A 263,400-nucleotide genomic window follows, 5' to 3' on the forward strand; every position below is an offset into this window, starting at 1 on the left:
ATTGTGCATTAGATGCATTTTACAAGAGTAGCACTTTGGGGTAGTGCTCAAAATGGTTTAACTTTAGGTATTTCCTGCTGCCTATCTGGGAACCCTCCAGGAGCTGCAGAAAGTGCTCCATGTCAGAATCCACAGCATTTACTTCCTATTTAGAAACTAGGAGGAATATGATCAGATATCTTTAAAAGGAGGCATTAAAATTAACGAACACTAATCTAGCCATTTGATCGCATACTCCTTTCTCTTTAAACTAATCTGGACATATACTCCCCATAACATTAGAATGTTATGAGTTTCTCCAAACAGTTTGTTTGCTGTGAAATACCAAGCCTTTCTGGCCACAGAGATTTCTGCTTTACGACAGGAGGACACCAGATATATCTACTAGTATTAAAACTGGCATAAAAGCCAGTTTATGTGGTTGTTATTCTGGACACTGGTTTTGAGAGTGACAGACAACTCCCCAGCCCTTTTGGTTGGGAGTCATGACAATTTAATCACTTTGAAAGCTTTCTACATTTGTAAAATACCTTAGACTCAACAGGCAGAAGTGAGCTGGCACCACTGTTGGCTAACTTAGATTTGATTTTGAGACTTCTGCACAAGTTCATGGATGCTTCTCTTTATTTCCAAGTTTTATAAGTCACACTATTATGTTAATCATACAATGCATCATCCACAAGCACAGATTGCATGGCAAGCAGCAGCATTTGGTATATTTTGTGACCTAACATGACCAGTTGGCATTTTGAAATCCAGAAACATCATGTTTGAAATCCAGAAAGGAAAGTTTTAAAATCCATCTACATTTTTCATAAGAGATGGCACTGGTCTCATGGAAAGACCATGCTTCAGGACTGACGGGATCAGATGTTATTAATGCATGAGACTCACATGCATTAACAATTCTGACATTTTCACATTAATAAAAACAGATTTTGTTCTATTCTTAGGAAGGATCCTACATTCACAATTCATGTTTCGTGTGTGTGTTTAAGTACTTTGAGTTTGACAGCTCATTAATCAAATCAGAGAGCATTTTAGTAGATGCTTTTCACTTGGAAGTTTTAAGCCAAGGGTAAACAGATTACATCTCAGCGACATTGGTTCAAGATCTGGCATAGTAGTATTTCATTGTGACTGGGCTCTAAAAGTTGCTTGGGCTCACTCAGAGATCTTGTGCTAACCTAACAGAATGATGCCAGCCTTTCCTCATGCCAAATCACAACCTCCCCTCAGTTTCAACAGCAGTTTTGTCACACGACATGAAAGGGATGCAGTTTTCTCAGAAGACTCACAGATTAGCATCACTTCCTATAAACCCGTTAAGATTTATTTGTATACCTGAGTGGAGCTATTGCATTAAAAACAAGAGATGAATGAGATACCTCTAAATTTACAATTAAACACATCTGACCTGACTTGCCAGGATTTCTATCCCACATACAAAACTATAGTGCCATGTCTGAAGTAATATTTCATCAGTATAGAAGCTATCACAATGCTATAATTTGAGGAGTGAGCCAGAGGCTGTGTCCTTTCCAAGAAGTTACCATATGGCCTTGTTTGCCCAATTCACAAGATTTGAAAATGGAAGAAAGCCTGAGGCTAGAATACATAAGAACTCACACTGACAACGTCTTGTTTTTAAGAAAATAGTGTGTACAACAGTGATCTTTAAATGGCTGAATAATTTTAAAATCAACTTAAGACCAAAAATACCAAACTGCTTACTTTGTTATGCATAGTTTTGAGCTCTGCATACATTTAACAAAAAAAGTAGTGCATAAAGGCAAAACCTATTAGCTCCAAACACAAAGTTTAAAGGAAACACCTATCAAGAATTTTGTGGTGGGTTGTTTTTTTAGAGTGGGTTTCATTTAAATATTTTAATATAAAAATAGCTATAAATCAGGTTACAGTTCGAGGAATGACCAAGGGATACTTAACACTTGGACATTCTTACTGACAGTGCCTCTCATCCTGTACCGAAACACAAAGGCCACACACAAATGGTCATCAGCTGATCATACAACTGTAGCTCAACATACAGTTTTTGAGCTTCCTAATTCAGTCTGCAGAAAGATACAATCACTTCTCTCTCCATAACTTAGGAGAAACTTGTTTGTTGAGAAAATATAGCCACAGCAAATGCTGTATTGCAATTCAGGGTGGTCAGTTTGTTCCCAGCAGTCCATTCCTTGGAATTGTGGCCAGCATCACCTGTCTTCAGTTAACAAGTACCAAGTTGTCATCACTTTTCCGCCTGCAGAAAGGACATCATTCTATATCAATAAAAAAGTATGCCAATACAAAATATTGGACGGTACTATGGAAACTTGCCAAAGGCTCAAGTTTGTAACTGTTCTGATCTTTCCTGTGTTCATTTCCCATATGACTCAGGGCGGGGCTCTGAACAGCTGTTCCCACTATATACTTGACTGCTTTTTTTTTTTGCTACTCCTTATACCTCTACCTATTGTCCTGATCCTCAAAAAGGAGATTCAGGGGGGAAAAATCAAGATCTCTCATTGCAAGTTCCAGTCTAATGTAAGCAAATATAGGGGATGCAGTGGAGTAAGCTAGAGTTCAGATGTTAAACAGAGACTGCAATATATATATATATATATATATATATATATGTTATGAAGGGCCACAGGTAATCATTCTTCATACCCAGGTCCCGCCTATTCAGATCAATGCTGGTTGGTCAGAAGCAGCATCAGGATCTACTAGGACTGGGCAAGAAGCATTGCCAGATTAGGCTTCTGCATCCTCAGTTTCAGCACCTGAGCCAGAAGCACACTGATTATGTGCTCTGCACTAGCTAACCACTGTTATGCTTGAGAGGAGAGAAATCCTGGCAAAGATCTGGGCAGTTTTAATCTGCCTTTAGTTTTGAACAGTCTATCGCTGGCAAACAAAAGGCATGTTCACATTTGAGCTTTTTAAGTTGCCTGAAATGACTGGATGTCATTTTAAAGAAAGCAAATTCTTACAGCACATTGAATATATAAAAGCATGACCATATTAAACACTCCTTCCTTTTTGCTCAATTTAGGTGATTTTAGGAATGTTATTTACGGTGCTTCCAGTGTATAGTTATAACATCAACATTCTGAGACTAGAAGCTTTTAGCAACTGCCTGCTTAGTTCCATTAAGAAGTATGTGAAACACAGCATCAAATTCCCATGCCATTGTTCTGGTACTTAACCTCAAGAAAGCAACAAGGGCAATCAGGTCACAATGCTGCTGTGACAGTAGGAGCCAAACTAGAACCATGTTCCTGCTATTCAACTCTTCTAGAGACCCTGTCTGGATCTAGACTGCGGGCCTCACAATCCTACCCCCTTCCTCAAGCTTCGTGGACACAGTGTGCAGCGAGGTTACTTTCACTTTGCCTCTCCTTTCTTCAGCCTTCTCCCCTGGCCCCATGGTTTCTTTGGGTCCCAACTTTTCAAGTCCACTCTACTATCCTACTTCCTGTCTTCCTCTTTCCTAGTACTTCTGACCAAGAACTATGATGTTTCTTTAGAATTCCTTCTTCCCCATTTCCTCTGATCATTCTGAAAACATTAGCACTGTTCAGATGCGACATGTACAGAAGGGAGCAGAATTGCACCCATTTGTATGTACATTGGCCAGAAGTCAGGGAGACTAAACATGTGTGTTGGGGGCAGGGGCAGGGCCAGAAACCATAATCCTACTCCCCACCCCCATAAGCCTATTCAGACAATAATCTGAACAGTGATAGCATATCTTGGACAGTCTGAACTGTCTGCTAGCTGAATCCTAGCTCCACCAGCATCCAAGGCATCACCATCATACTGTATTTACCTGAATCTAAGACAAGATTCCCGCCCCCCTAGTTCTTGCCTATTAAATATGTGGGGGGAGGGTCATCTTATATTCCAAGAGTCTTCTTTCTTTTGAGTCAATACAGGTATAGCCTGTATTTTACAGGTAAATATGGTAGCATACATCTTTAAACTGGAACTTTGCAAATCCTGGGGCAACGGTAACCTGCACAGAATATGTGACCTTCTTAGAATGTTGTGCACGCACAGGTACTGTTCTCCCTTATATGAGCATTTTAGAATTATGTAGTGGGGTTCCAGAACTTTGAGGTCAGTGTGATCACACCCTTAGGCGTTCAACTGAAAAACAGAACATAATGTATACACTATTCTCACTTATTTTGTCTCCCAGATATTATTTAAAATTCAAGGTGTCCCCAGGAAAAGGATTTGTTGCTTTGCAGTTAATACCTAACTGACATGGCCTCATTAGTAGTTATTCCACAGCTTTAAAAAAAAAAAAAAAAACAGAGTACAAATGATCCCACACTTCTCTACTGACAGAAGTAATTTCTTAATGCTAAATACAATGGCAGGAGGTGGGGAAATGTACATAAGAGAATGGAAACTCCAGAGTTGGAGTTTGGCAGTGCCTCCCGGCACAAACCCCATCGATCACAATAAAGAGCAACTCTCAGGGGTATTTAGGAGAATCAAAGCAGACGGAATTGTGGAACTGACCTCCTACAGCAACAGAAACTCATGGATGTCTGTGGTCGCATGCTGTATTCTTCATCGCCACATTCTTTTAGAAATTCATGAAGATCTGTAACTGGAAAGCCACTCTGTTGGTATTTCTGAAACAGGAGTTGGGGGAGGGTTGATCCATTTAGGAAGCTGGTTTGCTCAAGTCATGCTCAATTCCATACTGTTCTCCCAACCCACTATAGTTTTTCCCAGTGGAAAAACAAGCATGAGGCTAGATGAAGCCACCACAGCAAGCATTGTAAAGCTAAATTAAGTTAGAATCAAATTCTGCATTTCACACCACTGGAGGGAAGATACAAGGCTCTCTCCTCCTACTCTCTTCTATATGCAGTGGCTCCACCTGTATGTTATCAAGCATACTTGCAATTCTGTATTTCAGAATCTCTCCCTCCCACACCCCTTATGTTTTAGGCTGTGTTACAATTTCGGCTACTTTCACTATACATATTACTTTCCAATAGTTTGAGCAGCAATAGCGGGGATGGGACAGGGAAGGGACCATCATCTTCTGGCTATGGACAAGTTTTTAAGGCTATGCAACCACTTGGTGTGCAAAAGCAAGATTGCCATTTTTAATGCCTTTTCCCTTCTTTAGAGGGTTTTCTAACCAGTAATGGAAGACACTTCCGTGATCCAACCTCGCAATCACGGAAGCACTCACCATCACATTTAGGGCTCTTCAGACAAGCCGCGTTTTAAGTGGCTACAGTGGTGCAGTTTTATAACATCTCAATCAGGCTTCATAATAGCAGAAAACTGAGAGTATATCTCCCTCTAAGTGAGCTCTAACTCAATAAGAAGCTTCTTATGGTTTAATAACTGAACTGAGGAGGAAAAAACAAACACTGGCCACAATAGTTTACCTTTATGGTGTCATAGGCATCTGTTATAAGTGCAATAAATAGGCTAAGGATCATGTATATGAAGAGACTTATGAAGGAATACAAGTATAGTCGACTGAATAGCCATACTAAAGTACTCTTCCGCTGGATTTGAGCAAACGTAGCAAACATATCATCACCATTGACCAAAGAAAACAGGCATTCTGCTACAGTGTTCATATCTTCAAACTAGAAAGGAATGAACACAACTGGTATCAAACAAATTACCACTGGACTTAAAAGAATCAGAGGGTTTAATTATCCCACCCCGTCTTTTTATCAAGATCTTAGGTTGCTTATGATACAAACTAAGATGGACATTATCAGGCCCAATAATTACCCAACCCTCATAATCAGGACTCCATCAGATACCTTAGTAAAAACATTACACTAACTTAAATTAGAGGTTTAATTCTAATTAAGTTAGAATTAAAGTAGAAGGTTTCAGATGGTAACAATGCCAAAGAGATAGGGCCATAGCAAGAGGCCTTACTCTTCACGCCATCCAACATTTGACAAAGCATGACAATATATGATTCTTTGTAATCTGTAACATTTAATATTAGCAAAGGCACTAGGCTTTTAACACAGCAAGACTTTTTCCTTGCAGATTAATAGCCGTTGCAATGCAGTCAACTTCCTCCTTTGCCAGAAGGCCCAAAGATTTGTCACCACAGCAGCAGTAATCACACAACTTCTCCCACCACTTATATGCAATGGGGAAGTCTCCGCAGCAAAAGCAAAGTGGATGGAGAGGTGCATGGAGGAGGAGATTCATCTCATCTCCCCTAGGTTTCCCTAGCTGCATCCCCAAGACACTCCCTGGCATTTGGAGTGGCAGCGAGTTCCATTTGGAGGGCAGATTAGATGGCTCCTTGGCATACAACAGCTGGCTGCTGACCTGGTATGCATTACGGAGACCTGGTCGGGAGAGGCTAGTGGTCGGGAGAGGCTAGTGGTCGGGAGAGGCTAGTGGTCGGGAGAGGCTAGTGGTCGGGAGAGGCTAGTGGTCGGGAGAGGCTAGTGGTCGGGAGAGGCTAGTGGTCGGGAGAGGCTAGTGGTCTGATCCCAGATCGTCTTGGCAGGATACTCTGGTGTAGCAGGTGAGAGAATATGGGTGGGGAAGTGCCATGGCTGAAGAATATCATCTCCCTTACTAGTATTCCACATTTATTGCAGAGTCTACTATGGAGGTGTCCAGTGACTCCTCTTATGGGATTAGATTCGATCACTTTCAGTTTTAGACTCCCAAGAATGTGGACAAGCTGCATCTGACTGTATGCCACCCAATCTCTTGACGCTTGTCCAGCTTTGCTTATTTCATCTTGCAACTGTACTATCAGAGGAGGTTTGGCAAATATTATAAATGCTTCTCTGAAGGAGGGCAGGATGCCTCCTTGTCTTAAGGAGGCCATCATTAAACCTTACTTAAAGAAAACTGCATTGGATTCCTCAGAGTTGATTTCCAACTAGGTACTGACAGAGGGACTGTGACTGTTGATCTTTTTAGATCTCTCAGCAGCTTTCAACATCATTGGCAACAGTATCCTGCTGGGTTGTCCAAGAGAGCTGTGTTTAAGTGGCATCATTTTACAGTGGTTTTGTTCCTACCTCTCTAGTAGATTCCAGATTATGTCACTTGGAGACTGTTGCTCTGCAAAGCAAGAATTAATGTATGGAGTCCCACAAGGCTCCATATTGTCTCCAGTACTTTTTTACACTTCAAAACCACTGGGAGAAATCAGGAGATTTGGGACAGGGTGTTATCGATATGCTGACGACACCCAAACTTATTTCTCCATATCAACCTCATCAGAAAATAGTGTAACCTCCCTAAATGCCTGCCTGAAAGCAGTAATGGGCTGCATTAGGGATACACTAAAGTTGAATCCAGATGAGACAGAGATACTAATGGGTGTATGTGTGTGCCTGCACTCAAGAGATGGTTTAGATCTGCTTGGATGGTGTTACACTCCCCGCAAAACAACAAGTACATTGCCTGGGAGTGCGCCTGGATTCAAAACTCTTTTCTCAGGTTGAAACAGTGGCCAGGAGAATTTTATTAGCAGCTTTGGCTGATATACCACCTATGCCTATTTCTGGAGGTAAATGTCTTTAAAACAGAGGTACTAACCTCCAGGCTTGACTACTGTAATGCACTCTTGTAGTGATCAGCAAGGCTGGTAATCTGTTACAATTCTACATGGGGATGCCTTTGTACATTGTTCAGAAACTACAATTGGTACAGAATGTGGCAGCCAGACTGGTCTCTAGGACAACCCAACGAGACCATATAACAGATTTTAGAAGAACTGTACTGGCTGCCATTATGTTTAATGGCATGAGTGAAATACGAAGTGCTTGTCATTACCTATAAAGCCCTTAACAGCTTGGGTCCGGTATTTAAGAGAGCACATCATTTGTCATGAACCCTGCCTCCTATTAAGATCTGGGGTGGTCTGGTTAGGGTTGCCACCAGCTTTTAGGGTGGCAATTCAGGACCAGGCCTTGTTTGTGGCTATCCCAGGGCACGTGTTCCCTGCCAAAAATAAGCATTTTTCCTACTCTGGCTGTTCTTAAGATGACCCTCAAGATGCCAATTTTCTCAGGCTTTTAGTCAAAATTAATTTTAAACTGCTTTTTAAAAATTCTGTTTCTATGTTTGTTGTATTTTAAAATTATGTGTACAGTCTAGGAACACACATAACAGGCAGTATATAATTAGAATAAAATATACCCCACAGGTTTGACTTAGGAACGGGGAATGCAAAGGGGTTGTTTTTTGCTGGAAAGTGATGATATTCTACAGGGAATACTGGGTGTGGGTTATACACATGAAGGTGAGGTAAACCATTTACGTAACTGACACTGATGCTGGTCAGTTTTGGTTCTCACATACAGTGCAATTTGGTATAAAAATAATCCCAGCAAAAAAGTATACTCTGAATTTAAAAAAAAAAGTTGCAAGCATTAGGGCCATGAAGCATTACAGTGCAAATGTCTACTGCTTGTATTTCTCTGTCATAGAGGCAGAGGAATCCAAACAGTAGAGTTATAGAAGTTTAAGCTCAATAGCAGCTGCAAAGGCACCCATAACCAGGACCAAAGAGAGGGGTTATTTAACGTTCATGCCTCAGCCCCAACAAAAATTGTATCCTATGACTATTAGCAATAGCAATAGCAATAGCACTTACATTTATATACCGCTCTACAGCCGAAGCTCTCTAAGCGGTTTACAATGATTTAGCATATTGCCCCCAACATTCTGGGTACTCATTTTACCGACCTCGGAAGGATGGAAGGCTGAGTCAACCTTGGGAAGGATGGAAGGCTGAGTCAACCTATTAGCCTTGGGAAGGAAGCTTCCATTGAAAGGCCCCCCTCTACACAATCCCAATTGGGCTCCTCAAGCTGCTATTAAGTTTTCTTATGCACACGGCCAAACTACATCCCTGCTAACTTGGCAAAGAAGCACCTTTTAATGTGGTGATTCTCTTTATTTAGCAGGGGGAGAGTAACTGGCCCTATCCACCCCCAGCACAGGACCTCCAGTGATGGTTGCTGGTATCTATCTTGTGTTTCTTTTTAGATTGTGAGCCTTTTGGGGGCAGGGATCCATCTTATTTGTTATTTCTCTGTGTAAACCGCCCTGAGCCATTTTGGAAGGGTGGTATAGAAATCAATCAATCAATCAAATAAATAAAATATAGAGTTTGGCCCCTGATCAGCATCAGAAATGTAGTACAATGCTGCCCTCTTGTGACAGACAAGAGACCTGCTACAACCTTATGAATTTTCCCTTCCATCTTTTTATTCTGTTGAAGTGCAGCCATGAAGTTCTCATTTGTTTCTCCAGCAATTTTGGCTTGCTTAACAAAACCAGATGTTGCATTTTTCTGAAAACATTCATATTTGATTCAAAATGCAAATTTACCCCCCCCCCATACACAAATATATCATCCAAGCACAAACAGCTCTGTGTGTGTGTGTGTGTGAGTGTGTGTGTGTACGTACACACTCACACATTATCTACTACTCACCCCATAAAAGCTGTTTAAACACTGTCACTTCACTATCCCAGTTAGACAGTCAACTAGGTTAAAATACACACACCCATGCATACCTTTTCATGATATGGTCCTAGAACAATCCAGCCACAGAAAGTATAGCCAAGATATATCATCCCAGCACAACAACAGAACCTTAGTACTTTTGGCAAGGATGCTTGCATGGTTAAAATGAGTACCTATAAAACAAGGAGAGGTGAAAGTGCCTGTCAAACAAAGTAAAAGCAAAAAGTGCTAGATATTTGACTCTAGAACTTACATTGTAAGTCTGGAAGTAGCCTAAGTATCGGATGACTCCAACCCAAACAAACAAAGTAGATGTGCCAAGCAAAATACTGCAAACATCATAGCTTGTAAGGTTCTGAAAGAGAAGAGTGCTAATTCAGAAAAAAACCAGGTTATATACAGTCGATATCTCTAAGATCACAAGTGCATTGGTGACAATTTAGTTTTTCACAACTGCTGCTCCAGTAAATGCCATTACAGATGGACCTCATCACACACAGTGCTGACACTCCCAGTTTCACCAATCTGCGGTTGGGCAATGGAGACCCAACCGCTGCATACACTGGTGCAAGAGGCATTAAAATACACTTGTCTGTGGTTCCTAGGTGACCATAAATGACCCCAAGGTAATTTCCTGCCACTATTTTGCAACTCTTAGTTTAAAAAGAAAATTCCTACAATTTTTTTCTGGAAGATTAGCAGAATTTAGAGTTTGGAGAAGCATTGCTGGAAAGCATAACACGGCATTTTATGTCACTTATTTCTGCCCCCCAGGAACATAAGCCTGCAACTGTCATCAACTTCAGGTCTTGTTATCTGCAGAAATTGAACCCCTGCAGGTAACAAAGTCCACCTGTATAATTTATAATTGACTTACCTTGGCTTTGATTTCCATTTTCATTATAGAGCCAATTATAGTCATCACATCACTGATAATCACCAGGACATACCACCCATTTATGAACTCCAGGCGGTCTGAATTGCACACGTGACGTTTATAGTTTTCCAAGAAGAAATTCACAAATCTCTGTTTTAAACATTAAGATGAGACTGTTGAGAAGTTTCTGCATTTCAGAGTAGGAAACACATACAAGTCTATTTTTATTTTAATATGTTTATATTACACCTCTCTTTATACAGGTTCAAAGCAGCTTACAATTGTAAAAAATGCACAGCAAAAAACACTATGAAGAGATGTGACCAGACAAAAAGCCTAGACAACTGAAAAACACACAGCCCAATTAAGAGTGATGGGAAAGGCATGTCAGAATAGATCCTTTTTAAAAGCAGATGTCTAAACCTCAAAAAGGAGGAGGTCCAGCAGAACCTCCTGAGGGAATGTGTTCCACAGAGAGAGGGCCACTACCAAGGTGGTCCTGCTTTGCATAACTGCCACATGGATCTCTGGGCGAAGAATGCACATAGAAGGCCTTCACAAAATTCTTATGAGAGAGGCAGCAGTCTTTAAGGTACCTTGGCCCCAACAGGGTTTTTAACGTCATCACCAACATCTTTAACCATGCCCAGCAACAAGCTGGTAACCAAAGCAGTTGGCAAAGCTCTGCTGTAATATGGTGTCAAAGGTCTTGTATCTGTCAAGATTTTTGCAGCTGTGTTCTAAGCCAGTTGAACTTTCCAAAACATCTTTGAAGGGCAGATTTAGACCACTAGAGTCTACAGTGTGATCTTAACAGGCCATCACCTACATCAAAGTGTAGACACCATGGAAGAAGTTTGTGGGTAGGTATCAACAATTCCAGTCAAGGACCCTTCTGCCCTGCTAACCATCTCTTACAGACTTTGTAGCAATATAGACAAGAAAGGGGGGGGAACGTTGCTGCAATTTCTTTTCCCCAAAACTGCACCAGAAGCAAGAAGACCCTCACCTTTTTAGTAAGCACAGAGGGCTCAAGGGGGAGGCAGAGTCTTCTTACACCTGCATGGAGGTTTCATCAAAGAAACGTTTTTCCAGTTGCCAAGCCGTTGTGTAAGTGAGAGAAGATTCCACCTCTGACAAGCAGAGAAGACTTAGGAATGAGGGGAGGGTCTCACTTGCAGAAGTTTCAATAAAGGAAAGAAACAACTGGAACAATTCCTGCAGATCCTGATCATACAAACCTCCATACAAGCAAGAGAAGACTCCATCTCTTCCAAGCCATCTGCACTTCCTTCCAGGGAGGCAAACTTTCATCCCATTTCTGCAGAACTTTGGACGACCTTGAAAGAGGTTAGGAACAGCAGGAGCCTCCTGCTTCTAAATCCTCTAGCATGTGAGAGAAATCTCTGCTGATGCAGGTGGTGGGGAAGAGAAAGCTTGGTAGCAAGGACAAAGAGAGATTTGGCTACTGAGCCAATCTGATATTTGTGGAATCCTGACTGTGGGAAATCCCACTGTAACCCTAAGAGGTAACTTCTACTGCCATATAAACATCAGAAGGATTGCAACAGGCTGCTAGGTTTTTATCTGACACCACGATAAGCATTTAGCACTACAGAGCCCAATTTCAAAGTGCAGTTGAATATTCAACTGTTAAAAGTAGGGATGTGCAGAATGTTTTGATGGTAATTAGACTTGAAACTGACTGTTTTAAGCTCAAAACAAAACCTATGGGGGTGGGGGAGAAGGTTAATCACCCACTTGCCCAATTCTTTTGTGGGCTGGGTGGTAGGTAGCACCCATCATACCCTACCACACAACTCACTATGGTGCCCCTATGAGCTACCCAAGGGGAACAATGGGGTATTTCAAGTTTCCCCAATTGTTCCCTATGACTGAAACACTCGAAACATTTCAAGTTTGTTCCATCAAAACAACCTGTTGGACCAGTTGTTTTGATGTAACCTTTTGAGCTTCATTTCAAGCTTGAAACATAATGTAAAATTCATTTTGTGCTCAGCCCTAGTCAGAAGCCACTCTGAAATTAAGAAGTTTTGGAGATCAAGTTACAGAGACCTGGCTTGGTAGATTTGTGTAGGAAACAGTGCCAACAATCTCAGGGTTATAAGAGAAAAGGCCCTTTCAGTTGTCACCACTAGTTTTGCAGTAGTGGGCACTTGCAATGAATTGTTCCATAGTTCAATTTAGTAAGAGAGATTTGAACAATCACAGAAGGGGACATTTGTAATGCCTCATCAGAAACAAGCTTTCATTCCACTACATCCTATTAATGTCAAGTTCCATCAGTGTTGACAAACTGGCACAGACACAACCAAAAAGCAAGCAGTATGCTTGACCGTCTGTAGCACTCGGTCAGTACTACCTTTTTAAAGCTGGCAGTTTTAAACTGTTGGTAGCTCTACATTGCAAGAAACAAATCCCAGACAGACCCCAGGACTATTAGGAGTGCAGTTGCAATGTTGTTGTTTTTTTAAGTTTTGCTCAGATTAAACTGATGTTCTGACCAAGTCACAGGTAGGCTGAATATTTTCTGTATGCTCATGCCCACACTATGCCTGCCTGAAGAAAAGAGGAAGAAAGCAAGCAGCCATCAATCTTACTTACTTTTTGCAGCTTTAGAGCAAGAATAATAGATCGCGTGCAGAGAATAAGGGAAGCAAAACAGCTCACAATGACGAACCCATCAAAAACCAAGATATATTGCGTGTTTTTCTGAACTATTACAGAAAAAAAACAATTAAATTATTGCACTCATGGCCTAACCATGTGAATCAAGTCACAAATCAGGGGTTCCCCAGATGGTGTTCAACTACAACTCCCAACATCCCCAGCCACAATGGCTTTTGGCTACTATAGTTGGGAGTGATGGGAGTTGAAGTCCAACATCTAGGGACCCAAGGTGGGGAACCCATAAACTAAATCACAGCCCAATATGCACTGTGTTATATAGACCAAGTCCTCCCCTCCCACTCCCAATAGATCTTGTTCCAACAGAAACCTGGGCATAAGTGGATTTCTATGCATAGCATTTCTAAGAATTGTTTATCTAGAGCCACTTGGGACACAATGAAGAGCACTTGCAGAACAAAGTAAGTAGCACCCCATAAGGAAGCTAAACGTGTTCAGTCACATCAGTATCCACTGTCCAGCAAGTTCTATTCACATGTGTAACTCTTATTTATCAAATTTCTATACCACCTGATAGGTACATCTCTAGGCGGTATACAAAGTTTAACACAATATCTGCCTTGCAAGCTTCTTTAGCTACACTCTCAGTAAAAGTGCAGATATTTATTTTTATTATTTATTTTGTTTATTCAATTTCTGTACTGCCCTTCCAAAATGGTTCAGATTTGATTAGATCTGACTGATACTGCAAAACTCATGGTCTCTTAAAAAGCCTAGTACATTCTGCCACTTGCACTCTGCTAGGCACTTGCACTATAAAATTTCAATTAACTTGGAGAAAGTTTTCCTACAGCAATATTCACAACATAGGTATTAGTAATTGAAAAGTTATTATGACCCATGATTAAGAAGTCCCTCCTACAGCACAGAGGAACAGCAGTTGCAGAAACATTTCGCACAGCCATTCAAGTATTAAAAGTTATATTACAACTTACTGCTTATTTTGAACTTTTGCTCTTGCCTTAAGATGAATCTTGGTTGGAGGTGGAAGGGGAAAGTATGTGGAAAGAGGTGGCTTTGCAATTTTAGATATTTATATTCCATCCTTAATAGCAAGTTCCCAAGGTAGCTTCCATGTCAGAAAAAAGTACAAATTGCTTCTCTTTTGCTGACACACTTATAGCTCTGGACCACAGCTGTGTGTTGCAATCCAGTTGGAGACAAAAACATTCCTTTAAAACCTCCCTCCAAGTTTATAACTAGATTATGCAAATTGTTATATCTTAAATTCTGTGTCAGAAAATTTTAATAAGTGTTCTTGCATACTTGCAATACCTTGGTATACACCAGAGCTCTGGCCGATGAAGCAAGCTGGGAGACAGCTGGAACGCAAGTGGAGGAAAACTTAGGGTGAATTCGAGTGAACACAGGTTGCTCGAATGTGCAACCTATTCTGTGGCAGTGGTGGAACAGAAAAAAAAGGGGGATTTTTGTTCATCATTGCATCCTGTCAATGTCATCCAGTGGGGCTTTCCAGGTGAAGGGGGGCCTATTGAAATCTGGCCCCGGGGGAAAGATGTGCTAGAACTCTCGGTAGTATGTCGTGATGCATTTGCACAGCACTTTGAGGGCAAAATTGCTCACATTCATCATGAGTTGGACTTTTCAGCCAATGCAGTGCCATTGGTATCGGTGTCCAGACTATCACCTAGTCCAGTTTTGCTGGAAGAGTTTCAACTAAAAATGCCTGAGGATGTGGACAAAGCGTTCAGTCAAGTTCAGCTGACCACATGCATGCCTAACCCTTGCCCTCCATGGCTTATTTAATCTAGTAGGGAGTGAAATTTTCTGTAGGGAGTGAAATTTATTTAATCTAGTAGGGAGTGAAATGGGTCCAGCAGATTCTAAAAGCTTAATTGAGAGAAGGAGTGGTCCCAGCTATGTTGAAGGAAGCTATTTGACTAGGAGTGTGCATGGTTTTGGTCCGGCATGATAGACCAGACCACCGGACCGGTCTGGCGGTGCAGGGGACTGTGACTTAAAGCGGGGGGGTAGTACTTCCCCCCCGGCCGCGCTTCCCCCTCCGGCGCTGTTCCTTTTTAAAATCTTCTTGGGGCGGCAGAGCTCCTCTCTGCCGCCCCTGCCCCCGTCGTCGTTTGAAAAGCTTTAACAGAGACGAGCACTAGTGACGCGCATGCGCCCTGCACGGCGCGCGCGCTCATCTCTGACGCTGCAGCGCGCCCCGCATACGTGATGTATGCGGCGCGCGTGCTGCAGTGTCAGAGACGAGCGCGCGCCGCACAGGGCGCATGCGCGCCGCTAGTGCTCGTCTCTGTTAAAGCTTTTCAAACGACAACAGGGGCAGGGGCGGCAGAGAGGAGCTCTGCCGCCCCAAGAAGATTTTTTAAAGGAACAGCGTCGGAGGGGGAAGCGCAGCAGGGGGGGGGGAAGTACTACCAGCCCCCCCCCGCTTAAAGTCACAGTCCCCCCCACCCCCTGCCGGACCAGCGGGGACTCCGAGCCATGCACACCCCTATATTTGACCACTCCTAAAGAAATCCAGCCTGGACCCAGCGATGTCAACAACTATAGGCCTATGGCCAATGTTCTCTTCCTAGGCAAGGTACTTGAGTGTGTAGTGGCTGACCAGCTCCAGATACTCTAGGAGGAAATGGATTATCTAGATCCATTTTAGTCAGACTCCAGGCCTGGCTTTGGAACAGAAACTGGTTTGTCACCCTGAGGGATGAGCTGCAGGGGGGACGGGTGAGGGGAGTGCAAACCTGTTAGTTCTCTTGGAGCTCCCAGCTGTTTTTCGATACCAGTGGTATTATGAACAGGCTGGCTGAGTTGGGTGTGAGAGGCACTGTTTGAGGTGGTTCTGATCATACCTGGAGGCCTGCTTCCAAAAGTTGTTGCTGGGGGATTATTGCTCAATCCCTTGGCAGTTCTGCAGGGTTCAATTATTTTTGCCACATTTGCCATGCCATCTGGAGATCTGGCCTGAGGTGCCATCAGAATGTAGATGACAATCTGTTATATCTCTCCATCATACGCAGGTGAGGCAGTGAATGTCCTGAATCGGTGCTTAGATGCAGTAAAGGACTAAATGAGGCTGAACAAGTTGAGATTCAATCCAAACAAGATAGATGTACCGTTCCTATATAAAGATGAATGATGTTCAGCCTGTTCTAGATGGGGTTTCACACACCCTTAAGGACCAAGTTCACCATCCAGGGGGTGCTCATCGATCCAGCACAGTCACTAGACATTCAAGTAGCCTCTGTGACTTGGAGCGCCTTTTATCAGCTTTGGCTGATACGCCAACTGCAACCTTACCTGGATGGAGCACAGTTACCCATGCTCTGGTAACCTCTCGCTTAGATTACTGCAATGTGTTATACATAGAGCTGCCTTTGAAAACAGTCTGGAAACTGCAGTTGGTATAAAATAGGACTTCAAGATAATTAACTGGGGTTCCGTGTTTTAATCATATAATGCCAGTGCTATCTCAGCTGCACTGGCTCCCAATCAGTTTCTCGGCTCAATCCATAATGCTGGTTTTAACCTTTAAAGCCATGAACTGTTTGGGATCAGGTTACCTGAGAGTGCGCCTGTAGTGATCAGCCTCCCCTCCCTCTAAAGAATTAACAGGGAATGAACCCTTGCCTCCACTGACAGGCGGGTGAGCTCCAGGGCAGCTACTCAGTACACCAGCTGGGTGGGATCTAGAGAGCGGTTGCGGGGAATTCTGGGAAAAAGAAGGGAGGTCTGTATTGAAGGAGGTGGTGTGGAAAGACTTAGTGAGGGGCATGGAGTTTTTGCTCCCCCGTAGTCAAAGCCAGCATGGAGCTTTCTCTCATGGAATAACTGCAGATACTTGAGACACAGGATTGCAGGAGCTTGATTCTCATCAGGTGTTGGATGAGTTTTCAAGGAAAAGGGGATTCAGCACACGGAACAGTTTGTCAGTCAGATTTTGCATTAGAAACTCATATTTCTTTGTGTGTATGCTTTGCATATTCCCCATACTGTTGTATTATCATTTAACTGCAAAGTAATTAAAATAAGATACACTAACCTATGCTCAACCCACCTAAGGCAGTGCAAAAGACTCTAAGCTTTTAAGCGTGCCTAAATGCAAACTGAAACCAAAGCCTGACAACCTATTTTTATAACCTACTAAGTATTTGGGGTATATTTAAAACCTAAAAGCCTCAGATGGAAGCAGTCTGTAGTAATTGAACAAAACTGGTCCCCCCTCCCTTTTCATCTTACAAGCCTCACAGAGTAGGATTTTAACTCAAGAAAATGGAGCATTGGTTACTCACCATGAAGGCTCCTTCTTGCTGCGAGGTCCAAGGGCGTCTGATGGACAGATGTTATCTTGACCCACATGACTCCAAGAGGCAGGACAATGTAATTAGGAAAGGTTTTAAGTTCGGGAGTAGCAGGCTCCTCCCCAGTTCTTTTAGTACCAGAAGCAACAGGTACAACGATGCGAAGCCACGTCTGGTAAACTAGGTAAAATGAGTCAAAAAAACAACTCCAAAACAGGAGATAACACACCAACTAGGCAAGCATACCGTAAACACATGGCAGAATAAGACACAGCCTGGAACCTGGACGGTAGGAGCTGACACAAGGGAGGGTTGAGACACCCTTGGACCTCGCAGCAAGAAGGAGCCTTCACGGTGAGTAACCAATGCTCTGTTCTCTGCTGCTATAGGTCCAAGGGCGTCTGACGGATGGGACATACCAAAGCTCCAGTCCCAACAGGGAGGGTAGCAGCAACTACCGTTCAGGGAGCACCTGCTGGAGGATGCGCCTCCCGAACGCTGCCTGGGCAGATGCATACATAACTAGTTTATAATGTTTGGTAAAGGTAGAGGGGGCCCGCCAGGTCGCCGCTCGGCAGATATCCTGGACGGGGGCGTTGGTGGAGAAGGCCGCTGAGGTGGCCGCTGACCTGGTAGAATGGGCCAAACTCTTGGTGGGTGCCCTAAGGCCTTGGGATTCGTATGCCAGAGAAATGCACGCCTTAAGCCGCCTAGCTAAGGTGGCGGGAGTCACTGGCTGGCCCATAGATCGTGGTAGAAAGGTCACAAATAGGGACTCATCAGTCCGAATCTGTTTAGTCTGCTTTATGTAGGCTTTTAGCACCTGCGGACGTCCAGCTTATGCCACGCTTTCTCAGCCGGGTGAACTGGGTGAGGGCAAAAGGAGGATAGCACTACATCTTGGGACATGTGAAAAGGGGATGCTACCTTGGGGCGAAAAAAGGGGTCTGGGATTAACCTCACAGAGTCCTCAGAAAAAAATGCAGAGGTTCTTGTGAACGGAAAAAGCCCTGAGCTCAGAAACTCTGCGTGCCGAGGTAATGGCTACTAGAAATGCGAGCTTGAGTGAGAGTATGCGTAAGGATATAGAGGACAAGGGTTCGAAGGGGGGACCCTGGAGGGCCTTGAGAACAGTGTGAAGCTTCCAGGTGGGAAAACGATGAACCACCGGAGGGGACAGGAGAGTAGCACCCTGTAGAAAACGTCTCAGGTGTGGATGGCGCCGGCCCACACCCTTAGATGTCCCTGGAATTAGACCCACGAGGGAAGAGGCTTGGCGTTTCAGGGTGTTGAAACGCCCTTGTCCAGGCCGTCTTGCAAGAACTGTAGGAGGAGAGAGAGGGAGGCCGAGCCTCTCGGGACCCCATGACGGCCTGACCAGTGGAGGAAGGCTCTCCACGTAGATTGATATATCCGGTTGGTGGATGAACGTCTGGAAGCTAGCATAGTGTTCAGGACTGATGCCAGGTATCCATGGCGCTTCAGGAGGCGCCGTTCAGTTTCCAAGCGGCTAGCTTTAACCAGCCTGGATCCGGATGAGAAACTGGACCCTGCTGTAGAAGATCTGGTCGAACAGGCAGTGGCAGGTGAGGTTCAGAAGCAAGGTTGAGAAGCTCTGCAAACCGTGGCCTCCGTGGCCAGTACGGGGCCACCAGGACAATCTGGGCTCAAAGGAGTTTTACTCTGCGAAGGACCCTTGCCAGCAGAGGGGTGGGAGGGAAGGCATAGAGGAGGCCCCGCGGCCATGGGACCGAGAGGGCGTCCACTGCTTCCGCCTGGCGACAGGGAAACCTCGTGAAGAAGCGGGGTAGATGAGAGTTGGCAGGTGTTGCAAATAGGTCCAACTAGAGGAAACCCGAAGCGTTCCGTGATGAACAGAAAGACCTCCGGATGCAGGCGCCACTCCCCTGGGAGGAGGTCCGAGCGGCTCAGCCAGTCCGCTACAGTATTCAGATCTCCTTGCATGTGGTGCGCCCTCAAGGATGCTATGTGGAGTTCTGCCCAGTGGAACAGTAACGTTGTCTCCGCCTGGAGGGACCGGGACCTGGTGCCTCCTTGTTGATTCACGTGAGCCTTCGCCGTGGTATTGTCCATGCGGATCAGCACATGGCGGTGAAGCAGAGAGGCCTCAAACTCCTGTAAGGCTTGGCGAATGGCTCTGAGTTCTAGCCAGTTTATACTGTGTTGGCGTTCCTCTGCCGACCATTTTCCCTGTGCAGAGAGGTGCTGACAGTGAGCTCCCCATCCCCTTCTGCTGGCGTCTGTAGTCACGATGATCCTGGGGGAGTCTAGGAACTCCTTTCCCACCGATAAGTGTGGGGCGGTGATCCACCACTGAAGGGAATGCCGAACCTCTTGGGGAAGGCTCAACCGTCTGCTGGACTTGACTGCTATGTCTGCATGAAAAGGGAGGAGGAACCACTGCAGGGGCCTCAGGTGGAAACGTCCCCAAGGCATGGACTGTAGGCTCGCTACCATCAGGCCTAGGAGTCTGGACAGGGCCATGATGGGAGTGCGGTTGGATTTCAGGACCTGGCGTACTTCTGCTTCCAGGGTATGTCTTCGGTCCCGAGACAGGAAGAGCTTGTCCAGCTGAGTGTCTATCAGGACTCCTAGGTGGAGAATCTGGTGCGCTGGTACCAGTTGACTCTTTGCCTTGCTTATGACGAACCCGTGAGTGTTGAGTGTGGGGAGGGTGGTCTGTAGGTCCAGCAGGGCAGACCGGCTTGACTTCAACTGAAGAAGAAGGTCGTCCAGGTACCAAAAGATCCTCACGCCCTGAAGTCTGAGGTGTGCTCCCGCCCTATCATGCCTGCTGTTTTTGCTTGGATTGGAATGAGAAGGAGGCCCGGTTCCCAAACTGCTGTCTAGAAGCTCTGGCTCTGCCCCAGTAGGGGCGATGAGCCCTTGACCCCCTGTCCCTGCCTGCGACGGTTGGTCGAAAGGGGCGAAAGGACTGGGGAGGAGCCTGCTACTCCCGAACTTAAAACCTTTCTGACTTACATTGTCCTGCCTCTTGGAGTCATGTGGGTCAAGATAACATCCATCCGTCAGACGCCCTTGGACCTATAGCAGCAGAGAAAGGGAGGGAGGAAAGGGGATATCTCTGGTGCAAACACATCCTCAAGCGCTCAGCAACCATCAGTTTTTTTAATCATGTGTAGACCTACACGTGGAAGGTTTTTGTACTTATCCAATAGCAAGATAAAGAGAGTTTTCCCTGGGATTCCACTCCAAGCCCAGGAAGGTTCAAGCTCTGTTGTTAAGAGGGGTGGTGGTGGCAACATTTTGATTCTACCGGAAATATAGATTTGTTTTATGAGAAGCCCAGCCATGCAGCTCATCAGGGATGAATAAGCATTTTTCCCCTCACGTGAGCTGCTCTGAGGCAAAGGCTTTAATCCACTATAGCACCTTCCCCCATATGTCTTGACTCTGACCTTAAGATCTTCTTTAGCGGCACTGCTCTAAGTGCCCCTGATAAACAAGGTGAGGAGGGTGGCTACTAGGGAGAGGGCCTTTTCGGAGGTGGCTCTCTACAGTAGCCTCCCCAGAGAGGCTCACTTGGTGCCATCACTTTGTTTTTTTAAATGCCAGGTGATGACCTTTCTGTTCACTCAAGCTTTTTTTTTAAAAAAAAACACTTTTAAAAATGTTTTGTACTGTTATTTTCTTGTGTTGTGATTTAATGGATATATTTTTATATTTCATACTTGTACTTTTAATTTTTATTTTAATTGTGCATTGTTTTAATTATAAACTACTTTGGGATTATTTTAATAAAAGGTAGTATAGAAATGGAATAGAATGCATACATTTTGTATGTTGTGTTTTATGTATTTTTATTGGATATTCAATGTTGTGTTGTGAACCACCAAAGAACAATTTGTTATGGGGAGGCTAGCAAATAAGATTAAACTAATTAGTATGCAGAAAAGGGATCACTTAGTCTTAGAACAATTATACCAAATTTCTGTCAACTGAGTTACACACACCCCATTGTATGGCCTATTCCTTAAACCACAGAGCTGACAAATGCCTAAAATGGAATCAGACTGCTGTGCTAGTGTGCTCAGTCTGTGGGAGCTGTGTATGCTTTGACAACAAATGGACTTACGATCTCTCACTGGCACAGATATGTCAGAAGAGTCACCTTTGTCAGATACGGCATCAGACTCACATGCTCAAGGGCACCAGCAAAAATAAATAAATAAATGTGTTCGATTCGCCAGTTGCCGTAAGGCAGCTGCTGCTAACCCCACTCCCCAACCAAGAAATGAGAATCCAGAAACCTCAGGTTTTTATCTCTGAATATGTACATATACACCTAGTAGCTTCTCATACGCACAGATGTACTTACTAGAGCCAGATATATTCCAGTCTTTGCATTCTTGAATATCAGCATCAGTATCAAAAAATATTTTCATTTTACCACTGTGAGCTTTGTTGTTAAAAGTGATCTGTTGGCATAATGTACGTATTCTTTTTTAGTTCTCCTACTTGAAGCAATATATCACAAAAAAGCCTTACAGATAACAAGAAAGTTGTCAGATATTTTAAGCTTTATAACTAACGCACAGATTGATTCAAATCACTATCCTGAAAGTGCTGCAGCCAGGAGAAAGCAGCAATAAATGGGTACCAATTCATCCTGCCTTCTAAATCATGGCAGCTCTTTGCAGCTAGGATCCAATTAATCAACCATCCAATTAATAGTTCCTACCAAAGGAGAGGGATACCAAAGGAGAGGGAGGCGAAGTGGATCATACCTTCATTTTGCCAAGCTGCCTCTAAGGGTTATATACATATAAGAAAATCTCCTGACAGCAGGACAAAAGAACAAGAGGCGTACTTTGCAAAACGTAGCAAGGGGCACTAACTACATAATATTGCATTAAAGCAAGTTGATTAGCATATGAACTCTGACTGATGATATAAATGAACTACACTGCCACAAAATAGAATAAAAAAGGAAAAAAATAGAAAATATTCCAATATCTTGTACTAAAAAAATTAGGATTTCCAATTAAATGTTGAAGTAGAACAAGTGATTAGATGCTATTTCCCTTTCTAGGCCATTCTAGCTACAGCATATTTGACTGGAGAACAAAAGCAACCCATCATACTAAAAACTGTATATATTTTCTATGTGTAGAAAAAAGAGCACTTACAGTATTTTCAAATTCATAACAGTCAGGCAGTTCACGGGCTCGAATGGTTTGCAGATCAATGCCTTTTAGTTTAAAAGAGATTTCAACTTCTATAAGCCTGGTTAGTTTGAGAAAGAGAAGGCATTATAATTTATTCCTTTTTTAAAGGAATAAATAAAAAGGAGGGAGAGATTTCCAAAACATCAGTTTACCTGTAAAAATCAAGTCTGAAGAATTCTTCATTTTTCAAATCACTTATTTCCTTAGTAGCCAGTTCCTGTGGGTCTAGGCGAATACATTCTAAGACAAACAAATGCACGCTTTTATCCCCTAATTGCTTTCAAGACCATGTTATATAATATAGAGCTTCACTTCTATAGACACATACCTGGGAGTATCTTGTTGATCTTAGGGGGGTTTTCTTCCAAGTAAGCATATACAGAATGCTTCAGCAAAACAATCTAAAGCCATTTTCTTGTGCTCCAGGATAAAGTGTTCAGCAATAACCTATTGTAGCATATTGCAGAAGTGGCAGAATGTCCTAGCAGACACACTTTTTTAATGTTTACTCTTCTGAATCCATGAAAGAGCAATTGCCATTAATAAATAGTGCTGGACAGTGCAGAATTCTGTACAAGCACACCTTGTATGTATCTATCCCACAATCTGCCTCCTCTTTAGTTAGTTAAACAGGAGATCAGGATTTTCATGCAACACCATGACATCTGAGTAGGGTGCATTTCAAAAGCTCTTGTGGTTGTGACAGACCACCACAAGAACCAGATGCAATCCTCAGAGCCAGTTCATATTTTTGCTAGTCTAGACAGATAACCAAACTACCCTCAAGGTAATGAGTTTGGTCACCTGGACCTTCCTGTGAAGAGGCAAGAAGGATTTTATTACCCATCAGAAGCAAAACAGTCATCTATATGGACTCACATGTTCACTACAAGTTTTACCTGCAGATGACACAGGTGCAAATATGATCAAGAGGTACAACACTTCTGAGAGGGGATCTGCCAGACAATAAGGACTCGCTTCCTCAAATCTGTAACACTCCTGGAACCAGTTCTTGCAAATTATAGCATTTAATTGCCTCAGGAAACTATCTTGCATTAGAAATCAAGCTGAGAGAGGCATTTCTCACATGCACCCTAACCCAGGCTAGGGAAGCCCAGCCTGGGTTAGGCTGTGTGTGAGAACCACCAAGATCAGGTCCACTCCCAGCAGGGCACCACCACCTAGCCCCACTTTTAAGCCTGGCTCTTAGGCAGGGGTTAAGTGCTCAAGCAAGCCCTTAATCTCGGCTCCAGGACTGTGCGTTCACTGGGGCTATGTTTCACCCCAACAGACACAGAGACAGGCACCTTGAGCACCTGTCTCCTGGGGGAATCCCCCAATGCATTGCACATGTTGCACAGTGCATGGTGGGATATCCGGAAGCCAGGAAGCATCATCCTGGCCTCCGGAGCTCTGTGCTGCAGCACACAGCATGGATCATCTGGGAGCACAATCCGCACTCCCAGAAACAGTCAATCACTCATTGGGGGCGGGGCGGAGGTGTGTTTAACCAGCCTTCCCCCATACCTGCCAAGTCATGTGAATGACTTCATAGTGTTATCAATTAAGCTCATCACACACACACACACACGTTTGCAGCCCTTCTTGATCAGCAGCAAGTGGGCCACGATTTTCACATTATATTTTAACAACATCTTTAGACCCACGACAAGATAACATCCATGCCTTTAAAAAGGTTCCCAGGACTTATTCCAGTACTATGTTCTTTAAATGAGAGCACAATATGTCTAGAAATAGGAAGGTGTGTTGATTCCTGTTATACAGCAGCTATGCAGATATCCAGGATGCCACAAAGCTGTTGTGTGTCATAGTCATGTTACCATTTAAAAGGAAAAGCAAACTAGCATTCTGATGGCTTCCCTACACCACATGTCTCCTCAGCAGCTCTTTGCACTGAAACAATACAATTTCTCCTTCCTAAATAAAGCAACCAGACTTTTCTAGAGGTAAACACTATACCTGTTTCAATAGTACTGTCTATATTCAGTGTGCCGTTGGAAGGAAGCATTGTGCCTTTTCTGTATTGCTGTTTACAGATCTGTAAGCCATCTTCATCTTGCTCATAACCAAGCGTACCCAGTGATATATTCTTCAATTGTCGGTACTAGTTACAAAGCAACATACAAAACAAGAATAACAGTCCCCATGATGGCTAAACCAAAGTATTTTCTCAAGGAAGGTTAACAGCACCTTTCCCTCTGGATTATGCCACTTGTGATAAGTAGAAGAGATGCCCTTCTCTGTAGCCACAAACTAGAGATGGCAGATTTAGACACATAACCAGACACAGAATGCCAAGCTCTGGGAAACCAGTTCTATAAGCTAAGAAGGAGAGCATCTCAACCTCTATTAGTAGCAATATAGTCAAAAGCTCCTGCATTACTGATGCCTAAGCTATTTCTATCCCGCTCCCCCTGCCATTTATCTGAAAGCAAATCCCATCTGTCTGAAAAGTTTGTTTACAAACAAGACTGTCAATTGCAATTAGAACATTATGAGTTAACAGAAAAGTCAATTGCTGCCTTCCAACAGCAGGATGGCTAGGGTGCTGCTTTAGCCTTGGCATGGCTTTTGAACACTCAACCAGCCAAATTACAAGAGGCATGCAAGTTCTAGAAGAGATTAGAAACTACTGGAAGACAGGTGCCACACCAGACTAATGGAGAAAAGCAGTTACCTCATCTCCAGCATAATCCCAGACATCAGTTTGTAGATACAAGCATCCCAAGTGTAAACTCTAAAAATGATAAACTGCTCACTGTGTTAACTATGTTGGGTTTTCACAGTAAGGCATCTGCAATCCATCTCTGTGTGCAGATACCATGAATTTACTTACCCGAGTTACTGCAAAAAAGATACTGTCAGAGACATCTTGCTGTGTATATACACTGCAGCTGTAGTCATCTTCATCAACACCAGAGTAATTTTTCAGAAACAGGTGCTTGAAAGCAACTGTGTTCTCCTCTTTGAAGGAAACCACCAACTGATTGCTCAAACCAAAAAGGATAAGCTTAAGGGGGAAAACAAGAAGAAGTGGTGCACTGTTTCACTCATTAACATATATTAAACTTCACAGTGTTTAAGTTGTGCAGTGTCATTATTAAAATACAAGTGCTCTAACAGAGTTCATAGTAGAATATTTCTTTTTTACCACCTCACTGAACCTCAAGTATACAGAAAGCACCCCTCACATTCATGTATGCACCTATGATTACTTTAAACTGTACCTGCATTAGCTATTTACCATGTGATTCACACAGTAATTCAACTTAATACTGTACATAGCATGCATATCACATTAGATCAGTGTTAGAGCTATATTAAAAACTGGTGAAAAATAAAGAGCTGTCAAGAGGCATATACCTACTAGCATAGAATTATTTATTCAACTCAACTGGCATTAGAGACAGAACTATACATTGCATCTCAATCTCTTGTCTTCAAAGCTTAGCCTCTGCATCGTCTCTGAAACTCGGGGCTTGAAGGGCACAAGTTACAGCAGGGATACGGCAGGTGCATAGAGGCTTTAATCCTTCCTCCTTGTAATCCCTCTCACTTGCTTTCTCCCACACCTGCAGGTTCCCCGGCGCTAGACACAACTCTGACTTCTGCTATAGGAAAAGCCATGGCTGGAGAGTGGAAATTGGTCTCTTTGGCTAGTCTATCACTGTAGTAAAGTAAGATTAAACAACTCCTTCCATTTTTCTTTAAATGTAAACCACTTTGAGAACTTTGATAAAAAGTGGTACATTGATATTCATTGTAGTCCATGTCTCCACTGAAAGCTTTGCCCTTTGAGCCCTGACATACAGGGGAGAAACCAGTGCTAAGGCTGGAAAAGGATGAGACTGAACACACATTTCTACCATTGGCTTTAGGACATTTGAGGATGGAATAGCCTGACAAATGAAGCTCAATATCTGGCAAGTGCAGAAGGAAACAACTGGCCTTTCATAGCTTTTGGGCAAGAATGACAATCATGAATCTAACCTAAGCAGCAAGAGGGCCATTACATATTAATGACATAGGCAATGGATCAGATATTTTGTATCAACTTGGAAATGAGCCATTTGATTATTGGAAATAATTAGTGACTGGCATTTTAAAAAAGTCAAGTTTTGTCCACGGTTGGGTGTAATGTTTTAAAGAACGATATTTACCTTATTACAAAATCTTTACAGTTAACCATAATAAGCAAACTCCATGCTTTAAAAACCTACCTAGATCACACACTATATAGAAACTGTAATATATCCAATCAGACAATCAGTCCACCTAGCGCAGTTATACCTAGACTCTGCCTTGTAGAAGGTTCTCAAGGGTCTCAGGCAGAGATTTTTCCCAGGGCTGTTACTCAAGGTCCTTTTAACAGGAGGTGCCACGGACCCTAGGCACACAAAGCAGGAGCTCCTTCCTAACTCAAGGAAGCTACCCACCCAATCTGGAAAAACACTAATAATAAGAGCTGAAGGGAATTAAGATTGCCACTTTCATTTTAGTAAAGGCAAGAAATGTTTTATACATCTGTTTCAACATTTATCAACAGCTTTATGAGGAGTTAAAGGGAACAAAGTCAAGAAGTATACAGCCCATGGACAACCAGCTTATTTACCAGTAAACAGAGGAAAGCCTAGATCTGTTTTTCACTATTTAATCCAAAATTATTTCAGTGGTGACAGTGAAGGCTTAAGGATCCTATCAACAGCTTCAGTATCTCCATTATTTGTACAGAGCGTAGATGAATGCATTTCATGGAGGAACTCATCAGTGATTATGCAAGACAATAAGAGTAGATGGAGAAGACTATTTTTGTCTGTTCTCTACAGTACATCACCATTTTTGTGACAAAAATCAAGACACTAATGCTAGCTCCCAAAATAGGCAGCTTTATTACTTCTGGCTTCCAGTTATTTTGTCAAGAAGCACTATTCTGATATCACAGTTAATGCATTTTACATCTTTCCTGCACTTACAAACTGGTAAATAGGTGGTACAGCTACCCAACTTGAGATGTAGAAAGATGGCCTGAATATGCATAGCTTTACAGCTCTAAGTTCAAGAGAAATATCCCATTTCAAGCAGGGTGTGGGGGTAACAAAAGTTTAGGAAGTGTGCTAAGCAGAGCCTCATTTCCATGTACATCCAGGAGGGGCAGCATTCCTCCCTCCAAATTCTAACTTTATTGATGTATGCTGGGGGAGAGGAAATCAGTCAAGTCAGACCAGGTTCAGAATCAATTTGTTTTAACCCATGCCTAAACAGATTTTTTTTAAAAAAAAATACACCAAGTATGTTTTATATTAATTTTATTACATTAATTCTAAAATGCTTGGTGGATTTGATTTGATTTTTAAATGAGATACAAAAATAGTCCTATAGGTGGTCTTTAAAATGGACAAATTAAAGCTGCTGGTTACAGATTTGTTCAAGAGTAATGCAAGAAACCTGTCAAGCCCACTGTGGCACTTGTTTCTCTATATCACCATGTAATGGTGCAGGAGGTAGGGTGTCTATGGTAAAGACTGCAGAGAATCAGGATAGTGACTTCTGTAGTTCGAATTATTATAACTTGTTCCCTCTCAAGAACTATTTCTGCAGACACTTTTGATGACTTCCTGCTAATGAGGTTGTTTTTTTTAAAAAGTTACAAACATATTGTGGAGGGCATGGGATGGAAAAGACAGAACAAAGGAAGTATGGAACCTTCTGGTATTGATAGTGTAGCACACAAAATGCATCCTTCATACTTACATTAGAGTGTTCTGCAATCCAGCATGAAGACAAAAAGACAAAGTTACCATTTTAATATAATACAAACTTACTAAAAAAACAAACCCATGCATTGTACCCTTATATGGAGTGATAATTAGTTCTTTACTCCAAGTTGTGCACATTTAATATGTTCACATGCATATTTGCACAAACCTTGTCCATTTTATTCTAAAACTGAAATTTTAGAAATTGGATTATTTTCCACATAAGCTGGTTCACACAATACTTTGCCTAACCAGCTCACTCCATGCGATAAAGACGCAAGTTCTCCATTAGTGTATAGATCTCCCTCCCCTGGAATGTCTTTCCTTAATTGCATGGGGGTATGGTTAATCTGAACTGCCCTTCTACTTACACTCCAAAAACTCTAAGGTAGTTCAAATGTCATGGGAAGCTGCAGCTTAAACCAAATAAACTTTGCCTGTTGCTGGGAGCATGAGAAGAGAAGGTGTGGCACAGACTTGTCAGCTGGTTCACAATCTGTCATATTAAGATTTGTTAGATTGTTTTAAGATGCTAGAGCCTGTTCATTTGCTGATCCATAGACAGAGAACCAATACATAATTCTGATTTATTTATTTTTTACCTGGGTGGTAACCATAACTATCTTCAGAATCTGTAACCCTAGTTTCCATGGTATTTGACGTCTGGCTCGGTATTTTTCACATGGGTTCATGAAGTAGAACTTTAAATCCTCTTTTAGCGATTCCTTTTCCTTCAAATCTGAATCCATCTGAGCCATCATGCTTCTGTCAAAAATATGGAGGATTTAAATTCAGTGTATCTTGATTTGTTCTATGTACGTGTAAACACACAAGTCTAAAGAATGAGACCTTCTCATTAAAGAAAGTTAAGGTATACTTCCCTTCAACAAAAGAAAAGTTTCTTTCATGATGCCGCCACAGGAGCCTGTTTGTGTATCTTGCACAGCATTTAATGGCTCTTTTCCAAAAAAGCTACTAAACATTAACTGCCAATAAACCAAGTCAAGGAAAAGTCTTTAGTATGTCATACTCTCTAGGTCTCTTTGAATAGAAGACCGAAGTGACTTCCAGATTACTTCACAGAAGTATCAGTGCATTTGGTACGAGTCTCAGGTTGAAGTCCAGCCTATACATGACATGCTATTGCAAATCATAGGACTCTAATGGTCTGTCTCGTTCCTGAAAATCAGCAATAGGACAGGGGAATTTTCTGTGAAGAAATGGAAGGAATAGGGGCTGTTTAGCATAGGCTGGTCTGACCCAGTGCTGCTTTCCAACAAAGAAGGGGGTCATAAGGGTTCTGTCCCTTTGATTAGAGTTTTACACAGTTTACCACAACAAAAGGTCATTCTTTACACATCACTGCGTGACATGTAGTTTGGTCCTAACCTGTTGACTGAAAGGAGGCATTCTCACAGCAGTTTACCAGCATGTCAACACCTGAGCTCACCAACAGAGACTAATAGCAACAATTTCTCTCATTTCCTTTAACCTTCTCTCTATATTTGGCTCTGTAATGGTGCACAAACACTACTGCTATAAAACATCCTTCCAAGGCAGGAATGACTGAAGCCAAAGGTCTCTGTGGTTGTGCATTAGCCAAACAAATCTACAAGCTGCCACCTAGCTCATGACTAAAAATATTACACTGAAAGACTCACTGTGCTCTTCCATACTAGAGCAAACAGTGTCTTCCAGGACGTCCTAAGTAAGCACTTAACCCAATTCTGTCCAGCATCCCAGGTTGCAGAGCTTTGAACAGTACGCTGCAGGAGCAGCAGCTGCAGCTTCCATGAGAAATTGGGCTAGAGTTAAATATGGATGGATTCTGAACAAGCAGAGTTTCTATTTCTGAAAACAGCTAGACAACTGCAGAAGAAATTTAGGTCTGTTTTGAAAAGTGGGAGGTGTCCTATACAATGCTTATTCTGCAACCCATCAAGCAGTAGCAGCACCAGGAAAGTGCTGGGGGGGGGGGAGACACAAAAAGGGCAAAATGTATCCCATATTAGATTTCTGAAATAGAAATGGGGGTGGGTGGGGAGCAAGCCACTTGCTATGAGGGGGGCACTACTAAACCTCTTTGGGATCTTGTAGGTGTGATAATGAACCAGGCAGTTTCCCAGGCAAGTCATACCCGCAGACCTAAGTATCCAATTAAAATATATATTTCATTGATACAGAGTGAAACTTGAATACTATGAGCACACAGGGCATTCCCACATGACACAGAACATGCAAGATGATTCACGTGTCTTGGCACTATTATTTAACCTCTGCTCTCGGTTAAATAGACTATTTAAATGACTGTTTCAAGGGGGCATGCTTTATTAAGTATATTATCCTCCAGAGATCCACAGAACACCTCAGAGATCCACAGACACAGCAAGGACAGCTGGACAAGATATCTGAATACATTTGGGTCCAGAACACACACTGGGGTCAGTAGGGAGAGGACGACGACAGACACAGTCTAAGCTGGGTAGAATCCAAGCAGAATTGGGATCAGGGAGAAGGCAGGGTCAGTGAAGAGGTCCAGAGAAGGGCAGGTGGGGGGGGGCAGGAGGTGGCAGCCAAACATGGGCGACTGCCAGCCTTCCTCCACGCCTGGTTTTGAAGGATTGAAACATTCTACTGAATGCTTTGGGACTATACTAGTAGAAGTGTGCATGAAACTGATTTTGCATTGTGTTTCACGCTTCAAACAAAATGCTCAAAATGTTACATTGAAACAGCAGCCAAGCTAGCTGTTTCAACAAAACACTTGGAACATTTTGAATATTTTCAGTGCCATTTTGGAGGGCTGTTTTTCCAGGGAGAGTTAGTCACTGTTCCCTGTAGGAAGGATTCCCAGATGTTGACTACAATTCCCATAATCCCCAGCCTTTGTCTGGGGATTATGGTAGTTATAGTCAACATCTGGGAATTCTTCTTACAGGGAACCCTGTAGCTGGAATACCAATTGGGACTGGCGTGCAGTGTTCCCTCTAACAGGGATTCCCAGAGGTTGTTGACTACAACTTGTATAATTCCCAAGAAAAAGCCACTGCAGTTGAGGATTGTGGGAGTTGTAGTCAATAACCTCTGGGAATCCCTGTTAGAGGGTACACCATTGGAGGGTAGAAGAGGCTTCCGCTCTGGACTTAGCACATCAGCCCACCTCGGAGGACTGGTCTACCCACCAACCCCAATCAGTAGACCAGGGTGCTTTCCAGACTCCTGGAGGAAGTGGTGTAGAATCCTACTGTTAACTCTAACATTTTGAAGCCAGTTAGAGTTGTCGGATTTACACCACTGAGGCTTTGAGGGGGGAAATCAGAAAGGAGGAGAAGCAGCAATGCCCCCACCCCACCCCAGGATCTGCACACAGGGTGCTTCCAAAGAGAGAGACGTAGAGGGCGCCAAGGTTGTGGGGTGGCGCGAGGCACTGCTGTGAGAGAAAAAGCAAGAGAAAGGAAATTTAAGAATTGGTTGTTGGTGGGGTTATTCCCAACCAGAAAGTAGAGAGTTAATCTCACCTCTAGAGGTAAAAGGATAAGGGGAAATTCATATGTAAATTGATTATCTGTATACCTGCTTTTGTGTCAGGCAGGCACAGAGGCAAACTGTTCTCAAACCTCAGAAAATCAGCTACTTTTTCATGATGGACATACATCAGTTGAAATGTTTCCTGTAAGGTCAAGATAACATCCGATGCTGTGTGAACAGCATCCTATGCAAGACAGTGTCCAAACCCAGATCATATGAATGTACACCAAGCCTACATGGTGCAAAGCAATTTTAAGAAGCCTTCTGGAAACCACCCAGCTCTCGCCAGAGAACGGCCCTCCAAGATGGTGCTCGAAACATTTCAAGCTCAAGATGGGATAGTTTTGTTTCAAGCTTTAAACACTCAAAAGGGCTGTTTCAAGCTCGAATTGTTTTTCACATATCTTTATACTAGAGACCATATTTATGGCTTGCAGTCTCAGGGTTTGATCACATGCATCTGTGATAGATCGAGCAGCTTTGGATGCTGCATTAGAAGCTCCGAGATCAAGGTGCACGTGTGCCCCTTTTTGGACTTTGACTGCAATATCTTGTGTTGATAAGATCTACAAGCTTTAGACACATTAAGGCTACCTTCTAGCATTCACCTGCCACATTTGTGACAGTTCCTGGTCAGATTCTCCTACAGTCTTGCTCTCACTGCATACATCACAACAAAATTATGCATTGTAACTAAGCCTAGATCAGTGTACATGTAGAGAAGGGTTGGGAAAATCTGAGGAAACCCTGGTTTTTTCTAGGACTTCACTCCTGCTCGTGACATAAGCGCATATTCTTCCGGCCTTTCCCTGCTTCCACTTGCATCCCTTTTCTTGGTTGTCTCCTTTGTGTCTTACATTGAGAGCCCTTCAGCATGCTCTCACTCTGTATAAAGAAAGAATCGTGCACACAGACAGCACAAGTAACAGAATATAGAACTGAAGTAAAAGAATCACCACTACAAATATTTAAGTGTAATATATAGTATTTACTACTACAAGAATCTAAGAACCAAGACAGTTTCTTATTTTTCTCCTCATGCTCTCAAACTCTCCCAGAGGCTTATCTGGTCAGGTCCAATGTCAGTCTGACCAGTAAGTTGCAGAATACATTCACAGAGTTTAGGAAGGCTCTATAGTAGAGACAAGCAGATTCAACTTTGCTCTGTCCATAAGAGTTCTGTTCCAATTGAGTAACTTCCTACTCTCAATGTTGCTAGAAACACCACAAAAGAAATCCTCAGGACAAACACCATCCTCAATTCCCCAGTTCTCAGTTACACTCCCTGTTCTAACACTCCACCTCTTTTTACTAAACAAGTAGTATTGCAGCAACACCCTGCAAATGGAACCCAAAGATGAAACACTGAACTGAAAATGTGAGTTTTGGTGAAGGACAACCCAGGAATCTAGGAGTCTTTTCTAACACAGAGTTTGTTCTTTTTACCTAGCCTCTCCTAAACACACAAAGCAAGGATCTCTGGGCACATTTTTTGAAATCTGCACAAATTTAGAGTGTTTGCGCCTTTCTAAAGTTAACAAGAACTATGCAGCAGCAAGCCTACATACTATGCAGCAGCAAGCCTAGAGCCTTTGGTGTCAGGCAATATATAAATTTAATAATAATAATAATAATAAGTGGAAAATCAGACATCACCAAGACCTGGCAATGGCTTAAGAATGGCAACTTGAAGAAAGAAAGAGAGGGTTTAATATTGGCTGCACAAGAACAGGCACTAAGAACAAATGCAATAAGAGCAAAAGTCAAAAAATCAACCACAAACAGCAAGTGCCGCCTTTGTAAAGAAGCAGATGAAACCGTGGACCACCTAATCAGCTGTTGTAAAAAGATCGCACAGACTGACTACAAACAAAGGCATGACAAGCTAGCAGGGATGATACACTGGAACATCTGCAAAAAATACAAGCCACCTGTAGCCAAACATTGGTGGGACCATAAAATTGAAAAAGTTGAAGAAAATGAAGATGTAAAAATATTATGGGACTTCCGACTACAAACAGACAAACATCTGCCACACAATACACCAGATATAACTGTAGTCGAGAAGAAAGAAAAACAAGTCAAAATAATCGACATAGCAATACCAGGGGATAGCAAAATAGAAGAAAAAGAAATAGGAAAAAAAATCACCAAATACAAAGATCTACAAATTGAAATTGAAAGGCTGTGGCAGAAAAAGACCAAAATAATCCCAGTGGTAATTGGCACCCTGGGTGCAGTTCCAAAAGACCTTGAAGAGCACCTCAACACCATAGGGGCCACAGAAATCACCATCAGCCAATTACAAAAAGCAGCTTTACTGGGAACAGCCTATATTCTGCGACGATATCTATAACAACAGCAACAACATTGACAATAAGATTCTGGCATCCCAGGTCCTTGGGAAGGACTCGATGTCTGGATAAAACAAACCAGTCAATAACACCTGTCTGACTGCATAAAATAATAATAATAATACACTGATCTGGGACTAAACCCCACTGAGTGCAGATTTACAAGAACACATGCACTGGATCAGACTGCATGGTTGCAATCCTACTTTGGAATATACCACTGATATAAATGGAAGCTACTTTGAAAGATGGTTAGGGTCAAATTTATGGCTGTTCTTTTCCTCTCCCCACTTTTGCATCTCCAATTGCAATCCTAAACACATACACTAATGAAAGAGGTCCCATGGAACACAGTAGGGCTTCTTTCTAAATAAGCATGGGTAGGATTACTCTGACAGTTAAGCGACGCAGCAGGGAAGCAAGGCTGGATTTTTTTTAAATAAAATAAAAAAGCTAATTTGATAACATGATGACCTTCAGTAGCACAAGAAGTTGTGCTACTGAGGCTTGCTTTCCGGGTTTGGCGGGGGCGGGTCATCACGACTGTCTGCAAAGTTTGCCAAAGCTTGTTAGGACTAGGAAAGCCCCTGCCGTCCCAAGTACCAACCTCGAGTGAACCGTGCTAGACAGCCTGCCTAGACTTTCATAATGCTCCCCGCCACCTAAGGGAACTTTCTTCTTCCCCAGTCTCCGACTCCCACCACTCACCTGGTCACCAGCGTCCTCCCCTTGCCCAGGTACCTCATGGCCATCGTGCAGAGCGGCCGAGGCTCGCCCCCGCCTCCCCTCCCTCCCCGTGCTCTGCCCACCACGACTACGCGCTCAGTAAGAGGCGCGGGACTCATGGAAAGCGAGAGCCGCCCGCAAGCGAGGCAGATCTAAGGCTCAGCAGGCGTCACGTGGAACTTCGGCAGACACACACGCCGCCTGGAAGCCAAGCAGCGGTAGGGCCCGAAGACCGGCGGAAAAATCGCCTCGCCGGGAGGATGCAGCTGCCGTTCCGCGACGACGAAGAGGAAGCCACGACCTTTATCGCACCACGCGCTGCTTGCCCCTTAAGACGATTTTCTGTGCAATCAGGTGCGTCGCTTGGTTTTAAAGGCGCAAAAACCCGCCGGGCAAAGTGGGGGGTTGCGCGAGCTCCCCTCAACTGAAGAAAAGGCTCCAGTTTGCTCAAGCAAAATCCAACAAGGTCCAGTAATCGGTCTTCGGATGTAGGCAGCCGCGCATTCCCATCCTATGGGCGGTAACTTGGGAGTTCGACAGAACTTCTATGTATGCGTAGGATTGCAGCGGGATGACACGAGCTTACTACACTTGCTTAAGGCGGAAACAAGGCCCACTCTGCTCAGTGGAGCTTAAAGTAAATAGGTCTGCACTGCAGGCAAAGTCTGGGGATCTGCTTAGGAACCCGCTCCTACGCAGACTCCGTCATCCTAGAAGCACCTAACTCTGCATTTAATCAGGCTGCAATCCTATACATACTTACTCTACTACTACTTGAGTGTATGTCCCATTGGACTCGGGGACTTGCTTATGAAGCATCATTAGGGCTGCAATGATTAGATTCAATTAGATTAATTGTCTGCTTACAGTTCTAGTCACTGTATGTGAAGGAGGATATTGTAGAACTGGAAAAGGTGCAGAAGAGGGTAACCAAGAGGATCAGGGGCCTGGAGCATCTTTCTTATGAGGCTAGGCTACAGCATCTGGGGCTCTTTGGGAAAGAGGCAACTATGGGGAGACACGAGTGAGTTGTATAAAATTATGCATGGAGTAGAGAGAGTGGACAGAGACATTTTTCTCTCACACACAACACTAGAAGCAGGGGTCATCCCATGAAACTGAAGGTTAGGAAACTTAGGACCAACAAAAGGAAGCACTTTTTCACACAGTGCATAATTAATCTATGGAATTCTTTTCCATGGGATGTCGTGATGTCCACTAGCTTGGATGGCTTTAAAAGGGGCTTGGACAAATTCATGGTAGACAGCTCTATCAATGGCTACTAGTCTGTTGGCTATGGGTCATTCTCCAGCCACAGAGGCACGATGCCTGAGCCTCTAAATACCAGTTGCAGGCAAGCAACAGCAAGAAAGAGGGCATGCCCTCTCATCTCTTACTTGTGGTCTTTCCAGAGGCATCTGGTGGGCCACTGTGTGAAACAGGGTGCTTGAACTGATAGGCCTTGGGCCTGATCCAGCAGAGCTGATCCTTGGAAAAACGTTGAGGCAGTAAAAAAGCTTGGAATATGGAATTTGGTTAGGAAGGCTGTTTCAGACATTAAATTAATCATGATGTAACATATGGGCATACATACGAGTCAATTCCCACTTGGGGTTTGTTTAGCTGACAGGAAGAAGAACATGGAACCACAACTTCAAATGTAGCAGGAAGTAATTCAAATGAGTTCAGGAAATAGGTATCTATTACAAATATGAATATGGCAAATATTTATATTCAGTTCTACTTTTCAACAAAGGTTTCCAAAGCAGTTTAAATAGTTTTAAATACATGAATAAAATGGCTCCCTGTCCTCAAAGGGCTCACAATCTAAAAAAGAAACGTAAGATAGACACTAGTGTGCACGGAACTGGCACCTGCCAGTTCAAAGGTGTGAGGAATCTCTTTAAGGATGGGAGAGGGTGCTCTTATTTCTCCTGCTGCATTTCCCCCGCGGGCGCTGCCTTTTACAACGGTCCAGTGGGGTGGCACGTACCTCCTTGCTGCCCCGGTGCCTCCTTGGACCAGAAGTGACTGGAAGTTGCTGCTGTGCATACACAAATCACAACATGCACATGAGCGGGCGTGACATGCGTGCACACGTTGCAACGTGCGCATGTGCCACAGCAACTTCCAGTCCAAGGAGGCACCGGGGCAGCAAGGAGGTACACTGCTGCTCCGCTGGACCATTTAAAAAGGCAGCACCGGCAGGGGAAATGCAGCAGGAGGAGTAAGAGCACCCTCCCCCTGTCCTTAAAGAGATCCCCCCCCACCTTTGATCCAGCCAAACCGCCAGTCTTTTGAACTGGTTCGGAGGCCCATAAAGGGCTTCCAAACCAGTTCCATGCATATCCCTGATAGGCAACAGCCACTGCAGGAATGCTGTGCTGGGTATGGATAGGGCCAGTTGGCTCTCCCTCTGCTCAGTAAAGAGAATCAAGACTTTTAAAACGTGCCTCTTTTCTCAGATAGCAGGGGACAAAGCAAGTGAGTGACTCTGATAGGATGAGTTTGCTCGACATGGCTATTGGCGTGTTACAGGCTCAACCTTCATTATAGAAGCCTGGAAACCCGATCGTATTGTATGTGTGCGTATAATTTCCTATATCAGTATTCTGCCTATCACACACAGGGAACAAGTTGCATATTCAATCAGAACTGCTTTTCTCTCTGCAGATTCACAGCTCTGATAGATGATGTCATACACGACTTGCCCAGCTCTAAATAGCCCAGGGATCTGGAGGTAGGCATCTTACTGAGGTGGGACAGGTTTGATTTAAAAGGAGACAGGGCCAATAACTCTCTCTCCCTCCTTCATTCTGTTATTTGATGCCTACAAGGCTTGGCTAGAGCTGCTCCAAGTCATCTTTGGTCTAGAAACCATCAGCCAGAACCATCTTGGACATTTTGAAATTGCTTGGGGAAAAATATTTTCAGGATGTAGATGTCTTAGGGTCCTTCTTCATGATTTCTTTGTAGCCAATCTGTGAAGAGAGGCATCTGTCTGACTGATCCTAGCTTATGTTGTTTATGTCTCTTTCTTTTCTACAGTATAGTAAACATACTTTCTAATGGGTATCAAGACTGGAGCCATGACTGCTCAAAAAGAGTCTCTCTAGATTGCTTGGTTGCATGCTTTCTTGGGATGAGCTTCGTGTCCATATTGGTAAGGAGAACCACCCAGTATTTTAGCTGGGACAAACTGGATGATTCTAGGCCTTGATATGAAGTAGTTTTTCATCATGTCTTGAATTCAGTTTGAGGCATCTAACTGGTCCTCCCTAATACCTTGGTGGTGATGGTATCCTTTGAGAAATAATATTCTAGAATGCGGGTTCCCAACAAGGAGTACTAGTACCCCTAGGGGTACTTGAAGGACTCCTGGGGTGGGGGGAGTACTCAGAGTCTCCTGCCTTCCCATGATGCTGCTGTACTATTTGTTCCACTTCTGAGGATCCCCAACTTGAAGCTGATGCATCCTCAGCCATGTGTCTCCTGCAGAAGGGGAGAGAGAGGGTAAAGATCCTCCTTCACAGCTCCTGATTAGCTGGCTACGTGCTGAAGGTCAGCATACCCCTCTCAACACTTTGGTTGACAGGCTTCAGAAAATTAGCACTGAGTACTCCCACTGAAATTAAGAGGACAAGCAACTTGCCCTATTAATTTCAGTGGCAATACTAATGAGTAACTTAGTCTGGATCAGGGCTGCTCAACTTCGGCCCTCCTGCAGATGTCGGCCTACAACTCCCAAAATCCCTGGCTATAGGCCACGGTGGCTGGGGATTGTGGTAGTCCAAAAACAGCTGGGGGTGGGGAGTTGAGCAGGCCCAGTCTGGATGTAAGCCAGTGGCTGGAGTAGCCTCTCTCATAACTGTACTCATACACAGTGTGATAGCTGATCCAAAGATTTGTAACAGAAGGGGTACACTTATTTTAATAGCCTGGGAACCCTTTTTCTAGCATATTAAGAACATTGTGCAGGGTTAGACTACTTTACTCTCATGCAGGGCTGCAGATATCCACCCTGCTGGGAATTCTCTCTGGTAGAGAAACCCTTTTTCAATTATAGCAGAGTGCACAGAGGCACAACACAGCGGATTTAGTTAGGCATGCGTGTATGGTGAGAGTGAAGTAACTTGGAGCCAGCTCATAGTTTTAAATCAATATATAATTATTATTTATTTTATTTATTTAGCACATTTTTATACCGCCCTAACCCAAGGTCTCAGGGCGGTTCACAACAAACAGATAGTAAAAACAATTTAAAACAAATAATAAACAATCAAAAGTTTAAAAAATTAAAAAGTTAAAAAGCTAAAAAGTTAAAAATTAAAAAGCTAAAAAGCTTGGGTAAAAGATAAGTCTTTAGACTCCTTTTAAAAGCCACTAGAGATTGGGAGACTCTTATTCCCATGGGAAGTGCGTTCCAAAGTCTCCGGGTGACAACAGAGAAGGCCCGTCCCTGGGTGGCCACCAAACGACATGAAGGTAGCCACAGACGAGCCTCCCCTGATGAACGTAGTGGACGATGGGAATCATGCAGAAGAAGATGCTCTCTTAAGTACCGTGGGCCTAAGCTGTTTAGGGCTTTATAGGTTATAACCAGCACTTTGTATTTTGCCCAGAAACCTATCGGTCGCCAGTGCAACTCCTGTAATACAGGAGTAATATGGTCTCTTCAAGATGACCCGGAGACCAACCTGGCTGCCGCATTTTGTACTAATTGTAGTTTCCGGACTACGTACAAAGGCAGCCCCACATAGAGCACATTGCAGTAATCAAGTCTGGAGGTTACCAGCAAGTGTACTACTGTTTTGAGATCATGAACTTCAAGAAACGGACGCAGCTGGCGTATCAACCGAAGCTGATAGAAAGCGCTTCTGGCCACTGCCTCAACCTGGGAAACCAGGGAGAGGTGTGGATCCGGAAGCACTCCCAGACTGCATACCTGTTCCTTCTGAGGAAGTGTGACCCCATCTAGAACACGTAGATCAATATCGCTTCCCTAGTGATGACCGCGCACAATAAGTACCTCCGTCTTATCTGGATTCAATCTCAGTTTGTTATCCCTCATCCATCCTATTACTGCTTCCAAGCAGGCATTCAGGGAGGATATGCCTTCTCCTGATGATGTTGACATGGAGAAATAGATTTGGGTGTTATCAGCATACTGATAACACCCAGCACCAAATGATCTCTCCCAACAGTTTCATGTAGATATTAAAAAGCATTGGAGACAGTATGGAGCCCTGAGGGACCCCATATAAAAGCTCAGATTTTGAAGAGCAGCAGTCTCCAAGTGACACCATCTGGAATCTGCCAGAAAGGTAGGAGCGGAACCACTGCAAAGCAGTGCCTCCCACCCCCAACACTCTCAGACGTTCCAGAAGGATACTATGGTCGATAGTATCAAAAGCCATTTATTTATAAGGCATTTATTAGAGAACTCCATTCTAGATAGGAAAGAGAGGAGTTAGGATCTCTAATCTATCTATCTAGCTGGATGCAGATGGATTCTGCATCTTCTCTGCACACATGGTGCAGGGAGAAGAGAGAGAGGAAGGAAGTGCAAAGCAGGAAGGAAGGAAGTTAGTCCCTAAGAGTAGCAATCTACATTCCAAAGGGATAGTGTCAGAGAAGTAGAGAAGGGATGACCAATGTCTTGACCCTCTAGCCCTCTGACTCACTGGTCTGTCCTCCACTGTCTTTGAAACAAGAGACAGTGCAAAGTCCTTCACTTCCAACACCCGCCCCCCACCATTTCTACTGGTCTGTGATGAGTGAAAAATGATACCTGACAAGTGAGGGTGGGGGGAAACCTGGTGAGCAATGTACCAACGTATAAATATTTGACAAATAAAATATTTTGTCTTGTTGATAAACTGAGCCAGCATTTCTTCACCCCTGCATCCAGGAGTTTAAAAGTTTTAAAGGTAGTAGAAATGGTAGTGAGAGCATTACAAAATCTGTAGTCCCAATCTCTCTGTATCAGATGAACATTGTTGTTATTGAACATGTTTTTAATGTGGTTTAGGAGTAGTTTTGCATATACCTTTCATGCAGATAAAGGATGTGTGTAAAATAAAGCAAAGGAAATGTTAGATATGCTATGTAAGCCCCTTCCATAATTTTGCTATAACACAGAAAGGCAACAGTCTTCCTGTCTTGTGAGCAGTTTTCTTTATGGAAAAAGTGCTGCATAGAAAAGTGCTTGCGACACTCCCACACTTTCCTCCCCACCCCCACCCCCCGCAGACATATACACTCTTTACCATTACCAGTCTTACACGAGCTGCTTTCATTTCTCTTTTTTAAGTGTGGCCTGTACAATCAACCTAGTCTGTTTCTAACAAATCCTCAGTCAGAGCTATTGTTCCACACTCCTAAACAGAACAGTGTGTAATAATGTACCACAGCTGGGGGGGAAAGCAAAAATCTCTATATTCCTAGTGTCAATTGATGTAGCAAGTAACATTGCTACATGTTTGCTTGAAGAGTCAAAACTGAACGTAAGGACTGTAATATGCTTCATATCTCAGAGAGAGGGTGGGGGGGCGGGGTCTCACAATCTGTGAGACCCAGTTTGGGGCGGTGAGCGGGAAGAGCGGGCGCTGTCCCTGCTCACAAGCGGGGAGGGAGCCCTGGGTGGCCGGATCGGCCGCCCACACGATTGCCACCTCCAAGACGGGGCTGGGGAGCTCGGGGGCCGCACAGCCCCCGGAAGCCCCAGTATGCCCTGCGCGAGCACGCAGGGCATACTCGGGAGACCCCCGGAGCCAGGAGGCAGCTTTTCGCCTCCCAGTCAGGGGTCTACTCGTGAGTAGCCATGGCACGGAACCACGCCGCAGCTACTCACGATCAGGGAGCCCAGTTTTGCAGAGCACTCGCTCCGCAAACCCGGGCTACGCATGTTACCCACCTAAGAACCACCGGGCTCGCAGCCGAGCCCAGTGGTTCCCACGGTCAGGACAAATCGGGCTAGGCTTTCCTAGCCCGATTTTCCCCGATCGTGGGAATAGCCCCAGAGTGTGTCTCGATTTAGCCTGCTGTATACCCATTCTTGATCAGCATTGGGTCTCAAAGTGACCCAGTCTTCAAGCTCTGATCCCTTGGCTGCATTTCCTGGGGCTTCATGTGCACACTCTTAAAGTGGAGAAGATACAACCCAATTCCCCTCAACTGCATGATTCATCAGGATTTCGTTTGTGTTTCTATTTCCTTGTAAAGTAAATACAGTATCATGCTCATTACTTGACAGAGACTACCATCTGGATACTGGGCATAAAGGATTTTATTGTAAAGGAGGACTAGATGTCCATTGCAATTATCTAACCCTGCAATTTTATGTTTCTACCTTTAATTTGGAGACCTTTCCTCTTGCTCATACAAACTCAAGTTCAGCCATACCACATTATTAAAGCTTTCCCCAAAGAACTAGAAGATAGTAATGAGAAAGTACTGGTTAAACAGATCTTTATTCTTAATGCCAGTATTAATTAACTTGAAAGATTAATACAGTATTCACGATAGCATCTTTCTACAGAATGTGAACAAACAGCACATATTTAAAGATTTCCAAGTTTGTACATAGTACATAAAATGTCTTGCTGCTCATTCAGTACTCTACCATGATAGTTGCTTTTCCATCTGAAAATTTAAAAAGTCTAAAAATAGATTCATTTTTCTCATCTGCTTTCCAAATAAATAAAATATAGCAAATAAGGCATCTATAAAAGTCAGATTCCATGTACAGCTTTTGGACCACTGTTTAGCAGTTCTAAGATATAACACAAGTTGCAGGAAAAGTTAAGAACTGTTTTTCAGAATACTTCTACAGTTTCCCTATGTTATTGCAAACAGTCAGTACTTGTTTGATAATAGAGGCTTGAGAAATGCATTAATTTGCATATTACACAAGTTTGCAATAAAACTGTAAGGCCTTCCATTTATTAGTGTACATATCTTTCCCATCTTGTTTTTTTCAGACTGTCAGTGTTGTGAAAATTGATGTTTTTAAAAACTCAGGGTATTTCACCTTCTTCCAATATGTTTTAATCCATATAACTATATATACAGCTAATGCGGATGTCCTAAGCACCTTTGAAAAAGTTTGTGCTTAAGTCATTTAAGAAGACATTCATCCACACAATTTGCCTGTAGAGCTAAGATTGCAATAGACTAACATGCAATAATGCTGCAGCACAGGTAGTTTTCCTTTGCTTCCACTTAAGTGTGTAAGTGTGTGTATGTGTGTAGATAATTGAAATCAAGCTTAGAAACAAGGGTAAACACAGTCTCCAGCAGATTCAAATCAACTATTGAAATTTTGCAAGAACACGTGTTGTGCCTTCTGGAAAGGAATTTCCCATTTGACTTATTTGTTGTAGTGTCTATAATAAGTGTGCAGTCCAGGAATTTCCAAATAGACTTCAAAAATCCTTGGTCAATATTTTCATTAAGACCTTAAAGGAAAAGAGGACATCTGTTATTCTGGTCTATAAAACAAGATTAAAAAATCAAGATTGTGTGCTTTTATAAACACAAGAGGAATTAACATTGCAATCATAAGCACAGTCTCTCTGAACTCACAATTTACCCCCAAGCAAACCTGTTTAGGATTGCTCTACACATCTGATAAATCTATAATCAAGGAAATTAAGTTACAACAGATCCACTCAAATTAGGAAAATTTATTTTGATCATATTCAGAAAATGTTATATACACAAGATTTACATTTCTACTTTCTGTCCAAGTCTTGCTATGGTACATATGAATTGCCCACTGTTATGGATCCACACAACAACGCCTTCATTTTGTTGTTAACATGTTGCTTCCTAATACATGATTTCCCTAATAAGCACACTTTAGCCCTATTCACACTGTATGGGAATGTTCAACGAAATCTGTGTATAGCGTATGCACATACAGTTATTGACATTATATTCAGCAGCACATGTACAGTACTATACTTCCTATCTGTACCCTGCATTTCAGGAGGCCTATATCCAGGTTCACTTTTTAAATGAGTGCATGTGCAATCATTTATTTAATTTATTTAACATTTTTATACCGCCCAAAACTTACGTGTCTGGGCATTTACACATAAACATTAGCACACATTCAAACACCTGTACATACATGCAACATAAGGTCCCAATAGGGATCTTTTCTCTTGCATGTGGTATTCTATTTAATTACACTCTTGTAATAAGTGAATTATTTGATTTCTGGGCAATTTTTTTTTTAAATGGACCGATTTTACTCTCTCTGATAGTGAACTGAGATGCTAGTGCCTATTAGAACCAGTCAAAATTATGGTCTTGGAGGTTTCCGCATACCTGGAGGACTCCCTAGGTATACAGGAATAGATAACATATGCAAATTTACATAGATAGACAGATGATCAAAGCAAGCCAGGTGACTTTCTATGACCTGTAGAATGTTGATAGTATAGAGAAGAAAATTCTAGAGAGTAACTCATGTAATTGTATGGAGGGGAATTTATGCATTTGTAATGAGCATCAAAGAAAGGAACTCCTTTCGTTTAGGTGGAGGCAACACTGCTGCCCCACAGCGAAAATCCTGGAATTTATCATTGTTTTCTATGGGCAGCATTCGCTTCTGGCATAAAAGAAAGAGAGTCTACTAAAGAAAGCAGAAGCTAGACAGCCTGTGTGAGTCAATGAATTAAACCTGTAGCTGAGGACAATTATGCCATGAAATTCTGAAGGTGTCATTTGGAAAGTAGAGGATGAGAAAGGAAAATAGGAGGAAGAGCAGCAATTGGCCCACTGAAGCCCCTTACATCTTATAGTAAGTATTATGGAGAAAGAGATTACGGATATTTCAGGGAAAATACACCTTTAGGAAAGGAATACCTTTACCCACTCTCCAACCTCCCACTATATAGAAATAAAATGTTCGAGTTTGGGGATGGTAGCCAGCCCTAATCCTGAGCCCTCTGTCACTACAGAGTACAGTAGGGGAAGGTCTTGGTAGTAGGGAGAAAGCACAGCTGACATCCAGACTATGTTGCCTGCACCCAATAACAGTTTGTGTAAGCAAAAGTGAAAAGGTGTTTTTCACCAATCCTTCCTTCTGCATCCATCTATGCAACCAGAAAATATGTCCCTACAACCCTCAGGGACATATTTTTGGGAGATGCAGAGGACTGCAGAAGTAATGGGGAGATCAGTGCAAATTATTATTATTATTATTATTATTATTATTATTATTATTATTATTATTATTTTTACATTTATATCCCGCTCTTCCTCCAAGGAGCCCAGAGTGGTGTACTACATACTTGAATTTCTCTTTCACAACAACCCTGTGAAGTAGGTTAGGCTGAGAGAGAAGTGACTGGCCCAGAGTCACCCAGCTAGTTTCATGGCTGAATGGGGATTTGAACTCAGGTCTCCCTGGTCCTAGTCCAGCACTCTAACCACTATGCCACGCTGGCTCTCTTGTTCACCCTTTCTCCCATTGTGTGTGCAAACACTAACATGGACAACATTAATCTGGATGTCATCCAAGGTCTTTTTCTCTTTTATGGCTGCATTGGGGAACAAAAACTGAAAATGCAGAAATTACATGCTCCCCCACCCCCGACTTATGCATACCACATATTTATTTAACATATGAAGCCATTTTTCTCTGTATGCTTTATTTAAAAGTATTTCAGTATACAGTGCACTGAATATTTTATTTCATCCAAAGAGATTGCTAATATTATTGAGGTGCACATGAACAAGAGAAGAGGTGAGAGACACCTTTGAAGGGCTAGAAAAACAGGTGTGTTCCAAGCAAGAAAAAGGTACCAAAGTTGGAAACTGGTCCTTTTGTGACTGTAGGTGACTTGGTGGGACATACACATAACTGAGATTAACAAAGGAAACAGAAAAAGCCATGACAAAGATAGAAAAAGAAGGACTAATAGCTGGGAGAAAAGGAAAAGACAGAACATTGTATTAGATGCACAAAACTACTAGTTATATGTGCTGGAACAGATTATGTAGATGTCAGCCAATATGGGCACACTCTTGGTCACCAACCTTTTACAACAGCAGAAGATTGTTATAGGACCCTCCTCTTCTAATCTATACCTTCCAGAGTTTGGTAGATCTTTGCATTGTGCTATAAATGTATGAAGTTCTGTTTCTGGAAAACCTTCTTGCTGGTAATGCTGAAAAGGTGATTTGTCATTAGCTTCGATCCTACACAATTTATATATAAGCAATTCCAAATTTGAGATTCCCACATCCAATCCCACACTAGCTCTTAAAACAAAAGCCATCCATGGGCACTTGAGCAAGCAGCTGATAGTGCTACTACGTCTAGCCTCTCTTATCCAGTGGACTATATTTGGCCTATGGCATTTTGCCATCCCAAACATCTGCGGTGTATGAATTCCAAGATGCCAGTTTCATGGAAAAGACCCACAAATCCCTACTGCCTATGTAGCTGCTTCATGTAGGTGCAGCTCCTAGCTATGTGGAATATATTCATGGATATGCAGCTCCTGTGCAGCTAGGAAAACATTTCAAGGGCACCTATCTTAATCCTTTCTCTGTGGACTTGAGACATCTGTCAATTTCCTTAAATACTTATTAAACAGATCCTAAATTTATCTCAGGAAGTTAACTAGGATCTGCTTAATAACTGCAAAGTACATGTCATGTCACCTTCTAAACTTAAGAACTAAAAACTAAACATTTTTAGATGCCATTTGTGGTGATCCTTATATTTAAAAATTACCTAAAGATTACCAAGATGTTTATATCAGAAGCTTGGCTTTTGAATCTTATAGCTGATATAAAGCATTGTAAACATTAGTTCTCTACACAAATACCCCAAAGTGTATACATACCTTAACTGTTTCATATGTATCCGTAATAAGGGCAATGAAGAGACTCAACACCATGTAGATAAACAGACTGATGAAAGAGTAGAGGTAAACCCGGCTGAATAACCAAACCAAATAGCTTTTCTGTTGCATTTTTGCAAATGTGGCAAACATGTCATCTCCGTTTATCAAAGAGAAGAGACATTCAGAAACCATGTTCAAGGAACGGAACTTCAAAGAAAGGCAAAAATAAAATAAAAAGATGATTATATTCTCATTGGGGGACTTGTGAAGTAAACATCAAGGGCACATATTTTACTTTGGGGGTCATGGTCACACTTAGTACAGACCTGGGTACTAGAGCACCTGGATAGGATCCAATTAAGAGCAGCGAAAGGAATTAATAGGACTGACTTCTTCCTTGGCAGAATTCTGCATTTTTACTGTTTTGCATAAATTTTTTTTGTTTGTTAGCCATGAAGAAAGACAGGGCTATTCAGGGGCAATAGCAGTGGTAGAGTACATGCAAAAGAGGTCAGTTTCCATCCCTAGTGCTGTATCTCCATAGAAAGGATATCAGACATAGCAGGGCTGGCAAAGCCTGGGGCCTTGGACAACCCATCAGAATTCTCTGGCTGACTGTCAGAGTAGACAGTGGTTGGCTTAGTACAAAGCGGATTCATACTTCCAAGGGCAACGAAGCCATACCCTAACTACAGAAACTCTGGTCATCCCTCTGGCTTTTGACATTTCAGCTGGCATGATTTCAGTTATATCTTCATAGCTATAAGGACCTTTGGACAGGTCCCAAAATCAGCAGGGCAAGGATTGAAAGAAACAACAATGAGGATCCCGAAAGCCAACAGGACATTTCCCCCCCCTTATTTAGTAATATTAATGACTTATATGGGGTTTTCAGAAGTGCTTCATACTGGGACTGCCCACATGTACAGGACATACATACTCGTGGATGCACAAGGAGTTATGAGCCCCTAACAACATGGTGGTAGCATGCTTACTTCCCCCCCATCTCTCTCTACGAGTAGTTTTCATGGGAGAAAATAATAATATTTGTAGAACGGAGCTCAGGAAATGTACATACAATATTTTTTTAAAAAAAACACAACAACAAACTAAACCATCCGGTACCTTAACATGATATGGGCCCAGCACAATCCAACCACAGAAACAATAGCCCAGATAAATCATAGCAGCACAGCAGCAAAATCGAATTACGTTGGGCAATGCCGCACGTAGTGTCAAAATAAGCAGCTGTTAAAAAAAAACAATCCAAATGTCCATTAAACTTCAGCTAAACATTCAGTAGAGCTAGGTTGTAACAGAAAGCAAAATAAATACCAACAGGACGGAGATCCCAGGAGGTCCTTACATTGTACTTCTGAAAGAAACCAAGGTAGCGAATCACTCCAAGCCACACAAGCATAGTGGAAGTTCCTAAGAGGATACTACAGACATCATAGCTCGTTAGACTCTGTAGAAAAGACAAAACAAACAACAAAAAATCTGAAAGTTATCAGCCACTTTTCTAGATGTGTGCCTTTCCATAGACAGCTGTGAGTGACTAGTGTTACTAGGGGTGGGTTGTACGGAAATCTACACAGGCCGTAGCCACACTAGGGGGGTGCCAGTATGATGGAGCTGAAGCACAGATGACCACAATTCTAAAAATCCTGAAAATTTTTATTTCTAAATAAAACTGTAACATTAGAGTTGTAGTTTGATATAGATAATGCATTTTTGGCAAGCTGACCTATTTCTGCATATATGGAAACTATACTGCTAACTTTTCAACACCAGATAAACATGTTTTTGTTTACGTAGTCATTTTAACTGAGTTCCTACAACCTGCACAATGGTAGTTAAAGGTTAACTATGATTGGTGAGCTAGGGGTGCTCCTGCAGAGTGTGACACGAGAACCCTTGCTTTAGCGCCGATCACAGTCCTGCTGCCGCAGTTAACTAAGATTAAACTATGGCTCTGTTCACAAAACCCTGTGTGCAGTAGGGCAGGCAGTGGAGAAGGCAGGATTCAACCTTTCTTTCTTTCTTTCAGTCTCACAGCCTGGGCAGCAAGCAAGCTAGGGGTATGCAAACAGGTTTGAAGGTTCAGGGTCGAGCCGAACCACATCCGGCTCGGCCCTGAACAGAACACACACACCTGGTTTGGGTTAGGGTTGAGCCATTTTTAAAAAAATTCTTTTGTAACTTACCCCCTCCGAGGGTCTTCTCCAAGATGGCGTGGGGTCCGTCCCCCACCCCCAACTGGCCTTCCTTTATACAAAAATCGCCAGGTTTAGGTGGTCTTCAGCCCTTTCCAGGCCTCTTCTCCAGCGTGGTGGCTATTTTGGAGGCCACAGTGGGACCCTGCATGGTCAGGTCATGACCCAGGCCATGCAGGGTCCCACTGCACATGCACAGAGGCCTGCAAAATGGCCACCACACCAGGGAATAGGCCCAGAAAGGGCTGAAGACTGCCCAAACTGGGTGATTTTTGCATGAAGGAAGGCCAGTGGGCGGAGCGGGAACCTCTGCAGACCCCCCCCACCTTAGAGAAGCCCCCCAGAGGGGGTAAGTTAAAAGAAAAACAATGATAATTTTTCAAACACAATTTTTCAATTTTTATTTTTTGGAAGAAAAAAAAGGTTCAACAAGTCCCACAAACCAAACCGGGGGGCGGGAGGGGTCCAATGGGGGGGGGAACCAAACTGGCTCAGTCTGGGTCCAGTTCAACCAAACAGTTCAACCAAACTGGGTCCAGTTGAACCAAACTGGGCCAGGCAGTTTTGTGCACACCCCTAGCACAAGCCACACTCTCACATGACCAGAGCTGCTGAGAGCAGCGCAGATGAATCTCTACGCTGCCCCTGGCAGTGTAGATTGTTGTTTCTACGCCTCTGTGAATCCCACAATGCACCGTGCAACATGCACGATGCATTGGGGGATTCCCCCAAGAGGCAGGCACTCTAAACGCCAGTCTCTTTGTGTGGCCAGGCTAGTAGTGCTAGCTTGCGTTAGGCTGCATGTGAGAACAGCCTCTGTGATTGATAACTATGATCTGATTGCCCAGCTTGCTGATCAGAGTTAACCCTTTAACTATATAACCCTTTAACTATATAATTGTGTGGGTCATGAGAACCCTGCCTATGTAAACTGCTTTGAGAACTTTCTTCAAAAAGAACAGGAGTGTAGAGTAGGTGTAGTTGTAATCAGGGGCATAGCTACGATTGAACAAGGGAGACCAATGTCCCTGGGCCCCTGAGAAAGGGGAGCCTGCTGTCTGGGTGACAACCTGCTTTTTGCTCCCTCCCTCTAGTGCCTCTATGAAGAAGAACTGGGGTAGGGGCCCATCTTTACTTTTTGCCCCAGGGCCCACTCCAACCTTGCTACGCCTCTGGTAGTGGTGACAATGGTGGTGGTGGTGGTCATGTCTCTTGTACTATCCTAGGAAGGCAGGATAGACATTTATTAGGTAAATAAAATCTAATCTATTCTTAAGACTGACAGTGTACTAGACAATGTATTTTGCTGCACTAGTAGAAAGTAGGGCCATCCTTTCCCTGAGGTACAGAGGTAGCCTGTACTTCTGGAAACCAAGCTGATCCAAGGTGATGGGCAAGAAGCCGACAGAACCCCAAACTGCATATGAGAGATGGACACTACTACTACCACCACCTGATGGAATTTAAACTTGCCTAGTTATTTCTCCAGTGGGAAGATGTTACAAATTAAAAATGCAGGGCCTTGTGAGGGATATTGAGAGAGCCAGTGTGGTGTAGTGGTTAGAGTGCTGGACTAGGACCAGGGAGACCCGAGTTCAAATCCCCATTCAGACATGATACTTGCTGGGTGACTCTGGGCCAGTCACTTCTCTCTCAGCCTAACCTACTTCACAGGGTTGTTGTGAGGAGAAACCTAAGTATGTAGTACACCGCTCTGGGCTCCTTGGAGGAAGAGCGGGATATAAAATGTAAATAATAATAATAATATGTGCACTCATGTGTCATTTGAAAATGTTTAACTTTGTATGCCACATACTTAAGCCCAGCTCAATCAGAAGGAATTTCAGAGCAGAGTAAGAGGATGAACTTAAAAATTGTTTTATTTCTTATGTACAAGCATCTTACCTTAGCCTGGATTTCCATTTTTAGCGTTGAACCAATTATGGTTAGGACATCACTAACAATTATCATTATATACCATCCATTGACAAATTCCAGCTGGTCAGTGAAAGATACTTCTTTCTTATAATGATGTAGGAAAAAGGACACAAACTCCTGAGGGAAGAAAAGAAATTGCAATTGAAAAGTTGCAATGATACTTTATTAGAAAATGTCAACGCACTTAAACTCACCCTCTGTAGACGAATTCCCTTAATCACAGATCGTGTGCAAAGAATCAGTGATGCTAGACATGTCAATATAACAAAGGCATCAAAGATCATCATGTAATGGGTATTCTTCTGTACTGAAAAAGAATAAAATATCCAACTGTATTTTTAGATATATTCCAATAATCAGTCAGTGTGTGTGTGTGTACGTACACTGTATATTTAGTCCACATATCTGTGAAGTAGCAATGGTGCTAGCTGAGAAGAAGAGGTCTTCTTCCTATATAAGTAGAATGGGTTGTAGAGGAGATAAGATCTACAGTGTTCATTGATATTCAGATTGCGGAGCCATTTCGTGTGGCTGGGGAAATTCTGCTAGTCAAAAGCCCCATTCACACATTATGTTTAGCTGCAAATTTTTTGTTGCCTTTATCGACTTAAAATCTGCATTTGATTCTATCTCCAGATATTTATTATGGTCTAAACTTGGAAAAACAACAATAGATAAGAGAGTGCTCTTTTTGATTTTTGATGATGCAGCTTTACTCCAATTCCTCATTACGGGTTAGATATGCTATCAATGGGGCCCTAACTGATTCTATCCCCTCTACTTGAGGGGTCAGACAGGGCTGCGTCTTGGCCCCGACACTGTTTAATCTCTTTATTAATGATTTGACTCCATTTCTGGAGAGTGTGGATTCCCATGCCCCGAAGCTGGCTAACAAACGAGTGCCCATTTTACTCTATGCCGATGACACAGCTGTGCTATCTCAGTCCAGATTAGGTCTGCAAAGACTGTTGCGCGCTTTTGCCGGCTACTGTAATGATAACTAACTAACAGTTAACTACAAAAAAACAAAGGTCCTGGTTTTCTCTAAATCTAGGAAATTATATAAATGGGTAATAAATCAGAACCACATTGAGCAGGTTTACAACTATAAATATTTAGGCATATTATTTCAATATGATCTAAATTGGAAAACCCACAGGCTGTCTTCAATTCATAAAGCCCGCAATACTCTCAGTGCCTTTCTGCGATTTTATTACTCTAGAGGGGGCCAGTTTGTTCCCATGGCACTCCAGGTATTTCGTGCTAAGATTGTGGCCCAACTACTTTTTGGAGTCCCGCTATGGATCCAGGGAGTAACAGCTGAACTGGAGAGAGTACAGTCTATTTTTCTAAGAGTAATCTTTGCAGTGCCTAGGTGTGTGCCTTATTCTGCTCTGTGCTTGGAATCTGGGTCTTTGTTGTCTGTAAAGCCTGGGAGCTTGCTTTTGCTAGATGGAGTAAACTCTGTTCAGAGATTCAGGTATTTTCTTTTTTCCAATATTTATGGGTGGATTCTTATCCCAACCCTTGGCTAACATATGTAAATAATAAAATTATGCAACTGGGCCTTTCTCCTTCAGAACTCCTTACTTGGGAATATAATAAGGTGAAGGAAATATTATTTCTCCGGTTGCACGATATTGAACAGCAGAAACTTATGTCTTCGGCCAATAGGACTTGCTCCCCTTTACATTTTGGGATTTTGACACCTTGGGGAGACAGAGGTGCTAATTACTTAACAACGCAGCATTTTTCTAAATTTCGGGTTTCATTTGATCGGGCCAGGTTTAATGTGTTGCCCTCTTCTCTTTTGGAATGGAGGTTTGCTAAAGATCATCCTGTTACAGTTTTCTGCCCTTGTGGCATTGGCCTCCTGGAAACTGTCACCCATGTATTGCTATATTGCTCTTTATATTGGGATGCTAGAGAAGAACTTATTTCCCCTCTGTTACTCAAATTTCCTGGAAGGTGTGAGCTCTTTTATACATATTACTGTCTCGCGGATTCAAGCCCCGGGATTACAACAATTGTAGCTAAATTTTTCTACATTGCCATCAGGCTAAGGTCCCTATTAAGTGTTTAATTGTGCGAGCTGTTTATTGTTTTTAAGTAATTTATTATGAGTGATTGTATTCTGTTTTATTGTGTTTTAGCATTGTTTATTGATCATTGTATTGGGCATATTTGTTACTCCTATTTCTGCTGGCCAATGGCCGTAATAAAATTGATGACGATGACATTATGTTCAGCCCTGTTAAGACATTACGTTGTATGCTCATTCAGGTGTCTGCACACATGTACATGTATTTGTGTGAATGACTATACATGTGTGCAGTTAAAAAGTGAACCTGGATATAGGCTCCCTCAAATGAAGCGTACAGATATGAAGTATACTATTTTATGTGCATTGAACATGATGTGTGAATTACTGCACATGCATACAGGTCTGTATGTACATGCACTGTACACAGATTACATGTGTGTTGAACATAATATAGCAGAAGAACAAGTCCCCTGTCACAAGGGTATGGACAGTGAGATGGAAAATTGCTTGCAGTGCTAAAGCCATGTTGTACTGAATGCTAGGGCAAAGCCCTGCATTAGATTTCTCATGGCATGTTCAGCCCCTGCATCCCACAAGCTTACTGGCAGGCAATAGGTGATGAGGTCTGCACAACTGGTGGGCCAGAACCATTTACAACTTGTCACACAGGGGCTGAGTTCAATTTTAGCACATGATTACATTAAAATTAGACATATTATTAGTTACTTGTGGCTCTATTGCCCCTGTCTAGGAACCCATAGTTTTAACCAAGGATAGTGGCCAGAAAATAGGTCCTGCCCTGCTCAATCAGTGGGGCCCCTGGAGTTCATGTCAGCCCCAAACAAATGTAAAGTCCTATCTTCTCCCTAAATCACTGTTGCTTTCAGTCTGCAATCCTAGGCATGCTGACATGAGATTAAGGCTTAAGCTTCACTGGGCACACCGTGGGACATATTTTTGAGAAAGCATGCACAGGATGGTGCTATAAGGCAATTTCCAGCTCCTGTGTTGCTGCAGGATACCTGGGGGCCAGTCAAATAGTCCCCGAGGGCCAGATCTGGCCCCTGGGCATTATGTTGTGCAGGCCTGAATGGTGGAGGGGAATATTTGGTGACAGCGGTTTCATCTCCCACCTTCCACACTAGCCAATGGGAGCATCCCTGCCATGTTCCAAGGTCCTTCTGGGGAATGCTCCGATTTGTAGATGGGGGTGCAGTGTCAGGTGAAACAGTGGTAGCATGAGTCTCTTAGTCAACTTGCACTACTGCTACTACCAGTACTGATGGTGATTAAGGGTTGGTCCATCTGGGTGGGTCCTCTGATGGGTATGGGCCCACAGCCAGTGTCTGAATATATGACTGTAGTAAGCTGCTAAAATGGTTACAGGGTAGGCGGGGAGAAGAACACAGCATGAAGATTCTAAAATGAACAAGTGGCCACAGTGTTTGACAGAGATACGGAATGTTCTTATATCACTCCTAATCAGCACTTTTACTATGTACGGCACATAGATCAGTAGGGTATGCTATCTAGTGTACAAATGTAGCAAAACCACTTGACATTATTACAGTGTCATGAACACAAAATTTAATCTTTTCAAATCTGATCAACATGCACATCATCACTGCATGATTTCCTTTTGAGAGCAAAGCTATTTCCAGACCCTTAGCCAGATGGTGGCATAGAGTGCACCTGCCTCCCCCCCGAAATTGTTCTTCCTCCCCAGCGGCCACCAAGAGCTCAGCTGAGGAGAGAGAAAAACAGTTCACCTCACAGCCTACTATGCCAGCACTCCAGCCACTCCTCCTCCTTCCGTTCCCACCAAACGAGCAAGCAGCTGCTAGGCTGTGTTGACTTCTCCCGCCCGCATGCCTGCTCAAAGAGAGGCTGTGTGAGCGAGGTGAGCTTGAGGCGATGAGAGAGACAGCAGGAGAGACTGGAAACAGCCGCTGCCAAGAGAGAGACTCTGCAGCTACAGCTCAGAGCAGCAGAACATGGAGGAGGAGAGAGAGGACTAGTCTTTAGTCCTCCCCTTCAGCTGGGCATATCGGGCAAGTCAAGTGGCTGGCTGTGTCTGTCTTAGTAATGTATGAAGATCTGTTTTCTTGACTTGATTGATATTAAGTCATTATGCGGGGGGGGGCGTGTTCACAGGTGAGGCATGTAGTATGAATAGGTGTGTGTCAGTGTGTGCCTATGTCGGTCTTCTCCCTCCCCCATGATGGCTCCTGGCAGAAGGCTGCTGCTAGCAAAGCAAAAAGAGAGGCTAGGGGGATGCAATGTGTGACTCTTGTCTGGGGCTCTGCAAGAGAGAGAGAGGGACTGTATGTACAGGATGTACATGGGTATGGTTGATGCTCTGCAAAGGGGAAAGGCTTTCTCTGTGGCTGCCCCAGGGCTTTGGAATGTGCTCCCTAATGAAATAAGAGCATCTCCTTCTCTGTTTGTTTTCAGGAAGAAGCTCAAGACTCTCCTGTTTCCACAGGCTTTTAATTAGAATTAATTTTAATAATGTTAAAACTTATTTTAATATCTATTTTATTCTATTTTTATTATGGATTTTAATTTTTGTGACTTTTAAATATTTTAAATTTTGTACACTGCCTAGAGCTGTACATATCAGGTGGTATAGAAATATGAATGGATGGATGAATAAATAAATATAGGCGGGAAGCCTTGGCTCCTCGGCTGTTGCCACATAACCTGACACACACACACCCCAACACACACACACACACACACACACACACACACACACACGATTCCACTCCAAAAAATTTAGGCTGGCTACAGGCCTGACTATTTCTATTAAGTCCTCCTTCAATGGCACAGATCTTGAATGTTAATTCCACTTTAGGATGGTCAGCTAAATGGCAGTTTCACTCTAAGAGCCATTTCACACATTATCTAGCAGTAAGAACCTGCTTACCATGGTGGGTCTGTAGCCAATCCCAATCCTTGAGGTGAATATACCTGTATAATGCAACCAATGAGCTCTCTTCGGGCATTATGTAACTTTGTATGCTACACATTGTTACAGTGGCAGCAAGAGCATGCTGGCAAGCCCCACCCATCCAGCTGATGTCCTCCTTAACCACACACCACACTTTCCATGGCTTCATTTGTTTGCAGAGACAAAGGCTGGATCAAGAGAGAGATCCTGTCTGCAACTAGGAACCAGAGGTGTGCACCTAGGTAATTTTGGGATCTGGACCTAAAGGCCTTTGGCAGCCCCCCCTCCCCTGGAGATTAAACCTCATCATGCACAGCTGGGCAACCACACCAACCGGGACAGAGAAGATTTAGGGGCTCCCGGGGCTGTGGAGGCCCTGGACTTCAGCCCAGAAGTCCAGGGCTAAGAGCGCCTCTGTGGGGAACACTGGCTTACTCAGAGATCTTAACAACATGGAAGATCTCTCAGAATACAGCTAACAATTATTGTATCCATGGTGAGTGGGGTTTGTAAAGTGGGCATTGGCGTGCTGGATGAGGCTGGCTAGCACATATTTGCTGGTGTAACCAAATACAGCATACATAGTTACAGAAAACCTGCAAAGAATATGATTGCCTGCCTTAATCATACATTATTGCTATTTCAATATCTGTCATTTTACTCATGTATTTGGTATTTTATTTTATAGTTTACAGTAGATTATTGCTTAATGTTTATCATTTTGTAAGCCATGTTGTGAATGTGATTACATTGAAAGGCAAATTGTAAATCTAATTAAATGAACACATTTTACATACACATAGAAAAATGTTTTATGGCTACATCTTAAATGTGTGATGCAGCCCCAAGAAAAAAGGCTTGCCTCCGGAAACTGGCATGTCTCTATCCATTCTAAAGAGATACAGTAGTTACCTATATCTCAAGACGAGTTCCCAAGATGCATGGCTGTCATACCAGAAGTATATCATGCCCCAAACTATCCAAATGAAAGCAATCTTTGGAAAGAGTTGGCACATTTCTTTGCATGCCTTTCTCAGTAAAAAGATCTGGTCTACATCAAGCTGAGTAAATACTTACTTGATCCCGAAACATGCCAGTCCTTGCATTCCTTGATAGCAATATCATTGTCTAGGCTTATTTTAATTCTTCCACTATGTGCTTTGTTATCAAAGACTATCTGTGAGAGTGGGGTGAGGAGAGAACACATAATTATGTTTGTGTAGAAAGTGTGTAGACCACATGCTGGGCAGATACACCATTAAGAAGACTGGATTTGAAAAATACTTTTCTAGGCATTTTTTTAAAAAAAGACTGAAAAGTCTTACCCCCCCCCAAAAAAAATGTTTGTTCAAAAAAAGGGTAACGGGGGAAAAAAGTTAGCTGAGGGTGAAGCATGAGGGGAACTGAGGGGAAGAATATCATGCTGTACATGCATATTTCAAACCCTTTGCCATGGCCTAAGCATGTCAAGGGTGGGGGGAGAATGGGTAGGCTTCCACTGGGGCCTGGACCATCTATTAGTATGAGGGGGGAAATCTCCCCTTTTTAATGTAAACCGCCCTGAGCCATTTTTCGAAGGGCAGTGTATAAATCAAATAAATAAATAAAGTAATAAATAAAATCAAGGCTATATAGTAGATCATGCCTTGAGGATGCTTACTTAAACTTATTTGTATTTGTCAAACTTGTATATGAGGTTTCAAATTCTTGTGGAATTTGCTGGAACCAATCAAAAATGGTGTTAGAACATAGCAAGTAACATTTTGAACAGAGTAGTTGGTCCAGGCCGCCCTCTAGAACAGAGACTGTTTATATTAGGGATGTGCACAAACCTGTTCGGAGGCCCTTTTATGGGCCTCTGAACAGGTTCAAACACTGGCCAGTTCGAATGTTAGGAGGGGGTGGGGGTAGGACTTTCAGGGCAGGGAGAGTGCACTAACCCCTCCCTCCACTTTCCCCCCGCCGGCACTGGAGTTTTGTAAAATCCCTCAGGGCGGCAGCATACCTACCTGCCTTCCCTTCTTCTCATTTGGCCAGAAGTACCGGGCGCGCATGCATGTCGCGATAGTGCGTGTACGGTGCGATTGTGCGCAAGCCCATCTGACATGCATATGTGCACATGTGCCATGCATGCACGCCCAGTGTGCGCACGTGTGCCCAGGACTTCCGGCCAAAGAAGAAGGGGAGGCAGGGAGGTACGCTGCCGCCCTGAGGGATTTTACAGAACTCTAGAGCCAGTGGGGGGTGCACATCCCTAGTTTATATATGAAACCTTAGGACTTGTAATAATCTGAGAGAAAGAGAAAAGTACGCCTCCCTATGTTGCATGCTCTCTCAAAAATGGCAAGTCCCAGAATTCCCTGATTCCTGCTGGTATTTGCTTTGCTTAGACAGGAGTCAGTAACCAATGTGGAGCAGGAGGGAAGAACAAGCAGCAGCAGCGACTCAGAGATCCTGGGGTTGCCAACCCTCCAGGAATTGCCTGGAATCTCCAGGAATTAGCCTCAGTCTCCAGATGATTATTGAAAGCAATCCTGGAGCTCTTAATTGCTTGGTAATGTGAAAAATACTGGGGAGGAAGGGAATCTACAGGACGAGTTTCAGTCAGTGTCAGCAATGCTAGAGATCTCAGGGAAGCCCATACTTCTGAAATGGTTGACAGACCCTAGAACGTTATTCAAAATAGGCCTCTGGTCTCCCGGATGGATAGATGAACTGGCACTAGATCACAGGAACTGTGTCTAAAGCAGGCCTGCCCAACTTAGGCCCCCCAGCTGTTTTTGGACTACAACTCCCATAATTCTCAGCCACAGCAGCCAATAGCCAGGGATTATGGGAATTGTAGGCCAACATCTGCAGGAGGGCCGAAGTTGAGCAGGCCTAGAACAAAGCTAGATTTATTATGGGTACCACCCATCTCCTTCCTCCCCACCCCACTACCAAACAAGATGCAGTGTGGCCATGGGACATACCAACAGTTCGCTTTTAGGAGGTCATCCACTCCACCCCATCCTCAAAGTGGCCCTAAAACTAGTAACCAGTTGGGACCATACAGTAAGTGAGAATCTTTTAAGTGAAGCTTCTGCTTACCGTCAGAGTGAAATCATAGCAGTCCGGAAGTTCATGGTGACGAACTGTCTGGAGATTGATAGCCTTCAATTTGAATGTGAGCTGCACAGTCACAAGTCTAGAAGACAGTTTGGAATTTTATTTTGCCATTATCCACAACATGAAAGAACACAAACAGCTGATATTCCACCTCACCTATGGAAGTCAAGAGTGAAGTTGAAAGGGCTCTTCCTCAATGTCCCATTTTCCAAGGGCAGCATGGGCTCCACATAAAAGCATTCTGCAGAAAGAAGTAGACACAGACGATATGGAAGGTATTCAAGCATCTCAGAAAGTAAAGAAGAACCTACTTCTAGGAAGGACAACTGGCTGTCCCTTGGGCCTGATCTGGCCCTCAGTGGCCTAATCCATTTTAATTCAGGCATGATATAAAACCTTTCCTCCCAGTTTCACTTGTAAGGAAAAGCAATCAGGTTTTCTGTAGTTCACACAAAGGTTACTGTACTACTACCTTGTGTGTTCTGGACAGGCAAAGGACATCTACCAGTCTAGAGAAGATATTTCAAGAAACAAATGTGTTCCTCAGCTCAGTCACATCTGTATCACACCCATGAAGCCCTTACAGCTCTGCAGATGAGATCATGTAGAGAGGCTCTCCTGCGCGTCCCACCATATTATGAATGCACGACTGCTGGTTACGCATCAGTATGCCTGGTCAGTGGTGGCCCTGGCTCTCTGGAACTCCCTGCCCCTTGATCTTAGGCTTGCCCCCTCCCGGCTTACTTTTAAATGAAAGTTGGAGACTTAAAGAAAAAATTCAGTAGGCCTTCCCCTTATTTGCCTTGTTTTAATGACTGTCTTATCCTGCATTTCTACGATTTTAGAGACTCTTGTTTTACTGTTGTTTTTACTCTTATTCTTGTTTTATTCTGGTTTTTAATGAACTTTGTTGTAAGCCACCATGTATTCATTTATGAAGAATAGCGGCATGTCAATATTTTAAATAAATTAAACAAACATTCACTTTATTATAGTGCCTCGTGCTATTAGGGGAGGCTAGAACTATCATAGCCACCCACCCCATGTGAGGGAGTTGGGTGGTTCCAGGCCTTCTACCTACACACACACACACACGTCTCAATAATAGGGCTCTGTAGAATACAGATGTAGGACATTTCTACCCTAGGCTCAACACAGCAGCACAGAGTAGTTTAAAAATGCTCCATCTCTCACGCTCAAAAACTATTACATTTTCTAATGTGCTGATTCAATATAATTTTAATTATTCATATAAGTGCACACATGTGGAATAATATGAAAAAGTTCTATCTCTCAATATGAAAAAGCTTAATCCTTTAATTTCTCAGTGAACAAACTCAATAGATTTTTGAACCAGACTACTTACAGCATATCTGCCTTGGATCAGAACTATTGTGATCAGAAATATTGCTTACTACTTGTTAACCAATAACATATCTGCTTAACTTGGTTAATAACCAATTAACATACTGGTTTGCTGCTTGTTAACCAATTAACATACCAATTAACACCACAGCCTGTAAATCACACTCCTTCCATAGAAAGTCACAGATATTCTTCCTGACCCCCGCCCCGATGCTTTTACAACTTCCGTATGTATTGCTTTAGAAACAGGTTTGCAATCCCAACTTCCACTTAGGATGATTCCACAGGTGTCAGATAATATCCAAGGTTAAGCCCAAAGTGCATGTTGATCACCAGTCTGTTCAGATTACATGACTGGCATCTGAATTGGGGAGTGGCAGGATACTCCTATACAATACCAGTCTCTCTTCCTGTTTTGATGAAGCAGCCAGTTCCAGCTCTGATGCAGATCCACATTTATGCTGCATGGCCACAATCCAGAGGATTACTTTATGTGTGCACATTTTTCTCCTTGGTGGGCTAGTTCAGATGATACCATCCCTACCCATGAAATCAAGAAGGGGACATGCCAAGTGCGCACCCATCAGAACATCCTCCACTGACATCCCACTACCAGCCCAAGCACGTCTTTTTATCCAAATGCTCCCTCTACATATGCTTGTGTAAAGGGCCCATTAAGATTAAATGCCCCCACGCAATAAAGGAATATGCTGGGAGACATATCCCAGTACACAGGGAGGATGTCCAGCACATCGGGATGGGTATACAGTCATCCCTCGCCAACCATGAGGGTCCAATTCCGGGAAAACCTCGCGGTTGGCTAATTCGTGGTTGGAGAGCCATTGAAATCAATGGCAAACAGGGGGTTAAGGGAATCGTCATGAAAGGACTGCAAAATACAGTTAAAAGTTGGGGGAAATCCCCCCCAAATCACCAGGAATCAGTAAGAGGAGTGAAGAGGACCCCCCCAAATAACCTCCTGATGCCCCAAAATGACCTTGACCCCCCAAAATTGTGAGGGGAAAAACCCAAACTGAAAAAATCATGCCAAACCACAGATACTCAGGTTGTGGTTGGTGTGGTGAACTGCCGCAATTTCCCAATCACGGATACTCAAAACTGCAATTGGGAAACCCGCGGTTGGTGAGAGATGACTGTACTTATCCCTTCTTAATTGTGTGGGTGGGGACAGTATCATCCAAACTAGACCATAGAAAAGAACCTCCCTGTTCATGAAACACTGTGAATGCTTCCCTATATATCTCAGGACTCCACACCTTTATCAGTGATGTGACTGATGAACAGAATACCTGATACTATATATTATTGATTACAACCATTTTTTCCCTTCAAAACTACAACTTTTTAACTTATTTCTCTCACACACAAAGATTTGAGTAGTTAGGAATGTCACCAGTTTCAATTTCTGGATCAATATCAAAAGTATCATTTCCAGGGGAGATGGTTCCACGCTTGTAGAAGTACTGGCAAATAGCCATAGCGGTCTCTTCAGCTCCTCTCTTTTCATAGGCATGATTTCCAACAGATATGGCGCGCAGCTGTAAATACTAAGCCAAAAGCAACAGCCAGTTAACCAATAAGGTATCTGAGGACCTTATGAACATTCAGATCAACATGTGAAGGCTATGATTAATGGTTACCACCAGGACAGATTTAGGGTTGATTTCTTAGCAGGGTTTGAATGCAGTTAAAATTGTATGGACAACGTGTTAGGAGTGCGCAGTGCACACTGAACTGTTCTAGGTAGTTTGGTTTGAATTTAAACTGAATTTGAATTGAACTGCTGGTCCGCAAACCAGTTCATTAGAACCAGCCAGCAGTTTGGTTCGTCCAGCTGAGCCAGGTTGAACTGGTTCGGCCTGGTTTGGGATGCTCGTAACGAGCATCCAGGTAGGGTTGCTTGTTATAAGCAAAAGGGATTCCTGACTCTGAAATGGTGGGCGGGCAGGCAAGAGGGCACCTTACCTGTGGTGGCTCCTCTCGGCCCCGCCAGCGCTCCCACCCTAGTAGCACATGCTGGAACTGGGCCCCTGCCAGCAGGACCTAGAGGAGCTGCTGCCACTGAGGAGCCGCTGCTGCCGTGCCACTGTGGGTAAGGTGCCCTCTTGCCCCCACGCCTGCCCTTTCAACTTGCCTGCCCTTTCAACCTTTGCTTGCTGGTTAGGGATACCCTTTGCTTACCAGATTTCCCTTTACAAGCCCTCTGAACTGGGCCCAGTTCGGTTTGAACTTAGAACAGGCCCCTTTTGGTGGGGGCAGTCTGGTTCAAGTTCAAACCGGCTGAACCGGGCCAATTTGAACTGGTTCTGCACACCCCTACAATGTGTGTGAAATGAGAACCAACACTTTACAGGATGTTCAATTTGCCTGTTTCCTATAAAATGCTTAGGACAACCATGGGCAATGGCTTCAGCCCACTGAGAAACTTTTCATAGGCAACTCCAAAACACAAAACCCTGCTTTTGTTGTATTATTAATTACAGAAAACAGATTTATTTGCATGTGTTTGTCAAGCTACCCATTTCTGTTCAATTGTCCAAAACTGATTTCTGGAGCAGCTGTTTCATTTTTAAAGCTTTACTTAAATGTAACAGAAAATTTCACGCTTGTGTAAAATGTCTGCAGTTGTTATACAGACACAATAATAAAAGACTTACCTGATTTATTGCAAAGGAGATCTGATCATAGACATCCATTTGTGTATACACTGCATAGGTGTCATCCATTCTATCTGTATAGCCTTTCAGGAAGAGATGTTTAAAAGCCACTGTGTTTTCTTCTTTAAATGCAACCACCATTTGGTTGCTTAACCCAAAAATTACGAGCTGAAAGCAACACACACAAAAACTGGTGATGGCATTTAGATTATAGGCAAATGTAGATATTAGCAGGTTCAACATTGTACCTCTCTCTACAATGATATAATCATTCATGCATGCACAGCTAGAGCCAAGTCTGTTCCGCATAATTTCCCTAAATGCCTGCTTGAAGGCAGTAATGGGCTGGATGGGGAATAGCATACTCATGTTGAATTGAAGTAAGATGGAGCTACTGATTGTGAGGGTCAAACCCCAAGAGATGGTTTCGATCAGCCTGTTCTTGATGGGGTTACACTCCCCTAGAGGTTTATAGTCTGGGAATGCTCTTGTATCCCAAACTCTCCCTGGTTTCTCAGGTTGAGGCAGTGGCCAGGAGTTCGTTCATTCATTCATTCATTCAATTTCTTTTTATCAGCTTTGGCTGGTATGTCAGCTATGCCCATTTCTGGAGTTAAATAGGGTTGTGCATGGAACCGGCTGGCACCCCATCGAACCCCTGGTCCGGTCTGGTCCTGGACCAGTCCGTGAATTTTATTTATTTATTTTTTAAATTAAAGTATATTTAAAATACCTTTAGCCCCTACAGGGGGCTTGCTGAGGCCGCGAGGGGTGGGGGTCCGTGCGGGTTCCCTCTCCCGCCACCAGCTGTCCTTATTTTGGCAGCTGCCTCGCATGTGCCAATGCCCTCTGCGAGGCCATGGCCTCGCAGAGGGCATTGGTGCATGTGCAGCGGTTGTCAAAATGGCAGCTGCACGCTCATACAGAGGTCCGAAAGGGCTGAAAATGGTCAATTACCCGGCCGCGGTGGGCCGCGGAGGTGATAAGGACAGCCGGCGGGGGGGAGAGGGAACCCGCGCAGATGTTAAAACCCCCCCGCGGCCTCAGCAAGCCCCTCGAAGGGGCTAAAGGTATTTTAAATATACTTTAATTTTTAAAAGAAAAGAAAAGAAAATTCATGGACCAGCCGGAACGGATCTGGCGGTCTGGTTCCAGTCCCACGGAACTGGGGGGTGGTTCAGTTCGACCCCAAACCGGTCCGCACATCCCTAGAGGTAAATAACCTTAAAACAGTGGTGCATATGTTGTTAGCTTCCAGGCTCAACTACTGTAATGCACTCTATGTGGGGCTGTCTTTGTATGTAGTCCAGAAACTACAACTGGTCCAGAATGCGGCAGCCAGGTTGGTCTCCGGGACAACCCAAAGGGATCATATTCTAAATGAACTGCACTGGCTGCCAATATGTTTCTGAGTAAAATACAAAGTGCTGGTCATTATGTATAAAGCCCCAGGGGTGGATCCAGGGGTGGGGGCAAGGGTACAGTTGCACCCCCTGTGAATTTAGATCCAGATTAGCAGTACCTCAGCGGAGGCCGCGACAAAAAAAGGGTTAACTAACTTTACTTTTTGCTGCTATTCCTGCTCTCTGCCAGCAGGGGGAGCAGCAGCAAGCAACAGCAGCCTGATTTGTTATCCTGCGCTCCTCCCCTACTCTGGCCTGCCTCTGAATGTACTGCAATTTGCCACGAGGGGAATGGAGTTGCTGGCTGCTGAGCTTGTCTCCCCACCCCCTCACCCCCGGAAAGTAAAACATAAAAACCCCAACCCTTATCGGTCTGTTTTGTGTGTGTGTGTGTGTGTGTGTGTGTGTGTGTGAGAGAGAGAGAGAGAGAGATTAAGCAAGCAACCCCTTGCTTAAACCATTGTATTCCTCTTCCCACCCCCACCCATGTGTGTTTCACACGAAGTAATCTCAATTTGTGTGCATGTGTTTCTTTGTTTGTGTGAGAGTTTTACACTTAAAAAATCTTTTCCAGTTCTGAAGCAAAATTGTAAGAAAAACCCTCTCCATCCCAACAATATATATTCTTGTGGAAAATATGCTGCTTTTTTAGCAACAACGATGGCTTAAATAGCAAAATATGAGAAAATGGTTATTTCTCAAACATTTCCCCCCTTACAATCATTACTATTTTATTTTGCTTTGTGCTAGTAACAGTAGCTCATATACAACTTACATATTAATAAGCTTGTAATGGACTAAAATAGCCCAACCTTGGAGAAGCCACTGCCAGTCTGTGAAGACAATACTGAGCTAGATAGACTAATGGTCTGACTCAGTATATGGCAGTTTCCTATGTTCCTAACTTTTTGAAAGTAGCTTCATAACTTGCTAAAATGAACATTAAGCCTTCTCCACCACCAAAAGTCTATTTTTATACACTTGCTTCAAAATAAGGTTTTGCAAATCAGATCTCAAAAAACTCATTTTAAAAACTCTCTTGCCAATGAAATACTTGGTTGTCTTTCAATCCTATGAAATTGGGGTAAACATATATGCCATTCTGCTGTCCTGTTTGAAACCAAATTGGTGGCTTTTTATTATAGACACACACTATACACACTGTATATACACTGTAGTGTATAGACATACACTATAGTTGATGCTTTTTGCTTAAACAAAATGAAAACTGGACTGCTTGCTGCTGTCATAGATGTAAAAAAGCTGAAAGTCCTGCAGCAGGTTTCATGACTGACTGGGGAAGTCCTAGTCTTAACACTCTAATCACTACACCATACTGGTTCTAAACAATGTGTGCATATTGATTGGAGGAGGAAAAGGAGATTAATTGTTAGCAGTGAAGTAAACTAGTGGGGAGGAGAATGTTGGATACCTTTAGAAAGCATGAAACGATTTAATTATCAAAATGTGGGGAGGCTGTGGGCCCCAGGCAGACTCTCTCGGCCCAAGCCATGGATCTTTTAAGTACCTAGCAACACCTCTGTAAGGGAAAGAGGAAGCGGGAAAAGTGGCAGGATGATATATGCAAAATCTGGTATCGGCAGGTATGTTGTTCAGAATTTCATATATATATATATATATATATATATATATATATATATATATATATATATAAATTCAATATTCCTCTGAGTGTGTTTTGGTGTAAAAAGTAGTGCATTCAGCTAATTTAAATGGCGGGGCAAGGGCCGGGGGAGAAAGGAAATGAGAGAAATGGGCAAAGAGGCAGACAGAAAGTGGTGTGAGGTGGGTATGAAGTGGTGTAAGACTATGTGCAGCTCCCCAGAGGTTCGTCAGAATCCAATCTGGCCCTCCGCCAGATTTGAGTTTGACATCCCTGACCTAGTGTATTTGCAAGAGAGAGAAAATCCAAGGGGGTAATTTCATCCTGGATCCGCCCCTGTAAAGCCCTGAATGGCTTAGGTCCACGGAGGCATGGATTAATCCAGAGACAGAAGGCGTCTGCCTACAGCGGCAAAATTCGAGGAGTGGTGGCAGCAGTAGCTGCAGGGAGGGGGTTGGTGACCGGGCGAGGGGAAATTCATCCCTCTTGCCCCTAAAGATTGCTGGCGGTGGAATGGGGCACAGCAGTGATGGGTGGCTGCAGCTGCTGAGGGGGGAGAGCCATAGCGCCCCTTTTTTTAACCTCTAAGCCCACTGTGTGGGCGGCAGCAGTGAATCCAGCTCCTTCCTCCTCCCCTCCTGATAGCTGACTGAATGGCCAGGGTCTGCCACCAGCAATCATTAGGGACAAAAGGAGAACTTTCTCCTTGCCTGGTCCACTGCCATGGCTTTTTTCAAATCAAAGTAAAAGGGGGGACTTTCCCCTCACCCCCGCCGGAGTTTTTCTTCTTCTTTTTTAAGGGTGGCAAAAGCCTTTTTGCCTATGGGCAGCAAAAAGGTTAATCCACTCCTGGGTCCAGGGTATTTAAGACACCACCTTCTTTGTCATGAATCCTGCTGCCTATGAAGAACATCTGGGGAGGTCCAGTTATGGTTGTTGTGGGCTCATCTGGTAGCAACTCAGGGCTGGGCCTTCGCTGTGGCTGCCCCAGGGCTTTGGAGTGCACTCCCTGTCAAAATAAGAGCTTCTCCATCCCTGATTGCTTTTAAGAAGACCCTTAAGATACACCTGTTTCCCCAGGCTTTCAGTTAAAATTAATTTTGAACTGTTTGTTTTATTCTGTGAATTTTTTTAATCTGTGGAACTGGTGTGTTTTTGTTTTTATTCTGTGAATTTTTTTCATTCTGTGAATTTTTTTAATCTGTGGAACTGGTTTGTTTTTATTTTATATTGCAGTTTGGACTGTATACACCACCTAGAGCTTTCCCAGACAGCAGGCTTTACCACAGGGTTTCTGCGAGTTTTTACTGTGAGTTTCAAGCAAAAAAAAAAACCACACACAATGAAAAAAGTGGATTTTTTTTACTCCGGATATAAATTGGGCTACACTCTAACGTGCGATGAAAACCCCAAATTGTGTGTGAACTGCTCCCTGATAGCTCGCAGGGATTTGTGGGTAAATTTGGCTGATATGTGAATGCATACCACTGGGGAAACCCAAGTTCAAATCCCCATTCAGCCATGATACTAGCTGAGTGACTCTGGGCCAGTCACTTCTCTCTCAGCCTAACCTACTTCACAGGGTTGTTGTGAAGAGAAACTTGAGTATGTAGTACATCGCTCTGGGCTCCTTGGAGGAAGAGCGGGATATAAATATAAATAATACATACATACAAGCCGGGTGTGAAAAACTTCCTAGAGATGTATATATCAGATGGTATATAAATATGATAAACAAACAAACATACATTAGATATGGGAATTTGTAGGATCAAAACACAGTGGCAGCAGCCACCAGAAGAGGAGCCCCAGTGCACCTAAATGCAGGCTAAGCTAAAGGAGCCTGTGTGACATCATGGTTAATATCATACTAGGAATGGGGAGACAGGGGTTCAAATCCCCATCAGAACAAGATCTCTTCAGAGAAACTGAAGCTTTCAGAAGTTTTATTCTTCAAAACAAAAGTTGCTGGCCTAACCACACATTGGTACAGCAACTAACAATGAGATTCCCTTAGGCAGCAAAGGAGAAAACACAAATTAAAACAACAAAAGGCGTCTTTTTGTTACTCCACCAGCCTCTCCCATATCTTCTCCCTTAGTACATGATGATTTCATGGCTTCCTGCTACATGGGCACTGTAGATCAAAAGCCTACCTTTCCCATTGTTCAGATTAATGAGCTTTACTCTTCAGAATGGAGGAGCATAGCTGCTCTATCCAACCACTAACCACTCCCCAATTCTACTTGAAATAAGAAAAAGGGTGTGGGTGTGTAATAGTTCCTAGCACTGACTTAACACAGCAAAATAGAATTACAGTACATCCCTCTTGCTCTTGGGAGCAGGAGATAGAAGTTGTTAATATTAGGTTCTGAACTGAGCATATAGAAAGGGAAGGGTTGTTGGTGCTCCTCCTATTTTACAATGTCACAATCAAGATAATCTGTGTTTATCATCACCCAGCCTGATTGCTACAAAGGGCAGTAGCTTCCTCACCTGTTTAATATATCATTCTCTTGTCTACTGTAGCACAAGGACACTTTTTCACGTTAGAGCTACACTATTCTCTTTGAGGTAGTTTGGTGAAGATGACATGGTAAGATATTTGTATATTCCTTATTCATTACATATTCTTCACACTATAACTCACCCTCCATCATTTCCCAGGCAATGAGCATTTACTACTAGTACATTTGCTGCCCAACTGCAGGCAATGGGTTTTCTGGTTGACATACGGCACAAGAGTATGGCAGCCTAATAATGTCAAATTTGTGTAGTTTGTGCAAACTATGTTGCACAAGTGTAAGCCTATTGGAAATAATGGGCTTACTCATGTGACACAATTTGCACAAATGCAGATTAGGCTAACACACTCTTGTGCAGTATGTCAGCCACTGTAATTTCAAACCTAACATCTTTAATTCTCTACTTCCACATAGAGCTTATTTTGTCCATAATCTTGCTGACCCACAGGGCTGAAGACGGACCAGTAGCTATAAGACTGGCCCCATGTATATGTCCAGTCCTAGTATCTGAATGAAATGATTTTTTCCAAAAGCATTCATGATATGAGAATGTTTGGGCAATTTCCCCTTTAATGAATTTCAAGGTTTAAAACGTTCTCATCAACAATGGCCCAGTTCAGACAATATTCTGATGAGCCCAATCGAGTCACATAGGGGAGAAGGGTTGGTATGCACATCTCCCCTTCATCGGACACACCACTGCCGTTACTAGCAATGCTTTTCTACCAGCTCCCAGAAGCCCCCTCGCTTGTGTTTGAGTCTCCATGCTTGGAGATCTCACTCTGGACATGCTCAGGAGCCTCACAGCATTGTGAGCTCTCCGTTTGTGGCACATGGGGACAGGTCACAGTTGACAGTGGCCCGTCACCCCTAGATTTGGCTGCTAACAAGCAAATTGGAAAGGGGAGCAGATGCACACCCTCTATCTGGGATACCCTAAGCAGACCCCAGAAGTTAGCTAAAGCAGGTTAACTTCCAGCTAGGGCCATTCTACACTCAATGAACTGCCTGGGCCCCTCCCCAACTTTCACAAAGGATAGCAGCAAGCGAGTGTGCCAGTTAACTCAGCAGTGCCACTCTCCAGATCGGCTTTCTTGCCTAGCCTGATCTGCTCAGTCATCCTTGCCAACATAGGAACCTGGTTCCACAGAGGAAGCACCCTCGTGGATTCAGCTCTGTCAACTAACCCCTCCAACCTTTTTGCCCCTGCCTCTGATCGAGCTGTACCTGAGGAACGAGATCCTTCCATTGTTCCAGGATCTCTGAAGTCTCTTGGTTCAGATCAGGAGATATGAACGTTTGCCCCTCACTGGGCCCATCTCTATCCCTATTCCTTTTTTCCTAAATCCATCACCTCCCTCTCTAAAAAGCCTCTTTCTCTTGCCCATCTGGGAATTTATACAATTAGGACTTCAAGTTAAAATGCCTCTTTGCCACTGAACGTATCTTTAGTAGCAATTTTTAACCACACATTTCTTTCTACTCTACCCCTCCCTCCAATAAAAACTTGATTTTGAAACTTAAATCTTGCCTCAGTTCAGTCATTTCCTGGGTCCACAACTTTGCGCAAATTCAATCTGACATAGAACTGTTCCTTTCTGAGCTAATTTCCCCACGCAAGCCCAAATGCAAATTTAGGTGTGTTCACCAATCACCCTGGAACAGTTTCATTAACACTGCCTAACTGCATGAAGGAGCAGTTTGTCTGAACCACCTTTCAATGAGTGCTACTATGAATCCTACTATGAGGTCACCCTGTCCTCTCATGATTAGGAGACAGCAATACTTGTGCACTCATGCTCCTGTCCCATGTGCCTGAGAGGGCCGGACGATGTATTGCCCAAATTAGTTCCCCTTTTAAATTAAATTTTATTTGTTTAAATTTTCAGGTTTCAATTAGTATTCCAAGTAGTTGTGGAAATATATTTCTCATATAAGAGAAGGCGTTAAATCAGTGATCACCACTTCAGCTGCAATAACTTCTTAGGTCTATAAGTTCCAATAACAAAAGACTATTAAAATCAAAGGGGGGCATGTACTTTCTCCCACACTCACCTGGATGGTAACCATTGCTATTTTCAGAAGCTGTATCCCAAGCTTCCAAGGCTTTCTCCCTCGAGCCCAGAATTTTTCACATGGGTTCATGAAGAAGAATTTAAGTTTCCTTTTCAGCTGATCTTCCAGAAGCAATTCCTGGCACATCGATGGACGTTGCTTGTAGCTGTATTCGTCATCATGAGAACTGCAGCTGCTTACAACCACTTCAGGATTTTCCATTGCTGGAATGTAGAAGCCCCTGGTTAAACTGGAGATAAATTAGCAATCCTGGAATGACTAACAGAAACTATTGCACAGGTGGCTATGAGCATGTCTAAAGCAGGAGCTTGGGCTAGTCTGCTTAAAGGGAGTGTTGGCAAATTACAGTCCAGAAGTATCAACTGGTCAGAAAATCCATACACAGACCCATCCCATGTGCCAACTAACTCAAAGGATCAAACTGTTAAGTTACCAATTAAGCACAGCAGAGAAGGATCCATTCCTTAAGAGTTGAGAAAAATTAATTCACCCATGGTTCCCATGTTTCACTCAGAGAAAGCTCTATTTTTAGAACCAAACAAAGGAAACATTTTCCATAAACACAACATTTTTACAGAACCTATCATTTTTCCCATTTCTAAAAAAGTTGTGGATATGTCAGAAGATATGTAAAGTTGATTTCTTTAAAACCTAGACGTCTACAAACATGCTTATTTGGATCTTATCTTTAAGTCATATACCACGCACTATCTGTTCAGAGCATGATCTGTCTCCCACAGCCAGTGCTGGCCCAAGACATTTTGCTGCCAGAAGTGGAGAAACAAATGGAGCCCCTCTCCCTTTGTTCTCTTTGGCTAACAGAAAAGGAAGGAAGGTGATGAGGGAGGGCGTTATGATTATACTGTGCCTTCCTGCCTTCCTCTGCAAGTTATTCATGGGGAGAGTGATGGGCGGGTTGCAGTGCTGACCCCGAAAACGTGCCCCAAATCTGCCACCTGAAGTAGCCTGCTTCATAGTATGCCCGGCCCTGCATGTCTCCAATTGAAGTGGTGTGATCTTGTCCTGATTCTCACAATCATTATTTATTATTATATTTATGTATTTATTTATTTATTTTCTATACCGCCCTTCCAAAAGTGGCTCAGAGCAGTTTACACAAAGAAATAATAAATAAATAATCTAGATTTAATAATGTGTGTTGCAAAGTAAGCCTAATTAATTAATGAATTAATTAATTAAATTAATATTAATTATTAAAATTATTAATTATTAAATAAATTAATATAATTAAGTCTAATTAATTAATTAAAAGTTAGCCAGCGTCGTATAGTGGTTAGAGTGCTGGACTAGGACCGGGGAGACCCGAGTTCAAATCCCCATTCAGCCATGAGACTTGCTGGGTGACTCTGGGCCAGTCACTTCTCTCTCAGCCTAACCTACCTCACAGGGTTGTTATTAAGAGAAACTTAAGTATGTAGTACACCGCTCTGGGCTCCTTGGAGGAAGAGGGGGATATAAATGTAATAATAATAATAATAATAATAATAATAATAATAATAATAATATGCATCAAAGGGCGAGGAGAAGAAATGGGGCATGATGATGAAGCCCCCAAGTCCAGCACTCTGTCTTTGGAAGGAGTGCAGGAGCTTTTATGCAGACTTGTCATAGAAATTTTTAATTAGATTCTGCTAGGTACAGAACAGATTTCAGGTTGAACTGAAGCAGGAGCAGATGGATGGATTTGTAGAGCCCAGGAAACATTGTTATACCAGCCCTGCTGGGGGGTGGGGGTGAAGCCCAGAGGATTAAAGGGTGGGATCCTCAGAAAATGCTATGTCAACAGCTATCCATGCATTGAGTATGCTTAGCTTCAACGAGGATTATTCATGTAGCTCATTCCCTGCTGTAGCTCTACATTTTGCCATATGGGGGGGGGTGCACGCAGGAGAGAGAGATCCTCTTCTCTGCCAATGCTGCAGAGGTCAGCCCAGAGGCAACATATCACCTTGTCCTCCTCTTGCCAGCTGAGCACTGGCACAGCTCCGTGCTCTCCTCCCTGGCCCCATCCTCAAGGTCAGAAACTGATGGTGACACCACCCCTCTTCCCCCTCACCTTTTGGGTGCACACTCTGGGGCTGGTGCACACCGCTGCTTATTCCTTGCTGCATCAGGCAATGCCTATTGTCTCTAGTTTTGCTGGCTCTGTCCTGTCTCTTGCTGCTGCCATGGCACACTCCCCTCCATCACCCCAAGCAGACAGGCTTGCTAAAGGAGGGGAGAGTGCAGCAGTGATAGTGAGAGACAAAGACCAGTAAAACTGGTGGCAGCGCACTCTGCCTGAAACAGCAAGGAACAAGCAGTCATGCGCTCCATCCAGTCCCGCAGCAAGGGCAGAATTCATGCTCGAAAAGTGAGGGAGAAGAGGAGCAAGGTGCTTCTGGCCTGACAGGTGACACTGGTAAGGAGAGAGCAGGCTGAGATGAGGAACACCTCACAACAGAGGTGAAGTTGGGGCGGGGGAGCAGGTGGGTGGGTAACATGCAGGCGGGTGGGTAGCGGTGGGTGCCCCACAGAAGGAGGTGGGGCATCTGCACTTGCCGCTCCGTGGTGCACCCTCTCCCTGCGGCCGTTGACTCTTCTTGCCTCATGGAGAAGCTGCCCGTGGGCCAGCATGAACACAGTGCTAGCTAGTGACCCTTACGGCAAATGCCAAGTTGTCAGATGTCCCTATCCGTTCCTGTACTGAGGACTACCAGCTCCCAGGACAAAGGAACTATAGTGACTGTTCTTCCCATTTCTTCAAAAATATAAAAACTAGCTGTTGATCAGATCCGTCTTAATAGCTAAGACAGGCATTCCTGTAAGGGTATTACTGTACTGACTTTTGGAATTTTGCTAATAAACCAATGATTTTTGTATATTTTGGAGAATATCAAACTGTGGGGTGGTTCCCCCTTCAGTTAATACGAGAGAGAGCGCTTGTGCGCACAGGACTGTCCTTAGAGAGCTCCTGGTAGGGTGTGAAATCTGGGGCAAAACAGCCAATGTGGCGTCCCTTTCCAGTTGATTTTAATGGGGATTAAAAGCAGAAGGCCCAAGGCAATCATCCTGCTTGCCCTGCCCTAAGGACAGCTGTGTGTGTGTGTGTGAGAAATTGCCAACCTGGCAATCGGTGCCTGCAGTTGCTGAGTGGCTAGCTGGGGACATGCCCACTTTCTCCAACTAGGTAGCAACAGGAGAAAATGCCCCTGCTTATCCTAGCCTTTCTTAGCAGCCACTTCTATTGCCAGAGGTGCAGCTAGGTAATTTTGGAGCCTAAGGGCCTTTGGAGGTCCTCCCTCCCCTGCAAATTAAGCATATCATCATGCTTGGCTGGGTAACCACACCACACCACAGACTAAGGGAGGGGGCTGGGGCTGTGGAGGCCCTCCAGGGGTAAGAGCGTCTCTGTCTATTGCTGTGTGGTTGCCTTTACTCAGACCTCAGTGCAACACAGCAAATGGCAACCCAGTTCAGAAGACCCATTCAGAGACAAGTCATTGAGAGCCAGCAACTATCCAAAACAGTTGGGGAAACTGCACAGGAAAGGGAAGTACAAATACTTGGAAGTCTTGGTATACATGTGGGCAGGCCTGGATTGAGGTATGCTTAGGTGATTCCCTGAGGCTCTAGGATGGGAGGTGGAATTCCAGGCATATCAGTTATTTTCAAAATAAAAATTCTATAAGACTACAGACAATTTTGTTTTTATTTGTTTATACATAGCAGAAAGACAGATAGACTTGTAGGTTCATGTGTTCATAGGTTCATTTATACAACAGGGATGAATCACACATGCAAATTGTGCATCAAAGTTGTGAAAGAGATTATTAATGCAAACAAACAAAAATTAAGGTATTTAAAAGCTGAAATAGGTGCCAGAAACTCTACTTTCATGGATCTTTGTTTGATCTAGGGCTAGTCCTGCAAACGGATCCTGCCCAATACTGAGAGCCCCAGAAAGTAGAATACATCTAAGAAACACCTGAGAAACTCTGCCTTAGTGGCAACATCTTGTTTGCTCTGTTCATAACAACAAATGTCACAGAGATGCTTAGGTCTTGATACACCTTTCTTTCACCTCCCTCACCCCTATCTCTTGCACAGAGCATGTGAATTATTTAGAGTTTTACCTGCATGCCAATAGTAAGTTAGCAGGCTACCCACACTAAATTTCAGGTCAGATGTAGTCCAGTCCTAAACACATTTACTCTGAAGTAAGACCCACTGAGTTCAATGGTGCTTCCTCCCACATAGGTTCCCCATCAAATTCAGAGGGACTTACTCTAGTCTGGAAGACAGACAGAACCAGATCATATTTCTCACAATGCACCTGCCCTAGTAGCCTCAGGTCATTTACTGTCAATATAGAAGACAAGAAGGTCTCAGTCTGAAAGCAAAACCTATACATATGGAAAATCAGTAGCTTACTACAAAGTAGAAGCTTCAGTTCTCTTCTTGCCATTCTAACATCCATAACTAAAAACAGATAAAGCATATTTCGGCACTAGCATATTGCCATAAGTGAACTGGCTTCTGAAATCATCATCACCACTACCACCAACATCCTCATCCTCCCTCCCTCAAAAAAATGCTAACATTTAAAAATTCACAATTGTACTGGAAATGCTTGACAAACAAGCAGAAGGTTGCCGGTTCGAATCCCCGCTGGTATGTTTCCCAGACTATGGGCAACACCTATATCGGGCAGCAGCGATATAGGAATATGCTGAAAGACATCATCTCATTCTGCACGGGAGATGGCCATGGTAGACCCCTCCTATATTCTACCAAAGAAAACCACAGGGCTCTGTGGGTGCCAGGAGTTGAAATCAACTTGACGGCACACTTTACCTTTTACTTTTACTTGCCCCAAACCACAAGACTCTGGAAAACTTCCAAGCCATGACTTGCTACACACTACAGCTGTTGGAGGCAATGTAACTCAGTGTCACATGCCACGCCATCAATTCTCACAACAAGAACTAATTTTCTGCTACATTTTATGGCTAGAAACATGAGAAAGTGTGTAGCACAGATAGGAGCAAAGAAGTTGCTAAGTGATCACCTCATAAGCTCACCCAGGTGTATCCTAATGACTGCAATGAAAAATGGCTATGGTGCTGATCTGAAGGGCTTCCTAGGGCTTACATGGAACGTCCCTGGTTTCCACATTTTCTGTCACCATGTGAACTAGAAACGTTTGTTGCTATTAAGTACAAGCATATTGCTATTAAATCTAAGCCATGGCCCAACAGGTAACATCTTCTGCATCACCAGTTTCTTTAAGATGACTTAATATAGGCCAGGTTAAAGCACCACATTTATTTTTAATATTGCAAACTGCTTTGGGTGCCTTGGTCAAGGCAGAGAGGCAGTACTGTATTTCCCTGAATCCACGACTAGCCCCAGCCCCCGCCGCCAGGTTCGTTGATGTTAGAAACTGGGGAGATGGTCTTAAATTCAAATTCCCTTTCCTTTTGGGTAAATGCAGTAATAATCTGTATTTGACCTCTATTTTTAGGGGATCATCTTAAATACAAAGTCAACTTCTATTTGGGTATATGAATGAATGAATGAATGAATGAAATACTAGCCATCCACTCTTTCTGCAGCATGCATGATTTTATAGATCTCTATCATGTCTCACCTCGGTCACCTTTTTTCCTAAACGAAAAAGCCCCAGATGTTGTAGTCTGGCCTCATAAGGAAGATGCTCTATGCCCCTGATCAGCTTGGTTGCCCTCTTCTGCACATCTTCCAGTTCTATAATGTCCTTTTTGAGATACAGTGATCAGAACTGCACACAGCACTCCAAATGCAGTTGCTTCATAGAAGCACAGAATTTTAGGCCGGGAAAAGGCAGGGGTCTTCTAGCCCAACTCCCTGACCAATGCTACAGCTTCCCTGCTAGATAGGTGTACAGCTTTTGTTTGAAAACCAGAGAAGCAGCTCCATAGTCACACAGCTCTTACAGTTAGGAAATTCTTCGTAATGCCTAAACTAAAGCCGCTTCCTTGTAATTTCAGCCTATTGGTACTAGTCCTGTTCCTGGGAGCAAAAGATAACATGTCTGCTCCTTATTTTATGTGTCGGCCCTCCAATATTTGAAGACAGCTATCATATCTTTCAGTTCAGTTCAGTCTTTATTATGGTCTTTGACCAATAACACAACATTTAAAACAATATAAAATTTTAAACATAGCCATATTTGATTTAACCATTAGCGAGCAGAGTGTGACGAACCTGTATTGTAGAACAACAGAATTTTGCAAGTGTGTGTGTAATAGACGAATTCACATCTATTAGCGAATATCTGATGTAGAATTAGTCCAATCAACCTGGCAGATTATGTAAAAGAGGGTCAATTAACCTTCACCTAAGATCTATATAAAAGACACACCTCAGGAGCACATGTACAACTGACTTAATCTCATCTGAGTTACAGGGGCAATATCTCTGCTCAGACGGAATTCTACTCTATCTACCAACCAAAAATTCTGAAAGGAGAGCAATCGTATGGGCTCTCAAAAAAGCCCATCTATGTTTGGGTAAAGTAAGGAGAAACAGATGATCTGCTGGGCGAGCTCTCATCCGACCACTGAGCAGGTGGAATGACCTAGATGTCCTCGAAAGGTCTTTCTGAAACTCAGTATCCCAGATCCTTCATTTAATAAGTTCTTTGGCCCTGTCCAAATCCACAGAGAGAATTGCCTCAGGTGAAAGACCATAGGTACAGAGATTCCTAACACAGTTCTCCCACCAGCTTGAGCAGTACCTATCCAAGGGAAGGAGACCAGAAGGCAATAAGTTGAATATTGCCCAGTTTATTAGTATTAGATACAAAGCAATGGCCTCTATCGACGTAACACCCACTTCCAGTCTCAGAGTGGCATTAGAAATACATTTGGGGGTCAGATATTAAGAACCTGGCTTGGACCCACTCCAGGAGGGAATAGTTAGCATAGGGTCCCAGCTGTGCCCCACATAACATTTGAGCTATCGACTTTGCCTTGAATAAGTTGATGGCAGCTGGAATGAACATCCCTCCTTGCTGCCCGTGGAAGCTGAGAATAACTGATGTACTTCTCTGTGCCTGAGCAGCAGCATAACTGATTTGGGCGGTCTTCTCCCAGATTCCTGAAATATGACCCCCAAATACTTAAAACATTTAATGTGCTCAATGTCATGATTGTCAATCCTCCATTTATATGTTTTCTTCCTGTTGGAGAAGGCCAAGACTTTGGTTTTTTGATTATTAATATCCAGTTGCTCTTCAAGAGGAGAGCTGCTCCTCCTGAACTAATATTAGGAGAGCTGGTATTGTGGTAGCAAGCATGAATTGTCCTCTTTGCTAATTAGGGTCCGCCCTGGCTGCATATGAATGGGAGACTAGACGTGTGAGCACTGTAAGATGTTCCCCTCAGGTGATGGAGCCACTCTGGGAAGAGCAGAAGGTTTCAAGCTCCCTCCCTGGCTTCTCCAAGATAGGGCTGAGAGAGATTCCTGCCTGCAACCTTGAAGAAGCCGCTGCCAGTCTGTGTACTGTAGACAACACTGAGCTAGATGGACCTATGGTCCAATTTAGTATATGGCAGCTTCCTATGCTCCTTGCAATAGAGGCTAAGGACTTAAGAGCTCTTTTCATCCCCACTTGTGACTGAGACAAAAAGACTGCATCATCTGCATATAAAAGTACAGGAAGCCGTCTATCTGCCAACTTTGGGGGGGTGTATATCTAAGCCCTGCAGGCCCTTGATTAAAGAATTTACATAGATATTGAACAATGAAGAGGCCAAAATGCACCCTTGCTTGACCCACCTAGATGTCCCAATTGGCTTGCTATCATATTGTCTCTTCCCCAGGCTAAACATACACAGCTCCTTCAACTATCCCTCAATGGACTTTATTTCTAGATCCCTCCCCATCTTTGCTTCCCTCCTCTGAACCCATTCCAATTTATCAACATCCTTAGGAACATAGGAAGCTGCCTTCTACTGAGTCAGACCACTGGTCCATCTAGCTCAGAATTGTCTACACAGACTGGCAGCGGTTTCTCCAAGGTTGCAGGCAGGAACCTCTCTCAGCTCTATCTTGGAGATGCCAGTGAGGGAACCTGGAACCTAGATGCTCTTCCCAGAGTGGCCCCATGCCCTCAGGGGAATATCTTACAGTGCTCACATGTAGTCTCCCATTCAAATGCAACCAGGGCAGACCCTGCTTAGCAAAGGAGACTTGAACACCATATTCCAAGTGCGGTCTGACCAGCACAGAAGAGACTATGACTTTTAATTATCTCTGGACACTATGCTTCCATTAATGCAGCATAAGATTGTATTTGCCTTTTTAGCAGCTGCATCACACTGCTGGCTCATGTCCAACTTGTTCTCCACTAAGACGCCTAAATCCCTTTCACGTATATTGCTGCCAAACCAGATCGGCCCCATGCTGTGCTTATGCATTTGATTTGGATTGCCCAAATATAGGACATTACATGTATCATACTTTGTTACAATAGAGGACTATGGGACTATGCCAAACCCTTCTTGGAAAGGGGGAGTTTTGAAGGAAATAAAGGCAAAAACTTGCCCTTAGATCTCTAAGAATGTTTTATTTATTACATTTTATATCACTCTGCTTCCATGAAATTCAAGGCAGCATACAAGGTCCCTCCCTCGCACTGTATTTAATCCTTATAACAACCTTGTAAGGTAGGTTAAGCTGAGAGAGAAAGTGACTAGCCCAAAGTCTAGTCCCAGTGAGTTTCATGGGTGATGAGTGAGTTTGAAACTGGATCTTCCAAGTTCTAGTCTCAAGTCCTTGACTTACCACATCACACTTAGCTCTCAAAACCTATGCTTCTTCCAAGGAACTCTGAATAGCCTCATGACAACCCAGCCAAGTAGATTATAATGAGAGTGCATGACTTGCCTCCCAGTGATGGTCCAAAGTGAGTCGTGCTCCAAGTGCTGCCTTCCCACATTCAAACGGAACACTTGGCAACACCATTGCAACACATCACACCATTAAAATCCACCACAAGTAAGGCTTCTTGCAAACCCACAACCCTCCTTGGATCACTGGAGGATTGCAGATCATGTCAGCCACTGTGTGCAGTACTGGTCACCATATTTCAGTTGAGCTGATGGTCACCGGCTTGGATGGCTTTAAAAGGGGCTTAGACAAATTCATGGAGGACAATCTATCAATAGCTACTAGCCTGAGGCAGTGTTCCCTCTAACAGGGATGTCCAGATGTCGTTGACTACAACTCCCATAATCCCCAAGCAAAAGCCATTGCAGCTGGGGATTCTGGGACTTGTAGGCAACAACATCTGGGAAACCCCGTTAGAGGGAACACTGGTCTGAGGGCTATAGGCCACGGTACTGGACTAGACATGCCTTGGGCCTGATCCAGCAGGGCCATTCTTATGTTCTTCAGTGCTTATGTGCCATTCCACAGACGAAAAAGAACAAACAAACAAAAAAGCCCAAGAAATAAATGAAAGGCTCACTCTTCAGTGAAACTTGCCTTATTGATGTTGTTCAAAGAAGAGCTTGCCCACTCACTAGCAGATACAGTTGTACAAAGGTTATCTCTTTCTTCTACAGAGAGAAGCATAAAATAACAACTATCTAAATAGGATGGCCTTCACAAAAAAATGTTTTATTGCCCAAGCAATAATACTGTATAGCTTTTATCACATTTCACTGAGTTGCTTACAACAGTGATAACAATTAGGAAGCATCACCTCTCCCGGCAACATGATTAGTGAAACTGTCTTTATAGAAGTTGCAAACAAAAATAGCATTAGCATCCTTACAGAAATTATGCTAAAATCAAATGATAAAATTTTAGGCTGCTACCTTTAATAAATTAATTGGTTACAGTAACTGATTTTAAATGTTTTGAATTATCTAAAGTCACTGCCATAATCAGGCTTCAAGCAGCACATCTCTTTAAAAATAAAAAATCTTAATATAAGTATTAAATAAAACTGCAGGCGACAGGCCCCATCTGAGAAGAAGTATTCCCCTTTACTCTCACACCAGACAGAACACCTTTTCTAAAATGATGCTGGCTGCATCAAAACTGGTACCATCGAAAAGCAAATACTGCACGCCCCCTCCCAGTTAGTGTCTCGATCATACGCAAATACATGCAAATGTGATCAATTAGAATTAACCAATTAATTGATTAAAACTAATTCGATTACTTCAGATTCATGTAAGTAGGATGACAATCCTTGAATGCATCAGAAGCTTTACTATAGGTGGGAAGGGAAAGGTCTTACTCTGAACCACATAGCTCATGAGGGCAGCAGGGCTCAGCCTGTTTCCAGTGCCAGCTTTCAATTCTGATTCACCTGAAGCTAGGCGGAGCCTCTGAGCATGTACAGAATCTTCCTAATGTCGCTGTATGAAATGAACTCTTAAAGGCATTCGAGACTAGAAACCAGGCATAACCTTCCCGGTCTCTTTCGTTTCATAGTACGCTTCGGATAATGGGGAAGAAGCTAATTGGAAACGCGTCGGTGAGCGTCTGTCCACGCCTGCCTCCCGCCCGAGTTCCATCATTGCAGCTGCTCTAGAGAAGGCACAACGCATGATCCGTCTCCACAAGAGAGGAAAGTAAGTTCCCCCCTGGTTTCTCCGACCGGCGGGCTCTCGCCTCCGGAGCGTTTCCCTGCGAGAGGAGTGCCCCGCCGGCCGGCCAGACTGACCTTTCGAAGGACAGCGAGAGAAGCAGTGCTGCAGTTCGTAGGCTGAGCCGATGACGCCTCCGCCGCCTGCTGCCATGAGTTCCCTGCCTCCCCCGACTGGTTTTCTCCTCCCCGCTCCGCTCCAGCAGCATCAGTTAACACAAGCCTACCCTGAAGACGGATTCCTTTCAACGGCCGCGCCGCCTTCGAGAAGCTGCCCCTTGGCAAGGGGCCGGCAGGAGGGATCCGATTAGCAGCATCGCTGCAAAAGGACACCTGATGCCCGGTGGCGGCGAGAGGGGCAGCGCACCGCCACACCAACTCACCTGCAGGTCAGAGGCGGGGGAGTGCGCGTTGTCAGCTCAGCAGGCGGCAGCCGCCGCCTCCTCCTCCTCAGTGGGTATCCGTTTTCATGGCTGCGTGTGTGTGGATCTCAATCCGTCCTGCTCGCGAAGAAGACGCTTCCCCAGAAGCCTCGACACGCTTGTGGCGGTGAAGCTGCCTCGGTGCAGCGACTGCAGCCGCTGAGGAAGCAGCACGTGACTTAAGACGGGTCCTGCCGCATCAGCAGCCTCAGCCTCCACCTCCCACAGCCTAGGCAATGCGATCAGAAGAACCTAGAGCTGTGTTTCTGCGTGCACACGCTCCCTCCCGTCCCGCCTCCCTGCATCATCACACAAGACCTGCAGAAAGCCGCTGATTTTTCTTTAGCTTGTACAAATTGCTGCCGCAGACCTGTGGGATCAACTACTACATCAAAACCTTACCTAGTATTCCCGCCCCCCATGTCTTCTGGATCTTGACTGATATACAGAGCAAGGATGCACCGATGAGTAGGGAAACAGCAATTTTGGATGCCCTTCCCTGCCTCAGGATATCCTCTGTGCCACCCTAACGTATGTTCCTGAGGGTTGTGCAGTCCTTAGGGACATATTTTCAGGTAGCACAGAGTGCTGCTTAGGGAAGGGTATCAAAAATGGTCTCACACACCCTGATGGGGACACCCTGACCCCAATATTACCCACCCAGAATTGTGTAGAATTCAGGCCTGTGTCTGAATTCCATTTTATTAAGGTTTCAGTTAATGCCTAAATTCAGATGAACTGAGCAGTGCATGACACCCAGACCTCATGACTGCCTGGTAAATGATTTGTGTGAAGGCAGGGGCAATCTAGCATTGTGTATTAGAACTTGTGAAACTCACAAGAGACACAATAGGTCTTGCTTGATTGCCTGCCTCACACTGCTAAAATTAACATGCTTTCAGGTAATCCCCTACCTCTGCTGGAAAGGATGCTTCTGCCTCGGTCAAATGTATTAACTAGCCTCAAACCATGCACCCCTTTTGTTGCTACTTTAAACATTCTTTTGTTATAATTACACGCTAGATAGATATACACAAGAAGTAATTTAATTGCTGTCTCACACAAATAGATCTGATTCTTTCACTAGCTCCTCTGACTTTTAACATTCTTGGGACAAAGTAGGAGAAGATGTAGATTTGTTTTGGGGAATGACAATAGAACAATACAATAGAGCAATAGAGTTTTCCCTGACTGACCAAATATCCTGAGCTAATTTGATAATTAAAAGACAGTAGCCCAGGGGCATAACAAGAATGGACATCAAAGGGAGAAACAACTACAAAAATGGAGCAAGCCAAACAGAGAGCCAGCAAGCTTTGCCTAGCCAGCAGATCTGTGCTCAAGAGCCATCCCAGAGTTTGCTGCTGAAGCTGCAGGACTAAAAGTAGGAACTCTTTCCATGGACAGGAACTGTCGGTGACTTCTGCTACTCAGTAAGAAGTCAAGACTTCCCAGCCATGGTGCTCCCGCTCTCCACCTTACTCTGAACAAACTACCACCAGCCTGCTTGAAGCTTGTACCCTACACTCCTGTTCTCCAGCACCCATGTTTCTCCTCCATCTGAAACCTGCATCGCTCTCAAGTTCCAGCAATGAACAATTTATTTGAAGCCTTCTTCATGAACCTGGTGAGATGCCTATTTAATGCACAGCCTAGCCTGCTCCCCATTTTCCTTCTCCCTACTAATCACTGCTACCCACTTTCTAAGCCTTCTCTTCCTCCTCCTTTTCTCTCTAAATGCGTTATTAGGATTTGTTAAACAGCTGTAACTATTGATTGCACACACATGATGATAGCCAGGCACACTACAACACCTTGAATCAGTAACATGTTTAATTTTGATGACCTGTTTGAATTTTAGCCTGATGAGCAACTTTCTGTAATAAAGCCCATTGATTATTTAGGAGTGTTTTTGTTTTGGTCTTCTTTCTACCTTTGTGCCCAGACTGTACATGGTTACCATATAAAAGAACTGGTCACTTTGTGGCACTAGTGAAGCCTGTCTAATTTCATATGCTAGTTCCTGAGCATATCTAGCATACAAATTAGGCTTGGTTCACAACAACCCCTACACCTGCAGCAGGGTGAAGTTAATTGGGAATGGGAAGTTCTGTTCAGCTGCTTGCTCACTACTCCAGTACATCCTTGTTCTGTATGTTAACCCTTATCTACCACTTAGTAATTTTGCAATCCTCTCAATTTCCTGTTCTAAAATCCAACAGGGAAACTCTGTAATGCTGTTACAATCATCACACAAAAATGAGTCTTGTGGCACTTGAAGGCTTACAGATGTATTATTGCTTACTTGTATCATCAGTAGGCCTTGCACAGGACGTGCATATTTTGGCCCCACAGCTGACAATGCTTCTGACTATAATAGATTTTCTCTATAACTCTGTGTGTGACACACATCTACAATTGATAACACTTAGTGCATTTGGTGAAGTGTACTCTAGTCCACAAACACTTATTTAATTAATTACATATTTTTACTCCAACTTTCCCTATTAACATAAACACATGGTGGCTTACAAGAATGAATAAATAACATATCAATATAGAAAAACACTAAAGATAATAAACACAGCAGACTACAAGAACCAATTTAACTGATCTGATAAAACAATAAAGAATCTTGTAGCAACTTAAAGGCAGACATATTGATTTCAGCATCAGGTTTCATGGACTGCAGCCCACATCTTCAGATGAATGAAGCTAAGCTGAATTATGAATGAATTATGCTGAAATAATCACAGTGGTCTTTAAGGTACTACAAGACTGTTGTTTTTGCTGCAGTAAACAAACATTGGCTACCACTCATGAAGCTGATCTGACAACATAATTCAAACACTTAATAGAAGGTAAGGAGAGGGAGTTACATAACTGTTGGGTAGTCACAACTAAGAATAACTTTCTATGTGTCCTTGCTGTTTGGACTCAATGCAGTGATGAAGGTACAGTCAAGAGGGCACTCTTGATTGATATTGTCATGATGGAACAAAGGAGAGGAGACTTGTATAGGGCCCACACTGGTCAGGGTATGAAAGGTTAAAAGCACTTCAAGTTCTGCTGAGAGGACAATAGGTAGTCATTGTAGAAGCTGAAACAGTGATGTGTTGTTCTCTGTATGCCCCTTTCCCAACTCCCCCCCCACCCACATTTTTAATATCCTGCTCTTCCTCCAGCTCCAAGGAGCCCAGAGTGGTGTACTACATACTTAAGTGAAGTAGGTTAGGCTGAGAGAGAAGTGACTGGCCCAGAGTCAATCAGCAAGTATCATGGCTGAATGGGGATTTGAACTCGGGTCTCCCTAGTCCTAGTCCAGCATCACTCTAACCACTATGCCACGCTGGCTCTTGGTGGAGAAGGCAGGCCACCAGATTATAGGAACACTGAATAGCAATAGCACTTACATTTATATACCGCTTTATAGCCAGAGCTCTCTAAGCGGTTTACAATGATTTAGCATATTGCCCCCAACATTCTGGGTACTCATTTTACTGACCTCGGAAGGATGGAAGGCTGAGTCAACCTTGAGCCCCTGGTCAGGATCGAACTTGTAACCTTCTGGTTACAGGGCGGCAGTTTTATCACTGTGCCACCAGGGGCTCTGAATGTATTAGACAGTCATCAAGGGCAGCTCCACATAGACCACATTTATGAAGTCTAACCTCAAGGTTATGGCCAGTGAATCCAAGTATCTGGATTTTGTTTGGATAGAAAGGGTTCTGCAGTCATATGACAAGATGCAGGTTGAGAAATGGACACCTGGACATCACCATAACCTCTTGGGCTTCCAAGCATATCTACAGATCCAGAGGCATGTCAAAGCTGCAAATCTGAGACACTTGGGGGGTGGGGGAGGATGAATGCCAACAATATGTTTATCTCTTCCTTGCCCCCACAAGGCACAAGAACTTTTGGTTATAATTTCTTCAGTCCTCAGCATCAGTCACCCATAGCTGGACTCCCACTGTAGTCAGACATGGAATTATAACGAGGGCCTTCAAGCATGTGGTCAAGTAGTATTCTCTTATTACTAAGTAAAACTGTTAAAAGCCCTTGTAACAGGATTGGGGCAAGTACTCTTGGATTGGGAGCCTTTTGGCTGGGAAAGCATTCTCTACTAAAGTCATTTGTTCTTGTATAAAGTAAGTTCTGAAAGTCTCTGCCTTTCTACCTCAATATATATGGCACTCAAGGTAACTCTCAAATGGCCACACTGGTCTCAATATAACAATAAAAACAATCAAACAATATCCAAATGCTCTAAAAACAGTGTTGCAAGGGCGGCGAACACCATTCAAAGTCAAACAAAAATTTGAGTCGAGAAGCACACATTCAGACAACTGGCAGGTAAAAGGCTCTGTGCAATTAAAACGGTCTTCAGCCTGGATGGAAGTTTCAACAGTAAAGGAGCAAACTGGATCTTCAGGGGCAAGACCTTTCAAAGCTGGGGCATGGCATGACAATGGATTTGAGGAGACCTTGAAACCCAGTATATCTCATTTTAGGTGGATGGGAGTTTTACATCAGTTTTATTTTCAATATAGACCTTGCTCTCTGCCCTGAAACTCTCCCTACAGACCCTTGGAATCTTAGGCTAGCCTTGGTTGTGACTGTTGAATGGTGAAATTACTCTGCACATTCTATATGTGTATTACTATTACTCAATAGTTAATAAATCTGATAGATCAAGATAGTACTGTAGCCTTTGTGAGAACATAAAATGTGTAACAGTCATTCATTCATTCATTTAATTTCTATACCAACCTTCCAAAAATGGCTCAGGAAGGTTTGCACAGGGAAATAATCACTAGTTATATCACTAGTTCTCCTTTCCTTCCCTCCACCCCATTTCCCAGAAGGAAGGAAGAATATGCCTGTATATTCTAACTAACTCAGTTAGTTCTGAGTCTTTAATGAAATTTCCTTTTCAGTTTCAAAGCTACAATTATGAAGAACAGTCTCTTGTTATGCTAAGGGGAGGAGATTCTCCGAATAGCTCCTTCATTGTATCTCCAGAAATGCAGCTAAAATACAGCTCAGATGTAATTAAGCTAATTAGAGTTCAAGTCCGGCTAATCACTTTAATAGCTTAATTACAGCCAGAGCAGTCAGTGACACATACGAAGGTAAAAGAGATTCTCGTGAAGGCAGTCACAAAGGAAGCAGAAGCAGTCCTCGTGACGGGGGGATGCATATTTGCTATCTAGCTACCATCTCTCTTCTCTCTCCCATTCAGCCTTTCACAGAAAGAGTGTCATTTGTCTGTGTGCGTTTTTGCCTTCGTAAACAATTAGAAAGAAAATATAAAGGAGAGAGGTCCCAAGGGTAAGACATTCCGTACTGAGCAGAACGATTTGAATACTGTCAAGCGATACTTGGTGTTTTTTCACGCTCGCCCGCCTGCAACATACTCAAACTAAGCGAACCAAGAATCCCCATGATGCACGGCAGAGCAGCCCCTCTCTACACTGACGTATGAGAGGACCAAGGCAATGCATGCTGGGAAGTGAAGTTCACTTAACGCTTCATAGATAGTTTATTGTACTTTGTCAAGAAGCCCTAGTGGCTCTTTCCTTCTGAAGGGGCGGGTTAAACCTAGAAAATGCTCATTAGCTCTTGCAGCTGTCAGTCTTGAGTGGCTGTTGACCATAGCAACTGAACGACGCCTGCTGTGTATAAGGAGAACGTCCGAAAGCCCAGAACGGTAGAGTGGAAAGATACTGTTGCAGGTAAGTAGTGATCCCTGAGAGAGAGAGAGAGAGAGAGAGAGAGAGAGAGAATGAGAGAGATGGTGTACCTTCCTTTGCATGCTAGTCCAGCTATGTTCGGGATCCAAAGCTTCCTGTGAAGTTAGTTCCTCTTTGTTTACGTCTAGGAGGAGTATGTGCAACCACCAGAGGAAAACTCCATTGGGTTATGCAGCAACTGTATGGTATACTTCAAGGCAGGCAATTTCCTGCACCTGCTGATTATTGTCTGAGGTGTTTTAAAGCAAAGTACTGGAGGAACACCCACACCCCAATTTCCTCAACATATTTCTGTTTCTCACAACATATTTTTTTTCTTTTTTCCAAAAAGGAAGTGCAGAAATGTGCTAATATAGTGTATGGACATGGTCAGGGGTTTTTTTTGGTGGGTTTTTTTTTTGGGGGGGGGCACCTTTCTCTTTTCTCCTTTGCTTCCACAAAGACTATATCTTTCTACAGCTGTTTTTTTGTTGAACAGTCTGATCTATGATTGTAATAAAGCTTATCTATCTATCTATCTATCTATCTACAGCATAACCCAGCTCCCCTGCAAAAACTAAAAACAAGTTGTTCTAGTAATAAGAACTAATTTGCCTACTTTCCTTTCACTGTCCCTACAACTGGACTAAATTTGGTTCAGATTGGTTATGTGGTCCACAAGTTAGACCTCTGCACATCAAACATTCATGTGTCCCCCATCTTGGATTGGGGTGGATGACATCATTACAAACTACACCCTGAGGTGTCCCTATGTGTACATACAACTGTACTTGATTTGGTTTATATTGGTCCAGGTCAGGGGTGTAGTTAGGGGAGGGATCCCATGTTCACCCCTCTTCCTGGCAGCCCCTCGGAATGAGGGAGATAATGAAGAAAATAGGTAGGGGTGGAGTTGGGGGGCCCACAGGAGCTGGGAGCTCTGGTTCTTTGAACCCGTCCACTTAATGGTGGAGCCTAACCGCCGGCAGCCTGTGTGTGTCCGTGGCCCCGCTGACCCCACCCCTGTATCTGACGTGGGGTCTAGCCATGCCCCCGCATCTGATGTCAAACATGGGGTGTGTGGTCTGGCTCCTGAATGGAGCCTTGAGTTCAGGAGTTGGAGTTTAAGTCCCAAAGGGGCCGCACGGCCCCTTTGGGAGCTAAACTAAGGTTGGTGCTGCTTAAGGTTGGCGCTGCTTTTGCAGCGCAGCAAGGAGCAGCTCTTCCCTGCAGGGAAGAGCTGCTCCTGGCTGTGCTGTGAATGCAGCGCCAGCCTTAGTTTAGCTCCCAAAGGGGCTGTGCGGCCCCCGCTTGGGAGCTAAAACTGCACCCCCCATCTGGCATCAGGGGGTGCAGATTTAGCACCTGGGGGGCAAGGCGTGACCACTGATTGGGGCCAGCCCAGGTTCTTTGAACCATTGGGTGGCTCTGCCTCTGTGTTCGCTCAAGTAATAGCTACACCCCTGGTCCAGGTGATGTGAAGTTGATGGGATGGGGGGCGGACACATGGACACACACACAGAATGCCGGGTGATCTCATAAACTCACTGGAAAGCAGGCTAAAAGAGGAGGAGGAGGAGAAACCTGCTGGATTCAATCCATCCTGTTTCACATAGCAGCCAATCAGATGCCTCTGTGAAGCCTAGAAGTGCAGGCACATGCAGGCACATGATCATCTCCTGCTGAAGATGTACAATACTTCCTCTTGTCTTGGGGAGAGCTGGTCTTGTGGTAGCAAGCATGACTTGTCCCCTTAGCTAAGCAGGGTCTGCCCTGGTTGCATATGAATGGGAGACTAGAAGTGTGAGCTCTGTAACATATTCCCCTTAGGGGATGGAGCTGCTCTGGGAAGAGCAGAAGGTTTCAAGTACCCTCTCTGACTTCTCCAAGATAGGACAAGATTTTTATTTATTTTTTATTTTTGATAGGACAAGATTTTTTAATTGAACCAACAAACTACCAAAGCATACAGTACGTTGCCAAAGCACAATTATATATACAAAGTGGTTGTTTGTACATCATATATCTACAAAGATTTACACTCAAGGATTTGGAAACCCACAAGGCTATGAAGTATATGCAGGTAGTACTGTAACTCGGGGGTGGGGGAATTACAAGGTACATCAGGTAATCGGGGGGTTACGTCCGACGTCCATTTCCACAATTTGTCTCATTGCTGTTTAGAAGAGATACTCTTGTCTCTTTGCACATAACCATACAAACTTTTCCAGAAGAGATTTACTGTTTCATCTGTGTGAACCTCTTGGTCGCGTCTTCCCTCCCTATTCCTATGCAGGAGCATTGCATAAATGACATACAGGTTTACTAACCTGATTACGAGGAGGGGAACATTCCAATTCCCTAGTATGCAGGCACCGGTTCCGTCCCGTTTCCTTGAAGGTTTCTTTCTGGGACCTCGAAAGGAGGTTCTGTCGCTCAAACCCGATGTTAGTTCTTCCCAAGTCTGTTTTTCCAAATCAGGCCACTCTAACAGCTTGCTTACTCCCTGCCACACTCTTTTGGCTACCACACACTCTTTTAAGAAATGTGAGTGGGTTTCCCTGAATGTTTTACCTAGCTCAGTAGCTTTCTGTTTGCAGGTGATTTTAGGGCACTCTTGCTGGTCCTCTGGGAGCCATGGCTTAGCCGCATTAAGTGGTAGTACTTGATGGTATAAGCGCCACCTTGTTTCCCATAAATGGAAAGGGACTTTTTTCTCCTTAAAGAGAGTGATAGGGTGATCGGGTTGCAACAAGTACTGTGAAGTGCGGTGTTTGTAGCGTTTACGTTCTAAATCAGGTTTTAAGAAACCCACTTCTAGAATCTCTCCATAAATTGTTTTCCTTAGCTGCTTAACTGAGGAGGATCCTTTAAATAGATCCAGTTCAACCTTCCATTTTATAAGTGTGAATAACAAATCTCTCAAGTAGTCCGGGTGTTCTCTTTTTAATACTTGTGTGATATTACCATTGAAAGATCCTTTTCCCCACCATGCTATGCCCCATGCTGACTTGCGCCAACGCAGAGCGAAAAGCGAGACCCAGGTTTTTTGCAGGAGGTTGGACATATTATGGACATTCACGAAAATCCAGTTTCCAAAACTGTAGGACATGAATTCAGTTACAAAATAGGGTTGTAGGGCAGGTAGGGTTAGGCCTCCCCGCTCAACCTCCTTAAATGCTACCGCACGGGCCAAAGGGAAGGACGCTGTGTGCCATACTAGACGGAAGATCTGGCTTTCAACTCTCCGAAGGAGATCGAGCGGGGGAGGATAGACTACCGCCAGGTTATGCACTGGGGGTATCAGGTAAGTCCGGATGTAAACCGCTTTCTGGTACATGGCAAGGCTCCATTTTTTCCACATGGTGATTTTAAGCATTACTTTTTCTTCCCAATCTGTCCAATTTCCCCCCCAGGCTTTTTCCTTAATCCCATATTCAATCCCCAAAATGTTTACTGTATCTACCCACTTCAGTTTGGACTCTGGGCCCCTTCACTTTTACATTCAGAGATGGGTAGGCACGAGAGTTACTGGCGTCCGGGGTCCATTTTAACAAATACACTTTTGTCAGCATTTAATTCTGAGCCCGAGATCTTGCTATATTCCCAGAAGAGGTCTAGTATTACAGAGATTTCATTTTCATTTGATAACAGTAATGTAACATCATCGGCATGAGCTACAAATTTTACCCTAAACTCATAGTGCGGTTCTGAGTGGACAGGTGGTTCGGCTATCCCCTCACTCTCCCTCCCCCTCCCTCCCGGGAAGATCTCGCAGGGCGGAGGGATAGAGACCGAGAGTCCTTGCAGATGGGGTTCTCTCTGGATCGGATCCAGGGCAAAAACATAAAGTAATGGGCTCAGTGGGCATCTTTGGCGGACACCCGAATGCAAAATGATCGGGTCTCCCTGCCATTCATTAATCTGTGGTGTCACCTTTGCATTCATATAGAGCAGCTGTATCCAAGTCACGAATAGGGGTGGTATACCTTTAGCTTTCAACAATGTCCACAGATAATTGTGGTTCACTTTGTCAAAGGCCTTAACTTGATCCAATAAGAGGAGGTGACCTTTCCAACTTTCATTCTGTATAGAGTAAAAAAGTTATCTGAGCAGACACAATGAGTCTGTCATCTTTCTTCCCGAAGATAGGGCTGAGAGAGATTCCTGCCTGTAACCTTGGAGAAGCTGCTGTCAGTCTGTGTAGACAATACTGAGCTAGATAGACCAATGGTCTGACTCAGTATATGGCAGCTTCCTATGTCTGGCCTGGATTTCTTGCCAGCCAATTTCATTTAAGGGAGAGGGAGAAAAACTCCATTCCATCCAGTTCCTCCACACCATGCATAGTTTCATAAGCTTCCTTTATCACTTTTTTTTTTAAACTAAAAAAACTCAAAATGGGTTAGCCTTTGTTCACAGGAAAGGTGCTTCAGGCTCCTGACCATTTCTTGTTGCCCTTTTCTGCACTCTTTTGAGCTCTGTTGAGATGTGTTGACCGGATTTGCACACAGTGGCCGATGTGATCCACAGTCCTCTGGTGATGGAGGACTGTAGGTCTGCAAGAAGCCATCAGCATCCCTGTGGAGAGGGAGCAATTTTCTCATCTCTGCCCTTCCTCCAAAAAGCCTTTTAAAGGTAAGTGTGCCATCAAGTCGATTTTGACTCCTGGCACCCTCAGAGCCCTGTGGTTTTCTTTTGGTAGAATAAAGAAGGGGTTCACTATTCCCTCCTCCTGCGCAGTATGAGATGATGCCTTTCAACATCTTCCTATATCGCTGCTGCCCGATATAGGTGTTGAGAAACATACCGGGGGGATTCGAACTGGCAACCTTCTGCTTTGTTAGTCAAGCATTTCCCCGCTGCTTGTATAAATCTGTTCCTGAGGGTCATACAGCAACCCTTGGGAACAGATTCATATGATAGGAAAGGGCATTTGGAGAGAGGTGAGAGTGGATGTTTGGCACTGCCCCTCTACATACTCTATAAATACTAGTTTAAACATGTTACAAAAACTAGTTTAAACTAGCACATTTTGTAGTACGTTTAAACTAGTTTTTGTAGTGCATGTAGAGGGGCAGTTAGGATTAACTGCCTGCCCTCCCCACACAACTAGGGGAAAGTGTCCAGTGCATCAGGAAGGAGGGGAAGGATGTGTGTGCACATGTCCTTATCATGCATTTTAGGACCTGCAGACAGAGTATCATCCGAATTGGCCCCTTGAATATACAGTACGTGCATTATCATGCTTGTATAATACATAAGGATCATAAATGTCTTCCTGGGCCCCTGTACAGATTTCAGAATTTTAATCAAAACAAGGACTCAAGTACAGACTAGATCCTTTTAGACCGAACTGTAAAGATGTGAGACAGTTTTTCTGCTGAAAGAAACATGGATCTTCAAGGACTGAGGTGTATGTTTCCATGAAACCCTTTTGACATTGCAATTTTGTGGGTTAAATAATTAAAAACACACAAAAAAACCATTTGTGTTCTACATCTGTGTTTTCTGATGATTCAGTTCTTTTTACTGAAATAAATTATAGTCTTTAATGAGTATTGCACACAAACATGACATTTAAATAGTTCCATCTCATCACCAATTAATCATTCTTCCTTCTTGCTACAGACAGCATTCATGTCTTTGCTGATAACTAATTAACTTTTCCCCCTTGAGCACCTAGCAACTTCGTAGTTTGGTTTCATAATGCTAAATGTTTCCGCCCATTAGATAATTAAAAGAACGTAGTGCTTTTAAATCAGAGTGTTTTTGTTTTTTTCTGATCCAAGTTTAGAACTCTCAGATAACAAGATATCAGCCATTTGCAGTTTCCTAATGCACTGTTAATTTTAAACCTTATTTCTCAGTTTCTAGAACTGGAGGTTTGTTAAATGACAAATTTAGCCCCGTAGATAAAAATTGACAGCTGTCTTATATTCAACTGACAGTTTATTGGAAAATTAGTTTTAATGAGCTCATAAAGATTATTGGGAAGACCAAACAGAACTTAATTGTATTTTCATACTGTGGTTTTGAGAGACCAAATGTCATCTGATGATTTGAAGGAAACAAAACTATTAGGAGGGCTGGACACAATTCATGAGAAATGTTTTCTCTCCATGTGTACAACTTCCATTCATTTCAAAGGGTGCAGGAGAAATGTACAACTGTTGTGTCCTATTTACAACAATAATATGCAACATGTATAGTTTGTACACACCACATGTTAAACCATGTCTTAATTTGTTCTCAATTTCCACCTTTAATTCCCTAACGTTAGTATTGCATATAATATGCACTAACATTGTCACACTACCCCTTAATTAGGACAAAATGTTTCATTACTGCTTTTATCCTAACTCACTGTTCTGACCAACCCACTCTTCTTCTTCTTCTTTTTATCAAATCCCTTAACACACAGTTTTAAATAATTATTATTTTATGTGCCTGCTGATATGTTTGTGAACCTCTACACTTATATACTTTGGGTACTTCCACTCTAGCAGTGTTCTCTAGAACAGATATCATGCATCTATCCACTCAGTTATTATAAAGAATCCAGACTATATCATTGCCAAATCAAGGCAATGTTTTCAATTTTGCCCTCCCATCTTTTAAAGACCTGGTTTGTGCTCCAACCCCGCAATTTAAAATGTAGTGGAGTGTCAGTCTGTCCAGTGTGGGCTGTATAGTTCTATTGTGTTGGGGTTTACCTGGATGTTGACCCAAGGGAGACTAAATTGTAGGATGAGAGGAGGAGTCCACCCTGGCCTGGGTTCCTGCCCAGATGACAGTGTCCCAGAACCATCAGAGCCAGAGCAGCTGGAGCCAGCCACTCCCTTGGAGGAGTTCTGGACCACTGAGGACCCAGTACACTTTGGTGGGGTTCTGGCCTCTTTCCCAGAGCCCCCTCTATCCCCTCCAGCTTACCAGGAGCAGGGGTGATATCAAGACAGAGCTATGCTCTAGCTTTGAAGGTGGAACACATGCTTGGCTGCTTGGGAGCCTCCCTCTCGTTGAATCTGCTCAGGAGGAAAGGAAGACCAGCATGGAGGGAGACGAGGAGGGAGGAAATCAAACTCCTTAACACTGTGAGTGCTGGTGGATACCCAGTAGTGCAGTGTTAAGATATTTGATCACCTCTCTCATTCCAGCAAGGAGAGCAGCAACCAAACTTCCCAGCGTCGCATGAGCTGGATACTGAATGAGAGGTGCGTATGTGCCCTGATGCTTAAGCAAGGTGCATGCGGGCCTCTCATTTAGTATCCAGTTCACAAGGGGCTGGGAAGTCATCTCTCTCTCTCTTTGCTTGAAGAAGGAGGTGGGTGATGGAACTGTTTAGCATGACATGCTAAATTAACCCTAAAGCTACTAGGGAATTTTCCTCTATGGAAGCACTCCTTTTATTTCATTTCACTGATCTAGGAGAAGAGGGGTGAGGAGCATTGGCTGATGGGGAATGCCCTGCAGAGTATCCGTGCAAGGAACAGCATGGCCTTAAGCTGTCATCTGCTCTTTGCTGGTTCAACAGATCCCATTAGAGTTTGTGCCTCCTATCTGCTTTGCCTGACGCAGGTTCAAGCATACTGATGTACCTGATGGAGAGAGTTAGTTATTTTCATGAGGCATGGAATACAGGAGGCAGTTAGTGATGCCATTCTGCATTGTTTTTCTAGTGGCACTGTCTAATTACGGACAGTGGTGGTCCCTTTCCCCCATAACCAAATATTTGTCATTTTTAAAAATCACACAAAGCATTAGTGTGCAAATAAATGTATTTCATATTTTCACTGAAGCACAACTGTGCTCTTAAAAAGTAAAATAAATGAACAAGCAAATCATAGGATTGCTCTGGCTTCAAAGAGGAAATGAGTAATTACTGGACCAGGGAATGACTAATTAAAGGATTAATTTCAAACAAGAGACCTTTGCTGAGTTAGAATAGAAAATGGTCTTAGGGTTTTGTCAGTGTGGATGGGCACTATGTGATTTTTTTTAAAATGGGGAGTTTAGAATGATATCAAGTGCCACACACAGTCACAGTTTTAATTCTGTTTCCAAGTGGTTGCAGAAGTGCGGTGTTTCGGCAGCACTAAAGGTCTCGTATAGAAAAGTCCATGTCTCCATTTTATATTTTCCTCTACTTTATATAAATCTTGGCCACTTCATAGTCACAGAGAAAAGTAGCAATGTCTCCCCCAAGTTTTTCATTTGGCACACCCCAGCATTACTGATGAAATATGGCCATTTCCCATTAATTAATGCATTATTGTAACTTTTGATGCACTGCATTCCCTTCCCATTTTACAACATTTTTCAATAACTCAAAAAAGAAAAATAAATGTTTGTTTGAGAGAGATCAGTTTAAAAAGTAGCTGTATTTAGGAGCTTTCTTCCTTGCCTTGTAAACTGCTTTCCTAAAAATAGCCCTATGATTAAGTTCAGCAACTTCACTGTTGTCTCTGTTCATGTGACTCAAGGTTTGGATGACTTGGAAGAAACAAATCATATTTTCCAATCTGTGGTTGTTATTTCAGCTCCTTACTGAATAAGTGACTGATAGTGGTTCTGCAACTATCCATATGATATTCAGGGCCAGTGAACATTGTTTAGGTATGCAAAAGAGAAAAGTTGGATGGCACTTTTCTCTTCCACATTCTCATTAGCTTGACAAAAGCTGAGCAGGCCTGCTGTAGTTGCCATGTGTTATAGATGGAAAAGGAGCAAGAGGAATTGAAGAAGAGGACCGTTTTGTCCACTCCTCACAGTTCAAGGACTTTATTGGAAAGTGAAATGTTAGGGGGAAAGTAATCATAATTATTTTTTAATTTTTATACATAAATATGTATATGTTTACATTTAAAATACTTAAATTTATGTTCAAGCTCTTGCAAAACCCAATTAACTAGTGTTCCCGTTTAACCTAGGGAACAGTTCTACAATAGCCTTGACCAATAACATCTGGGGACCCATGGCTGGGAATTTCTGCACTATTAAAAAAATAAATGCATAGGAATGGATGGGGTATCCCAAGGATGATGCAAGTGTAACACTGCAGCAGGTGGACCCAGCAATGCAAGTCTTTTGGATTGGGGGTGCCCATGGACTAGTAGTTGCTGTTAATAGGACTAAAGCAACCAAATATTTCAGGTTTACTAATTTAGGCTTCATCCTGCCCACAGAATTTGTGTTGTGTAGTGGCTAAGAATGTGAGCTGGGAAGTCCCCAGTTTAAATCAAATCACACCTGAGATTTGAGTTTACAATGTGGTCCTATATGAGCCAATATTATCTCAACTTCACCACTCCTTAGTATTGGCATTTCTTTTAGGGCTGTTGTAAGGAAGTTTGAGATGATGTATGTGACACACTTTGAACATTCAGAAAGTCCTATGTAAATGCCAAGTATTATCATATAGATGGGGCCCACAATTAAATTTATTTTGAATCAACAGGTAGAACTGAAAGAATATAATTTCTCATAGCAGTAGCTGAACATCGCTACCAACATCTCCACTGATTATGCCTGTGACTCTTATCTTATATATGAAGTTGCCTTATATTATCAGATCCACGACAGATAAAAACATTTTAAACTAAACAAGTTGCTCTAGTAAGAACTAATCTGCCTACTTTCCTTTCATTATCCCTTCAACTGGACTAAATTTGGTCCAAATCGGTTAGGCAGTTCACAAGTTAGCCAATTTGAGTCTCAAACGTTTACGTATCCACCATCTGAATGGGGGTAAATGACATAATTACAAACTATGCTCTTGAGGTGTCCCTATGTGTCTCTATACCTGTAGCAAAGTTGGTTCAGGTTGGTTAGGAGGTTCTCAAGTTAGCCCAACTGCACCTCAAATGTTCACATGTCTGCCATCTTGGATTGGGGTGGATGATATCATCACAAACTACATTCAGGTGTCCCTGTATGTCCCTACAGCTGTAGCAAATTTGGTTCAAATCAGTTTACAAGTTAGCCCACTTGCACCTCAAATGTTTACCCGTCTGCCATCTTGAACTGGGGTGGATAACATCACAAATTATGCCATAGAGGTATCCCTATGTGTCCCTACAACTGTGCCCAATTTATTTCATATTGGCCCAGGCATTGCAAAGTTGATAGGGACACATGGATACACACAGAGGCATGCCACAGACACACGGAATGCTGAGTGATCTCATAAGTCTACTGGAAAGTAGGCTTAAAATGTTATCTGAACGTACTACTACTACTACTACTACTACTACTACTATGATGTCATTACAAACATGTTAAAGCAAAGTCTACCAACAAAACAAATGCAACAGTACTTTGCACTGGTTTATTCATTTATCATGACTAGAATCATACCTCAGATATGTAGCTAGACTAATTAAAACTGAATCTATGGCTCAATATCAAATATGTTAAGGACTACTTTTGTACTAAAAAAATGAAACACATGTAAAATATTGGTATAATCAATTCACCCCAAAACTGAGCATGTTTCAGTGAGAAAAAATATATGCACTTAAATCTTATCATGTTTCTGATGGATTTAGAACTTAACTTTTGTTGGATTGTGTTCTGTATCTCCATTTCTTACTATCCAGTTAGCATTATATTGTACTCTTGAAAATCTTCTTTTAAAAAAACCTGGAACTTGCACAAATTATGAAACTGAAATTTTGTTTGCTGTGATGTGAATCATTTCCACATGATGGTGCTGGAGTGAATCCTCTTCTTCTTTTCCCTCTCAGTCTTCTCTGTCATGCAATACTGGACATGTTTTATGCTTCATTCTTAAAGACCATATGAGTCCCTTTAATAGAGCTGTGATTTCTGCCACTTGAGTCATTTTCTATGGAGAGCCAGCGTGGTGTAGTAGTTAAGAGTGCTGGACTAGGACTGGGGAAACCTGAGTTCAAATCCCCATTCAGCCATGATACTTGCTGGATGACTCTGGGCCAGTCACTTCTCTCTCAGCCTAACCTACTTCACAGGGTTGTTGTGAGAAGAAACTTCAGTATGTAGTACATTGCTCTGGGCTCCTTGGAGGAAGAGCGGGATATTAAATGTAAATAAATAAATAAATTAGCTTTTCTCCAGAATGATGACAATACTCATTTTTCAGTGGAAACTAATGAATGGATTGATGCTATAAGGTCAAGGGAGCATTCAGAGAGGCTAGCAAATATTAAAATAACAATAAAATAAAACCAAACAGCTTAACAATTATAAATAACAATTATATTGCCCCAAATTATGAGCAAAACCATTAAGTCATCTGCAGTAAAATGACTACATGGCTGCTGCCTATTTTCTAGGCAAAAATCTGAAAAATGGCCGAAAGCCCAGAACCTTCTGAGCCCCGTGATGGAGGTTCAGCAAAGAAAGAGAAAGGGCCACCAAAAGCTAAAGGATCTCCAAAGGGATCACCGAAAGCTAAGAGATCACCAAAGGGATCACCGAAAGCTAAGAGATCACCAAAGGGATCACCAAAAGGATCACCAAAAGCTAAAAGATCACCAAAAGGCTCACCCAAAGGGAAGCAAAAACCTTCTGGTAAGTATAATAGTACAGAATTGAATAAAGTCATTTGTCTGAATTCATATGCTAGATAAATATTTCTTAGTGTATACCAACAATTTTTATCTCTAATGGTTTAATGTATATAGTTGGAAGATTTTCAGTGGGTAACATTTACATTCTTTCACGAGTGTAAATGCTGTTGCCCTAGATAAGGATATAGCCCAAGGTGACTGTGAGAAGACAATAATTTCTGTTCCAGACTAGCTCTTGTGCTAGTGGAAGGTGTTGCACTAGTGGTAGTGCAGTATGGTGTTCTAGCTAATTGTTGTGTAACACATTGCACTACCTCTTTCACAAGTTGTATATGTCCCTGAAAAAGCTGCTTTTCCATTAGCAGTAGTGTAACATAATGGCACACCACAACTGCAAAGAATCCTGAGCATCTTGTGAATACTACCCATTGTCTAAAGCTTTAAAAACATGATCCATTTAGGACAGCTTACGGGGGTTGGGGGGGATCAACTCAGTAGCCCTATTCAGACATCATGTTGTACCAATGTACACATGTAAATTTCTGTGTGTGAATGACTGTACATGCATTCATTTATAACTTGGGTACAGGCCCCCTGCTGGTATGTCTCCCAGCCTTGGGAAACATCTATATCAGGCAGCAGAGATATAGGAAGATGCTGAAAGGCATCATCTCATACTGCATGGGAGATGTCAGTGGTAAACCTCTCCTGTATTCTACCAAAGAAAAACCACAGGGCTCTGTGATCACCCGGAGTTGACATCGACTCAACAGCACACTTTACCTTTACAGGCCCCCTCACATGCAGGGCAGGCTACGAATAGAAAGTGTACTACTGTACATGTGTTGAACATAACATGTGAATAACTGGATGCCTATAGATATGTACATTCATACATTGTAGACAGATTGTATGTGTGTTGAACATAATATGTGAATAGGGCCAGTGTGTAGTGGCACTGAAAAATGTGAAAATTAGGAATTATTAGGGAAGGGCTTGAAAATAAAACTGCCAGTACAATGATGCCTTTATATAAATCTGTGGTTCGGCCACACACCAGCTGACATCTTGACTGATGAAATGCATGTGTTAACAGGGTCTGCGGGGATGCAGCAGGAACCCTTGTGCCACTCCCCAGGCCTCTTGCACTTGTGCTATTGAGCAGAAACACGAATTCTCCCAAGTGCTGCCCACACTCTGGGAGTGCACTGTAAGGACGGAAACACATCACTGAGAGTCAGTGATGTGTTTCTGCATTCTGATCTTACAGAATGCTTCTGGAGCTGAGCAGCACTTGGAAGCATTAGCATTCTTCTGCAACAGTGCAAGTAAAAGAGGACTGGGGGAGTTGTGTGGATCCTCCTGCTGCATCCTGCAAACCCTACTAATCTGCATGCTTCGTCAGTCAGGATGGCAGCCCCTTATCCAGTTCTCATTACCACCCCATCTGAGAAAAATATATTGTAGCACTGAAACAAGTACAGAAAAGGGGGATGGAAATGATCAAAGGATTTTCACTATGCGAAAAGGCTAAAGCAAAGGCTAAAGCATTTGGAAATGACCAGTTTAGAAGAAGGATAATGGGCAACATAGTGATTTGTAAAATAATGCTTGGGAGAGAGATTTTTTTCCATCTCACAATCCTAGAAGTCCGAGTGACACAATGAAATTGATTGACAATAGATTCCGAACATATAAAAGGGAGTTCTATGTCACATGCATAGTTCAAATTATAGAATTATAATTATAATAATTCTGTAATTATAGTTCTATATAATTATAATTCTATAATTATAGAATTAGGTGTCACATTTAGTGATGCCTGTTAGTTTAGATCACTATTTCTTATGACATTGCCATGTTTTGTGCCACTGCTTGCCCCAAACATCAACAGCTAACCAACCATAAGTAAGCATGGAAGACTTTAAGTACGTTTTAAAGATATATAGATACAGAGTTAATTTTCAAGGTATGAATAAAGTTGGGTGGGCTGTTAGATTTTTCTTTTGACTAGCAGGCTTTTGTTGGTTACTCTTACATGTTTCTTGTTCTTATCCATCGTAATGGTGTGTACTGCTTTGAATTATGTTCTGTTTTATGTAGTGCATTTAAGACTGGTCACAGACCATAAATAAAGATTATCTATCAGTTTAGATGGCTTTAAGATTAGATAAATCCATAGATCAGTCTGTTAATAGCTATTAGATATATGTAAATAGAATCTCCATGTTCAGGGGCTCTATAATATCAATACCAGATTCTGAAGACAGGTAATAGGAGAGATCTGTTTCCTTCACACCCTCGTGGGCTTTCCAGAGGCATCTAGTTGGCCACTGCTGATGATACTGATCTGATTGACCTTGGTATCTATTTTATCTCATTTCAGCTAAAAAGGATGAGGAACTTGACCTATCTATGGCAAGCATGGGTAAGTTCTACATAGGAAAATAGTTTCTGAAGAATACATAGCAGCGCAGATCAAGGTATTGTAGTGCCTGAGATGAGGCTTAATATTCTGCCTTGCCCCATGCCCCTGGTGGGGGCCAGCCCCTTTTCGAAACCTCCTTATGCTTCTTGCAAGCTTTGCAAGGAGTATAAAGAGAGGCTCTGCTTGCAAAGTTTGAAAGGGTCAGAGCTGCCCTAAAGAGCTGCTCTGAAGGCAGGGAGCATCTTGACACTCTGTTGGCACCCCTACAATCAGTCGCCTAAAGTTACCAGCTCAATCTGCCTCATGAAAGGGCTGCCCCAGTAGGGATGTGCAAACTGTTTCAAGGTCGAACCGGTTCAGTTTCAAGGTTCGGAGTTGAGCTGAACCACCCCCTGGTTCAGCTTGACCCAACTGTTATGGGAGTTCGCAAGCCTTTTTAAGTCAAAAATATTTTTTTAGTACTTACCCCCCCTCCAGGGGGCTTCTCCGAGGCTGCGGGAGGATCCACGGAGGTTTCTCCTCCCTCTGCTAGCCTCCGTTTTGGCAAAAATTGCCCAGTTTGGGCCTTCTTGGGCCTGTTCTGGGCCTTCCCCCTGCTTCAGTGGCCATTTTGGAAGCCGCCATGGATGTGCAAGGGGCCCCTGCGTGGCTGGGTCATGACCCAGGCCACTCAGAGGCCCATTGCACATGCATGGCAGCCTCCAAAATGGCCTCCACGAGGAGGGAAGGCCTGTAATGGACCAAAGAACACCCGAACCAGTCAGTTTTTGCCAAAACGAAGACTGGCAGGGGGAGGGGAACCTCTCCAGACACTCCCCCTGCACAGCCTTGGAGAAGCCCCCTGGAAGGGGTAAGTACTAAAATAGAAAATTATTTTTACATAAAAATGCTTGCAAACCTCCCTGAACTGAATGTTGGTGGTGGGGGGTCCGATGGGGGACAAAACACAACTGGCCCGGTCCAGTTTGGACTCGAAGCAAAATGGGCCAGCTTGTTTTGTGCACATCCATAGCCCCAATATACAGCATGCAGAACCATGAAGGTCATAAGGAATGTGAAAGAAATTTTCCTGTTATTTAGCTGCAAGAGTGGCTATAAATAAAAGAAAACATGTATAGCAGTAGGAGTATATAAATTACCTGATGTTCATAAATACTTATGATGGGGATGACACAGAAGGGGCGAGATACAGGGAATCATAATACATTTATTACCATTTGTAAAATCTGTTGGGGTTTGTGTTTATTTAGCAAAGCGCCAAAAGGAAGCTATCCACTCCAGTTACAGAGTAGAGAGCAGAATTTAGTTGTTTCAGACCCTCACTAACTACTTCAACTCCAAATGTCCCTAGTGGTTATCGGGATAGTTGGTACAAAAGGTCGATGCACTGGATCTCCTCCTCCAACAAAATTACAAGCAATTTCTGTCTGAATCTATGAACTCCAACCACATATGCAGAGAATAATTAACAGGTACTTGTGGAGCTGGCAATGGGTTTCTTCTGTCTCAATGTTAAAAATATTTTTTCTCAATTTCTTGGGATTTGCAGATAGAAGGCACCCATTTTTTTTTTTTGCCAAGTTCTGAACATGCCAGCCATCTCTTATCCTTTTGTAAATATTAATGAATAACTGTAGTTGAGCATGTGCAGTGAAGAACCAGCTGTGGAAGAAGGTAGAATTAGGATTTATCAAATGCAACATATTAAGTTATAGCAATCTGCTGAAGATTTAGGTTTCTGGATGAGGGAGATTAAATTGTTTTTTTCCAGCTCTAAACAGGATTAAGTGACTGAAGACTTTTCCGAAGAATGTGTACCTAAACTGATCAAGATTTTCAAGTTTAGATTTAATTTCATAATAGCCAAATATGCCTGTCCTTGTCATCTGAACTGACATATTGTCATTGCACACTTGCTCCTCCACAATCCTGTCCCATTAACTGCAATAGGGGTAACACATCTTATGTGTGCATCTAGATCAGCTGTCTACATTGAGATGGGGTAGCCATAAATAGGGCAGACCACAGAAGAGCTCCATGTGTGTGCTCTTGAGAAGCTCCATATATGCATTTGGGTGCATGATGCAAGACTCTGGACTGCAACACTTGGTGATTTAAAAAACATTGTAACACAACAGTATGCCCTACAGAACATCTCCCATAGCTTCAATCTTCTCAGAGTAAAATCTTGTCTCTGCTTTGCACATTACATTGAAACAGCAAAAGTGTGACCTACTCACACTGGATCCTTTATGCATGCTTCCAGATTTAGTGAACAGTGACTAACTATATATGTTATCTCCCATATGGAGAGGTGCATGAAGTGTGCCCATATCAAGGATACTTGCATATTTACCATGGATCCCCAAGTAATCAATGGGCATAACCCCCAAGAACATCTCTTACAGGGTTCTATATGAATAAGCATCACAGAACATAACAGAATCCAACTGCGACCTATTCTGACTTCCTTTATCTATCACAGAGTTTCTCAACGTTTTTGGAGTCATGGACCAGTAGATTATTTGTGTGCAGTTTCCCGGACCAGCAGTTAGTAATAGGGTCTCCTGCCTTGCCCCGACCACCACCCCCAGGCACCCCTCCAAACCAATTTCGGGCAGTTCTCCAGAGCTCTTTTCCAGGCAGCCCTCACTGCTGGATAATGTTCATTTCGAGGCAGCGAAATGAATGTTATCCATCAGCGAGGGCTGCCTGGAAATGAGCTCTGGAGAGCTCCTGCTGGCCCGAAATTCATTTTTTTGTGGGGAGGGTGGTGGTTTTTATTAGTGATGCTTCACAGACTGGTACCCAACATCTTGCGGACCGGCACCGGTCTGCGGACCGGTGGTTGAGAAACACTGATCTATCATATTGTCCTTCATTTCCATATTATTTCTTCATCATATCATGTTTTAAGCTGGATGTAGAGAAGGAGAGAGAATATGGATTACAACATGATTTATGTAATATCAGAATGGTCTAGAGTAGCTCAGGAAAGGCATACACAACTGAAGGACTGTTGCCTATTGCAAGTGTCAGATGAGTAGGTGACGATTCTGCACATTACAGAATTTGTTTTCCCCCTGTTTCTTCACGGTCATCTTAAAGTGGAACTCAACGCAAAAATGTTGTGTCAGATCTGAAATCACTTGTTGTATTGGTAAGGAAGGGACAGAATATAAAGGCATTGATCAGCAGCAAGAAGGTGAAATGTCGGGTTTGAAGAGTCTTGTCAGAATGGTTTTCTTTCTCTTCTTGTTTGCTGTAGTATATTCCTTTGCTTACATGATTTATTTTTGTTGTTAGTTTTGTGTTTCTTTTTGTTCTTAGGATGTGCTCTCTTTATTTTGGCATTTTCTTCCCCTTTTTATTTATATAGCTTGTGTCTTGTTAAGACACAAGAACACCAACTTGTAACCCACAGTCAGTGGTTTTCCTTGTCCCCTCCCTTTCTTACCCCTTTCCCCATTTCTCTCTCACACCTTCCTTCCCCCAACTTCTAATATTATTGGCTGTGCCCTGTTGACTGACTGGAGTTGGAAAACCTCCTTTCAGAACCTTTGATCATTTCATGGTTGAAAGCATATGTGCTCTCTGCTTCTTTGAGGGTGGTTTTTGGTTCTGTGAGGGAGATCCAGGCTTCCCTCCAAAACTAACATTTTTGGGCATACCTTGTGGTCCCTTCCAAAACCTCCATATGCTCCCCAACCTGAATGGGAGCTTGTGGAGACATGGTGTCTATCCACACACCCCACTAGCAATAAGCAATATATTAATAGTTAGCTGCACTGACTATTCATTCAGTTCCATTTTGGCTGTGAAAGTATTGCTTTCAATTCTTTTTAATGGGGTATGAAAACTCCTTTTGTTTTCTTGAAACTAGAGAGGCAAGTATTTTATCTGACATTCCTTTTTCAAATATAAAATAGTATGTCTCCAAAACAGTAAAGTTTGTTCTGTTTTATAACCCTCTAATATTTCTAGTTCTGTTTTTGCTGGTTTAAATTTCCCTTTGCTGATCTTAATATTTATGTTCCCCTTTCTCACTGCTGTGATTTTGCCTATCCACTACTGCTTCAGTAAATTTTTTTGTCTTGGTTAGGGCTTTCTCTTTCCTAGTGTGATCCTTGCTAATAAGATATCACATAGTGAAGGTGAAGATGTCCTGATGCTATATAAGCAATCAGATTGGGCTCTGTGCTGACATCGCTGATTGCAGGCAAGGCTTATTGAAAGTGAAGGTAATACTTTCTGGATGGTCACATAGTCAATACTGAGCTAAGAGGGATCATGTGAATACGATGGAGTCACAGAGGGCAAATTAAGCCTGTTCAAGGCAATGTTTCCTGAACAGGTGTTCACTTTCTTTCCCTTTTGCAACAATTTCCCCAAAATCTCTGATATGGGGGGCACTTTTAGAAACAACACAATGTTTACAAAAATAATCCCCTCCCCTTTTTGACTCAACCATAATCATAATGTCCATACTGTCTCCAATGCTTTATATCTACTACATGAAACCGCTGAGAGAGATCATCAGGAAGTTTGGTCTGGGATGTTATCAATATGCTGATGACACCCAGATCTATTTCTCCATACTAACTTCATCAGGAAATGGCATGACCACCACCCCTCAATGCCTGCCTGGAGGCAATAATGAGCTGGATGAGGGATAACAAACTGAAGCTGAATCCAGATAAGATGGTGGTACTGTCTGTAGGGAGTTCGTACTTGAGAGCTGGTTTAGATCTGCCTGTTCAGGATGAGGTTACACTCCTCCTGAAAGATCAGGTACATAGTTTGGGAGTGCTCCTGAATCCAAAACTCTCCCTGTTTCTCAGACTGAGGCAGTAGCCAGGAGTGCCTTTTATCAGCTTCGGCTGATACACCAGATACATCCATTTCTGGAGTCAAATGACGTTAAAACAGTGGTACATATACTGGCAACCTCTAGGCTTGACTACTGTAATGCACTCTACATGGGGCTGCCTTTGTATGTATTTTGGAAACTACAACTGGTACAGAATGCAGCAGCCAGATTGGTCTCTGGGTTTACCTGAAGGCACTATATAACCCTGATTTTGAAAGAACTGAACTGTCTGCCGATATGTTTCTGAACGAAATACAAAGTGCTAGTTATTACCTATAAAGCCCTCTATGGCTTGGGTCCAGGTTACTTAAGAGAGCGCCTTCTCTGTCGTGAAACCTGTTGCCTATTAAGATCATCTGGAGAGGTCTGGTTACAGGTGCCGCTGACTTGTTAGTTGTCAACTCAGGACCAGGCCTTCTCTGTGGCTGCCCTGGGACTTTGGAATGTGCTCCCTGCTGAAATAAGAGCATTTTCTTTGTTTGTTTTTAGGAGGACCCTGAAGACATAGTTGTTTCCCCAGGCTTTTTATTGAAATTTTAAAATGTTTTTATTCATTGAGATTTTTATCTATTTTATGAATTTTAATTGTTTCATATTGTTTTTATATTATGTTTTAACTTCTACACCACCTGGAGATTTCTATATCAGGCGGTATAGAAATACAATAAATAAATAAATAAATAAGGTAAATCAGAGGTTCTCAAGCTTGGCTCCCCAGATGTCATTGTTGGACTTCAACTCCCATAATCCCCAGCCACAATGGCCTTTAGTAGCTCTGAGAACCCCTGAGGTAAGTAATAACTGAAGTAAGAATTCTTGAGCAGGGCATTCAATTAATATGTGGAGATTGGGGGCAGAGCTTACCTACTTCCTCCATGTATGTTTATTGAACATGTGGAAGATAATATCTGAACATGCGAAGACAGTCAACAAGGACAACACTGTAATAATACTCATTATTTACAAAAAGTAATACCACTAAGGATGCTAAAAACAATTATACTTGTTCAGAAATTCATTGAAGATTTTAGATTGCTAGTTACCTGCTTGGAATGCTATGAATCTTTAAGAAAAAAAGCTTTTGTTTTTGCTGTTTGTTCTTTCAGGCCACCCAGAAATCTTTCCCCTCGTCCTCACTGAAAAAACTCAGGAAATATTTAGTTGTTTTGTTGATGTAGATGTCACTGCTGAAAATCCTTACAAACTTGTGAAAAAAGAGGATATAATTCAAGATATGAAGACAAGAGCTGCAATTTCTGACTTCCACCCAATCAAAAAAATTATCCTAGTGAGTAACCCCCTTCAGTGCATACATTTTCAGGGTTTGTGTCAGGATTTGGGTTCACTGATTCAGACATTACTGAATTCATGTTGGGTTGTATTAGACTTTCAGTGGCATGTAATGCTCTTTTCTTAAAAATGGGCCGCTCAAAAGTCTGTTAAGGAAAATCTGTGATATCTTATGTACTGGAGAAGGGACACTCTATATCTGTTATATGTGGGGAAATGATCTGAGGTGGTTTGTGTGTTTATTGCAAAAGATAGACAAGTACTAGGTATCAAAGACTGGCAGGGCTAAATCTAGGATATGGTTATGTAAAACAGACACTTTTAAAGACTACATTTGGGGGGGGGGAATCTCAAAAGAGGCTGCACCTTTGAAGTAGAGCTAGACAAAAAATGTCACTGAGAAACCCTGAGATCCATTGGTATTAAATTAGTGTAAATTATAGCTGGATGTAGAAGTAATTTCTACTTAAGACATCTCAACTGTTTTGTATCCACACAGGATTATCCTGGGGAAGAACTTCTGATAGTTTTTGACAGAGAATTGAAATATGGACAAATCTTTTATCTTGTTGCAACTGAGGAGGCCAAGGAAAGCATACTAAATGTAAGGCATTTTGAAACTGTTAACATATTATTCAGAGGCAGAGCTATAATAGAGCAGCTTGGTTCCAAGAACCCATGCAGCCCAGCTCCTGGGAGCTGCCTGTCTTGGCCCCACCCCCAGTACTCATTTCCAAGCCGGCATTTGCTGGCTGGGTGCATCTATTTTCCTTTATCTCCCTCACTGGAGAGAGAGAAAGGAGAAAAACTGTGCACCAGCCAGCAAAGAGAATGAGCTACAGGGGGCTCCCATGGCCCTTCTGGGGCCCTGGCCACACCCACTTGTGTGTGATGTCACATGCAAGGGGGAGTGGCCTGAGTCCTGGAATGGCCATGGGATCCCTTCCGTAGTGCATGTGTTTTTCCCCTCTTTCTCTTCCTCCAGTGAGAGAATGAGTTCCGGAGGGCACATGAGTTCAGTGAGGGAATGAGTTCCAGCTGGGAATGAGTTCTGGAGGGCTCATGTGGGCCCTCTGGACACACCTCCAAGGGATGATGATGATTACTTTTACATTTATATCCCACTCTTCCTCCAAGGAGCCCAGAGCGGTGTACTACATACTTGAGTTTCTCTTTCACAACAACCCTGTGAAGTAGGTTAGGCTGAGAGAGAAGTGACTGGCCCAGAGTCACCCAGCTAGTTTCATGGCTGAATGGGGATTTGAACTCTGGTCTCCCCGGTCCTAGTCCAGCACTCTAGCCACTACACCACGCTGGCTGTACATGCTCAGCAGGGCTGTGGGTGAACACAGGCCCCATTTCCCTGGCTATACCAGTGATATTATCCCATAGGTGTCTGACAGAACGTCAAAATAGGCTCATGGGTAGAAGCTGCTGAAACTGATATAAAGTGTGGAGAGCATCATTTGCACTACACACACATGATTTGTGAGAAAGGTTACAGGGTCAGCGGGGAGGAAGCCTTAAAAATCTTATCTCCCCACTGACGATCCTTGTTGAGAGTCTGGGCACAGAGATCACACACTCAAATGTGCAGCTGCCTCCTCAGGCAGCGCAGAGATTAGGATGCTGGGAGGTGTCACTCCACCCCTGTAACCCCCATAAAGCACCACATTATGCACGGTGCATTATGGGGATCCCCCCTCCCTGATGCTGGCTAGAAGACTCGCAAGCAGCCAGGGCAGGCATATGATTACAAAAGTGGGGTTAAGAGAAGACTGGCACTCTCCTCTCGTTTAGGAGGGTGGCTGGCTTGGTGGGTTTGCTCCTGAGGCACCACCAGGATCGGGCCCAATCCCGGTGGTTCTTACCTGTGGGCAGGACTGGACTTGGCTCTATTAACCTTGTTTTGTCTGCATGTGAGAACAGCCTCACTGTCTATCTGTCTATCCTGGAATGTTGCTAGCTGGAGGTCACAAATTAAGGAACCCTCTTTTATAAATTATTTGGCCAGATTTGATTTTGTCCTTCTACAAGAGACTTGGGTTTCTGAGGATCCACTACTGGATGGATTTATTTCCTTCTCCCTGCATGCTATCAATGGGGCAGGCAGGGGAAGACTTTGTGGGGAGTTGGGCCTTCTTATTTTAACCTCACTACAGGCTTCAATAACCAAATTAGCCTTTTTTAAACAATCTGCTATGGCAGTTTTGGTCAGATCTAGTAATATGAGTCTCCTGTTGATTAATGTATATTTACCTCCTACATCAACAAAAATACAGACCAAAGAGAACTGGTCTAAACTAGAGAGTTACCTAGTGAATCTATTGGTCTCCTATCCTTCTGCTTTTGTGATCTTAGGTGGTGACTTTAACACATGTTTAGGCCCCAATGAGCAGATGCTATATGCAAAATTTGCCATGTATCCCCCTGACAGGAGATCCCACCACTACTGGAACGGCAATCCAAAGATAAGGTTGCCAACTATGTGGGATTATTTTTCTCTCAAGCTTTTTAAAACTGTGACCTGAAATCTTTAAATGGGGCCATGACGGATAAGAATTTTCCTTCTGGGTAGGAAACAAAATGAGTACCCCTGATCATATTGCGGTCTCTCAAAACATATTAATTTTTTTAAGTCCAATTTAAAATTGATATCTGGCCTAATAGTGACCATCTCCCGGTGATGCTTTTTGTGAGATCTCTTGATAAGTATTTGTTCATTGAGCCAACTATGTATCCTGAATTAACAGCTGAATCTGGCCCCCTTGGTGCTAAGTGGTCTAGACAACTAGCTGATAACTCTGCCACTGTTTTGTCATTTCACAGTTGTCTCCAAATGTGTGCTTTGCTTATTATAAATGACCGGGGGAGCAACATTTTAGAGCATTATAGTAACCTTATCCAGGCCCTCCAACCTGTTTTAACCACATCCTGTCTTACGAAACGTCCCACTCAAGTGTATCATTCTCAGCATTGGTTCAATCAGGAATGCCAAACTGCTAAACAATTCCTTGTTAGGGTATATACCAACTATAGAGAGAACCCCTCATTGGCCCCCCCAGCACCTTTTACATTTAGAAAAACAGTACAAATTACTATTGAAATTGAAAAAGAGCAATGCCCAGAGAGCTGCATGGTGGTGATTGATAGCAGCTGCTCAGATTCCTCCCTCTTTTGGCACTGTGTTGCCCAGAATTCTGATCTTAACCACAATCCTTCATGATGGGATTGTCACATTCCAGCTTCAGTATGGTAGAACCATATGCTTTATGTTAAGGAAGAGACCCAAGATTCTGATGTGGAATCAAAAGGTCAGGGTGCCGCTTCATCGGGATTGTGTATGGAGGTGACAGGGAGTAGGTATATGACAGGGGTGTCATCAACCAAGATGATTAAACTGGGAGTAGTGGAAGATCTTCCCGCGAGTGATGTGGAATTATCAGCAAACGCCCTACCAGAATGGCACCTGGTGACATGCTCTGAAGTTTCTAAACTAGTCACGTATCTTGTCTGGGAAGGCCCCTGGAAATGACTTTGTACCACTAAAGCTAATAAAGAACAACCTTGAATGGTGGGCCCCAGTTCTAGCTTTGCTGCTTACACACATAGACTGGACTGCAAGTATCCCTAAAGACATCTAAAGGCACAGCCATCATAATCCCTATCTATGAAAAGGGTAAGAGGGATTTACCTGAAAATTATTGCCCCATAAGTCTTCTGAGTATTATAAGCAAGATCTATGCAAGACACCTATACAGGAGGTTGTTAAACTGGCTTGAGCCACAAGATATTCTTGCTCTGGAACAGGCAGGTTTCAGAGCTGGTTATTCCCCCTTAGCTCAGGCTCTGATCTTACAACACTTGACAGAAAAATACACCTCAAGATCCAAATGGCTCTTTACACAGCGTTTGTAGATTTTAAATTTGCTTTTGACCTTATATTGAGAGAAAAGCTATGGCGCAAATTGAAAGCTTCCTCAGTTGACTGCCATCTACTTCTGCTCATACACAATGTGTAGCAGAATACCCATCTTAAAGTTAAGTGCACAGCAGCAGGCCATTTTTCCAAGGCAATTCCAACATACAGAGGTGTTAAACAAGGCTGTATTTTAGCACCGTTTAATTTTTATATAAATTCTATTGTTGCTTTTTTAACTAATTCTGATTTTCACACACACCCATTGACTTCCAAATCAGTTCCACTATTACTTTATGCTGATGATGCTGTAATGCTATCTCAAACACCAATTGGCATGAGAAGGGCACTTACTTCTCTTTCTCTTTACTGTAAGGAGCATGCTCTTCAGATTAACCATACCCAAACTAAAATCATGAGGTTCTCAAAGTGCTCTAGGACACTGACTTGGTCTATCAACGGATGTAGGATTGAGCAAGTCAGTTATATATATTTAGGTATAGTTTTTCATCATTCTGCCAGTCATAAGGCTCACTCTGAGTAGGTGCAACAAAATGCACATAAATCTTTTTCAGCCATTTTGGCTTTCTTCTGTTCAAGAGGGGCCTGTTTCATTCCTGCTGCAGTAAAGTTGTTTGAATCCAAAGCCCTGGCCCAACTGTTATATGGTGCCCAACTTGGCCCATATCCCAATTTTGCAACATTAGAAGTGGTACAGTCCAAATTCCTCAGGAAGTTATTTCAAAAAGCTCGTTTTGTCCCCAGTGCTGTTTTTTGTCTGAAGGCTGGCCTTCCCAAGGTAGAATCTAAGATCTGGCTTTCTGTTTTTAAGTTCTGGCTCAAACTAATTTCTTTCCTTTGGGGCTAACTCTGTTGATGCTTGTGGATGAATTTATCTCTAAATGGGAACGTACGTTTGAGCAGAAACTGCTTACTTGTGGCCTATCACCACAAGTACTAACAGTGATGGGCTATGATTGGGCCAAGATGGTGAAGTTGGTTACCCAAAGAATCTTAGATGCAGAATGGCAGCCAGACCAAAGTTTCATTCCAAGGGAAGGAGTGCTGGGAAATCAAATTCTGAACACACATCCTACCAGATATCTTAACCAGATTATAATGACCAAGTGTCGCAGGGTGTTTACCCAAGTACGATTTAATGTCCTGTGCACTGCAGTGCTTGAGGGCAGATTTAACAAAATCCTGTTTACAGAGCGCTTTTGCCCCTGAGATTCAGGAGCCATAGAATCAACAGCACATGTTCTATTATATTGTAATGTTTATAGGGACATTCGTGATATGCACATTACTCAACATTTATTAAATTTTCCGGGCTGTTCTGATGATTTCTACATATATTATCTTTTATCAGATCACAATAAGATTTCTTTTGCAGTTGCCAGGTTCTGCCTAATTGCCAGTAGAATTCGTAAGACCATGTTATGTATTTGAACAACTAAGTATTATTGTCTATTGAAGATAGCTGTTATATATTGAGTTGTCTTTCTCCTTTTTTCCTGCTTCCCTGTAAATGATGTTGGTGTTTCCCCCAATATGTTTAAATGTTTCTAGGAACCTTTAGGAATTTTATGTATTTTCATCTTTTTATTTTATTTTATTATTTTTCTTTTTTACTTTTGCTTTTCTGAATTTGCTGGTCAGTGACCAAAATAAAAGTTACAGCTACTACTATCAATAAATAATATGGGAATGAAATATTTGTTTTGCAAATATTTCTTGGGCAGCCTCCAGAGCCAGAGGAAGAGGAAGGAGAGGTTAAAGAGGGGTCACAAGAAGAATATGTTTACAAGCCTCCAGTGCGCAAACCTTGGGTCTCGCTTGGAAGTGAAAAGGAAATTGAAGAAGAATCAGTTAAGGAATCATCAACAAAGGTCAGAACTCCTAGACATATTGTTTAGTTTTGCTAACATTGTCTTTGATGTCTAATTCAAATAGCAATCTTAAAGATATTACATAAAAAAATTCAGGGCACTGGGTAAATTTCTTTTAGTCACTCAGTCTTTGACTACAAACCTTCAAGATTTCATAAGCCAAGTAAAAAGTGGAATTAGAAAGCATACAGAAATGAGCCTAGGTTGAATTGTTGGTATTTGGAATATAAATGTCTTCTAGAGCTTCTGCTAACCTTAGCTAAAGAGTGATTTTTTTCAGAGACAATTGAGGAGATGATGTGACCCTTATAGAAGGCAGCTGTCAAATGGCTTATATTCCACATAAGAAAGGCTCAGCATGAAATGATCTGGTCATTATATCTGAAGGTTTTTGAGACTCTGGAGAACTGCAATGAAATTCCTATTCCTGAAGTTTACTATTACTACTAGTATTATCATTGGTTATTCTACCATCATGACATCAATTTCTTTAATCAATTATTCATAAATAGTAATAACAATAATCTGAGGGAGGGCAGGATGCCTCCTTGTCTTAAGGAGGCAATTATTAGACTGCTTCTGAAGAAGCCTACCTTGGATCCCTCAGAGTTAAGCAACTACAGGCCTGTCTGGGCAACGTAATTGAGAGGGTGGTGGCAGCTCCAGACAGTCTTGGAGGAAACTGATTATCCATTTCAAACTGGCTTTCGGGTGGGCTATGGGGTGGAGACTGCCTTGGTCAGCCTGATGGATGATCTCCAATTGGGAACTGAGAAAGGAAGTGTGCCTCAATTGCAGAGGCATAATGGGGGGGGGGCAGGCAGGGCACGTGCCCTAGGCCCCCCTCCCGGCACTGGGTGCCCCCCCTTCACTAAAAAATCTTAGCTTGCTTCAATGCTGCTTGGCGTGGCGCCATGCGTCACTCCGGGGCGGGCGCCACACTGCCTGCCTCTCAGCCAGCCTGCCTGCTCCTCATTGGCCAGCCGACTGGTCATCCCTCCTCCTGGCTGGCTCCCTCCACCCCTCGCACTTGTGCAGGGCAGCATCAGGAGACTGGAAGGATTGTTCTCTCACACATGTGTGCTGCTGCTGCTGCCTGGCCTGCACGCTCTGCTGAGTGCACTGCTCACTGGCCGGCTTCTCACTGGCCGGCATCTCTTCATCCAGGTTTTTAATTAAATATTGTTTTGACATCATTTTAAAATGTTGTTATAAAATTTAAATTGTTGTACTGTTTTGACTTTTACTGTATCATTTATTTTGTTTTAACTAATATTTTAAGTTTTCTGTTGTCATTTATTTTAACTAATATTTTGACTTTTTCTGCTTGTTTGTTTGCTTGCTTGCTTGGTTGTAAACTGTGCAGAGACGTGAGTTTGGGGCAGTATTAAAATATTATAAATAGATAAACAGATAAATACAATTTATAACATACTTTTTTCTATAAAAGAAACACACCAAGACAATTGAAAATAACCTTCAGCCTTGGTTCTTCTCCATATCTTTTCTTCCCTCCCCTTCCTTCCTCTCCCCACTTACAGAAATAACTTTGCTTGGTAAACCTTCCTAGGCTTTATCGGAGGGTAAGCTTGCATGCTGTTATGGAATGGCATTTGATATACAAAGTAACAAAGTTACTGGCAAGGTTGACTGTGTATTACACATTTGTGGAGGTAACATCACAAATGAACCTGCAAATACCTCTGTTGCTATTCAGTGGTTCATATGTCGCTTTGGACTTTTGCCTTTAAGCCATGTATTCAAGACAAAGCACAATCATTACTAAAACAAAAAACCCACCTCCTTCTACAAGTATAAATCATACAATCTGGGAAGAGCATCTAGGTTCCAAGTTCCCTCCCTGGCATCTCCAAGATAGGGCTTAGAGAGATTCCTGCCTCAACCTTGGAGAAGTTGCTGCCAGTCTCTGTAGATGATACTGAGCTAGATGGACCAATGGTCTGACTCAGTATATAGCAGCTTCCTATGTTCCTAGAAATGGCATGGCTCCAAGAAAACAAAAACATTAAGAAATATTTTGTTTGAAATTGTAGATTAAATATATGATTTCTCGGCCACATAAAGAATTTGGGATTCGAATTAAATTCTACAACAGAAATGCTTCCACTGATAAACATGGCTATGTGGAATGTACATCTTACCAAGATAAAAACTTCACCATTCGCCAGCTTGAGAAAAATATTGGCATACAGGTAGTTCCAAAAGAAAAAGTCACAGGCACTCAGACAAAATGGTAAGGATAAGACATTTTCTACTTTCTTAAGTAATAAAAAGGGGGGAATAGTATCTCTCTTAATTTAGGGCCAAATTATTTCAGTTCTCTTAATCAAGAGTAACCAAGAATCAAACAATCTTCACTGAAGTTGGAATTTGGAGAAAGTAGTACTTGAGATTATTTACGTATTACATGTACATCCCACCTTTTCCCCATGGTGAATTCTGGCAGTCTCTCATGCAGGCGGTGACCAGACCCAGACCTGCATAGCTATCAAGGTTGCTGCAGCATGTACCTTCAGACTATAGGTTGACATGCATCATCCACTCCTCCCTACCAAGATTAAATCAGGACCTTTTTAGTAAACAACATTACATTTCTGTGGAAAACGAGATTAATAAAAATAAAACTCTATGTTGAGTTCTCCCCCCCCCCCGCTCCCACACACTCTGTACAATTTATTCTGACTTATCTGTGTTTCCTATTCTCAATCAGCATGAACCAGTGACATGGACTGGAGTGGGAAAATGTTGGAAAATGACACAAATAAGTTGACTAAATGTGTCAAGGTGAAAAGGGATGCTATGTGTTGTAACTAGTCTACCCTCTGTATTGTGATTTTCATTTTTTCCTCCCAAATATTTCTAAAACAGTGCATTTTACTTGCTATAGGACCTACCCCAAAAATGCAACAACACAGTATTATCCTAGGGAATTTTCAGATGAAGAAAAAGAGGAGTATTTGTCATCAGATGAGCTGAAAAACTTTATGGTCTCTGTGGCTTTAAGGTTAAGTACCGTACTCTGTTAAAGCATAAATTGTTTTTGATTGTGCCTGATTATCTGGCTGTATAGACGGGCAACTAGAAGCACAGAGGCTAAATCCAGCCTCCAAACACTTCTTGCCTGGCTTCCAGCATAGGCACAGCTTGACCCTAAGCCTGTGCACACACAGCCTCTACATTGCTCTGTACTTCTACTACTTTCTCTCAGCCTGAGAAACAGGCAAAGGCTCTTTAAACCCCCCTTTCATCTGTGCAAACAGCAACAGAAGCCTTGTTAGTCTCCTGTTATGTACCTCAGTTGCTGATTTCCATGCATGAGCCAAGACCTAGGAACATAGTAGTGACCAACTGAGGTGCCTAAAGGAGGGATTTGTCTACCAGGGAGTGGGGCTAAAGAACCCCTTTCTTATGACAAAGTGAATTCAAGGGCAGAGTCAATGTTGCTGTCCCTCCATCCCTTGTTCAATTCAAAGTAAGGCTTCTATTAATATGAGTTGCCAACGAGCATCTCACAATCCGATCCTGAATGTCCATACCTGGAATTGGAGGCAAGTCTTACTGAGTTCAGTGGGATTTATTTGTAGGGAGTATGATTAAAAGTGTCTCTTTAAAAACGGCAACACCTGCAATTGTGACTTTTGTCAGCTCTTGAAAGTTTTTGCCATTATACTCGGAAAATGTCTCCCCTTTGAACACCGGATATTAGGTGGTATTCAAGAAAGCGGTTTCACTTTGTATGGACAGAGCTTAAATTTGAGCCAAGGTACCCAGTACCAGTACACAGCCTCAGAAGCTGATTTCAGGGCCAGGCCTAGGGCCCTCAAACAATAACAATAAAAATTAGGAATAATAATAATAAATAAATAAATAATAGTGATAATGGCTGACATGATGTGTAGCTCTAACATCTCCATTAAGACTTGTAATGCTGCTGCTGCTGCTGCTGCAGACCCAAAAGTAGGAATGTTGCTGTAGAGAACTACTAGCAGGCAGCCGTGTTACCATATTACTCCCATTGTCGTGAATGGAAATGAATATGGTAATACTGGTAGCGCTTCCCATGTTCTCTACAGCAGTGATGCTGTTTCTGGGGCAGTGGCAGCAGGAATGCTACAAGTTCTAACTTAGACATTAGAACTGCACATCATGTCAGTGAATAATAATAATGAAGACTAGGTCTGTCCATGTCTTTCCTCACTAAATAACCACCCCCAGATTCTGGATCTGGGATCAGCAGAAATGGCTTCCAAGGGCAGAGGCAACCACCTCTCTCTTTAGAAATTGGCCAAGGTTCCTTTTACATGATTGTGATAGCTAATATTCTCACCAAAAAGGCAGGGTGGAAAGGAAATTAATGTAGCATGTTTTTAATCTCCTTGATCTATAACTGTGTCATATCATTAAAAAAACCCATTTCTACCAAATGTATACCTATGGTTTGTGTAGAACAGTGTTTCTCAAACTTTTTGGAGTCAAGGACCGCTAAATTCTTCGTGCAGAGTTTCAAGGACCGCTACATTCTTCATGCGCCGTTTCCCAGACCAGCAGTTAGTAAAGGGGTTTCAAGTCTGTCTATCTATCTATCTATCTATCAGACTTCTCTACTGCCCAAAACTTGCATCTCTGGGCAGTTTAGAATGAAAATAATATAAGCATTAAAATAATTAAATTTGGAATCTTTTGCAAACATGGAATATTAGGGGTTCTTAACCTTGGGTCCCTCAGTTAAACTCCCATAACCCCCAACAACAATGGCATTTGGCCATTATGGCTGGAGATTATGGGAGTAGAAGTCCACCAACATCTGGGTACCCAAGGTTGAGAACCCCTGAATCTAAAAGCCTGGGTGAACAAATTTGTCTCCAGTATGTCTTCAGTATGTGCAGGGTGGGGGTGGAGGTGCTTGTGATTACTCAATGGAGAGGGGATGTTGGGCCATTAGAAAAATCCAAAAGCTACATGGGGCCAATGAAAACAACATACAAGCAAGCCCCACTGATGCAAGAGAGAAACAGCGTTCCCTCTCAAGACGCCTCGACCACAACAGGCAGCTGGGTTTCAATCAACCAACCTTTGGCTGCAAACAATGAGCATGCAAGAACCAGCAGCCCTTCAAGTGGCGCCCACTGCCATACTTTTTCCTCCATGCCCCCGCACTGCATACAGTTTGAAGCTGTAAAGATAGGGAATAAGATAGCTGTAGGAAGATCTCAGCAGCACGTGGAGGCAAGGCACAAGAAGGGGCCCATGTCTCCGTGATACTCTTCCTCTTCCGTACCATGTGCAAAATTGAGGAAGTGAGTGCCTTGATTTCAGTTTGGGGGGGTGGAGTTGACTCCCAGTCAGGGACCGGCACTCAACCCTTCGGGGACCGGCAGCGGTCCAGGGACCAGTGGTTGAGAAACACTGGTGTAGAAGACCCAGAGTATCAACCATATAGTAGCCATGGCATGTATAACTTTAGTGGAAGTGGCACAACTTCTAAAATGAAAACTGGCTCCTTTCTAAAATAATAAATTATATATGCTGGCATGAACCTTGAGAAGTAGCATAATCGCTTTTCTTTTTCATCTGTCCATGCCACAGAGTTGAAATAGCACTGCAGCAAAATGAGATCATGAATGCCTTTTTTGATGACTGGAAAGCTCTTGCAGAGGACGAAAGTGGCTTTGCGGGCAAGTCCGATGTTTTCCTTAAGGAATACCAGTCATTTACAGACCTGCATTATCTCAAGGATAGAACTGTTAGCTGCATTTGCTGGCATCCAACCATTTATGGTAAAGTTTACAGAATATTCAGTTTAAGGTTAGAAACATTGTGAAGCATGTTTTGAAAGCTTTAAAGATTAAAATCTCAACCAGTTTATTGGCCTTTCTCTGAATAATCAGTTTGATCTGGAAGGGAAAGGAGATGAGCAAGTATTTCATAATATTCTAGCAGATAATATGCTGTAGGTTGGAAAACCTCTTATTTCACCCTTAGCAGATTGTAGTTGTGATTTGAGAAATCAAAATGCAACACAATAAAATGCAAAATGTACTCAAACCACAATCTCCTGCTTTGCGTCCATAATTTCTAAGCAGCAAATTACATGCAGCAGCCACATGTAACAAAGCTCTGTTTGCTCCTTTTGATCTTGTGAAGGAAAGGCTACAGAATATGGTGGTTTTTAACTTAGAAAAAGACAGCTGAGGAGGCGGATGTTTATGAAATTATGAACAATGTGGAGACAGAATTTGTTTTCCTCTCGGTCATAATATGGGTAACCCAGTGAAATTGAATAGTAGCTGATTCAGGCCACACACAAGTACTTCTTCACACATAATTCACTTCTGAAATTTCCTGCCATTAAAAAGCGGGGAAGACCATAAACTTAGGATATGTGTATGTTTGATCGCACCTTTAGGTAATTCTTATAAACTAGCTGAGCCAGGTGCAGAGCATCTGTGCCTCTAGTTTGCCACCGCCTTCTCCCCCACCCACTGCCGCCACCACCATTTTCGCCACCGCCGCCCACCTCCCACCTTCTTCCACCTACCCGCCACCATTTGCCACCGTTTTCTTTGCCTGCCCCCCCCTGCCATTCACCACTGTTTTCTTTGCCCACCTGCCAGCCAGCTGCAACTGCCATTTTCTTCCCTTCTGCCCATCCCCATTGCTATATGGCAGCTGCTTGCGAACTCTTGCAAGAGCTGAACTCTTGCAAGAGCTGCCACACATGGGATTAGCGACGGATACACCTAAGATAAATAGATAGATAGATTTTTGAGAGTACCCAGTTTAGATTCAGTGGAGACATTAATATATATATATTTAAAGAACACAAAATACTTTCCTATGGCAGAAGATGAAGCTGTATCTGTCTTCATTTCAGGGATTGTCGCAGTGGCAGTAACAGAGAGACTTACATATGAGGAGCGAGTGCAGCAGTCTGGGAAATTACTCCTGTGGAAAGCACCAATTCTTTTTTGGAGTTTTGCAGATCCTATTCACCCTCAGGTATTAAAATAAGACTTTAATATAAAGTGCTTGAACAACAAAGAAACAATCATTTTTGATATGACTGAGCTCAATTCTGAACTTTTATCCCCATCTTTATAATTATATCTTCTAGCTAATGCTGGAGTGCCCTGAAGATATCTACTGCTTTCAATTCTCTCCAAGTGATCCCAACATCATTGCAGGAGGTTGTATGAACGGACAGGTATAATCTGCTTTATACCTTAAAAAACACACAACTCATGCTAAGCTGTGTGTTTGCATTTACAACGTATCTTATCTTCATCTGATCAGTTCACACATTATGTTGTATGCATCTAAAGGGCTCTGTACATATGTACATTTTTTGTATGAATGTGCATTTATTTTAAAAGTGAAGCTTCTATAGACCCTCTTAGAATACAGATTGGAAGTGTACAGTTACTATACAGTTGAACAATACAGTGGTCCCTCGACCTACGAACTACTCAACTTACGCTGTTTTCGAGGTACGAATGACAAAAAAGACCGGAAGTCGTTGCTGTTTTAGATGTGGCTTACTTGACCTACGAATTTTTAGATGCAACTTCCTTGACTTACGAATGTTTTCAGACCTCCGTGGATGCGCTCTTCGACTTACGAAAATTTCGACCTCCGAACGTGCGTTCGGAACGGATTAACATCGTAAGTCGAGGGACCATTGTATATTGTTGAACAGAATATATGAATAAATGTATATGTTTATAAATCTCAATGTGTGTGCTCTTTCACATATTGCACTTGTGTTAATAGGTCATGAAACAGGGCTATTTTCTCCAGAAATGTTGTAAAGTTCAGGAAAACAACAGGTGCTGAGGGCCAGGGACATATTAAACAAATGGCCCAATTGTCCCTTAATGCACCTGACTGTCAAAGTAGTAACCATGCTAACACGGTCTAGGTGACTCTACAAAGCCGAAAGCCTATTCTGTCTCTGATTCAGGACAGTCACCGCTCACTCACATCTGATGAAAAAGAGAGATACAACTGGTTGCCATCTGCATACTAATGACCCTTCAAGCCAAATCTCCAGATGACTTCTGCCAGTGGTTTCATGTAGATGTTAAACAGCATGGGGGAAAGAATGGAACCCTAAGGAACTTCCCCTCCTGCATCCCAGAGGGCCATGCAGCATAAGCACAGCGGCTGCCCTCAATAGAGCAGCTGCCTCTCCTTCCTCTCAGCTTGCTGCCGGAAATGGCGGCAGACTGGAGGGAAGCCTTTTAACCTGGCAGCGATCATGGTCATGATTGTCTGCCAAGGTTAAATGAACCATGGGATCTGGATCGTAATCCATTGCATTCATAATGAAATGGGTTCTGCGCCTGTGCAGGGACCTCGCAGGCAGACTAACTAGCACCTCGAGATGCCCACTCCACCCAGCACGTGCTTCAGAGGTTGGGGGCATCATTTCTTCAGTTTCTGTTTGACTACCTATCGGTGTCCATGCCAATGGCCTCGGCATTGATGGACTTGACATCGATGGCCCCACCAAGGGGCTCGACATTGAAAGCATCAACGTCAGCAACTTTCAACTTTGTACCAGTGGTGTCAACAGTGAACCCGCCCTCGACACCGAGAGGCATCTCCTTCTCTCAGCAGCGCAAACTCCAGTGCAATCTTGTTCAACCCCCCAAAGGAGTAGCACAGCAGCAGGAGGCATGCGGAGGGGACACTTGTTGGCTGAATATGACCAGGATGAGGATTCTCTCTGGATCAAGATAAAGCAACTTTAAACTCTACGTCCAGCACACTGTCAGGGTAGATCTTCCAGGGTTTTCTGAGCACTGGACTTGAAGTAGACCAGGATGTGGGTGATGACCCAGGTCCACCTCAGAAGACACCCTCAGTATCTCCGCTGCAAGGAACAAGGGTACATAGAGCTGAACAGGTGCCAGTACAAGATGTGTCTAGTTTCTTAAAACCTAGAGCAACTCCTGTGCCAGTAGCAACTTCGAGCACTTCTTTGGCATTCGTACCTCTGACATGGAAAGTCCCCTAGCCAATATGCTCTTTCGCAAGGACTTCATTTACCAGCGACTCAACTGATTCACAGAGAAATTACACACTCCTGCAGATTTAGGCACACGCTGCTGGATGACTGCGCGGATTATCTCCAATGGAAGGCTCAACAGGAACCTATCCACCAACCAATTATGGCTCATCAAGAACCAGTTCACCAATCTGTCTTACCACAACAAGGGCCTATTTTAGTAGCTACTGCAACGCAAGCTGCTGAGAATTTCCCTGTGCTAGTTACTACTGCAACACAGGCTGCTGAAGACTTTCCTGTATAAACGGCCTTCTGCGGTGTGCCAAACTCAACCACTGGAGTCACTGCCACCATGTTTACCTTCCCTTGAATTATTACAGGCACCAGCCTGCAAAGTTGTCTGGTAAGCAGAAGAGAAAAACAGCCCCTCCTCCAACTTCGCGATTACCTTCATCTACTGAAGCCAAGGGGTATTCTTCAGAGTCTGCTTAATCAGATTCTGACAGGGCTACCCTCCATTCAGACCCGCCCTCAGATGTACCTCCAAGGCTGTCTACATCTCTGTCTGAGCAGCAGAAAGCTTTTCATGCTTTTATCAGGGACATCGCTGAGGCTCTGAGTATGGACTTAAGGATGCCCGAAACAGAGCTTAAAGATCTGGTTTACAACATGATGGCGAAGACTAAGTCTTCACACCCCTTAGCCCTACCCATGATACTGGTTATTACTAAAGCAGTTAAGACAGCCGGGGATGTCCTCCTGACATCTACACTCACTTCAAAGCACCTTGAAAATTTATACAGAGTGCAGGAGGAAGATAATACGTACTTACTGCAACATCCAGTACCAAACTCAATGGTGCTCGACTGAGCGTCGTCTTCAAAAGGAGGTTGTTGCCATACAACACCTTCAGACAAGGAGGGAAGGAAAATAGATTTGTTGGGCAGAAAGTTATATGCCACATCTAGTTTAGTAATTAGAATTGTGAATTATGCAGCCTGCATGGCTCACTATAACCACTTTTTGTGGGATACTCTACTCCAAGATTCTACTTCGATGACACCGGAGGAGTTTCAAGACAGATTCTCAGAAGTGTATGAAAAGACAACCTCGGTTACAAGGCAGCAGCTCAGTGCTTTCAAACATTTTGCTGAAACAGAGTTCAGAGCTATGGTGACTGCAGTTACCATGCATCGTTACGTTTGACTCAGGTCCACGACACTTCAACAGGACATGTGAGAGTGCGTGGAAAACTTAGCATTCAATGGCAAAGGGCTCTTTAATGAAAACACAGATTCCATGATGGAATCCCTAAGAAAATCAAAATACACAGCCAAAACATTCATGGCCTCTTCATCAATGTCAGCGCTGGGATTGCGTAACCATACGTATGGTCACCAGAGACCTTTTAAATACCAAGACAGAAGAGAGTTTAAAAGGTAGTATAGACCCTTCCAAAGATCTAAGGGTTTTGGACAAAGAAATAAGACTCAAAATGTCCCTTCTAACAAGAACGCCAAGCAGAGTCTTCGATTCATTTGTCAGTCCACTGCACATTCAACATCAACCATTTGCCAAAGCTCCCAACATCCGCTTTGTAGTTGCCAACAACACCATCCATTTGGCAAGCCATGCCCAAGCATGGCAAAACATAACATCAGATTAATGGGTACTCAGAATAATACAGACTGGGTATGCGATAGAGTCCAAAACTCTGCCACCATTCCAGGCCTGAAGTTCACCAAGGCCACATCAGTGCTTCTGCAGGAGCTGCAGGTACTTCTCAAGAAGCAGGCCATTGTACCAGTGCAGTGGCAGACAGGTTGTCCGGGTTCTACTCCCTCTATTTCCAGATTCCAAAGCAGGATGGAGGAACCAGGACAATCATGGATCTTCAGGGGCTCAATTGGTTTGTTTGGGCCCAGAAATTCAGAATGACAATGTTGCAGGCAATCCTACCCTTCTTAAGCAGGGAGGAGTGGGCAGCAATGTTAGATTTGAGGGACGCCTACTTTCATGTGGGAATTCAGGAGAATCATCGCAAGTACCTCAGATTTGCGGTGGGAAATGCGGTGTACCAGTATGTGGTCCTGCCCTTCAGACTGTTGATGGCCCCACATGTTTTTATGAAGGTTATGGCTGTGGTAGTAGCCTATTTACGAACACAGGGTCTAGTGGTCTACCCATAGCTAGACGATTGGCTTCTGGTCAGCAGCAGCAAAGAAGAGTTGATTTCACAGATCCAATGTATGGTTCTGCTGCTGAAGAATTTGGGAATCAATACCAACTGGAAAAAGTTGAGGCTGGAGCCACAGAAACCACTAAATTTCATTGAGGTAATTCTGGACATGGAAGCAAAAAGAGTGTACTTAACAGTGGAGCATTGTCAGCAGATCAAGAGTCTGGCGCAACAGTTCATACGCAGCCCAATACAAACTTCAGAGAACATATATCGGTTAATGGGTCTTATAGCATCTTGCAACTTAACTGTTCTGCACACGCATCTATGAATGAGACCTCTGCAAAGGTGGTTCCTAAGAAATTTTCAGCCAAATGTAGACAGTCAGAAGATGCATCTGACAATTCCACACTCAATGTTGGACGCCCTTCAGTGGGGGATGGCAGAGGAAAATCTTTGGGGGGGAGTCCTGCTCAGACCCTTAATACCAACCCAGTGGGTGACTTTGGATGCCTCCCTATTGGGTTGGGGAGTGCATTGTGGGAATAATCAGATTTAGGGCATGTGGTCCAAGCCACAAGCTCATTAACATGTAAACTATTTAGAGTTGCAAGCACTGTTTCTGACTCTAAAGGCATTCAAACCCATGCTAAGGAACACAGTGACACAGGTGCAGGTGGACAATACGACAGCCATCACGTACCTCAACAAACAGGGAGGCATGATGTCAGCTTTGTTGTGCACCCTGAGCATGCAAATTTGGGAATAGTGCATTGCTCATGCCATATATCCATTGGCCACTCACACAAGGGGTGTAGACAACATTCTGGCTGACAGCCTCAGTCGGACATGGCAGTATGACCAATTCCACAGTGGGAGATCAAGGACTCCTGTCTCCAGAAGGTATTCAACTTGTGGGGGCATCCAGCAGTGGACTTATTTGCAACCACTGCCAACAAAAAAATGTGTGAAATTCTGCTCACATGCAGGAATAGGCAAAGGATCGCTGGGCGATGTGTTCCAACACGCATGGAACAAGAACCTCCTTATACCTTTACCCACCACAACCTGTAATCAATCATGTCCTAGCACAAATCCTAAAGGACAGTGCAGTGTGCATACTGGTGACACCCTGGTGGCCAAGGCAGCCGTGGTTTGCACCGCTGTTTCACCTTGCAAAGGGAAGCTATTACAGGTTTCCACTCATCCAGGACCTTCTGGTGTGCAAGAGGGGAAGGGTGCTGCATCCAGATGTAAAGACTGTATGGAAGACTACTTGGAAGATCGGCTTCTGAAGAAGATGCTATTGAACAATAGACACCTGTCTATGTGGTGCAATAACGACAGCAAGTGGAGGAGTTTTGCTAGTCATGCAGGGAACCATGATTTGCGCCTGTTAAGGGCCATGGTGAAACAAGTCCTATATATGACCTCCTTGAAGATGAAGGGACTAGCAAACGTGTCGATAAAGGTCCATCTGGCAGCCATTTTTTCGAAGCTCAGGGAGTGGGATGGAACAACTGTGTTCTCTTATCTGGAGTGCAAACGTTTCATGAAAGGACTTAACAATCTATATCCTCCAGTGAAGCAGCCAATAGAGCCATGGAGTTTATCTTTAGTTCTGTCAGCACTAACGGAGACTCCATTTGAGCCACTGGAGACTGCAGGTTTGAGGCTGCTCACACTCAAAGTTGCGTTCCTGATAGCTATCACCACAGCCAAGAGTGTGAGTGAACTGATGGCTTTGAGGATGGGCATACCATACACCGAGTTCTACCCTCACAAGTTTGTTATGCAGCTAGATCTAAACTTCCACCCAAATATTATTTCTGACTTTCACTTGAACCAAGAAATTATCTTACCAACCTTCTTCCAGAAACCAGAAACAGCCTTAGAGATGGCAATACATTAGATGTCCGGCGCAGACAAAGACAATAAGAAAGACAGCTCGAGGAGCTAGTTAGTCTGCCCACAGGCACAGAACCCATTTGTTGTTGTTGTTTGTTTACACGGTCAGACAGGCGTTATTGACTGGTTTGTTCTATCCAGACATCGAGGACCTGGGATGGCTGAATTTTATTATTAATATTGTTGCTGTTATTATTATAGATATCATAGCAGAATATAGGCTGTTCCCAGTAAAGTTGCTTTTTGTAATTGGTTGATGGTGATTTCTGTGGCCCCTATGGTGTTGAGGTCCTCTTCAAGGTGTTTTGGAATTGCACCTAGGGCGCCAATTACTACTGGGATTATTTTGGTCTTCTTCTGCCACAGCCTTTCAATTTCCATTTGTAGATCTTTGTATTTGGTGATTTTTTCTATTTCTTTTTCTTCTATTCTGCTATCCCCTGGTATTGCTATGTCGATTATTTTAACTTGTTTTTCTTTCTTCTCAACTACAGTTATATCTGGTGCATTGTGTGGCAGATGTTTGTCTGTTTGTAGTCAGAAGTCCCATAATATTTTTGCATCTTCATTTTCTACAACTTTTTCAATTTTATGGTCTCACCAATTTTTGGCTACCGATAGCTTTTATTTTTTGCAGATGTTCCAGTGTATCATCCCTGCTACCTTGTCATGTCTTTGTTTGTAGTCAGTCTGTGCGATTTTTTTACAACAGCTGATTAGGTGGTACACTGTTTCATCTGCTTCTTTACAAAGGCGGCACTTGCTATTTGTTGTTGGCTTTTCGACTTTTGCTCTTATTGCATTTGTTCTTAGTGCCTGTTCTTGTTCTGCCAATATTAAACCCTCTATTTCTTTCTTCAAGTTGCCATTCTTAAGCCAATGCCAGGTCTTGGTGATGTTTGATTTTCCAGATATATTGTGCAAATATTGACCATGCAGGGGCTTATTTCTCCATTTTTCTGCTCGGATCTTGACTTGTTATTTCTTGTAGGCCTGCTTTGTTTCATTGGTGTTTAAGAGTTTCTCATTATTGACCATTTTAAGTGCATCTTCTTCACTGTTCTTTATATAGTCCAAGGCCTCTTTTCTCCTCCTCTACTGTTTGATGGACTTGCAGCTTTCCTCTTCCACCTGAGCTGCGAGGGAGGTATAGCCTATCTAAATCACTGCGGGGGTGCAGAGCATGATTGATGGTCATGATTTTCCTGGTCTTACGATCTAGTGTCTCTAGCTCTGCCTGGGTCCAGTCTATTATTCCTGTAGTGTAACTGATAATAGGTATAGTCCAGGTGTTTATGGCTTGTATGGTGTTCCCACTATTGAGTTTGGATTTTAGAATTTTTCTAAATCTCCTTTCTAACTTCAGTGTGTGCAATGTTATCAGCCCGGAGAATGCCCAAGTATTTGTAATGTTCTTTCTCTTCCAGGTTCTTGATGTTGCTTCCATTGGGCAGTTCTATTCCTTCTGGGTTTTTTAATTTTTCCTCTGGTGGTGGTGGTTGTTGTTCGATTTCTATACCACCCTTCCAAAAATTGCTCAGGGAGGCTTACACAGAGAAATAATAAATAAATAAGATGGATCCCTGTCTCCAAAGGGCTCACAATCTAAAAGAAAGATAGACATCAGCAACAGTCACTGGAGGTACTGTGCTGGATGTTAATAGGGCCAGTTACCCTCCCCCTGCTAAATAAAGAGAATCACCACGTTAAAAGGTGCCTCTTTGCCAAGTTAGCAGGGGTTAGCATTTCATTATGAATACAACGGATCACCTCCAGATCAAAAGTTACAGGTGAGCAACCTGTTTTGCTTTTAACCTTGGCAAAACCCCAGGTTAAGAAATCGGGCTACTTGGGGGTAGAAGTCCCAGGATTGGGAGTGATCCCGGCGTTCCACACAAGCAGCCCAACCCAGGCTGGGCTGCCATAGCCTGGGCTCAGGGGCGTAACTATAATAGGGCAAAGGGAGACAGTTGTCTGGGGGCCCACTGCCTTGCCCCCCCCCGAGGCAAGTCACATGACTGACTCCCCGGGGTGTTCACCCGCCCAGACTTCCTTTAGTTGTATTCATTCTCCAAAACTGATGTGAGTGTTAAGACCTGGAGCTGCCAGAACAGCATGTCTTTCTCTAGTACCATTAAATGACTTGCATCGTCCACAATTTACAAAACCTTTAAAAAATAATTTAGGATGATGTTCTACTGTGGAACATAGGGGATATATATATATATATATATATATATATATATATATATATATATATACACACACACACACACACACACACACACACACACACACACACGCATGCTTTTTGTTACCACTATTCAGCCTCATTTGAAATTCCGTTGCTTCATGAGCTGAGCTTCAGTGGGGGGGGGGCATTTTAAAATCTTGTCTCTGGGCCCACTCCCACCTTGCTACGCCCCTGCCTGGGCTGCTTGTGTGAATAGCCTTAACGTCTCACAGGCTTTTCAGTGCCAGGAGGCCAGAAAGTCCCTCATGTTTGATGTCTACTACAGAAAAGGTTGCACAAGCTTAGCAGACTGTGGAGACCAAGTCTTTTTGTTCCTCACCTATTACACTTTTGCCGTGGATTTGTAGATGTTTTGTTGCCTAATTTTGTCAGGACTGGAGTCAGCAATAGGCCTTGAACCAATGACCTGAGGAATGTCAGGTTGTGAGATTATGGCAAGATTTGTCCTTCTGAACTAATTACTGTACAGTGTCTCATTAGGCCTCTTTAATGTGTAAACAAAACAAATATTTTATTTTGTTTATGGATTGGTTATTTAGTTTCAGTTGCTGTATCTAATCATGAGTGGTTTCCAGCTGCCTGAAAATAGAGCATTGATAATGAGGTATGGACATTGAAACGTGTTTGCTCAAGTTGGAAAATCTTTTAAGTGTTTTGTTTACGCATTAAGGAGGTCTAAAATTTTCATATATAAAAGCTTCCAGGTCTGCTTACTTGCTGGTCTGAGCACTGGGAAAAGTTTGCCCTCTCCTAAACCATGTAGGAGCCAAGTCTGTCAGACAACATGCTCTCCTTTCTTTAGAAGATTGAGGGACTTGTGGAGATCCAGTTTGAAGTTTCCCTTTATAATCGCCTCAAACTTAGTTGATTAGTTTAATCAGAAAACTAAGAGTCTAATCCTTGTTGCATTACACATGTGTACACACACACACCCACACACGTTTGCATGCATGCGAACGCACTGTTTTCTTCCTCTCGGTTAGGATAAATGCTTGGGTCAATCACAGTAAGAGTGCCAAAGAAATCTAGCCAGGACAATTCATTATTATTGGTGGCTTACATAATTTTCAGCTCCCAATGCTGGAGGGAGGGTTGTGGAGGGGCAGAGTCGAACAATTTTTTGTGTCTCTCTTCTCCTTCCAAAAGCTCTTTACAATTGTATAAAGGAAATAAGCCCTCAGCACAGGAATGCTGAGGGTTTCTTGCAGACCTGCAGTCTTCCTCCTGGGAATCGTGGACTGCACATCATGCACAACAATTTTTTTATTCATCATAAATGTATATGGTGTTCCATTAGCTAAAATACATGTCCTTACCCCCAAGTGGCTTACAATTTAAACATTGACAGTGGGGAAGAAAACATAAGAAGGGGACTTTTTTGTTACAGGCTGGCACAGACATTTGTTAACAATGCCTCTAAAACATCCAAAACAGTTGCTGCATGGTGTGACAAAGCACACTCAGCACCACTCATCCCTTCTCTATCCTAGCCAAGCCTTGTGCTTTTATATTACACCCTTGTTTGGGTAGCCCAGGATTGATTTTATGATGCATAAGAAGTTCAGCAGGAGCTCCAGGCTATTGTGTGGGATTCCTCCATACTGGAGACAATTGCTTTAAAAAAATCCCTCCATTTCTATTACTATAAAACACATTCCTTAGTTTCTGTAACCCCAAGTAGCACTCAGTGTACATTCTGTAGAGACATATTTCATTCTTCTGTCATGCTGCACATTAACATGTCAGTAAAACAGAAAGATTTACCTCAAAACATGTTTCCCCCCGTCCTCATCTTAGGTTGTACTGTGGGACATTTCAGAATACGAAGAGAGGTTACAAAATGCAAAGACTGGAGGAGGTGGAGGCAAGAGCACCACAGTTAATATGGTTAGTACTTCTATTTATCCTTCTATACAAAGAATATCATATAAGTAACTTAGGGCTAATTCACAGGAGTAATTTTCTTTTACACTTGAAGCCCCAGTCATTCTAGGATGCATGTTCTGGCATGCGCCTACAGATACAGGTGCCATTACCAGTTTTGTGAGAGCTGGAAAAAAATGACTGTCCTAGTCACACACATAAGTTTGTTCATGAATTCACTTCCCAGAGACAGCTGAAGCCAAACTGAATATGACATGAAAAACATGAATGCTTACATGTACCTGTTTATGTACATAACCTTGTCACTGTAGTTACATATTTTGCTCTGTATTTGGATACACCATCTGCTTCCTTGTGTGTTTAACTGCATAGTTATATGATTTGAAATTTTGGTCAGCCATAACTATTTTTTTTATTTTTTTAAATTGTTCTGCCGTAACTGTTGAGGCACATTGTTTTTCACATTACAGATTTCAGTCTCTATGATTCTGTGGTTTGACCCACATTACCTAACTAGCACCAGGAACTTTCCCAGACAGAAGGCTTTACTGTGGGTTTGAATTCGCCCCCCAAAACAGTTGCAAAAAGTGGATTTTTTTAACCCACTATTCCGGACATAAATCGGACTAGGCTCTAAAGTACAATGAAAATCTGAATTGTGTGTGAAGTGCTCCCCATTATCTCACACAGACTTTGGCATGAATCCAGCTGATGTGTAAATGCACATTCTCTATTCCAGTGGATAAGTGAGCTAAAAACCCCTGGGAATGCTCCAGTTCTTTGCTGAGAGAGTGCTTGCCCTGCCCTATGTTATGTTTTTCTCTGCAGACCACTAGGGGGTGCTACTGTGCCTGTTTCTGCTTTTGTACTTGGAAGTTCTACACTGCTATATAATATTGATTCAGGAGAGGATCCCTAATCATATAAAGAATGCCTTTTCAACTGCAGTGGTAATGTGGGGAAGCAACTTACCTAGGGAGCAAGAGACTGTTAGTTTGAATCCCTGCCCATGTGCTTCCCAGACTCTGCCTAGTAATATTTATTTTTATTTATTCAACATATTTGTATACCACCCAAAATGCAAGTCTCTATATATTTGTATATATATTTGTAGTCACCTGTATCAGGCAGCAGTGATATAGGAAGCTGCTGGAGGCAGATGCTCACTACAGTGACAATGGCAAAGGCATCATCTCATACTGCATGGGAGAAAGGCAGTGGTAAACTCCTCCTGTATTCTACCAAGAAAACCACATGGCTCTGTGGTCGCCAGGAGTCGACACCAACTCAATGGCACCATCTTTGCTTTTTCCTTTTACTGCCCTATATAGTGTGTTAACCTGCACCTGAAAAATGGTGTGTTTGGGGGTCTGTCTGGAAAATGCTCTGTCAATCCTTCCTAGCAAAGAGCAGAACATGCAGACCCCATGCCCTCAGATGTACGCTCAGCTGACGGGTGACCCAATGCCTTTTGAGAAAACTATGTGTGTCTTTTGCAAACAGACAAAATACAGCCTATGCAAACAGGACCTGAGAGTGCATACATGATATATAAATGAAGTTTAATGCAGAAAGATGCCCTCAAGGTCTACAATGAAAGGGTAGCCTAACCATAAAATAATTATTAGTTACTACTGAGAAACGAGGAGACCAGGGCACTCATCCATAACATGTAGTCTATGCAAGTCTGGAGGTGTTGCTTTTGCCTGAATTCCAAGAAATTGGGCCAGCCCAATAGATCAGATTACACCCCTGCATTTTTGGCAAAAGTTTGAATCTATCTAGAATTTTATTATTTATTTGTTTAAAATATTTATACCCCGCCCCTCCAGAACATTACTGCTTGGGGCAGCTCACAACATTTATAAAAGAGTTAATAGAAAGAGTCATTGCGATTAAAAACAAAAAACAAAATCCAAACAAATGGGAGGTGCATACCAAAAACGTGCTTTTCTTGAAAACTCAAGAAAAGAGTAGAAGGAGCTGGAGTCTGAAGTAGATGCAAGTGGCATGGACATGATCAGGTACCCATGTCTATATACCATGCATTTTTTGTGAAGTGGGATAGACATACTTAACCTCATTTGGCTATGCATGCATTAGATTTCATAGGCCTTTGTGAGTTTGTTGTAAAGCAGTGTAGAAATATTCATAGTAGTAGTTTCAGAGCAGGCCTCTGTATTTAAACAATGAGGACATTCACACAATTAAAAACTGTGTTCTACCCAGGTTTGGGAGCTGTGTGTGATCTCAATTTTTGGTTGTGTGGAAGCAAGGTAGGAGGAAAACCTAGGTAGAAATAATTATGTTGGAAGCAAGGTAGGAGGAAAAGCTATCCAGGTTTTCTTCCTGCCTTGCTGTCATGCAACCCAGGGGCGTAGCAAGGTTGGAGTGGGCCCAGAGACAAGATTTTAAAATGCCCCCCCATCACTGAAGTTTATATAGAGAGGGAGAAGGAGAGATGTGCCACAATAGAACATCGTCCTAAATTATTTTTTAAAAGCTTTTGTAAATTGTGGACGATGCAAGTCCTTTAATGGTACTAGAGAAAGACATGCTGTTCTGGTAGCTCCAGGTCTTAACACTCACATCAATTTCAGAGGATGAATACAACTGAAGGAAGCCCGGGCGGGTGCATGGCTGGGGGAGTCAGTCATGTGACTTGCCTCTGCCCCCCCACCGGCAGTGGGCCCCCAGACAACTGTCTCCCCTTGCCCTGTTATAATTATGCCCCTGATGCAACCGGAAATTGGAGTGCACACAGCTCCCAACCCTGGATAGAACACAGTTTTTGATTGTGTGAATGATTTCAATGTGTTACAAAATATGATGACATGACCTTGCTCCTAAGAAATAAAATGTCATGCCCCATTTTAGCCAAGCTTCATGCTGGAGCAACAAGTTGGGAAGGAGCCACACCTGGTGAGATACTGCGCAGTCTCTTGCATAGAATACAGCCATAAAGCAGTAATAACAGATATACACTGGCTGCCAGATACTTTTGAGGTAAGTTTCATTATTTGAATTTCATATTTGTGCCACTACTGCTTAAAAAGAAGAAGTACAAGTATTGTCTTACCTGATGTTTCTATCACTTCCTGGGATAGCCAACATTGAAAGAATTATCTGAACTGCATTAAATAGAAAATGCATATGAAGCTCAGTACTATTTACCTCTGTGATTTTTGAGGCCTGTTTCACATATGACATATTTTGTATATAAAGATGTATTTCATTGTGGGAGAACAAACCATGTACAAACACAAACATAACTAGAGCAAAATAGGATAGTCCATCACCCACGTCTCAACGCTGAGTGTCAACATCAGCCTGGATAGTCCATCACCCACATCTCAACGCTGAGTGTCAACATCAGCCCTGACATAGAGAGCGGTACCGACTACAGCATTGTCTACTCGGCATCAAGATCATTTGCTCTCACCAGCCACGACACTGATACAATCACCTTCACCGGCAGCCCACCCAACTCTGCAAGCTTCGCATCCTTTCCGGTTTCCTTTAGCATCTATGTCAAAGATGACGATATAGAAGACAGTTTGGGACCAGGCAATGCCCAGCGACTGTGTAACATGCTAGACTCTGATGAAAGTACACCATCAAGCTCGACCTTCTACAGCTTTTTGAGCCACGATCTCAATGCCGAGGACAACAGCATGACTTTCTCGATACTGAAGACACCAGGCGCTTTGACTTCTTCTGCTTTTCAGCCCTTCCATTCTGTGGCTTGCCAGCTTTCAACAGCTTTCAGCCTTCTAGTCCACACATCTGGAGGGCAGCTAGAGACTATGTCTCCACACAAGCCTTGATTCTTGAAGGGGGTTGTGGAGATGCAGCACAAAGGCATATACATTCCCCTGGACTTCCATCAGACTATCAAGACTATAAGCTTTGGAAGGCTTGACTTCAACTGTTGACATCAATGGTTCTGACAGCTAGGTAAGTCCATTGACTCTTCCAAACTTGCCTGCTCCAACTGTGATGTTAGTCTCTATACCGACACAGGTCACCTCGTTGTCACCGCCAGCTCCCTCTGTGCCTTAGATATTGATGCAGGTTACTCTTCCAATTTTGGAGACCGACACGGTACCAAAGCATCCTGTCTTACATCCATGCATTTCCACTCAGACCATGGAGGCACCTCGACCTCAAAAGAGCCCGTCAATGCAGACTATAGTCCTGGACATAACTTCCTCCACTACTCAAATGGTGTCCAAGAAGAAGGTCCCTGCCCCTTCTGTACCAAAGAACTGTGATACTGACAGAAGACTATGAATCTGATTCATCCACATCTTCAACTTCGAATTTATCTGACCACCCTGATGATTTGCCTCTCAAAGTGGTACCTACCGAAAACAATTCACCAAACGAAATGAATGTTTATATTTGAATCACATATAACAAACAAATAATGTAATGGATCTGAATTGTAATACAAACAACAAACCAACAGATCTGTTGGTATATTTGAATCACAGTCTTCTAGGTTCACAGCTCAGCCTCAGCACTATGAGCTGTCACTTCTGTGGCTGAATGCACAAAACCTGTGTACTAGATTATACATAACAAAAAACAAACACTGCCTAAAATGACACCAAGCTACTGCCCAGCAGAACATCTGAAAGTTGGAGTTCAATCATTCTCAGGCCCTTGGACTTGGCATACCCTCCTGAAACCTTGGCCACCCAGGTCTTCTTTTTTCTTTCTCAGAGGTCCGATGTGCACTGGGTGTGCGCCAATGCAAATCTAAATCCTCCAAGCCACACTGTGCTGTTCTTTAGCCTATGCTGCTTGTACACCTACTTGCACTGCAGATTAGAACAAATCAATTTGGTGGGTTCATTTGGCATAGAAGGTAAAGCTAAACTTCTTGCACACTTGAAATTCTATGTTGAACTTGAAAGTGTATTATTCTTTCTAAGATTTAGTGATTTTTGTGTATTTCAAAATATTTTTTCTTTTCTGTTTTTCAAAAATATACACTGCAGCTATGCAACATTAATAATCAAATCCAAATTTGCTTTTGTGGGGCATGTTTTTAAAAGACTAAACTTTGAGGCTTGTTGATATATTTAAAGGCACTAGTGTTAAGCATTAACTTGGCAGATATAATGTGATAGGGAATGGGACAACTCGCCGCGGCCAACTCACCACTGGTCAATTGAACACGGCCAACTTGCCGCAGGGAACAACGCAACTCCCCCCCACACACACACACAAGCCCATCCTGTCACTTTGGCTTTTGATCCAGAGGGGACAAGCAGGAGGGAGGCGACAGGAAGCTAAATTCCCACCTGCCACCCACCAAAGCATGTCTTTCACGTTCTGCAGTGGAAGGAGGAAAATCTCTGCATTCCTACCTGTGGGGTTGTGCCTCATGAGAAGTGAAATGTCAGGTGAGAAGCCTGCACCAGAGCTGTAGAGCAGGCGAGCTGCCATTTTCCTCCTCATATTGCCCTTTGTGGGTCTCCCCAAAGCAGCAGCAGACCTTGCTGCTGAGTTATTTTATTAAAGCAGACTACCTCACGTTTATCCCAGGGATATTAAAAGAACACTTGAGGGATCTAGTGTGTAGTTGAATTTTGAATTGTTTAGCAAAACTCTTAGGAGGAGCTTTCCTGGCCAAGGTGTGTGTGTGCATGTTATACTGTTGTTTTTTAATACTCTGCAGGAAAGTACAACTCACTGCACCCTATGGCCCAGCATAAAACTGCTTACATGGCAGAGAAGATATCAAGATGCCACGCGAATCATTCACTCTGCAGGATTGTACAGACTGTTAGGCTTTTATCTATTAATGTTGGGAATTCTCTCTAGTAAGAGATACCCTTCTATTACAGCAGAGTGTACAGAGGCAAAACACAGCTGAGTCTGCCCAGGCGTGCGTGTATGCTGAGAGCAAAAGAAACTTGGAGACAGTTCATAGTTTCAAGTCAATATAAGGAGTCTTTATTGGAGAACTCCATTCTAGATAGGAAAGTGGAGTGATCGTATCTCTAATGTATCTATCTAGCTGGATGCAGACAGATGCTGTCTGCATCTCTGTGCACACATGGTGCACAGAGAGGCAAGTGTATGTGTAGTAGGGAGAAGAGAGGAAGGGAGGCAGGAAGGAAGGAAGTCCCTGAGAGTAGCAATCTACATACCAAAGGGATAGTGTCAGAGCAGTAGAGAGGAGGAATGACCAATGTCTTGACCCCTCTACCCCTCTGAATCACTAGTCTGTCCCCCTCTGTCATTGAGACATGAGACAGCGCAGAGTCCTTCACTTCCAACAACTTAATTATTTTTGCATGAACAAGAGACTGGGTTGTAGTCTGGGCTGCATTATCTGCACGTTGAAAACTGGCATATCTTCTAGCATCCTCCCCATATCACTTATCTCATCTGGGCCGCATTATCCGAATGTTGAAAATTGGCATATCTCCTAGCATCCTCCCCATATAGAACACAGCCTCTTGTTGGACACTGTGGGGTTTCAAAATAATCACGCAATTGTCAAATCATGCTTGTATTTGGTGTGGTGTTAGACTGTCTAAGAATCTCTCTGCATTCCTACATGTGCTGTTGCGCCTCATGAGAATTGAAACGTCTGGTGCGGATCAATTTCCCCACTCTGTTTCTGGGCCCAGCCCTGTACAACTGCCAGAGCTTGGATAAGTGTATACATGTTCAGGCTCTGGGGAGGCCCACAAAGGGGCAATATGAGGAGGAAAATGGCAGCTCGCCTGCGCTAAAGCTCTGGTGCAGGCTTCACACCTGACATTTCACTTCTTATGAGGCACAACCCCACAGGTAGGAATGCAGAGAGATTCTTCCTTCCACTGCAGAACGTGAAAGACATCCTTTGTTGGGTGGTAGGTGGAAATTTAGCTTCCTCTCACCTCCCTCCCGCTTGTCCCCTCCAGATCGAAAGCCAAAGTGACAGGACGGGCTAGCTGGGGGGGTGGGGGGGTGTTGCGTTGTTCCCTGCGGCAAGTTGGCTGTGGCGAGTTGTCATAGACCCAATGTGATACACCCCGCTTTTTCAAGAGTCTAAATTCAATAGTCACCAAGGCTGTCACCAATGCTGCTTAATATTTACGTGAAACTGCTGAGTGAGGTCATCAGGAGGTTTGGTGCTGGGTGTTATCAGTATGCTGGTGATATCCAAATCTACTCCTCCTTTTCATCTGCATCATCAGGAAATGGCACTCATTCTCTAAATGCCTGCCTACAGGCAGTAATGGGCTGGATGAGGGATTTAAAAAGGCACTGAAGACACACTTATTGACCCAGGCTTTTAATTAGATTTATATTTTAAAATAATTTTAATACTGGGTTTTAAATGTCTTTAATCTTTTAAATGATTTTAATTGTTAATTGATTTAATGTTTTAAATGATTTTGATTGTAAACCGCCCAGAGACGCAAGTTCTGGGCGGTATAGAAATATTTTAAATAAATAATAACAAATTGTAGTTGAATCCAAGCAAGATGGAGGTGCTCATTGTAGGAGTTCAGAATCTGAGGGATGAGTTAGATCTTCCTTTGCTGGATGGGGTTACACTCTCCTGGAAGGAGCAGGTGTGCAGCTTGCGGGTACTCCTGGACCCAGGCCTCACTTTGGTATCTCAGGTGGAGGCCATGGCCGGGAGTGCTTTCTGTCAGCTCCAGCTGATTCAACAGCTGCACCCATTCCTTGAAGAGGATGACCTCAAAACAGTGGTGCACCAGCTGGTAACCTCTAGGCTTGATTATTGCAATGCACTCTATCTACGCGGGGCTGCCTTTGTACGTAGTTCGGAAACTTCAGTTAGTTCAAAATGCAGCAGCCAGATTGGTCTCTGGGGCAACCCAGAGAGACCATATTATGCCTGTTTCAAAACAGTTACACTAGCTGCCGATATGTTTCCGGGCAAAATACAAAGTGCTGGTTATTACCTTTAAAGCCCTGCATGGCTTAGATCCGAGAGAGTTATCGAGTGCCTCTTCTGCATGATTCCCACCGCACGTTAAGGTCATCTGAGGAGGTCTGTCTCCAGTTACCGCCGGTATATCTGGTGGCAACTCAGAGGTGGGCCTTCTCTGTAGCTGCTCCTGGCCTGTGGAATGCACTCCCAGTAGAAATTCATAACCAGAATTCATTGCTGGCCTTCAGAAGAGCCCTTAAAATCTATCTAATTGGCTTGGCCTTCCAGAGTTTTTAATTCGTTGTAAATTGCTTTTAACTGCTGAAAATGTTCAGCCTGGTTCTCCACGGTTTTTAACTGTTTAAATGTTTTATTGGTATGTTTTATGCTGTTTTTATAGTTTTGTTTTTAATTGTTAATTGATTTTAATTGTTTTATTTTGATGTAAACCGCCCTGAGCCATTTTTGGAAGGGCAGTATATAAATCGAATGAATGAATAATAAATAGTATTCATAACTGAAACCAAAGGAAACTTTGCTCCCTTCTCCAAAAAAAGTGTTTAAGCTATAGCCTCACATTAGTCACGCTATGTTGGGGTATTGTTTTCCCATATCTGCATTTGAAGGATGTAAGAGTTTTTGCATTCCAACTTCTAGCGCTAAATGCTATTTCGCTTCCTCTTTCTAGCTCAACAGAATGGGCACCGTTTTTGAGAACAGAGCTGGAATTTGTGCACAGCTTGTCACCTGCTCACCAGACTGGTAGTACTTCTATAAAATACTCATTGCACCACAAGCTATAAACAGCCTTTGCTACTGCTTTGCCTCCCATCCTCCTTCTCACTCCCTCTTTCTTCCCATTGTTTCATGTAGGCCGCTGTAAAGTGTAAAGTGTGCCCTCAAGTCAATGTCTACTCCTGGCGACCACAGAGCCCTGTGGTTGTCTTTGGTAGAATACAGGAGGGGTTTACCATTGCCATCTCCCACGCAGGATGAGATGATGTACTGCTGCTTAATTATTTGTGTTTTACATTGGAATTTAGGAAGCTGCCTTGTACCTAGTCTAGCTCAGTATTGTCTACACGGACTGGCTGGAACTCTCCAATATTTCAGGCTGGAGGCTTTTCCAGCCCTATCTGGAAATGCCAAGGATTGAACCTGGGACCTTCTGCATGCAAAGCAGGTGCTCTGCCACTGAGCTCTGGCCCCATAATTTGGATTTTTCCTAACTTTCATATTTCTATACCATTCCCGTAACTGCATTTAGTCACATAATCAGCAGGTAGTGAAACAAGAAGCACTACTGTAATTTTCGTCGTTTTCAATAAAATATATTTTAAAGTTAGCCTAGCAACAGTGGAGACTGAAAACACACCCCCATTGGCCGATGTGATTATGAAATCACTTTCCTGTTCTTCTCCGGGGCAGATATACTGCAGTTTAGTCTGCTGGGTTTTCTCTGCCAACTAACAGACGCCAAAATCATTAAGATGAGAAAATACATGGGCAGGGGAGGTGGGGGATTCAACCAACTTTGCTACCAACTAATGAGGAGGTTGCAGCTCTGATTTGGGTGGGATACTGGGGTAGGGGGACTGTGCAAGGGGCTGTTTACTTAGTTACACTAAAAGAAAAGGAAGCTCTCTTTCCTGAGGCTCCCCCACCTTAAATTAGATAGGGATAAAAGCACTTTCCTGTTCTGCTCTGGGGCAAATATGCTGCAGTTTATTCTGCTAGGTTTTCTCTGCCATCTTCTTCTAGGATCACTAGAGATGGTGGTAGAGAAAGGGTTCCTCAGCCCCAGTATCGCCCCGGATCAGAGCTGCCACCACTTCAGACACCAAAGGCTTGCTGTATTAAAGAAGAATTCCTCAGTCCCCACACCACAGTATGCTACTCAAATCAGAGCTGCCTCTTCCTCATTAGTTGGGAGCAAAGTTGAATGAACTCCCCCCGCCCCGCCCCCCCCCCATGTAGTTTCTCACCTTAATAATTTTGGGGCCTGTTAGTTGGCACGAAAAAAACCACACACATGGAGAAAACCCAGCAAAATAAACTGTAGTATATCTGCCCCAGAGAAAAACAGGAAAGTGATGTCATAATCACATCAGCCAATGGGGATGAGTTTTTCATCTCTCTCCAGGACTGAGGTTTTTAGCTAACTTTAAAGTACTTTTTTTTTTTTAAGGAAAACTGTAACACTTAGAGCACTAATTGTTTTAGTGGAGAAGAGAGCAGGTCTTGTGTAAGGAAGCATGACTTGTCCCCTTAAGCTAAGCAGGGTCCACCCTGGTTGCATACAAAAGAGAGACTAGAAGTGTGAGCACTGTAAGATATTCCCCTCAGGGGATGGACCCGCTCTGGGAAGAGCATCTAGGCTCCAAGTTCCTTCCCTGGCATCTCCAAGATAGGGCTGAGAGAGATTCCTGCCTGTAACCTTGGAGAAGCCAGTCTGTGTAGACAATACTGAGTAAGGTGGACCTATGGACTGACTCAGTATATGGCAGCTTCCTATGTTTTTTTTCTATAGGTATAGTATGAGTAACAGCTGACCACACAATGAATTCTGAAATTTAGGGGAAATGCCCATTATTGTTAGTATGTCATCTGTGAATTGGTACCTGGAATCAGGATATATGTATATTAAACAGCCACACAAGACTGGCTTGTGATCGCCTTGCCTACTCTCAGATATATGATTTAAGACCCACCAAGCCAACTGCAGCCCACCAGTCAGGTATGGCACCCCACCAGAGCCTTGAAAGGCCTTCTGTTTTTGCTGTCTAGCTGGAACAGCAGAAACAGGGACTGTGTCAAGCACTTAATGGGCTGCACTCAGCTTGGTGTATCAAATGTTGTCCAGGGCTGAGTCAGAGTAAGGGATTCCCCTTTGGCCAGTAGATGTTGGACATTTCCTTATATTAACCCTAGGAATAAATGTCATAATTTATTTGCATGCGCCATTTTATTGTGTTTATGGAGCATGTGTTTAGTCCCCCATGCTCTCTGGTAAGTGGCACTGCATAATGCATGTAGTATAAGGGGCCACAGTATAAGGGGCTGCATTCTTGTTTGCTCACCAGAGGCAGATCTCCCATGAGGCAGAGTAAGCCTGTTGCCTCCTGTGCAGGTTCAAGGAGTGATTCAAGGGCAGCAAGCGCACACACCATAGGCGCCATTCCATTGGCTTCCCTGTCACCACTCTGCCTCATCCCACTGGGACAGGCAGTGCCTTTTCCCCTCCTCGGCCTGGTAGGGCATACCTCTCCTTCGCCCCACCCCACAGTGCAGGCAAGAAATGCTTCTACTGCCACTGCTTGGCTCAGTGGCATAGCCTGTTTGTGTGCTGCCGCTGCTGCCTTGACAACGTGGCCTGAGAATGCTGGACACCTGACTGCAGATGGTGAGGGGGCACCATGTTTGCCTCAAAAAGCAAAATCTGTTCAAGTACCTCTGACCAGATAGAACATGTTGGGTACTGTAGAACCGGCATCACTGGAATGAGCTGGACTGGCTATTCCTTCAGGGCTCATCCAGCCTTACTGTTCTATCATTGTTCATTTCTGTGCAGTACAATCTATTTTTGGGATCTCCGATCCCAAAAACCTGCTATCCAAGCTTCAAGTGAGAAGAAAAAGGAGGAGAAGATCATTGGAGTCCCCCCTGATGTGCCTACTACTTTCAAACACCTAGATCTCTCCTGGAGGCCGCTAATTAAGGTACAGCATTGCACAGAATTTGTGAGAGCAGGCAAGATGTATTGTTGATGCAGATGTGACTAGAGTGTCTCTTTTAGTTTTATGTTTAACCTCTCCACTGTGCCTTTTCAGCTTCTCAAGACAGTGAGAATTCTCTCTGAATTATCTATGTTTTAGGAAAGGATGGTTTCAAATTAGGACGTACAAACACAATCCCACTCCAGGGACCCAGGAGCCAGAGCCAAAGACTGTGTGCATCTACTGCTTATTCACAGAGAGGTTCCTTTGACCTAACCACTTGCTGTTGTCAGCTCTGATGGCACTGATCACCTGCTGGGAGGCCTGGGAGGGAGAGTGCCTGAGCAAAGCTTGGCACTGGCTTGCTTTTCCCATTCTCTCTGGCATAACGTTTAATTTGTACTACCAGAGCTGATGGTGTCGATCGTGTGTCAGGCAGTGGACATGCAATATGAAACAGTGATTGTTGGATGAAAAGGAGACTTTCCCTTCCGCAACAGCTATTTGCACACATGGTGGGGTAGAGCCACACATACGGAAAATGTTGCAGATAGAACACTCTCACACAACAGGTTTTGATATGCTTCAAAAGCATCTGAGCAAATGTCAAGCAATACTAGTTGGGTTAGTAAAGGCCTGTATGCTTTCAAGTCTGTCTATCACATTTGGGTCCCACATACAGCATCACATCCTCAGAAAAGCTCAGGACAGTGTACATGGGGTTATCTTATTTGTAATCCTCACAACAACACTGTGTGATTGCATATTCTGGAAAGACATGACTTACCTAAGAACATTTACAAACCCGTTTTCAGGCAAAGGGAGAGAAAAAGAGCTACATTTCCAGTTGTATATAGGTTACAACTATATAGTTGGTTATATAGTTAACTTCTTAATCCAAATACTTTTAATCAATACGAACAGAATGTTTCGTGTCAACTTATATAACACAATATGGGAAAATCTGTTCCAAACAAGACATAGCAAACCATTCGGAATACAAATGATTTACATTCCAAGGCCAGTGTAAGTCATACAGACCACCAAATGGATTCAGAGTCACTATGTGGCTAAAACAAAACAATCTTTACTTAAGATCTTGAATAAGTATACACCTAAAAGGTTATTTAGGACCATTGACTTATGGCATCTGGGTGGGTTTTTCTCCCATCATGTTTATTCTCTCTCGGAATTCTCCATCTGTATGTTAAAAAGAAATGTATACAGAATCCTTAAAGAGACCTGCGTGAGAATTAAGATGTCTGCCCTGTGGAGTATAAAATTCAGAGTTGTGTAGGAAGTTTCGCTTCTTGGGGTACCACAACAGACTGTGGATCCTTACTGCTTAGTGTCGGTCACTTAAAGTTTCCTAAATATAGTGCTAAAAAAAAAAAAAAGTTCAATCCAGCCAAAAGGTTAGCACTTTAAAATCCCATTTATTTAATTGGAAGAGTCAGACACATGCCTATTTTATTTCTCTTCAGGATTTATCTTACCTTTCCAAAAGGCCAAGGCAATTTTAATCTCTCCTTTTGAAACCACAGTACTTAGAAGCACTTAACTTTAGTTGGAGCATGCCCATTCTGATTAGGACTCTATGTAGTTGATATAGCTGAAAATATTGGCTGACATGATGCACAGTCCTAACAGGGATAGGAGGGTATTGAGGCACCACTGCTGTGGATGTGGAAGCAGTGGTGTCACTGGGGAGGATGCTAGTTGATGTAGTTTCTCCCATTGAGGCAAATGGGAGAAACTACAGTAATGCTGGTAGCACAACTGCCATCCTCCCTGTGTTGCTGCTGGTTCCATGTCTACAACAGTGGTGCCCCAATCTGTGTTCTCTCTAATTTTTTTCCATCTGTATACGGAATGAGTTTGGTTCTGGTGGCAGTATCAAGGCAATGTGCGCACACGTGCATTCAAAGTGGGGCCTTTCTGATTCAACCTGAGCAGGATCTAAAATTAACTGAGTGGACATACAAAAATGTGTGAGTGCACGCACATGCCTTAGAGGTAACACTGGTCTCAATACCCTTCCATCCCTGTTAGGACTGTGCCAGCCACTGGCATTAGGAAATAACCTTGCTCAGGGACCTGCAAACCCACTCACCAGTAGTGAGTGTCCCCAGCCCTCTGGCAAGCAGGACACCCAGCACCACAAATGTCTCATTTTCCCTACCATTTTTTATATGGTAAGCAGCAGTAGGAATCCTATCTGAGCAGCAGAAGAGGTCTCCCACTGTTTCTTACCATCTCCATATCCCAGTGCAAATGACAGAAGACCGGCTTCTCTGTTAAGCCTCTTTCTTACTGCCAGAAAAGGATCTGATGGAAGAGAAGGGATTGGTGGCAACGACAAAGAATGGCTAGCTATTGAGCTAAGTCTAAATTTCCAGATCCCTGACCTTGCTCCTTCTGTAACTGGGAGTGAGGTATCTTTACGTTTACCTTGACAGAGTTATCTACAGCTACAACTCTTTCATTAACAGATGGGGCCACAATAAAGCCATGTTCAGACATTATGAAACAGTAGGTGCTGGTCCCAGGTACAGTGCTCACAGGAATGTGCCAGCAAGCCCCTTGCCACCATGCTCCATAACTCTGCCTCTGATGGCTGCAAAGACAGTGTTCACCTCTCCAGACAAACACTGCTTCCATGGATAGCAGGGGGTATGGGTTTAACACTATGTTGGCATGGCAGAGAGGGGTCACCAATCCACTTCTGTGCCTACTGCACCTGGGCATAGCATCCAGAGTTTCCGAATGTCTGAAGAGAGCTGTATATGACTGATCTATTTAGCCTTACTCATTCTCCAAGACAAACACAGCTAGCAGCAGTGGCGGACATGATGAGAAAAATTGCTCAGAGTACTCCCACTGAAATTAAAAGGACAAATTAGGCAAAGTCTAACTTGTCCTTTTAATTTCTGTGGGACTACTCTGAGTAATTCCCCTTATGTCAACCGGCTTCCTTATACCATACCACTGAGTAACCACTAGAAGGGGTGGAACCAGCATTCCCTCTAATTTCTTTCATTTATAATGAGTGCAGAATGAGTTTTGTTCTGGGTGGCAGTATCAAGGCAGTATATAGGAACATAGGAAGCTGCCATATACTGAGTCAGACCATTGGTCCATCTAGCTCAGCATTGTCTACACAGACTGGCAGCGGCTTCTCCAAGGTTGCAGGCAGGAATCTCTCTCAGCCCTATCTTGGAGCTGCCAGGGAGGGAACTTGGAACCTTCTGCTCTTCCCAGAGCGGCTCCATCCCCTGAGGGGAATATCTTACAATGCTCACTCATCAAGTTTCCCATTCGTATGCAGCCAGGGCAGATCCTGCTTAGCTAAGGGGACAAGTCATGCTTGTTACCACAAGACCAGCTCTCCTCTCCTAAACACACACATCATAGGAACATAGGAAGCTGCCATACTGAGTCTAGCTCAGTATTGCCTACACAGACTGGCAGTGGCTCCTCCAAGGTTGCAGGGAGAAATCTCTCTCTGCCCTATCTTGGAGAGGCCAGGAAGGGAACTTGGGACCTAGATGCTCTTCCCAGAGTGGCTCCATCCCCTGAGGGGAATATCTTATAATGCTCACTCATGTGGTCTCCCATTCATATACAACCAGTGTGGACCCTGCTTAGCTAAGGGGACAAGTTTAGGCTAAGTGAATGGACCTTTCCTGATCAATCTGAGCAGAATCTAAAATTAACTAAGCAGGCATCAAAAAACATGTGTGCATGTGCACATATGCACACCTTAGAGAGAACACTGGATGGAACTAGTACAGCTTATTTCTGTTCCAGAATTCTGATCTTTTGCCACTCTGCTGAAAGATCTTGATCTCAGCTGCTCAGATAGTTATCAAGAGACTTCTCCTGGTACTTTTCCTGAGATGAAGGTATTATGGGAATAAGAATGTTCCCTTTCCTCTAAAAATATTGCCACTGCTGCTGTTTTTTTGGAAATGATTCAACTGACTAGTTCACCCTGCAAGTCAAGAAGGGAAAAATGACAGATGTGATATATATATGACCTAAGCTCAATGTTTAATGTTTTTTATGACTTTAGTTGGACCTAATAAAAGCATTATCTTAATTTGGATTGTGGACTTTTCTTCTAATGGTGGACCAAGATGGTTACATACAATTTTGTGTTGCATAAATAATACTTCCGATCTCATTTTTCAATAGAGTAAAATGTGTAGTCTGTATTTCTGTTGCAAAGACAGGGGTGTAGCACCCATTCAGCGAATGGGCTCAAAGAACCTGGGCTGTCACATTCCAGGGGCCATGCCTGGCACCCCAGCCATACAAGGCTCCATTTTTGAGACATTTCAGCCAGTGATGGGCTCCCAGCCTGGCCTGGAATCAGAGGCGTATCTAGGGAAAATAGTGCCTAGGGCAAGCACTGAAATTGCACCCCTGTCCAAACATCTGACACCCATCTTTCAGATAACTTTACCATAATATCGGCTCAAAAATACAAGTTCAGACACTTTCAGGAGAAACAGGTTGTAAGCAACACACACATGCATACACACATACATACAGCCACACGTGGCACATATGTGCCAGTTGCCTTCCCAAGGAAACGCAGCACATCCATGTGCTGGGCGTGTCTCCACAGAGCTAAGCAGTGAAAGCTCTCTTTAGCAAATGCTCTGCCACCTCAGCACACCTTACCTACAGGTTGCTGTCTCCAAGAAATTCAGGGATGGTTTTTTTCTGTTCAAACAGCTTTTGCCTTAAAGGGAGATGGCGGCAATGGGAAGGGAAATCCTAGGGGTGGGCCCCAAACAATCTGAAATTATCCAGCAGTTTACAATAGGCTTGGATCCAGCAGCCTGATCAGGAAGAAGGTGGAAGTTGCAACTAGCCACAGAACAGCAAAAACAGTGTGATATTCAGTTTTTGGTGGGGGGGTTTAAAGCACCACACAAGTTAAAGGCAGGCACTTTCCAAGTTTGAAATCCCACAAACTTTATAATCAGATTGCTTGACAAATATTCAGATAGATAGAGTTCTGTATAGAGAATTAAACAGCATGCGAGTGAATATTTCTATTTTATTCCTTGCCTCTCCTCCTGACCCTTCAGTTTTGCCATTGTCTTTTTAAGGGATGTTTTGTCCACTTTCTTTTGTGCCATTTATATCTGTTTTTTAAATGCTCGGGTGCCTTGCCAACAACTTTGCATTCTTCTGACTCCCTAGATCAGTGAAAAATCTAGACTTGAGTCTTGCAGAGGCCATTTGAGCATGTGCGGTGGCCATTTTTGTTTTCAGCAGCCTTTTTTTTAATTTTTAGAAAATGGCAGCCGCACATGCTCAAATGGCCCCTGTGAGGTCCTATGCCTTGCCAGGCCTCGCAGAGGCCTTTTGAGCATGTGCGGCGAACTCCAGAATGGCCACTGCACTGTTCTTTGTAGGCCCAAGCAGGCCTGAAAATTAGCCCAAGACAGGCTGCGGCAGTGATCCAAGAGGCCAGCAGCGGGAGGGGGAACCTTTGCAGACCCCCCTGTGGCCCTTAGGAAGCCCCCCGAAGGGGCTACAAGGTTAGGGAATCTGAGAATTGGGGGGGGGCAGCATGGCACTGGTGCCCCCCCCGTGGTGCCTAGGGCATGTGCCCTGGCTGCCCCCCTAGTTTTGCCTATGCCTGGAATGCCTCTCCCCGGCCTTTGCAAGCAGGGAGAAGCCATCCCGGCCACGCTGCTAACGCGGTGCTGGGCAAATTTTACTTCCAAATGGGCTTTGTGGCCCCATTTGCTAATGGGGTCATGCCCTCTGTGTCTGACATCAGATGCAGGGGGTGTGGCGGGTGCTGCCTTTGGCAGGATGGACAGGGACTGCCAGCGTCCTCGCTATGCCACTGTGCAGAGAGATGCCCAAAAGTGATGTAGTCATGTAACTCAATGTTGTTATGACCTTTTAATTATCAAGAAATAAATTCTTATATCTTAACACAGGTAAATCTGTCCAAGTCAAACACAAGTGGAGAGTTTAGTCCAACAAAAATTAGTCTCAGAGAAGAATACTACCACACAAAATTCCAAGGTAATAATACATCTTATGTGATATGTTTCTTTCTCTCTCTCTCTCTCTCTTTTTTCTTTTTTTTTAACAAAGAAAGATCTGATTCCATCTCTTTGAATCAAAGCATACAAAGTTTTGCGCCAAGAGTCAACGTCAGAATAAAGTAAAACGAGAAATAAGTTTAAAACAAAAACAAAAACAAGAAAGACAATTTCCACCAACTGGATTTCAATCACAAAATCATGGATCACAAATCAAAACCAGATCTCGGAAACAAACAATGACCTTGTTGAACATTATATTTTATGAAAGATTCCCAAGTTTATAAAAAAGAATCTGATGGAGAGTTATTCACATCAGCTGAAACTTTGGAAACAGAGGCTTAGTCCCATTATTTAATGAACCAATCAGCTAAAGAGGATTATAGAAGAACGCCAATTGGCCGCATAAAGAATCCTCGTTGCCGTGATCATATATAAAGACAATTCAGTATACTTCACTGGAATATAAGATTTTGTCAAACTTAAAAGAAAGATTTCTGGTAGAAAAGGAAATTTGGTACCTAAAATTTGCTCCATTTTACAATGTATTTGCTTCCAAAATGATTGGGCAGTATTGCATGTCCACCACATATGATAAAACATCCCTATGTGATGGTTACATTTCCAACTTTCTTTTGGGAAACTGCTTTCAACTTTATGAATAGTCATAGGAGTCACATACCACCAAAAAGACATTTTATACTAATTCTCCCGCAAATTATTGCTAAGGGTAAATTTAATACGTTTCTTCCATTAATATTCCCAATCACTAAAATCAATTGTTTTATTTATATTCTGCATCCATCTAATCATGCACATCTTTACTTGTTCTTTTTGTTCTGCACGGTCTATATTATATTTATAGACCATGCCAAGCAAATGATCAGGATTTTTTTGAATTAATTTTTCAAAATCCGTCAAATCCCTAAGTCTCCCTCCTTGTCGATGTAATTCATGCTGAACAATTGAACCCATTTGAATATACTGAAACCAGGGAGGTTTTTGAACGGACTCCTCTATACGCATTTGAATAGGTTTCAATTTCACATTATTAACTTATACATTCTGCAAAGTACAAGATTTTTCTGTCCATGATCCAAATTTCCCATTGTTCTTCTTCATGAAAATATGCGTTTGAAATTGATATCAAAGGAGAAACTATTGGACTTATTCTGTTCTGATATTTACCCCAACAATGTAAAAGACTACTTCTTTAAGACTAGTATGTAATTGAACCTCTGAGTCTTTTCTCTTTTTGGTAACCCATAGAAAATTGTGTAAACCTTTAGAAAGACCAGATATGTATGTTTGGTCAGATATGTTTCAAGGAAATTCATAACAACAATTAGCATAATTAAAATGTGTGGAGCAGAAATAACAGTATCCCCAAAGAGATCAGATTATTCAATCTCTATGGGATCTTTCAGAATGTGCTTCTTCACCAGCCTGCTATTCAGATTCATAGATGGGACCAATCTTTTGTCTTCTGCAGGTGCCGGTAAAATGTGTGCTTAAACAGTCAGTTATAATGCCCCATACACTGCACGGTTTAACGCCGGCAGTTCCCAGTTGCCCATGCAACTACATGCTCTTAATAAAGCATCAGTGGTCTTGTGCAAAAGGGCAAGAGCACAAATGCTTAAACTAGCATGCCTGCACTTTGAGAGTGGTACTTACATTATTTCCAATGTAAGTACCACTCTTGAACTGTGGGCATGCTAGTGCAGGCGTTTGTGCTCTTGCACAAGACCACCAATGCTTCATTAGGAGCTGACAGTAGTGTCAAACTGTGTAACATGTAGACCAATGTACCCACTGAATGTCTGTGTGCTTCCTAGGGGCACATCTAAACATTTTAACTTAAATTATAATTAATTATAATTAAAACTGGTTTAATTACTATGGATTCCCCTCAAGAAATGTTGTGAAATTCCTCTCAAGAAATATAGTCTGGGAGGGGGCGAGGGATTTCTCCCCCCCCCAAATTCAATTTTTATTAATTTTAACAATAGTAATATTGTCATTCATTACAAATACACACAAAAAGGTGGACTTCCCGCACACATCTCTTCGTGATTCATGAGCTATAAAGTTTACCCTTGCTATAATAATAATTCAAAGCATAAATTTAAACCCTTACAAACATAGCTAATCTACCCAACCTGCAGTTTTTTTGCTAAATTTCAAACCCTGCTGTAAAGTCCATAGTAGGAAAGTAATTCTTTAGATACAACAAGAATGGTTTCCAATCTTCTTTAAAACATTCCAAGTTTTGGTCTCTTATTAGTGTTGTAAGTTTTGCCATCTCCGCATATTCCAAAAATTTCATCAGCCAGTCTTCTTTTGAAGGCAGTTCATTACTCTTCCATTTCTGTGCATATATAATTCTGGCCGCCGTAGAAGCATACATAAAAAATGTTAAATTAGTTGTAGAGATTACACCTTGTGTTATTCCCAGCAGGAAGGATTCTGGCTTCTTAGGAAATGTCATTTTAAATATTTTCTTTAACTTATTATATATCATATCCCAGTAGGCTTTAGCCTTCCTACAGGTCCACCACATATGAAAAAAGGTGCCTTCAGAATGTCCACACTTCCAACATTTGTTTGAAACATTTTTATACATTAATGCCAATTTTTTTGGTGTCAGATACCATCTATACATCATTTTATAATAGTTTTCTTTTATAGCATAACATGCAGTGAATTTTAAATCATTTTCCCATAACTTTTCCCATGCTGCCATTTCTATATTACGCCCCACATCTTGAGCCCACTTTATCATAGTCATTTTAACCACTTCCTCTCTTGTCTCCTCCAGAAGCAACAGTTTATACATTTTAGAAACTAATTTTTCATCATTTTGACATAATTCCTTCTCAAAATTTGAAGTCTGATCCTCAAATCCAACTTTAAAGTCTTTCTTATATCTCTCATTTAACTGATGATACTGAAACCAATCTCTGACCAAATCTTGTATTTCAGTTAAACTTTTTAACTTACAATCCTTTTCATGAAAATGTAACAAATCCCTATAGGTACCCCAACACATTTGCATATTTACTTCTTTGCGTGATAAGGCTTCAATCGGAGATATCCATAACGGAGTTTTAGGTTCAAACCAATTTTTGTATTTTAACCACACCCGCATTAAACTCCTTCTCACATAGTAGTTCAAAAAGTTTTTATGTATTTTACTTTTTTCATACTACAGATACGCATGCCATCCAAACCTTCTGTCAAATCCTTCCAAATCAAGAATTCTAGGGTTTCTTAATGTTATCCATTCTTTTAGCCATGTCAAACAAACAGCATCAAAGTATAACCTTAAGTAAGTCTGGCAAGGTAAGACCACCTCTTTCCTTTACATCTGTTAAATTCTTAAAATTAATTCTTGGTCTTTCCCCCTGCCAAACAAACTTAGTTATGTCCTTCTGCCATTGCTTAAAAGAAGTTAGAGTGTTAATTATGGGAATAGTCTGAAAGAGAAATAACATTTTAGGCAAGACATTCATTTTCACCACTGAAATTCTTCCCATTAAAGACAAATTCATTTTAGACCATCTTTGTAGATCAATTTTCACTGAATTCCATATTTTAACATAGTTGTTTGTGAACAACAAGGAATTGTTATTTGATAACCAGACCCCCAGGTATTTAACTTTCTTCTCCACTTTCAACTCACTTATTTCAGAGAATCTGTCCTTGGTTTTCTGATCCATATTTTTAGTCAGGACCTTGGTCTTGGTCTTATATAAAATCCAGCCAGCTGTCCAAATTGTTGTATTTTATCCAAGAGTCTTTCAGTCTTGTCCATTGGATTCTCTAAAAACAGCACAACATCATCTGCAAAGGCTCTCAACTTGTAATCCTGTTTCCCAATTTTGGGACCATGTAATTTATCATCTTCTCTGATAGTTCTACAAAGCACTTCTAGAACCAGTATAAAAAGCAATGGGGAAAGTGGACATCCTTGTTTAGTCCCTTTTTGTATTACACAGTTGTCTGATAGTTCCCCATTTACAATAATCTTAGCATATTGCTCCGAATAAATTGTCTTAATTGCTCTAATAAAATTGTTGCAGCAGTCATTACCTTTAGTAATCTCCACATAAATTGCCACGAAATATTGTCAAAAGCTTTCTCTGCATCCAAAAAAATCATCGCCATCTGTTTATCATTATGTTTTTCATAGTACTCCAATACATTCAAGACTGTTCTGACATTGTCTCTCAGTTGTCTCTTTGGCAAAAATCCAACTTGATCTTCATGAATAAAATGCCTTAATATAACCTTCATTCTTCTTGCCAAAATGGCAGCAAAAAGTTTGTAATCATTATTTAAAAGTGAAATTGGTCTATAGTTTTTAACTGATGTTAGGTCTTGATCTGGTTTTGGGATTACTGCAATATTTGCATACTTCCACGAATCCGGCATAATCCCTTTTTGTAGAATATCATTCATAGTCCATTGAAGAGGTTGTAAGATTTGAGGAGGGGGCGAGGGATTTCTAATACAACCCCATCAAACTACAATACATGCTGAACTGAGGAAAATAAAGGATAACCAAATTTAAGATGGATAAATCCCAAATGTGGACTTGTCACCAGTTGCCATAGAACTGTCACCTCTTCCTTGAAGCACTAAGCTAGGTGAAAGCCATTAATTAGGAAGAACAATTCAAATTAATTGCTGTGCTTAGTATACTTTTGATGCAAAATAAGTGTTAAATGGTAGTAGTGAGTGAGTATATGCCAGCTTTATACAGGTCTCTTCATCAAGCAAAAGGGAAAGTTGATTAGTTAACGGCCAGCACATATTATTCAAGCGTCTCCCCCACTCCACTTACTAATGTTCTTTGGTACACAAGGTGAGATATTTGGTTGTGTCATTTTTACATGGCAGTAATTTGATCCAAATTCTTTTAAAGACAAGACGCAACCTCAATTCAAAGCAGAGGCACCCATAGAGAAAATGCCATATAGCCAGATACGGAACCCATCCACAAAACCTCCTAAGCTGCTAGAAAATATCACCACCAACTTTTTTGTTGGAACTGAAGTAAGTTTGTATTTTGAGTATGAATTATTGTTAGCAACAGACAGATAAGAAAGAGAACTGGAGAGTGCAGGAGTGTGGTGGTGGGTGGTGGTGGTGGTGGTGGTGTGTGTGTGTAAACTAGTACTTTATTAAATGATCCATAAGTCTTATCCTGAAACCTCCCTGAGCCATTTTTGGAAGGGCAGTATATAAATCAAATATATGCATAAATTAGCAGGAAAACCCATTCTCAGACTTGTTCACCTGAGGGAATTTGACCAACCCCTATTACTTAGGGTGTGGCTGCACAACTTGGGCCGTCTAGCTGCTTTTAGACTACGACTCCCATCAGCCACAGTGGCAAATAGTCAAGGGTGATGGGAGTTGTAGTCCAGTATCTGCTAGGAATGTGCATGAACCAGCAGACAGCCAGTTCGGCAGCAGGGGTGGGGTTACCTTTAAGGAGCAGGGAGGGTGCGCTTACCCCCTCCCACCATGTTTCCCCCGCTGGCGCTGTACCCAGAATCGCTGTTGCGGGGTGGCAGCATACCCTCTTGCTGCCCCAGTCAGCATCAGATCCGAAGTGGCCGGTGCACATGTGCGTGTGCACGCAACACCAAAAGAGGACCGCCGAAGCGATTTGTGCACATCCCTAATATCTGCAAGGGCTGTGCAGGCCTGACATAGGCCTGTGAAACTGTGCAGGCCTGACATAGGGTCTTATGAGCTCTTAGTAATGATTCCTTGTTACAAGACAGCCTCCCCTCAGTCTTGGAATTTAGCATTCACCCTGAGTGAGACTGTTGCAAAAATAAGCATTTGGTGCCCTGGAGGGAAACAAATACCAAGCAGCATGGTCATGCAACCTCTGAAGGGATGCAAAGAACCCAGAGAAGCAAAGCACTCACCTAGGATCTTTGCACTTGTAATGAAGCTGGATTTCCATATGGAGAAAACAGGAGTCTTAGACAAACGGCAAGTCCAAAAAAACCATACCCCTAAAATATAATCAAGGAAAGCTATAAGACAGTTAAGTAGATTTTGGCATACAGGTGCTCTTTTATCTTGGCATTCCATTTGAATAGCAACCTCCCGACCCAGATATTTCCCAGGACCCTGCAATAAAGATTTCTCATTTTCTCCCCTTTTCTTGAACTTTCTTGCCTTTGCAACTCTCCTATTACTCTGTCTATCTCTCCCTCTCCCTCTGCTTCCCCTTTCTTTCACCATACTCTCCTTGTCTAACAGTTGCAAATTTGGTTCTGAGCAGGGGTATAATCACAAATTCAGGAGTTCAGGCACCTTCCATAATAGCTCCCATAGCCATGCCCATCCCGACAGTGAGAGAAGCTGGGAAGTACTGGCATTCCGTTCCTGCATGTCCCCACTCCGCTACACCCCTGGTTCTGAGTAATTCCCCCAATTACTTTCAAGATCTATTTTGGTGCACATGTGTGTAGGATAGACATGGGCAATTAACAATGTATTCATTGTCACCAGACCCCTATGAACTATTTTTCCTCCAAAGAAGAGATCACTTTTGAGAGATTGGGCATCTAAGCACATGGAATTGTTACTGAGCTGGCAAAACTACACTAGAGTGTATAAACCCAAATAAGCCAAAAGCATCAACACAAACAACGTAGCAAAGAAATAAAAAGATAAGAATAATTATAACTTCTTAAAGCTGGCTTTGTATCGTTGGCAGTTTGCTAAACCTACTCTTTTAAGAACAGTATCCAGTTCAGTCTACAAGAGAAGTCAGCTTTTTATTATATTACCGTATGCCTTATTCTGAATTTGCTGTTCTGCTCTGGTTTTTCCCCTAAGTGGTTTTTTATTTTATTTTAAAGAAAGCTGTTAAATGCTTTCATTGTCTAGCTATGCCTCTTCCTTTGGTTTGGACTCTTGGCCTGTGAACATAAGTGTTTGGTGCCAACAATTTATCAGCTGAATATAAGAAGAGGATAATGTCATAAGGTAGCTTTTAAACTCAAACTTTATTCTGCATTCTTGTAATGCACCCAAATGAGAGCATAATATATATTTCCATTTTGCAAGCATTTTTGCAAACGTGATCAAAGTTTGACTAAATTAATTGTGACCAATATTTTGCCTAACCTCCTGCTGTCCAAATGTATTACATTTTTTGTGGCATTATAGGATGGTGAAGTCCTTTATGCAGACTGGAAGATGGAAAGAGATGGTGACTCAGGAAGACTGCTTAGTATGTTTACATTTCTTGGCATGGATAAAGATTACATTTCTTCTCATGGATAAAGATAGACAAAGGACTAGGGGAGTGCATTTTTTTATAGCCAATGACTTCACTAAACCTAAAACAGAGCAACATACATGCTTAAAGTTCTAAAAAAAACCTTATACACAATGACTTATTTAACATGTGCTGGAAATTACATAATTAAAATGAGCTTACTTGGCAAGATAGCAAATATATATTAGACAGGTCCTCCTCTCTGTATGTGCTAGAAATGAATACTTTATTAGCAGTTAAACAACTTTCCAACCCAAATGGGTGCCACTGAAAGAACCAGAAGAAGAAAACGACGACCAAAGTTGTTTGTGTAAAGGACAGTGGCCGACATGATACATAGCAGTAAGTCAGTGGGAGAAAAGCCATGCATTTGTAAGGAGTCTTCTGCATCCCTGCACTGAAGGCTTCTTGTGCAGCCAAGTTGATGCAGAGGGGCTTTCCTCTTGTGACAAATGTGTGCCTGAATGTTTTGCAAGAGGAAAGGTCTTTTGCGGGGGCGGGGGGGCGGGAAGGAGACGTGAAAATCTTTCCCCTTCCCACCTGCTAGGCTGTACAGGAAGCCTTCAGTGCAGAGACCCTTTGCAAATGCACAGCCCCTCTCCCTCTGACTCACTACTGTGTATCATGTTGGCCAATTAATATAATAGCCTTACACAACAGAGTCATACTCTTTTGTAAGTAAGCAACTATTGCTGCTGTTGATATACTCGGACTAGAGTGGATCAACATCTTTCAGGAGCTGCAGATAGCTAAATATCAAGAGAAACCAAGGGTGTAGCTATAATTGATCAAGTTGAGGTGACAAATGTCCCTGAGGGAAGGGGGCCCACCAGATGAGTGACAGCTTGCTCTTCACTCTTTCCCTCCCATCTCTCTGAAGAATAAGGTGGGGAGGTGGGGGAGGCAGAGACCCATCTTTACTCTTTGTCTCAAAGCCCACTCCAACCTTGCTACACCCCTGAGGTAAACTAGAGGCATACTAGGCTGTGCTTTATAGAGATGTGCATGAACCTTTTACAGGCCTCCGAACAGGTTAAAACACTGGCTGGTTTGATGAGTTAAACGGCGGGGTTTGGATAACTTTAACGGTGGGGAGGGTACACTTACCCCTCCCTCCACTTCCCGGTGCTGGCTGGAAAACCAGTCTGGCGGGGCGACAGCATACCTCCCTGCCACCCCATCGGTTTTTCGAACCAGAAGTAGGTGGAAGTAGCTTGCAAGCGTGCACACATCGTACTTGCGCTTGTGCTCAAGCTACTTCCAGTCTGAAGAGTGGACGGGCTGGCAGGGAGGTACGCTGCCACCCCACCAGGCCAGTTTTCCAGCCAGTGCCGGGTGGGGGGGAAGCAGAGGGAGGGGTAAGTGCACCCTCCCCCTGCCCTTAAAGTTATCCCACCCCCGCCGTCGAACTAGCCCCTGCCGGTTCCATGCACATCCCTAGTGCTTTGTCTCTTTCTTCGTGTGAATGGTGGGAGGCTCTTTTTCTCAACATGACTTCTACATAGGGCCTGGATAGATAGCTTACCAACTATGTTCAAGATCTTGTGCAAAAAAAACCCCAAACAAAACAAAAACCGCTCCCAAACGCCACAAAATGTGAAGGTGAGGTAAATGTATGCTTATATAAAATAATGTGCCTTTATTTTGGATAAGGTCAGAAGATAACCAATGTATACACCATCCATGATGGACTTGTCCATACCATACAGAGGTCTCCATTTTTCAAAGACATAATCCTCACTGTTGGAGGCTGGAATTTTGCAATATGGAAAGAAGGTGTAACGGTATGTTCTTCTGGACTCAGGAGGCACAAACTAAGGTGTCACAAAACCAAACATTCCACAGAGTGATTTAAACAGGTGCAGGGAACATCTAATATTGCAAAACTATCCAATAGGCCCCAACATGTTTTGAGCTGTGATAAAAACAGCTCTTCCTCAGAGGAATATAACTTGGTTAAATATTTCCCTTCATTCTCTGCAAGAGAGGTTTCCTGCAGACCACTTATTGTTACACTTCTCTTAGAGAATGAACTGGAAGATTTTTGAACCAACAAATGTTCCTTAATGGTTTGAAACACAATGAGCCTCTTCTCACGATTAGTGAGAAGGGCTCCAAAGCCCTTCCTGTGGGGAAGGCAGGTTATACTTACCTTCCTCTTACCCTTTCAATTGGCCTGTGAGCTTTCTTCCAAGGCCTTTGCCTCTCTGATGGCACAAAGGCTTCTGCGAGGAGACCACTGAAGAAGAAAGGAGCTACCACTAAGGGGGTCTTATTCTCACTTTTCCCATCGGTGAATGGAGTGGAGGTGGTGGTAGTGGTTCCTTTACTTCCTATCCTTGGGTGTAGAAGGGAGAGGAGCCAATGAAGATTCCCCTCATTCTCTGATGGGGAAGGTGGGAGGAACTGCCACCTGCCTGCTGCCCATTTGCCAGTAAGCTTGGGGGTATACATCAGAGAGGCATTTCATTGAAGGGGGGCAATGTAGGGCTTTGCCTCCAGGCCCCCAGCACCTGACACTAGTGCTGAATTTCCAGAAACGAAGTAGCAAGGCAAAACAGTGTTGGCCATTGCTACAAAACTCATCCATTCAATGTAGGGAGTTGCACTGGAATTGTGTTTATTGTTCATTCTGCTCCTTCTGCCATGGCACTGATCCTGTAATATGTGAAGTGTTCATCTGTCGTGCATAGTTGGAGACAACCTGTTTTTGAAGGGAGTGGCTAACAAAGGCTCCCTTTCTGTACCCTGCATTTCCCATGCTGAGGGCAGAAGGTTTGTCTCACCAGCACACAGCTTTCCATGTTCTTGGGGTCCACCCTGTGATTGTGACTGTTAAAGTGTGTTGCATACTGGGGGTTGGCTGGAAGATGTTCAAGAGTTAATTTTTGAGATATGGGCTGCCCTTCCCTGGTGAGCCCACCTCCTTTTTCTTACCTGTGTGGACTGTTCTGTCCTTGCAGTCCATTTGCAACCCTGGAGATGAGCTGCCTGCTGGTTGTTTGTAACTGGATTCCTGTAGCACAGCACCTGTGAGGGATCTGGAAAGCGTGATTCATCTGCTCTTCCTTCTTGGCTGTTGCTTATGCACACTGTTCCCTTGGTTACAGAGTGCGTTTTCACACAAAAAAAATGAGCACAGGATGTGAACTAAGCCTTGCTCCATCCTCTAGTCATGCTCCCAATTCTGCCCAAATTTTCTCTGCTGTTCTGTTTACACCAGTGAGAGAGACCATGAATGCAATGCCTGCATATATCCACTGTGCTGCTGTAGTTTCTCTTTGTGCCAACACAGCAAAATTTATTCATGATCTTATTAGTTATTATTATTTAGTAGATTTTGTATCCTGCTTTTCAGAGTCTCCAAAGTAGCTTCCAATATTAAACAAGTTGTTCTGGTAAGAACTAATCTGCCTACTTACCTTTCACTATAATCTTTGATAATTATCTTCTTCACAAGATGGCCCATTTCAGCCTTAAATGTTCACACACCTGCTATCTTGAATTGTGGTAGGTGACATAATCACAAACTACACTGTTGAGCCATCCTTATGTGTCACTACATCTATAGCAAATTTTGTTCAAATCGGTTAGGCAGTCCACAAGTTTGCCCACTCAAACATTTACGCATCCGCAATCCTGAATTGGGGTGGATGACATAATCACAAACTATGCCATTGAGAAGTTCCTATACGTCCCTACAACTGTACCCAATTTGGTTCATATTGGTCAAGACATTGCAAAGTCGAGGGCAGGGAGGAGGGTGGGACACACGGACACACACACAGAGTGCCAGATGATCTCATAAGTTTACTTTCCTTAAGGAAAGTAGGCTAAAAAAATGCAATAAATATGTGAAAAACCACACACTTAAAACAGAACAAAACCAGTTCAGCAGGAGCAGCAGCAGGCATCTGATGTGGTATTTGCTACCTTTCTCTTTGTCCAGGATTCCTTCACACTGGGCACAATCCCACCCAGCAACTATAAACTGAGGTTGGGATAGGATCACACTATGATCCTATGCTTAACTTTATACCAGTCTTACCCAAATTATCTGACAAAGTTCATTCAGATTCAACATGAAGGATAAGTTACCTAAATATAACAAAAGTCTAAAAAGTACTTCTATGCAGAATTTAATTTAGTTGTGTAACATAACATGTTTCAGCACAATGGATTCAATTCTCCCTCCCCCCCCACACTGTAGTGAGATAGAGAAAAGGTCATTGAAGCTCTCAGAAGACAAGAATCAGGATGATGAAGAATGAAGAGATGTAGAGTTTTCTTTTGCTGCTTGTTGATGCTTTTGCCTGTATGTTTTAATGCAGAGCGTATGTTGTGTATGTTTTAATTCAGAGCGGACCACTCCTTCAGTCAAGCTGTGCGGCAAAAAGATACACTGTTGGACACTGGTCCTTATCAAGAGCAGGTGTTTTCTTTATTGGAAGAGAAGATGGAAACATTGATATTTGGGACCTATTGGAGAAAACTCATGAAGCATCTCAGACCCAGAATGTCTGCATTTCGATGATTACTTGCATCAGACCTTGGATCTACTCTTGTATGTCAATGTAACTGCCTTTCTATTTTCCTGCTTTTAATATAACTACACACAGGTTTTGTCTTTAGAACTCAACAGCATGTGTAGGAGTTGCAGCAGCTGCAAGTCAATCTCAGAAAGATAATTCAGATGAAGGTATCAGTCTGTGTTATAAAATGCTCTTGAATGGCTCTAGAAGGAAATGAAAGAGCAGGTGAAGTGGCAATTAAGTCTGCACTTAATTAAGTCTGCCCCTCACAAATCTGCAATTTCAGCTTAATATGTTCTGGTGCAGAGTACAACAGGATGGGTAGAAAGACAGCAACAGTGCGCATGCCATTCGCTTTCGGGCCATGGGTCTATTTGATTGTGTAAGGGACAGGGTTTAGTATCACAAGACTGAGAAGATACAAGAAGCAAATAAATGTATGGTACCACTCTTTATCTGCCAAAAATATTGAACACAAATATTCCACTGTTTTTATAACTCCTCTGCAATAATATTTTCTGACTTTTCCTAAAGCGAAGCAACACTTCTTAGCAGTATCTGACGACTTTGGTACCCTGCATATTTTAGAAATTTCATGGACTTTAAGTCACCCTTCCAGCAATGAGGTTTGTAACCTGTTCCACAAATCTTCGGGGCATTGAAAGATTTCTGCATGATGGATGTTAAGAGAATTACAGGCTGTGGTTGCCCTAGACTTCCATGCATCCCACCTTGTGGCACACTATCAGTTAATAGACACAACTGGATGTGGCATGCATTGAGCCATCCAATATGAGAATAATCATATAATGGCCAAATACAATTCTGGCAACCAGAGTCGCCAACGTGTTGGTTATGCCAACATAACTCCATCAGAAAACCGACAAGTGTGCATAACAGCCCTTGGGCTGAAGGTGGAGCAGAGGAGGGACTAAATTGGAATACTGTACAGGTGATTGCTCTAATCAGCCATTCAACAGGAAATAGGAACTATGCAAAGTTCCCCTCCTGAGCAGCTCATCAGCACTATCAACAATTTGACTGTGAGGAGGCATAATCGGCACTCTGCCCTCACTTGCACACACAGCCTCTTCCCCTGGTGAATCGTGTATGTCCTTGTGATAAGGGCTGTGTTGAAACAATAGCACATGCCTTTTTACATTGTAGCTTCTATGATGAAGCCAGAGGAAAGCTACTTTCTCCCCTTCTGATAAATTTTAATGGGAGAGCAGATGATGTTTTATTGAGGTTTTTATTTTCTCTATGTGATGAAGATAAAATTAGAACTGTGGTAAAATACTGTTATATCCTTTGTAAAATATGTGCTAATGTTTAGTTTATGTTTTTATGTCTGTATTTGTAATACTGCTGGTCAAGGACCGGATAAATATTACGTTCTACGACTGTGAGGAGGCATAATTGGCACTCTGCCTTCACTTGCACACACAGCCTCTACTCTAGGATTCACATCACTTTTTATTATTATTATTATTATTATTACATTTATATCCCGCTCTTCCTCCAAGGAGCCCAGAGCGGTGTACTACATCCTTGAGTTTCTCTTTCACAACAACCCTGTGAAGTAGGTTAGGCTGAGGGAGAAGTGACTGGCCCAGAGTCACCCAGCTAATTTCATGGCTGAATGGGGATTTGAACTCGGGTCTCCCCGGTCCTAGTCCAGTACTCTACCCACTACACCACGCTGGCTCTCACCATTTTATCCCACCGTTTTTCACCGTTTTATCCCACCCTTTTCTGAAGGAGCTTAAGGTGATGTACATGTTCCCACCCTTTTTTCCATGCTTGCACACATGACCTTTCGTTGGGTTGGAACAACTGTGTTTTAGTTAATATGTTAATATATTTAGCATGTCCTCATAAACTAAAAATACCTTATTTAACTTCAGCGGTCCAGTGTACTTCACTATTTCGAGCGAGAAGTCAAACACCTTGAGTTTTTTGACCAGAGGCAAGAATTCAGAGCCCAGGAAAGAATAGTACTGGAGCAAGAAAAGTTGATGAAGAAAACGGTAAGATCTTCTCAAGAGGCAGAAAAGCTAGCCCTGGAGATTTTTTTTGAAAGTGTGCCTATCAATCAAGTATTTCTTTGATTTTTCCCAGCTTTTTAAGTTGCAAAGTGAATTTGTTGTGCATTTTCTCAGCACCCATGCTTTTTATGTGATAAGGAAAACTGACCCCATTCCATCATTTTTATTTATTTTATTATTTATTATTTATTACATTTTATATCCCGCTCTTCCTCCAAGGAGCCCAGAGCAGTGTACTACATACTTCAGTTTCTCCTCACAACAACCCTGTGAAGTAGGTTAGGCTGAGAGAGAAGTGACTGGCCCAGAGTCATTACAGCTTCTACAGTCATTACTTCTTATTTGCATTTCTAAAATGTAATGCCGACTCCATTTTCTTGGTGGCTACTCTTGGTATATTTCTCTTGAGTTGCCATTTTTCTCCACATTGACAAAATGGTCAGTGAACCTCACACATCACCTAGCAACAAGGTTACACAGAATAAACACAAACATCCTGCTTTCACATTTGGCATCTCTTCAGGACAGTGCTTCATATCTGAGGTAGCAAATTCAGTGAATGATGCTTTAGTCTAACTATTCTTGAGTACAAAGGCTGCTTTAGTATTTGGCTGTTTTGAAGGGGTCTAGGGGAAAATGTTACAATGAATGCATTGTAAGCTGTGTATGTAAGACAAGTCTTCAGAAACATGGTGACCCACATGTTGTGCAGCATTATGTGGTCTTTCTGACTGGCCTGCACTGCTGTCTAAGGAAGTCTTGTGCAAGGTGGAAATGAAGTTGCCCACCCACTTCAGGAGCATAACTTACATTGGAAATGGTGGCTGACAATGCACAGAACTATGAAGTGGAACGCTGAGGCTGCTGCAGACTTCTAAGGCAGCACTGAAGCTGTTAAAGGCAACTGCAGTTTCCCCATTCACAACAATGCTTGCACAACCATCCATTGGTTGAGCAGCCTCAAGACCACCTTTGAAGTTTGCAGAAGCCCCGTCATGATGCTCTGCGTCATGTCAGGCAACATACTGGTAATTCTTTTTCCCCCTCATAGAAATTGATTGGCGGTCAGCGATCAAGAGAGCTAATGGAAGAGCAAACAAATCAAGATTATGCTGACTTTTTGGAACTAGAGAAGACCATTCTGATACGACTTGGACTACTGAAGGGACACGATAAATTTAGTACCTAAAAAGTCAAGTACCTTTGTGTCCAAGCACTGTTGTTTTATTCAGGATAGTATAAATCATTGCATGGGATATTTTATGAGCGACCTATGTAGAATAGCCATGATCCAAAAACATTACATCTGTGCTGCAGCAGTCCCCACTGCCAAAGGGACATGACACTGTTGAGTTTAGCTAGCAGCTTGTCTCTCTGGTGGTGGGCACAGCCAAAAGTGTCATATTAAAAATTTGGCTCCATGTGCTGCTCTCCTCTACCAGCCCTACAATATAAATAATAAATATTCATGTAGGCAACAGTTTCACATTTTTTAAGGTATGCATTCCTAGCTAAACACAATTTGTCTTGCATATATTTGTATTAGCATTAATTAAAAGCCCATAATAAACTCATTGAAAAGGCTCATTCTTTATTTTTCTTTACTGAGCTATGAAATTAAGTGTTTTGTTTTGTTTTGTTTTAAATTCCCAGCAAAACACTTGCACTTTGCCAAGAACTGGAGGAGGAGGAGGAGGGCGGGGGACGGGACACTTCTTTAAAATTTTAAAATATTTTCTGTTGGGAAAGTGCACGAACACATTGTTAAGTCAGAAGATTGCTTTAAATAGCTATGATTCTGAACTAAATTTGACCATCTGATATTGCTTGAAATATAGTTTGATCCTGTATTTCTTCAGTTGATTGCTTCTGTACTGTTGAACACGTTAGCTTCGTGGGTATCTAGAGAGCACTTTTTTTTAATGCTAGGTACATGGCGCAATGTAATATTTGAAGCTCTACTTCTTAAATACTGGACTGAATTAAATGAAAAGGCAGATCCAGTGCCAATACCCTTAGATGTTAGAGGGAAAATAAACCCAAACAAGCCCTTTCAAAATTACAGTAATAAAGCTAGTCCTCTGACTCCATGTATAATGGACCATAATTTTTCCTCTCCCCTTCTACTCAAGTCACCAACCACAGAAGTGTGTGGAAAATGTCAGCTTTTTGCTGACCTGCCTCATCTATGGTCAACATATAAATATCAGAATACATAAGACTGCTCCACAAAGGAAATCAGATTATACTGCAAAGAGTGCTTTTCCCATGGTCTACAAAGTGATGTTAGCTGTTTACACTGAAAGCTATTTACACTGAAGCAGGAGCAATTATCCTCTAGAAGGAGGAGAAGTTATCCAGCAGCTTGAATGTTTACCTGTGTAAGTGAACAGCTGTTCATTAATATTAACGTTGCTCTGTTCTCTGTTGGGATGGTACTCTTCCTGATGCAGTGCTCTGCCTGTTGCTATGTTTCCAGAGCTGGGTCAGATTAGATATGATGTAACTGAGCAGAGTCCATCAAATGAAAATTAAAGTATGATAGAAAACCAGATTAAACTCTATGTGGGTGAATTCATACTTCCCATGACTTGCTGTACTGGCAGAGGCCTCTGTCAGACAAACATCCATATGGTCATTGTAGAAATTAGAATGCAAGAAGAAAACCAGCCACAAGGGGAAATTTTGCAAAATGATTCTCATCGGACCACACAGTATCAAATGATACTAACCCTGTTTTAATCAAAGCAAAGGTTGTTGGTGAAATTCAAAGCTCAGTGACCACCAATTGACTACAAGCAATATGATGATTGCTTGGAGAGGAGAGCTGGTCTTGTGGTAGCCAGCACGACTTGTTCCCTTAGCTAAGCAGGGTCTGCCCTGGTTGCATATGAATGGGAGACTTGATGTGTGAGCATTGCAAGATATTCCCCTCAGGGGATGAAGCTGCTCTGGGAAGAGCAGAAGGTTTCAAGTTCCCTCCCTGGCTTCTCCAAGATAGGGCTGAGAGAGATTCCTGCCTGCAACCTTGGAGAAGCCGCTGCCAGTCTGTGAAGACAATATTGAGCTAGATAGACCAATGGTCTGGCTCAGTATATGGCAGTTTCCTATGTTCCTATGATTAAAAGCAGTTTGGAAGCAAACCTTTTAAAAATATCATGCACAGTGGGATTGGACCCACAAATCAGGAAGGATCTCTGTCACCAACTCCTAAACACATATATTTTCTCTCTCTCATCCACACTTAACCTGCATAATTCAGGTTACAGTGAACAACAAACAAGAGTCTACTGTTAATGGCTGCTAGCAGACTATTTTTCTGTTAGGCCGATTACTGTTTATTAGTCCAGAATACCTGGTGACATGTTTCCTCAATGAGCGAACATGGCTGGGAGATCTCTGTGTGTTAGCCATCAGAGCTGGGAAGTCAGTACTTCACCAGCTAAGGGGAGGAGCTGATACGAGGTGTGTGAGTGTGAGGAAAATGGAAGTTGGCAGCTTAAAACAGAAAGATAGGGAGAGCTGAAGGCACTAGGGTGCAAGGTCTCTCTCTAGGGATCTGAAATACAAAGGAGTGGATCTGTTACCTGGTAGGAGTGAATGTATTCTAAATTATTTTAATTATGTTAATGTTTTAATTGGTTTTATTATTTATATTGTGAACCACCCATGGACCTTTTTGTATGGAGTGGTATATATAAATGTACTAAATGCTATTTGCCCCCACTAATGCTTTATTTGTATATTGATCTACTATTTCAAAAAGTGCTGACATTTGGGATCCTTCTGGACAGATAACTGGGGCACCTGTAGGCAAGCAGGAGGTACCAGCAGATTTGGGGTGGCTCACAGATATGGTGTTCAACAAATCTGAAGGGGAAAAACCCTAAAGGGGCAAAAACAACCACTCCGAACTGCTCCCATTTTAATCAATAGGATGGAATGTCTGAGAGCTCAGTCAATGGAGCTCTCTATCAAGGGGGTGGGGAGGAGGCCTTGAACAAAAAGAGCAGGAAAGTTATCAGCTGGAAGAACACTCCCTCAAAACAGTCACAGACCCTTCTGTTTATGAGAGAGCAAAGTGTGTAACACTCTCTTGTTTTCTCACCAGCCATTTCACAGGTGTGTGTTTTTGAGAAGGCATGTTTTAAAAGGAGCTGGCACTGGCACCAGAACTGCCCCCCCCCCGCACTATACAAAGACATACAGAAAGTGGTGGTGGGGTTGCATATGAAGTGACCCATGTTAGAGCTGGCACTAACTGTCTTTGTTGTTTGTTTTTTCACCCTGTTCAGTCACCGGCTCAGATAACACACATGCACACACTGTAACATTTTGCTTTGGGTCCATGTAGTGATAGTCAGGCTTGTGGGAGGACTAGGCCTCAATTAGAGTAACTATTTGGATGGTGGGCTTCTACAAATAAGGAAGAAAGCCAGGGAGAATCAAATCCCTCTGGCCCAATCCAGGGTGAGGGGCAGGGTTTACTGGACAACAGCCTATAGAGGCATAGTCCAGTCCTTCCCTGGAGACCTCTGAGTGAGGTCTGATCAGCAGTTACTGTAGAGAAAGGGGAGACTAACAGCCTTGGGCTGGGAATTGACTGGGAGTTCCTTACCTGGAAGTAAGTAGGAAGGATAGGGACCAGTTTAGCTAAACATATCAGGGAATTTATCTTTGCTTAAGAACGCATAATTCTTGTAGTTCCTGGGAAAGGGTTTTACTTGAATGGAAGCAGCAATGTTGATGCCTCTATAGTCTTCCTGATTATCCAATTATTAATAAATCCTTATTGTTGTAACAGTGTTGCTCCTTATTGGGTCCTGCCCTAGTTGCATACTCTTGAAGGCCTAAAACTGCTCAAGCCTTTCTTGTAGGGAGGGGTTTTCCACTTTACTCTCCCAAAATATCCCCTTGGAAGGGTGAAACTGGTCATATAAAAAGTGGATGGTGGCAGCCTACCCAGGACTCTTCACACTTAGAGGAAGGATTTTGTATCCCCCCCCTTCTGCCTATTGATGGTTACAGCTCTAATATGCCGAAGATGGCTGCTTGATTCTAGAGAACCCCTATCAATAATATAGCACAAATGTTCACTTAAAACATGGGCAAGTAACCCCTTAATTAACCTTTCAGTCATTTTTTCCCCCTTAGCCTGATTGGAAGAGAAACACTGGCCCCCAAGTCCATTTATAAAGGACTGTGATAGGCCAGAGGAAGTGCCCCTCTCTGATTGCATCAGAGCATTGGCAGAGAGAGTAGAAAGGAAACAAAAAGGGAAAGGGATGTGAGCGCTCTTCCACTTCCATCCAAAGCTGAACAAATAATCTTACTTCTTTACCTCCCTGTCATTAAAAGACCCAGCAGGCATGTGCCAGAGTGGGGGGCCCACTTCCATCTCTATCCAGGTGATTGCCCAAGGTGATCACTCTTTCGTGAAACCCACTTTGTCTAAAAGAGCATACAGGGGAACCACCCAACATAACCTAATCAATAACCAATATTCACACTTTATTTGGAGCAGGAACTCCTAAAGTGGTCAGGAATTCCTTGAGGAGACCCTTTACAAGTCTCCTCTAGACTTCAGTCAATGCCTCAGGGTATGCTTTTGACTATACAAATCTCCTCAAACATGGAATCACCTTTCCCTCCTTCTCCTTTCCTTTTTTGTCACACTCTTACAAGCCCGCACTCTGCCCAGGGTGCCATTGCATTTACATGTCACCATTGAACTCTGCACCCATGCTGCCTGGGTGCAGAGCTTGCTTCACGCTTGAGCTCCCCAGAGAGAAGGATTTCCCCAGCTAGATTTAGGTAACTATTACAAGCACTTTTCTCTTTCTGGTTTATCTCACCCTCAGGCCTCTAGTCGCCTTCTCTTGTAATTTAGTAAATGTGCTACAAGATTAACCACATCTTGTTCATTTCCTGTACCCCCATTATTTTTCAATAAAACAATTCTTTGTTTTCAAGATCATGCCTACATTCTCTTTCTTCCCTTACAATGCATCCACGCTGTGGCTGCAGGACTTTGAGTATTTCCTTGCTTTTGATTGATCTGCAAACATTTGATGCTAATTTCCCTCATTTTCAACAAAGTATAGTCATGGTGCTAACTGGCACATGTCCCTGCAGACCTCTTACAGAAGAACAGAGCAAAGTCAATTTCCCCTCCTTCACCTTTTCAACGTACTTGCGTGTCTGATGGAAACAGTCACAGTTGTCTTTTTGAAAATATCTATTTTGAAGAAGAATGTGCTTTCAGTATTTTATTTGTGCTTTGCACTAGTCTGGCCCCCAGAGGTTGAAGGTTTGTGGCTTGGCAAATGAACTACCAGATGTGCCCCAAGCTTATCAGATTTAGAGAGCTTTATCCTGTCAAAATCCTAAGGCTCTACTTTCATATGAGAAATTTCTGACTATTTTTAGAATACCCATGCAGCGCCTGTTTATTCTTTTACTGTTTGACTCATAAAAATACTAGTTGTCTCAGCTCTTTTTGTAAAATGAGCCACCAGACAGCCAAAGAATGAACTCAGATCCAGCCCAATTTTTTTTAAAAAGGCGTCTTGTGCTGAACCACACTGCCATTCTGCATGCTGTGTCCAACTAACCCCTGTGAGAACTATTGGGTCAGCCCCCCTCCCCTACCTTTCTAGGAGCACTGAAAGACCAGTGTGCCCTGAGAGAAAGGCAAGAAAGGAGGTGCCCAGGCCAGGGAGCTCTTGTCCTCAGCTCCTCAAAAGACCAACAGCCATTAGAGTGCTGGACTAGGACCGGGGAGAACCGAGTTCAATTCCCCATTCAGCCATGATACTACAGGTGAAACTCGAAAAATTAGAATATTGTGCAAAAGTTCATTAATTTCAGTAATGCAAATTAAAAGGTGAAACTGATATATGAGATAGATGCATTACATGCAAAGCGAGATAAGTCAAGCCTTAATTTGTTATAATTGTGATGATCATGGCGTACAGCTCATGAAAACCCCAAATCCACAATCTCAGAAAATTAGAATATTACATGGAACCAAGAAGACAAGGATTGAAGAATAGAACAATATCGGACCTCTGAAAAGTATAAGCATGCATATGTATTCAGTACTTGGTTTGGGCCCCTTTTGCAGCAATTACTGCCTCAATGCGGCGTGGCATGGATGCTATCAGCCTGTGGCACTGCTGAGGTGTTATGGAAGACCAGGATGCTTCAATAGCGGCCTTCAGCTCTTCTGCATTGTTTGGTCTCATGTCTCTCATCCTTCTCTTGGCAATGCCCCACAGATTCTCTATGAGGTTCAGGTCAGGCGAGTTTGCTGGCCAATCAAGCACAGTAATCCCATGGTCATTGAACCAGGTTTTGGTACTTTTGGCAGTATGGGCAGGTGCCAAGTCCTGCTGGAAAATGAAGTCAGCATCCCCATACAGCTCGTCTGCGGAAAGAAGCATGAAGTGCTCCAAAATCTCCTGATAGACGGCTGCGTTGACCCTGGACTTAATGAAGCACAGTGGACCAACACCAGCAGATGACATGGCTCCCCAAATCAACACAGACTCTGGAAACTTCACACTGGACTTCAAGCATCTTGCATTGTGTGCCTCTCCATTCTTCCTCCAGACTTTGGGTCCTTGGTTTCCAAATGAGATGCAAAAGTTGCTCTCATCAGAAAAGAGGACTTTGGACCACTGAGCAACAGACCAGTTCTTTTTTTCTTGAGCCCAGGTAAGACGCTTCTGACGTTGTTTGTTGTTCAGGAGCGGCTTGACAAGAGGAATACGACATTTGAAGCCCATGTCCAGGATCCGTCTGTGTGTGGTGGCTCTTGATGCACTAACTCCAGCCTCAGTCCACTCCTTGTGAAAGTCCCCAACACTTTTGAATGGCCTTTTCCTGACAATCCTCTCCAGGCTGCGGTCATCCCTGCTGCTTGTGCACCTTTTTCTTCCACACTTTCCCCTTCCACATAACTTTCTATTAATGTGCTTTGATACAGCACTTTGGGAACATCCAACTTCTTTTGCAATTACCTTTTGAGGCTTTCCCTCCTTATGGAGGGTGTCAATGACGGTTTTCTGCACAACTGTCAAGTCAGCAGTCTTTCCCATGATTGTGATTCCTAATGAACCAGACTGAGAGACCATTTAAACGCTCAGGAACCCTTTGCAGGTGTTATGGATTGATTAGCTGATTGGAGTGGGACACCTGGAGCCTAGACTGTTGAACCTTTTCACAATATTCTAATTTTCTGGGATTGTGGATTTGGGGTTCTCATGAGCTGTACGCCATGATCATCACAATTATAACAAATTAAGGCTTGACTTATCTCACTTTGCATGTAATGCGTCTATCTCATATATCAGTTTCACCTTTTAATTTGCATTACTGAAATTAATGAACTTTTGCACGATATTCTAATTTTTCCAGTTTCACCTGTAGCTGGGTGACTCTGGGCCAGTCACTTTTCTCTCAGCCTAACCTACTTCACAGGATTGTTGTGAGGAGAAACTGAAGTATGTAGTACACCACTCTGGGCTCCTTGAAGGAAGAGTGGGATATAAAGTGTAATTAATTAATTAATTAAACAGCCTGAGACATTTTATTAATCTTCTGTAATTTGCTTCTTTTAATACTGTAAACCACTTTGGGTGCCTTTGTCAAGGCAGAAAGGCGGTATAAAATTGTAGCAAATAAATAAATAAGCCAAAATGTTCCACCTGTCAGCTTTCACAGATAAAGGTTTGCACAGATAAACTGAGATTGGTAGTGTGTGCACAATTCAGCAGCTGGTTGTCAAATGCCTCAACGTTTACTGCTTTTACTGCTATATCAGTGATGGGATAGATTCCAATAAGCTAGAAAACTAGGTGGACCAGAGTCCTCCACAGAATCATTATGGGTAACATTACGAGGACTGAAAGGAAATGTGTTACTAGGGATGTGCTATTGCCCTCTGGATCAAAGCACGGAGAGTGACCTGAAGTTGGAGAAACAAATAAAGCATCAAAGTAATAATGGGTGACTTCAACTACCCACACATAGACTGCGTAAATTCACATTCAGGTAATGACAGGCCAAATTTCTAGATGTGCTAAATGACTATGCAGTTAGTTATGGAACCAACCAGAGAAATGGTGACTTTGCATTTAATTCTGAGTGGTGTCCAGGACCTGGTGTGAGATGTCAGAGTTGCAGAACCATTGGGTAGCAGTGACCATAGTGTGATCCAATTCGGCATATATGCAAGTGGAGAATTGTCAAGGAAGTCCAACAGATGCAATGGACTTCAGAAGAGGGAACTTATAAAAAATGAGGGGACTGGTAAGAAGGAAGCTGAAAGGGACACTCAGAAGGGTCAAATCACTCCAGAAAGCATGTAACTTATTTAAAACCACAAAACTAGAAGCACAGTTGGAATGTATACCAAGAATGAGGAAAGGTACCACCAAGTTCAGGACGACGCCAGCATGGCTAATAAGTAGAGTCAGAGAAGCTATAAAATGGAAGAAGACTTCCTTCAGAAAATGGAAGTCCTGCACAAATGAAGAGAACAGGAAGGAACATAAACTCTAGCAAAAGAAATGCAAGGACACAATAAGGGATGCAAAGAGAGAGTTTGAGAAGCATATAGCTAGAAGTGTCAAGGAGAAAAACAAAAACCTGCCAGGGAGGCAGTTGGACCCTTATATGATGAGGGTGTGAAAAGGATTATTAAGGAGGATAAGGAGATTGCAGAGAAGCTGAATGAGTTCTTTGCATCTGTCTTCATGGTGGAGGATACTGAGCATATAACCTCTCCAGAATTGAGCTTTTAAGGTTTAGCAGCTGAGGAACTGGGCCAATTTGAGGTGACAAGGGAAGATTTTCTAAACTTTCTTGAAAAACTAAAAATCAACAGATCGCCAACGCCAGATGATCCAGTCGCCCAGGCACATACCTCTTGCCTGTGGGCTCCCCAGAGGCATCTGGTGGGCCACTGTAAGAAACAGGTTGCTGGACTAGATGGGCCTTGTGCCTGATCCAGCAGGGTGGTTCTTATGTTCTTATTCAAAAAGAAGGAATATGGGACAGTCACTCCAAGCACTGAAAAGAGAAACTGCTGCTAATGGAGACTGCCATTCAGAACAAGGATATGATGGTGCAGCGAGAGGAGAGATTAGCAATACTTCCAGAGTGTGTACGGGTGCACTGGGGAAGGGTTTGTTTTTAATGTCTCCTTCCCCAGGAAGCCCTCTGAGCCACTTCAGAATATGTCCCTGACAGGCCGCCAAAACATGAAAATGTTTTGCAGCTTCTGTGCTGGGGAGCCTAACTTGCAGAGACAATCTCAGTCACATCCTTGACTGGAAAAAGACATGGAAACAGATCAAACAATGGATATGCCTGAACAGTAATAGATGTGTCTGTCTCAAAAGAAGAATTATTGGACCATGAGCATTTCCCCCCTGAGAATTCTATTTCTAGGATAAGGCCTGTTAAATCTAACAGGTATATTGGACAGCACTGGAGAAAATAAGATGTGCATCATTACGAACAGTGGATGTCACACAAAAGCACCTTTCAAAGTGTGCCATCAAGTCAATTTTGACTCCTGGCACCCACACAGCGCCCTGTGGTTTTCTTTGGTAGAATACAGTAAGGATTTACCATTGCCTCCTCCTGAACAGTATGAGATGATGCCTTTCAGCATTTTCCTGTATCACTGCTGCCCGATATAGGTACCAGCAGGGATTTGAACCGACATTCTTCTGCTTGTTAGTCAAGCATTTCTCTGCTGTGCCACTTAAGGTGAGAAGAAGTATTAATCCTGGCCTCATCCCACATAACTGGAAAAAGGTGTGAAAGAGCCTACATGGTGCAAATGGTATGTGTGTAGGTTCCATCTACATCACTTTTTGCACAACCTCCCCAATTGTGTGAGTAGAACCTATTCATCTTGCCCTTTTTCACACAATCCACTGAACAGGGGGTGGGGTCAGCAGCTATGATCTCATTTAATCCATACAGATGAACATGTGCTAGGGAAGGACTACCACAAGGAAGCAAGCAACCCAGAAGTCTCTTTCTGGCCCTGCTCCCCAAGTAAACAGGCCAAAAGAAGCACATGAAAGTCAACTCCTCTTACATAAGAGCGTGCCCTAGAGCAGGGCTGCTCAACTTAGGCCCTCCTGCAGATATTGGCCTACAATTCCCATAATCCCTGGCTACTGGCCACTGTGGCTGAAGATTATGGGAGTTGTGGTTCAAAAACAGCTGGGGGGCCTAAGTTGAGCAGGCCTGCCCTAGAGGCTCCTAAGTGGGTATCCTCCTGATGCATCCTGTCCTTTTCACCTCCTCCACAGTTGCCAAATGAGAAGAAAATACTATTTCTTTGCACATCACAATGCTGTAGTAGGAGGGAAGGACAAATTTTAAGATGAGCACAAAGGTGCTTCATTTAAATACCAAGAATCTCTATGAAAACTCAACATCCTAGACTCTTAGAAGACATGTTTGTGTCCATTACAGCAACACACTTTAATCCCTGCACTTATTATTGCTTGTATGCACTCTGAATTCTAATCCTTTCCTTCAGGAATCCGTTACAAAACTACTATGCCCAGTTGCAGAATATAACAATAGAATATACATGATGTACATAGAAAAGATTATATAATATAAACAGTTACATAAAATAAGTACAAAATACACACACACACTGAACATTAAGTCGTACTATGATCTAGGTGTCAAGCGTTTAAGATATTTCTGCAACAGAAAGCTGAAATTTAGTATGTGCACACATGCGCATGTGCATCCCCCAGCAACTATAAAAGTTTTTAAATGCAACATTCAGGGATGTGGATGCTTTATGTTCATACAAATGAATTTTAGCCCGTTGAAAAACGGGCGCTAGTAATGCTTTCGGCCCCCGCCGCCGAACCTCCCAGCTGCCCGATCCCACCATTTGTACAGGAAAGAGGAGCTCGCCAGCAGAGCTCCTCTTTCTGCAAAGGCTCTTCTCAAACTGGCGCTTTGAGCGGAAAGGACGCCCTTTCCGCTCAAAGCGCCAGTTTGAGAAGAGCCTTTGCAGAAAGAGGAGCTCTGCTAGCGAGCTCCTCTTTCCTGTACAAATGGTGGGATTGGGCATCTGGGAGGGCGGTTCGGCGGCGGCATTTTTCAGGGCCACTTTGGCCCTTAGTAATTTGGCGGGGGGACGGGAATGGTGGGATCGGGCCCCAAGGTTTCCCCCCCCGCCCGGCTTTACTGGCGGCGCCAGGCCTCGGCGGCGGCTCCGCCGCCACCTCGGCCAGCTTCCCCGCCGCCTCTTCCCCCGGCGCCTCTCTCCTTTATTTGCGGCGGCCGCTTCTGGCCCTGCCACCGCCTCACCCGCACTCCTGCCGCCAGTTGCCCTGTCGCGGCCACCGCCACCTCTGGCCGTGGCCACGGCTGCGCCGCCGCCTCTCCCGCACTCTCCTCCTGGCGTAGGCGGCGGCCACTTCTCCTTCTCCCGGCCCCAACATGGCCGCCGGGTCCTGCCGTTCGTGCCTCCCTTGCCCTGTTCTGGGCATGCCCAGAACAGGCCAGGCATGAACGCACGCTTGGTGTCCCTCCACGGACGGACACCAAGCGTTTTATTAGAGAGGATATTATAATCACTCACATGTTGGTGACAAGTTGCAGTATATCTATGCTTGCAGAACACAAGCTATATTAAACTACTGTAGAACAGTATACAAATACTCCTCTGCTGTTAATAAGAGCTGTGTGATATTTTATTACATGGAATAGAGCATTCTAGAAAGCAAAGAAGCAAATCAAAGCAAAGCGGGTTATCACAAATCTAAATTTCCCCCCATCTAAATTTCAATAATGCAGATAAAAAGCATATATCTAAGTAAGAATGTATTGCTGGAGCTATTCATGTAAAACAGATGTGAAGTAAGTTAATATAGCCTGTCAAAGAGGATTGCCTTTTAATTGAACAAATGCATTACATTTTATTCTAACATATGAATTCTCATTTTGAAGACATATTTTTTCACATACAGTACATTATTTCAGAGCTGAATGAAATTTTGCTAATTTCAACAGAACGGAAGCTATTCATATTAAAATACTATATAAGCAACTCTCTCAGTGCACTTGGTTAACACAAAATGTATGAACACTTCTCATACTTAACAGGAAACATCTCTCTCTCTCTCTCTCTCTCTCTCTCTCTCTCACACACACACACACAATTTTTTTTTGGGGGGGGGAGGTGAACACCTCATAGAACAAAATATAAAGGTCAATATTTCCTTGTAATGTTCTAAAAGTTGCAGGTCAAATACTTCTCTCTGGGGAGCTCAAGTGTGAAGCAAGCTCCTGAAACTATCTGATAGAAATATACCCAGTAGTATCTAGGTCATACAATACTGAGCTATCAAATCCGTCAAGAGAATGGACATGCACTTCCCTTTCACCACAATGCTCCCATCAAGTGCTGAATGGTCAGCATGCTTCAGATGAATGAGTGCACATAAAATCCCTCCTCCAAATCCCTCCATAGGCAACCTCTCTCACAACTTTCATTGACTCTGGATACAGCTATTTGAATCAATATTTATATCAACACTGGTGTACAGAGTTTAGTGCATGTGGTGCAAGGTGAAGTTTCATGGGTTAGATGCAGACACACCATTTCTGATTTCAGTAGTGGGTAAAAGTGAGGCAAGATTCAAAGTAAGGGTTAAAAGCTTGCTCTTAGACATAGTAAAGGTTAGAAATTGCAAGGAGGTGGGTGGGGGAAACCCAAGCTTATCCAGTGTGTTTTAAGAACAAAATTGTTGTGATCACTCGTTATATCTGCTACTAATTCTAGCAAAGGTCATCTGCTTAGGACAGTCATCAATTCCCATAATAATAATAATAATAATAATAATAATAATAATAATAAAAAGAGTAAGGGAGCTTGTGCTCTTGACAGCATCACCTGTTGAATATATTGGAGTACCTAGTCCAGTATAGACAATAGTGGCATGGGTTCCCAAAGGCTTCAAATAGGAGTCTTCCCCATCTCAAGGAAACTTTCCCAACTCTTCAGTTGAAAATGCCAAGGCCTGCACCTGGAGCTCTATGCGTGAAAAGCAAGTGCTGAACCACTGAGCTATAATAATGCCGGTGTGTGGAGTTAAGGAACTGGCAATAGATACAGATGCTCCTGGTTAGTTGTGACGGTCCCCTTCCTCTCCTTAAATGGTACCACTGGGTGGTTGGGGTGGAGGCGGAGGTGGCAGCGGAGGACTGGACAACAGTATTTAAGTTATCATACAAACACATGCATGAGATTAGACCTGCATCCTCCTCCTAAATAGCCCTGAAAATCTGAAAAATCCTATTCATGCGCCTGGTGACTTTTGAAAGAAGCTTTTCAAAATCTTATGTGAAATCAGAAATGTATACAAGTCACAAAGGGGCTATTCACATGTGCAGACAAAACCGAGCTAAGGAAGCCCCCCACTTAAGCTAGGTTTGGGGGCCTGAGGGTGCCCTTAAACCAGGCTTAGTGCTCGTGTGTTGGTGCCGTGCGGCATCTACATGCAAGTGGCTTCCCAGCCAGCGCCAGGAGGATGCATTATACACATCCTGGCCCCCGGCCCTCCACGCTGCCAGCAGTAGCCGACAATGGTCTGGGCAACCGATCTGCCTGCCCAGGAAGGAGCCCTCGATCATCTGCCAGGGAGGTCAGCATTTTAAGGTTTTCTCTCCTGCAGATCAGAGCCCTTCCACACTGATCGTAAGAAAAGGCTCAAAGACTTTTTTACAAGCTCTCAGTGCAGATTTGTATTTATATCGATAACAAGCACTGAATATCTTAAAATAATGGCAACGATCTACAAAATACAATCAATTTTATTCAACTCAGATTTTATTCAGAATTAACATTTATAGTTCAAAAATAATCCACTTCCTGTACATATACTTTAAAAAAAAATACACTGACGTGTCAATAAATGCTTCAGGTTAAAATTTATGTTTTCAAACAGTACCATAGTTATTGTATTGCAATGATTGTATTATATATTGCCACACTAACAACAATAAATTAATAAATGGAGACAGGATAAAATGCTGAGATTTCTTTAGAAAAAAATATGCTGCAAAAATTGTGCACCAAATTCAGTCATCCTATTGTAAATAAATAACTATTAATAATAATAACAATAACAACAACAATAATAAAAACAATCAGACAATATATAGGGGGCACAGACAAATTAAATAGCACTTACACCACATCCATAGGAAAATTCAGGGACTGATAATGTACTAGCGCAAGAAAATTAAGTCCTATAGTGTAGGCTACATACACGACATCCAAAATATTCTTTAAAAGATAACTAGCCCCTTTGTTACTTACATTTTCAAAGGATTTCTGTTTTAAAGGCATACTCATCTACATTACAGACTCAATCCTTGTCTTTTATGAGGCACTGGTTGCATAATTCTTATTGCTTGGGTCTTATTGCTAGATAGGGGACAGGAACAGTTTTCGTTTAGACTTGCATAAGACTTGTGTTTGCTTTGGTTAACTACTAGGATATCAAACAAACATCAGAAAGTAAATTTTAAAAGGGTTTATCACATTCACCCTTCAAAGGGCAGGGTTAAGGATCTGCCAATACTGTACTCATTTAAGACTGGCAAGAAAACAGTAAATTAATATTCTTACTATTAAAAGCATTAATATTGCTGGTATTAAAGAAAGAAAAATATGTGAACAATAATTTTGTTTTCAAGCCTTCAGATACATTATTTTTAGAAGGCACTCTAACCATATTGTTTGTCAGTATTTGAAAAGGGGTCCGGCTGATCTGTTAAGAAAATCTGAAAAATCCTACTTAAACCAGAAGAGTCTTTTTTCCTATATCCTCTCGGTCTGCACTAGAAACACAAAGCTATGCAATTTAGTATTGAAGCGGGACCCTGAGCTACTTATGTGGCCCGCTTCAAGCCATTTTTGTGTAGATCAAGAGCCAGGTCACACACCAGACCAGCTTGTGGAATCTACGTACAGCAAGGCATAGGACACTTCGGCCTGCACACACTCCTCTCTCCCATGCCAAACGTGTGCTCTGAGTGGACACGTAAATGCCTGTATCCCTAGACGTGTTCACTGTAGCCATACAATCTGTGCTCTCATTTTTCAAGACAGAGGAATTACTTGGGGTAAGATGTGCATGTGAATAAGCTTGGCCATAAGGCAAATTCCACAGCACGAGAGTAGGGGCATTTTCTCCCACACACCCCTTTTTGCACAACATGCACAAGACCAGTTTGGAAACAAGCCCTATGACTTCATCTATCTCAGCTTTCATGTTTCCCGTCCCCCATAATCCTAACCCAGCTACCTTTGAACACGTGAACACATGATGTAGCTGTAAGACTAAGACTGCAATCCTAAGCACACTTACTAATGAGTAAATCACACTGAACTCTTACTTCAGAAAAAAAATATGCCTAGTCTCATGCTGCCAAAACCTGTAGAATACAGCCATGGGCAAAGGGGAGGGGCTACACTAGTGCAATTATTTGTTGTTTTCTCCCAAAATGTGGTAATTTTGCCTGACCTGATCATCACAATTACCTCCTTTAAAATCTTCTGCAGCTCAGTACACTGTGGCTCCCTCTACATCATGAGACAGGGGAGCAATGTCCACAGTGACCACATTCCCAACAACAGGGAAAATTTGAATTTAACAGCCTGATTAGCATGATAGTCTTGGTACAGGAAAAACAGAATAAGGCATAAATGATGACAAAGAGTCAGGACCATGCATATGCAGTCCTCCCAAACAGTGTTCAGCATTGGGATCTGTGCCCTAAAATTAGGCCCATCGTGTTGGGAGTATGGCTTGAGAACTCAAACAGAGAGCAAACCAGTCCTCAAATTCAGCCTATTTAATGTTCTGCACAAATGTCTACCTATTCCGAACTTATGTCACTAACACAGCCAAGGAAATGATCGTGCATGAATTATTTCTTGGCCCATTCTTAGCATCTGGCTGATCTTTGGACAGGTTACAAGTATGTGTATTTGGGGGCAACATCCATTCTAAATAAATTTTAACTTACACTGCCTATTCTAAAGCAACCTGGGTGTATGACTGTGGACCCTAGTAAATAATCCTCTCTCCAGAGCTCAAACTCTCATTTGTTGTCTCATTCAGGAAATTGCACAAATGGCTAAATAGTAGCAGGCAAGTATATCATATTATTTGGGCAATTTATTATTTTGCACACTTTAAGGAAATCCGAACATTTGCTGTGGCCCTCAAGCTCCTATCAGGCACCATTCACCGATCATAGGCTTCATTTTGGCATCACAAAATGCTGGTCTCTTTCAGAAGTAGTGATCTTATTCAAATATAATAAGACCGTTTCCCAAAATACCTGTGCACAAAGGGCTGAGTCCAGACCCACCAAGTCTGCGTGCCTGAATACAAATGAATTCTCATGGAGCCGGCTGCATAGCTTTAGCCCTCCAACTGTTGTTGGACTATGACTCCTGACTATTGGCCACTGTCGCTGGGGATGGTGTGAGTTGTATTCCAACAACTGGAGAGCCGAAGACGTTGTGCAGTCCTGCTATAGAATATAAAAGAAACCTATCCTCACTTCACCCCAAGACTCACATTCCTTGACCAAGTGGAGGTGGGGTGGGGAGGCTGAATAGAGGAGATGTGCAAAGGCCGCCTATTCTGCATAATGGCCTAGTGTGATGCCTGTGCATACAGCTATGCATATACTCTGCAGAAGAAGGTGGGAAACAAGGAGAGTCCCCACCATGCAAAAGTGCTGTACCTGTGGTGAACTGGATCAAGCCCAATGTTCTTTAATATATACATATGTACAAAACAAAAGTTAGAAAAATATTTAATTTTTGCAGTTTTAAATAATCGCTGGAAAGTGTTAATACAGGAATACATAAATGTTGTGTACAATATCTATATCATTCATATATAACGAAAAGCATTCTTTTCATAGCAGCTTTTGCATTGCAAGTGAAAAGGTGTCAAAATACCATAGAACATGATCTACTTACAGTTTGTGCTGCAAATTATCATGTACACAGCAACATTAGTCCTCCCTTCCGGGAGAATATCTGTACCAGGGCTAAGGTTTCAGGAACAAGGAGTGCTGTTCCTGTGTAATGTAGACACAAGATGATTCCTTGCATATCTTCCATACATTGTCCAAACTTCTTAAGTGCATAGTATCTCAAAGGGCAGGAGGGGAAATTCTAGAATCAGTTCACAAAACATACCCTATCATTTGAAACCCAGAGGGTCGGAACAATACCTTCTACAAATGAGAAGAAGGGAAATGAACAAGATAAACAACAGCCTGTGTAATGTGAATGCACTTACCCTATGAAGGATCACCACCATGACACAATGCAAATAAAGTATCAGCTCTCCAAGTAAGGTTGCTTTCCCCCCCCCACCCCCGCTTATTGGGAAAGAAACCAAGAAAAAGACATACCAAGAGAAGGGGTTGTGCAGGGAAGTTATTAATAACTGATACTGAGCTTGTTTTTATTGAGTTCCCGTTCCAGGTTTCCTATCAGAGTATCAATGCTTTCCTGAAGGTCTTTGAGGTTGACTTTGTGGTTCACTGCAGACTCCATTGTTTGCATTGTCAAATAGGCTTGAAATGTGTGTTCTTTGGACATGCAGTTGGTTTGTTCAATCAGCTTATCTGAACTATTCACTTTGCTGCCATCATCCCCACTTTCTGCATCTTCTGAAGGTACATCATCATAGTCTGCTTCATTTAGAGCCTCTTTGGGATTTACGAAGTAGTTCTCTCCACAACCACTCCAGTCTCCAGCATAGCGGTTACTTGGACTATCCAGTCTGGCTGGCCTAGACCTTAGAATCCCTGACATTTCGGTACTGCTCAAGTTCAACATTTGAGGTCGCTGCTTCTTAGGTCTCAGATAGTTCACAGAGGATTGCTGCCCAGGCAATGAAGAATCTTTGGCAGTTGAATGTTGCACTAAGACAAAGCACAGTTTTAATACAAGTTAGTTGAACTGTAAACACTAAAACAAAAACAAAAAAAACTAGCACTGCAACATTTGCCATTATGTCTGTCTACTTTTACACTTGGAACGTGCATTAATGCATGCGTACTTGACAGCCAATACATTCCACTATGTTGGTTTTGCTGCTGGCTAATCATCGTATATTAGGGGGGAGGAAGTCTAGTAGTAAAAGTCCCAGCTAAAATGGTCATGCCTCAGACTTCTGCAGTTATGGATAAACTATTAAACTTGGAGTGCCTCGATTAACTTGCCAAGTTAATCACAATGCACAATCACAATACATTTCAAATAAATGCTAAAAAGCTTCCATCTTTCAGACCTCCTCCACATTCAGCTGTGTAAGAGAAAGCAGGCACGGCAAGTGTTAGACTATTTTGCAAATATAATCACCACTCTAAAAAGCTTTCTTTTTGGGATCCAAATGTGTGCAATACCAGCTGAAGCTTTCTGATGTTTTTTCCTAAGCAGCCATTAATTCCAGCTCGAGGAAGTGGGGGAGGGGAAATACACTCAACACACATTTGGTTTTGTTTTTAAAAAAATTACCTGAACCCATGATTTTACAGCTCAAGAAACTAAGAGTCCTCTTGTTACCGGCTTCCTACGGTAAACAGTACAAATGTTTTATTGACCAATATCGGCTGCTTATTTCAACTGTAAAATGTCTTTGTCCCATGTATATTCCATATATTTGTTTAGCTTCAACAATGTGCTGGCTACTGTATAGAACACAAGAGGGAAACTATTCCTGCCCAGATGGCTTAAATTTAGGTTACTATGGAAGGGGTTGGTAAGGGATAAGGGAAAGAAAAGAATCTAGCAGATGACACAGTCAAGGTTATCATGATTAAGAACAACTTGTTCTAGTAAGAACTAATCAGCCTACTTTCCTTTCACTGTCTCTACAACTGGACTAAATTTGGTCCAAATCAAGATCCAAAAGTTAGATCTCTTGCACCTCAAATGTTCATGCATCTACCATCTTGGATCGGAGTAAATGACATCATCACAAATTACACCATTGGGGCATCCCTATGTGTCCATACAGCTGCAGCAAATTTGGTTCAAATCAGACTGTCCACAAGTTAGTGCACTTGCGCCTCAAAATTTTATGTGTCCACCATCTTGAATTGGAGCAGATGACATCTTCACAATCTACGCTGTTGAGGTGTCCCTACAGCTGTAGCAAATTTGGTTCAAATCGGTTAGGCGGTTCCCAAGTTAGCCCAATTGCACCTCAAAAGTTTATGATTCCACCATCTTGAAGGGCAGATGACATCATCACAAATGACACCACTGAGGTGTCCCTGTGTGTCACTCAATACAACTGTACCTAATTTGGTTCAAATCAGTTAGTCCACAAGTTAGCCTACTTGCACCTCAAACATTCACACATCCGCCATCTTGATTTGGGGGAGATGACATCATCACAAACTAGGCCATTGAGGTGTCCCTATGTGTCCCTACAGCTGCAGCAAATTTGGATCAAATCGGTTAAGCAGTTCACAGGTTAGCCCATTTGCACCTCAAATGTTTATGCATCCGCCATCTTGAGTTGGTGTGGATGACATAATCACAAACTATGCCATTGTGGTGTCCCTGTGTGTCACTCACCGCAACTGTACCCAATTTGGTTCAAATTGGTTAGAGAGTCCACAAATTAGCCCGCTTATGCCTCAGATATTTACATGGACGCCACCTTGAATTGGAGTAGATGACATCATCACACACAAGGCCATTAAGGCATCCCTATGTGTTGAGATGTCCCTTTGTATCCTCACGACTGTACTTGATTTGGTTCATATTGGTCCAGGAGTTGCGAAGTTGATACATGAACTGACACAAAGAATGCTGGGTGATCTCATAAGCCTATTGGAAAATGGGCTAAAAAGGTGGGTGGAGGGAGAAGATATTGGTCAAGGCATGGGATACTGCTATTAACACGTGGAACAATCAAAATTATGACCTGGTTCAGATGTTCCACAGAGTCAGGATTGAATCTTCACTTTGTGCTCCCTTCACATACACAAGAAGGAAGGATTTTATTTCCAGTCCTAGCTTAGAATAAACCAGGGTCTCTTGTGACCTCTAAATGGGACAATCCTGGCTTATTCTATCCAGAGTTTCAAAATAAACCAGGATCTGAAGCTGGGATCCCAATCCTGGCTCCTTGTTAAGTTTGAAACGGGCCAATGTGATCACACTAGAGCCAGGATTGGAAACATTCTAGCTAGTGTGACAGAAACTAGGAGCACAAAGAGCACTTAAGCCTTACTTGTGAACATGATTTACATTAAGAACTAGGAACCTGAATGTGAACAAATGGTAGAGAACGTCATTATTTCAGAATATAGCACATGCATACAAAAGGAAGAATTCCAGCTTGGTTTTTCTTTAATTAATAACCACTGAATTTAAGCATAAAATACCCAAACCTATAGGCCTCATATGACCATTGAGAATGCCTTCCAGTCTTTGGAGAGTTAATCATATGCTGCCATCACCATGTGCAATAGTCTGTTTCTGTGAAACCAATGCAAATTTTATTAAATATACTTGCTATGGGCTCATATACTGCACAATACTCTATCTGCCTTGCAAGGGAGGGTATACACAGGAGTGCTCTTGAAGAAGATTCTAGAATTGCACAAATGCAGCAGCATAAGAGAGAGCCATTATTTCTAACGACCCTCTATCATGCAACTGCATTCACATAATTCTAACATCTTCTGCAAGAGTGCTCTTGTGCAACTGCAGAATGCTCCATTGCTAGGCACAGTATGTGAGCCAGTATATTTAATAAACCATGCTATTAGAAGTATCTAAAGTGGATACTTCTAGTATCCAAATATGGACACTATATTATCCATTTTATTTATTTGATTGATTGATAGATATACAGCCCTTCCTAAAGAGGGCTCTGGGAGGTTTTACAATAAAATTAAAAATACATAACTATTACAATCAAAAACCAATTAAAGGCAGATTAAAATTACAATTAAAAACTAAATCTTTATGGCTCTCCTGAAGGCCTCCAAGGAAGACAATCCTCTTATATCCATGGGGAGTGCGTTCCACAATCTAGTGGCAAGAGAAGGCCTGATCCCAGGTCGCCACCAGATGAACTAGTGACCTCCTGATTATCTCAATGAGTGGTAGGGATCTTGTAGAGAAAGGCGCTTTCTCAAGTAACCCGGTCCTAAGCCATTCAGGGCTTTTAAGGTAATAACCAACACTTTGTACTTTGCCCGGAAACATTATCGGAAGCCTGTGCAACTGTTTAAGAACAGGCATAATGTGGCCTATCTAGGACACCCCAGAGACCAATCTGGCTGCTACATTTTGAACTAACTGAAGTTTCTGGATATTATTTTGGATAATATAGTCTCCATATTGTCCAAAATACTTTCCATTATTTTGTTATGCAGTCCATGCATAACAAAAACACCACAAAAACAGTAACATATTATAGAAAGCATTTGGTATTTACTGTGTGATTGACAATTGTGTTTGTGCAAGTGGGAAGGGCTTGTTACTGATCTTTCCTTCCCACCATGAAAAACTGCTCCTGTGAGTTGCGGGGCCTTCTGAGGATAGCATGTGGCACAGGTGGTGCAGCAGGAATGGAGAGTTGGCAAAAATCAAGCTTCCCCCTTACACAAATGGAAGTTCCTTGTATTTGCACAAGGATTACTTAGGTTGAATCCAGTGTTTACTGTGGCGTGTCAAAAGCTGAGTCCTGCACAAAGTGGCAGATGTGCATTAGCAGTCTGCCGTGGACTGGGAGCCATCAAATGCAGGCATTGAGCAGGGCTTCCATAACTGTAAGAGCTATTCTAACAAGGGACCAGTCTGCCCCTTGCAGTGGCAGGCTCTTCTTCACTGGAGGTTTCCAAAGAGAAGCTGGCCAGCCATCTGTGGGGGACGCTGTAGCATTTGCTGCACTGAGCAAGGGGGATGGACTAGAAGACCTCCAAGGTACCTACCCAACTCTAAAACTCTATGATTCATTGTCCTTGGCGATCATGTGAATAAGCTCTGCCCCCAAAGCATTTAGAGCCTTCCTACAGAAATGACTCTTATTGGAGAGGTATGTCTTTTATTAGTCCATAACAATTATGCTTCTTCAGAGGGGGGAAACCCTGCACATCAATGAAAGCCCTTCTATTCGCTCTCTTAATGCAAAGGGGTAATAAACCTTAGCTGCCAGCTCTGCTATGCTTTTTGACTAAACAAGGACCATGTGTTTTCCATGTATAAAGAAAAGATGAAGAGCTGAACTGTGGTACAAACATGGTTATCAAGTTTTCCAAATCCATAGGAGGATTAACATTTGAGAGCCTATGCTCTGGTTTTGACTCTTTCACAGGAGCACAGCTCACTCCACAGTATTTAATTAAAATTCTTGAAGAACTAAAGGACACTGCATGATGCCAAGCTGTAAGCTTCTACAGCATGGTCTGAAATTCTCATGTACACCAGAGTTTGCTTCCTTTACAAAGAGTTGAAAGAAGATACCTTTATTTAGAAAAATGTCTTCAAACATTTTATTGTTTATAGTTCCACTTTAAATTAGAGGTGCATACAATAATAGTCAGTCCACCTAATGGCGCGGCGGGGAAGTAACTTGCCTAGGGAGCAAGAGGCTGCTGGTTCGAATCCCTGCTGGTGTGTTTCCCCAGACTATGGGAAACACCCATACTGGGCAGCAGCGATATAGGAAGATGCTGAAAGGCATCATCTGACTCATACTGTGCAGGAGATGGCAATGGCAAACCCCTCCTGTACTATAGGTCACTAGGAGTTGACACTGACTCAACAGCACCACTTTACCTTAACAATAATAGTCAAGCAGCTACAACCCTCATATGGCATGTGACCTGGACAATTGGACATTCCTGGTGATCCGTCCAAACACTGAGATATCTCAGCTCTCTGTTAAACAAACAGACTGGCCATGATGGCTGCAAGAGATTAGGAAAGTATGAGTGCAACATGCACCTTCTTGTATGTGACATTTCTCAAATGCTGGAATGATACACGTGACCACCAGAAGGTGCTGTTGCTGAAGCTCAAGCGTACTACTCAGAAAGTACTTTCTTCTTTCAGCCTAGCCTGGGACAGCAGGTTGGAAACAGCAACACAAAGCCAACAGGAAGCGGAGAGTGAAGTTAATAGGGGTCCACCTTGAGAGGATGGTGAGGTAGGGAAGAGTAGCGATTACAAACAACAAGCAGAGGAAAGAAGGGAATGGCAAGGCTTGCAGTAGCAAAGACAGTCAGGACAAAAGAGCTAAAAAAAACAGGATCAAGGAAACCTTCTAGGGTACTTGGCTTTGGGTACTGTGGTGGCAAGGAGCATAGTTCATGGGCTGGTATCAAAAGTGATGTTTCATGGCATTTGGATAAATATGGGCTTCTAGATAGTGAAGACGTTTTAAAAAGAGGTTTTCACCTTCATGCAATAAATGCTCTCCTTTGCCTCTAGCTCAGTAAAGCAACTTCAGATCCATACTGTTTCCGGCTAGGTTGCATGCTAACACATTGGGCCAGTTCAGATGCCACACAGAGCTTCGCACACCATCATACAGCCCTGGGAATGTGCACTTCCCCCTCCCCTGCCCATGTCCAAGTCAGAAGACTTTACTCCCAACTGTGATTAGAAATAACAAGCCAGGATCAGTTCGATGTTCAGACCGACTGAACCTGGTTTATTCTAATCAAAGTGCTTGAAATAAACCACAATCTAATCCCAAGGATTGAATTAAAGCACTTTGGTTAGAATAAGCCAGGATTGGCAGACTCAGAACTGCGACCAATTCTAGCTTGTTTGTAACCAGAAGCAGAATTCTTCTGACTTGCACATGGACAGGGGAGAGGAAAGTGTACTTTCCCAAGGCCATTTATGGCATGTGAAGTCAAGGTTTAATCTTGAGGCAGCATGATATCTGAACCAGCCCATCCAGATAAGTAAGTTTAAGTATTGGCTGAATTCAAACATGGATGGAGAATAATCTGCTTAAGATGGTAATAGAGGTGCTGTCATGTCAGTACATAAACACTATGAACCTAGTCAGGAAATGGAAAAATCAAACACTGGTATCGGTATTCATGTAACACACATTTCTATGACTGGGTTGACTTTCTGTACATGACTGATTTCCAGCCTGTAGCACAATAAATTTAGGGTTCAGTTCTGCTTGCCACATCTCTCTTAAAATAAGAAATGATGTCTAAGCTTGAAATGGCGAGGAAGAGGAGGAAAATAACTAAATATAGTTGCAGGACTCAAAAGCCAGTTGAGATAGAAGTAGACCAGCAATGTCCATACCAGTTCCAGACAGTAGCATATGAGTAGCAAGGAGGAGCTCTCCATTCCTTTAGGGCTAATTCAGACAGCCAATTTGGTCAAGAAACATGGGAAGCTGCCTTATATTGAGTCAGAACATTGGTCCCTCCAGCTCAGTACTGTCTACACTAACTGGCAGCAGTGGGTCTCCAAGGTTTCAGGCAGGAGTCTCTCCCAGCCCTACCTGGAGATGCCAGGGACTGAACTGGGGACCATTTGCTTGCAAATAGATGCTCTATCCCTCAGCTATGGCCCCATCCCCTAATGGAAATATCTTACAGCAGATAGCACTCACATGTAGTCACCCATCCAAATGCAAACCAAGGCGAACTCCATGAATGGGGACAATTCATGCTCGCTATCATAAGGCTGGCTTAAGCTGGTAACTGATGTGGCAAAGCTACCATGGAATAAGGTATGTTTGGTAATGTGATTTGCTATTTGAATTTGCTATGACACACCACAGATATATGGCATGGCTGGGACTCAGCATGTTCTGGCGTGACACAGGTTTTGTACATTTTCCAGGACATACCAAGTCCTGAGCTCACCACATCTGTGATGCATCAAGGAATTTGAACTGGTAACCTTGCAAAAGAAAGAGAAACAATGCATAATTAGATTGATCCTGTGGTAGCTTCAACACATGTGTTACCATGTCAGGCCATTCAAATTCGGCTCTATGAAGCTTTGAATTAGTTTCTTTTCTCATTGCTATGGATAGAGTAGAAGTTGTAAATCTAGAGCTGTTTTTATAATTCTATGCAAAGATCTAGAGATTTGCTTCAGAAGCCTCAAAATGCACTCCCCTCCAAAAAGATAAGAGTTCTCATTTAGAAATAAGATGATGGAAGAAAGGACTGAAAACCCAGACTGACATCAGTCAGAATACAAACTGGCAAAATGATGTTTAGTCCTGACCACATTCCTTAAGTGTCCAGGTCCAGAAAAATTACAACCCAAGTACTGAAGGAACCTGCAGATGTAATCTCAGGACAACTGTCTGTAACTTCCAACAACCATAGAGAACAAAAGTGGGGTGCCAGAAGACAAGCAAATGTTGCTCCTATTTTCAAAAAGCGGGGAAAGGAGAAACTGGGAAACCACAGACTTGTCAGCCTCACATCAACACCTGGCAAGATCCTAGAACAGATTATTTAGCAGTCTGCCTGTAAGCACTTGGAAAAGAATCTGATGATTAGCAGAAGCCAGCATGGAATTGTCAAGAAGTCATGCTAGACTAATCTTATCTCCTTTTTTGACACAGTTAACTAGTATGGGCTGGGCTCACACAACTACAGGGATCCTGGTTAAAATGTTAATCAGGATTAGTGAGCCCTGTGGAGTTAATTGTGAGAACCCAAGATTTCAGGACAGTCCTAGCCAAACTGCCCTGGTTAACCAGAATTTAACCAGGATAGATAACCAGGATTCAATTTAGGGTAGGCATTAGGAAGAATTTCTAACTGCAAGAACTGTTCAACACCAGAATAGTCTGTCTCATGCAGTGTGGTAGGTTTTCCTTCTCTGGAAATTTTCAAACAGAGCCTCAACAACTCTATCAGAGATGTTGTAGCCATTTCCTGCACTAAGCAGGTCTACTAGAAGACTTCCAAGATCCCTTCCAACTCTAACATTCTATACTTCGGAAGTGATCTGTGAACATATCTTCAATGAACGCTATTTAAAACGATTCTCCAAACAGATGAATGCTTGTGTGGATTAACTTAACGGAAATATCACTTATATCCTTCTGTATTCTTTCAAACAGGAATATAATTTTATTATAGTTAATGAAAAAATCCAATAGTTTTCCATTCACCAAATCTTACAAAGATGGGACCAGGGTCATTTAGAAGTGTTACTCCTCAATAAAAAAGGCCAACAAAAACACATACATTAAAAGCAAAACTATTTCCAGCACAGTCTGATTTCCCAGAATCATTGCTTGGTTTGCAGTGACATAAGGAGTAAATTAGCTAATCATAGTTGACTACTGAATTAGTTGATGCTTCAAATGGCATTAAGCTCTGGATAACAAATATTTTTGGCTTTGACAACCATTCTGAAAATGGTCATTTTATTATTTGTTGAGACACCAGCAGTGGATAACTGGAGAATCGGGGAAGAGAGAAAGGGAGGGATAACCTACTCTATTTCATCCCCCCCCCACCCCCAACTACGCTTTATGTGGTGATCAATGTTCTGAAATAATACAAATAAGTTCTGGAATTATTCAAAAATGCAGCACTTTTGCTGAGCTGCTTTCCAGGTAGTAGCAAGAGGAATACAGCGATCTGGCAAGATGAATACACTTTAGGCTTCCCCTCCTATTTATTTGCTTCCTCTAGCGGTTTGTGTGAAAACACAACTATGGCTTGTGTGCAATAAAATTAGAAGAAGCTAAGTTCCTAACAGCTTTCTATTTACAATATTTCTATCCCAGTTTCCTCACAGAAACTCACAGCAGCTTACAAAAAATAATGGAGAGAAAAGCAGACTTTCTCCACCCTGCTCCTAACTTTTTTTTTTTTACCTGGCCATAGCTGGAGTAGGTAATGTAGAACTTCTATGTGTTTTTTGAAATCCAAGGCACTGGCAAGCTCTTCTGAATCAGTGAAAACTCTGTTGTTATGATTGGTGGTTTCCTGCCGCTGGCTCAGCAACACAGGCCCAAAACACACTGCTAGGTTCTGGCATGTCATTCTGTTGACTTCATGGTATGAAGCCACCAATTTCAGATGGTCCAACAGCATCCTTAGAGTTGCCTAAAATTTAAAAAGGAAAGAGGACCAGTTTTGAGACAGGTATTATCTTAGTGAAGTACAAGCCACAATATTGTCATTATGCATGATGACAACAGTCAACAAAAGATAAACGGTTAAGAAGGACACAGAGATCTGGCATTTTTGCAGCTGGTCACCAACTCTTCTCTCAGAGAGGCCTGCCAATGGGCATTAAGACATACTGGCTTCTTATTCAGTGAGAGAACTAGGCGTAGGACTGTTTTAGTTATGGTTTATGTTTTTAATACATTTGGCATTTAGTGCCTGACATGAGAAGATGCTGAAAGGCATCATCTCATACTGCGTGGGAGGCGGCAATGGTAAACCCCTCCTGTATTCTACCAAAGAAAACCACAGGGCTCTGTGGTCGCCAGGAGTTGAAACCATCTTGATGGAACACTTTACCTTTACCTTATCACAGGCAGTGATCTATTGATGGAATCAGAGTTGCAGCGAGGCAAGAAGCCTTCAGAATAGTTGCACTGCAGACTTGATGGGCAGGACAGCACACAGGGAGGGATATCTGGAAGCCATTTTCGCTTCTCATCCCTGCCTGCAAAAGCACGGTTCATTGACAGAAATAATCAGTGAGAGCTGCAGTGAACAGCACTTTTTCTGGAAGAGGAGAGAAGCAAAAATTGCTTCCAGATCTCCTTCCCTGTCCATCAAGCCTGCAGGGCAACTGCTCTGAGGGCTCCCTGGCTCGATGCAACTCTGATCCCATTGACAGATCACACCCGTCATGTCAGCCACTGATTTTGTGATCATTTGAAGTATACCTTGGGCCCCAGCTGGGTTCAGACATAATGTGAAACTTGGAAAATCATAGTTTCAGTTTTGTCTGAACCTGAACCTCCCTATAAAACACAGCAGCTGACACGATGTGTAGTGTTACAGAGCCATTATACTGCTGTGGAGTCCTATGGTATGTTTGTTTAGAGAAGGGCTGCACAACTTCAGCCCTCCTGCAGACGCTGGCCTACAACTCCCATCATCCCTGACTACTGGCCACTGTGGCTGGGGAAGATGAGTGCTGTAGTCCAAAAAAAGCTGGAGAGCCGAAGTTGTACAGCCTTGGTTTAGAGTCAACAAACCAGAATCTGAAACTCTGGAATGAAGACGGTTCACAAAGCATAGTTTGCACTAACTGTGGGTCTGAATTCACAAACTGGTGTTAAACCACAGTAAAAGCCACTGCCCCACCTCAATGGCCACAAAGCGAACATATGACCTTATGAAGCCGAGTCCTGGGCAGACAGGAAACAAAAGGAGACAAGTAGCTCTAAGTTCTAGATTGTCTGCTGTACGACTGGAAGCTCAAAACCATGTCATGGGTTCTTTGCTATGGTAAGCACAAACTCTGGTTTTATGTTATGTCTGAATCCAGCCATGGAGAGGCTTTAACAATCAGGTCAATCCCATGAGCGGCTTTACTGGCACAGCAGCTCAAAGGATTAAGGGAAGAACTGGTGCCATCATGCCAGCACAGAGATCCCACCTCTGTTCCACAACTGGCACTGCAGTTTCAGCAAAACCAGAGCAACAGAGCTCTAGCTGCATGCACGGTTTCCTTTCACATGGGCATACCTCTTTCGATCCTAGCCAAAGCTTCCCTTTCTCAAACTGATACTATGCAATTATTTTTCAGCTGTGCTAACAGAAGCAAATGACATACAAATATTTCATCAGCCTGGTGCAGTTGAGACCAGAAGGGAACCTGGTTTAAAAAAGGGACAACTTTCACAGCACAAGCTACAGCAGACACACACTTTTTTTTTTAGACACCCATCTTAGTGGTTCTTCAGTACAGACCTAAAATCCAGATTACAACCCCCATAGAAAAGCAATGATGAAAGTAATTTGATGCTGTTTAAACCAAGCTAGTTTTTCAGCCAACATTCTGTCCAAGTTAAAGGTAATGTTTTATTAAAAGCCCAACTGTAACCATGTTCACGCAAAAGTAACCCCAGCCAACTTCCGTGGCTGGCATGATGCACAGCCCTCTGTTGCCGGAAAGAGGGCTGCAGGTGCACAAGCAGCCTTCAGCGGCTCTGCACTGAAGGCTGCTTTGCACAGTGGTTAGGTGCAGAGGAAGAGGGGGAGTGATTTTCCTGTCTCTCCCTTCCCTCCCAAAGGCCTTGCCCGTTGCAGAAATCTGTTCTGGAGGGTTGTGCAGCTCCTCCTCCTCCATGCCTAGACTGCTGCCAGAGGCGTAACTAGGGAAAACGGCGCCCGGGGCAAGCTCTGAAATGGTGCCCCCCCCAACGTGCCCCCCGTCACCCCCCCCAACATACTACATTATACTTAGGTTTTTCCTCACAAGCGCCCGCCGCCGCCGCCAAGCCAGGCCACTGACTGGCCGCCAGGCGCCAGCAAAGCAATGGGGTGGGGGGGTGCAGGCGGCGCGGAAGGGACCGCTTGTGGGGAAGGGGGCACTGACGTGCTCCCTTGACTGCTGCAGCGCTGCTGCACTGAGCAGGAAATATTTGTATTAAAAAAAATTTTAAAAAAAAATTTAAAAAAAATTTGGTCATGGCGGCGGCCCCCACGTGACCAGAAAAGATGGCGCCCGGGGCACGTGCCCCCCTGCCCCCCCTATAGTTACGCCTCTGACTGCTGCACAAAGCAGCCTTCAGGGCAGAAATGCTGAAGGTTGCTTGCATACCCGCAGCTTTCCTACCAGCAACGGAAGGCTGCACATCAGGCCAGCCAGGGCAGTCGACTTCCAAATAAGTATGGTTAAGATTGAAGCCAAAGCAGGGAGATGAGGAAAGGGTAAGACACTGAAGGAAATGAGTAAATAGTGCTTTTTGTAAGGCATCAGTGTTACACCACTCCGCCTAGAAAAAAGTTGCCTTGTTATTAGTTAGCTGCCTATAAAATGGTGCAAGCTGGTTCCTTTCACCAGAGCAGTCCTTGACAGAAGGCTGCAATTACACGTTGCAATCTAGTATGTGCCAACTATATGTGACATTAATTAAGCAACAGTTTCTAGTTAGAGCTGTTTAAAAACTAGAGTTGTATAGTGGGGGAAGGTCACCATATGTTCACATATCAAGTCAATAAAATTATTTTCCTAACGTATTCAGAACAGGCACATAATGACTGACTTAGATCAAAATAAATGTATGTTTCCTTCAACAAACTTGAATTATATCCTTTTGTTTATCTCTGGACATTAGCATTTAACAGTCATTGAACAATCTCATCAGATTCCATAAATCATATTTAATATCTGAACCTGTATCGTTTGCCATTTACAAGTGACCACACAGGACTGGCTAAAGCAGTGCTGATAGAGATCTTTGAAGGGGCTTGCACATGCAAGGAAGTAAGAAAAACCAAAGCAAAACAGAGGGACAGGTTAGATATTTTATAAACTTTACACAAGGCCCAATAATACTTACTTTCTCAACTTCTGGCAGGCAATCCAAGAGAGCCACTGTATGCTCAGAATCACTAGGGTCATTCTCACATCCATATGCGGTCATTTTCAATGGTCTTTTTACCATAGCATCCAATACTGCTTCATACAGTTGTTTGGTTATCAAGGGACAAGGCAGCTCTCTTAAATAATCCTTGAGGACACCTTTAGAAGAGATGCAGAAGAGGTGCCATGAAAAATCAGTAAAATCATACACTAGTACTCAGATGTGCCAATTTTGTGCTCACACTGGGACTAAATGTATGAAGCAAAAGGGCACCATTTTTTGCATACTAAAAGAACCACTAGAAGATCTCAACTCATATGCACACACATATATGCATGGCAAGCAATACCAGTACTTTTAACATATTATCAAATCCTGAAATCTGAGAAGAATGATCAGTCTTGAGAACAATTCCTATTTCCAACTTTTAATATTTTTTCTGAATTTTACATTGAGTGGGGTCATGCAACATGACCTCCAGCTGCTGCTCGGGAGGGCTACATGGATGAGTGGCAGCTGTCTTTGCCTCTGCCGCACTGTGTGCCCACATGAGCGGCAGCACAGCAAAGGGAAATGTTGGGAGCAGGAGGACTTCCCCCTCCCACATCCCAAAGGGCCCCGTGCCACGAGCATGGCAGCTGCTCACATTAGGGCAGCCGCCATATTCGGCACAGCTGCTCCTTCTGCCCCACCCTGAGCTCATTGCCAGAAATGGTGGCGGGCTGGGCGTTAGCCTTTTGACCCAGCAGTTATCTTTCACACAACTGCCTGGCAAGGTTAAAGGAATCACAGGTTTGTTCAACCTCGATAAACTGCCGGGCCAAAAAGTCGGGCTACCCTCTTCTGGAGTAGCCAGGAGCCCTCCTCTCCTGGAGCTCCAGACGACATGAACTTCCTGGGGTAACCCAGGCAGTACGTGTCATGAGAACTGCTCTTCAAGCAAAGTTCTCAAATCAATTTACATAGAAAAACAAACAATACATAAATAAGATGATCCTATATTTCAGGCCCAACACTTGCTCACAGAAATTCACATCAAGCAAACTACGAACACTAGGGCAAACCATCACAAGCTCCAGAGTTGTACAATTTTAAACTGTTCAGTTCTCCATGTTTTAAGAATACCCCAAACAGCAACACACCCACATATCTCTAACAATATATTTTGTGCAATCACATATCCAGATGCAGATATTCAAGCATCTGAATTTTCTAAATTGTTAAAAATTTCAGTTCAGTTATCAATTTTTAATTTGGGGGGAGGGGGGACTTGGATAGTTTCTGAGCCATTAACCAACTCGGTGATCACAGTTTGCTCTTTAATAAACAGCACCATTTAATGCAGAATGAAAACAAAGAGAACTGAAAGTAGGAAGCCGAGATACCAGTTTAAGTATCTGCCAAATAAAGGCCCTGTTAATCCCCGAACCATGACAGAAATACCACTGAGAAGTGTTCCTTAACAAAGCAGGACTTGTTGCAAGCCTCAGTGTGCCTACCACAAATCCTGCCCTATGACCCAACTGTAACGTGAACTGTGTTAATTGAAGACTTTGTTAAGAGCAAAATCCTTAAAAGTATTGTGAGGGATTCCATCTTCACTCTTCATTGAAGGGGGCCTCAAAAAGCCCTAAAGACTACATAATTACAGTGTCAAGATATACTGGAAACTGTCAGAATGCAAAGATGAAATGTTTAATCATAGCAATGCACATCCTACAGCTCTTTCTGAATTATAACAAAATGTATGGGGGGACCCCTATAATAATAAACATATAGTTATCAAGCTTCATAGGACCCCCTGCTATCCAGAATGGAATCTGGCAACCTCATTGGTATGTAAGAAATCTTTTGGATTGCTTGCAAATTAAAATTTGTGCCACTACTGAGATTCAAAGCATAAATATTTATATAAATTAATGATCTAAACCAACACTTGGACTGAATGGACAGAAATTGGCCCTTATAAATGATGGGTCAGGGATCATAACGAAGGTGAAAAATGTAACTCAAGAAAAATTTCCGTCATCTTGCTGGTTAAAAACTGTTTTGCAGACAAGTCTCACACCAAAGATATAAGTGAGAGGAAAAGAACCCATGCAATCCATAGGCAGCACTTGGCATTTCTGTCAATAGCCCCAGCATTTCACTATGCAATAGTCACTTGGTATTTCCTTCTCAAAACACTTTCTCTTGCTTAATTCCTGAACTGAATAACTTGTGAGCCCTATGACCCCACCCCCATCCTTTTGCTAACTGAGCCCTGTAAGAGATGGTAGTTATTCTTATGATCTTGCCTCTCCTGACATCTGCATTTTTCTTGATACAACCACTGTCTGCACAGAACCAATTTAGGCAGCAAGCTGAAAACACATACCTCCCCCAATCCACTTCATTAATTTCTCATTTTTCTGACCCAGTGAGCTGTTAACTGTATGACATGCTTTACTCCAAGATGAGAACTCACATGGCTGGAAACAGACATGATGTAGCAATATTAGAGACCAGTTCTAAATCTGGCAGGGCACATTATTCTGAATCACATGTGCAGCAGCTAATTGTGTATAAGCCAGTGCCAGCCATAGGAGCATTTCTCAGTCAAGGTTTAATAATTAAATGTGCATTCTTTAACCAACTGGAAAGTTTTCAGAGCAGAAAATGCCTGTGGAGTCTTTGATAAAATGGATGACATCCCACTTTTTTTTTTTTAAAGAAAGGGAAAAAGAAACAGCATCAAACAAGAAGCAGTTTGCTAAGATTTATGCTGTGGAGTCAGCAAAATCATTTAACAAGAAACATGTGTATCATACTCATGTGTGTATCAGCACAAACATTACAAATGCTAGAGCTAATACTACTCTCCAAGTACTAACTTTATAGCCAGAGGTGCTCTCCCCCAACCCGTCAACAGATGTCCCTTCTAAGACTATAATTAGGAACATAGGAAATTGCCATATACTGAGTCAGACCATTGGTCTATCTGGCTCACTATTGTCTTCACAGACTGGCAGTGGCTTCTCCAAGGTTGCAGGCAGGAATCTCTCTCAGCCCTATCTTGGAGAAGCCAGGGAGGGAACTTGAAACCTTCCGCTCTTCCCAAAGCGGCTTCATCCCCTGAGGGGAAGATCTTGCAGTGCTCACACATCAAGTCTCCCATTCATATGCAACCAGGGCAGACCCTGCTTAGCTAAGGGGACAAGTCATGCTTGCTACCACAAGACCAGCTCTCCTCTCCTCATTCAGTATTTGGAGCCAAACATGGCATGTAGAGAACCACGGTGGTGTGCTCGTTCTCTCTCTCTCTCTCCATGGCAGGCATCTAATCTTCACAAAATGATTTGTGAATGCTTTCTAAGTGCTGGGTAACAGTTCAGAAAACCAAGAGAGTTGAATAGGGGCTTGTACTAGTCACATGGTTGGCTTTAATGACAAAAAGGTTGTGCTGTCGAGTCGGTGTCAACTCCTGGCAACCACAGAGTCATGTGGTTTTCTTGGTAGAATACAGAAGTAGCTTACCATTGCCTTCTCCCACACAGTTTGAGATGATGCCTTTCAGCACCTCCCTATATCACTGCTGCCCGATATAGGAGTTTCCCATATTCTGGGAAGCACACCAGCGGGGATTCGAACCAACAGCCTCCTGCTCTCTAGGCAGGTTGCTTCCCTGCTGCACCAAAGGAGTCTCCATTTCCTTGTTATAACTAGTATTCCTTATCTTGTTTTCCTACTGTCCTTCAAGCACAATTAATATGATTCCAATTTTCACATCCTTCTCTTTATCATCGCTGCAACTTGTTGAAAAAGTTCCAAATCCTTTAAAAACCTGAATGCTAGAAGCAGAATCATCAGCAGCATTTATTTCCAAGTACAGAAATTTAATTTTCTTAATGTGATCCCAATTTGGATATTTGTTGCAGAGTACATATAGCTCTGTTATTACTCTCATTGAATGCAACCAATAGCAAGGATTATATCTGAAGTGCTGCAGAAGTTCAGATTAAATACTCACCGAGATGCAGGATTGTGAATATTTAAAAAAATAATGAAACTTCTAAGCCAATGTAATCCAAATTCTTCATCATGAACAAAAAGTTGTGTAAACATGCATATTTGCTTATTTTGCATTATTGTTACCTATTAGTCCTGCAAAGGGAAATTAGCTAGACAGGACTTGGAGGAACAGTTCTCCTTCCTGATCACTGGAAGGCTTTAAACTTGCAAAACTGCCTTGATATAAGGTCAACCCAGTACCATCTGTTCTGACTGGCAGCGTGGAAAAACGGCAGAGATCTCTTCCAGCTTTGGTATATCGTTGGAGATAATTTTAGCAGGAGATGACAGGGACTGAACCTGGAACCTTCTGTGTGCAAAGCATGTGTTCTACCACTGGGCAATTGCCCTCCTTCCTCTATTCAGTTTCCTTCCAATTTCTGAGCTTTGAGCAGATGCTGCTCAGGTACTTCCTGAATTTTGGCTATCAGAATGACAGCTTTTAAAAATGAAAGTGAAGATGGTTAAGACACTGAGCTGTGCACTCTAAATCAGTGTTCTTCACTGTAAGGCCCTGGGGCCAGCAGCAGCCCCCATCAACTAAGTGCAGCCCTCTGATGAATTGTTTATCATCAATTATATATTGGGGGTCTGTGTAAAGCTTCAGCCAGAGAGGAATACCCTGAAGCTGAATGTGCCCCTGGCACCATGTGGATATGACCATTCTCACCGTGCAGTTCTGCTCATTGAATAGCGCTGGGCAAGGGTTCCTTTGGGGGAAATGGAGCCCTCTTGAGTCCTTGTACCATCTTGGAAGACATGCACAGAGTGCTGGGAAGTGTAGCTCTCCCACAGAGCTCTTAAGAGAAGGCTCCCTCTCTCTTAATGGCCCTGAAGGTCAGCACAGTGGAAAATGGCTCTCAGGCTTAAGGGTGGTTCCACCCCCCAAAGTGGCCCCCACTTGAAAGACAGTGAAGACCACTGCTCTTGATCAATGTCTGTGTTTTCATGGTGCAGTCCTAGCATAAACACAGCCCTGCACAAGTCCACAGAACAATGATCAGCTTTGAAGATAATTCAGTGGGTAAATACATAACTCCACTTACACTGTACTGTATTTTTTATCAGAGAGGGGTGACTTTAAGAAGAAGGAAAAAGACACACACACCTAAATTAAGAATGGGGAGAAAAATAACTTGGGTGGCTGATATTTTGCACCCACTCCCAACTACAAATATTTTAGATTGCATTATATGACCACTAGCTTAGATGACTTAAAAAATGGACAAATCCATGAGAAGAGATCCATGAATGGCTATTAACCATTACAGGTAAATTAAACCTCCTTATTCAAGGACAGTGTACCTCTGATTACCATATACTAGGGACATAAGAACAAAAAAAAACCAAAAAAAAACCCCACCCAGCTGTGTCAGGCCCAGGGCCTATCTAGTCCGGCATCCTGTTTCACACAGTAGCCCACCAAATGCCTCTGGGGAGCCGACAGGTATATTCTCTCTCTCTCCCCACTCCCCCACTGTTACTCCCCCTGCAACTGATATTTAGAGGCATCTTGTCTCTGAGGCCAGAGGTGGCCTAAAGGCCTCAGACTAGTAGCCTCTGATAGATTTGTCCAAGCCTCTTTTAAAGCCATCCAAGCTACTGGCCAGAGGAGGGCTGCTGCTTTCATGTTTGTGGGCTTCCCAGAGGAATGGGGCTGGTCACTGCTGGAAACAGGACACTAGTCTAGATGGTCTAAGTCGGCAAGACTCTTCTAATCACTGCACATACTCTCTAAATCAGGCTTCCCCAACCTGCGGCCCTCCAGAAGTTGCTGAATTACAATTCCCATCATCCCAGCCAGCCACAATAAGTTGTAGCTGGGGGTGATGGGAATTGTAGTTCAGCAACATCTGCAGGGCCGCCGGTTGGTGAAGCCTGCTCTAAATCAAAGTCTGTGTGCACAAATAAAAGCAGCTGCAGCAGCTCACATGAAAAGAGGCAAGATTACAGGAGACATTCTACTCTCAAAACAGCTGTAATTCAAATAGTGTTACTTGAAAACATCCATCCCACAGGAAATTCCATATGAGATTTGTTGTCATCCAAAATGAAAAAAAGAGGGGGGGGGGAGTCTTATAGGAATTTTCCATTTTTTAAAAAAATGAACGGTTTTACTCAACTGAGTGAAATCTGAACCAGCACAAAATGTATCCAATGAATCAAACCGCACCTCAAAACAAGATATTCTAATTCATCTTTATCTCAGAGATAATCCTGAGAATGCTATTCTTCATTTGCATAATGCAGCCTGAACTAGAAGTGTGTGTTTTCTTGGCACACACATATTGCTGGCTAGACTCAAGCACATAAACAGCCCTTTGCAAATGCACACTGACTCTTGTGAGGAAAAAAGCTACTTAGCAGTGATTTGGAGTGAAGGAGATGTGGGGTAGAGTAAGGTTTAAGTGCCCCAGTCCTCCCCCACCCCACACTTCAGTGCTCTAAATTCTCTCCTCTTTCTGGCTTTAAAAAACAAAACAGCACTGAAGCACTTACACACATACACATGCAATTGTGAGCCCCAAAGCATATGCCAACTGGAGAACTAATAAATCTGTTGCTAAAGCTGAAATCACTGCAGCAAGTTCAATTTTAGTGAGTTAATGCTCAAGAAACCCTAAGCATCAAACTGTATTCTCTAGGCAAATTCATTTTGTTTGTTTATTACATTTCTATACCACCCCATCCAAAGGCTCTGGGTGGTACACAACAAGTAAAATACAAGAACACACACCATTTAAAACAAACATGTTAAAACAACATAAAAACACATTTAGAACAGCTCAGAGTCATTTAAAACCAATTAAAAATACTTTAAAACAATTTAAAAACCTTGGAGGGCCAGGCTAAACAGTACGTATTTGGGGCTCTCTTGAAGGCCAACAAGAAGCCCAGTCTACAGATATCGGCCATGGATGCATTCCACAGGCCAGGTCCAACTACAGAGAATGCCGGGTTCTGAGTGGCCACCAGACGTGCCGGTAGTAACTGCTGGACAGGGGGTGGAGGAAACAGGCCTGTTTGGAAATAGTGGCTGACATCCTCATGAAGGGCGCGTGCTTGAGCCTCCGCAGGCACACAGAGGGTGCCCTTGCACAACTCCCCCAGCCCTCCATCACGTATGCTGTTGCAGAAGAGCCCTAATACTTCTGAGTGTTGTCGACACTCCAGTAGCACAGTCACGATTATATAAACTAGACTACAACTAGAGAGACCCAAGTTCAAATCCTCGTTTGGACATGAAACTCTCTGAATGATTCTAGGATAGTCACTTATTTTTCAGCCTGATCTTCCTCACTGGGTTGTTGTGGTCTACAGAGAGAGACCATGTAGACTGCTCGGGACCCCTTCAAGGAAGATCAAGACATAAATGTATGTATGTACGTATGTATAAATAAATAAATGTAGAACCAATGAGGCGAACTGAGGACATTACCCTTCCCTGTGCATGCAACGATCAACATAAAATGGAGTCCACTTCCTTCCCCCTACCCAGTACCAGCCAGTGCAGGTACCGCCGGTGAGGAGGGAGGTGCACCTTTAAGTGCAAATTAATACGTGCTTACCTCCGCTACCGTCGCACCTGAAAGCTGCTTCGAGCAGCAGTGCACCATCCAGCACCCCCTGTGGTGGGGGATTGTTTCCACTACTCACATGGCCTCTGCGGAACCGATCTCCCTCCAGCAGCCATGTGAGTGGCGGAGGCAATCCCCCGCTGCAAGGGGTGATGGGTGGCATGCTGCTGCTCAAAACAGCATTCTGGTTTCGGTGGTAGCAGAGGTAAGCACCTATTAATTTGCACTTAATGGTGCCACTTGTCACCCGCCCGCCCACCCCTGGCGGCGGGCGACACCAGCTGCTACTGCCCCTTCCTAGCTGACCTTCAGCATACACACTTCAATTTTATTAACTTGTAGGCCAGGCCCCTGGCATGGAGAGCACTGATTAACTGACTACAAAAGATCTGCAATGGAAGAATTAAATTGTGCGTCAAAAACTCAACTGGAGGCAGCTTCAACATGTGACAACTGCCTCTTCCATTGTTTGGCAAATTAACCGGGATCAGGCCTCTGCAATGCCATGCACTTTACTGTGTCAAGGGAGGACTGCCTGAGTCACTCCACCTCCCACCCCAAAGCTCCAAGTGGGTGAGATGAACCAATTCCCAAAGGGGTTCCCTTCTTAGACACTTTCAGGCCCCCAAACACTGAGGGACTGTTCCATGGTAATTTCCCTTCAGTATAACAATGCACATGTGCACCGAGGACCAGTGAAAGTTGTTAGAAGGATCCAAACAGGGAAGCAACAAGGTCATGTCGAAGTTGAAGACCCAAATTCCATAGGAGTTGATCACATGTATGGATAGCAGCCAAGTAGAAAGCAGACACCTTATCTTTGTTATCTATATTACTTCAGAGCACAGAGACAAGGCCTGTGCATGGCTCAAACTATGGAGTTCTGATCCCACCCTACAATGAGATGTCAGGAGAGACCCAACACTTCTGTCGGATCCCTCCACCCTCCCTCCCTCATTCACCTGGGATCTGGGTGGCGGCAGGACTGCCTCACTTCCTCCTTACTCCGGTAGGAGCACTGAACTAGCTGCTGGCTTCACCTGTGTTGAGACAATTTTTAAATCTCATTTTTTCCTTTAACTGTCGTATTAGGTGCCTGACTGGCCTGGGTAATCCCAGAAGCAGCTGGGTTTCTCTGGGACACTCAAGCACCTAGTACGACAGTTAAAGCACGGGGTCACTTTTAAAAATCAAGCCTCAGTAGGCCAAGCAAACAGCTAGTTCAGAGCTCCTTCCAGAGCAAAGAAGCAGCGAGGCAGCCTTTCCCCACCCCAAATGGCTCCCAAGAAAAGGAGAGGGAGGAAGAGGAGAGGGCAGGGTGGGGGGGCCACTTCAATGACAGCAGCGGGGGAGGGGGGTTCCCACAGGTCCAGTTGTTGAAGGCTCTCTATTACTGCAGAACCCCCTCCAACAACACCCCTACAGAGGGCAAGTTGGCTCTGACAGGTCGGCCAGACTAACACTTCCATTGTACATCCGACTGGACAGCCCTATTAAAGACCCCCTTACGATTTCCAAAATTGTGAGTTGTGCAAGATCTGTTTGCACAGCTACATCACTTTCACAACAGTGAAGAAAGGCAGATATAATCTGATGAAACTTCAGGATGCCTGTTTCTCCTTGTTCCACAAGAAGTTGTGCTACTGACTTAAGAACAAAAAAAACCACCAATGAAGCTTGCCATATAGAAAGGTTTACTGCAGCATGCAACCTCTATGCAAAAGGGGTCACAGTTTGGACTTTGTCCTAAAAATTACTTTCAGGTCTTGCTTATACATAACAACAACAGATATGCTTCATTTTGCATCACCAAAATGGGGGAAAGAGTAGGGGGAACAGTGATATTATTGATCTTTTAAGCATGCATTCACTTCTTCCTCAAAAAGCAAGTTCATTACCTGTAATCACATTTATATCCGGGTACTGGGTTTCACAGAGAGTGACCACTTTGCTATCCTTCTCAAATGCCTCCCGGAGCTCTTTCTTGACGGCTGCAGAGCCACATAAACGGTACAGGCCTACAACCTAAAAGCAAAATCATAACCTTACCACACGGCCCAAGTTCACCTCCTAAAGAGTATCAAGAAGGTAAATCAATGACAGGCATAAATACAACTTTTAAATATACCCAGTTAAATGTATCAAAATATTCAAGTTCAAAGGCATTGGGAGACAAACAGGCTTTTTAGCATGTAATCATTTAGCATGCAGTAAAACCTTTCACCAGAAAAAGAAATCATTGTCATCATTGTTGCATTCAATACCCTGCCAGTACTAAAAACAATGTAATTTAAAATAAAGTGATAGTGTTCACCATTTAAGACTAAACCTGTTCAATTAGTAAATAATGAAAAGTGTGTCATGTTATTGATTTTATTGCAACAGTACAATTTCATTCCAAAAAGCTTTTCAGACATCTATTTCTTTTACAGCTGGGCACTCTACTGCTAAATCAGTAACAGAGAAAAGCTACAGCAAAGAGGCACCAGCGTGTGGTTTTGCACAGCAAGTGCTCTTTGGGATGTGTCACTGGCACAGATCCTTGTTCTGCCATAAGGACTAGCAGTAATGAACACAATTCCTGGGTAGCTTATGAGTGTTTGGGATGCTGAATATATCTGATAGTTAACAAAATATCTGTCTGGAAGTATACTATACCAGAACCCAAACAAGGCAGTCCTGTCTACATGCAACTCAAGACTGAACTTTACATTTCCCCTTAAAAATGGGGGAAACAGGTAATTACTCTGCAATACAAAATAAAGCAGAAAATAAAGACTTTAAATTGTCCACATTGATCTCCCCCTGCCCCCCCCCCAAGTCCAAACCCAAGCATCTTTGGGAAGTAGTAGAATCTTAACATATTTACTTACTTACTCACTCACATTTCAGTTGGCTTTCTATGGCCAGAGATTTGATGCACAGGGAAATGAGGCTAATAATAAGGATGTGTTTGAATGATTTCACATTGTAACCCACCTGCCCCTTTGGCATGGGGCAGGTATATGTTAAATAAGGATATTCACAAATTCCCTGGTGAAATTTAATAACCTATTATGACTTACCATGGATAGCAAATGTTAGATCTTATGTGATCACTACATGTTTTGTTCCTTCTATGGAAATTGCAAATCACCTTATGAAAGGTGGGTCTTTCTACCTAAGCTGTTTACTATAACTTGGAGTGGAAACACCTTATAAGCAGCCTTTCAGTTGGTCAGTTTTATCTAGATAAGTGTTGAACAAAGTGTCATCCAGCCTCCACCCAGGCCATGGACCAGACTGAAAAATGCTAGAGGTGTCATAAACTTAGCAAACACAGTAGATTTGTTGACTCTTGGAAGATTCACATTCCTTTTCCTCCTGCTGCTCTTGTACCATAAAAACACATCAAGCTTCTATGACAGTATAAAGCAGAATATGTTAGCCTCATTCAGCTATGAGGCAGATTAGGATAGTCAACTACCCAAACTAATGTGAAGGAATATAGAAAGAATCGATCAATGACACCATAATAGAAAAAGGTAATAAGCAAAAAATAAAAACACCAAATTCTGCTGCTCAAAACACCAAAAATGCAATGAAGATCTATTGATACAAATGGCTGTTCCTTTTTAATTAATTACCCTACCTGGCAGCCTCTTTTTTCAATCTCCACAATGCATTTCTTCATCAAGAGGGGAACCATTAAGCCTACATTTTCTTTCTCAACAACTTTCCGAGCATCTACTCCAAACATTACTGGCTCTCGTTCTCCATCTAGTCCATTAAGAGAGTTCTCCCACTGTTCCAGAAGAGTCAGCTTGACATAAATAAGCCCTCTAGGTTCCAGCTTTACTGCCAACTGATGAGTCTTTGTTACTCGAAAAAGAGCAGGGAGAACCACTGTCCCATGGCAGCAGACCCGGTTTTTCCTTGGTGTGGGCTCCCAACTGAAGACCACTAATTTTAAATGTTGGGCATTTTCTATTTCTATGTTGAAAGTGTGATCCATGTCCAAAAAAGTTGTTCTGCATGTCAGCAAGGCAGTCCTTGCTTTATTTACCGAATCTACCTGAATTGCACAGAAGACATCTTTTGAGTCCATCCGAGGAGGTTTCAAATCCTCAGCACCATAAAAGTGAATGCTCATGAGCCCAGATATGTACTGGGAACATTTGGGTTGGTCAGAAAAGCTGTAGTGTCTGAAAGCATCAATGTCTATTTCTGTTTTACTACCATTGTTGCTTGGGAATACTTCCTTTCCTTTCCCAGCCCTGCTTTCAGCTGCATGTTTCCCTGATTTTGTTATAAGCTCGGGAGAGTCTCCATCACTGAGGTAGCCCCCTTTGCTGGAGGATTTAGAACTCCCATTGTTTTTCTTTTTGTAGTTGTGTTGAGAGGACACACTGCTATCGAGATGATACCGGCTTATAACATTCCTGCTAGCAGCTGCTGTTATGTTCCCAGAAGAGGGTAATGATGCGTGGCCTATATCCTGGCAATTATTTTTAAGCATGGAAGAATTATCTGAGCTACTATGGCTTGAATTTCCTTTGACACTCAGCTTCCTGCTGAGCTCTGGCAATTTTTTCATTTTGATGGAAAGTTTCCTCACTGTTCTCGGGGATTTTATTTTATCAGGGAAAGACCAGTTTATTGAACCACCTTTCTTCAAAGGGTTAGGACTTGGAGGAGAACATTCTACTGTTCCAGTCTCAGGCTTGCTTGCAGATAAGATTCCAGGTCCTTGGAAAAACAGAAAAAAGGGTCAGGTTTTAAGAAATCCACATTAAAAATGCTCTTTTTAAAAAACTTTGGGCAGGATCCCATAGAAATGAATAGGACTTAAGTTAGTCATGACTAAATTTATCTCATTTATTGCAATGGTACTTAGTTGAAGCTCTTTGAAATGAAACTATTTCTTTGGCATTGTCTGAAAAGTACAGGTATTATTCCACATTACACACACACACACACACACACACACACACCCTACCCCTGTGTATTGTACTTTGCTGTTTTTTCCTGCTAAGGACAGAACCAGGAACCTGACTCATCTTTGTCTTAAGACACTGTACAAGAGACAAAAGGATCAGACACAGTCAATGACTATTCACCCAACCCTGCCACTCATGTGCTATTCTATCCATCTGTATTGTCTTCCCACACATTAATTTTAACTTCTTTCAGAGGAGAAGTCCTTGACTTCTCTTTTGGAGGAAGTCTTTTGAAAATAGAATTCTGTGCTCTGCCAACAGTTCAAAGCTCTCTCCATTCTTTTTAAAAATGTAAAAAGCCAAGTTTCTTTATCACCTGTATCTATTAACAGCTGTGCCTAGCCTTTCACCATCCCTTCAAAAGAATCCTACAATGCTTCTTCCTAGTAATTTGCTTCCTTCCATCTCTTCTTGGCAAACAACTATGCCCTCCTCTGCCTATTGTGGCAGGATGAGGGTGGAATGCATTTGGAATTAATTTCTCCCAATAGTAACTTGTCTTCCCTCTTCAAGCCCCAAAATGCCTTCTTCCTTCCTTCCTTCCTTGCACAATGGCCCTTACATGTGTCATGGAAATTTGTCTGCTTCCAGGTGATATCCACCTAGGAAACAAGAAATTATCCAGTTGATCAACACAATCTTACCAGCTCTTGGGCTTATTTGGGACAAGTTAAAAACAAAACAAGAACTCCTCATTTGTTAACAGAACGGAGAAATCTGAAGACACAAATCAGAATTCCTACGCACAATTCAATAAAAACAAAATTTATCTATTGTTCAAAAAATTGCAAAATATATATTTAAGCTAAGTGTCAATGATAGAAATGTGGAATCACAGTTAAAGAAGCTTAACTATGATTTTTTTGTAATGTCCGAATCAACAATCTGTGGTTTGCAATAATCCAGCAAATTAGAACCAGGAACCATAGTCTGATCTGAAGTGGTTTCCTAACCATGGTTTTGTTGTCGTAATTGTTTCTGAAAAATATGCATTCCTTTATTGTAAAAACATTTTGGTTGGTTTGTCGAATGCCTGAATTAACAAATAATAGTTACTATTTTTCTAGAGGCACAAAACACCTAAAAACAGGCAGATGGAAAAGAAGATCAGACACCTAGCTTTATACCATCATTTGCTTGTAACAGTAGGAAGCTCAAACCAGGATTTGGGTTCTAAACAACAGTTAGTGCAAACCATGGTTTGGTATGAATGGAGCTAGAGACACAAGTTTAATTCTGAGGTTTTCCCCATCTTTCCCTCATCTTTTTGGACCAGCAGCTGATGAGGCAAAAGTGCAAAATTTTAAGTTACAAATAACACTTCCATCAACTTTATACCAGTCCAAGAGTTCCATGTAACTCAACAATTACACACACTGAGGCTGTTCTCATAAGCAGCCAAGACTTAGGGCAGCTAAGCCTAGGCTTGACTGCCCATGAGAACTGGTGGGAACTGCATGGCATCTGGAAATGCTGCAGTGGGAAACCCGCCTATGGAGTCTGCTGGTTAGCCAAGGTTAAGGGCACAAGGGCGCTCCTAACTCAGGTTCACTGCTCATGTGCAAGCACCGAATGCTCCCAGCCGGTGCTGGCACAGGAGTGGGCTCCTGGCTGTCACTGGGAGGATCTCCACAGTGCACTGTGCACTTGCACAGTGCATTGTGGGGTTTCTGGGGGCCAGGATGACACACCCCAACCCCCGCACTTCTGAGCTGCCTCGGGCAAAGGTGGACCATCTGCATGGACCACTTCCAGGGGCTAGGCTGACACGCCTCAACCCCTGCTCCCCGCACTGCCTAGAGCAGCAGCGGACCTGCTCAGACCTGGCAGCTGGACTGTCTGCAGGGAAAGCGAGCTTCTGCTGCCTTCCCCGCTGCCTGCCCTCAAGTCCTCTCATGCAGTCATGAGAAAGGGCTCACCTGCTTGTATCTCCCATTTTCACTGGACTGGGTCTTTACCCAGAAAGGAAGATACAGGAGAGAGGAACAAAAGTCACCCAGCAGCACCCCATCTTGCTGTGCTCCATAGGATTAAGCAATATTCTTCCTGTCTCTGGTATAACAACTGAGATGGGGTGGGGTGCTTAAAAGCAACAGAGTGCAAAGAGGTAAGATGAAGGAGGGGCAGGCTTCACTTTCCTGTGTGCTTTTTAAGATAAATTGTTGACCTCATCCCACCTTAAATACAAACAAGAAACAGACAAACACATATCTATGCTTGCCTCACATCAGACATAAGAAAGGGGCCATTACCAAGCAGCTAAGAGGTATGGTGGTGCGTGTTGATTCTTGGCATCATGGGCTATGCAGGCAGTCAGGTGGGAAGCCAGACTGAACTTTCAGGCCATCAGTTACTAGTCCTACCCTATTCCTACAATGAGCACAGAGACTACAACAACTTTCCTATCGGTTTCCATAGCAAAAATCCATGTTGTACTCAAATCCATATAGCATTTACACATTTTTCTCCCAATTTGCTTCCTTAGGCTTTCTAGTGCCACAGATTTCTGCTTAAAGAAAAACAAGAAAGAAAAAGAAAAAAAGTGTGTCTGTGCACGTGTGTGTGTGTGTGTGTGTGTAGAAATATCTAACCTGTTGCCTATTCATACAAACATTACTTGATTCCCACAAAATCATTCATATAGTTCAGTTTTCTTGTCACTCTTAAGCTTAGAAATTGAAGCTCAAAAAGTTAAATTTTCCATCAAAATTCTTCTGAATCCAGTTATTCATCTTTTATTAAGTGAATGATTGTCTTCCTAAGCAGCCATTCATGAGGAATCTTTATTTTAAAAAAAAAAGTTTAGGAAGACAATACTGCACAAAGTCTGTTTTCCAGAAGTCTCAATGAATTTTCTTGTTTCTTGCAGTTGCTACGTTTCTATTGAAGCTGTTTCCTTAAAGGGAGTAGACTATTTCTAGCATGCCTGCTGTGCTTTTCTGGCAAGCAGCTCGTAAGAAATGTGGTGTTTGATAAAACCGGACAAAGGCTTCCCTTGTACTGCAAATCACAGCATAGTCCCACTGGTGGGCTGCTCTGAAGCATTCTATAGTAATCAGTGCCATGTTTTAGCCTAACATTAATCTTCCCTTTCGGTCAGAAGTCTCTGGCAAAGGCCTAGAAAAGCAAGCCAAGATATTAAAAACTTTCCTAGGCTTCATTGCAACTAAGAGGTCAATCTAACATTTTTGACATTTTGTGTCCAATTTCCGGTGGCTTCATCACTCCTTTTTCCAAAGTGTTAGAATGAAAAATGATGTCCAAAGAACACTAGAATCCTTCATCCCCATTTATTACATATGCAGATGAAGGAGAAACCTCTGCTGTAACTATTACATTTTAATACCTTGTCCCTCTGTTGCATGTGAAGATGTTCATTGCTCAAGACTAGGATGTTGAGACTATTCCATATTCCTTCAGCCATGTATTATTTAAGCTATTTTATTAATTGGGGACATCATTACTATGTTATAATGCGTGCATCATACACACCCACCAAATCAGAAACCTTAGTGTCTTCTATTGTGTTATTATTTTTTTGTTTGTGTATTTATGCATTTTGACTGGTTACGTGTGTGAAATTCTTTTGTTTTTTGAACTGTGTTTTGCACAGTTTTCTTCCTTGCTGACTTGCCACTTTATAGGATGAATAAAACCTCAGTGAAAATAAAATATGAGGAAATAATTATATATGAGAATGATAACTATAAATCTTTAAAAGTCATTTCAGCATTAGAACAGATAGATTATTTCCCCTTGAGCTGCAAGTCATATAATTCCTCTAAATCAGTCAGAAAGTCTGCTTAAGGCATGAATGTGATTTTCAACACTGCAAGTCTGTTCACATGAGCAGCCTTGCCTGGGTAGGGCTGCTTGTATTCAGTGCCAGGATCAGGCCCAATCCTGCTGCTGCCCTGCCAGGTAGCCCATGTTTTTTACCCAGGCTTATACTGGGGTAGAAAGGTGAGAGTGCTCCCTTCTAGTCCAGTCCCCGGTCATATGAACACTCAGGCTGCCTGCAGTCCGAGTGTTCATAGAGTCGGGCAGCTAAAGCACCCAGCAGCAGGGAAATCCCTCAATGCATCCCACGAGGAGTGCAGTTCATGTGGGGGATTTCTGGAGGCTGTACTGCATTCCCCTGGCCTCAGTGCTTGCCACAGTGGCAATCGTGTGGATGGGCAAGCAGTGTGGCTGAAGGATCTACATGCTCGTCTGAGGTGGGGGTGGGGAGGTAAAAGCAGTCCTGCCTTCCCACAGCCCTCCCTGCCCTGCATACAGGGTCATGTGAACGACCTTTGTGTGTTGTTTATAAACTCTTAAAACAATTGAGAAATACAACTTCAGTACAAGCCCTAGTAGCACTCACCCAACCAATTTTAAAAGAGGCCCTACATCTGAATTTTAAAAAACAAATGTATACTTAAGTAACAAGAATGCATAGTTAACATATAGACTAAGTTAATATTGTTAGAACCTAGAATGCCATTATTAAGCACAGGTTAAGCTTATTCTCATCATTAGTATGTTACAGACCTTAAACACTGTAGAATCCAGAGGGAAAAGTTGTGGTATGCAAGGACAATGCAGTGAAGTAGAATCAGGGATATCAACGGCTTATTGAAATAGACATTATTTACAGATTGGCAAGTGCAGTCTGCCTTCAGTGCTCTTGCTGCTGGCTGTTTGTTAGCCCTGCCTCTATTACAGGACTGGAATAAAAATAACTAAAGCCCCCATTCAAAAACCAGCCTGGATCAATAAATGGGTTAACCAGAAGCACCAGAAACATCTCTCTGAAGCAAGACTGCATTAGGAAATGTATTAAAAACCACATATTTAATTAGTGCTACAACGTTTGTGCAAAAAGCTTTGCATGTGCACTTTTCTGCTGTTCCTAAAGCTGTGAAAGTGAGGGGGGAAACATCAAGATATAACCTGCTGGAAAGTTCTACTGGGCTGTCTCCTCTGGAAAAAAGGAATGGAAGATACTCTGAAGCACCAATGTGCTCTTCACCAGATTCAATATCAATCTTTGTAATGGAAACCAAGTGTTTTAAGACAGGTTTAATTTCTTTTTCCCCTTTCATGAGCATGCAGTAACCAAGGGAGAAGAGGACTGTTTTTGTGGTCAGTTTCAGTTATAAAACTAATAATTATAAATAAGTTAATCATTATTAATTATATTCCATTCATATGTTAGTACTGGTCTGATAGCGTTAGGAAAATTCATAGCTTTCCTAAATAGTACTACTTTAACAAAAATTACACGAGCGTATAAAATTGCCACCTACAATGACATCTATATTGCTAAAAGTTGAAGGGCTTGTGCAATCAGGTAACTGCATGGGGGGGGGGGGGAGAATCCTTTTTTCCTGACTGGAAACCAACAAGCAGACTATGTGAAGCACTGTACTTCATAAATTCAGATCTTATTTCTTCCATGCAAGTTTCATCTAATGAATGGAGGTCCATTTAATCCAGCAAGCAAGCCCTAATGAAATTAACATGAACACAACTCTGCTCAGAGGGAACAGACTGGTTCAAATTAGCTTCAGAAGTTCATACTGACAAGCCTTTCCATTGTAATACAAGATCAATTCATCTATTAACTTGCACTGAATGCTTTAATCTGGCTCTATATAAATAGGGTATATAAAGCAGTGGTCAAAACTACCAGCACAAGAAGTGTCTTTATGCTAAGGGAACTCTATAGTCCCTAAAGTTTATCATCATTTTGCCTCCCGTATCAAGAAGTCTTAAAAACTCAGGAGCTGCCGTTGTATACAAAACACAAACACACACAGACAAAACACATGCTGTTAGGCATAATGCACAATGTACACTGTACAGCATTATAGTTCCAACAGGACACACTGCCAAGTCCCCATACCTGTTAACCATGCCCCCACCTCCATGAAAACATCATTTGTCTGCAGAGCCAAACAGCCAGAAACTCTCTGTGATAGTTGTGGTCAGATTCAATCACTGGGAAAGATCTTTCCTGGAGTAGACATGCTCTACTCCAGGAAAGATCTTTCCCAGTGCTGTTTGTGTGGAGAATGAACAGTGAGAAATGGTTAAGAAGCGCATTGATGCAGGGGCGGGGGCTTGCTGGCACATTCTTGTTGGTTCTAGAACTACAATATACATAACTAAATAATGCCTGAATTACACTAGTTCATCCTTATATGGATTACTTTATTTCAAAAGGGAAAACTATTTTCTTTTTAAGTCTCTCCTGAACTAAAATTAGTACTTTTCCTAAGGTGTTTTTTTTTTTTTGAGGAAGTCTTAAGGATGCTAGATATAATTCTGTAAACAGTATGTCCAAAAACCTCAAGAGCAAACACTATAGTTAAGATGGAAATAGCAACACCAATAGAGAGACCAGCTTATTTTCAGAAGGCTTGCAGTTGTCTAAAAAAGACAATTTCCTTTTTGTTTAGGACAGGCAGTTGTTAAGGACTATTCTCTCTCTCTCTCATAAGAAAAGCCTGCTATTTATATTCTGGAATGCTCACAAAAAACTACAGCATAGCATGTAGAAGAAATCTGTACTAAGAAAATAAAACAGTAATAATTTAAGTGACTTAGAAGTGTGAAGAGTATTTAACAGCACGACACCTGCTGAGAATCCAATTCATGAAGCCTTTCTGTGGTCAGACAGTTCAAGACCTGCTTTTAAGTAGCCCTTCAGGAGGAATGCTTGCGGTGCCAGGTTTAGAAATACACATGCAGAGCTGGAAGCAAAAGTCGCTTTCACTAGAGAGAGGAGTCAGTGTGTTATTTGCCTCCCATTGGTTTTAAGAGTCAAGGATGGAGAGAGTACAATAAGAAATGGATTAAGCATGGCTGCCTAGATGAAAAGCACTCTTGTGTTGAGTTCTGCAACATGTAGCAAAACTTATCCTATGTCCTGACACAATCGATCGTGTTGTGTGCTTTTCCACTCCCACCAGCAACAGCCAATGACATGGAGGAGAAATAAGAAAATGCACAATATGATGACATGAAATCATAGAACTGGAAGGGACCTTGGAGGTCTTCTAGTCCAATCCTCTGCTCAGTGCAGGAATCATTTTCTACACTGATCAGTGTACGATCATATTTTTCCCCAGATGTTGAAGACTGGGAGAGCTCAAAACAGGGATGACAGTTTTGGCAGCAGTTTGCTGTAACATGTGGTTCTACCCTACTTTGCAAGAAACTAACAATTAAAATAAACATACTCTATGTAGGCGATGGGACTATGGGAAAAGAATTTAACTAAGCACATTTACTAGAGAATAAGTGACTTTCTAGTAAACATGCATTCAACTGACTGGCATGAAATAAAGGTTTGTATTCAACAGCGGGGTAGCTTCGTCCCCACTACTGGCAACACTTTCAGAAAAGGTGTTCAGAGGCATTCCAGAACACTACGTCCAGCACCTATTACCCCATCTCTAGTGATGGCAGCAAGCCTGCTATCACCTAAAGGTGAAGGAGCAGGGGGGGTTTCTGGGCAATATGACAACTGTGTCTATAGTCTTACTATAAATAGAGGTGAAGCAGCACTAGAAAAATATTTCAAATCCATAGGCACCTAGCAGAAATGTTTTACATAGCATTTTTTCCAGCCTTGAATGAATTTTCTTTTTAGAAGATCACTAGGCAGAGGACAAGAATTACTACCTCTGGTTTAAACCAAAGATGACATGTAAACATTGATCTTAGCAACTTCATGTGCTATCCAGTGATTTACATTAATACAAACAGAGCTTATTTGCCCTGCTGCCCTTTATGTGGTGATTTTGTCTGGAGGAGCTGTCATTTCAACTTTGACTGAAATTAACTGTAGACACCTTAACAGGATTAAAAGAATCCCTAAGTACGCCTCAGCAATAAAGCCAATTACTTAACAGCGGGGACTCTCTTCATCAATTAATGCATTCAATGTGATCACTATTCAACACACACATACACACACAGAGGCAAAGCTACATTTAAAATAGCTTCATTAATTCGATACACAAGCAACTGTATGGGACAAATTTACAATCGATTTTATCAGGGTTCATTATAGGCACACAAAGGCAAATCTCAGCATAATTAAGTGACACATTTTCCAGTACAATATGACACTATTTTTTCTCTAACTCAAGGAAAAATTTCTTATGCCACAGGACTTCTGTTAACATTAGTGAGACCTATTTCCGTATCAAGAAGTTAATATATGAAATATGGTACAGAATGCATACAGCTTTCCCACAAGCAAGCTTACATCTGTCCAGTTGCAAATAAATGCATTAGTAGCAATTTAGTCTCTCTCTCTATCCGTTCAGTTGTGTCCGACTCTTGCTCACTCTATGGATCACTGCACTCCATGCCGTCCTATCTTGGACAGCTTCCTTTAAGTCCGCCATGGTCATTCCAGTGTCATTTTTTTATAATACCCAGCCACCGAGTATAAGGCCGTCCCTATCTCCTCCTCCCACTGATCATTCCTAGCATAAATTGTCTTTTCGAGTGAATCAGCTCACATGACATGAACAAAATATGTCAGTCTATGTTTGGTAATCTTAGCTTCTAGCGATATTATTGGTTTAACTTCATCTAAGACTTCCTTATTTGTAATTCTCGCTGTCCATGGGAGACACAACAATTGCCTCCAGCACCACATCTCAAAAGCCTCCATCCTACTCCTAGCTGCCTTCTTCAAAGTCCAAGTTTCAAAGCCACATGTGGCTATTGGAAATAATATTGCATTAACCAATCTGCATTTGGTTAGGAAACTAATATCTTTGCTCTTCCAAATTTTATCATTGCGGTTCTTCCAAATGCTATACGCCTCCCGATCTCAGGGCAACAGTCACCACATTGATCGATTTTAGAGCCAAGAAAAATAAATTCCTTAACTACCTCAATTATCTCATTATTGATCTTCACTCTGACTTGTGTATTCTCTGCAGTCATCAATATCAATTTAGTAGAAACCACAAAAACTTGCTACCACTTCTCAAGAAAACTGGGCCATGCTGCTACAGCACTTTTTCAAGGCCCCACAAAAACTGGAATGAAGAGTGTTTATTCAAAATTTTCCTCCCTTTATTTCCAATTTCCTAAATAGCGAGAGCTGCTTTAGAACTTTCTTAGTATAATCAGAGGTACAGACAACTTGGTTAGGAAACATGTTTAATAGGTAGCAATGAGAAATTTGTATTATATCAACGGTACTCAGAAATGAGCAAATAATACAATATTATTATAATTGGCTAGTTAGTCTCATGTTGTATGCCTTATACAATTTTCAGCCATGACTGGAAACAGATAGTTTTAGTTGTCCTAGCCAAAAAAAAAAAAAAATTGGAAAGATTTACAAATCTTTGAACAAATGAAAATATCAAAAGTATTCTCTATGGAAGAAACACAAGTTAGGCAATACCTTAAATTGGTAAGAGAAAAGCATGACACATGCAAACAGGGATCAGTCTTGCCTGTGTTGTGAAAGGTTTATATCAATCATGAACACATTAACCACTTAACAGTACAATAATATATTCCAGTGTGATTTAATGTGTTTGACTTGAACTGGGGAAACTTGGATTGAAATCTCTGTTCAGTTGTAAAGTTTGGTGGATGCTCTTGAGCCTGGACGCACGAGGGAGAGAAACCTATGCAAATTGCCCTGAACTCCTAAAGGTTGATTAAGCACACCTTCTATTCTAACTAGATGGGATAAACATTCAAACACATACATTCTTATAGTCTGGCCATAAGTTCAAAAATACAGCCATCATCAAATTTAGGAGAAAATCTCTTTCATGGATATTTCCACAGTTGTTACTGGGATGTTGTGCCCACCTTTTCTGTTGGATCCAATTTCAGACTGTAGCATGTAGTTCTTCTCTATTACCACAATGTGCACACTTGGAGGCCAAAAGTCAATTGCTTAAGACCACCAGTAGGGATAGGAAAAAACCCTAGGCTTATGGCTGAATTTCCACCTTACTGTATCTCTCCCATAAATGGGTATCATAATCATTCAGTGCCTCTATAAATTTATTGCACAAATTTAGGCATCTAAACTTAGCAGTCAAAAACAGCCATGCCATTCTTAGTTTTATAGCAGCTGACATTCAGAGCAATGAGCCACTTGCAGAAGGACTTTATGCCAGCACAAAACTGTTGTGCTATCCTGCAGCACTAAGTCTAGAGCTTGTGTTCTAGACTAGTGCTGAACTACCACAAGCATGCTTGCGGCTGCACAACAATTGTGCAGTTGCAGCACCCCTAATTTATTTTAATGGAGACTTTTGCAAAAGAGCGCTATAGCACTGCTTTTTAGCACAACTAAGCCATCCTCTTGCATTAGCGCATTTTGCATGCAGTTCCTTGCTCTGCTGTCAGCCACCATCTCTGTCTCTCCCATACATGTAGAATAACAATTTTCAAAGTGTAACAGATGACCTTAAAACCCTTCACTACAGCTCCAGAGGCTGATAACCTATATGAATTCTTTAACTAGAAAAGGAACTTTTATAATCTCAAGTAAAATCTTTCCAAAGCTACCGGTAGATTAGCAGTGGCGCAATTTTTAAAAAATACCACCAACAACTGCTACGAATGGTGATAAAAAAAGGAAATATGCTGCCAGCACCATATCTGACTTCTGGTTTTTCCTTCATGATGAATCAAGCATTTCTAGGCAGGAAGTAATGGATAGAGAGTAGAGATAGGCATAATAATTTTAGAGTACGAAGTCTGGATTTAAAAGCATAGTCGCTAAGTTCAGTCTAATTAAACATACTTTTCTTCTCTAGGGTCACTTTAAAAAAATGGTTTTGCAAGTCTGCAGCAGAGTCTGCACTGTGCTGATTGACTGGTCCCCTGTGAGGTCATCAAGAAATCTCCCTTCCTATTCTCAGGGCAATTTGACACAAAAAAGGGGTGGTAAATAAATAAGCTGACAAATTAACAGATAATTTGTATTTATCCTTTTGACATTTAAAAAGATTAAAGAAAGCAGCCAGCTTGAAACACGGCAGCGAAGGGTAAGATTCACAGCTGAACCACTGTTTGACTCACTTATAGTACATCTGTCAAATTACCAAAGTGGGGAGAAGCCAGGCTCACCCCACAACAGAAGGGTGCACTGTGAGCTGTCTTTATATACCACTGTCCATCTTCAGCCAAAGGCTGCAATCCTAAACACATTTACTTGATAGTAAACATGATTAAACTTGGTGGACTTCCAAGTGAACATACATAGATCATACTGTACAAGTAGATTCCTATGAAGAGCCAGAGTCGTGTAGTGATTAGAGTTCTGGATTAGGACTGGGGAGACCCGAGTTTAAATCCCCATTCAGCCATGATACTTGCTGAGTGACTCTGGGCCAGTCAAATCTCTCTCAGCCTTACTTACTTCACAGGGTTGTTGTGAAGAGAAACCATGTACACTGCTCTGGGCTCCTTGGAGGAAGAGTGGAATATAAATGTAGATAGATAGATAGATAGATAGATAGATAGATAGATAGATAGATAGATAGATAGAATGTTTTTCTATGTACATATAATTGCTTATGTGACTGCTCACATGAACAACATATGAATTGCTCCAAGTAACACTTGAACTTCCAGGGCATCCGACAGTTAAACCACAAGAACATGGCTAGAACCACTTTGGCAGGAATGTTGAATGTAACATTTACAAACATTACAGCATGTTAAATGCTTACAATCCTCTTACCTCCTGAAGTACCTTTTATTGTAAGACTATCCTCCACTGCAAGCCCCGTCAGAATACTGCATGCAGACTTTGGTTTGTGCACTTGCAAATGCTCCATAGAATGCACACAATCTGATTGACTAATTTCCCTGGGCTGAGCATCTCCAATAGAATCTGAAGAGTGTGGAAGGCCTTCATTATGCCCTATGACTTTAACCACATCATTTCCAGAGGATATCTTGTAACTCATGGCTTGAGAGTCTGAGTGATCAGCATTACCACCAATGAAACAAGGGAAGTCAGGCTCATCATCTTCAGGGATGGGATTGTACCATATTTCTCCTTCATCATCTGCATCATTATCTTCACCAAAATCTAAAGTACAGTTTCGCAGTGCCAAAGGCCTCATCCTATTCTCAGCAGCATGTACAGAACTGACACTTCTGTTAGGGCTTTCATGACCTAGAAGTTTGGAAAACGTCTGGGGCATCTTAGGCTCAGGCATGGGACCGGGAGATTTGAATACCTGGTGAATTTCTCCTGAAATTTTCTTATAAAAGTTTCCTTTTTCCAAATTAGGTACCCTTGGAGAACTCTGATGTAACCAGTTACGTTTCTTGGACACCGTGATGCTAGCAATCCGAGATCTGCATTCAGCAACTTCAGTGGATTTAAAGTTCTTAAGTTCTCTTCTGCTCATTGAAGGTATGTAAACATTTTCAATCAAATCTGTTAAAGGGAAAAGAGCAGAGATTTAGAACATTATTTCTGATTTCAAGAAATCATCAATTAAATAATTTACATTAAGTGTTAAAGAAGCCCCAATGTGCCACAATACAATCTGTTTTCACCCATCAAACTATAAAAGTACAATTATAAAATGGAGGATCAAACTTGTACTACAATCATGTTACAACGTATACTACCATATTTATCCGAATCAAAGATGACTTTAAATTTAAGATGTCGCTTAAGAAACGCAGGTTAAAATACAGGTTATACCTGTATAACCTGTCACATGTAGAACAGGGGTTTGGACAAATCTCCCCCACCACACACATGCACCAAACATGCCCAGACAATATCAGGACAGGATCTCACATGCCTGCCTCATTAATCACATGGACCAGTTCAGGAGGGGCAAGCATCATCCAAACCAGCCCTAATTTCCTCTCATCAATATCTGCTCTCAAGATTTATTCAATGAAATATCTGTAGGACAGGTACTACTGAAATGTCTGAAAGAGACACTGCTCTCTTAACCTCAGAATATACAGCACAGGCTGATTATATCTCAACTTTTCTCTGTGTAAATATTTAGAATTTTTCTGTTGTAAAGCAAAATATAAATATTTTTACTACTACTACTGATTTCACTTATTGTTTCTCACAGTCTGGAGTTATGAAAACAATGATGCATAAGCAGTGTTGGTTATTATAGCAGTGTTCATTTGTGACATTTCTATTGTAAAAGCCATTTCTCAAAGCATTATATTGAGATGTATTTGGAAACTGACATTTTTGTCATAATCCTACGCATTTTTACTAAGAATAGTCGAATTAGTCCTCAAATGCCATTGAGCTTCATGGGACTTACTTCCAAGTACACATGAATGAGTTCGGGCTGCAATCATACCTAGTGCTTAATCCTATGCATGTGTGCTACCACTAGTGATTAATATGCACAGGACTATAGCATACCATGCAGCCCAACTTCAATTTTCTCAGAAGTAAGCCCCACTGAGTTCAATGGGTCTTCCTCCTGAGTAAATGCATACAGGACTGCAAACTTAATTTCATAGAGGCCTAATCCTAATCAGGGTGGATAAAAATCAGTGATTTTTAAAAAAATAAATAAAAATAATTGGATTTTTTTTTATTTAAATCAGATTTTTAAAAAATAAAATGCTTTTTGAAGGAGAAAATCTGTCTAAAGATAGTTTTCAATTTAAGATACATTATAGTCCGAAGGTATTCATCATGAAATAAGAATTAGTTTTTAATTATGTAGCATGAGGCTGTATATATGCAATTTTTAAATTTTTTGGTAAATGAATTCCATTAATCCATTCACAATGTCATGCTTTTCCAGAGGTTTCTGTAAGATTATTTTGGGCAATTTTTCTATCTAGAAGAGAACCAAAAATGAAAACTTCATCTGGTTGTAAATATTAAGATTATACCAGAAAGAATGAGTCTTTATGTTAAAAACTATGATTTAAATCTAGTCTTACTGACTAGTGATTTAAATCGATTTGATTTAAATCAAATCCACCCTGATTCTAATCAAGCTTAAAACCTCCATATAAAGAAAAGCAGAAAAGAGTACGTTCTGGAAGCCAGGGAAGACTTGAACCAACACTTATGATTTCACATTGTGTTTGGCATTCTTATATGAAATGTATTTTGTTACCACTGAGGTCACTATGTACACAGCATGATTTAGGAGAGTACTTAAGCATGTTTTTGTGCCACTTCAACTTTACAAGAGTTGCCACTAAATTGCTGAGCGTGCTGGATGGAGTGAATTAAAATTCAGTGGTGGGGAGTCTATGGAACAGAATGGGGATGGGCAAACTTGGCCCTCCAACTATTGGTGAACTATAACACCCATCATCCCCCAGCCACAATTCAATAACAGCTGGAAGGTCAAACTTGCCCACACCTGGACTAGAGCATCACCCACCATCCAGCAAAAAGGAATGAAAATAGCAACTGTTTTGCACACAAAGCTAAAACCCTGATCAAAACAACACTCGGGAATGAACAGAACACACACACCCTGGCCGTTTGACTTTCTTTTCTGTCTTTTTATCATAGACCCTATATAGCACTCAAGTTTAGCATTTAGGCATGCCACCCATGCAGTTTCACTAGGACTTAAAATGGTTCAGAGATAAGATAAGAAGTGAAAAGGCAAAAAAGGCTGAATATTTTGATGGCTAAATATTCAAATGTGAGCAGACAGAGAAACAAACAGCAGTAAAAGTTTTGACATAACTACAAACAAATTAATGTTCATGTCCAAACTTGCTTCACATTCCAAATGTACATGTTAAAAAAAAAACCAAAACAATTGCCTCCCCACATATCAGCATTTACCTACATCTCTTGATAATGTTCATTTAGTGAGCGTGTTGTAATGTAGCAATCATGGTGAGTGTGTTGTAATGTAGCAATCAAATGAATGAATGAATGAAGAAATGAATGAAATGGTCCACCAACAGAAAGGATGTTCGATTACTGTGCATCTGAGTTTATCCTAGTTCTCAAACCAGGATCTGAAGCCACCATCTGATTCTAGTTTAAGATCCTGGTTTATTAACAAACTGTGCTTAGAATTCAGATGTGTAAGGAAACTACAGTTCATTGCAAGTCAAACATGGAAGATTTCATTTTCTTTCATTTATGTCCAAAGGGTGAGGGGGAATAGGAGAGCCTGATGCTCTCCTTCTCCTCATAAATGTAATGCTAAACAGGCAATGAATGTGCCTGTTGCTCTGCTCCTACTGACAAATAAATTCAGCTTGGACTCTACTTATGGAATAAACTCTTGAGAGAGTTAGGGACCTGATCTTAGCTTGCTTCCAAGGGATTCTGGTCCTGTGCACACACACACACCCCAAATTAGGTGAACAAGAACCTATAAACAATGCGACCTTTTATTACCCAAATTTCAGGACTCAGCAAAAGGTTAGCAAGTATACTAAATAAATATTGCCCATTTCACTAAAAGCTCACTACTTTATAAATTTTAATTATCACTGGAAAATGGTTTTAAAAGATTTCATTATATTACATTCTCCATAAGGAACAAATTAACATTTAATATACTTGAGCAAAAACATTATAAAAATAATGTTAAATAAACAGAACAGTTCTCAGTCAATCAATAATAGGTCTTCAACTGAATAATAACATAATTTAACTTCAGTCCATTTAACTCTGCTCACACCTTCATACCAGTTATAAATGCAGAGGTTTTCCCATTTAATTAAACCATAAGAGGTTGTGTTCATTGCATTAGTTTTTATATTCTATTATATGCTGTTATCTCCAAGCAAGAAGTCACTATTCTAATGGCAAGTGATATACATAAAATACCCATCATTACTTCTGAAATAAGACTCTTTTTTACTGTGACTATTCAAGTCTGTACAATTAACAGACACTTTGCAATTATATACATTTGAACCTTCCTATGCCTGTAAAACAATACATAGAAAGTAATATTGTGCAACCGATGGTTAGCATGCTTTTGCTAATTATATTTTTCTGAAGGAGTGTTTTGTAATAAATCTAGGAGGATTTAGAGCAATGAAACTTTAAACCAGGCATAATCCTATAACAGAACTTAAAACAAAAAGCAGAGGGGGAGCCACCCTCGAAGAACATTTTCCAGTGCGCAGCTATTCAGTATAGACTTATGATGAATAGTTAAAACATGAAAGAAACTAAACTAGAAAGCAATGACTTCTTACAGTTTACAAGAGACCACACACTGTTAAGAGAGAAATACAGGTATATCTAAATTCCTATTAACATAGCTTAGAGTTTGTTCAGAAATTACAAAAAGCACAAAACTCCTGATAATATGAATAGTCTACTCAAGTGAGTGCTGCAATTTTGGAGGAAGAATGAGATTATAGTTGAATAAGATTATAGTTTCATTAAAGCACTTGGTTGTTCTAGCAAGATCTAAACTGACCAAGTAGTACAAAGGACAGCAAGACTCCTGTAGCTTTAACAGTCTTCTAGAAGAAGGCATTTTGGCAGCACACCTGCTGAAATTCCCTTTCCTGCTCAGATAATAACCCTAGTCTGCCTTTGCATCTGGACAAGATCTCTTAGCAAGATCTCAAACATACACATTTAGTTTCACACACTGGGAGTCCCACTGAGGTCAATGACTGACATCCTCACTAACAAAGCAGGAACATAAGGAAGCTCTGGGAGTATGCCGGGAGCCTGTGCCAGCCATCCTATGCATGCATTGTTGCAGTAAAGAGCTAAGACTTCTGAGTGCTGCTCACACCCCAGAAGTGATCTGCAAGATCAGAAACATGTACTGACCCTCCTTATGCAGGTGTTTCATCAGTCAGGAAGTCAGCCAGTGAAAGTTGCAATCTATAGCAGTAACCAGGACAGTTACTCAGAAATCCTCACTGAAATAAATAAATAGAATGAGGATCAGACTGTATGATATTAAGTTATAAATTTATAGGTTTGGGACAGAGTAGGAATAAGACTCTTGTTGTATTTCAACAAAAAGAGTTGCGTGGTATCTGTATTCACAGATCTTAAACATTAAAACCAGAAAGTGTTTCTTCCTGCATTGGAGACAGTTGGTTGGGTCCTTCAGGGAAAGCCGGGAAAGCCTACAGTCTCCTGGATACCTCTAATCACATAACTCATATCCAGCAGCTACCCACATTAATCACACATAGCCTAAACCAAAGGCTATGTCTAGTTTTCAAAAACAGAAGAGCAATGTAACACTGAAAAATCTATGATTATCTTGTGGATTTATCTCAAGCATCCCAAATAGAAGGTGTTCAAAGAAAAGCAGCAGCAGCTCCCTAAGGTGTAATGATGTTTGCTCAAAGCTCTTGAATAACTTTAAGATTTCCACACACATAGTTTCTACCCACTTGTGGCTCTACTGTCTGTTTCAGCAACCCTAAGGAGCAGGCCCTTTTCTGTTGTAATGCTGCTGGTCTGCAATGCCTTTTCCCTTTGGCCTCATCATTACATGCCTTCAGGCATTCAGCAACAACCTGACTCTTCCAAAAGGCCTTGAGAGTGGGTTGAGCCTGTGGAGATTTGTTACTGCTGATGAAATAAGGCAGGATTTAACTGTTGACTGTAGCTCTGTAGTGTTTTATCATGTAGCTCTGATTACTTGCAGAGATGCACAAATTTAGCCAACCATTATTTCTGGTCACCACCAATCCTCTCTGTTCCTTCAGATCATTTTCTAGCACACAAGCAGGGGGGTTAGGAGAAAAGTGGGTCTTCTGTCATTTACACTAAGATATGGAGAGGTTAAGAAACAGTGGGAGCCCTCTCCTATGGCTCAGAAAGGACTTCTGCTGTTTCTTGACTTTTCAAGAATGGCAGTAGAAATGAGACCTCCAGGGAGGAGATCTGTGTTGTGTGCAGAGTCCTGATCACCAGAGGGCTGGGGACACTTGCCACTGGCAAGCTTGTCAATGCCTGATTGTTTGTGCCATTTGCTGCTTTGAGTTCCTGCCTGGAAGCAAAGCAGGATAATTTTTCAAAAACAAACAGAATGTTGTTTTTTTTTAATGTCCTATCCTGAGATCAAGGACATCTGAACAATCCTCTTATCAAACTGTTACACTGGCCTTCATGGAGGGTCTGAAGTTTCACCTAGTATAGCAAATAAGAACTTGGGCTAGTTCATTCATACTTGCAGTTTGTTGTCCCTAAAGAAGCTCCCTACCCAGTCTTACCTGAAATGCTCTGGGGTACCTGACACATAGGTCCAATGCAAGAGGTAATATATACTTTGGTTCCCACAGAAGTGCTTCACTTTGGCTAGTTCATGTTCTTTCTTTAGGCTCTACAAAGTAGGGCAGCAAGAATTATAACAATTGTAATGGCGCAGTGGGGAAATGACTTGCCTAGCAAGCATGAGGTTGCTGGTTCAAATCCCCGCTGGTATGTTTCCCAGACTATGGGAAACACCTATATCGGGCAGCAGTGATATAGGAAAATGCCGAAAGGCATCATTTCATACTGCGCAGGAGATGGCAATGGTAAACCCCTCCTGTATTCTACTAAAGACAACCACAGGGCTCTGTGGTCACCAGGAGTCGACACCAACTAGATGGGACACTTTACCTTTAATATCAAGCAAGCAGGGCTTAGTGTATGAAGTTTGTTTTGTTTTATTTTTAAAAGTAAGGTCTGAAAACTTCCCTATTCACATTTTGAACGGAAACAAATATGGGAGGGAGACAAATTTCAATCTAAGGAACTAGGCAATGAGAGACAACTAAGTATGGAAGATTTCACTGAGCTGTATTGTTTCTGATACAGCAGAAAATTGTCCAGAATACCTGACAAGGGAAATGGTCAAATAAGGTAAGACAAGCTCTATGCCCCACTGAAGTAGCAGCATTTCTTAAGTCAATTTATTGCACGCTATGAAAGAAATCATTCTGACAGGAAGTAATCAAGCATATTATCATTTTCTGTTCAACCTGTAACTTCTCATATCTCCAATAACTCCAATAATCTGGACTTTAAAAAAATAAAAATAAAAAGGCTTGGAAAGTAGAGGTTGATTCACATACTAGTAGTTGAATAAGTGAGTTATTAACTCACTGTAGCAACACATGAGATTAATATATAAAGACAGGCATTTTCTGGAAATGTCCGTGTTGATCTGGCAAACCTTTTTGAAAAGTTTGACCCTTATGGCCCACAGAAATAATGAGGTAGTGGCATTGATCTGCATATTAATATGCTTTTATTCTCTCTACATCTCACCCACTTTGTTCTTTTGCCACCCGAGTTATTGAGCCTCCTGCAAATGGGTTGGACAGAGGTTTTGGGATGGGGGGGGGAAGAATGTCTTCACTGATGTTTCTTTTTTTTAAATGATTTTTTAAAAATTTTAAGATTGTGTTCAATTAATGTCACATTTGGTAAATTTTGTGCAGATGTTAATGGCCAGAGAACAAAACATTTAATAGTTTTAAAAGTGTAGGAGAATGTAAATGGGGAGGAAATAGCTTAAAGACTAAGGGGTTCTTCTCATGTTATATTTGTAACATGGGGCCTGCTTCAGCATGACTTTTTCCTGCACTCTTCAAGTAAAACATATGGTAGCTCCTCTCCGTGTTGACATGCAGTGTCAGACTCCTGCAGTGCAGACTCCTCACATTATGTGAACAAAGTCAAAGGGGCTGCACAACAACATCTCTCATGCTGCAAAGGTAACATGTCTGAGTTCTCATCCCTGCAACATGCTAGCTTTTCATAGGCAGGGATTTCTGCTCAGCATTCCAGTATGCCATTCCCATCTATGCTCTGAAGCCAAAGGGGGCCCCAGGAGGTCTGAGCCACGTGCTTCTTCTAAGAGGGTAGTTTGGCTTTTTAGAACACAGGATACAATCCTGCCAAAGAGAAGTACTGTACTATTACTCTTGGTCTACCAATATGATCATTTGCATGATTTTTTTTGCCTCGTTTGAATCCAGCATGCACTTACAAATTAGGGTTTGACATGGAAATTTTGTAAAAATTTCTTGTTCTTGTTCTTTAGACTTTGCATTCCTTATATTATACTTGCCATTTTATGTAATACAATATATTTTATGTAATGCCAGAGTGTTCATTACCACAACAGAGTGCACCATTACCACAACAAGCAGCAGAGAAAATGAGACGACTTTGCCTTCAGCAGTAAGCCATTTTGTAGAGAGGTAACAGAGAGCAAATGAAATTGGTGACCACTTTTGGAAAGACCACCTGTGTCTAGCAACTGTTCTACAGTAATTCCACAAGTGAACATTTACCTAAACATGGAGATGCCAAGATGGGGCACAAGTATATTGATGGGTTTGCTGCTTGTCAAGCAATGTTTAAAGCACAGAACCTTGCTGTCCATCAAAATGGGGCAAGCGAAGCCTGCAAAGCCCTCATCAGAGAGAAGCGAGGGGCCGCAGAAGAAGCCATTACCTGTCAACAAGATTCTTTGGTCTGAAGGGGAGACGAAGGCCTTGCTGCCTTGCCCTCTCAGGGGGACAGGGGGCGGAGTTGCTGGCCCTTCTTCTCGGCCAAGAGATGTCCCACAGGGCCCGGGGGTCTTTACGGGGGAAGAAGAGGAGGAAGTTCCAGCTGCCCCACCGCGGCCTTTCATGCCCAGGGAAAGCAGGCGTCCTTTGTACATCCACTTCTGCAGCTTCCTAACCGTCACCGCAGGCGGCTTGAAGGGGCTCTCGTGGGCAACGACTCGGGGATGGTGGCGACTGCTCTCGCCGCACGCCGCTGCAGTATCCACGCTGCCCCGAAGCACCACGGCCTCGCTTAGGGCGGCGCTCAGCTCGGAGCCAAACTTCGGGAGCAGCAGTTGCCCCACGTCGTGCCCGAGCGCCGACGGATGCACCTCGCACGCACTTTGGCCGCCGAGGCTCTGCTCGCAGCTGTTGTTGCCAGAGCGGCCGGCGGCAGCTGCGAGGAAACAGGCTTCCCGCCTTGTGCCAGGCGGCCGCCGCTGCAGCAGATGGCCCCGAGGCGCCAGAGGCTCTTGGAGCAAGGATCCGAGCCCGCTGTCGCTCCGGCACCTCCGCAGGGACGGCGACTTGGGCAAGGGAGGCTGGCCAAGGAGGAGGCTCTCCAGACTCTTGCTGAGACCCTGGCGCCGCCAGGCGGGACTACTGGTGGAGGCTTGGGAAGCGGGATCGGACACCTGCAGCGAAGAGCAGCCGTCCCCGCAGGAGAAAAAGCAGCTTGGAGCATCGTTGCTCTCGCCAGCCCTGGAGAAGGGAGGATAGGAAGGTGGTGGAGGAGAGCGGGCCCCGAAGCTGGGGCTGGCGGGAGGCAGGTCGTGCATGGCGTGAATCAACAGGTAATAGGCCTCCTGCAGCTGGCTTCGCAGTCTGCCGGTGTTCTCCCGTGCCCCGGCCCTGTTGCTGCTACCTCCGACGGTGGCCACGCTGCCCTCGCTGTTTCCCCGCGCTCCGGATACGCCTTGGCAGCCCCAGCCGGGCAGGCTCTGGTTATCATAGTAATCCTCTTCCTCACTCCCGCCGCCCCGCTCCAGGGGAGACCCACAGTCAGCGCCTCTCGGGAGAAAGGAGGAGGAGAAGCATAGCTCGGCAGGCGGAGGCGCACGGAGCGCCGGGGGGCTAGACGGCTGAGGCAGCGTCGCTTGCGCGCGGCTTCTCGGGGGGCAACGGCGGGCTAGGGGGGTTCCGGTCAAGTCTTCCCCAGGCACCACCGTCTTCCCCTGCCGGCACCAAGTCGCCGACTCCCGGAGCCTCGGCTCCTCCAGAAGGGACACGAGGACTTCGCAGCCGTCCGCTTGGCTCTCCGTCGCTCCGCTTCTTTGGTGCTGGAGACCCTGCTGAGCTTTACATCGAAGGGAGCTGCTGCTGCTACTACCGCCGCCGCCGCCTTCGTTAGGGTACCCGGCGGCTTCTCCTGTGCCTACTGCCCCTCGCTGCGACCGCCTGCCCCGCAGCTTGGAGAGAGTCCTGCGCAGAGGGTCAGCCATGCCTGCCTGGTTGTTGCCGAGTCCTCGCCTGCTTCAGTTAGTTGCGGCGGCGGCCGCCCTCGAGCAGGAGGGTGCTGCTGAGTGGCCTCCTGAAGAAGGCGGCGGCAGCGACAAGAGCAGCAGTCCGGAGCCCGGCTGGCAGGAGCGCCCCATGGTCTGGCTGGTCCGTGTGCGCGACGCGTCTCGCTCTTCTCCTCTTTGGCGGCGGCTACTCACATACTTGGCATAGCTGAGCGGGGTGAGAGGGCGCCCTGCAATGCGCATGTCCTGCTGCCAGCAGCTGGGCTGAGCGCTCTAACAGGAGCACACACGGCCTTGCCTCCTCCTCGTCCCAGCCCTGAGGCTGCACAGGCTGCGATAGGACGTCGGAGAACAACAGGAGAGGCGAAGTAAGGATTTGCCGCGCCCCCCGCCCCTCGCAACACGCGCAGGGGCGGGACCCTGAGAGCAGAGTTCCTGCAGTTTTCTCTCCTTCCCCTCCCTCTTCTGAAAATTAACCCTTTAACAGACCCTCTAATAAATCCATCTGATGAGCCCCAGTCTGCCACACTAGATAAAGAACTGGACTTGGATGTAAAGTTGCCACCTTCCTCTTCTGGAAAGGTTCCTGTGCCTTTGATAGATGTACTGTTGGTACAAATTCAGCATATGAAGCATATGAAGGCATATGCATATGCACCATGAAGGCATATGCATAAGTCTTTTGGATATTTGCAGGCTATGACACAGGATCCTTGCAGGCAAAAGGTGGCAACCCGGCATGCATCTGTGAGAACTCCAAGTTTATCTGTAAAATCGGGATAAAGTGATTTCCTTTCATGCAGTTAATGAATGCAGTAAGGCTTTTTAAAAACTTTGCAAATTCACAAGTGCTTTGGGGAGGATAGCAGATTAGGAACTAACATGTTAAGTCTAAAATATATTGTGAAAAGATCCCAAATATTTTTCCCCAAAAGGTGAAGGTGTTCCATAAGGGGAATCTGGGCAAGGTTTTTGAACATATTTAACTTCAGTGGAACTTAACATATGAACAAATGCATTTAAATGGCCATTGTCTTTGTTTTGAACCCATCTTGTTACCTATCACAAATCTGTAAATTTGCTCAAAGTGGCTCAGAAAGGGCTTTTGTGCCTTCAGTTGCATAGCCATGTGACAGGGAAAGAATCATTTCAGCAAGTTTGGTTTTGCCTTACTGCAGTAAACACTAGATTTCTTACACACCTGATCAAGTCAAGGCACCAGTATCCTTTTGGGGGAATGGGAGAAAATTGAAGTCCTATCTTGATTTGGAAGTCATTCTAGTCATTCCCTTTGCCTCTAAAATATGGCAACCTATCCTCAAGGGAATCTCACTATTTAGAATCTACTGCAAACTGCAATATCTCTTTGCTAGGCCCAGCACCATAACAAGCCCATCAACTGACTCTCCGTTAAATACTATCATCCAAATTGGACACTGCAGCTGCCTGCTTATTCAAAATTGGAGAAGCAGATTGGCCCTGCATTTCAGACTGACAAGTTAAAAACAGGGACAGTGGCAGCTGCGGCAGGAGCTAAGGCACTGCCACTGCTCCCTTTTGACATCAAAGTGCAGTCTGGCAAACAAAAAGAGCTTTTAGGGTCAGCTGCTGCCTCCCAGCTACCTCCAACAAGGTTAGATAAGGACACTGCACTTTGACATACAATCCCAAAGGGTTAGGCCAGGGGTGGACAACCTGAGGCTCTCTGGTGCTTGTTAGACTCAGACTCAGACTGGCCCACAGGGCAACAGGGCATATGCCTGGTGCACCCAACCCGCAGGGCACCCCTGCACCCCACCACACTTAGCAGCAGTGAATACTCCCACTCTTAAGTACCCATTCTGCTTAAAACCCGGTGCCCTCCCCACATACATTCCACCACCCTCTCAGTGGCCCCAGCCCGGCCCTGGTTAGACTTCAACTCCAATCATCCCTAGGTGCAATCTGGAGTTGGGAGTTGGCGCTGAAGAATTCAGGTTGGCAATCCCTGCTCAACCCAAAGGGAAACTGCAAGATAGAGGTCAGAGAACTTGACCATGAGCTGGAGAATTACAAGTTTCCCACTCAGTCTCAGGAATTGTGAAGCAGCTGTTTTGATAATCATAAAACTTGTAGATTAAAAGAAAAGTGTGGAGTGGTTCCCCTCCCCCCCCAATTTAAAAATATCTCAGTAAAAGAGCATCAGAGTTCATATTTTGTCCAAAATGATGAAGCAGCATGCACCAGATCCAAGAACGGACTTACGTAAGTATTGATATATATTATAATTATGCTATAATTATTGCATTAATTATTGCAAGAACAATTACAAAAGCATGGAGATTAATGGGGTTAAAACAAACAAATAAACCTTCTTCAATTGCAAACACAAAAGCTGTATTAGGTAAAAACGTTTTACAATTTAAAACTACAGTAGTTACAAATGCTTACATGCAGCCATTATATACAAAATATACTGTGAAAAAATATACTGTGAAAAATATGTAGCCGTATTTTTCCTTTATGTATCCAGTGTTCTTCAGCCACCATTTCAAAAACACACACACAAAAACAAAGCGACAGGGATTGGCAGTAGTAACTGAGAGAGGTTCCCCCCCCTTGTTTGCTTTTGTGTGAGGATACTAAGGGAGAAGGCAAACAAGTGCAACAGCTGGCCTTGTATAACAGCAAAAGTGCCATGGAATTGGTCACAAAGCGTTTTCTGAGGAAGAGCTTTTTGCACAAGCTTCACAAGCTGATCTTAAAAATTCTATTCAGTATTCTCCCACTACCATAACTTCATCTTGGGAGCTCGTTTGATGGATCAATCAGTCTTTATTACGGTCACAGACCAGCATACTCATTTGATGGAACAAGTCTTTGAAATGGGGATGCCAGATTCCATTGTTTAAAACAGGTTGCCTTTATTTCAGAATATTACAGATCCCTGGACACAATGAAAGCCCTTTATCACTGAACACAATCCATCTCTACATCACTGCTTATCATATTGGTTTATCGTCAGTGGGTAGAAACTTTTAATAATCCAGGATGTCAGCTATATGGTAAATAGTGCCTAAAGACCAGATCACATATAATGTAGATCATGCATAGGAATATAGGAAGCTGCATATACTGAGTCAGATCATTGGTCTATCTAGCTCAGTATTATCTTCACAGACTGGCAGCAGCTTCTCCAAGGTTGCAGGCAGGAATCTCTCTCAGCCCTATCTTGGAGAAGCCAGGGAGGGAACTTGGAACCTTCTGCTCCTCCCAGAGCGGATCCATCCCCTGAGGGGAATATCTTAGAGTGCTCACACTTCTAGTCTCCCATTCATGTGCAACCAAGGTGGACCCTGCTTAGCTAAGGGGACAAGTCATGCTTGCTACCACAAGACCAGCTCTAAAATGCATTTATTCACATGCCCATGTTTGAGAATGAAGAGTTACCATTAAGTGTCTTCTTCGCTAAATATTATCATGGCAAAATGATCCTGTGAACATGTCCCCACGTGACAAAATTGCTTTTCCTCACCGGGATGTGATGAGTTGCTATCTTGCCATTGTGCTAGAGCCAACCAGTAAATTAGATACTAGTTGTTTGTGTTCAGTCTTAACAAGTGCATTAAAACATCCTAATACAAGTACAGTAGAGACCAATTAAGAACCTAAGAGCCCGGCTGGACCAATTCAAAAGGCCATTCCCACACATCACAAGCATAGGCTGGGATGAGACCCTAGCTTAATGGCAAAGCATCCACTTTGCATGCAGAAGGTCCCAGGTTCAATCCCTGGCATCTTCAGGTAGGGCCGGAAGAGACTCCTACCTGAAACCTTGCCAGTCAGTGTAGACAGTTCTGAGCTAGATGGACCAATGGTCTGACACAGTATCTAAGGCGGATCCCAAGAGCAATGAAAGAGACAAAAATGTTTCCCTGGTAGTTCTGTATCAAATCATATTTTCACCAAATATGTTAAAAGTTCCTCATGATGTTGTTTTACCGACACAGTCCACTAGCATTGGTAAATATTTGTTGCAAATGTATATTTGTGTGTGATACGATTTATACATAATCTTTCAAAAAATATTGTAGAGCTTGTGATTACTGTAGGATTTATTCTGTTACATATTATTTATTTATTTGATTGATTATTTATTTGGTTTATACTACCTGACTCCAAAGGCTCTAGGTGGTTGAATATTTGAAGCTGCTGAGGTTCCATTATTTAAATGTTTACTTCAGTTTTGCACTTTAACTTGGATGTAAAAATCTGTTGTGTCCATTTCCATTAGGCAGTTATCAAAGCTAAACAAAAGCTCATTTTGGCCATCGTTGGAACGTACTATATGATTTCAAAGGAGATTAGTTGTCAGGTCAAATTAGAGTTGTACACATTTTCTTTTAAATGTAACTCCTCTAATTTGTAGGTACTAGTGGGAAAGGTAATTGCACACTAGATGTCTTACGGAGTAAAGCCACAAGGGATAGAAGACTGCCTTGTTTTTAAAAAAATACCTGAGTTCCCACCTGTGGTATGAAGTGGTTCAGCCAAGAGATGGCTTACCACCTCATCTGTGAGAACTAGGTCTAAGATGCAAACCTAAGCAGAAAAGTATCAACAGAGTACATTTACTCAAAATAAATAAAGTATTCAGCTGCTGAATAAATGCTGACTTTGTTACTACAACTAAATTTCTTTTAAACTTTTCCAAGCAATTTTTCACAGCCAGAAAGATTGTTGACCTTTGAGATCAAAATCTATCTTTCCCACTATATCCCTTGGCCTTTGAAGGAAAACATTGCTACAGGTCTTTGTTTTCTTTCACAACAGGGAGGGCCAGGAAAAAATGTTAGAGCTGTATTTACCCAATGTATACACGTTGAAAATGGGCTCCGCTCAGGAGCAGAAGTGCAATGTGGTGACATGCGTCAATGGTGCCATTATCACTTACTAACAAGTGGCTTTTAATGCATTTTACTTTCATATCATTTGCTTAAACACATGATATTCCACAAAGGTCAACAGAACTCCAAACCTTCCTTTATAAGTGTATGAAGTGTATATTGGGATCTAGTGAGCAGCATCCAGACTAGTTCTTGTGTGAACAGAAGACATTCTCTTTGCACAAGGTAGTTAGAGGAAATTTCCCCCTGCTCTCTGCTGGCCCCTGATTGGTGGTGATAATATAGTCCAGCATGCTCTGGACAGGTTTCTTTTTAAAGGGTTTCTTTTCATAACTTGCATGTCTGCACAGAAAACAATGAAACTGCATTTTAAAATACAAATAATATGAAGCAATCATTGGGGGTGGGGCTGCTGAGGTGGGTGTGGTTATAGGATGGGGCTGCTGGGGTGGGTGTGGTTATAGGATGGGGCTGCTGGGGTGGGTGTGGCTGTGGGCTGGCATGGTGAGTGCCTGCACCTCTGAATTTTCAACTATACTTCTTCTCTCAAGCTGTGTTCTCTCTAATTTTTAAGAAACATCTTAAAACACACTTTTTAAAGGAGGCTTTTTAATGCTCCATTTTTTTGGTTCTATTTGGTAGGTTCTTTAGCTTTTTATAATTTTCCATTTTTAGCTTTTAAAATAACCTTTAGTTTGAACCTAATAATGACTGTGGTTTTTAATCTGACACCTTTTTTAATTTAGTTAATTTTATTACTTTTCTTGTATCTTGTGTCTATCTTATTGTTGTGAGCCACCCCGAGCAGTAGCGCACTGGAGGGGTGGGATATAAATATTTTAAATAAATACATACATACACTTTCTTCATCTGTATGTGGAATGAGTTTTGTTCCGGGCAGCAGTATCAAGGTGAGTACCTTCATTCAGAGTGGGGCCTTCCTGGTTCAACCTGAGTGGAATCTAAAATAACTGAGCAGACGTATTCACAATGTCAGTCAGATAATGCTTTTATTAGGACTAAATATAAATAATGTCTCTTATAAATCATGTGGAGAGGAGAGCTGGTCTTGTGGTAGCAAGCATGACTTGTCCCCTTAGGTAAGCAGGGTCTGCCTCGGTTGCCTTTGAATGGGAGACTTGATATGTGAGCACTGTGATATTCCCCTTAAGGGATGGGGCTGCTCTGGGAAGAGCATCTAGGTTCCAAGTTCCCTCCCTGGCATCTCCAAAATAGGGCTGAGAGAGATTCTTGCCTCCAACCTTGGAGAAGCCTCTGCCAGTCTGTATGGACAATACTAAGCTAGATGGACCTATGGTTTGACTCAGTATATGGCAGCTTCCTATGTCCCTATATCTTGGGATCTCTTATTATCAAGCATATAAGAAACAGTAAGATCCCCTCCATGTTATGTACAAGCCATGTAACAAAGAGTATATAACAAATTAGTATGGTATATAATCAGAGACACTCTCAACCTGAGATAGAACAGACGTTCAACCAATGATGACAATTGGAAATCACATTGATAACGCTAAATGTATTGTGATGGAGAAATAGTGAAGTCCATTGTATGCAAAGTAATACAGTCTATTTCAAACAAATCCACAATTCTCCACAACAGTGACCCAGTGACTTCTGTTTTGATCTTGGTCTTTGTCAAGTGGAGAAGAATCTTAGAAATGTTCCATAAGCTTGATAGTACTGGTGCAAATGCTCCAGAATCCAATAATGTGTACAGCCACCTCTGTTACTGCTAAAAAAATTTACTAAGAGAGAACCAACTTACAGAGATATTCTAAAAAGTTAAAAAGCTACCTAAGATAATAAACACCTGGGATAGCAAGAGCAGCACATTATTTCCATGTAGAAAGCCAAAGGCTTTGTGTCCCTGCTGAGACCCTGGAGGTTAGGGCAAAAAAACCGTTCCTGGACTGTGTCCCTACCCGTCCCTGCAGCAATACACTACTGGACCAAACAATGTTCACAGTATAACATGCAAGCCTTCAAGCTGCATAATTGAGGAGTTGCTAATTAATTAATTAGCAATGTTAGAGGTGACTCTAAGAAGTGGCATTATGTTAGTGTGAATAGTCAAGCAGTATCACAATGAATATGAATACTTACTAATTAAAGGTGGGGTTTTTTGCAGCTTGGTGTTGGGGTGCCCCCTATAGGGTGAGGGATGGTCTACAATCTGGAATTCATTATGTTTCTCAATATAAAATAGGTAAAATCAAATTTAACAAAAATATGTTGAAAATTCTGCAGCTCGATGGACAAAACTCTGCAACCTCTTTTCAGTTCCTGACCAGGAATACATTATATATCAGCAAGGAACACTGCCTCTGAGCAGTACACTTATTCAGGATCCGGGTTTAAATGGAAAAAATGCAATTTGTACATGAACATAGGATGACTCCAGAGGTAATTGCAGCCTGTAAACACAGCTTGATTTATCTAGGGAAATTTTTCTACTCTAAAGGAGGGCAGTTAATAGCCCCGGCACTTAAAATATTTCAGGGTAAGGTGATATTGCGGATGTTGTATGATGCATGACGATGTTGTATGATGCCCTGGAGGTGGGATGTGAAGGCTATTGCCCAGTTGGAAATAGTCCAGAACAATTTCCTAAGGAAGATTTTGGGATTTTCCCAGGGCACTCCTGCTGCTTATCTAAGAATGGAGGTACGGCTACCTTCAATCTCCATCAGAGTCCATCTAGCATTGCTAAGGTACTTTAAGTTAGTTTCCCAGAACATTACCTAGCCAAATTTTATTTCCATTATATGGGTGGGAATCAATGGACTAAACATTCGTCTCATATCCTTGCCTCCGGTGAGGGAATATTAGAGATTGGCTCCTAGAACAGGAAGCCAGTAGAAATGCTGCTGTGGTACAGTCTTCAAAGTTTTAATCTTGGTACTGCCCTTATAAGAAATATAGAAGTCTCTCAGTGTATTTGGTTAATATTACCAGTGCACTACTGTGGAAGCCTTTCACAATTTATGCTTCCAAAGTATTCCCACAGCATATCTTAAGGGGAGATTCTGCAAACTCCCAGTGGAACAGTGCCTTTGTCCTTGTGGCGCTGGTCAAGTGGAGGATATCTTCTACTACGCCTTATACTGCCTTATCTATGATGTGATCAGTGGGGAAACACTGAGACAGATTATAGATAAACGTAAGGGTTCGGATGTTGAATGTTTGACTTATCTACTTGTGGATGTGATTCCATCTGTCAGTTGTCAAGCTGCCACCTTTGCCTGGCTTTTTTTTAAACTCAGAAAGAAATTTATATGTTCTAAATTGTAGCAGTTTTGGCTTAACCTTACCGATGAAACTTCTTGATATGTTGTGCTTTTTCTTTTATGTTATGTTATGACCAGTGGTCCCAACAATATTGAATATTGAATGACTTACCTTCTTACTTACCCTAGAGTAAGTAAGGCTGGGGGTTTTGGGCTGATTTCAGTGGGAGAGTGAAGCACATGCTTCAAACCAACTTCACTTTAGTTGCATCATTCTATGAATCAGCAGATTGGTGACTGCAGGAATACTTTCTTGAATGTAGGCAGATTTTTAAAAAATCACTCAGCATCCCTTTTTTGTAAAGAAGAGGTAAAGTAAAGTTGTGCCGTCGTGTCGGTGTCGACTCCTGGCGTCCACGGAGCCATGTGGTTTTCTTTGGTAGAATACAAGAGGGTTTTACCATTGCCATCTTCCGCGCAGTATGAGATGATGCCTTTCAGCATCTTCCTATATCACTGCTGCCTGATATAGGTGTTTCAGTGGGGATTCGAACCAGCAACCTTTTTCTCCCTAGGCAAGTTACTTCCACACTGAGTACCTTGAGTTTATAGTTTCAAGCAGTGCAGCTTATAACCTTGCCCTTAAATTACTGTGTTCTGTGCAGGTGTTGTAAAATAATGACTCTGTGGCCAAAAGCACTCTGGGAAAGAATGTCTGACTGAGGTGTGAAACACCCTGCAGGAGATTGATTAAATCATACATTTAAAATATGTATGCTAAATAAATAAATAAATGTGTGTGTGTAGATGGAGTTTTGCCATTTTCAGATTCTCTTATTTGGTTTCTGCTTGCTCTTTTGTGTGCCTCAGATCTCAGATACGGCACCAGTGAAGGAAGAATACTAATGACTGCCATAGGCATGAGATTTGAGAAGCATGTAGTGATAAAATTCTTTGGTAAAGCAAAACTCAGTAAGAGAAGAGAGAGCAGACACAGACTGTTTTAGGCTGTAAATCTCAGTCCATGTATATTGGAAAAGTTCCATTTCCATCTATGGGATTACTCTTGAGTAAGTGGTTTTAAAGGTTTGCAGCCAGCATCGGAGACCTGAGAAAGAGAATGTTAGTTCAAGGATTTCAGTTGAGATGAGACAGCATTGGTGACATGCCAAAATCAAAACCTAGCTCACCTACATCAGCAACAATTCAACTGATGTATGGAAAAGTTGATATGACTTGTTAAAGAAGATCGACAAGCAACTGGGTGACCTTGCTTCTGCTTCCAGTGTCAATTCTGTTTCAGCATATTACTTTATGCAAACGGAGTGTTTTTGAGCCAATATATCTTGGTTCTCCCAAAAAAGCAAACAAAAACACCTGCATTTTAAAAAATTAATAGATTTTTAAAATTATCAGCTGCCCTTATTCAGCTATCTCAAGCACACTGCATTAAAAACGCACACACACACACACACAGACACACACACACACACACACACACACACACACACACCCTGCATACTATTAAGAACATCCCTGCATATGCTGACCAGTTTAGTCAACAGCATTGCAGGGACAGCCCTTCTCTGAGGCAAAGTGATGTGGTTGCCTCAAGCAGCAGACTATTGAAGTACCAGCAAGGCAGCAAGATGTATTCCTGACCCCACTTTTTAAAAAGAAAGAAGGGGAGGAGGGTGTGTGCAATGGGGTTGGGGGCGTGTTTGACATGCTGCCTCAGAGGCATGCAAAGCTCATGAGCTGTCACTGCAGCACTTGGACAATGAGTGAGCATTGAAGGCTGATCCTTACCTTGACTTGATTGTGTAGGTGTATAGTTGGCTGGCTGGCTGATTATTAGCAGAAGACTGCTTGTCAAGGTTGTAACCCATGTCTTAGTACTACTAATCCTGAGATCTATGGTTGCCACCTTCTCCCTCTCACATAACACTAGAACCAGGGGTCATCCCATGAAAATGATTGCCAAGAAATTTAGGACCAACAAAAGGAAGTACTTTTTCACACAATAGATAATCAACTTGTGGAATTCTCTGCCACAAGATGTGGTGACAGCCAACAACCTGGATGGCTTTAAGAGGGCTTTGGATAACTTCATGGAGGAGAGGTCTATCAATGTCTACTAGTTGGAGGGCTATAGGCCACCTCCAGCCTCAAAGGTAGGATGCCTCTGAGTACCAGTTGCAGGGGAGTAGCAGGAGAGAGGGCATGCCCTCAACTCCTGCCGGTGGGCTTCCAGCAGCATCTGGTGGGCCACTGTGTGAAACAGGATGTTGGACTAGACATGCCTAGGGCATGATCCAGCAGTGCCTTTCTTATGTTTTTAACCGTCAACCATCTGTGTTTTTAAGAGTTGTCCCACAGGCAAAAATTCAAGAGGTGCCACTTTCCTCATTTTGAATATGCTGTGATAGGAAAAGAGTAACCTGTTGAATTTCAGCTTATTGTGCAGCTGGACCCAGGAGCTTTGCCAGGGGGAAAAAATTGACAAGCCTCTGCAGTCCAGCAATCATAAGAGCCCCTGATGCCATGACCACTGCCATGCAGCCACTTTGTTAGTATTTAAGGGTTGCAGGCCAGCTGCACCCGGCTCTATTATGACCTCAGAGCCACAAAGCAGAATGAAGCCACAGTGGGTGTCAATGGTGTAAAGGGAAGAATGATGAAGTGACTATACCATCAATTAAGCATGCTGCTCTTCTTCAGAATCCCTGTCCAGTCCCACAGATGGGCCCTGCACCATGTTGGGGTCATCCACCATTCTGTGTCTCTCAGGGAGAAGGTTCCATGCTGCAGTGGTACCCCCTGTCAACGTATAGATAGTGACATCATCTGAAGGAAAGAAGCAAAAAATGTGCCAGGATTCCTGACTGCAACCTGCACTACAATTGACTGGTGCAGGGAATCTCATTCATGTCCTGTCTTATCCCTGAATTTTGCTTAAGTGGAAAAAGGGGAGGGAACAGGAAGGACAAGTGAAAGGATGATAGAAGAAGTGGTAGTGGCAGCGGCGACAGTGGCCACAGCTGGTGAGTAGGGGTGGCTTCTTACTCTCAACTAAGCAATCAATGAGGCAGGTTAATTGAAGTGGCTGATTCACCTCCTCCACCAATTCACCATCTATGTCAGCTGCCTCATTATGCCTTAGTAGCAGGCCAGCTGTACCAGAAAGCAACATTAATTTGGAAGACACTGCCCATTGTTCTGAGAGCTAATTGGGGTGGGGGGGATGTACATTACTGAGTGTAAGAATAAAAATTTCTTTGATTTTAATACACACTTACTTTGAAGCAAGTACATTGCAGAGTTCAACCCACTGAACTTTGTGATTTAGCCTCTGAATAAATGTTCATACAATTACAGTGGCTGACATTCTCGGCAGTGAGATGTGGGCACTACAGGCTCTAAATCGCCTGCTGGTGCTGCTGTGCCAGGGAGCAGTATCGCTCCTACTAACCACTGTGCAATTACATGTTTCACACTGCTTCCATTATTCCCAGTGGAAGCAGCACATAACCATGATTGTGCAATGGGGGATTTAGAGCCACACAGCAGCACAAATGGAATCTTTTCCATTTTTTCCTGCATTGCACCCAGACCCCACAAAAAGACAAGACACATGTGCATGGGTGAAACTAGGACCACACTTCATTAACTAAAAGTATTCAGATATCTGCAATAGGCATATATATATACACACACACACACACAAATAACTAGAATGTGGGCAACTCCTCCTCCTCCACCACCACCCCTTGTAGGGAGGAACAGCCTCTTAGCGAGGACTGTCTTCCCCTCACTGTTGGGCAAAGCAGCTGGACTTGGCAGATGCCATCTGAACAATCAGCATAGCTCCACCAAGCTACAGAGTTTATTGTGTCAAGGAGGTAGCTGCCAGAGTCACCACCCCTCAAACCCCAAAGCTCTGAGTCAGTGAGCTGAGCAAGAATAATATTAGAACTCCTATGCCTCTGATGGGTCTTAGAAAAATGCAGATACAACTGTACATGGGTACCAGTACATCGTACATTGCGCCTCTCCAGAACCCTGCCAGACATATCACGCTTGGAAGAAATCACTAACTCGGGTGCAGCATGGCCTGCACCTGACCAGCCATGGAACCTGGCTGGAATGAGGACGGGGAAGCATATGCTGCGCTATATGCTGCAGCGCAGCTCTTCCCCATTGGCCAGCTGCGCACGTGGCCTCCTGCTCAACCGGGCGGATGGTTACATGTCTGCCCTGCCTCTCCCAACCCAGGCACAAAACCTGCCCCACCCAACAGCCGTTTGACATTGGGTTAGAGAGGCATTTCGCTGTGGAGAATGTCAGTCACTGTTAGTAATTTTTCTTTCCCCCTCGCTGATAATTCTTATATTATTAAATGATATGGTATTGATTTGCAGCCTATGATTTTTACAGATATAAGCATATGCATTTATTATTTGGGTTTTTTAAACCTGCCTGTAAGATGTAAGAAATGAATAATAATTAGAAATAAAAAGAAAATGCAGCTCTGGAGAGATGTTATGCTGTGATTGGGTTAATAATAAGTGTTAAAGAATTATTCAAAAGGAACTGTGATTTTTAAACAAAAAAGTTTGCTGTTGTACAGAAGAGTGTGGACTTTTGTTTGAAGTTTCAGATGGGAACCTAAAGCCTCCACGCTTCTTGTTTCTGTATTTTGTCATTTCACTAATTACGGAGTATTTTCACTAGGTATAAATACACAGTAAATTCCAGCAACACATATGCAAGGATTGTAAAGCCGGTGGGGCGGGGAGGCTTGAAAGCTAACAAGCAGAGTCCAAAGCTTAAACTCAGACTGCCTGAAGGCACACAGAATTCTGTGTCTGTTTACTCTGCCATGCAATTAAACAAATTAAATATTTCACATATGACTCACAGATACGGTTAGACATATACATAATTTTTGTTTTGTTTTTTGAGGTAAGAGTAATTTCTCCACCGAAACCAAAGGGGGAGAAATACATTGCATAGGAGTTCATGAGCTTACAAGCTCATTCCTGGAATTTGGCATTATTGTTTCTATGCAAACAGCTACAAAAACATTCTTGGTATTAGCATGCAAATGATTTCATAAAACGTATTTTGTATGTTCCACAATGTAACTTACAAGTGTAGCTAGGAGTGTAGCTAGGAGAGACTTATTATTATGGTTGGCACCAGTATAGTGTTTTCTGAATGTTGAAAGTAGAACGTAACTAGTTCAAATCTGAACTAATCCATTAACTCTAAAATGTTCTTATGAAAGACAATGAGGTCATTCACATGACCTTCAAGTCTGGCGGGTAGAGCTGGTGGGGAGGAGGCAGGATAGCACCTACCACCACCACCCCACTCAACAATCTCTGATCCTCAGGGGCGTAGCAAGGTTGAATTGGGTCCAGAGATGAGATTTTAAAATGCCCCCCCCCAACAAAGTCCAAGGCCTCCACACACCCCAGGCCCCCAAGGGTCAGTTCTCACTCAGACCTTCTGGATTGCAAAACAACTTGAACATAAAGTACATTTATGAATGAATGAATGAATGAATGAATGAATAAATAAAATATATTGTTTGTTCCAGAAGTTTTTGTAATTTTCTGCCATGAAACAAGCCACTTATAGGACTTTTTAGATAGGTTTTTTTTTTTTTAAGCCAGCAAATTTTCCAATCTGTTTCAAATATTCAGAGACTTCTCAGTCTCTCCCCAACCCCCCATATCAGAGCCCTATAGCAAGCAGATCCTTATATGGTGGGTGGGTGGGTGGAGGAGCACCACAAAAAGGAATTCACATCATACCTCCATTACTAAGCAGGCAAAGGCTGGTCTGTGCTAGGCAGAGGGTCTGCAGAGAACTGTGGTGGGTAAAAGGCAGCCGGCGATGGCCACTCTGCCTGCCTCCTTCCTTCCTTGATGGCTGCCTGCCGCGGCACTTGAGTTCAGGCTTCAGGGAGGCCTGCAAGGAGGCCTCTCTGGAAGCCCCGCCCACCCGCCAATCCGCTGAGAGGCAGCTAGAGAAGGAGCTCTCTAGCAGCTTGCAGGCTGGCTGCTTAGATTGCCTGCCAGGAGGGCTGGCTGAGGGGCCTTGGGGCTGGGTGGGCGGGCAATGGGGAGTCATGTGACATATCTCTGGGGGGGGCCTTCCAGGCAGTGGGCCCACAGATGACTGTCTCCCCATGTCTAATCATTGTTACGCCCATGCTGGTCCTCTTCTTGCCACGCAGCTCATGAGCCCACACGAGCAGCTTTCCTGGGAGCCCTGCGGCCATCTGGAGGCTAAGAAAACACAGCCTGGTCTCCAGAAATCCCTAAGTGTACTCCCTCAGCTGGGCACTACCTTGATTCTCCCTCAGCTGGGCACTCTAGGCGCCCAGCTCTGTGTCTGATGGAGCTGCAGGCGGCCCAAGCAGACCCATGACTGGGGGCCTGGAGAAGAGGCCTCTCTACCCAGTAAAAGCCAGGGTAAAAACCCTGGGCTACCTGGGGAGGCAGCACCAAAATCGGCCACAATCTCAAGGCTTCAATGCTGGCCCACTTACAGCTAGACTGAGATAATGGGCAGCATTCACACTAGTCAGTCATGGCTAAGCACCACTTGAATCAATGAGATGAGTTATTCATGACTAATTTCAGTCCCATTAATTCTCAGACGATGGAATACTCTACCCTCAGAGATTAGTTTACTGCCCTCCTTTTTAAAATGTTCTGTCACTTAGTCGAAACTTTCTGTTTAAACAGACGTTTGGCCTACCTGCAGTGTGACTGTCCCTTCTCCTGGATATGTTTTTAAAGTTTTTACTGTTGTGCCTATGGCTTTCTTGTCTACGTATTTTGGGTTGAATTTAGTATCTTGTATTTTATATTATTCTGTTGTAAGCAGCCTTGAATGCCCAGTTTTTGGATGGAAAAGTAGGAAATCAATATATAAATATTTGAGCTATTCCTTTTACTAGATAGGTTCAGACATTATACAGAACCACCATTTATTTCTAACCATGTTAGTTTTATGTCCAAACCGGTGCCACACAACTAACTGCAGTTTACTTCATGCAGTCAAACAATGAGCTGTACTTAGCACTGGAAGTTGGTTTCTCAACCATGGTTTGTCACAACCATGTCTTCATGTGATTTCTGACCCACAATCTGGGTTTGATTGTTTAGCTCACAGGGCTTCCACATAGATTGACTCTATCTGTAGGCCAGAGCAGCTGGGACACACAGTGCTCTAGGCCATAATTGCCTCTTATAGCACTAGAAATACTAACTCATCCCCAATCTGTCTAGCAATGCCATAGGTCATTCCTCCATTCTCCTCCTAGTAACATTGTTGTTCAGGTGCTTCTCCTTTCTTGACCTTGGAGATACTTATAGAAATCTGCTAAACAAATGTAACCCCCACCATTATTACCAGTATTATTTTTAGCTTATGGTATGGATTGACAGAGGAGGCTACCTGGGTTTAGCAGCTAAAGGATATTGTGATCTCCCCTCCACTTTCTTAATTAGTAGTGGATTGTGTTCAAAGGGTCCTTAGAATCTTCTGGAGTTTCCAGCCCCAACAAGAAGAACTGAGAGGGAGAAAAGGAGATTTTTGGAAACCTTTTGTGCTTTATGAACTTGTTTTCTTATTGAAGTTCCGCTTCAATCAAGTTGTGCACCAGTTTGAGACTCTGACAAGCCATTTCAACCTGTTGCACATCTGTTTTCTTTGTTTCATCTGCACACCCATGAGACCTCTTCTAGGAGTGGTATGAACTGTACAAAAGTGCTATTGGGAGAATTTTCTTAAAATAAAGAGTCTGCGAGATTGTGTTTATTTGGTTTTATTTAACAAGCCACATGCTACTTTGTGAAAGAGAAGCTATCATACAATAGCCTTATGATAACATTGTATGTAAGTTTTTATTATTTGTACCATTTTGTAAACAGGTATTTTAAGTTTATCTTTATGTGTGCTTAACAAATTCATGTGTACAAAGAAACTTTAAATGCTTCTAAATCACTGAGTTTGGTATTAAATTCTTTTCTTTTTTTGCGCTCACTGATGGAAATACACTGTCTCAGAAAATTTAGTGACTTGAACCCCCAAACCCCAATTTCTTGAGTAAGAAGAGGGTTTACACAAACACATGCAAATAACTGCAAATAGATCAAAAACATCTTATCATGATTTTTACCATGAAAGGGGGAAAGGGATCAAAAGAATTTTAAATCAAAGGATTTTTATTATGTCTAATTGTTTCCCTTTAAACAGTGACATCATAGCACTTTGCATTGCATAGTGACTTCACAACCTCACAAATATTTTCAGTACTGCAAAAATATAACATGTATCAATCAAGTGCTCCGCTGAGTCACTTCATGGAGAGTAGGCTTTTAAGTAATTCCTGGAGGAAAGGAGGGCAATGGCTTGTGGAACCGTGAGCTGCAGCTTAAAAGTACACTTTGGGCAAAATCAGCTAAGCAGGAGAGTGGGTAGGAAATAGTTAACTGTCCTTGTTGAATGATTGTAGACAGGGGAGGGGACAGCTAAGACCAGAACCATCGCTGTACTCTTTTGCCTGTTGAGTCTGCAGAGAGTTCCAATTTCTTGAGGATGGGGTGGCACCAAGTTGTGGTATTGCTGGGGCAAAGTTCAGTACTGGGTTGCCCACCCTATGACCTTTCTGCCCACTGTACACCCCCCATGCCCTGGCATGCTCCCCACCACCACCACTGTGTTTTCTCTCTCCCTTCATATCCCCCCAAGCTTACCTGAATGGGAAGGGAGGGAGACTGGGAGGTGGCAGGTGAGGCCCTTTAGTGAATGGGGTGGCAGAATATAGTGGCGGCAGCAGCAGTGGCGGTGGCAGAATATAATGGCGGCGGCAGCAGCAGCTGTTCCTCCTCTTCCCCGTTTGATGGTAAGACAAGGAAAGGAGCTGCTGCTGCTATAGATGAGAGGGGGTGAAGCCACCACTAAGTTGCTTGGTGGCAGCTCCTCCTCCTTTCATCCCACTTGGCAAATGGATTTTTGCAACATGGCCAGTCTTCTGGTAAATAAGGCCCTCCAACACTTGAAAAATACAGGAAAAGGATCCAGTATAAGAGACTCATACTGCCACCACTCCTTATTTCACCATTGTACATTGGTCAGGCAAGGAGCACCCTTCACTCTGAAATTGCTGATCATCCGTGGTCATGGGCATGAGGCAGGGCTTGTGTTTTATTTTGGTAGAGGAATCCCCAGCAAGTGAACATACCAAGACGTTAAGGTCGTACACATCACTTAAGCTTACCTATGCTGCACTCCTGCCTCCCCTCACACAACCAGCACTACTCCTGGGTTTCCCAGCATCATACACCCACCCAACCAGCGCACGAGTGCTCCGGGGACATCAAAGGAGCGGGGAGAGGGGGAAGCAAGCTGAAACCTCCTGCATCCCACAATGCAGCATGTGAGGAGTGTGGTGCACTGGGGCACTTCCCTGCTGCTAAGCATTCTTGCCACCCACTAGACTTGGAGAAGAATATTCTCCTGCATTATTTAGAATAGGAGATAATATTTCAGAGAATTATTCTACCCATTCTATTAAATGCACTGGAGAATATTCTTTTACAAGTCCACTGCCCTTCTATCTCACTATAAGCCCAGGTACAAAACCCAGGCTACCCCAGTGAAGAGCACCAGGATTGGGACTGATCATTTCACATGAGCAACCCTACCCAGGTAGGACTATGCAAGCCCAGGTAGGGCTGCTTGTGTGAACAACCCTTCCATCTGAACACTAGAAAGGTCTTTGTTGAGAATCTCATAAAACCCAGGAGTTAGGGGTGTACAGAACTGATTTTAACTTGTTTCAATTCAAACCGGCCTGGCTCCCCACCCCCATATAGGCCCTGGGGCCTTGAGAGTCAACTGTGGGCCCTCAACCAGAGCCCAACTTGGCTGATCTCTGACAGAAGCCCTAACTTATAGTCACCTGCCTTATCTTCAGAGTTGGGGGCAGGGCATTCAAGAAGGGCCTCCCTGGAAGGTCTTAGAACATGCAGTAGTATATTTGGGAGATGACAACCCTTAGGTACACTGGTCCCAAGTAGGGCTTTAAAGCACTTTGAATTATGCCCAGAAACTAACTACTGTAGGTGCTAGTGTAGTTCTTTGAGAATATGTCTTTGGAACTCCCAACCCCACTTTCAGTGATAGCAGAAGACCATTCTATTAACTCTAACTTTCAGTGGAATCCAATTTTACTATTAGTGCTGACAGAGTTTAACTATTTAATGTATTTATTCTATCTTAAATGTTTGAGATATTTTGTTGCTTTAAAATGCTTTTGGCCGCCTTGAGAATCTTTGGCGAGGGAGAATGGGAGATAGAAATATTTACATAGAATAGATACATAGGCATTGTGCAGTGCTTGAGTAGGTGGCCACTTGGGAACCCCTTGTACACCACCTTGAGTTCCATGATGCAACAGACTAAATGAATACAATACAAAAATAATTTGCTCTTACCTAGCCCTCATTCATTCTGACAAGGCTTGTGCAGGGAAACTTCCAGAGGCATTGTATCCCATGTTAGTTAGTGATTTCCACCTCAGGCACCCAAATCCTCCCAGTTGGCTCTGCTTACATAAGCAATCAAGTGTGCACTGTGTTCTGTCCTTTCTCCACAGATCCTCAGAGGAAGCACACTCTTCAGATGAGGATTGCTGTTGAGACGTTCATTAGAGGTCAAAGGCATTCAAAATATTTGCATTCCTCTGGTGGATAAAAGCACCGGTTTATTCTAATCTCCTCTCTAATAGATTTTCCAGACATCTCACAGCATAATCTTGCTTTCCGATTCATTTTGAGCAAAACTGAAACATTTTAGTGCCATGTTTTAAAAGGGGGAAACTCCATGTAACTGGAAATATGCAGTATAATCTTTGTTTATAAACCAAAGTGCCATTTTAAGGATTATGGCTGCAGTCCAGAAACCACTAGCTCACAAATAGTCCATCTGGCCTCACTGGTGAATAGCTTGTTTCAGGTTTGCAACTGCTGACATATTTTGAGCACCATGATTAATCCTAAAAATTAAAACCTGAAATGTTTTAAGAGAAATGTTCTCCCTTTCCAAACAGCCTAGGCCAGGGTATCTCAAGAACTGACTCCCCAGCTGAAAGTTTGCTGCAACTCTTTGGGGGCTTTGTCATCTGAGATTCCCACTTGCAGGGGTGTATGACAGGGCTGCATATTAGCCCCCACGCTATTCAATCTCTACATCAATTCTGTAGTTGCTCATGTCTCCATCCCTTCTATCCATCCCCCTAAAATTGCGAATAGGCATATTTCGGTTTTGTTATATGCTGATGATATGGCAATTTTATCTCAAACCACCAATTGGCTTGAAACGTGCTTTCAGTATTTTATCAAAATTTTGTACTCAAGAGGCTATTGAGATCAATTATCAAAAAACCAAAATCATAGTTTTTGCAAAACGGCCCAGACAGCATAACTGGTCTATTAATGGTCATAGGATAGCCCAAGTAAACTCCTTTAAATATCTAGGAGTGGTATTTCACTCTTCAGGTTCACGTAGCCCTCACCTTAAGTCCACTCTGATGATGGCTCAGCATACTCAGGGGCGTATCTAGGGTAGGGCAGGCAGGGCATGTGCCCCGGGCGCCACTTGAAGGGGGGCGCCATTTTTTTAAATTAAAAAAAATTGTAAATGGCCACCAAAAACAAAATGTCCAATGTGCATGCTCAAATGGCCTCTGTGAGGCCCTAGGCTATGCCAGGCCTCACAGAGGCCCTTTGAGCATGCGCGGTGGACATTTTGTTTCCAGCGGCCATTTTTTTTAAACCAAAATTTATTTTTAAAAATGGCCACTGCACATGCTCAAATGGTCCCTGCGAGGCGCTAGAGGCCAGCAGGGGGAGGGGGAACCTTTTTGGACCCCCCCACCTTTAGGAATCCCCCAAAGGGGCTACAGGTTAAAAAAAAAATATGTCACTGTACACATATTTAGTTTGGCACTATGTACAGAGAATCAGGGCTTGTGAATACTGAGCTGAAGCTTATGAGCTAGGATTGTATTTATTTGCTCTTACTTTGCTTCTTGTGATAAGTGAGTTAAATGTGATGTCTTAATAATATGGCTATTAATGGTGAGTTTGTCTTTGAATCAATGTGAAATCCTTAGTATTAAAGCCCACTGGGCATTTCTTGCTCTCTTTCTCTCATTTTAACTGTCTTTCTGAAAGACTAGAATATATTCCAAGCAGTGACACAGTTTGCTCTGCATATCCTTTAATTATTTCCAGAGTATCTGGGAAAAGTCAAATTCTCCATTGATTTTTAAAACTTATGTAATAGTGATGCTACAATGCTTAGTAGAGAATTAGACAGGCACTTCTGTTTAGTTTTCCAAGTATACCTCCACATAGAATTTGGATATTTCATGAGCCCCAGCATACTGAAATTTGTAGTTTTCCAGCATTTTTTTGGTCTGGCTACGTCCACTGCTAAATAGTTTTTGAAATATTAAAAGATTAACGAGCTTGACTTGTATTTTTCAGCTGATATTATGGTAAAGTTATCTGAAAGATGGGAATCAGATGTTTGGACAGGGGGCGCAATTTCAGTGCTTGCCCTAGGTGCTATTTTCCTTAGATACACCTCTGAGTGTACTACTAATCTTATTACATCTTTTTATTACATGAGGGGAGCTTCTTATATCCCTGCAGCAATTAAACTATTTGTCACCAAAGTTCATCCCCATTGTTGTATGGTGCCCAGTTAGGACCGGCTAGTAATTTCTCATCTTTAGAAGCTTTGCAATCTAAATGTCTGAGATCGATATTATTGGTCCCTCGCTGTGTTCCTACTGTTGTGTTGAGAAGAGAGGTGGACTTGATTAGAATGGTACTGGAGAACCATGATCCTATTTTGGTTAAAATTTGTGTTCTCTTGTGTGGGCCTGGCCTCTCTTATAAAAACTGATTCGTTCAGGTTTAAGTGGTCTACCTTGATCAGTGGCAAACTAGCACATTGTGGGTTCTCTACAGAGGAAATCCTTAAAATGGGTCATGACCGGGCTAGGAAGGAAATCAAGCAACGTATTATAGATGTAGATCTTCAGGAGGAATTTGCTCTTTTGCTCAAGAACGTCCATTTGGGTGAGCAAACAATTAGCTCTAACCCCGCAAGTTATCTGCATCTTGTTATTGTTCCCAAATTTAGACGCACTTTGACCTTAGCGCGTTTGGACGTCCTCCCCTCCGCTGTTTTAGAGGGTAGATTTAAAGGCATCCCTTTTCCCACCTACCTATGTCCCTGTGGTACAGGCCAAGTGGAGACCAGTGCACATACTATTTTATATTGTGATTTTTATAGGAATGCCCGTTTAGAATTAATTTCCCCTTTGCTGACTGATTTCATAGGGCATCCCGATGATTTTTATTTGAAGTTTTTATTAGCCAATCCTGATGAGAATGTTATTAATAGAGTGGCCAGGTACTGTTATATAATTTGTAAAATCTGTTTAGGTTTTCAAATGTTTGATCTTGATATATTTGTACTTATGTTTTCTGTTTTTCTGTGTTTGTTCTTTTTTGTGTTTTTGTACTCTAGTCTACGACTGTAATAAAGATTGGATTGGATTGAAGAACTGACTCCCCTTGTACAAACTTGCCCATGACCTTGCTTGTGTATGCCTGCAATCTGAGGGATGGGGCCATCCTAGCTGTGGCACCCAAACTATGGCATGGCTTCCCTAGAGATGCAAGTCTGGTCCCCCTCACTGCCCACCTTCAGAATTGTCTAGGGAAGCATTCGTAGATTGTCTAAAGTAGGCTCCCTGGGATTTTGTTTTTGCTTTCTCTCTTGCTCTTTATGTTGTCAATTTTTATTAATGCATTGCCATTTTATTTGAAAGTAAGCCGCTTTGAGTATACTTCTGTGAAGAAAGGCAGGGTATAAATAAGTAAACTAAACTAAACGAAGATTCATATATGGATTGGTTAAGAAGTACTATTCATTTAGCAATGGTTTATAATCAGGGGTTTACATGATTTGTAAGACTAATCACGTGAGTAGCAGCAGAAATGGTTCGGTACCCACAGATACCAGATATCTTGCTAGTTCTTCCTCCTCCTCTGACACTTCGGTGGCATGGTCTTTTGCTCACCATGGGCGGCTCCTACCAGCCTCAGCACTCCTGCTGCCCTCATTGCTGGGCCTCTCAGAAGTGGAAAAGGCTCTCTTCATCTACAGATAGGAACAAGAACTTTCCCACTTCTGAGAGTCCTGGAGAACCACTGCCAGCAGCAGGGAGGGTGACAGAAGCCGCAGTGAGGGAGTGGCAGAGAGATCAGCTGGTGGGAAGAGAGAATGTTTCAGGTACGTAAAAAAACAACACCAACGTTTTGGTATTCATGAGTACTTAAGTACCACTTATGTGAATCTCTATAATAGGAAAGAAAGACTTCCTAAGATAGTTGTTCCTCTATATTCCTAGAGGAGATAAAGCTTTGATGGGGAATCTGGCAAACAAGAAGGCCCCAAGTGAAGATGGATTACCAGGTAGGCTCTTCAGATGTTATTCAGGTTGGTGGACCTTTGCATTAGCCATGTTGTTTTATTTAATCAATGAAAGGGAATACTGCCAGATGAATGGAACACTAATATCATTGTTCCAACGTTTAAACAAGGCAATAGGCTTCTTCCCATATAACTTCCTGCTAACTATTATCCCATCAGTTTGATCAATATAGTTGCCAAGACCTATGCCAGATTTCTATTGAAATACTTTGAAATACTTTGAGGAGTGGCTTTTGGGAAAATAGATCATCATAGAAAACCAGGTGGGATTTTGATGAGCTTATTCTACAAAAGATTAAAAAAAACAACAACCAAAAAAACACTATTCCATCTAATAATAAAATACATACCTATACAAGGAGAACATCTGTATGTCGCTTCATAGACTTTTTGATGCTTTTGATACTTAAAACAAGGAATTACTCTGGGTTAAACTGGCCCACACTAATAGTAATGTTTGATTCATCCTGTGATTAAAATTGTACTCAAACACCAGCCTAAGGATTCCCTTCTCCCAGGATGGACTACATTCTGAAACAGTTCCAGTAACATGAGGAGTTAAACCAGTCTGGATTCTGGTGCTGCTTGTTTAACTTTTTAATAACTGATATTCTTAATGCAGTAACAGAACAAGGTTCCTTGACCTCAAACAAATGGATGGAAAACAAATACTCCTCTTACTTTATGCAGACATTGGCTGACATCCAGAGACTGTTTCTCAGTACTACAAAGTACAACTAAATTCTGATGGAACTTCTGTTGAGTAATTTATTCAGGATGTCAGCCAATATGTTTTAAAGTCCCAGACAGAAAAAGGCCTTAAGAGGATGCTAAGGACATTAAATGTTTATTGCAAACAGAGCCACTTAGTAGCTAACTTTTCTAAAGCAAAAGTAATGAGCTTTGGTCATAGAGAGAGAGAATCTATGGGGCATTGCCAAGAGAAGGATGAGAGACATGAGACCAACAATGCAGAATTGCTGAAGGCTGCTAATGAAGCATCCTGGTCTTCCATAATACCTCATCAGTGCCACAGGCTGATAGCATCCATGCCACGCCGCATTGAGGCAGTAATTGCTGCAAAAGGGGCCCAAACCAAGTACTGAATACATATGCATGCTTATACTTTTCAGAGGTCCGATATTGTTCTATTCTTCAATCCTTGTCTTCTTGGTTCCATGTAATATTCTAATTTTCTGAGATTGTGGATTTGGGGTTTTCATGTACGCCATGATCTGTACGCCATGATCATCACAATTATAAAAAATTAAGGCTTGACTTATCTCGCTTTGCATGTAATGCGTCTGTCTCATATATCAGTTTCACCTTTTAATTTGCATTACTTAAATTAATGGACTTTTGCATGATATTCTAATTTTCCAAGTTTCACCTGTAGATGCTGCATTTTGAATGAAATGAAGTTTCCAAACTACATACAAAGGCAGCCTCATGTAGAGTGCATTGCAGTAGTCAAGCCTAGAGGTTAACAGAGAGTGCACCACAGTTCTGCGATCATTATCTTCAAGGAACCGATGAAGCTACATGCCCACAACCAGTTGTATCAACTGAAGGCCATAGCCTCAGCCTGAGAAACCAGAGTGAGGTCTGTGTCCAGAAGCACTCCCAAGCTACATACCTGTTCCTTCAGGGGGAGTGCAACCCCATCCAGAACAGGAAGATCGATCACATCCCTTGCAGTATGACTACTTACCATGAATACCTCCACCTTGCTTGGATTCAGCTTCAATTTATTATCCCTCATCCAGTCCATTACTGCCTGTAGGCAGGCATTTAGCAGGGCTATTATATTTCCTGATGATGATGTGATGGAGAAATAGATTGAGTGTCATCAGCATATTTATAACACCCTGCTCCAAATCTCCTGATGATCTCATCCAGCAGTTTCATGTAGATGTTAAAAAGCATCGGAGTTAAGATGGTGTCCCTGAGGGACACCATACAATAGCTCGTTTCAGAGAGCAACTATGTCCAAGCGACGCCATCTGGAATCTACTGGAAAGATAGGAATAGAACCACTGCAAAGCAGTGCCACCTATTCCCAAATCCCCGAAGCGATCCAGTAGGATACCATGGCCAATCGTATTGAAAGCCACAGAAAGGTCCAAAAGAACCAAAAGAGTCACACTCCCTCTGCCCATTCCTTGGTAGAGATCATCCATCAGGCCAACCAAGACTGTATCCACCTCATAGCCCACTCTAAAGCCAGTTTCAAATGGATCTAGATAATCAGTATCATCCAAAACTGCCTAGAGTTGATCAGCTACCACCCTCTCAATTACCTTGCCCACCCAAGGAAGGTTGGAGACTGGCCTGTAGTTATCCATCACTGAGGGCTTTAGGACAGGCTTCTTAAGCAAAGGTCTCACAACTGGCTCTTTCAAACATGGAGGATTCCTGCCCTCCCTCCGTGAGGCATTTATGATGTCAACTAGGCCATATCTAACAACCTCCCTGCTAGATGTTATAAGCCATGTTGGGCATGGATCCAAAGGACAAGTGATAGGCCAAACACCTCCAAGGAGTTGGAGGACCAATATACATACTGGTCTGGAGTCAATGCAGATTAAGGATGGATATTAGATACACCAAATGGTATGCCTTCCATGGAATTAAGACTGGAGGTAGGTTTACTCCCAGTCCACTCCAGGATGGTGATTAGACTATTCAGTTATTGGCTTAAGAACACATACGACTGAAGACAGATTTCCAAAAATTGATATAAAGAAGCAAAAGGATAGATGTGAGTTTTCATAGCTTTCTGAACTGGAGAAGATGGTAAACCAATTTTGATTTTTGTCTGGCTTGCATTAGAAATAATCCTGTGTACATACTGCAAAATGTGAGTTTAAAGCAAGGGTTCAAGACATATTATTATTATTATTATTATTACATTTATATCCCGCTCTTCCTCCAAGGAGCCCAGAGCGGTGTACTACATACTTCAGTTTCTCTTTCACAACAACCCTGTGAAGTAGGTTTGGCTGAGAGAGAAGTGACTGGCCCAGAGTCACCCAGCTAGTTTCATGGCTGAATGGGGATTTGAACTCGGGTCTCCCCAGTCCTAGTCCGGCACTCTAACCACTAAACCACGCTGGCTCTCAAACAGAGAGTAACGGAAATTGCCTCAGAATTCTCAGTAATGTCCTGGTGGTGTGCTTATCTAAAAGATGTGCATGGTTATGAGTCTGTTCTGAACTTTTTAGACACATTTCCCCTTAGAAGCCTATTTTTATTATAATTAATTATAATTTATAAAATAAAATAAAATAAATAAAGTATATATTATATTATTAGTTACACTGGCTATATGCAAACTTCTATTTTAGAGGGAAAATGGGAGAAAGTACCTTGCTCCAACCATAAGTGTCTGTGAAAATGGGGATGTTGAGGATCTAAGTCATTACATATTAAGTTGTTTTATTACCAGAGAATTATGTACCAGATATTTGACTCCTCTTGAGAGAAAAGGTTTATCGCTCAGTTTATCAGAAAGTGGGCTTTTTTTACTTAATTCAGAAGATATTACAAGTTTGTAGTTTTCTTATACATGCTTTATTCTTGTAAACAAAAATTTCTCAAGCACTATGCGGTTGATTGCCAAGGGGATCATTAATAATTACCAATTATCTACCAACAGTTAAATTACCAACTCTAAATTTGTTTTTGCATACACATTATGAATGAACAACATTTTGCTAAACTATCAGTGATGACTGAACTTTATTTTAATTATTCAGCTATTTTAATAATTTTATCATTCTCTTTTACGTTGTTATCACCTATGGTCATACAATAATAATATATTCTTATGACTAGACTAGTTCTTTATCAGAATGGTAACACAACAATAAAATTGTTACTTACCTTCTAATGAACACAAGACTTCAGCAAGTTAATTAAGCATAAAACATTTTCAATATTTTGAGATGCATATTCAAGCTAATTTTCCTGCTTTGAGGTCTTGCATTAATTGTTCAATAATTTAGTGGGTTGCCAGTAATACAAGTTCATTTGTTTGTTTTCTACAACTCGATCTTGCATCTGACAGGACAATGGACATTTTCTATTCCCAAAATTGAACTCTAAAACCTGGTGAGTGCATCATTATATGTGGCATGGAAATGAGAAAGCTAATCTTGTAGGAACATAGGAAGCTGCCTTATAATGAATCAGGTCATTGGTCTATCTCATTCAGTATAGTCTGCACTGAATGGCTGTGACTTTCCAAGGTTTCAGGCAGTCTCTCTCTCTCTCTCTCTCTCTCTCTCTCTCTCTCTCTCTCTCTCAGAGCCAGGGGCGTAGCAAGGTTGGAGGGGGCCCAGAGACAAGATTTTAAAATGGGCCCCTCGCTGATATACACACACAAACACACTTCACAATATATAGTGCACTCACACTCACATCCCCATTATGAATACGGTGAAAATCTAGTTCACATTGAATCTAGTTTTTTTACTCTCTGCTCCTGCCAGTCTCCAAGAGACTCAACATAATTCATAGGGGGTGCAACATGGGCGGGTGGGGAGTCATGTGATGTGCCTCTGGGGGGCCCCTCGAGGCAGTGGGGCCCCAAGACGACTGCATCCCCTTGCCTAATGGTAGTTACGCCCCTGCTCAGAGCCCTACCTGAAGATTCAAGGATTGAATCTGGGACGGTATGCAAAGCAGATGCTCTGTAACTGAGCTATGGTGCCATTCCCTCAAGAATGTGATTGGGAGGGAATGTTGTATGAAAGGAAGCCCACCTGAATGTACCTGTGGGGAATAATGATGCAGCTGGCAGGTAGTGCTTTTCTTGGAGTTGATGCCACAAAATGTTTCCACATGGAAAGAAAAGTTCTATGGGCTGCAGCAGCACAAGGGTTTCTCTCTAGTCTAATTGCAGGTGCTTGGTTCATTCAAGGGGAGTGCAGAAAACTTGTGGCATGCAGAGAAGCAGAGTCATGGTATTGGATAAACTAGCAGTTGCCTGGTTCTCCAAGAATGAGGAACAATTCTTACAGCCAAACAATTTCAGCACAGCATGAGCCAAGGAACACTGGCTTTGAGCACACACATATGCCATGTACTTAATCTGGATTAAATTACGACATGGAGTGCATGCCTACAACCAGTTTTGATACAGGGTGAAGCAGAGGAAAACAATCATGGGCTCGGCTTTCCCATTGGCTCAGGTGACTTGAATTGGTTGCATGAGCTGACCTTGAGTATGGCAGCCAGTAACAGCAAAAAGTCAGAGGTGAAGGGGCCCAAATAGACACTGAACATGTGGCTACATCAGGGTGGTAGGATCCCATTTTGTGGGTGGAAAAGGCTCAAAGGGATTATATCCCTCTGCAACGGTACTTGGCAAAAGGAGTTTGGGCATTCCTGCTCTATGACAAACACAGAACCACAGCCTGGCCAGCTTCCAATCCTGTTGGGTTTCTCACCTCTGAGCACTCCATTCTAATCATATTCCAATTACATATCACTGCTACTGAGGAGCACAGTCTGAACTGTGCGATAAGAGGCAACTGCTACTCAGACATTGAGTCTGACTCAATGCTGCTGCATACTTGTGTGACAGATCAGTCCCTGTTTGGGCACCTATCAACAGGTCAAAGCCTGCAGGCCTTGAAAGGAAAAATCTTGGAGACAAACACACACACACACACCACACACACACACACACACACACCACACCGAGTCTCCAAAAGTAGTAACCAGTTCAACCTGTTTGGTAGCTTGCCTCTTACTAGTTGTTGTTAGAGCAGGCAGGTAGGACTCCAAGAGAGACGCCAAATGCCTATGTCAATAAGAAGCTAAAATAGTAAGTCTTGCATTTGAACAGCTTAGTTGATCTTTGTTTTAAAGAAATTTTTTAGATACATCTCTAAAGAGATAGGTGTTTGGGAAGAAAATATTGTCAACAAACCATATAAGTAGGATGTTTTGCTTTCAGCTGAAGAATATTTTAAAAAACAACAACTATTGAACATATATCAGGGGTGTCAAAATGCAGCCCTTCAGCTGTTGGTGGCGTACAACTTCTATCATCCCTGACACCTGGCCACTGTGACTGGGGATGATGGGAATTGTTGGCCAACAACTGCAGGAAGATGCAGTTTGACACCCCTGCATTGTTTTATCGATTATATATTATAGAGTTCTTGTTTCTGCAAACAATCCCTCTGAAAATCCAGTACACACACACACACACACACACACACACACACACACACACACACACTCAGTTCCTGAGACAAAGATAATATTCATATTCAGCATTTTTAGGATTCTGGCATTTTTATGAGGATCAAAACACCATCTGTGAATTGGCTCTGTTAAAGACTAACATCTGTGCCCTACAAGATCCTATCACTGTAACCTTCAGTTACAGCATATATAATAAATAATGTACATATGTGCATGTACACACATAGGCACACACAGATTAAAGTTTAATTATTAAAACCATCAGACAACTTTTTGCAGCACAAGTGGACAGCAGAAGCTAACAATATGCTTCACACCAAAGGGGTGCAAATGTGGTTCAATGACCATTTATCTAAGATGATACAGATTGCATAAATCAGTAACCCAGCCATACACTATAGGGAAAGATAAAACATCTCAAGGACTGCTACTGAAACTTACCAATTGGAAATTCCTTTTGACATGATGAGTTTGACCACTTCAGGTGTGGGCACACACGCACACACACACACACACACCATGAACAAAAACTCTTCCAGTCTCTGACAGAAAATGCTCTTGGGCCTACAGTGCTCAAGACTGTCCAACATCCTATCTTCAGTTATGTCAGTCTCTGATTCTCCGGATATAAAGGAAGAGCCAACCTCCTGGGATACTGAGATGATCCATCTAAGACAATGGGGTGTCTTGGAGGCCTTAGCTTAAAATAAAATACAGTTTATCTTCCATAAATGTATCCAACTCTTAAAAACAAAGGCAATGTGGTTCTTTGCTTCTGTGGTTGTTCTAGAAAATCTGATGCAAGACATGATACTTTTAATATTTAGAAGTCTCTTTCTGATCTCCACCTAAGCTTATAAATAGGTAGTTTAAACCCATCATTTCTTGTACCCATGGGTGAGCAGAAGAACTTCTTGGGTGTGAATGGTAGGAGTTTCTGCTGATGGCACATTGTTCTGCCACAGGTCTGGATGCTGCTTATGGCCTTTCAATAATCATTTTCTCTGTCATCCTATTATTGTTATTTTTTATTTACACAGTCAGACAGGTGTTATTGGCTGGTTTGTTTTACCCAGACATCGAGTCCTTCCCAAGGACCTGGGATGGTTGAATTTTATTCTCAGTGTTGTTGCTGTTATAGATATCGTCGCAGAATATAAACTGTTCCCAATAAAGTTGCTTTTTGTAATTGGCTGATGCTGATTTCTGTGGCCCCTATGGTGTTGAGGTGCTCTTCAAGGTCTTTTGAAACTGCACCCACGGCACCAATTACCACTGGGATTATTTTGGTCTTTTTCTGCCACAGCCTTTCAATTTCAATTTGTAGATCTTTGTATTTTGTGATTTTTTTCTATTTCTTTTTCTTCTATTCTGCTATCCCCTGGTATTGCTATGTCGATTATTTTGACTTGTTTTTCTTTCTTCTCCATTACAGTTATATCTGGTGTATTGTGTGGCAGATGTTTGTCTGTTTGTAGTCAGATTATTTATTATTATTATTATCATTATTATTAAAATATGTATACCCCATGATAATAATCCCGATGCTTTGTGAGAGCCAGTGTGGTGCTGTGGTTAGAGTGCTGGACTAGGGCCGGGGAGACCTGAGTTCAAATCCCCATTCAGCCATGAAACTAGCTGGGTGGCTCTGGGCCAGTCACGTCTCTCTCTCAGCCTAACCTACTTCATGGGGTTGTTGTGAAAGAGAAACTTAAGTATGTAGTACATCACTCTGGGCTCCTTGGAGGAAGAGCGGGATATAAATGTAAAATAATAATAATAATAATAATCTCTTGCATTTTTTTTTAAATCAGACTTCTCAAAGTGTGCTTAATTTATTTCAAAAAAATTCTCTCCCTCTCCACCCATCATATTCTACCCCATGATTTTGAAATACTAAAGAAAATCCTTTCAGGCTCCAAGAAGAGAGCTCACATTATCCTTTCTGTGCAGTAAAAACAGGTAGTAGTAGCTATATGCAAATAATACAGGTCCTCATTCAATATGCACACATCATTCAGAGCCAAGACACACAGCATGATTTCCAGATACTGAATGACCTCAGGAGCAATTATTCAACAAGACAGGAACATGTTACATGAGTGCAAATGCTACAATCTAGCCATCTTTTGAGGACCAACCAACATGACACACAAGCACTGTGCACACAAGCAGCCATACTCAAGTAGGGAAGCCCTACTTGGGTACGGTGCTCGTGTGCAGTGCCAGTTTTGTACCTGGGCTTTTACCTGGGCTAAAGGGCGCGAGTGTGCCCTTTGCCCCAAGGATGGGGTCATGTGTAAGCTTGGGCTGCATGCAGCCTGAGCATACACAGAATCGAGTGCCTAGAGCGCCCGACTCCCAGGGGACTCCCCAAATGCACCGTGCTCATTGTGTGACGCATTGTAGGGTTCCTAGAGGCTTCCAGCGATCCATGCTGCATGAAGCAGCGCTGGTCGTGTGGGCATGCAATGGTGCCTCCACAAGAACACACAAGGATCATCTGGGGGGAAGGTAGGTGGAACCTTGCCTTCCCCCCATCCCAGCCCTCCCCACCCCGGTGAGGATGATCATGTGAATAGCTAAAGTCTTGCAAAGCAAGCTTTGAGGCTGAATGTTAAGCAAAGCAGAATCTGCAGGGGGCAGGGAGAGCAGTGCATGTTTGTAGGAACCCAAATGTCTGCAATTTAATCATCTTAAGATAGAGTGCAGGAAGAGTTATGTGGGCAATTTAGATTAGCCTCACAACATCTTAGACATTGATTTCAGGATGCAACCTAGGCTTCTGAGACAGGAAAGAATATTTTTTCCCCTCTCATTTTTAGAAAATCAAGTTGTTCCATTTCTAGCATGGGGTGCATCTGAAATTGGTGTCTAACACCTTGTTCTGATCATGGACAGTATTTAGAATACTTGAATAGCAGGAAAATGTTACAGAGTTTCCAAAGGGCAAGTATAGGTATGCAATTTGAAATCTAATCTAATCTATCAATAACATATTTATCTTCTGTACCAAAGAAACTACTTCAATTTCCCCCAATTTCAGTTACTTGAGTGCCACTTCTGTTTTCTGGACTGGGATATTAGTCAAATGAAAGAAGTAGGAGTTCTCTCCTCCCATCATGTTCCAAGTTCCTTCATTTTTGGTACTTCTCCCAAATTCCTTTCCCTCAGACCTCCCACCACAGAAGATGGCTGAACTCCTTTTTGCTAAGTTTATCTGGTTCCAAGACTCCTCAAGGAGCCAGAAGTGAATTCTTTGGAAGTGTAGCAGAGAAACATGCAAATAAATAATATAATGTGAAGGCAGCTGTTTGTTCAGTGGGCGAACATGTGAACAGACAGAAAGGATAATAATTTGACATTAATCACAGTGAAGTCCCTAAATGCTGGTCTGTTGTGGAATGTGAATGTTTTGCTGGAGTCTAAAAAAACAGTTCAGCCATTGCCACATCTCTTCAGAATAAATAAGGAAGTACTACCTTCTCCCTTGGCCAATATCAAAACATCTATACTGCCCCTGCATTTGGGGAGATGAAGCTCTTGTCAGTGATTGGTTCTGTGATAATACAATATTCATGAACGTTGCAACTATGTCCCAGAGGTGATCCAATGGGAGGGGCCCGTCAAGCCAAGTCATATGGTACCCTGCTGGTCCACCACTCTCAACCCACAGGTGTAGACATTAATGAATGGGCACCCCATGAGAACAAAGACCTTAACTGGCTAGCCTGGCCCCAAATCCAGCCACCAGCAGATCATGGGGCAGGTTCAGACAGCAACCACAGTTTTTGCTCCTTTTAAGAAGTTGAGTGGTATAATGCAGGTGTCCCCATGCAGTGGTTAATTTTGCTGAACTACAACTCCCAGCATCCCCAGCCACAATAAATTGTAGTTGGGGATGATGGGATTTGTAGTTCAGCAACATTTGGAGAACCACCAGTTGGGAAGCCCTAGTCTAGTGTGTGAAGCTGGCTCGGCAGAAGAGGGCAAAACCCCCTGAAGACCTGGGCTACCTGTTGCAGCAGAAAATCACCAGGCATCCTCAAGGAATTAGCAGTAGCTTCCACCAAAGAAGGTACACCCAACGCAGCTCCATATGAAAAGGGAAGGAAAAGAGAACAAGGCTCCATGAAGGAACATGGGCTCTGGAGTGAACAAAGGGAAGGATGAAGCAACCACTCCCAGTTAGGGTGCTCTCAAAGAAAGAAACTTTATGTTGGTGTCCACAGTGAAAATTGGCCCTTTTAACCAATATCTTCCCAGCCATCCCTCAGGGCTCTTTGATATGAAACTCCCCTTGTGGGGAGAGGAATTGCTCAAGGATTAAAGCTTCCAGAACATTTGTAGTCCAGCTTCTGTGAGAGAAGGTAATGTCATCCAATTGGCTAGGATTTAAACCTTTCATAGGAGTAGCTTTGTGTGACTGAGAAGAGGTCCCATGAAGTAAGGAAAGCTAAAAGCCCAGAGACAAGGTGGTTGGAGGAAGTTTGCCAGCCCAGCTAAGCAATGAACTGAGGAAGAGGAAATGAAGGAAGGGCAGAAGAACTGGGGAACAAAAATATGAAGGGGATAAGAAGAGAAGGGCCTCTAGAGAAAACATACCAATCATGAGATAGGGTAGGCTATGGGTACAGAAGGGAGGCTGAATTGCTAGGGACCCTAAAGGAAGTGGAATAAAATTGGCAGTGGGCTGAAATGCATGTAGCTCAGGAAACTGTTGCCAGTGGAGACATGGAGCTGAAGGAGAAGGCAAGAGCCCAATTAGACTTGAGGAAGCCGTGGCTTTGCACAATTGGCAAGAAGGAATTGGGCAGGCCAGAGAAACTTGAAAGGATTGTAAGGCAACCAGTCTAGACCTTGACAGGGCTACTGTACTTTTAACAGCTGCACAGCAGGGGGATGCTGCTTATTGCGGTTCTTTTTGTCACTGCAGCATTGTGGCCTGGCAATTCTAAAAGGAGAATTAGGGCCAAGAAGTAAGTGAGGGGAATTAAGTTTAAAACATGCAGTTTTAATTAGGATGACAGTTCTTTGGCTGCAGGCTCCGAGTTGCATTTTTAAAGCATTTAAAATGACGAGGCACTGCACAATAATTTAAGAAAAAGACAATCCCTCCGCACAGACTTCAGGGGAGACACAAGAAGGGCAGAACCTCTTTTTCCACTTTTGGAAAGGAGCAACATCCCACCTTTTGTATTCTGGCTGGCTATTGCCACCATCAACTCCTTATTGCATATTGAATTTGGGTGGAGTGTCCCCAAAGTCTTTGGGTTTGTCTGCACCTAGAGGTTCCCAAACTATGTACCATCACTGGCCTAAAATGAAAGTGTTTGATTAGATAACTGGGGTGATGGCATACAAATAATGACCCACTTATTTGAATATCACCATTCAGTCTGCACAGCATTAACCTGGACAACACACATGTGGCAAAATATCTACAGTGCTCCCTCCCTGTAAGCCATCCTCAGCCATAGAGCAAGGATAGTAAAGTATTAATGATGCCTTTATTCAAGAATCTCCTCCGGGGTGGGGGGGGCAGGAGTAGTGCTGCTAGCACTGCTATTCTGTGGGTTCCCAGAAGCCTCTATGCTTATGTCTGAGACCACAGGTTTGTGATTCTTACTCTTAACATGCTCAAGAGTCTCACAGGATTGTGGGCTCCCTGTTTGTTAACATATTGGGGACAGGTCACTTAGCAGGCAGTGGGATGGTTGCCCCCAGGTTCACCAGCAGTGTTCCCTCTAACAGGGATTCCCAGATGATGTTGACTACAACTCCCAGAATCCCCAGCTGCAATGCCTTTTGCTTGGGGATTCTGGGAGTTGAAGTCAACAA

General features: G+C 42.7%; 4 protein-coding genes and 1 long non-coding RNA gene across 17 annotated transcripts; 1 reads left to right on the forward strand and 4 right to left on the reverse strand.

The window, feature by feature from the left end:
- Nucleotides 1–606: 606 nt before the first annotated feature.
- On the reverse strand, nucleotides 607–35,303 carry MCOLN2 (mucolipin TRP cation channel 2). 2 transcript variants are annotated; one of them, XM_053242794.1, is made up of 14 exons: nucleotides 34,964–35,303; nucleotides 28,976–29,135; nucleotides 25,454–25,627; nucleotides 24,577–24,721; nucleotides 22,749–22,836; nucleotides 22,558–22,654; nucleotides 21,747–21,846; nucleotides 13,023–13,135; nucleotides 10,398–10,547; nucleotides 9,774–9,875; nucleotides 9,571–9,693; nucleotides 5,430–5,636; nucleotides 4,540–4,655; nucleotides 607–2,266 (listed from the first exon to the last, which is right to left on the reverse strand). In XM_053242794.1, exons 1-14 carry the CDS (start codon nucleotides 35,098–35,100, stop codon nucleotides 2,230–2,232), a joined length of 1,749 nt encoding a protein of 582 aa, XP_053098769.1. In that variant the 5' UTR covers nucleotides 35,101–35,303; the 3' UTR covers nucleotides 607–2,229. The 2 variants fall into 2 exon arrangements, with proteins under 2 accessions (XP_053098769.1, XP_053098767.1); XM_053242792.1 differs by having other exon boundaries at nucleotides 28,976–29,138.
- Nucleotides 35,304–42,434: 7,131 nt separating this feature from the next.
- MCOLN3 (mucolipin TRP cation channel 3) lies at nucleotides 42,435–87,673 on the reverse strand. Of its 7 annotated transcripts, none has more exons than XM_053242798.1 (14): nucleotides 87,655–87,673; nucleotides 70,758–70,981; nucleotides 63,151–63,318; nucleotides 61,887–62,040; nucleotides 59,264–59,348; nucleotides 59,090–59,186; nucleotides 57,077–57,176; nucleotides 51,197–51,309; nucleotides 50,970–51,119; nucleotides 48,215–48,316; nucleotides 47,974–48,096; nucleotides 46,849–47,055; nucleotides 46,034–46,164; nucleotides 42,435–43,440 (listed from the first exon to the last, which is right to left on the reverse strand). In XM_053242798.1, exons 2-14 carry the CDS (start codon nucleotides 70,977–70,979, stop codon nucleotides 43,434–43,436), a joined length of 1,659 nt encoding a protein of 552 aa, XP_053098773.1. In that variant the 5' UTR covers nucleotides 70,980–70,981; nucleotides 87,655–87,673; the 3' UTR covers nucleotides 42,435–43,433. The 7 variants fall into 7 exon arrangements, with proteins under 7 accessions (XP_053098773.1, XP_053098772.1, XP_053098771.1 ...); XM_053242797.1 differs by lacking the exon at nucleotides 87,655–87,673 and adding an exon at nucleotides 82,251–83,540; XM_053242796.1 differs by lacking the exon at nucleotides 87,655–87,673 and adding an exon at nucleotides 81,810–82,137.
- On the forward strand, nucleotides 87,023–163,968 carry DNAI3 (dynein axonemal intermediate chain 3). Of its 2 annotated transcripts, XM_053242789.1 has the most exons (23): nucleotides 87,026–87,586; nucleotides 98,896–99,133; nucleotides 101,519–101,560; nucleotides 107,537–107,718; nucleotides 108,220–108,324; nucleotides 113,385–113,531; nucleotides 115,586–115,785; nucleotides 116,440–116,556; nucleotides 119,139–119,329; nucleotides 120,427–120,551; nucleotides 120,667–120,756; nucleotides 130,701–130,790; nucleotides 133,665–133,793; nucleotides 139,385–139,458; nucleotides 142,268–142,415; nucleotides 148,382–148,469; nucleotides 153,420–153,550; nucleotides 155,693–155,756; nucleotides 157,458–157,588; nucleotides 160,164–160,368; nucleotides 160,871–160,962; nucleotides 162,244–162,366; nucleotides 163,436–163,968. In XM_053242789.1, exons 2-23 carry the CDS (start codon nucleotides 98,911–98,913, stop codon nucleotides 163,571–163,573), a joined length of 2,835 nt encoding a protein of 944 aa, XP_053098764.1. In that variant the 5' UTR covers nucleotides 87,026–87,586; nucleotides 98,896–98,910; the 3' UTR covers nucleotides 163,574–163,968. The 2 variants fall into 2 exon arrangements, with proteins under 2 accessions (XP_053098765.1, XP_053098764.1); XM_053242790.1 differs by lacking the exons at nucleotides 155,693–155,756; nucleotides 157,458–157,588 and having other exon boundaries at nucleotides 87,023–87,586.
- Nucleotides 163,969–177,237: 13,269 nt separating this feature from the next.
- Nucleotides 177,238–228,907, reverse strand: SYDE2 (synapse defective Rho GTPase homolog 2). 3 transcript variants are annotated; one of them, XM_053247221.1, is made up of 8 exons: nucleotides 227,048–228,907; nucleotides 218,357–219,064; nucleotides 205,278–206,374; nucleotides 203,545–203,671; nucleotides 193,995–194,176; nucleotides 190,338–190,569; nucleotides 182,000–182,054; nucleotides 181,286–181,404 (listed from the first exon to the last, which is right to left on the reverse strand). In XM_053247221.1, the coding sequence occupies exons 1-7, from the start codon at nucleotides 228,582–228,584 to the stop codon at nucleotides 182,044–182,046; spliced, it is 3,894 nt and encodes a 1,297-aa protein (XP_053103196.1). In that variant the 5' UTR covers nucleotides 228,585–228,907; the 3' UTR covers nucleotides 181,286–181,404; nucleotides 182,000–182,043. The 3 variants fall into 3 exon arrangements, with proteins under 3 accessions (XP_053103195.1, XP_053103194.1, XP_053103196.1); XM_053247220.1 differs by lacking the exon at nucleotides 182,000–182,054 and having other exon boundaries at nucleotides 177,238–181,404; nucleotides 218,369–219,064; XM_053247219.1 differs by lacking the exon at nucleotides 182,000–182,054 and having other exon boundaries at nucleotides 177,238–181,404.
- Nucleotides 228,908–230,862: 1,955 nt separating this feature from the next.
- LOC128323675 (uncharacterized) lies at nucleotides 230,863–242,723 on the reverse strand. Of its 3 annotated transcripts, none has more exons than XR_008306418.1 (3): nucleotides 242,565–242,723; nucleotides 239,435–239,589; nucleotides 230,863–237,850 (listed from the first exon to the last, which is right to left on the reverse strand). It is a non-coding gene; the product is annotated as an uncharacterized LOC128323675 (long non-coding RNA). The 3 variants fall into 3 exon arrangements; XR_008306420.1 differs by having other exon boundaries at nucleotides 230,863–238,119; XR_008306419.1 differs by having other exon boundaries at nucleotides 230,863–239,589.
- Between the last annotated feature and the right edge of the window lie 20,677 nt (nucleotides 242,724–263,400).

The sequence above is a fragment of the Hemicordylus capensis genome, chromosome 4 (genome assembly GCF_027244095.1).
Source record: "Hemicordylus capensis ecotype Gifberg chromosome 4, rHemCap1.1.pri, whole genome shotgun sequence".
Taxonomy (NCBI): domain Eukaryota; kingdom Metazoa; phylum Chordata; class Lepidosauria; order Squamata; family Cordylidae; genus Hemicordylus; species Hemicordylus capensis.

What these genes read in the sequence shown, in the direction of transcription:
- DNAI3 (XM_053242789.1), top strand. Translation starts at nt 98,911, where the DNA reads ATGGCCGAAAGCCCAGAACCTTCTGAGCCCCGTGATGGAGGTTCAGCA. An exon ending in AGGGAAGCAAAAACCTTCTG is followed by an intron (nt 99,134 to 101,518) that starts GTAAGTATAATA and finishes ATCTCATTTCAG; the next exon opens with CTAAAAAGGATGAGGAACTT. An exon ending in AAAAGTTGATGAAGAAAACG is followed by an intron (nt 162,367 to 163,435) that starts GTAAGATCTTCT and finishes TCCCCCTCATAG; the next exon opens with AAATTGATTGGCGGTCAGCG.
- SYDE2 (XM_053247219.1), bottom strand. Translation starts at nt 228,584, where the DNA reads ATGGCTGACCCTCTGCGCAGGACTCTCTCCAAGCTGCGGGGCAGGCGG. An exon ending in AATAAAAGGTACTTCAGGAG is followed by an intron (nt 206,375 to 218,356) that starts GTAAGAGGATTG and finishes TGTTTTTCCAAG; the next exon opens with GACCTGGAATCTTATCTGCA. An exon ending in GGATATAAATGTGATTACAG is followed by an intron (nt 194,177 to 203,544) that starts GTAATGAACTTG and finishes TCTCTTCTAAAG; the next exon opens with GTGTCCTCAAGGATTATTTA.
- MCOLN3 (XM_053242795.1), bottom strand. Translation starts at nt 81,580, where the DNA reads ATGGCAGCAGGCGGCGGAGGCGTCATCGGCTCAGCCTACGAACTGCAG. An exon ending in AGGGAATTCGTCTACAGAGG is followed by an intron (nt 51,120 to 51,196) that starts GTGAGTTTAAGT and finishes TTCTTCCCTCAG; the next exon opens with GAGTTTGTGTCCTTTTTCCT. An exon ending in GTTTCTTTCAGAAGTACAAT is followed by an intron (nt 48,097 to 48,214) that starts GTAAGGACCTCC and finishes TTTTTTTAACAG; the next exon opens with CTGCTTATTTTGACACTACG.
- MCOLN2 (XM_053242792.1), bottom strand. Translation starts at nt 35,100, where the DNA reads ATGAGTCCCGCGCCTCTTACTGAGCGCGTAGTCGTGGTGGGCAGAGCA. An exon ending in TAGTTATGGTTACCACCCAG is followed by an intron (nt 25,628 to 28,975) that starts GTAAAAAATAAA and finishes TTCCCCCTTAAG; the next exon opens with CTTATCCTTTTTGGTTTGAG. An exon ending in GCTACTTCCAGACTTACAAT is followed by an intron (nt 9,694 to 9,773) that starts GTAAGTTCTAGA and finishes CTTGTTTTATAG; the next exon opens with GTACTCATTTTAACCATGCA.